Genomic DNA, 288,358 nt, shown 5'->3' on the forward strand with positions numbered 1-288,358 from the left:
AGGTATACATTTGTGAGTGAGTGTATTCGAGGGTAGCAGGCCTTTGTCTGCTGTTATTTTTACCTCACTTGGGTGAGGAAGCAATCCTGCTGACATTAGGATTCGGCTTGATAAATAGGAATTGCAATTATACAGAAAAATACTGCATCTAGAATCATTTAACTCTGACTCTTTCACTTGATAAGAGCCAACCCACAGTCATAGAGCAACATCAAAACATGCCTGTGATCAAGGCTCCCAGGAGGTGGTTTCTATCAGTGACTACAGGGAAAACCGAAGAAATATCAGAACGCCTAGGTAACTCTGACGAGCCAGTGAGCTCTGAGGCTAATAGGTTGTTGAGCAAAATGAAGAGACAATTAAGAATCAGAGGCAAAAGACCTGAGGAAGAAGATGTAGGTCTAGCAAATCTGGGAGATCAGGCACACAGGATATCAATGAATTGATGAGAAGTAAAATGAGATATGTGTCTTTTATAAGAAAATGCATTGCATGGTAAAATGCCAATGGGGTTGCCAGTCTCTATATTCAATCCAAGATGGACAAGTTGCTACCATTTTGGCTCTGACTCACCAGCCTATTGGCTACTTTTGCACCTCTGATAACACTCTAGATCCCTGCAGATAGGACCCTGTGGAGTAAAGTCAATAATAAAAACTAGAAGGTTTGTCCGGTGAAGGCAGCTCTTCCCTGGCAGTCAAGGGATTGATTTTTTTTTATTTTTTATTTTATTGTGCATTTGTAAGGCTCTTATACGGCAAGTAAATTGTGTCTGTAAGATACCTAGTAGACAAACAGAGGCCAGATGTTTGGAGAGTCCTAGCTAAGAGCTTGTATTAGTAAAGGAATATATGAGACAGAGTATGAGGTAAAATATGACATAATAGTGGATAAGAGAAAAACTAGTAAATAGGAGTACGGGCAGTAATTACACTGTGAAACAGATGCTACTGCTCTTATGTGAATTCAACTTTATAGAACATCTAAGCAGAGTCACAAGACAGCTTCAATGATCTCAAAAATTAACAGTGATAACCCTGATTAAAAAGGTTGAGGTACTGGAAAATGGTGGCTGACTGGTTAGCCATAATTGAGGGAGTGTTAGATGAAAGATTTCTTGGACGTCAAATCTTCAGATCAGTGGTGTCAAAAAGGGATGGTTGTGTATTATTATAATTATTATTATTATTATTAGTAGTATTGTTATTATTTGTATTAGGTTTTTTATTGTGCGTGGATCTTCTGGAAGCCACAGAGCACTTTAAAGGTTATAGGGTAAGGACACAGTGCTGCCAACAGAGACACAAGGGAGTGGAGAGATGGAGCGGGGCATGCAATTTCGGCAGCAAAGATCTACACGCAACCAGGGAAGGTATTGGGGGGAGCAGATTGCAAAATCTCAGGTTAGGAAGGGAGTGGAGGATTTGAGGGCCTATGCGTTAGGAAGGAGCCATTCATTGAAGAGGACAGTCTTGAGCTCATTCCTGAAATGCATAAGCACAGGGGTGTTAACAGTGAGGAGGTTCCAGAGTCTGGGGGCATAGACAAAGAAGGTCTGTCTTCTGGTCCATTTCTTCCTGCACCAGCAGAGTTCCCGTCTGTACTTGTCTTTGTGGATCGTAGTCCTATGGAGATGCAGAGTTCCTCAGCAAGGTAGCTTGGCGACTTCAGGGCGACAGCCTTGTAGATGATGTAGCAGGAATGATTTGGAAATGACACAGCCTGCAATCCCAACTCTACCTGAGACTCGGTTACCTGCTCCCCACTGTCTCCCCACTGTCTCTCCCCTGGTTACTTGTAGATCCCTTGTTGCCAATTGCCCACCCTGGCTCTCTCCTTTTAGCTGCTTGCTACTTTGCTCTCTGCTTCTCTCACTGTGTTCTTTCACTCTGATTGTAAAGCACAACGTTACTTCCAGAAGCTAGGTCCATGCTGAATAAATACCCTAATAATAATAATAATAATAATAATAGTAATAATAATAATAATAATACAAGACTGCAGTGGGAGTCAGTGCAATTTGATGATGGTCCAGGCGATGTGTTCGAAATTTGAATCATGCTGTAGCATGTAGGACATATCTCAGGGTTGCTAGGGCCATTGCCAGAAGGGTAGTGCTGCAATCCAGGTGACAGAGGACCAAGAGTTGGACAGCAGATCTGATGCTGTTTTCTGGGATGAAGGCAATGGACTTGGTGCAGGTTGTCAGTTGGGTTGTGAAGCCCTCAAGGTTCATAGCAGAGAGCCAGGTATGGATGTTAGGGTGTTCACTGTTGTTGGTCTGTATTAGGAATGCGGTCTTAGAGGTGCTGTCGGCCAGCAGAAGGAATTTGGGGTGGGGAGGTGGTTGAACTCCAGTTAAGCACTGGACATCTAGGACTGGATCTGTGTGGGGCATGCCTTGAGCCTTTGGATGTCATCAATGGAGGATAGCTTGAGGTAGCGCTCTGTGTCATCATATTGCTGGATGTAGATGTTATGTGCAGTTCCATGAAAAAGTTGAAGACCGCAGCAGATAGGATGAATCCTTGCAGGACTTTACAGGTGATCAGTAGAGTTGGTGATCTCAAGGAATCCATTTGGACAAATTGGTGGCAGTTAGGAAGGTAGAATTTGAACCAGCTGAGGACAATCTCGCTGATCCCCATACAGCGATGTAGAATGTTGTTGAGTGTCTGGTGGTCTACTGTGTCTAATGCTGCTGAGAGGGTGAGGAGAACCAGGAGACAATGATGGCCATCATCAAGGATGTTAAGGGATTTGTTGATGCCCTTCATGGTAGCCGGTTCGATTCTGCATATGGGTTTGAACTTGAACTGGACAACCCAGCCCTTTAAGATGAGTAGCAATAACCCTGGAGATGCATGGGGATGCAGATTGTATTCAAACATCAATAATAGAGACGACTCATGTAATTGGCAAAAGGAAGACTGTTTTAATATCAATTATATGCAACAGGGAGCATAACAAACTTCAACGAGATCGCTCGATCCTCTTACTCAAACATTCTTAATAAAAACTGAGATCGTATACACAAAACTCGTCATCAATGACGTTAACCTACGTATGCACTAACATCATCCTATGTGGCAAACTACCAAAAACTATGAGTGTGGCTCTGAGTGAACATTTAAGTATACAATCCATACTAGTCTAAAAAAATGTGAATATGTGATTGGTTACTTAACATCAGTTGGTGCAACTAAGCCCTCCCCCAAAAATTACCACTATGAACTTCACTAAATACATGACGTCCCATTGGTTACACAACCATAGGACCCCTAAATACGCAGTCCTCTACAATTGGTGTGCACTCTAACCACCGTTAGTACTTTTCCATCTACATCTAGCAGCATGCAGGCTGGCCATCCAGGTTCTGGTGAGCTCGCCTTAACCATTGATTCCCACCAATTAGCATATCAATCCATCATCACCTCAGTGGTTTGCTGTCAATTAGACTTTGAAGCTCGGCCTTTAGTTTGTTCTTAGCTCTGAGAAATTCAGGGAGTGCAGGCACGCTCTGCACTCGTGCGTAGGTTTGAGCATCTAATTTCTCCAACTTCATTCTTCCACGTGACTAGAGACCATGGAATCATGCCTTTTGGTGCATTTAATACTATTTTCTAATGAACCTCTGATGGCTTCCTTGTTTTGTTCATGCCTTCTGAACAGGCGTTCTGTTCCTTCACACGATTTGTATCCAATGTCAGTTCACTCGAGTTTGATAAGACCATGGCTTCTTGGCTCATCCAACTCTGTCTGCTGAGATTCACTTTGTAATTCAATTTGCTTTTTAACTGCAACCCACTAGAAATTAGGCCTTCTTGCTAATGTCCATCACTGCTATAATGCGTAGTGGAAACATCCACCCTTTTCTTGTCCATATGCATATATATATATATATTGGCGCTTGCCGCAATCTATACACTATAAAGCTTGAGGATAGCTTTCAAGATTACTTTGCCTGCTTGCGTTTCTTTTGCATCTGTACATGTATAAACTAACTTTATATCTTTGTCTGTTTCTGTGGCTTAAGCTTCTTCAGCTTGATCCCAAAATGTCACTTATCCTTGGTACTTTCTTGATGCCTTATAGAAACTGAATTCTCTGGTCTCTGAAACTCTTCTATGTATGTCAGTTCAGCTCTGTGTGACGTCACCATTCATCCTGACCCTTCATTTGCCCTGTTTCTTCAGGGATTTCATTGAAATGGTCATCATATTTTCTCATTTGCAGGTATGGTTTTCTCAATGGGTACTTTGCCTTCAAGGTTCTCTTAGGTATTGTACTTGCACTGGTACTGCACATAGTCCATATTCTGCCCTTTGTTGGTTCAACTGTTCCGTGTATGTCACATACTCTGGTTTCCAACATACAGGCAATATGGGTGAGGTGGTTGAGGTGGGGGTACTTGACTCCTTCACTACACTCCGCCCTCTGGGTGATTCATCAACCGCTCTCCCTTCATCCTTCACATCTGGGCATCCTCTTCTGAAAAAATGCTTCTTATGGATCCATATTTTTATGAATCCCTTCAGGAATCCAGCTGACTTGAAATGCTCATCTTTGTTCCATGTCATAAGACTGCATTGTCCACTTGGACTACAATAGATACATCTTCCTACATACTTCTTATGGTCCTTTGAATACAGGAACTTCGTTCCCTCAGGTGGTCACAAAGTCTCTGATCTCTTCATCTGTTAAGTCTCTGGCTTTCCATCCTGATTCGACACCGATCATGATCTTCATCCCTATAGCTTTCTTTGCTGTCTTCTTGCATTGTGAGATTATTATCTTGATCACACAGAATCCAAGCAACACCAACACGATCAGGGCTCCAAGGAACTTGAACATATCTGCCATCCATTGTGGAACCCAAGAAAAGAGCGATGCAAAACAGCTGTCATCAGAAATGTCTTCTACTTCGTTTATTATTTGACCATGAAGCTTCGTCAGCATGTCTATGGCCTTTGTCAAGGTTCCATTCTCATCATCATAAGAAGGTACAAATGTGCAACATGATTCTCCAATTTTTGTACAAACACCTCCATCCATTGCTGTGATCATGTGCAAGACATATCTGTTCTGAAGAGTCATCAGTCGTATAGCTCTCATTTCTTCTCTGATCGCATTGAATCCCTTTATAGATGTGTTAATTGTCTGCAGCAATTCCCATATGGTAATTTGAAGCCGTTTTAGATTTGCTCCAACCTGGATTCTTGGCATGAAGATCAACGTAAACACAGACGATGTCTGGCTGAAGAGCCTCTGTTCATAAGGAATGGAGTCAAAAGCTTCTATTGATTTGGCTGAGAAACAGTTCTCTCTCCTCATCCTCTTTATCAGCTCCACAGATCTCTTCTTCCTCAGGTGAGTATCTGCTTTTGGAAAACTGTCGATGCTCAGATCACTCTTTGGAATCACCCATGCTGGAACATGGACATTTCCAATGTGCATATCCCTCCCCAATCCTTGGGTAACTACATGTATGCCTTGGATTCACAAGCCCAACAATGATCTATGATCACTGCTGTCCCAATGTTCATTCCTGGCACTTCAAACATTCTCCCACAATTCTGGTTCTCTCCAACTATTCTTGTGACATTGTTTCTTAAACACAGCTTTCCAAATGCACTATCTGCAAGGGTCCTCCTCTGTCTTTGAAAGGGTCGGACTGGGACAAGAAATAGGCCCGGACACCCAAAAAAAAGTGGCCCACCCCACGCCTCACAACCCGTGACCTCTGATGCCATCACCAGAAGTGATGTCATTTGACCACACCCCAAGTGAAATCCGGTGAAGCGATGAAACACAACCTCTCACCCCTTGACAAAACAGGAAGTGGCATCAAATAGCATTGTTCCTAAGTACAGTATGAAAAATATGGTTATGATCTCACTAATGTGACATACATTTCATACAAGAATGGATCACCATATGTATGATTAATATCTGTGTGTATAGATCCATACTGCAGCAGGTGTTTCTTTTTTTTTCTTCACATTTTAATTGTTTATTCAAAACCAGCCCAGGAGTGGCCAGAAACCGGACCCCACTCCACAGGGATGATTTTGGCCCGGCCACGGGCCGAAAGGCCGAGGGGCCAATCCGACCCGGGTCTTCAACCCATGTTAGTAGCTTAGCAAGTTTTTACCATGGAGGCTTACACAACATCTGTGCATTCTCAATAGTTGGTTGGTAGTGATCCATTATCACCCAGTCTCTGCAGATCACTACACCTTCTTCCCAGCCATCTGGTGATAGCACAGTTCCCCAAATCTGCATCTGGCCTCTGTTCTTCCATCTCTGAATATCTTCTGCAGTTTTTCCTGGAATTTCCAGTTTTTTTTTTTACTTCTCATCGGATTCCATCTCCTTTTACCCCAGGCTTTTCTTATCTGATCACATGATTCTTAGTATGGGCTCTGTTCCTTGTCTTTGTGTCTTGGATATAGTCATCTTCATCTGGATCTGTCCATTCAGTTGCCCATTTAAGGTAGGCTGTTCGACCCATAAACTGGCCTCTTGTACTACCAAATGCTAGATGTAATATGCAGTGTGCAGTCAGAACATCTATTTCAATGGCTATAAAGATCTTAGATTTCCCCATACTGTATGGCAGGAGTGCACATACGAAGCATTCCAACTTCGAAGTCCTTTTTCCTACTTTTTTCCTATGCTGATACCATATGTTATTTCCCAGATGAGCTGTGGTGTCCAGGTAATCATTTAATTCAAAATCACCCTCTTTGGTACTTCTTTTAGGTCTCATCCTCTTCACATGACCTTCTATGATCATATCATGAAGTGTGTTAGCATAGCTCCTTCTGACTGGATCAATTACAGGAACATCTATCAGTGCTCCATGAGTATGAGAAAGTTCAGCAAGTTTCATCCACTCAACATATCATTTAGGCATGAAAATGTCTTGCAAAATCTCCATATGTGACTGCCTTTGAGAAACTACCCTTGGGTCATTTATCACAGGAACAGGTGTGTCTGCAAGCATTACTTGTATGGGCTCATGCTCTAACAACCTTTTGTCCTGTCTATCTTGCCAAGCCTGTCTTTTATGTCCTAACAGAGTCTCTAAGACACTTTTTGCATGCGAACGATTATTAGCGACACTTCTCTCAAGCGCAGGCAATTTGTCATCTTTTTTTGGAACAGGAATGTCTACATAGGGTCTTTGGCTGCCTAGTAGTTGCTACGATTACACCTTTCCTCTGCTCAGGAAGATTCACAGGAGTCCTAGCTCCATGTACATCAAGGTAGTACGATGTCCGTACTGTAAGTGAAAGAAATACGATTATGAACACAATGCAAGCGTAAATAACACAGAGGTATGCCATTTTACAGCATCTACTTCATGGACAACGTGGACATCTCTCTGCTGATACTACCCATTTTTATTGCCTAAGGAAGGAACAAGTTATCTTTAATATATCAGCATTATGTACTGTTCTGGAAGCTGCTGTTTTGACTCAGCAATTCGTGCTTGATCAACTGTCTGCTTACTGGATGATAAGAACAAACTTTTAATGTATGCTTGGATCAAGTTTCTAACCAGACAAAATGTGAATGCCTCTCCAGCATGAAGAAAAATGCTCTCAATATGTCTAGACAAGTTCAACGACATACACCAATTCCTAGTCTATTCCTCGAATTTGCCAGATGACATGATGAATTTCTTTCAGAATTAAACAAAAGTTCTGTCTGACCAGCAACCTCTGTGTCCTTCGAAGGAAAGTTTCACTCTGATCCCAGAATTCTGGCACAATAAGTATTTTTTATGATGCCTCTCAGGATTTCATTTAACTCTGTAGTGTTTCTCGGATCCCTTAGTAATGTGTGCACATCAGTGTGTCTTCCAACGAGATGCAGGTATTCTTCAATAAGATGCTAGAAAACCAAACTGACCAGCCTGTGAGCATCATCAGCGGATAGGGGCATTTGTCCTTTCACCACTATACTCTGGCAACTGCAGAATTTGCTCAATAATTGCTGTGAGAAAACTTCTTATGATTGGACCATTCTTAGGACCTTGCAGAAAAACATTAAGACTAGTAGTTCTCCCCACAATAGCTGGGTACGTATGCAGAATGAAGAGAAAAACTTCAAATATGATCCTTGAAACATTGTCATTGGGGCTCACCATGTCCAGTTTTTGAAAATGAACTAAGAATCTGGCATATTTCTTTTCTTATCAAGGCTTAAAGCATGCCTCAGTCCAAAGTTTTACCAAGCTCATGTGGCTTTGAAAACAAAATATCTTCCTTTCACCCTGAAATGACTGCACAGAGTGTTCGCATCAGCTTCTCTTAACTCTTCCAGAAGTGGCCTGGCCCAGGCCACAGTCCAATTAAATCTTTTCTTTCACTCAACAGCATCTGCATCCAAGCACGTCTGCCTTCCACTCTGACTGCAGAGGGTGTGACGTCTTCCACTATGAAAGGGATGTTAAATCTGGGCTCGTGCCACTTCCTTGTAAAGTTGTGGATTAGGACCGCATCTCCGGGGAATAATTTGGGAACACAAAGTTCTTGAACACTACTATTTGAAGCATCTCCTTCTGTGTTCTGTGCTGCACCAGACCCTTTTCGCCATAGCTGACCTGAAATGACAGAGGTACTTGAAGTCATACACAGAAGATACTCACGTAGCTCCATCCCTAATAGTTCTGCTGTAGGCTGAGAATCACTTCTAACTCTGGATGGAGGCGTGAGGGTTGTCCTCCTCTGTCTCCCTGTCACTATCTCATTGGGAGTGAGATGGTGGTCTGATCCTTGTTGGTTTCTAAATGCATATAATGCCAGTCGTAGGCAATGCAACCAAGCTTTCTTCAAAGTAATCTTCAACTTGGCTATCCTTTCTTTAAGCAAGCTGCTGAGCCGGTCACAGATCCCATTTCCTTGTGGACGATAGGCCGAAGAAAACTTGTGCTTTATACCAAGCAACAAGCTGATCTGCTCAAATGTTTGATTCACAAAATGTGAGCCATTGTCTGACCTCATTACTTCACATCCTCCCCATCTGGGAAACACTTCCCGCACTAAGAATATGGCTGCAAAGGTAGAGTCTGGGTGTGTACACGGACCAGCCTCAATCCATCTTAAAAAAGGACATACTACAACAATAATATATCTATATCCATTACATACTTGCAGCATGTCGACATAGTCGATATGCAAATGCTGAAAGGGGCCAGTGGGTCTCGGATTAACTCCCCTAACTGTGCGCAGTGTATGCCCAGTCATGAATTTTTGGTACACGATGCAGTTCACTACATAGAACGCAACATGCTCTAACAAATTTGGTATGAACCAATCCTCTGCAATAGTTGCAGCGATGTTCTCCCTAGTTGTGTGCGCAGGGTAGTGTACCTGTTCCAGCGCCACCCTTAATAAGGCTACAGGCATCACCGGTTTACCAGTGCTGTTTTATCACCACAATGCTTCACAGGGGTTTAAAGTACACCATCTTTGCGTCCACAAATCCTTCTCATCTAGAGGTGCTTCCCCCTGGTTCTCCATTAACTGTGTATTTTTCAGACACAATCATCATTACAACAATGTTTTCATTTACATCAGGTGTATCAAATGTCGTTACATTTTCTAAACATGCAGCGGGTTTCGCTTCATCGTCTGCTGCTTGGTTTCCATGTGAGATAAAGGGCCTCATTACGAGTAGGGCGGTAAGGGATACCAAGCACCGATAAGGAGACCGGTGCCGGTAATCCCTTACCGCCCTACTACAAGGTCCCTTAGCGGGTCCCTTCCTTAATGCCTGGTCTGACCAGGTGTTAAGGGCGGGACCCGTTAAGGGACCTGGGCGCAAATAACAAGCTTGGGATACGCCGGCCCGTTATTTGCGCCCTCCCCATTCCCATTGAGCCCTATGGGGGCTCAAATGGGAATGGGGAATGGTTTGGTGAATGGGGACTTACTGTTCCCGCCAAGGTCGGACTGGACCGATAAGTCCCATTTCAAAAATCCAGACACGGTACCGTTATTGGTGGTAGTCATGGCGCAAATGGCGCCATGACTATCACCAACCTCGTAATGAGGGCCAAAGTCTGCCCTTTTAGTGTGTGCTGCGCATTTAACTACTGCGATGGCTACTGGAAGTTGCAGTGCCTTAATAAGCCTGTCCAATAAGGCGGCATGCTGCACTGGCGTGCCATCCGCTCGGAGGTAGCCCCTCCTTTTCCAACGTCCTAACCCTGCATCCACCGTTGACATCACATAGGCAGAGTTGCTGTACATTGTTACTTCCTGGTCTGCATGATTCTCGAGTGCAACAATCAGCGTCACTAATTCTGCAGCCTGTGCTGAATAATGAAACGGGAGTTGTGCCAGTGTCTGAAACTCCCCATAGTCCGTGTGCTTTACCACAGCGGCACCTGTATATCTCTGCCCTTCCTTTTGATTGATTCTTGAAAAACCGTCAATAAAAACAATTTCTCTTCCTGCTAAAGCAGTTTCTTTTATCCTAGTGTGTTCATCATAGAACTCTTCATAGTTCGAACAGTCATGCGCATGCTCGTCCTCTGCCAGTGGTTCAGCTACAAACATGGGAGGATTCACTATCCTGCATCAAACTATTTTGATAGCTGGATTTCATATGACTACCTCATAGGCAGAAGCCCTTTGAGAAGTCAACGTGCCTTTTGGTTTCTCTAAAATGGCAAATAGTGCCTGCTCAACAAATAACATCATAGAGCATCCCATCACTATGCTTGCAGCTTTCTCTACAGCGAACACGGTGGCTGTCAGCGATTGTTTGCACAGAAAATGACCTCTCATCACTGGGTCTAAAATCACACTGTAATATGCAAGGGGCTTGTACCCCAATGTGGTTCTCTGCATAAGAACTGCTGTCATAATAGTGCCATTGTGTGCGAGAATAAAAAGAATTCCCCAGCATAATTAGGAATCCCTAAAACTGGAGCTGTGCAAATTGCTTTTTTCAACTTTTCAAACCCTTCTTCTATTTCCTCAGTCCACATGATGTTTTCCTTTATTGCCTGTGCTTTCGTTAGGGCCTGCAAGAAAGGCCTTATATACGAACTGTAGTCAAAAACACATGCTCTCACATAGTTCCATAATCCCAGCAATCTCTGCATATGCTTTATCGTGTGTGGCTTTGTGGTCTTCAAAATAGCCTCAGCTCTCTCAGGAGTAACCTTCATGTGAAATCAATTGACCTATGCACAGCACTTCCTGTTGGCAATACTGTAACTTCTCTTTGTCAACCTTATATCCTTCTTTTTTTTATTTTAATTTGTTTTGGTACAATGCACCTTTACAAATATTGGATGAGAAAACATTAAAACATGTATGAAAAAAAGAACAAAAAAATACATACAACATAAAATCTATCATTAAATGTGCATAGAAGTAAATTGCCTAATAAAAATCACATTTAAACTTAAAACATCACTTAATCACGAGTATTACTTTACACAAGTCACAAATCGTCTCAACATATTTATCCAAGGTCTATTGTTCTTTGCTCTATTACTACAATAAAGCGTGTTAAGGCTATTATTAATCTTTGAGATTTTCCCCACATGCATTAGCTCCACAACAATTCTCTAGAGGATGCCGAATTACCATTGTAGAATTGGCCCATATAGAAATTACGATTAGTTTCAAATTCAGTACAATATATCACAAGATGCTTTAGCGACTCTGGGGTATCTTTACTATTACAGAATCTACAACGTACCCCTTCTTTAATGTCATAGGTTTTGGACCAATACTTAGTTCTTTCTCCTGTGCTGATGACATTTAACTTAAATCTCAGGTACAAATTTCTGGCTTTTGGACATGGAAAAATAAATAAATATTGCATTTTTGTTAATTGTTTATGAAAGAAACAGTATTGATCTTGGTAGGATTTGTATTTTGCATTGAGATCAATAATCTTGGACCAGTCCATTTGAAAGAATTTCCTTTTTACTAGTGTAGATCGTTCATATAGATCCTTATGGTCCATGGCAATGGAGGATAGAAGATCTTCCATTTTTCTCACATAGCGTTCTATAGATGTAGGATATTGATTTTTGACCATTGCGCAAAAGTCTTGATATAATGAATTCGGAGGCGGATACAACATTTTACCATAGGTTGTTATCTTGCACATCCAAAATTTCGAGGCTAAAGAGTTCAACCCGAATTCATGTATTATAACAGAGTTAGGAGATGATTTTGGAATATTCAAGACAATCTTCCATATGTTACCTTGGATCTTGTTGAGAATAGTAGATAAATCCAAAATACACAAATCGAGACCATATAATAACACAGGTTCCACTTTCAGGATGTAAAATTCCAACAATGGTTTAAGAGAAAACTTAGTGTATTTGGAATATAGCACCTTCATTTGTGAAATAAGTGGAATTACCTTTAGAGTTAACAAATCCTTCCACATAGATAAAGAGTTTGAGTCACACAAATTGTAGCCCAAATACCTTGTTTTTATCACAGGCTGAATCACCATGTTGTTCATTTTCCAAGTATATCTGCAAACCTTTTTCCTATTTGCGAATACCATTATGTTGGATTTGGTGGGATTTATTGCAAGATTGCTACATTTTTCATATTTATGAAACACATTTAATTTGGTTTGCATACCAAATGGCATGCGATCGCATAAAATGATATCATAGGCAAAGGCCAATCAATTTATGCGAGTATCTCCCAATTTTACTGGGAAGACAACCAATTCATCCCATAAATTATCTACATCACATAAGTATAGATTAAACAGAATGGCTGCCAATTGACAGCCCTGTTTAACGCCTATCTCTGTGTGTATGGCTTCAGTAGTGGTACCATCCTGCTTAATCCTCACCATATATGATGTGTTACAATGCAAGAGCGCTACAAGTGCCACCAAGTGAACAGGGACTCCAAAGTCCAATAGCTTTTTCCACAACCTGTCCCTGTTAACGCTATCAAAAGCAGAGGAGAGGTCTAGTGATGCCATATAGACCGCTCCTGATTTAGAGGTGAGTGTCGATTCTAGCAGATGTGCAAGAATTGTTGCATTAAGAGAGGTTCCTATAGACTTACGGAAACCTACTTGAAATTTTGATAGGATATTATTGCTAGCAACACACACCTCCAAATCCCTTAACAGCAATCTTGCGAAAACCTTTGCTGACACGTCAATCAAAGAAATGGGACGGAAGTTGGCAGGATTATCGTTAGGCTTTTTTTTGTGAATCGGTATAATGATGGCACATAACCATGATTTAGGTATACATTTAGACTAAAAAATCAGTTCAAAAGATGGTTTAATGATTTTGGCCCAAAAAAAGGGGTTTTCCTTGAATACACATGCGGGTATTCCATCAGGGCCCGCAGCTTTAGAGTAAGATAACTTTTGAATAGCCCATACAACATCACTGATAGACCAGGGACATTCACCAACCATCTTGTCAAAAGGATCATACATATTTGTTACCATGAATTCTGAGGGTAATTGATATCTATGAGTCATATACTCAGACCAGGTAGATGCAGAGATGGCAGAGTGAAAGATTGGTTGCATCTTTTTCCCATTGGAGCGTAAAATGCCCCAAATGTCCTTTGTTTTATGCTTACACAGAAGTGCTATGAGATGTTGATTTTCTTCCAGGTGTTGAGAACTCTTAATCATTTTCATCTTTTGTTTGCAACATAGCGGTATTTTTTTCTTTGCTATTGCAAATTCACCATAATCTGCAAAGTGAGATTTGGCTCTTCTAATATCAGTATTTCTGTTGCGTTTGATTACCACAATCTGATCACTAAATTTACAAGAACGTGGAGTCGCATGATTTTTTTGTGCGATAACCATAGCTGACAGGTGAGAATTCTTCATGTTTCTATTTAAGGTCGTGATCATGGATCTATATACGAGAAAATCTGGAGTATTATGCTTAAACAAAAAGTCACGATTCACAATATAAGCAAATTACCGACATAGTTTCGGGTTCCATCTCACCGACATTACAGGTCGTTCTGTTTCAATTAGTGCAAGATGACTGATTTGTTTGTGGTATTCCAAGACATATTTCATCTTTAAATTCAACATCGGATGATCACTACAATGCGTAATTTTCACTTCTAACTCTGTGATAGTGTGAAGCAAGCTTTCCGACACAACAAAGTGATCTATCCTCGAACGTGATAAACCTCTTCTCCAGGTGTGTTGTTCCTGATTACTGGCATGGGAAATAATGTGCATATTCCAGCTACTCAGAAACTTTGACCATATGTACCCTTGATCAGCCACACAAACAGAATGATCATTATTTCTTGATTGATAGCCAGGACAGGTGTGGCTAGTAAGGGCCGCATTAAAATCACCTCCCAAAATGACATCATACTCATTTGACTTCAGGATTAAACCCTGAAGCATAGAGTCTAGTTCATTAATGGTGCTCATACAAGACCCTACTCCAGGTTTACAATATACATTGATCATGATAGTAGAAGTGGTACCAACTAAACATTCGATAATTAATAAAGCATCAGAGAAATAGAGCATGTTTGTCTCAATATTATAAGAATTGTTAACCAAAGTCAGTAGACCACCAGAGGGTCGACCCAAAACCCCCCGCTTCGCTGGGTGGTTAAAAGCTGTATAACCATCTATTTGAATAGGATTAACAGCCATTGTTTCTTGTTTCATTATTACACTAGAGCTGGATACTAGCATATTATTCAAAACACATTTCTGTAAATGTTTGAAACCGCAACAATTCCAACTCACAAATGCGGACAAAGATTGTTGCGAATGTGCTTTTGAAGAATACGATGGACCAACTTCATTGAGGAGAGATTCAAGGCCTACCAATCCCTTAATAGCATCAACAACAGAAGTAAGCTGAGCTATTACATTTTGTGTATTGCTTGAGTCACCGCCTCAAATTTGCCCCTAGCCCAGGGGCAACTGTTTTTTGCTTTTTCTGGTATTCTATAAAATTAGTAATTTCGTCCTTATTTCCAAACCCATGCATTTCATAACCCAACATTGCAAAATTTTCATTTTGTTCCCATAGAATTTTTTGAATTAGGGTAGATTGAACCTTACATACCATTCAATGGTTATTAGGTATGGAAAGTTTAATCCATTCAATATCATGAGTATTCATGTTTCTTAGAGTGGGTATTTCTTTAAACATATGTAGGAGATGTGAGCGATTGATTCTGTCATTACCCAAAGTCTGTGAATCACTACTCCATCCAATAATTAACTGCATTTCATTCACATTCCCTGCACATACCTGTGAATTCATCACTTCACTTTGCTTCTGATTTGTTTCAGCAGCAGGGCTCAATTTGTCACCATCTTTAAATCCTGCATACTGTTGTTCCCATCTCAAACTCACTGAAGATAAGTTTTTCAGCACATCACTATTGGGTACAACTGACTCCCCTTTATCTAGGTTAACAGGTGAGTTATCATCATTGGTCTCTTGAATTACATCACTTTCAGATCCAGATGTCTGTGGGCAAGGAGGCTTCACAACAGTGCTTGCACTATTTACTTCCACAATTAATTGGGGACCTTTAAGATTGATTATCTCATCACTCTCACCATCCCTTCCATCTCTCTTTAGAGGTGGTTTTGTTTTTGGTGATCTGGTAAAAAACAGCCAAATTCATCTGTTTCAGATTAACGACCTGCGCCTTGTTCTGTTGTATTTGAGAGACCGTTTTATTTTAGAGGCTGTTGACCTCCTACGGCCTCTTGTTCATTCTCTAGTCCCCTGGCCTGTTGTGGTGTAATCTTACCCTTCTGTGAGTGTTCCTGCTGTGGATCCACTTCAAGAAGGACACGAGATTCAGCATCCAACTGATTGAGATCTAAATCAGTTGCATGCGGCAACTGTTGTGCTACTATTTTGGATGTTTTTCCTTTTTCTGTGACAATTTAACATTAGGATTCACTACACTATTGTTCAGTGATTTATTAATAGTTCTTTTTTTATCCTTTGTCAGCAAGTATAATCATTAGCTGAACAGAATCACGTCTGCACTCTTCTTCTGAAGTGCTGCAAACTAAAATGTCATCTACGTATTGCAATACAACACTTTCTAAATCAATATTGCTTAAGTCCATCTGGAGAACTCTATTAAAAATCAATGGAGACTCTCAATACCCTAGTGGTAAATGGGTGCTTTGCAGGCGCATTTGTCTGAACATAAATGACGTCAGATACTGCAAGTCTTTGTGCAATGGGATTGAGAAAAAGCCATTTTTCAATTCAATCACAGTTAAATATCGTTCTTCAACAGGTATATTATATAAGATTGTATCCAGATTAGAAACTAGAGGGAACTCGGCCTCTACAATCTGCTTCATCGGCCTTAAATCTTTAATTAATCTCCAAGACCCCCTTTGCCCTTTTTGACAAGATAATTTGCTGTATTACAGGGTGACTCTGACGTCACTAAGATACCCTCATCCATCATGGCACAAATCGTCTTAAGAATACCTTCAGCTGCCTCTCGAGACATGGGATACTGACGTGCGTGAGGTAAAATTGCTCCTGGTTTCAATTTATTCTTCACCTCTCCAACTCCCTTTAAGAGGCCTACGTCATAGGAGCCTGCAGTCCATAATGAAACTGACACTTTCACCATATCTTCATCAAAATACTCAGGACATTTTTGTGCTAGCATCATTTTCTGAAGTACCTCTCATTTGATTGCACTCACCCAATAAGTAACACTCATATCAAATATCACATCGTCTTCAGATGGATGATCTCCAAATAGAGCGCCATCAGTGACGTCAGTTAATATGTAACCTTCCTTGATGGCAATTACTGCACACCATCGTCTGCCTTCATCATCATTTCCATCAAGCAAAGCCATTTCACCTCACACTATGGCTTCTTGCAGCTCTAAGGGAAAAAATTGTCCCTCTTCTTAACGCATAGGTATTTTTGTTCTAAACAGAAATGCATTTGGTTGTCACATAGTTAGTTCTGTCTGCTAGGCCTGGTAGCCATGTCAATAAAATGCATACTCTGTAAAGAAAAACCTTGCATTCTAAAGGTATTGCTCTCATGGTTATTTGTCCTGAAAATGCCATAATAAATTCACTCACGTTTAAATAATGCATTCCTAGTGTTGAACACACTTTGCCTTCATCAGCAAACAAAATTGTCATATCAACTTTGTCATTAGATCTCGACCCAATATATTGACAGGTGTCTGCCTCAAATATAGCAAAGGCACCTTCATGTCACATTCTCCTATAGAGATTGGTAATTCTTCAGTAAAAGTAACTCTACTTGTAGCTCCTGAAAAACCTTGAGTATTCATGGCATTGCCAGACATCGAAAACTTTCCCTCTCTTATACATGAGTGTGTTGCACCCGTGTCTACTAAAAATGAAAAACTGTTGACTCCTATATTGACGACTACCCTCGGTTCTTCGTGAGGATTCGGCATCACAGATAGTACTGAACACATCAGGTCTCCCGGTGAGCTGTCCTATTGGGGGTACAGCCTTATTACATTACCTGTGAAAGGATTTCCTTCATTTACAGTGACACCCCCTATTCTAGGAGTTATAAACTGTCCTGTACTCGTGCTCTGCTGAATCTGCATAGGAGACTGCTGCGACTGCCCTTTTGGCAGATTGACTGCTACCTGCTGCGTCTGCAATCCTTGCTGCACTCTCGGCGCTTGCTGCTGCTGTATCATTTGACGTTGAGCAAATCCATCTCCACTCTGTTGTGAATACGCAGGTGGGTTTGACATCCCTCCTCTTAAAAATTGCTCGTTTTGCATGAACCCTTGACTTCTACACATACGAGCAAAATGCCCTGCCATCTCGCATATCCAACATATAGGTGGCCTCCTAATCTGCCCATCCTGCATATTTTGACCATCATTCTGCATATTTTTAAACCCACCTTGATTATTCTGCCAATTCCCTTGATTATTCTGGAACCCTCTTCCTCAAAATCCTCCTTTTCCTTGTTGAGCAAACCAATTATTGCCCTGATCAAACTGCCTTTGGTTATTCGCCTGCGGTATATTTGCAATTTGCTTTCAATACGATTTGTCTAAACTAGACAACATTGCCCCTTCAATGGCATATATGGATAATTTCTTCTGCACTAACTTCGCCTCTTCGCTTTTTCTCGCATCGTCTTTCTTGCAATTCTTTTCCTGCAACAGTCTACAATAAGGCGCACTGGTCAGCTGAATCTCCGACCACAGTTTGGATTCTATACCCACTAACTTCTTGAGCTGCCTATGTACGGGGTCTGGCAGCCCTTGGAACAATATATGATAGAACACAGGTATAGAGTTTCCCCAAGATTCGCGTGTCTCCAAGCCCCACTGCTCTTGAAAATTCTGAATGTAAACAAGCGGGTCATCCCGTCATGCATTTTTTTGTCATTATAGCTCCCATAACGGATGTGTCTGGATACAATACTCTAAGCGCCTTCCAGACTGCCGCCCTACAGTTTTTGAATGGTGCTCCATCATGAGCAGTGTTAACTGTAGTAACACCAACATATCCTGCTCTCGACCAAACGTCATCAGCTCTCTCACCAAGTATGGTGATCAAGTGACTCTTAATGTCCCCTATAACCAGCTTGTTTCCTCCCGTCATTTTTTCTAACTCATGTATCCATTTCCCAGTGCCAGATGTTAAACTCTGGAGTTTACACCTTAAATTGTCCTTGTCTATCCTATCTGGGGCCAGAGTATATACTGTGGTCTGGCCCCCCATTTTTCTAACAAGGGAAAATGTGAAGCCGCAAACTCATTCTCATCTCTCATCATTTGTCTGTCCACCATAGGGACGATATTCCCACATTGCCTTTATCCTGGTAGTGATCTTAATCTGCTCACATACGGTGGTGACTCCCCCCTCTCACCAAGTAGTTGCCCTTTAGGTCAGTCTGACTGTGTCAATAGTTTGGACACCCTAAGTATATGTGAGTTTAAGTCTGACCATCTTACTTCCTTATCGATTGAAAAACATCCCTCAGGACCACATGCATCCCCTCTATCTTCCCCACGGAAGGTGTCTCTGTCTTCGTCTGACATTTCTTGTGCCCAACTTATGCAACTTCTCTCATCCTCATCTCTGTTCAGAGTCAGTATATCTAGAGACAGCTCCTTATGCCTCGTACTACATGAGGCTCCCTCTGTGTCATACAACTGAGTGCTCTCGAGTTGATCTTTTTTTCCCTTCCCTTTTGATTCTTTCCGGGCTTTCATTTCATGATATACTTTATCAATCGCTTCCCCAATGCTCCTAGAGTCAAACTCGTCTTCTAGATTTGCTCAGACGTGCCTGGTAATGACTTGTATTCTGGGAAGAACTCCTCTATGGCCTCCCATGCTACTTCTGGTTCGCGATCCCTTATCTCCTGTTCCAGGTGATCAAGATTGCATGCTCTCTGCCTTCTTTTACGTTCTAGCTCATCGTCAAATTATTTTAATTTCCTTGCTTCCTCTCTGACCCTGTCTTCCCCTTTTTTCTTCATATCTCTTCTCTCGTTTGCTCTGCGTATCTCCTCATCCTTGCATCTTAGTATTCTTTTATCCCTTAACTTCTGTTCCTCCTCTTCTATTATTATTTGTTCTAGCCTCTGCTGCTCATTCACTGCTCTCTGTCTGTTATCTCGTTTTCTTCGCTCCTCTGCTCTCTCTTGTTTTCTTGATGACTCCTCTCGATGTAACTGCTCTCGTCTTTGCCTATCCTTCCTTTTAGCTCCTTCATCTTTCAATCGTTCCTCTTTTTCTTTATCTTGCTCGTCTTGATCTTCCCTTTGTCTTACATCCTCAATGCCCTTACCATCGGGTTTGAGCTAAATCTGTCCATCCATCCATTCGTTCTGTAAGAGCACTATCTCATCAGCCTTGTCTCTTTCTCCCTTCCATCTCTTTATTTCAATTCCTATATCTAGAGATGTGCTTGCTCGATCACTTCTCTCTTTATCACGTCTCTCCCTGCCCCTCGGGACTTTAGAGATTACATCTCTCTCAGTATTTTTGTCTGAATCCTCATCACTACTTTGCGTAGGCGACTCATACGCCGGGTTGCTATACCCTGTCGCTGCTTTAAGCTCTCTCAATGGGTATAGCCCATTGTCTTTCTTGTTTTCACTATCTATTTCAGCTTGGGCAGAGGGAGCAGAGGACTCCTCAACCCCCTATTTGCATACATTAAGTATCCAATCTACAGGAGGTGGCCCATCTTGCTCCTCCTGGTACATCTTCCAAAGTTCTAGGCTAGCTAATCGCTTGTCTAGCTTTTTTCCTGTGTACGCAGCATGCAAATGTCATCATATGCTGCAGGACTGCCTTCAATAGTGATCCTCCTTGCGTCCAAGGCATTAAACATTTTGTCTGCGTTTCCTTTAACCTATTCCGCACTATCAAACCTTGGGTGCATGTTTCGGCAACTGCATGCAGAGAGGCATAAGTGGAGTAATAGCCTCCATTCTCAACTCGTCTACTCTTGATCTGTTTGACACTTACTTGTTTTAATCCCAGGTTTAAAAAGGCGTTTCTGAAAAATAATACAATATGAGCAAGCACCAATTGTCGCAAGCTCCAATCCCATGAATCACAATTTTTACTTTAATCTTGCTAAAAAACAACCACCAAGTTCAATTTAAAACAATCAATTCATTTTTCCGTTTATGACGTCATCATTCTTAAAAATAACATAAAACAAACAGACAAACTGAACCGCTCACATATATCTTCTATAATCTTCTCTTTAAGACTTGTCTTGCCTTCTAAAATACTCCATATGGAGTGTAAATTAACCTCTTTAGATGCGCCATAAATCAAATCAGTTTTCTACGTCATCTGCTATGGGACTCTAGGTTAAAATTTCTTCTGATACATTTGTTTAAAACGCAGGCCAGCGCGTATTCTCTACTTTATTGCTTGGCCACACTCAAGTCAATGGGCCTCATTAAACCGGCAGATTTCTGCCGGACATGGAATGAATTACCGCCTCCGTGATTGCCGGAATCACCGGGGCATTACAACCCCTGTGACCCAGTAATTCCAGAGGCGGAATTCCATAAATCCCCATTTCCATGGAGTCCCATAGGACTACATGGGGATGGGGACAATGGAAACACTGGTTCTGTCTATGACGGAGCCGGTGTTTCCATTTCCGTCTGCAAGCGGGTGGCGTTATTCCCGTCAGGTCAGACCTGGCGGGTGTAACACCTCCCGCCTGCAGAACTCGGAATCTGCCAGTCCGGAAACAACGGTGGCGGCGGGTTTACCGCCACCTTTGTTTCCGGACCGGTAGACTCTAAGTGAGGCCCAATATCTTATTCCCCATACATATAACACTCTTATTCTCACGTTACATTTCATCCCGCTACCCTCCGTTACTCACTTTTATCTTCACTCATCACCCATACTTTTGCCAACTCTCATTTTCGTCTTCTGACTCTCGGAATCGTACGCTCTTCAACCTTCCATTCGATCAGCTTCTCGTAGACGTGGGAGGGAATTCTGCCTGAAATCAGCTTTTTTCCAATTACACTAACCGCTATCTATGGGGAGCTTCACGTCCTTTCAGCCGAAGGGCAAAGGTCATTCGATATTTCCGGGACTCTAAAGTTTATTCATGTTGATGGCTATGAACCATCCTCTCCGCTACCAAGTGAACTGGATAACCCAGCCCTTTATGATGAGTAGCAATTGCCCTGGAGATGGATGGGGATGCAGATTTCATTCATACATCAATAATAGAGACGACTCAGGTAATTGGCAAAAGGAAGACTGTTTTAACATCAATTATCTAAAACAGAGAGCATAACGAACATCAACGAGATTGCTTGATCCTCTTACTCCAACATTCTTAATAAAACTGAGATCTTATACACAAAACTCATCATCAATGAGGTTAACCTACGTATGCACTAACGTCATCCTATGTGGCAAACTACAAAAACCTATGAGTGTGGGTGATTGGCTCTGAGTGAACATCTAAGTATACGATCCATACTAGTCTAAAAAAGTGTGAATATGTGATTGGTTACTTGACATCAGGTGAGGCAACTAAGCCCTCCCCCAAAAATGACCACTATGAATGGTACTAAATGCATGACATCCCATTGGTTACACAACTATAGGACCCCTAAATATGCAGTCCTCTATAATTGGTTGGCACTCTAACCTCCGTCAGTACTTTTCCATCTATGCCTAGCAGCATGCAGGCTGACCATCCAGGTGCTAGTGAGCTTGCCTTAACCATTGCTTCCCACCAATTAGCATATCAATTCATCATCACCTCAGTGGTCTGCTGTCAATTAGGCTTTGAAGCTCGGTCTTGAGTTTGTTTTTAGCTCTGAGAAAATTCACTGAGTGAGGGCATGCCCTGTACTTGTGCGTAGGTGTGACCATCTGATTCGTCCAACTTCTTTCTTCCACATGACTAAAGAACATGGAATCGAGCCTTTTGGTAGATTTAATTCTATTTGCTAATGAACCTCTGACGTCTTCCTTGTTTTGTTCATGCCTTCTGACCAGGAGTTCTATTAATTCACACGATTTGTATCCAATGTCAGTGCACTCCAATTTGATAAGACCTTGGTTGCTTGGCTCATCCAACTCTGTCTGCTGAGATTAACTTTGTAATTCAATTTGCTTTTTAACTGCGACACACTAGAAATTAGGCCTTCTTGCTAATGTCCAGCACTGCTATAATGCGTAGTGGAAACATCCAACGTTTTCTTGTCCATATATATATATATATATATATATATATATATATATATATATATATATATATATATATATATATATATATGTATTATATATATATATGTATTATATATATATATATATATATATATATATATAGTAACTTGCTGCAATCTATACACTATAAAGCTTGAGGCTAGCTTTCAAGATTACTTTGCCTGCTTGCGTTTCTTTTCTATCTGTACACGTATACACTAGCTTGATATCTTCGTCTGTGGTAGAAGCTTCTTCACCTTGATCCCAATGTGTCACTTATCCTTGGTACTATCTTGATGCCTTATAGAATATCTGCATTCTCTGGTCTCTGCATCTCTTCTATGTATGTCAGTTCAGCTCTGTGTGACGTCACCATTCGTCCTGACCCTTCATTTGCCATGTTTCCTCAGGGATTTCATTCAAATGGCCATCATATTTTCTCGTATGCAGGTATGGTTTTCTCAATGGGTACCATGCCTCCCAGATTATCTTAGGTATTGGTACTTTCACTAGTACTGGACACAGTCCATATTCTGCCTTTTGTTGGTTCAACGGTTCCATGTATGTCACATACTCAGGTTTCCAACATACAGGCAATTTGGGCGAGGTGGTTGAGGTGGGGATACTTGGTCCTTCACTACAAACTGAAGCCAGATTGGTAAGAATGAAGATGGTTGCTGGCTTCATTGTGTTGGAGGCATTGTATGGCTAATGGTGCAGGCAATATTTAATATATCATATGGAACCCAGAGGTAATTATAACATCTATTCACACAATACTTCCTGTATACATCATAAGCAATCCTTTGAACTTTTGTCCATCGAGGGTAAGGAATCGCATAGAAGAAAACTATTTATGAAACAATATTGTTCATTAGGTAACCAAATGAATTTGTAGCCCAATGGCAAAAACGTTTAAATGTATGCCATTTTTAGAGTGCAAAGAAATAAGAGAACCTAATCCATGAACTTCAATCTGCATGCCATCTGACTTTGCACATATCACTCATCTAAGCAACACAGACTGTGAATATACTGTAAAATCTGTGCTTTTTAAATATTGAAATTGTGTGCTTGGTATATGTATTGTTGTGTACTGTGATGTGATGTTCAATAAGAGAAATACATATATTTGTATACAATAAATGAAATGTATTCATGCATTATTTTCTGTTGGAAGGCTATGGAGTCAATCTGCTATATGAACAAATCTGCTTTAGATGTAGGTAGGAATTAATGTGTATGAATGGGTGAATAGATGTTATCAGGACTTCTGTGGTCTCTATAATTTATGGGCTGCTAATGCAGTTTCTGTGTCACCCTCTGTTGAGGATGCTACAACCACTCACCCTAGGGACATCGAACACACCTGACAAGAAAGGGAAGCTAAACCTCTGTTAAGGTAGATAACTTGGGCAGAGTAACAATACTTAACTTTCAGGTAGTGGAGAAGGTTGACACAGAGGTACAATTAAGCAACACACATAACTTTAGAAAATATATCACTCTGATATACTGAAAAATATATATGTTTATAAACACATATGACTGTATGTGTTTAAATAGGTACTTTGGGTATTAATACACAATATTAATAAGATACTAGCACATTACAACAAGTGATGCCTGTACAAGAACTCTCCTAGCACTGATGTCTATATGTTGGCCCTTTACTAGAGGTGAGCATCCAACGTAAAATAACAGGTGGTCTTGGAGCACCAGGGAACCAGAAAACCTAACAAGCAGGCAAGTACCCTATTGACCTGCACAATTAAGTACAGTTCACTAAAGACACACAAATCATAGTGTATGTGGAAGATTCTAGAGCTGATGGTCAGCACCGAACACATATGATAGGATATGGGATTAAAAAGGGAAATACATAATTTATCCAACTGCAAAAATATGACAATAATACGTAAGGCCCATAACTCCACAATGATTTAGCCTCCCAGGGCAGTATATAAGCATCAATGCATATTCATATATATTTATGTGTTATAGCCATAGGGGAAATGAAACAGTTGTAAACCATAACCAAAGGCTTCCAAGAATCAATATAATGTTTCGGGACAGTTACCTTCCCTAAACATTTCATAGAAAAATGTACACATTACTACCAGAAATAGTCACAGTGTTGCAAGCACATTTACCATGACTGAAATGCAGAGTATGCCTTTACAAATGCATATAAAATCAGAGGTAATTACAAACATTTTGAAACTTGATTTAGAACTCATTGCACCCCTAGGGGATCTATCAAAACTGTCCAGGGGCAGGAAAGTACACCAGAGTCAATTTCAGTAGAGTTCCATGTAAATGTACAACTCATCGGGAATGAAAGGGTAAGGGTTAAAGGACCATTTAATGGAGGTAAGCCTGATCTACCCCTCTGGTGTGGGTTCTGCGATGATAAAACTCTGGGAAGGCCAGAGGAGTCGCCAAGGAAGTGTTGCATAGATTGTAAGATGGACTCAGCACCCTAGAAATAACAGAACAGGAGGGGCCCCAATATAGGTCTATGGGAAATGCAGTAAAGATGTGCCTCCAAAGATTCTCTACCATGGACCACGGGGAAAAGTGGGTGAGTACCGTAAGTAATAGTCCAGTCCAGGACCCCCAGGAAAGTACTCACATCAGTGACTTTGACAAAAATGGCTCCAGCAATGAGAAACAACCTTTTCTACATGTGTGATTTTTATAGGTTTGGGTTCCCAGGTATTTTAACTCTGGGCCAACAACGTCCCCAGTGATCCTGGAAAGGCACAAAGGCTCTTCCCCCAGCACCAAGCTTCATGGCAGGAGTGGAAAATCCAGCGAGGAAGAATTCGAGAAGACAAGGGAACCCACGAAAATGGCTCCCAGAAGCTCAATGCACACAAGAAGGCAGCAGAGCACATAACATTCCCAGAATGGATATAACAGCTGGTGACACCCTCAAACATCATAAGCTGAAGATCAGGTTGACAATTGAAGCATCAACCACCTTCTGGACATCAGCAACTTCTCATAGCCAATTGGATGATTCTGGAAATGAACGGCAGACAGCAGGGGTGTTGCTTGGTCTAGAAAAGATCAAGGGCTAAGCTAATGTCGGGACTGGCGGGACTCGGGACAAGTTTTTAAAAATCTATTTGTGCACCCACGGCTAACACAAAGGAACATTGGTCTATGAATGCGGTAAAATGGCTTGCACCCTTGGTGAAGCCACATTTAAAGTATGGCTGCCACCATCCTACTCCCTAACACCTGTGCAGGATGAAACAAATCACTGTAGGGCAAAGATTGAGAGCCTGAGAGACCTTGTACTGGAGGACTTAGGCGAACCCAATACCATATACCCTTTATATGGTCAAAAGGGAAATAATGACAAGGGGACTTCTGGAGAAGTCCGTCTGTCCACCAAAATGAAACACAAATTAAAAAATGACAGGGTGGCAAAGCAAAAAAAGATGAGGGGCCCCAGAAATTGGCCAAAGATAGAAAATAATAATTCGGACTTACTAGAACCACATAACATGACTGCAACAGGCTCAAACACACACATGCACATACGTGTCGTAAAATAATTGATTGGAGACGATTTAGCAGTTTGCCACGTTGACAATTCATAGCACCCCATTTACCGTTCCAGAAGAGTATGCAAATCACTCCGGGTAATACTTGCACACTGCAGAACAAGTCCCCAGTTGGGTCTTGAGAGAAAAGGGGAATGCAGTCATCTGATGGTTTCACAAATCAGATTTGTATAGTATCAATCTGCTCGGAGACAAACTGAAACATAAGCTTTGGCAATGCCATTGGTTTTGGCTTTTGCATGGGAACCCCTTAAATTGCACAGCAAGTCTGATGTACTCCTGGGACCAATGAAAATGTGAAAATAATATTAAGAATGGAAACAATGCAGAGTCAGATCACTAAGAGTGGGTAGAGACATTAACAGGTTGGTTGCACCTAACCAGTTTCAAATGAGTCATCACATGTGTGTGTGATGACTATTTGGAGTACGTCCCCTGATGACTTAAAATGTCATCTTTTAACCAGTAATGAGTGTTGGAAAAACAAGTATAGTTGTAAATGCAGTTGCCCTATACATTTCCAAAAATAAAAAATAAACTCAAATGTCTTCATTTATAATGCTTGGCGGTCTGGCATGTGGATTTGGGACACTTAGTCTCAGCCTTGGGACATGGCTTTCACCTCCATATTTTTTTAACATTTTTTGTTTAAAACTCTTTTTATTGTTTTCATTAAGTAACAACAATACAAGAACAAAAATACAGTGGTTCAACGAATCAGCACCCCCGTCTATCCCCATAGTACATCTTAATCTTGTTCCCCGTTGTCATCATACATTGAGCTTGTTTATCATCACATCGTTATTTTGGGGTATTTCAATATGTACAATTATATTGTTCGCCTTAATAGGCATGCACTCTGTATGTACTATATAATAAACCTGCAGCAAGTCCCTCCTCAACCACTGTCTTTATGCAGATCAGGCACATCCTCTGCAGAGTAGGGCTCGTCGACAGAAGCCTGTTGAATGATATATTGTTTATAAGGGCCCAAGATATCTGTGGGCCTGGCACAGGGGTGCACTATCCTCCCATATTCTATTTCCATTTAATTACAGTAAAGAATATCTTCTTTCCACTGCACCAATGTAGGACTTCTCGTTCTGCCCCACACCATTGCCACCCTTCTTTTAGCCAACAGCAGTAATAGCCCAGCCGGTTTCCGCACCCTTTCAGCCATCTGCTTAGTGTATCCCGTTAGCGCCACTCTCAGGTCAAGTTCCACCCTTTTCCCTGTAATACTACTCAGAGTTTCAAACACCCCTTCCCAAAACTGAAATATTGGAGGACACATTCCCAATCATGCTGCATGTACAAAATCTGCCGGTGACATGGCACATCCGGTGCATCCATCTGGGGTATCAGGAAACAGTTTATGTAATTTCACTGGGGGTATAATAGAATGGATGGAGGTAACATGGTTTTCCCCCTCCCCCTATCAAGGGAAATATTTGTGCTTTGGAGGGAGTTGTTTCCCAGTCACCTGCAATTGAAAGACGTTTGGAGGAGAAGACAATTTGTTGCTACAGAAGGAAAACTTGACTGGGAACCAGAGTGCGCGCCTTGCCATCATTCTTAACACTATGTTCCAGGACTCCCGGGCTCAAGAGGCTTCAGCACCAGGGACATCATGCCTTACTATGGAGAGCCATAAACATGGTCCCCCCCCTATCAAGGGAAATATTTGTGCTTTGGAGGGAGTTGTTTCCCAGTCACCTGCATTTGAAAAAAAGTGCGAGAATACAAGTACCAGAATCCTTAGATACATCAATGTGAATTAACCTGAAACACCTGAAAGGAAATGTAACTAGACACGCCTGAAAAGGAAAAGAAACCCAGCCTCCCTGATGATTGATCGAGTCAAGAAAACGTTTGGAGGAGAAGACAATTTGTTGCTACAGCAGGAAAACTTGACTGGGAACCAGAGTGCACTCCTTGCCATCATTCTTAACACTATGTTCCAGGAGTCCCAGGCTCAAGAGGCTGCAGCACCTGGGCCATCATGCCTTACTATGGAGAGCCATAAACATGGTTTTCCCCCTCCCCCTATCAAGGGAGATATTTGTGCTTTGGAGGGATTTGTTTCCCAGTCACCTGCAATTGGAAAAAAAAGTGTGAGAATACAAGTACCAGAATCCTTAGAGACATCAATGTGAATTAACCTGAAACACCTGAAAGGAAATGTAACTAGACACGCCTGAAAAGGAAAAGAAAAACAGCCTCCCTGATGATTGATCGAGTCAAGAAAACATTTGGACGAGAAGACAATTTGTTGCTACAGCAGGGAAACTTGACTGGGAACCAGAGTGCGCGCCTTGCCATCATGCTTAACACTATGTTCCAGGAGTCCCCAGGCTCAAGAGGCTGCAGCACCAGGGCCATCATGCCTTACTATGGAGAGCCATAAACATGGTTTTCCCCCTCCCCCTATCAAGGGAGATATTTGTGCTTTGGAGGGAGTTGTTTCCCAGTCACCTGCAATTGGAAAAAAAAAGTGCGAGAATACAAGTACCAGAATCCTTAGAGACATCAATGTGAATTAACCTGAAACACCCGAAAGGAAATGTAACTAGACACGCCTGAAAAAGAAAAGAAAAACAGCCTCCCTGATGATTGATCGAGTCAAGAAAACGTTTGGAGGAGAAGACAATTTGTTGCTACAGCAGGAAAACTTGACTGGGAACCAGAGTGTGTGCCTTGCCATCATTCTTAACGCTGCAACACAAGTAGATCAAGTAATCTTAGGAGCTGGCTATAAGTAGTGACTAGACTGCAGGCAAAGCCACCATTATATAGAAGCTGGACATCGGTGTCACAAATTTTAGTAAGCTCAGATCCATGGAGAGAAGAGCCGAAAGCTGTGTTGCAGCAAAGAATTAGCTGAGATCGTGGAAGAGTCTGGAAGGGCTGCATGGCCTGGTGTCAAGGCTGAAGCAGCCAAGATTGGTTATCTATTTTTGAAGGCGGTGAGCGTGAGATGTTGAATCATCCCTTGTTAAGGTGCTAAGAAAGAACACCATAACCGCCAAGTTTTATTAATTTAAGGCAATTAAATGCTACAAAATGGACCAGATCGTGGTTTCCTGTCACATGAACCAAGGATGGAAATAGAGTTGAGATTGGAGTTCCAGAATAACGATAGTGCGTGCTCGCACTCCCTTATATTCCCAGAGACAAGGATGCTTTGCAAGGCCAAGTTCAAAGACAATCTTCATGGCAGAAGGCATGGGTGATGAGAGATGATGAGCTAATTTGGTGGGGAGGTAAAGCAAAGTCCACCTCATGGCACCTGGGGTAGAGTTTACCTGCTGCTAAGTGAGCCGAATGTTCCAGAAGGGCACAAGCGTGCCAACCAATTGTAGAGTGCTATATAACGAAGGGCCTTATAGTTTGAGAGCCAATGATATACAGTGTAACTACTGGTGATGAAGATGACTTGCACTAGGGGTGGGCATTTGTTGTCCACCTGACAGTAGAGATCCTATCACAATCCAACCCCTTACAGAAAGTAGACTTAGATGTTCGCCTTGTTCCTATCACAATCCCTCGTAGGTTTTTCTTATTTACCATGTAGTATGACATACAAAATCTATGTTTTTATGAAACACATTGAGTGAGTTGGAGAGACTCTAGCGAATGTCCGTTGATATCTGCTGTAACTCCCTGTTTTAGTTAATTGTTAATAAAACAGAAACCTTTGCCATCTTCCTGAGTTGGTTCCGTTATTTGGTATAAGAGTTACTCTGCTTCCCATCCACTGCATACCAGCTACCCAAAGGGCCTTACGCTCACGTGGTAGCAGTGTCAGATGGTTTCAAAAGATCCAAACTAGTTCTGCTCAAGAGTTTCGGATGATGAGGCATTCTCCACCATAAGATGGAAGATCACAGGGTTTCCTGTGAAGAGCTGCCAATAGAAAATCTTGCAAGAAGAGCCAAGACAGTGGGCAGGTTCCCCTTTGATGAAATCCCTGCCTGGTTTCCATGGGCGCTCTGTGGACGGAAGGCAAAGTGGGTGAAAGGCACGGCAGATAATATGTTCATGCCATGGCCACAAGGGGGATCACTCTCAAAAGCAGTATTGTAACACAAGACCACTTACTTGCATGCTGTCTACACAGGGAAGAAATTGGAGAAAAGATTAGCGATCCTACAGCTCTGGAAAATGTACCAGGAAGACCTCCCACCTGAGGAGTGGATGCTTAGCCAGTGTAAGGAGAAAGGTGTTGAACCCTCAGCTCCAGTTACCTCACCTGAGGAGAAAGACACTTGTGCAGAAGAAGTAGGGTTGTATCCTTTGAAGGAAATGAAAGCGGTGACGGGGTATAGTATCCCGACAAACATACCTCCTGTGTTAGCAGTGATGAGGGAATAAGAGAAAAGAGGAGATCACTAAGATCATACAGGACAAGGAAGAAAAGAGTGAGCGGTTGAATGTATCGACAGAACTAGAAAGGGGGATTAAGAGATAGAAAGGAGAGAAGGATAGAGCTGATGAGGTAGCGCTTGTGCAGAACGAATGGAAGGGAGTACAGATATTACTCAAGTTAGATGGGAAAAGCATCGAGGAAGTTAGGCAAAGAGAAGATAAAGACGAACAAGATAGAAAAGACAGGAAATGAGAGAAGAGATTGAAGGAAGACAATCATAAAAGAAATAGCAGGGAGGGATGAGAACAGATGTATCAGGAGGAGCAAGAGAAAAAAACAGGAACGGGCAGAAGAGCAAAGAAAATAAAATATGACAATAGACAGCGAGTGTTAGAAGACAGGGATAAAAGAGAAAGGAAGAGAGAAGAGGAGGAAGAGCAAAAATTAAGGAATGAACGGATATACAGATGAAGGGAAGAAGAAGAAAGAAGGGAAGGAGTGAGGAAAGAAGAATGAAGGCAAGAGAAAGACAGAATTAGAAGAGAGGCGAGAAAGCAAAGAGAACTAAATGAAGAAATAGAACGAAGGAGGAGGCAGCGGGGTCTGCATGTCAGTCTCATTCGTATGGAACCAGTAGGGCCAAGCCCAGCAATATGATGGGGCAGAACAGAAGAGTTCATTCCGTTGAAGGAAGCAATGTTAGCGGCACCTAGAATAGTATTGGAAGGAGAAAACCTTGATGCAGTGAGCATCAGGGACATGATCGATAAGGTCTATCAAGAATTAAAGGAAGGTAGCAAGTATGGGAATCGAGGGAAGGGGGAGCCATCTCTAGCATTTCAATCACGAAGCAAAGAAGAAAATCTGTTTAGTCTCGAACATAGAGCATTGTCCTTAAGCAGACTGAACTTAGACAAGGGTGAAGGGGATGATGGTCAAACTAGTTGGGGACAAGACATATCAGACGAGGGAAGACAATCCTTCCTTGGGGAAGTGGGAGGGAGCATTTGCACCCCCGAAGGAAACCTGCAGATAGACAAATAAGTAAGACGGTCTGATCTAGAACAACCTAAGGATAGGACGCCAGATCCCATGCCATATCCAGAGTGTACCCGAGGACAATCGTGTAATGAGAAGGGAGAATGACTGCCATATGTGAACAGATTAAGGTTGCTACCGACAAGAAGACGGACAGGGTTGATTGTCCCTATCATGTATAGGCTAACGATGGGAGACAATTGCGGGTTAGGGTTTGCGCAGTTTTTTTTATTATAAAAAGGGGGAGCAAGACGACAGTATATTCCATGGCCGAAGATGGACAAGGACAATTTAAGGTGTAAGCTCCTGAGTTTGATTTCAGGCACTGGGAAATGAATATACGAGTTAGGAAAAATGACAGGAGGAAATATGCTTGCCACACGGGACATAAAAGGTATCTTGGCAGCTATCCTTGGAGAAAGGGCTGATGACATATAGAGGAGGGCAGGATATTCAAGTGTGACAGCACAAAACACAGCTCATGACAGAGCACCGTTTAATAATTGCAGAGCAGATGTTTGGAGGACACTTAGGGTACAGTATCCCGATACCTCAGATATGGCTTCAATTATGACACATAAGATGAAGGAAGATGAAGACCCTATTGCTTACATTCTGGATATTCAAGAGAGATGGCAACTTGAAACTCAAGAGCTGTGGGAAAAACTATGGCATTATTTTACCACATTTTATGTCAGGGGTTCCCTGAGCCAGTACAGAGACAGATGAAGAAACTGGTGATAATGGAAGCAAAACCGTGGGCTGAGATACAGCTGACAATAGTGCATCACTGTCAGTTGTTGCAAGAGAAAAATAAAAAGAAAGATGAGAAAAGGAAAATCGGGGAAGCCAAGTTAGTTCAGAAAAAATTGTCAAAGTTTGCCATAGAAGGGGCAGTATTGACAAGCAGAGAAGGACCGGGAATGCAGGAAGCAGTGGGTACGTCGCAGGCAAATAATCAGCGCCAGATGGACCAAGGTGGTTATGGGTTTGTGCCACGAGGCAGAGGTATGGGCTATAGAGGAAGAGGGGATTCCAAAATAATGAAGGTGAGTTTCAGAATGCACATAATGCGAATCAGAATACCCACAGAGGATTTAACCAAGGGGGACTTGTCGGGCGGGCTCCCCCAATATGTTGGACTTGTGGGATGACAGGGCACATCGCATGCATATGTTGGAGCCAAGGGAAGGTACAGAAGGGCCATTTCTCGAGGGAGGGGACAGCTTATCCACCACCATTTAGCAAACAGACAAGAGATGGATTTGCACAAGATCAGACAGTGTATCAGACACATGCTCCGCAAGTGCAGCATGTACAGCAACCAGAGCACGTGCAAATGAATCCACGGCAACGGCAGTTGCAACAAGCCCCCATGCAGAAACAGCAGTATGCAAACACGGGACAAGCGCTGACACACAGAATAGGAGGTGTCACTGTGATAGGAGGGAATCCTTTCACAGGGGCGGGAATGAATCTGTACCCACAATAGGACAGTTCACAGGGTGACTTGGTGTATTCAGTACTATCTGTGACACCAGACCCCCAAGATGATCCATGGGTTGATGTGACGATATGTGGAAAATCTTTTTCTTTTCTAGTATACACTGGGGCTACTGGTTCACGGATACGAGAGGGAAAATATCCAATGTCGGGAATTGCTATGAATGCTCAAGGGTTCGCTGGAGCTACAAGATGAGTTCCTTTTACTGATGAATTACCAGTCTCTATAGGAGAGTGTGATATGTCTGTTCCATTATTGTATTCACGAAAGACACAGGTTAACATTTTTGGAAGCGATTTGATGACAAAACTTAACATGATGATTTGTTTTACTGACAAAGGGATAACGTGTTCCACTCCTGAAATACACTACATGCATGTGGGTGAATATATACTTGCATTCACAGGGCAAGTGGCTCTGCGAGGCGTTCCAGTAGAGCCAGAGGTTTTCCTTTATGGGGTGAGGATTCTACTGACATGGCTACCTGGCTAGTGGGAAAAATTGTAAGGACACCTGATGAGTTTTTGTTTAGACCGCAAATACCTATGGACAAAGAGGGGGGACAGACTATCCCTATAGAACTAGAATCAGCCATATTATGAAGGGAAATGGCAATGCTCGAAGGAATTGATGATGAGGGTAGACCAAGGGTACAGATATACTGACATAAATGATGACAACATGTTTAGGGAAGACTGAGAAGATGATGAAGTGTGGATAAGAATAGAGGGAGGCCCCACAGCGAATGAAAATAATGCAGCAGCGTCCAGCATTTTTGCAGGAAGACTTGGAGAAGGTGCCAAGTGTCCTTTGGATTACAGGCCCTTATGACGTAGGTTTATTAAAAGGAATAGGGGAAGTCAAAACAAAGCTGAAGCCAGGGACGATTTTACTTCGAGCAAAGCAGTACCCTATTTCTCGAGAGGCTGATGAAGGTATATTTCAGACTATTTCGGCACTGATAAAACAAGGTATTCTGGTGCCATCAGAATCCTTGTGTAACACTGCGATGTATCCTATCAAAAAATTGAAGGAAGGGTTGTGGAGATTTATACAAGAGTTTTTGAGACAGATTAACCAGATTGTAGAGGCAGCATTTCCTTAAATTCCTAATCCTGTGATGATACTATGCAGTATCCCAGTGGAAGCTCGATATTTTATGGTGATTGATTTGAAAAATGAGTTTTTCTTGATCCCGTTGCACAAGGACTCACAAGACTTGACTTCCTTTATGTTTCGCCAAACTACACTGAAACATACTTGTTTGTCCCCGGGGTACTGTGAGTTTCCATCAATCTTTAACAGAGTCCTACAGATTGACTAGTGATCTGAAGAGTGCAGTGATAGAGTCATTTTAGTTTGTAGCATCACAGAAGATGAGTGCAGACAAGATTTGATTCATTTGATGACTATCCTAGCAGACAAGAGATACAAGGCAGACAAGGAGAAACTGTAGTATTGTCAAGCAGAGGTGTTATACATAGGGCAGTTGATTTCACATGAAGGAAAGAAGGTGACACCTGAAAGAGCTGAGGTGATTATGAAAACCACAAAGCCATATACAGTGAAACAGATGCAACAGTTTTTGGGCTATACAACTATTTTGGAGCCTGGCTGTTTGATTACAGATCATACACAAGACCTCTTTTGCAAGCTTTAAAGAAAGCACGAGTGGACAAAATAAAGATGGGATGGACTGAGGAAATGGAGGAAGGGTTTGAGGAGCTGAAAGAAGGAATTTGTACAGCCCCTGTTTTAGGAATTCCCAATTATGTCGAGGAATTGTACTTATTTGCGCACACAAATGGGACAGTCATGACAGCAGTGCTTACACAGAGGAATACATTGGGGTATAATCCTCTAGCGGATTACATTGGGAATTTAGACCCAGTTATCAAAGAACACTTTCCGTGCAGTCATTGGCAGCTGCTGCGTTAGCTATTGAGTAGTCTATAAGTATTGTCATGGGCTGCTCTATGACTCTTTTCGTGGAGCATGCTCTGTTTGCCATTTTAGAGAACCCAAAAGGCACATTGACATCCCAAAGAGCTTCAGCATATGAGGTGATGATTTAGAACCCAACGATTACAATTGTCTGATGTAAAATAGTGAATCCTGCCACGTTTATAGCTGAGCCAATAGCAGAAGGCGATCAAGTGTATGAATGTGCTACTTATGTTGAGTTTTATGACGATATACCCTGTGTGAAAGAGAATGCTTTGTTGGTAGGGGAAATTCTCTTTATTGATAGTTCTTCAAAAATTGATCAGACTATTGGGGAAATGCATTCTGGTGCAGCGGTAGTAAGACATAGATTAAATGGAGAGTTTGAGGTTGTAGCAAGTGGAAAGCTACTGTCTCATTTTTTAGCACAAGCAGCAGTATTGGAAGCGCTTATTGTCGGGCTTCAGATCCATGAAGGGCAGGTGTCTATGTCTATGACTCTGCCTATGTGATGTCAACTGTACACTTAGGGATAGCACATTGGAAAAGCAGGGGCTACCTCTGAGTGGATGGCACACCAGTGCAGCACGCATCCTTATTGGATAGGCTCATTAAGGCACTACAACTCCCAGTAGCCATAGCAGTCATTAAATGCGCAACTCACACTAAGCGAACAGATTTCATTTCTTGTGGGAAAGGAAGCGACAGACGTAGAAGACAAAAGGGTTGCATATTCTCCAGATATTTTGAGTTTTGATACTCTGAGTGTTAAAGAAAAAGTTGTCACAACTATGTTGATGCAAAAATGGTTTAATACATTGTCGATAATCCAGCTAATGGAGATTCTAGGGATTGCATTGGAAGGATAGGGGGTGTTCTATCCCCCACAGAAGCATTATGGAGACATGATAGCACTGGAAAGCTGGTGATGCCAGCAGCATTGTTAAAGGTAGCGCTTGAACAGCTGCATTACCCCACGCATGTAACTAGGGAAAGTCTTGCTGCAACTATTGCGGAAGACTGGTATATTCTGAATTTATTGAAGCATGTTGCACTAGTTATAGTGCACTGCATTGTGTGTCAAAAGTGTACTGCTGGGTATACACTGAGAACAATTAGAGGAGTATTACCTTGACTGAATGGTCCTTTTCAGCATTTACATATTGACTATGTCGATTTGCTGCAGGTGTGTAATGGATATAGGTATCTATTAGTGGAGGTTTGTCCCTTTTCCAGGTGTATCGAGGCAGGTCCGTGTACACACCCTGATGCCACTTTCACAGTGAAGTTTTTAGTAAGAGAAGTATTCCTGAGATGGGGTGTGTGTGAAGTGCTGAGATCCGATAATAGGCCACATTTTGTGAATGAGGTGTTTGAAAATATAGGGCTTCTGTTGAACATTAAACACAGGTTTTCTTCTGCTTATCACCCGCAAGTAAACAGAATATATGTGAGCGACTCACTGGCATCCTGAAAGAAAGGATTGTCAAGATTAAATTGACATTGAAGAAGGGATAGCTATATTGCCTACCCTTAACTTGGTTTATAGTGACATTGTTGAATTACATAATCTCGAATGCAAAAATGTTGAACTGGATATCGCTTAACTTTATATGCCCTTTGGAATCAGCCTGGTTCAGACCATCACCTTACCCCCACATGCTAGTGACAGGGAGACGAATGAGAATGCCTCTCACACCTCTGTCTAGAGGTAGAAGTTATGCCCAGAACGTAGCTAAAACTTTAGGTGATGAATTAAATGACTATTTGACATGTGTGACTTCTAGCATCTCTCTCATTTCAGATCAAGTCAAGCACCAGTGGAGTCAGTCTCAGAACAAAGATGCAGAAAATTCAACAACCGGATCACCTGAACTTTTATCGACACTCAAGTTGTTTGTTGGCAATCTAATATTAATAGAAAATCATCACCAGAAAGTGGCATGAGAGACGCTTTAATGGCCCCTTTTGCATTGAAAATATAACCCCTTCATCAGTGAAGGTCCAAGGCAGGCGAGCTTGGCTTCACTTAGGTGACGTGAAAGTATATAAAGGGTGAGACCTACCCTGCTACCATTGCCAGTCCAGAAACAAAACAAAAAGAATTTCAGCGTGTTCAGACTCGATCGATGACGAAGAAGGACGATAAGGCCACGACACGCGAATGACGAAGCTTTAGTTTGGACTAAAACAAATGTGATACTCCTTATAGATATTTTAGCAGTACAAAGACTTACAGCGAGTTTGAGTAGGCCAAAATTGGACTTTAGAAAAAACATTGACGTATCACAATTATGCGTGAATGTGATTTCAAGATCGAAGATTGGAAACAAGTGCAATATCCAGATTCATTTCTTACTGACTACAGGTTCTGGTAACCACATTGTTCTCACTGCTAGTGATGTGCATTGGCTTGTGCTTTCTCTTTTTGTGTTTATCCTTTAAGCTTATCCTGCTCTTGTCAGAAGAGACGGTGCTATTCACACTTTTTTACAGGATCCTAATAATGGCCCTGTGATTAGAAGGCTTCTTATCGCAATAATAGAACAATTATTACAAATGAAAGCGTAAAATAATTTTCTTATGATTATAGTAGAAATGAGACATGCAGAGGCTGGCACGATTTTAGGGAATGAACAAGCACAGCCAGTACCAGGATGGCGCGAAAGGTGTATAGTATATGCCTGTACGATTACTCTTTTTATCTTTCTGTTTCTCCTGTTTCACACTCTCTATAATTTTTGTCTTGATAAGATAGATGTCCCTATAGTTCTGCCCACTATGAGAACTGCCTTTGATTCACTCCAGGGTCATTGCACAAACTTTGCATATAAGAGATATAGGAGAAAGATGCAGAGGAAGATAGTGAGGGGATAAATACCTATTTAGATAATGCAGCACAGTTGGGTAATAACATGTGGTATCAACACATGAGAAAAGTGGGTAGGTATCACTACATAATAACCCCAACAAAAATATTGCCATAGATATGGCCGTTTGGTTCGCCATAGGCGATAGTTTTGTTAGGGATATTATGCGGGAGTGGGGGTTGCAGAGGTGTCTCCCGCACATTAAAAAATGATGCGGGGGTTGCGGGGGTGTCCCCCGCAGGGTCCATGTGTGAATTTCACTGCTAAAATATGGCGATATTTTTGCATCGCATTATTTTGCAGTGGAATTAACACATGGAACCAGGTGGGAGAGAGAACATCTAAGGAGAGTTATTACATCTGTGCTCTCATACCCTATGCCATGAATACAGTGCAAACTTTCATTTCAAGAGAAGTCCCAGAACACAATGACAAATGTCTCGTTCATCTTGCAGCATGCATGACCAGAGGACAATTCCAGGGAAGTTGGGTGGCCACTCTGTGATGGAGATCAAAATGGTTGTTTCTGTTCCAGGATGATTATATCAAGACCACACAGATGGAAAAGCAACCTGGATGGGAAAGTAAGATGCTTGTGTATCCTGAAGATGGACAGGAAGAGGTAGTGATGAAAGACATGAAGATAATGGGATGTCCTGATATAACTGAGATAGCAGGATTGCCTGGATGTTGGGAACAGACTGAAGTCTTAATCTATGGACAAGTGAAGTCCAAGAAGGGATGGGAAGACAGACTGATGTCCTGCACAGCTCATCTTCTGAAGTCAGAATACGTGAAAAAGGCGCACAGAGTAAACAATGGATGTTTGAAGTCATGGGCCAAGTATGACAAGCTGCTGACATGGGTCGAAGATGAATCAGGTCCAATGGTTGTGGTTACATTGGCGAATGTGACATTGAGCTTTTGCAGAGAAGGAAGAAAGCATGTAGGAGATAACATGGGCTGCAAAACTACAGTTGCATTTCCACAATGGGAGCAGTTACAGCCGTTCTGATGGATCAATATTGGGCTTGTGGGCCTAGGGCCTACCTGAAGCTGCCCAAGGATTCAGGAGGGTTGTGTTCCTTGGTGCTTATCCATGTTCCAGAGTTGGTGATCCCACATAGTGACTTGAACATTGGAGAATTTCCAAAAGTAGATGCCTGTTTGAGGAGAAGATCACTTGAATTTCTAAATCGAACAAGAAGGGAGAACTACTTCTCACTAAGTCAATAGAGGCACATGAGGCCATTCCATATGAGCACAGGTTGTTCAGCAGATTGTTTCAATCTTCACTACTATTTTCATGCCTGGGATCCAGACGATGGCCAATGCCAAATGATTGCAGATTACCAGATGGGAGCTTTTGCAGACAATCAACACCACCATAAAGGCATTCAGTGCTATCAAGAAAGAATTAAGGGCCATACGATTAATGACCATGCAGAACAGATATGTCCTTGACATGATCACTGCGACGGAAGAAGGAGTTTGTGCCAAAATTGGGGCATCATATTGCACGTTCATACCTTCTAACGATGACGAGAATGGGACCTTGACAGAGGCCATAACTCTGCTGATGAACCTGCATAACAAGATGGAAGACGAAACAGAAGAGATTACAGATGACAGTTGGTTTGCGTCCATATTCTCATGGGTTCCACAGTAGATGGCAAACATCTTCAAAAGTTTTGGAGAAGTATTAGTGATGATGATGTTTGGATTCTGTGTGATCCGGGTAATAATTACACAGTGTAAGAAGACAGTAAAGAAGGCAGTAAGGATGAAGATCATGATCGGTGTTGAATCAGGGTTAGGACCCAAGAAATTGAGTGATGAAGATATAAAAAAAACATAGAGGCCAGTATCGTAGCACCCAAGGGAATGAAGTTCCTGTACCCAAAGAATCACAAGAAGTACGTAGGACAATGGGTCTATTGTAATCCGAAAGGACAATGCAGTTATATGACCTGGAGTGTGGCTAAACATGTAAAATCAGACAGCACCTTGAGGAGAGGGATGAAGATCTGAACTCAAAAGGAGCACTTCTTCAAGAGAAATTTTCAAAATATGGGGACCTGTGTTGGTGTGGTAGATGACTCGACCACAGGGGAGAATGTAGAGGAGCAGCTAATTGCTTCTGCATGAAGTCCCGCTCCTCCATCAGTTATATGTTGCAAGCCTAATATTGTGTCATGCTTAAAATCAACAGCTCTGCCAATTCCACGGTGTATATTTGAAAGAAGGTATTCACTGAGAAAACCCTTTCAAATGAATCCCTGAAGAGATGACAATCTGACAGAGGAGCTTCCCATAGAGATATGAAAATAAGAGAAAGAGGAGCTGGTGAAGTCACGAAAGACGAGCGTGACACACTGAGAAAACTGGCTGAAGAAAACGTATGGACCTTTTAGAAACCGACTGACGAAGTTAAGAATTGAGTAAAATTTCATATGTGAAGTGAAGATTGCAAAGCACTGGCAAAAATAAATGCAAGCTGTTCAATAAATGTACAGATGCTGCAGCGCAAGTAGATCAAGAAATTTTAGGAGCCGGCTACAAGTAGTGAATAGAATGAAGGCAAAGCCGCTATTATATAGAAGCTGGACATCAGTGTCACGAATGTTAGTAAGCACTTTTGAGTGTGTGACACATAGACACAGACAGCACCCACTTAAACAATTGCATTTACTAAAATATGTCATTTTCTAAAATCAATGCCATCACCGATAAACATGCCACAACTTTTGACTTTAATGAAGAAGAAGCTACCCGTATTTTACGTCTAATTAAAGACATAGAAACTACAACTCCGGCAGCAACTAATCAAGAACAAATAATGTTTCGCCTAGAAAAGTTGATACGAAGGGAAATTTCTCAAAAACTGCATGCCACGACATTGGCACAATATTATCGCTCACAGAGGATTCCGAGGGGACTCTGTGTCTACCTTAAACCAACTCTATGTAAGGAAGTACCAGAGTTTGTGAAAAAATGGGAACACATTTTAAATAAACGCTCTTTAGATCTCATATTACTTACCATTGAGGAGTTGTCCAAATCAGTTACACAATTAGATTCTGAGATAAGTGAGTTGAGTGAACAACTTAGTACATTTAAAACTAGTGAAGAGTTGCATACCATCTTGGAGGACATTAATACATCACTAACGCAATATAAAAAAGAAATTGAACAACGAAGTCCGGAAATTCAGACGGGATACGTTAGACTATTCCCAGGACATCGTATATACGTGGCAAGAGTTTTACCAAAATAATAGACCACAGCGCCCTAATAGACCACAACCAGATACCTCAAGACAGGACACAAGTGAGGCGAGCAGTGAGATTCCTTCCAGTGGAGAAGAAAGACCAAAAAGAACAGATCAAACAAGAACCAAGCCACCGACTGCTAACCCAAGGGGAGGGACTCTACACAACTCCCAAGAAGCTACTACCTCATCCACAGTCCCTCAGTGTTTTTTAGACAGAAGACCAACAGAAGAGGTATTAAGAAACCTAAGGCCAAGGAACAAACAAGCCAACACCTAGTGGTGAACATTTCCACCAAACAACTATCGCAAAGCCAATTGGAAGTATTGAACCTGGGCCTCTCTTTTACACCGACCCAAAATACTACTCACTTAGAAAAACGTGTAAACCTCTATAGACTATTGAGAAAAATGAGGCTAAAAGTCTTCTTTTCCACACAGACTCCAGTTGAACATCCAAGTACGTCAGAATTCTTGGAGATTAAACCTAAGAGCACATTTGATCCTCCTATACATAATACTACTTTGAAGCTATTCGAATCACAGATGCTGAATCAACTGAAAAGAATTGATTACAATAGTGTAAAGAGATACAACATCAGGAAACACCAGAGTAAGATCATCAAGGATCTAGCAGATGACCACACATTGACCCTTAAACCTGCGGACAAGGGAGGAGAAATTGTAGTTATGGATACCTCCTTCTACAATGCCCAATGTCTCACACTTTTGAACGATAGGGACACATATATACCAATTGACGAAGATCCCAGCCCAGGAATTCAAGCAATGATTGAGTGGACTTTGGAGAAAACCCTTGAAAATGACAGGATTACCCTCAAAACTAAGACATATCTATCCAAAGCACACCCTATTACTCCGTTATTTTATGGACTCCCAAAGATCCACAAACACCTGACCAAACCACCTTTAAGACCAATAGTGGCTGGTACAGATAGCATGTTTGACCCCTTGGCTATCTATGTTGACCAAATTCTACAACCAATAGTACAAAAAACTAATACTTACCTTCGAGACACCACCCATTTTCTGAACATCATTCGGGACATCAAGAATCTCCAAGGTAATGATATCCTAGTAACGGTACATGTACAAAGCCTGTATACCTCTATCCCACATGACAAGGGAATTGAGGCATTGGAATGGGCCCTACTACGTGAAAATGACTGCTTAGCAGAAAAAACCTTTGTACTCGAATTAGCCAAAATTATCCTGCATAACAACTTTTTCAGATACAACAACCAATTTTACTTACAGGCCTCCGCCACCTCGATGGGCTCTGCCATGGCTCCGGCCTATGCCAATTTGTTTATGCATCATTTAGAACTACTACACATTATCAACCATGAAGAATGCGGTCCCACACTGATATGCTGGATGAGATATATAGATGATGTTTTTGTTATCTGGAGAGGAGACAGGGTACTGCTAGAAAGATTCCTGCATTACATCAACTCAGTCAATGAGAGGATAAAATTCACAATGGAGATTGGTACACCGAAAATCCACTATCTGGATGTTAAACTTGAACTTAAAGATGGTGTAATTGTCACCAACTTATTTTCCAAACCCACCAATGTCAACAATAGTTTACACTACAGGAGTTCCCATCCGAAACACCTAAAGAATAATCTACCTTATAGCCAATTCCTTCGGGCTAAAAGAATAACATTGGTAGAAGCTACATTAATGGTTGAAATGGAGAAAATGAAGTCTAAATACTCTAAGAGAGGATACTTTGAAAATGTGATAGCAGCAGCTAAAACAAGAAGCACCCTTATATATAGGGAAGAATTATTAAGGAAAACACCTGAGAAAAAAGAAATTCCTTTCTTATATTCCCTAAAATACTCTGGTCAAAGCCATCAAATCACTCGACTAATCAGAAAGAATTGGAGGACGATACAACTTGACCCACATTTGAATGAACTTTTCCCAGAGCCTCCCTTAATTGCCTATAAAAGAGGGAAGAACTTTAGAGACAGATTGGTGAAGGCAGAGCAGATACAAAGGCTGTTTCAGACAAAAAAAAGTGGGTACTTTTGTGTCATGATGCCTACCTCCAAGGTGCCAGACAAGACCCAGCTACCCCAGAGGCAGACATCATGTCTTCAAGGGAAGTCACAACAGCCTCAAGTAGGGGCTCTTTGGACTCAGTCCTGGCGCCTTTGGCGCCAGGCTCATATCGGGCCACAGTCCTGGCGCCATAGGCGCCAGGCTCATAAAAGGGGACTTTGTGTTAAAGGTGCTTAGTGTTAACTTACCTGATGCAGACCATGCTGCAACATCCAGGCCTTCTGAGGCCTGATTGGGACTACTTTATCTTTGGAACTACTTAACCACACGGGTGTGGTCAGGGGAGGAATACATACCTGAGAGGAAGGATATATACCTGGAACTACTTTGAAGGCTATTTAAGCCACGCCCAAGCAGCAACTCACGCTTTGCGTTGTTCTGCATCTAGCAGCTGGACGCTCACCGTGTTTGCTCCTGCAAACTGTCTTCTGCCACTCCTGCCAGCATCCTGGAACACCTGCAAAGAGAGAAGAGAAAAGGATAAAGAAGAGTTCTTACCTGCTAAATCCGCATTCCGGAGACATCTCGCCGATGGTCCTGAAAAGGAAGACATCCATTTAAAAGCACATCGCATCGATTGCTGCAGCGCCGCATCTCACTCACCTGTACAAGGTACCACCACGTTCTACGGCAACATCTGGACTCGCAGCCACATCACCGCACCTAGGGAGAAAAAGTCAAGAATAAAGGTGAGAGGGGAAAGAAAACAAGGAAACCTTAATTTCCATTACAAAGCTTATCTGTTGGGTTATTCCAACTTCATTTCGGGTCGGTGCCGTATCCTGGCATTTCTGGACCCCGGCCCCTAAGGGGAAAAAGAGACTTCAGCGTTAGTGGGTGCATGAAAAGACGTTACCCAACGCCCATTAAAGACTTACCTGATTTCTTCTGGATTGATCTTTGTTTCGGGTCGGTGCCGCATCCAGGCATTTCCGGACCCCGGCCCCTGTGGGGAAAAAAGACATCAGCGTTGGTAGGCGCATGAAAAGACATTACCCAAACGCCCATTAAAGACTTACCTGATTTCTTCTGGATTGAGCTTCGTTTCGGGTCGGTGCCGCATCCAGGCATTTCCGGACCCCGGCCCCTATGGGGAAAAAAGACATCAGCGTTAGTGAGCGCATTGATACAAGGACACTGAGAAAACTCTCATCAAGCTCACCAGAGTCTCATTCTTCGGTTCCACAGCTCTTCTCGGAATAGTTTCCGCACCTGATAAAGAGACAACGAACAATAATTATTGCAGAATCATACTCATTAACAGAATCCATACGGTACTATACCGGGAAAACAAAACTTGAACCCTCTACCATTAAAATCCCAGTGAAGTAACTGGATACAACGCGCCCCTGCATGAGAAGCAGGATGGAGAGCTCAACCTTTCAAACCCTAAGGTGAGACTTCACGTGGGGGTCGCAGGAGGGTTTCGTAGAGGGGTGAGAAGGGAGCGGGAGGCTTATACTTTCTCCCGCAGATTGTTAATACTCCCTTTTCACATACAGAAAGATATTCCTGCGAGCCAGACAAGCCAGATTCGAAGGTCCGGTCCAGTCCATCTTCCGGGTCCTGCGCTTCACCATAGAAGAAGCAACAACACTCCAAACCAGACCTGCGCCTCCGTGGGAGTCAGGTGAGCGTAACATTTTGCGTGTCTACACTGTAACAATTGCAATAACATCACAAAAGGCGACTACGTGAGACATCCCCGAACAGGGGCAAAAATCAAACTTCGACACTATGCTACCTGCGACACCAAATCCATAATCTATGCCTTGAGTTGCCCATGTGGCATCTATTATGTTGGACAAACCAAGCGGAAGATGAAGGAACGCTGCAATGAACATAAGAGTAACATCCGCACAAAGAACGAACGGTCTCCAGTAGCGAGACACTTTAATGAGAAAAAACACACAGTGGCACAACTGAGATACCAAATCTTAGAGGTGGTACAACGAGCCCCAAGAGGTGGCAACCACGCAAAAATAATGGACCAACGCGAATTGCACTGGATAGACAAGTTGGACAGTATGTACCCATATGGAATGAACGAGGATTTTCACCTAGGAGTATTCCTATGAGTTGAAATAGTGTCTAATATTTACATATATCATCACAGGTAGAACTGACATTAAGGAGTCACACTATTCACAATTGTAGGGAATGTCTCCTCCAAGGTTGGTAACACCTGCTGGTATTGACTTCCTGTAACTAGTCTACCTTACATGTACAAACTAGAATCATACTGTGCTCCTACCTTTTTCTCCCCCGCTTTCAGTGGAAGAAGCTGAGTATGTAATATCTGAACTACCATATTATCAGAACATATGCTTATTGTTAACCTGCACCCACGAATGTGATCTTTAACATACTGTCGGCTTTTGCCTAAAATGTGAGAACCTTTTTCGATGGGTCAATCTGTGGCGAATTATTCCACCTGTATTAATGTTAACCAGAATATACTCCTCTGAAAAGTCTGATTGTACGAGATTGTCCAATTTATTCGACACACTCACTAATGTGACTTTACTGTGAAATTTAATGTACGGACTAAAGTTCGGGAGAAGTGGTCCTGTAAATATGTATGAAAACATATCTAATTAGTCACATTATGCTCAGATTCAAGCTGGTTCAGTTTGCTTTACTTACGTAATAATTGCAACTATGCTGACGCGCGTCGGCGCCGCTTCCGCATATGTAACGCGGGCCACCCGCATCCCGCATCACCAGCGGATGCCGGCCAGCAGAATCTGCTAGTCACAGAGAGGTAAGAAGTCCTGCAGGACCGTTTTTCACTCATGATACTTCTTTTTTGTCCAGCTGGACTTCAGTACCTTGTAGGTCTGACACAACCACCCTCTGTCTTTACAGGGGATGACCCAAGCCTTGTATGCTCTGCACTTACCTGTTAAGAATGGACTTCTCCCCCACCACGGGAGTTACTTACTGCATATTGGACTCTCATACCATCGTATTGGTAAGTGGAGAGTAGATTAACACTCCTACATTATGTTATTTACAGCTCCTGTAGTTGTGAGCCTACATTATTGTGAGATATTCATTTGGCTTCACGTGTTGCTATAAGGATTTACATGTTGTCATGCAGTTTTACTATGCAATTTGGGATTTTTGTAAGTGAACTCTGTAAGACATTATTGCTTATTCCAGTGAATAGATGTCAATCCCCAGTGCATTCTAGTACTTATAATATAGCTTCTTTTTTCCACTTCCTCCACTGGTCTTCTCTGATTACACATGCATTATTCCAGTGAATACATGTCACTCCCCCGGTGCATTCTAGTACTTATAATATAGCTCCTTTTTTCCACCTCCTCCACTGGTCTCCTCTGATTACATGCATTATTCCAGTGAATAGATGTCAATCCCCAGTGCATTCTAGTACTTATAATATAGCTCCGTTTTCCACTTCCTGCACTGGTCTCCTCTGATTACACATGCATTATTCCAGTGAATAGATGTCACTCGCCTGGTGCATTCTAGTACTTATAATATAGCTCCGTTTTCCACTTCCTGCACTGGTCTCCTCTGATTACACATGCATTATTCCAGTGAATAGATGTCACTCGCCTGGTGCATTCTAGTACTTATAACATAGCTCCTTTTTTCCACTTCCTCCACTGGTCTCCTCTGATTACACATGCATTAATCCAGTGAATAGATGTCACTCCCGCGGTGCATTCTAGTACTTATAATATAGCTCCTTTTTTCCATTTCCTCCACTGGTCTCTGATTACACATGCATTAATCCAGTGAATAGATGTCATTTCCCCGGTGCATTCTAGTACTTATAATATAGCTCCTTTTTTCCACTTCCTCCACTGGTCTCCTCTGATTACACATGCATTATTCCAGTGAATAGATGTAATTCCCCCTGTGCATTCTAGTACTTATAATATAGCTCCTTTTTTCCACTTCCTCCACTGGTCTCCTCTGATTACACATGCATTATTCCAGTGAATAGATGTCACTCCTCCGGTGCATTCTAGTACTTATAATATAGCTCCTTTTTTCCACTTCCTCCACTGGTCTCCTCTGATTACACATGCATTAATCCAGTGAATAGATGTCATTTCCCCGGTGCATTCTAGTACTTATAATATAGCTCCTTTTTTCCACTTCCTCCACTGGTCTCCTCTGATTACACATGCATTATTCCAGTGAATAGATGTAATTCCCCCTGTGCATTCTAGTACTTATAATATAGCTCCTTTTTCCACTTCCTCCACTGGTCTCCTCTGATTACACATGCATTAATCCAGTGAATAGATGTAATTCCCCCTGTGCATTCTAGTACTTATAATATAGCTCCTTTTTTCCACTTCCTCCGCTGGTCTCTGATTACACATGCATTATTCCAGTGAATAGATGTCATTCCCCCGGTGCATTCTAGTACTTATAATTCCGATCCTCGACGCATGAAAACCTATGTCTCATTGTATTGTTCATTGAATTCATTAAAAACCCATGGGTATTTACAGTTTAGGTCCGGAAAAAACAACACATCCAATTATAGTTGCAACTGAAATCCTGCTTTGTTCGGAAAGGTTGAACTTTGCATCCATTGAATTTTAAATTGATTTCTGAATGCGAACAGAAAATGTGGGAAATCCAGCATTGTATTAGATCACGTGCCAGCCCCGGGGTCAAACCTGTCTCCGTTGTTTGTATCTGGCGTGCAATTAAATGCAAATATGAGGCAGCACAATAAAGGCAGGAAACATACATTGGGACCCGCACCGTAAATGTCAGCATGGAACTGACACATCCGCTGACTGGCAGCAGCAGCAGCTCTGTGTTTGCAGAGGCTGCATGTTTATGTATGGCTGCTCCGGGCGATTATTAACTTTTATACGCGCAAATTTAGAAAACACAACTAAACGTAACTTAAACATCGTGACTTGATATGTTCAGGGAGCTGGCCACAAAGGTGTGACAAAGATACCCTTCTGATCCGATCAGTATGAGCACGTAACCCCTTCACAAAACTGATTTCATACACTTCTCTTATTCATTCATGCTCGGCAGACACGCGAAGGGTTAATTCAACAGTCCCAAAAATCTCAGTATCCAGCAGGGTGTTGGCTACCAACAACAAAATCTCTGGACACTGTCTCCCATACACCTGTGGTCTCCATAGCAAGCATGGGGATGGGTATTCGTCTATAGCAGTGCTGGGTCCAGTCCAGTGCCAGGACAGAGCAGGGATGTTGCTGCAATCATGATTTGGTATTATTTGGCCATTTGCTGTTTCTGGTAGCCCTTTTGATTTCTTGTGTTACAGAACAGTAGTTTTATAAAACGTCAAATTCATCGAACAGAGTGTTCAAAATTCATAGCAAAAATAGAGAAATTGAAAAAAGACTTGAAATCTGTTTTCATTTAAAATTCAATTTTTAAAAACAATATGTAAACCCTTTTTCATGTGAGGTTTCTGTGTGGATAAGGGGATCGATTGTGTACAATGCTGTGTCAGGTATTTGTTCTCTTCTCTGTGCTTTCTTGTTTTTCGCGCTCCCTGCCCGAAAGAGCTGAACTTGGGAGACATGGTATGCTCTCCCGACAGCGGGAGCAAGTGTATGTGTGAGGTGATTTCACCTCAAGGCGACCAGGAGCCCCCCTGTCGCCTTGTTCAGGTGGAAGGTCCCCGGGCAGGATAAAGCCAGAGGAAGCTTGCGACGAGAGGGAGAGCCAGAGAGATAGGAGAGGGAGAGCGCCGGGAGACAGGAGAGGGCGGTGTGTCTTCTCTGTGAGGTGCCTTGCAGCTCGCTCTCTCTCCCCTATACACGGTTGAGAAGGAGGGACTGTCGTAACGGCGGTGAGGGACAGGGCCGTCCTTCATCTCTAGAGCCTGACCGAGCATGAAGGTAGGAGAGGGAAAACACAGAGGGAGCAGGAGACGGACAGTGTGAATATATTTCAGTCAGCAAAATGGAGTGCTCTACACGGTGTGCTCATCGGAGTAAGCACATGTGTTTGTGGGACCGCCTCCGGCCTGACTAAGTTTGCCTAGGGCTGGTTAGAAGAACCACGGAGTAAAGCCTTTATAACGCTGCCAACCAAAAGAGTTGTTGAGGGATTTTCCCCCTACTCCCAACCAATTTCGGGCGCTCCGCCAGGGGACCCAAGATGAAACAGTGTTGTTGTGGGGCTCCCTCTTGTTTTTTCCCGGTGCGTGGGGTGTTTCTTTTTCTTTGATGCATCCCCCGCCCCCCAGTCAGGCTTAGGATTTACTGGGAGGGACCGTTAAGGAACCAGGAAGACACAGACATAAGGCGGTCGGTAGGGCCCGTGGCTGGTAGTGCTGTGCCACTGCTACGTTCCCCGGTTCCTGGATATACCGCTCTATGGAACGGGCCCAATCACTCACGGAGTGGTGAAGGAGGAGTAAGGTAGTCAGTCCGGTAGGGAAATAGAGGCTGTGTCTAACGGGCATCAGGGTGCTGGCGGAATCAAATCTGAGGCAGGATTCTGGGATACGGCAGGCTGTGCACACGTTGCTCTGATCAGCCCCTCAACGAAAATAGAGGGTTTATCCAGAACAGTGCCGCCCCCAAGTTGGGACCGTCAATTCAATTACCCGGCTATAAGGGGGTAGAAGTTGGGAAGTTTTCTTGTCTTGTGTGTTTTGGTATATGTTAGTCGGCGTCCTCAGTGTTATGTGTGAGCTACCATAGAGCTCGGGAGTACTAGTGTGGTCTGAGTCTAAACTAACTGCCAAGGTAGGCCAGACATCCTACAGATCCCATGAATGCTATTTAATTATTTATTTACCAAATATGAAATGACTTGCCCCCAGGTGACCCAATTGATGGCATTTAATTATTTATTTACCACAAGTGAATGAACTTCATCCAAGGTGACCCCATTGATGCTATTTAATTATTTATTTACCAAATGTGAATTAACTTGATCCCAGGTGACCCATGTGATGCTATTCAATCATTTACCAAAGTGAATGAACTTGCTCACAGGTGACCGACGGATGTTATGTAATTATTTAATACTGGAGGTAATGAAATTAGGACAATTAAGTATTTATTTAGTTCATGCAATAAACAAAAGAGCCTCTAACAGGGGTCTTGTGATGTGATACTACTCGGGTATACCGAGGATCTGGTTTTGCATATTCTGTTTTTATAAAGAAGGCTGTCAAGCTTGTCAAATGAAATAAGGCTGCCTGTTTATTTAACCAGGTGCACACTAATTAATGTTAGCCACCAGGGCTGGCCTGCCAATAGGAGAGGGACAACCCTCCCGCTGGGCTGCCTGCCCATACTGAGGTTTGCCATAGGCCCTCATATGAGGGTCTATCCATCACCCCCCTAGCTTTATTATTCGCACATATGTGCAGTAAGGTGTAAGTATCCCATGCTCAGGACTCCTACAGGTTGCTGCTCACCCTTTCTTTCAGAAACATAGGGAGAAACACGTTACAAATAACATATTAGCTATAAGTCGTTGTTCAATATTCTTTTCATATTGTCTCATAACGTTCGTATTGTTCCACTGGCCACAGGGGTTTATCAAACAAATGTTAGCGAGCAAACTTCAACAAATGAAGCTCATTTTAGTTATACCTATTGTGGAAGCATCATGAGTCAGACACAGCCAAAAGGTTAAAGTTCATTTCACAAAGTTGTATTAACTCAAAGGGTATGATGGATTAATGAATGCCTAACTTGCCCTATTCTAAGGTGGGATTTCCCTACCTAAACAAAACTTAGGATAGTCTGTGTCAGGAAGTCCAAAGCCTAATATCTGTTTGTGTTAAAATAATATACTTGCCCTCACAACTAAGTGCATATAATGTGCAGGGATGTTTAACTCTTCCAGCTCTTCAACAAAACAACCCAGGGGGTTTCCTTCCCCAAGAGTTCAAATTTTCCAGCTTTCAAAACAACATTTGACTTCAAAATCACCAATAAGGTTATTGCACAACAAGAACTTCTTTATAGGTGTTTTCAGTGGCTATTTAATTCAGGGGCAGCCGGTCTAAGTGCAGTTGTCAGACCACAAAGAACACTGATCACAGATCGCACAACTGGCACCCATTCGTGACTGCTTTTACATTAACATCACTCCACTGCTTCTTCTTAGCAGTGATGCTTGCTTCATTCATTTGTGTCACACTCTTCTGACACTGTATTGTGGCTTACCTGACCGCCATGCACTCATTACACTTTCCTATGTGCCCTTGACTTTTGCCAATGCTTATTTCCTTATAACATACGTTCCAATGCTGGATTTCTCATATCATACAACTCTTTGTGCTCTCTTGGCTTTGCTAGCACTTGTTTCTCAGTTAATACAGTTCCTAGTTTTTGGCTATTGCCAATGCTTGGTTTCTCATATATTGCAGTGCATCATTTTAGTACAGTTCATCAACTTTCTTTCATTAAGGTTCACACTCTTTCTTTCACTCCTTTCAAGATTCAAGAGTGTTCACAACATGCTTTCATTTTGTTCTGTATTTAAAATGCCTTATATCTGCTTTAACTTGCTTTCATTTCATTCGGTATTCAAAATGCCTTATATCTGCTTTCATTCAAATATCCATGCGTGTTTCTGTTTAAATCAATGACCATCACTTTCTTTCTTTGTCCGCCTGCCAGCCCGGTGTTCCACCGTCTGGGTGCACTCACTGGTCTGACTTACGGCTTCTTGCAAGGTCCTCCGCCACCCCAGCTTCTTTTCTTCCTGTGCGGTACCGCGTCTACTCCCAGCAGTTTTCTGTGTCTCGCGCTCACCCATCAGTGCTTCCTTTATGATGCAGGACTCACATGACCGATTCCCTCAGTCTCACCAACCTCCTTCTTATTAATTGCCACTGACCTCCAGTGTCCTGTACTTTTGCTTCCCGCTGCTTACACTCTGCATTTTTCCATGGGTCTCGAGTGCTTCTCCTGCTAAACCGCTACACCGGAGAGGTCTGCCTGCACCCAGCAATTCATGGGCGTTCTCCCACAGCTTACTCCATTTCCATCTGGGTTCCAGCTTTTAAAGTTGCTACCCCGATAATTTTTCAAAAAAGGACTAGACGTCTCACGACTAAAGCAGTAATCCTGCTTTTTTCTTGTTGTCCTCCTCCTCGTCCCTGTATCTGGCTGGGGTCGATGTGTGTCAACTTTAACAAAGTGAGGATTTGTTCTAGTTGTCTTCTTCATCCCAGTAGTATACTGGTGTGTTTTCGGGAATGTTTTCGGGGAAGCACAGGGAAAGGGCTTACAAACACCTATAAAGACTTGAGGGGTCGAGGGTTGGTTGTGAAAGGGAAATGAGGGATACTATATCTCACCTAAGGAAGTCCTCTCCCCACTCCCCAAAACGCTCCACCCAGGTGATCCGCCCTCTCATATCCACACCCAGGGTCAGGATCCAAAAGCTATGACCTTTCCCAGGCCACCTAAGAAGAGGAAACCAGGAGAAAAGAAGTGAGGACGCCCTCAGGTTTGTCACACTATTCAAAGGACTAATGAAATAAATCTAAAATGGAACTCTGATCGTATCATGTAAACACAAAGTTTGGGTTATATAGGGTCCTACTTTAATGGTTCCCAGTTTAAAGAAATAGGAAGCATCATGTCTAGTGCCCAGTAAATGTATAGCTTCCTTAAAAGATGGGAATCCTTTACCCTTCAAAAAAGGCTTCAAGAGCGATTCCCGGTACGGAACAGAGCATAAGCTTAATAATTGGATACAGTAATTTGCCTCTTTTGTCTTTATATCACAATGATAAGCCATCTGTGCGCGTGTCCATCTATACCATCCCCCAATTTTCTTTTAGGGGACGGAGACCTATCCTGACCCTAATAATTCCTGCTCTTTCATTTTTGTTGGTTACAGTGTTCTGAAACAGACACAGTCCAACATGGGCCAATAGAAGACTATGCTTTCAGAAGAGGTGTGAATGTGATCCGGCAACAACACAAACAGCAATAGTTAACAGTTAAAAAATGAAAGAATTTTCAACCAAGGTTCTATTGAAAAATGTATTTAATTACACAAATCAAATGTACACTCAACTATTAAAAACATAACCATACATGTAACGGATGACAGAGAAATTCAGAATATAATGCTGGAAGAACTCTGGATACTTAGCAGGGAGGAAAACAGGCAAGAAATGCAACAGGGATTTGTTCTTAATGAAAAAGGTACAAAGGAACGTAACCAGTCTCTAGGACAAGGAGGGCAGGAACACTTTAATGTACATGATTCCCAGTTTAGGCATTTCATGGGTGTTGTACCAGACTTTGGACAGTGGTGCTTGTGAATTAAACCGTTTAAAGGTGACAAGTTGTGTTTGCCCGAAGCAGCCAGTTGGCATCGAGTCAGCTTCAAGCAGGTGCTCTGTACAGTGTGAGGTATCGTCAAGTGATGTAAATCAAAGGGATCACCATGGGCCAGATCACAGCAATGTTGCACTGGTGCAAGTGTAGAGTTGCACAATATTAGCACTATGGCAACGTGTGTCCTATTTGTAAAAACACTGGGACATTTTAGAAAATCATTGCACCATGACAAGCGCAATTTGGCATGCTATAATCAGATTTTGTTTAGGGTGTGCCCTTGAAATCCTGTTTCTCAGGACAGCTCCTGAATTACCAGCCACTATAAACCAAATCAAGTATAGCTTAAATGTAAAGATTAAACTGTCATCCGAATGTTTTTCCAGTTTTCAATTGAATCTGATAAACCCTGGTAAAACACCACTGGGAGAAGAAGTGCATCTTCGGTTTAAATTGTGCCTTAGCGTGAGCAAGGATGAGACGACGTTTGTGGGGTCAGGGAGGTGGCTGAGAGGGGGCTTGCCATACAATAGTAAAAGGGCCTTACTCCACCCAAGTACGCCTGCATACTTTCTCCCTTTGCTTCCTCTCCTGTCTCCTGACCTTATTAAAAACAATGCACATTCTATGTTATATCATTATTTTAGTAAAACATTATATATATTATATATAATAATCTATAATATTATATATAATATATATATATATATAAAAGTATCAAAGCCTCATGCCACTTTCTAAAACATAATGTTCGGTGATTTCACACTGATGTCAATGTATGTGCAAATTGGAGCCCCCCCCCTACATGTCCTTTGACACGCAGGCCCTCAGACATCATAGGCCCTGTATTAGATATTCATAAATGGCATCATTCTGCACACAAAATTGCCTACATCCTTTCCAGGGGTAGCATCTCACTGACATCTATTGCCAGATATATTTACAGAAGCGTATTGACTATCCCTTATGAGAGACTTTTCCCTCAAAAGCCTATCCATTGAGAACATTGTATATCGTATGACTTCCTATTTGACTGCTCTTCCTATATCAGCACTTTTCAATTTCTCCCCTTCCTCCTGCACTTTCCCCCTTCCCTCTCCCCTGCACTTCCACTTTCTCAAAATCACTGGACCTAGTAAGATTGCTGTTTTTGTCCTCCCTTGTACCCCTCCCTTGCCTCGTTGCACCCTGAAACACTTGTGTATGGGTGCGATATAAATAAACTATCATATCATATCCACTTCGTTCTCCACCTGTGGTGTCCCCGAGGGGTCCATCCTTTCCCCCTGGCTCTTTAACATTTACCTTGCACAGCTGGCATGCCTCATCTCCTCCTTCTCCCTCACCTTCCAGTGTTATGCAGATGACACAACTTTTCTTCAGCCTTCCTGCTGACTCACTCACACCTTCCTTCATCCCAGACTGAGTGTCTTCCATCCAGGCTTGGTGCTCTTCCCTTCTCTCTGGCTTCCCACCTTGGGCTCTCCCCCTGCTCCTTCTTCTGAAGCCAGAAACCTTGGAGTAATTTTTGACTCCTCTTTATCCTTCCTCCCTCACACGCAGGACATTGTCAAGAAGTCCCACTTTCAACTCTTCCTTCTCAAAGGAATTCTCCATTTTCTCACTTTCCCCCAGAAGCTCAATGTTTCCCGAGCCCTGGTTCTCTCTAGGCTTGACTACTGCAACAGCCTCCTCCTCAATCTACCTTATTGCACTCTGCGGCTCCTTCAGCTAATCCAGAATAGTGCAGCGAGATTTATCCTTGGCCTTAAGCTCAGAGATCGCACCTCTTCTGCCCTAAAAAGTATCCACTGGCTCCTGGTTGCTGCACGGATCAAATTCAAATCCCTCTGCATCATCCACAAGGCTGTCTGGGGCCGGGAACCAAATTATCTGCAACTCTGCATTGCCAAATACCCACTTTCTAGACCTCTACGTTCCTCTTGCACCAATCCCTGTGAGTAAAGCATTTTGCCAAACAGAGATCCTCAGCTGGATGGATTCCTCCTATGGAACAGCCCCCGTCCCTCTGCGTCTTGAGCAGGTCCATCTTAAGTTCAGAAAGCCCTGGAAGACTTTCCTCTTTTCCTCCTCCTTCCCTTCTTTCCTTCTCTGCTAATCTCACAGTTGCTTGGCACACCCTTCGCACTTGAGTCTCGCTCTTTTCCACCCGTTGCAGCTCCTGGTCGTATAGCACTTAGGATCCCGTGCACTTATCTGTGGCTCACTCTCAAGCATGGACACCTCATTACATACCCCACTGCCCGCTACCTTGCTGCACTTGCACATCTGAATACTCACAAGGCATAGTAGGTTCAGCTGCCCCTTCCCTCACTGTATTTCTTTGTATATTTTAATTGTTTTTCAATACCATGTTCCCTCCATGTTGCCCTGTGGGTGCTTTGAAACAGAATGATTTGCTATATAAGCACCTAACAAGCAAACAATAAATAAATAAAAAATAAATTATATTTCCACTCTAAAATGTATGTATGTTAATAAACACATGTTTTTCATATTCACAGAATAAACACTGTTATGCTCCATTATTCTCCGCAAACAATGTATAAACACTGATATACACAGATTTTTAAATTGCCTGAAAACACTGGAAAAACACTGCTAACATTGACAAAACATAAACACCGAAAATCAGAAACACTATATTTCTTTATTATAGTTTTTGGAACAGAGGTGCAGATTTAAATACTGCCTCTGTGCTGAAGTGACTTTGCTGTCACCCCAACTGTCAGACAAAGTACCTGGGATATCTGAACCTGCTCTGTGCTACTGGAGAGCTTGTTATTGTGATAGAGACAATTAAAAGTAGTGACCGCTCTTTTGGTTGAGAAATATATCTCACAGGTCATTGAATCCCGACTGATGTTATTATTTCTGAACATCACCATATGTAGGGACAATTAATAACCAGTGTCTTTTTTTCTCTTCTTTTCCTTTGCTTTGGACATAACATTTGTAAACCCCATGAAGTTTTTCATTTGTTCAATGGCCTTAACTACTAATTGGGCCATATTTACAAAAGATATATGCTTTGGTAGTATATACGAAATGAAATGTGTGAGCGGTTATGCAACTATCACAGTTTTCAACCGTTTTGGGGTGACTTGGGATGCACGGTAATAAAAAATATGGTGATTTATATTTGTGAAACTGTTCAGCCTTGAGAAAGATCCAGGAGGGCCGAAACACATGTTGGCTGAAATCTTGGAATTCATAGTTCTTGCATAAAACAGAATATCAAATACAAATGGACAAACGTGAAACTATACATTCATATTTTGAAGTTGCCAAAGCGAGACTATTGGAAGTTTGAAGGGTATCAGGTAATAAAATTGCAGCAAAAATGTCGGCAGTAAAAATAATCGCAGTAAGGTTTGACCCGTTAAGGGTGTACCCCATTATACCATTTAAGGGGAGCAGGTGTTGCGGGGGTGTCACCCGCATCCTTTATATGATTGTGGCGGCAAAACCACTGCATTTTTGCTACGATATTTTGTATACACAGCCATTTTTGCCGCGATTTTAAGCCATGGAACTGTTTTAAGACACCTTTACAGACTGACCTAGCGCGACAGTGTTACAGGAATGACTTTGCTTTCCATCACATTCAGTGTAATTGGTTGTTTCTATGTAATACCAGAGTCCTGGAAATTGCCCATTTCAGTACCCATCTTCAAAAAGGGTAATATTTACGATCCTGCATGCTACCTACCAGTTTCGCTATTGAATGCTGTAAGCAAGCCTTTTGGGAGAGTAGTCCATGGTAGGCTTTTTTTTGGGGTCCTATCCCCTATGTGAGATTCAGTATGACTTCAGAGAGTGGTTGGGAAAAGAGGAGCAGATATTTAATTTGCTGCTGATAATTACAAAATTGTTGGATATGGGCTGCCAATCTACTAGCTTCCATGGACCTTAATAGTGCGTTTGATTGCATTGACAGGAATATCCTATAGGCATTATTACAGCATCATGCATTTCTGAGCACTTGGTTAAAAATACTAAAAGCTCTTTATTCAGATCTAAAAATTCATATGTGAAATAGAAAATCTGATGAATTGTCCTCCTTTTCTGCTCCCAAAGAAATGTGAGACAGGTGTGCCTACTGGCACCTGTGATGAATTGTGGGGTTCTGTCACATGTCCCCAGGGGGAACCTTTTCCTGTGAGGCAAGGGAGTGTTACCCCGCTACTCAATACCCTCGCTAGAGGTGGAGGCAAGCGGGACCTCACCGGGAGAGACTCTCCCCTTGGGGACAAGGACTCCGTTCTAGGGAAGAACTCTTGACGCAACATTCCCCTCCTCCCCATTGTAAGACATACTATGGAAAACAGGCGGAAAAACCATTTAGGCTTTGTTATTGTCCATGGACTGAGACAAAGAAAAACAGAAGAAACATAAAGTTAATGAATTGGACAGAAAAGAAAGACATTCCATGCTCCGCTGGGGAAGACCCATGTCTGCGTAATAAAGAAAAGAGGCTGAGACCTGCAGAGAGAGGAGAATGCCCATGAGTTTCAAACAGACCTGCAAATATGCACTGAAGGAAGCTTGAGCGCACAACGTCTGAGACGGAGAGAATGGCCAGACACAACCGTGCATGCCTGGAGTCAGAGAGAGAACGAGAAACTGAGCACTGAGAGGGACATAGGGCATCCAGGCCTGGAAAGAGGAATATATGGTGGCATGACCATGAACAAGCTGTGGTGGACTAACCAGTCCACAAACTACACGAATACCATTTTGAGGAAGGAAAAGCGAGCCAAGATAACAGAGGAAATGGGAGAAAGCCTGTGTGAGAAACCACCGAGAGACCAGAGAACGACCTGACAATTGATCCAGATGCTCCCCTGTGTGCATGCGACCCAGTGATGTTATCCCTGAGGAACAGAGGTAAGAGGGAAATTGGGAGAACCAGGCGGGGGACCATGAATAACAATCATTTGAACATTCCTATTCATTCCAGTACCAATCATATATGGAGAGTGTGGGAGAAAGAAGAAAGCCATAACCGGGATGATCATACTCAACCCTGTAGACCTCGAGTATCAAGAATAAGGGAGACGAGTGAAAATCATTATTGGAGTACCCAGACCCATTGTCCCAGTAAACATCAAGTATCAAGAAAAAGTAAGAAGATAGCAAATCATTATTTAAATGCTCACACTCATTCCTATACAAATCAAATATCAAGACTAAGTTAGACGAGCAGAAATCATAACCGGGTGCTCATACTCATCAACAATAAAGATCAAGTATTAAGAATAAGTGAGGCTATTGGAAATCATTATTGGATGGTTCATACTCATCTCAGTGAAGACCAAGTACCAAGATTAAGCAAATAGAGTGGAGCCCATTATTGGAGTGCTCATATTTGCCTCAGTAGAGAACAAGTATCATGAATAAGCGAACCAAAGTGGAGATCATTATTGGAATGCTCATACTTGTATCGGTGAAGGCCAAATATCAAGAATAAGTGAAGAGAATGGAAGTCATTATTTCAGTCATCATAAATATCTCAGTGGAGACCAAGTATCAAGAATAAGTAAAGCAAGTGTAGAGGACTATATGAATGGTCATACTCGTCTTAGTGGAAGCCAAGTATCAAGAATAAGTGAAGAGAGTGGAAATCTTTATTTGAGTGCTCATCCTCATCTCAGTGGAGACCAAGTATCAAGAATAAGTGAAGCAAGTGTAGAGGACTATATGAATGGTCATACTCGTCTTAGTGGAAGCCAAGTATCAAGAATAAGTGAAGAGAGTGGAAATCTTTATTTGAGTGCTCATACTCATCTCAGTGGAGACCAAGTATTAAGAATAAGTGCAGAGACTGGAAACCATTATTTGAGCATTCATACTCTTCCCGATAAAGACAGAGCCAAAGGATTGTGATTTGTTGTTGGAATATAAAGAACCAAAAAAAGGAAATGACTTTGAATAAAATGTAACCTTAAGTAGTAAAGAAAAGTACATAGAACAAAATGACAGAAAGACAATAAAGGAGAAAAGGAATCCGCCAAGAGAAAGGTCATGTGAAACATATACCTATCCAGTATCAGAATTACGGAACTAGATAAGAGTAGTTACTAAGAACTACCTAAAGATGCTATACTAAACTGAAGGGAGTCTTTCTCCTGTGCTTTACGTTGTGCTTTATGTTGTTATAAATAGTGGTAGGGTAGGCGAGGGATTGTTTTTGGACAGTGCACATATCTTACTTTTGGACTATCACAGACCACTGATGAGCACATTAGTTACTTTGGTTAGGTAGGGAATACTCTTAGTAGAGGGAAAGTTAGGAGATTTTGCATATTTTCATTTAATAAAGCCATTGACTATGACAGACCAGACTCCATGTCCATCTTCTGACCCACCGAACAACCCTACTTTTTAACTTGTATATTAATGAATTAGTGAATGAGTTAATAAATATCCCAGATGTTACAACTATGGGTGTCTGCTGCTCATACCTTATTCCTACATTTGTGGATGATGCAGTCCTTTTCTCATGAACCTCAAATGCGCTACAAAACATGATAGACTCATTAAAAACGTTCCTGGAAAGCAGGGGTATATCTATCAATAAAGTAAAAAGTCAAACAAATAGGGCTTCCAGACCAATATTCTGTAAAGGTTAGATGTTCAACTGCCTCCAGAGCCAAGACTTTCTGGGCATCTCTATTTATAATAACCTCATGTGCCCACAATATATGATTAAAACTACCTCACGTATGAAACATGCAAATGAGGCACTCTTCTATTTTGATAAAGTAAGGAAGTATCCCAGTATTATCAATAATAAAAGCAGATCAAGCAAAAACATGTGGCTTGGCACCCTATGCAGTTGTTGTCTGGGGACATTCAGGTGTACAGAAAGTGCCTCTTGTCGAAAATACATGTCTAAGGAATGTCCTAAAACTCCTCCAGTCAATTCCATAATGTGTTCTCGGTGCAGCTCTTGGGATACCTTATATTCAGGATTGTATTAAAAGTCAATGGGCCTCATCACGACCCTGGCGGAACGGGTTAAACGGCACCATAAAAGGTGACTGTGCCGTTCAACCCATTCCGCCACATTACGAGGTCCCCTCGCGGGACACGTTAAGCACGCCTGGGAAAACCAGGCGTTCTTACCGGGGCCCGCGAGGGGAAGAGGGAGCAAACAACGGGCCATCTCGTTATGGCCCGTTGTTTGCTCCCTCTCCCATTCCCATTCCCATTCAGCCCTATGGGGGCTGAAATGGGAAGGGGGAAGGACCGTGTCTGGGTCCTTGAGGGAGGAATTACCGGGCCATCTGAACTTGGAATGGCCCGGTAAGTCCTCATTCCGAGGACCCGGACACGGATGCGATTTCGGCGGCAGCCATGCCGCCAATAGCGGCATGGCTGCCGGCCGAACTCGTAATGAGGGCCAATCTCTTTTCAGACCGTCCTCAATCAGATGAAGCCTAGAAGTGATGACTAACAGGAACCTCCTTTTAGATTCTATGAAAAGCGAAGTAGCAGGTAAGAGTCTTTGGAACTCCTATGTCAAAAAGGGACTAATATAAATTTGCCTTGGCCTCTGGTTCACAAACCCGATTTTAATCCAAGGCAAAATTACAAGCAGACAATTAAAAGCTTATAGGAGGGCAAACCGGCTGCCAGAGAAGAGGTATATTTATCAATGTGTTCAGTTAGACACTATAATCCAATAGAAACCCCTTTGGAAGCAGAACTGTATTTAATATGGTTAAATAATATCTTTTCTTGTGCAATTCTGACTAAATGCATGCACCAGTGAATGAGATGAGAGTGGTTCAGCAGATGGTGCAACAGGGAGGAAACTATGCACTTGCACGTTAATCTTGAACCGGATATGTTCCAATCTATGCTCTTTTGCACGAATTATGGTGCACTTCACTGTCTTACCATTCTACCTGTTTTAATAAAGTATGGTTTTACACAATGTCATCCCATATTGTTTCATCTTTTATCATGAAATGATTCTCTGGTGTGTTTTGCAGTTGAAAGGTTTAATATGCAGCTTGCAAATTTGCCAGATTTTGAGATTGTAGGTTTTTATGTCAATATTTGTTGTGTGTGTGTATTGATGAAGGTTTATATGATTTCACTCTTTTGGAGATCTTGAATTTTCTAAAATAAGATATGATTGATTGAACAATGAATAACTGCAGCTTCAAAATCACAGGCCATGCATAACTACTGCACAATTCTTAATCATATTTAAATGCGAACGCTACCGTTAAATCCGACTGCCCCTAACAACTACGTGTTATGGTCCCTTCCTAGATAGCAATAGCCAATCAATAAGATGGTGTGCGATCTGCTCACTCTGGGTAGCAGATCCTGCACTTTATTGCAGGATGGACTTGGGTTTCCCCAGGCCCGTCCTCCAGTGCCCCGCCTCCCCTCTATTTGATGGCTATTAGCTTTGTACTTGAATCCCAAACCTCCAGTCAGACCCAAGAGATAGGAATTCATGACACTGTATCGAACTGTACTTAGTAAAAGACAGCCACTCTATCGGAAGCTTTGCCACCAGGGGCTGTCATAAACCCTACAAATAAATCTACTCCAACTAACACCCTTCTGATCCCCTTCTGATCCTTTCTCAAAATACAATCCTACCACTAGCATGCAACTTCACATTGCAACGCTTACCATAGGGTAGGACAATGGCAAAACAAAAAGCATGATTGACAATGTGATGGATGGCAAGGGTTTCGGTGCAGTGAGGAGCTGGCAGAGGCTGGCACCCCTCACTTTCAAGGTGACCGCGCCTGGCACCTGTTGCTCCCGTAATGTACCATGTCAGGCCTGCTTTTGGCATGACTAAAATGTGGGTGTCCCCTCTCTGCCTGGTCCTCCGCTGCCCAAACGTGCTGCCACCTAGGGACTGAGTGATACATGCAGAACCACCGCGGGGACTTGGTGCCTAACCTAAATGAGTGGACAGAAAAGTCCTACCGATTCTGCCACCTCTATTTTGCTTCTCATTACATACCACTGAATATCTCTTTATATGCCAATTCCCAACGTCAAACATGGCTCTTTCGTGTGTATTGCAAGAACCTTAACTATTTCACAGTGGCAGCCTTCATAAACGCATAAGTTTGCTTTTGTGCTAGCTATGAAGCATCCGTCTATGCGCATTTCTGGGTATTGCAGCTCAACCGTGTCTCCAGGAATAAATGTAATGACATCATCTTCAAGACATATTGTTAGGCGTGTGCGCATGACTGCTTTGACAGCTGTTTTTAGAAGTTATGTATGGGTTTGCTGTGTTTGTTGTTTCGTTGTGCAGCGCCCTACTGCAATTAGGACAGAGTTATGCTTTAAAAACATGTTAAATAAAAACACAATAATTTAATTACATCAATGACGAAAAGACCACTGTGACATAGGTTGCTCCTTTCATACACTCCCAGGCACTGGTAAGGTACTCGAAATACATATGTGCAACCCCATGTCATCTGCACCCACAACTCCCCTTTTGTGTAGTGCACACACCCTATTCTTCGCTACATGCTTGACAGGGGCTAGTTGTTTTCTCCATGCCTAGTTTGAGACTTGTTTGTGCTCCATACTTAATGCAGTGTTTTTAACCGTGTCTCGGCTCCCCATTCGACTGTATTCAAGAAGAATCAGTGTGTATGAGGCAGGCTACCATTGCACCCCACTCCACGTGCAGTCGTTTTTCTGTAGATTGTGGTCATTCTGCAGTGGTGCTTGGTATCTGCGTGGGCACTCAGCATCATCACTCTGGACCTTTGCTTTGGCAGTGTCTTGGGTACTTAGGTGCGTTTGAGGCCTTCATAGGCCAACTATAGCTAGGCTGGATGGTCTGTTGTCTCTACTTTGAGGTACTCACAAGGCAATAGGGTGCACTGCCTGTGGTGCATGTGGAGGTCTAGTAGGTCCTCAGAGCGTACAAACAGGGTGGTAAATTATCAGTGGTGGTAAGGCTAGTCTCGGGAGGATAGCTCAGCGGCAACGTACTCGCCTTGGAAGCAAGACGAAATGGAGCAACACAGGTTCGATCCCCACGTCCACGCTTAGAAACCTCTGGGTATTAAACGCGCTATAAATAATCTAACATATCATATAACTGGGTAGTGGTGGAACAGTCCCAGAAGAAGGGTCCATTATGTTCTAGGATACTCTGTGAGGGAAAGTTATGGGCACTGGGAAAACAATAAAGAGTTGAGGGAGGAGGTAGGGAAAAAGATGGAGTGCAAAGGTTTGAGGAACATGTTGAAGTAGGATCTTATGGAAGAGTTATTGCAGAATCATCAGAATTCCAAGGGAGAGCAATCATATCCTCGGGAAATGCTGTTGATTGATTGCATATTTTGATGGGATTTTACTGTGGTGCATTTAGGGGTTCGTTACTTCCTCAGAGACAAAAGGGGCTGAGGGTGCATATAAGGAGGGCAGGGTTGGGTGTTGGATTGTGTGGTGAAGTGGTTAATGTCATGATGGTTTAGCGATGGCAGGAATGCGGATATGGGAAACAAGGTAAAGGCATGGGATGAGTGGGAGACATAGATGGGGTTGGCAGGAAAGGAGTTAGAAGTGGAGACAATTGAGAGGGCTCAAGAGAGACAGGAATTAAGAGAGATAAGGGGTTTAGATAACTGAGACATTAAAGTGGAGTGGGAAAAAGTGATTTAGCAAGGAGCAGTGGTGGGGGATACAAATATGTTTTTATGAGATCCTCGGGGGCAGAAGAACATTGAAAGGTGGAGACAGATAATATAGGGTAGGGATCACTGGGTAAATCTGCTATTGGTCAAGAAGAGATGTAAAAGGGGTTGAATATGGAAGGGAGAGTGAAGGAGGTGAAAGCAGTTGGTAGAAACAAGTTGGTGCTTGCCATTTGCGGGTGAGAACTTGGGGTTGAGGTACGGAAGAAAAGATACAGAGAGGTTGCAGAGTAGTGTAAAATGGAGTGCCGCAAATAGGTCTAGGAATATGGCCTACATTGATAACATGGGGGTAACCTTTGGTGCTTGAGGGGTATGCAAGCGTTATGGATTTGGGACTTCAGCTAGGTTACATAGGTCACAGAGAGATTTGAAATGACCAGGGGATTGGAGGATGCATAATAACATATACATACTGTTGAGGATGGAGTTGCTGTGCTAGTCATAACTGCCAAGGCCATCACCACTTCCTGTCTTGTGGTGTGCAGTTTATCATTTATTGTTCAGACTTTATGTAGCTATGGACCGAAAAAGGGCCCGGGTAGATAGGGCTACAAACTGGTCCCCTAAGGGAAATCTAGGACTAAAGAAAAAGACACCAGGTTTGTAATTAAAATACTTTATTAAATGTATTGTGTTTGTATGTGTGTTTTCAGGACTGTTCCAACCAGACTACCATGGGGCTGGATGGAATGTTGAAAGAAGAGAAAGAATACAAAAGGGCATAACTCCCCTGCCCACAAATTTGCTGGGCAGAGTAGAGAATATTCAAGTGTTTTAAAAAAGTAAGAACATGTTAGAAGGGGACAGGTTGAGAAAGAAGAAAGGAAGAAATCAGAGAAGGAGAAAGACAGAAAAGGAAGCTGCATAGGTCCTTAAGAAAAGGTTGCGTCTGGCAGCCTGTGATTGGTGGGCCGGTATGTGAACCATGGTCAGCTGTTGGCCCTCCCAGGGCCAAGACCTGATGGGCCTATGAACAGGAAAGGCACTATCAGAGTATGCAGTGCGGCCCGCGTTGACGATCAAGGAGCTACACAGTCTGGGCCACGTGCCGTGGGCGACACGAACCAGACAACCCAGCCATTCCCCTAGACGGCCCCTACCATGGCCAGTAAAGGTGGTCCCTGCAAAGAAATCAGCCTGGGGCACGCAATGTGAGGCAGCCCAGGAGGTGAAGAGTGGAAGGTGAAAAGAAGTCCCGGACTGTCCTGTTGGGCAGTCCAGGTGAGGAGAAAGGCCAGCATTGACCCGGGCTGCCTCTTCGTGGCAACACAGGTGAATAACATTCCTGGGCTGCCACAGTGGAGCAGCCCAGTTGAAGAGCAGATGCCGTCTCTTGTGTCCCTAGGACACAAAGCAGAGGAATTGGGGCCTAAAGGATGCCGTCAACGGAGCAGGTACGGTGGTGAGCATGACAGTATCTCCATTACAACTGGGATGCTGCCAGAAGAATGCCGTGGAATGCAACATTGACATGAGCGGCCGCCAAGTCAAGGGGCCGCCCAAAGATGAATAAGTGGCCACATGGTCGAGGTGGTGATGCGAGTGTCCCCTCCCAGGCTATAGGGCCACCCAGAGATGGATATGTGTCTGTGGGGTTGCAGTGCAGATGTTAGGTGGCCCTCCAGTGTTACTGAGCTGCCCAAAGATGGAGCTTTGCTGTGGGGTCGAGGCAGTTTCATAGGGAGGCCCCCACCGTGCCAGGGGGCTGCCCTGAATCAAGTATAAGTGAAAAGACTACACACAGCGAGATGGGTTGCCCCATATGGCTGAAAAGAACTGGTGGAAGAGGCCCCATCATCATCACAGGAAAGACCACATGACCAACCATCAGGACAGCCCTATAAGGTACTGTGAAAGGGGTGGCTCTCTTCAGCAGTCACTCCAATAAAACGTGTTATATGTTGTATGTCATTGTTTGTGGGTGTATATATATATATATATATATATATATATATATATATATACTAAAAAAACTTTGTTAAGGGGACGTTATGGTTAAGTTGCGCTACTAAAAACCTGTGAAATTCACTAAAAAAAACTTTACAAACGTGACATTATGGTTCGAAGTAAAACCGAAAAAACCATGAAATTTGGCAGTTATGGTAGGCTAGGCAACTATAACTGCCCGCACCACTGTGCACTAGTAACACTAACACCCAGGACATCAAAGATGACATCACAAATGTCATTGATGACATAACTGATGACATCACATGTGCATTTACTTTTCAGACAAGGGGTTGTGAATGTAATTTTGGCAAAAAAGTATCAGGAATTATCGGGGCATGTGTAATAAACTACATACTTCATCACGCAATGTAGTGTTTTAAAGAAAATTCCATTGGAGTGTTTTTTCTAGTACAGGAACCTACTAGGTGATGGAACTCCGCACTACAAGCACTCGCCGGGAGTCGTGGGTGTGGCGGTTGTTTACCATTTTTGGAAAAGTACAAAAAGCACGTGCGAACCAGCTCATGTGTAACTGGTGCAACTTGATGCTGAGTCGCGGGAGACATGGTGCGTACAGCTTTGGTGCGACAACCATGAAGCGACACCTAACTTCGTTACACAGTGCGGACATTCGCAAGGTGGTACCATGTGAAGAACGTAGTAGGTTGAGTTCCTCCGCAGCATCCTCTGTGTCCGATCCTCTGACCACAAGAGACACTCCTGTGGTAGAGCGCATCCCTCCAGCTGCCTCACAGGCCATTTGTGATGCTGTTGACCCTTACCTTTCGAGGGTCACAATATTGTGTATGTACTGCGACGCAGTACTCTGCAGGGGAGAAAGTCTTCAAAGTGCTTTTGAGACTACGGTCACGGAGCACCAGAAGAACTGCTCCCTACCTAAGTAACGCCAACCCTACATCTTTCTCTCTCCACCTGCCCTTTCTTATCCCTGTGGTTGGTGTCCCTTCCTTACCCTCCTTTACCCTCCTCTCCTAGTGTGTTGTGTGTAAAAAATAAAGAAATGGAAAACATTAAAAATTACAAAAAAGTCTCTTTTCAGAGCCGCCTTTCTCAGTTTAACAATGGAACTATCAAATGACCGGTGTAGGCCCCCGTGCAATTTTTCAAAAAGTCCGCAGACAGTCGTAGGACGCACAAAAATGGAGGATGCAAGCAGAGCAAAACCAATGCACTTTTCGCTGGGAATAAGTGGCGGCTCTGAAAAGAGCCTTTTGGTGGTGTTTTGTGTGTTTAAAAAACTGTGGATTCGAAAAAACGTAATGCAAAATAGGTGACTATGAATCCAAAAAAGGTTGCAATGCATTTTGTACATTTCGAAGAAAAATCTGATTGTCAGCATATGTGAAATGGACTCCATCTCTGCGAAAAATGAAAATGCTGCGAAACAAAATGTTTTCATTGTGGAAAGAGGACATGCCAACATCTATTAGAAAGGCACAAACAGCCTTATTTACATTGTGCCTCGCTTTCTCCATTTGTGAAGCAAATGCAGAAGAACGCAGCCACATTTGTCTTTGTGCAATACGGGAAAAAACTACTTGGCAATTTGGAAACATGTCCATGGCCTTCGCAAGTCCTTCCTTCATTGCAAATTGCAAAGAAATTCCAGAGACATGCCCTAAACTGTTTCATCCACAATGAATGATAATTATATCAGGATGACGCTCTGTTTGTAAAGTAGCACAGACAGGTACCAATTCCAGCCACTTAATTCCACGCACTCCATGCCACTGCACTTCCCCATGAGAAAATCCAAGATCTGCAGACATACCGCAACTTTCTGCATGCACCTTCAACCAATGTATCCATGAGTCTCCCAAAATCCAGATAATCTGTTTTCGAGCACACAGAGCCATAGCTGTCTGGTCTCCTGTCAGGAAAAAGACGTTCTCACTAAATCTCTCTGTTCAGAACACACCCACTGAACTTTACTGGCCAATCCGTAGCTTCGCTCATTCTCATTTGCATGCGTCTCCACCCCAGAAACCCCATTGGTAATACGTGCTGCCTGTAGACTGCCGCCATGTCCGCGGACACGTAGAGGATCTGAGTGTGATGACTGTACATTTAAATAGTATTCCCCTTTTCCCCTTTAAGGTGGGCTCTGAAAAGATCTGTTTGTTTTTGTTTTTTTGGCAGATGTCTGACAGACACCTGTTATTTTGTATTTTTCTGATTTTTTTTCTTCTTACTTTACTCCTACAAACATTACAGAACCTTCTCCAAAGCAAGCCTTACATTCCAAAAGAACATGGCAATTCTCAAAAAAGATAACCAAACACTATCTGCTTCAAAATAAGCCGCATTACTGGGAACAATGTTCTTGTGGCTGCAGAAAAACATACCAGCTCGTAACATGAAAGCACGCATGCCGCGATTGATGGTACATCTCCCAATACTTTGATCAGAACAAAAAACAGAACTGTTGTCCCATTTTCCTCTAGGGAGTAAGCCAGAAAAAATTACTTTCGCAGTTGGAAAGATGTTAATGACTGCTTGCACCAACTGTTCCAAATCTTCCAACAAAGTAGGTGAACTCACGTAGCCCAAATGGCAAGCACTGTACTGCAAAACTACCACATGGGGACTGGTCATCCTACGCATATCTCTGAAAACTTGGAGAATTGCCGCAACATTGCAATCAGTCGCAGCGCTCCACACCACCTCCACTCCTCTGACATCGAAATTGTGTGCCACATGCCTATTTTTGGAATAGTGCTGTAAAAATGGACAAAAATATCTCTGAGCACCAACACCCTGACTATCTCCACCTCTGCCATCATCACTACACACACTGTAGTAGTGGGGAATTGTTCTGCATCGCTTCATTCACCTTCCTGAACTTCCTGATATCCTTGAAGAGGCCCTCTTTTGTCCATTGGCACCAGCGCGTGCAGGTACTTTTGAGCATAAGGCTCCTCTCTTCGTAGGGCTCGGACTTCCTCCTAGTTAGGTGTATTTCAGATGTCAAACTGGGTCTAATGATTACTTGCACTGCCTGTTTTCCTCCCCATCTAGGTGGTCTGCATATTACGTGCTCCTAACTCCTTAGACCCCTCGGTCTTGTATATATATTGTATTGATTGTGATGTGTTGGTTTACTTTAGTATTATTGTGATTCTTTGCTATGGTCGATGTTACAAAGGCCTTGTAATAAATGTGTCTATATTTTTCATGTAACACCTGTCTGGAGTAATTTGTAAGTGTCCTTGCTTTGTGTGCTCATTGAGGTCTTTCAGTCACCCTCACCCCTCTTGAGACTTAGGGGGTCATTACGGCCCAGGCGTTAACCATGGCGCTATTAACGCCATGGTTGACGCCGGTATTTTAACAATTCCGCCATGGTGGATGGCGGAATTACCGCCCCATTCCAAGGTTGGTGGGGCGGTAATTCCTCATTCACCATTGGCCCTTCCCCATTCCTATTTTTGCCCCCAGAGGGCTCAATGGGAATGGGGAAGGCAGTAATTACGGTACCGCAAATTGCGGTACTGTAATTACCTCCAAGGTCCCTTTGCGGGTCCAATCCTTAATGGCTGGTCAAGACCAGCCGTTAAGGTAGGGACCCGCAAAGGGACCTCATAATTAGGCGGTAAGGGGCTAATGGCGCTGCAACCTTTTACAGCGCTGTTAACCGCTTACCGCCTGGGTCGTAATGAGGCCTTTAGTCTATACGGCCGCCATCGCTACCCAAGAAACTAGGCTGGCCTTCTGAACCTCTGCCCCCCCAGGTCTGAGTTCAGAAATCCATCTTAACAAATGTACCAACAAGAGACAAAAAAATTTGGCAACAACTGGTGGACTTACATAAAGTTAGACAAGCCTTGCAATATCTGAAAGACAATAACGAATACTACAAAGAAATAAATATTGAAGAAAGCTTAAGGGAAACAACTGAAATAATTCAAGAGTCATCAGAAACTGGTCAATTTGAACTTCTGAATCCTGCTGCAGTATCCACTCTTTTGGACCATTAGACAATTCATCTATTGCACTCTAATGAGAGCATAGATGATGCACTAGAAACTTACCAAATGCGACAAACCAAAGGGTCACCAATGAGCATATGGGAAAAAAGTATAGAAGCACATGTTTTTCCACTGCTATTTCCTACTGGCAAAGGCGGAAGATACAATGATAGACCCACTCAGATTACGGCATCAGAATACCGCTCATTACGAATGTATTCGCAAGATCGCATATTTGGACAAAATGTGGAATACATATTCCACCTACTGTTTGAAAGTGAACTAGCAACCCTACGTTACGGAGTTGCACACATATTGAAATCTGGAACCCACTTTCAAAATATGTCAGCTATGCAATTAATACAAAAAGTGCAAGAAAAAGATGAGGTTTTACAAACAAGTATAACAAATCTGTTTGCAAACATGTGTGGTACGAAAGAATACTGGTTCCGACGGCACGGAGATGTACGTTGTATGATCAGAAACCTTGGACCACCCACTTGGTTTGTTACATTAAATTGTGCAGAGTATGCATGGAAAGATTTACATGATTTCCTACGCATATCAAACAACATCAAAACCAACATAGATATACTAACACCTGGAGAACTTTGCTCTCTAGATCCTGTTAAGATGTCAAAATATTTCCACCATCGTTACATTGCTATGCTGCACTTTATGTGTAATAAAACTGTTCCTGAGGGAAACACCCGCGTGCATCACGTCACAGACGCGCTCATGCGCTAAGGGCCTTTGGTCCAATGAAATCGCATATGCGTGCTGCCGTGCATACGCGCTAAGGGCCTTTCCTCGAATTACACGAAGACATGCAGGATTTTCACGTGCCAATTCACTCCGTATCAAGCTGGCCACGCGTAAGCACACGGAAGACCACGCTCCTGCCCAGAAGGCCGAACTACTGCCCCCCAGAGCCCCGAGCACGCTCCCACCTGCCATCTGCTGCTGCCTGACTGCCTGCTGCCCACGTGCCCTGCCATTTGCTGCCTGCACATCAGCCAGGGGTGCTGTTGCTGTGACCACCCCTGCTGGAACCAAAGACTCCCGACTGGGATTCCATCGCTCCACAGCTCAGCCCCAGGACCCAGTTGCCCACCCACTCCTGCCTCTGGGGTTGTCATGTCGGGGCAAACACCATCTGAGACCACTGACAACCCCCAGCCAGAGAGGCAGAGGGGCACCAGCTTCAGTGCCACCGAAGTTGGTGTCCTGGTGGAGCAAGTCCTGGGGCAGTATGATGCCCTCTTCGGAAGTTCCCGCGCCGACAAGGAAGGACGGACTCGGATCTGGACTGACATCGTGACTGCCATCAACGCGGAGGGGGTGGCAGTCCGCGACTTCCAACATGTCAAGAAGCGCTGGGAGGACTTCAGGTCCAGGACCCTGAACAAGGCCCGGCGCCTCTTGAAGGCAGCGGATGCCAAGGGGCGCCGGGGCCACTTGTCGGAAGAACAGATGAGGGTCCTGGAACGCATATCCCCAGCTCTCCACGTCCAGGTCCTTGAGAGGCAGACCCGTCTGGAGTCGAGCGGTAAGTGTACATGCATCCTGATTGTGAGCTGTGTGTGTGGTGATTTTTCAGTAGTGTGCAGGTTGCACATCTGTTTGTATGGGGTCGAGTATGGGTGGGGGTGTACAGGGCCGTGGGGCTAACACATGCAAGGGCTGGAATGTGTGAGACATGGATGGTGCTTGTGTGTGTAGGCTTGCATGCCAAATGCAGTTGTGTGGGCACACATGTTTGGATGAATGTGTATGTAAGTAGACATGTCCGTGATGTCACGTATGTATGTTGTTTTCAGCTGCATGTATCAGCACTGTGTACATGTGCATCTGTGTGTATTTGACAAGGGTGCAACAGTGATGCAACATGGATGCATGTGACAGCGGTATGTGGAAGCCTGATCGGCAGATGTGACATGGATGCCCATCTGAACACTGCGACACTTGGCAGAGGTGTACACATGCATGCAAGTGTGGTGGTGTGTGTACATGTGTGGTGCACTTCCTGTGTTGCATGTGATGTCTGGCTCACCTTTGCCTGCTCATGCTGTTGTATGTGTATGGATGGTGCTGGCAGTTGCGATATGGCTGTGGTATGGCTCATGTGTGCGAGTTGAAATGACATGTGTGTTGGGGATTGTGATGACATGTCTGAGGTTTGCCAATGCCACTCATGTACAACTGTCATGTGTGTATGTGTCCATTGTACAGTGCCCTGATGCCTGTGTTTTATTTCTCCCTGTCTGCAGCGTCAACTGATGAAGAGGGCGGAGAAGGTGCTGTGGAGCACAGCGGCGGGGATCCCACCGCCAGCCGGAGACGCAAGGCCCGGCTCCCCTCCCATGTTGTCATCTCGTCGGGGAGTGACGAGTCCGGTGCCGCGTCCCAGGCCGCAGCTGCCGGGGGGAGGTCCAAGAGGCGGACGTTGGAGTTGGACTCCTCGGCAGCAGAAGGGGCAGCTGGGACCCCACAGGGCCCAACGGAGGGAAGATGGCACGGAGTCATCCAAGTTGGTGGGGGGTTTGGTGGAGGAGGAGGCCGTGCAAGCAACAGAGACGGGGTCTGGAGGTGGGGATCCCACTGGTGCTAGTGGTGCAGTGCAGGACCAGGGACAGGAGGCAGCACAGGCCGCCGCGGAGGTGCCTGTGTGCAATCCTGTCCCTGATCCTGTTCCTGCATCATCTTGCACCAGCGGGGATGCCTACGTCCAGACCCGTTTTCAGGCAGGGGATGAGCTCACGACAACTGGCCTTCCTCTGCCTGCGGACGTGGCTATCTGGGTCCGGGTTGAGCCTGTCCTGACTGGTGTGGCGTTGCGTCAACGGGCCATGCAAGGTGACGCAGTCTTTTCATGAGGAGACTGCACGTCATCTCGAATGGCTCGTTGACCACGTCAGCCTGCTGGGACAGGTCACCCAGGCCGGATTCCTCCGTTTGATGGGGCTTGCTACGACCCCCTCCTCAACTGAACCCCCTACGCGCCAGTCGTCCTCCGTGCCATCTTCCCACCCATCAGTCACCTGGGTGCCCTGTGGAGCTGCCTCTGACGGTGCGGCCAGGCTGGTGGAGGAGGCATCCCTGCCACAGTCGGGAGTCGGACATCCAGCAGGGGTGGCCACATCAACGACTGCACCCCAGCCAGCGGAGGAGGTGCAGGCAGCAGGAGGCAGTGCACGGGCAGAGGCACAGCAGCAGCAGCAACGTGGTGGGAGCCATGAAGGCTCGGGGCCTTCAACATCGGAGGGGCAGGCATCGGCCGGAGGGCAGGAGGACCCAGGACAGGGAGTGTCTTCCGTGTGGCAGCGGTTGGGCCACGCCATAGATGCGGAGCGGCAGCGGGCGGAAGAGGCACAGCTCACAATGGTCAGGGCGGAGAACTCCATGCGGAGGGCCCTGAGGCGGGCCGAGTGCCTCGAGGCAATCCGCAGGGGTTTGGAGGTGGACACGTCGACGGCCCTGCGGACCCTCGGGGCTTGGAGGAGGACCGCCTCCGGGACATTGAGCAGGAGTTCGATGATGCCCTGGCACGGGACATCCAAAAGTGAGCCGTCAAACTAGCCCGCTGCCCTTGTACATAGTTATGTAGGTAGTGTTAGGTTTCCTTTTTTTTGGGATTTATTTTGGACCTTTCGGACATTGGCCACATTTTTGTATATAGTTTATTTTATTAGTTAGTGTAGTTAGATAGGTTTCATTTCTTTTGTTGGGATAATGTACCCTGGCATGTTTGAATGTACATAGTTCACTGTTGGATTGTATTTTTCTTTCACATTTTAAAGCTATGGCTTTCAATTTTATTTCCCATTGGATTTTGTTTTCTGGACAGTGACTTTGGACACCATTAGTTTGGATTATGATTTTTTCTTTTGCTTTTTTTCACGGACATGCTTCTTTTCATTTTTGTACATTCCCATTTCTGTTTCTTTATTTTTGATTCTATTTATGTTTCCTTTAATACATATTTTTTTAGTGAACTTCAATGTGTAGTATCTCATTGGTTTCATGCATATCATGATATGGGTTTTGACATTCACTGAAACCCATTGGGTGTATGTGAGGGAAATGTGTTTGTTTCGGAACTTGCAATTGGTGTTCTGTCATGTAATTGCCAATTATGAGTGGGTGGATGCAATACTGGGGTGGGTGTTTTGCATTTGGAGGCTGACCATAGGGACCAGGGATCTAGATTGTGATGACATGTTGGCTGGGGAACATGAGTTGGACATGGGTGGGGGCCTGCTGGCAGGTGCCCCACAGTGCTGGGGGTTGGGGGGGTTGGGGGGGTGGGAGACATGGGTGGTAGCCTGCTGTCAGGTACCCCACAGTGCTGGGGGGTGGGGGATGGGAGACATGGGTGGGGGCCTGGTGGAGGGTGCCCCTGGTGGCTGGGGGTGCAGGGGGACATGCGTTGGTGGGCAGTAGTGCAAGTTGACATGTGGGTTGGCTGGGGGGCATGGCCATGGTGGATGGGGTGCCTGCAGGACATGTGCAGGGTAGACCCCTATGGTGTGAGCCATCTGCAGGGGCCGTGGAGGGTGTAGAGGGAACACCTGGGAGGACCCACACGTGCAATTCACGTGTGGTGCTCCCCGCGCACCCTTGTAATACACGTACCCTGATGGAATCGCGTGTGGAACTTCCCACGCACCCCTGGAATACACGTACCCTGCTGATGTCGCGTGTGACACTTCCCCCGCACCCCGAAATACACGTACCCTGATGGAATCGCCTGTGGTACTTCCCGCGCACCCCTGTAATACACGTACCCAGATGGAATCGCGTGTGGAACTTCCCGCGCACCCCTGGAATACACGTACCCTGCTGATGTCGCGTGTGAGCTGTGCGTGTGGTGATTTTTCAGTAGTGTGCAGGTTGCACATCTGTTTGTATGGGGTCGAGTTTGGGTGGGGGTGTACAGGGCCGTGGGGCTAACACATGCAAGGGCTGGAATGTGTGAGACATGGATGGTGCTTGTGTGTGTAGGCTTGCATGCCAAATGCAGTTGTGTGGGCACACATGTTTGGATGAATGTGTATGTAAGTAGACATTTCCGTGATGTCACGCATGTATGTTGTTTTCAGCTGCATGTATCAGCACTGTGTACATGTGCATCTGTGTGTATTTGACAAGGGTGCAACAATGATGCAACATGGATGCATGTGACAGCGGTATGTGGAAGCCTGATCGGCAGATGTGACATGGATGCCCATCTGAACACTGCGACACTTGGCAGAGGTGTACACATGCATGCAAGTGTGGTGGTGTGTGTACATGTGTGGTGCACTTCCTGTGTTGCATGTGATGTCTGGCTCACCTTTGCCTGCTCATGCTGTTGTATGTGTATGGATGGTGCTGGCAGTTGCGATATGGCTGTGGTATGGCTCATGTGTGCGAGTTGAAATGACATGTGTGTTGGGGATTGTGATGACATGTCTGAGGTTTGCCAATGCCACTCATGTACAACTGTCATGTGTGTAAGTGTCCATTGTACAGTGCCCTGATGCCTGTGTTTTATTTCTCCCTGTCTGCAGCGTCAACTGATGAAGAGGGCGGAGAAGGTGCTGTGGAGCACAGCGGCGGGGATCCCACCGCCAGCCGGAGACGCAAGGCCCGGCTCCCCTCCCATGTTGTCATCTCGTTGGGGAGTGAGGAGTCCGGTGCCGCGTCCCAGGCCGCAGCTGCCGGGGGGAGGTCCAAGAGGCGGACATTGGAGTTGGACTCCTCGGCAGCAGAAGGGGCAGCTGGGACCCCACAGGGCCCAACGGAGGGAAGATGGCACGGAGTCATCCAAGTTGGTGGGGGGTTTGGTGGAGGAGGAGGCCGTGCAAGCAACAGAGACGGGGTCTGGAGGTGGGGATCCCACTGGTGCTAGTGGTGCAGTGCAGGACCAGGGACAGGAGGTAGCACAGGCCGCCGCGGAGGTGCCTGTGTGCAATCCTGTCCCTGATCCTGTCCCTGCATCATCTTGCACAAGCAGGGATGCCTACGTCCAGACCCGTTTTCAGGCAGGGGATGAGCTCACGACAACTGGCCTTCCTCTGCCTGCGGACGTGGCTATCTGGGTCCGGGTTGAGCCTGTCCTGACTGGTGTGGCGTTGCGTCAACGGGCCATGCAAGGTGACGCAGTCTTTTCATGAGGAGACTGCACGTCATCTCGAATGGCTCGTTGACCACGTCAGCCTGCTGGGACAGGTCTCCCAGGCCGGATTCCTCCGTTTGATGGGGCTTGCTACAACCCCCTCCTCAACTGAACCCCCTACGCGCCAGTCGTCCTCCGTGCCATCTTCCCACCCATCAGTCACCTGGGTGCCCTGTGGAGCTGCCTCTGACGGTGCGGCCAGGCTGGTGGAGGAGGCATCCCTGCCACAGTCGGGAGTCGGACGTCCAGCAGGGGTGGCCACATCAACGACTGCACCCCAGCCGGCGGAGGAGGTGCAGGCAGCAGGAGGCAGTGCACGGGCAGAGGCACAGCAGCAGCAGCAACGTGGTGGGAGCCATGAAGGCTCGGGGCCTTCAACATCGGAGGGGCAGGCATCGGCCGGAGGGCAGGAGGACCCAGGACAGGGAGTGTCTTCCGTGTGGCAGCGGTTGGGCCACGCCATAGATGCGGAGCGGCAGCGGGCGGAAGAGGCACGGCTCACAATGGTCAGGGCGGAGAACTCCATGCGGAGGGCCCTGAGGCGGGCCGAGTGCCTCGAGGCAATCCGCAGGGGTTTGGAGGTGGACACGTCGACGGCCCTGCGGACCCTCGGGCCATGGAGGAGGACCGCCTCCGGGACATTGAGCAGGAGTTCAATGATTCCCTGGCCCGGGACATCCAAAAGTGAGCCGTCAAACTAGCCCGCTGCCCTTGTGCATAGTTATGTAGGTAGTGTTGGGTTTCCTTTTTTTTGGGATTTATTTTGGACCTTTCGGACATTGGCCACATTTTTGTATATAGTTTATTTTATTAGTTAGTGTAGTTAGATAGGTTTCATTTCTTTTGTTGGGATAATGGACCCTGGCTTGTTTGAATGTACATAGTTCACTGTTGGATTGTATTTTTCTTTCACATTTTAACCATGGAGCTATGGCTTTCAATTTTATTTCCCATTGGATTTTGTTTTCTGGACAGTGACTTTGGACACCATTAGTTTGGATTATGATTTTTTCTTTTGCTTTCTTTCACGGACATGCTTCTTTTCATTTTTGTACATTCCCATTTCTGTTTCTTTATTTTTGATTCTATTTATGTTTCCTTTAATACATATTTTTTTAGTGAACTTCAATGTGTAGTATCTCATTGGTTTCATGCATATCATGATATGGGTTTTGACATTCACTGAAACCCATTGGGTGTATGTGAGGGAAATGTGTTTGTTTCGGAACTTGCAATTGGTGTTCTGTCATGTAATTGCCAATTATGAGTGGGTGGATGCAATACTCGGGTGGGTGTTTTGCATTTGGAGGCTGACCATAGGGACCAGGGATCTAGATTGTGATGACATGTTGGCTGGGGAACATGAGTTGGACATGGGTGGGGGCCTGCTGGCAGGTGCCCCACAGTGCTGGGGGTTGGGGGGGTTGAGGGGGTGGGAGACATGGGTGGGGGCCTGCTGGCAGGTGCCCCACAGGGCTGGGGGGTGGGGGGAGTGGAAGACATGGGTGGGGGCCTGGTGGAGGGTGCCCCTGGTGGCTGGGGGTGCAGGGGGACATGCGTTGGTGGGCAGTAGTGCAAGTTGACATGTGGGTTGGCTGGGGGGCATGGCCATGGTGGATGGGGTGCCTGCAGGACATGTTCAGGGTAGACCCCTGTGGTGTGAGCCACCTGCAGGGGCCGTGGAGGGTGTAGAGGGAACACCTGGGAGGACCCACACGTTCAATTCACGTGTGGTGCTCCCTGCGCACCCCTGTAATACACGTACCCTGATGGAATCGCGTGTGGAACTTCCCACGCACCCCTGGAATACATGTACCCTGGTGATGTTGCATGTGATACTTCCCCCGCACCCTGAAATACACGTACCCTGAGGAGATCGCGTGTGGAACTTCCCGCGCACCCCTGTAATACACGTACCCTGATGGAATTGCATGTGGAACTTCCCACGCACCCCTGGAATACACGTACCCTGCTGATGTCGCGTGTGACACTTCCCCCGCACCCCAAAATACACGTACCCTGATGGAATCACGTGTGGTACTTCCCGCGCACCCCTGTAATATACGTACCCTGATGGAATTGCGTGTGGAACTTCCTGCGCACCCCTGGAATACACGTATCCTGCTGATGTCGCGTGTGACACTTCCCCCGCACCCCGAAATACACGTACCCTGATGAAATCGCGTGTGGAACTTCCCGCGCACCCCAGGAATACACGTACCCTGCTGAAATCGCGTGTGGAACTTCCCGTGCACCCCTGAAATACACGTACCCTGCGGAAATCGCGTGTGGAACTTCCTGCGCACCCCTGAAATACACGTACCCTGCGGAAATCGCATGTGGAACTTCCCGCGCACCCCTGAAATACGCATACCCTGCTCGCACGGGGCCAATCGCGTGTGGAACTTCCCGCGCACCCCTGAAATACACGTACCCTGCTGAAATGGCGTGTGGAACTTCCTGCGCACCCCTGAAATACACGTACCCTGCGGAAATCGCGTGTGGAACTTCCCGCGCACCCCTGAAATACACGTACCCTGCGGAAATCGTGTGTGGAACTTCCCGCGCACCCCTGAAATACGCGTACCCTGCTCGCACGGGGCCAATCGCGTGTGGAACTTCCCACGCACCCCTGAAATATTCGTACCCTGATGGAATCGCGTGTGGAACTTCCCCCGCACCCTGAAATACACGTACCCTGATGGAATCGCGTGTGGTACTTCCCGCGCACCCCTGTAATACACGTACACTGATGGAAACGCGTGTGGAACTTCCCGCGCACCCCTGGAATACACATACCCTGCTGATGTCGCGTGTGACACTTCCCCCGCACCACGAAATACACGTACCCTGATGAAATTGCATGTGGTACTTCCCGCGCACCCCTGAAATACACGTACCCTGGTGGAATCGCGTGTGGAACTTCCCGCGCACCCCTGGAATACACGTACCCTGCTGAAATCGCGTGTGGAACTTCCCGCGCACCCCTGAAATACACGTACCCTGCGGAAATCGCGTTTGGAACTTCCCGCGCACCCCTGAAATACGCGTACCCTGCTCGCACGGTGCCAATCGCATGTGGAACTTCCCACGCACCCCTGAAATACACGTACCTTTCTGAAATCGGGTTTGGAACTTCCAGCGCACCCCTGAAATACACATACCCTGCGGAAATCGCGTGTGGAACTTCCCGCGCACCCCTGAAATAGACGTACCCTGCGGAAATCGCGTGTGGAACTTCCGGCGCACCCCTGAAATACGCGTAACCTGCTCGCACGGGGCCAATCGCGTGTGGAACTTCCCGCGCACCCCTGAAAAACACATACCCTGCTGAAATCGTGTGTGGAACTTCCCGCACATCCCTGAGATACACGTACCCTGCGGAAATCGCGTGTGGGACTTCCTGCGCACCCCTAAAATACGTGTACCCTGCTCGCATGGGGCCAATCACGTGAGGTACTTCCCGCGCACCCCAGTGATACACGTAGCCCGCTTGCCGTGCTGGTACAGGGTTGGCGCAGCCCTTTGCGCTGGATTGGAGATTTTGATGGCTTTTCCCTGCGCGAGAGGCGTTCTTGGGGGCGTAACTGGCGCTGCTGCAGGGTCGCTGCGCCACTGTGCGCCACGGCTGGTTTTGGTGGCTGGAATCCATGAATACGCTGTGCGTAGAAATGGATTTTAGCGCACGCGGCTGGCGCAGGGATTTGCACGCGCACACTGTGCGCCAGCCGCGTTCGCCACTTGTGCGCTGAATTCTATGAATTACCCCCCATGTGTCACTATGAAGAAGATATAGAAGACTTAACTGTACTACAATCAAAACTTAACAAAGATCAGCGCACCATTTTTATAGAAGAAACAAAAGAAATTGTACATGGAGTACAACACGAAAATAAAGAATGTACCTGCCAAAATTACAAACCTATACTGCTGTACGTCAGTGGTGAAGCTGGGTCAGGAAAATCATTCTTAATCAAAATCATCAGCAAGTTCCTTCAACAATTGACAAACAACAAACTGTCAGCTGTTGTGACTGCCACAACAGGTTTAGCTGCCTACAACATAGGCGGTATCACTTTACACCGATTACTACTCCTTCCAGTTGAACACCAAAACAAATTAGACTATTACAAACTTTCTGCAGAAGGTGCTATGGAACTACGCAGAGTATTAAAACAAATGAAAATGCTACTGATAGATGAAGTGAGCATGGTCTCCAACCTAATGTTGGCTTTAATTCACCTCAGATTGCAAGAAGTACTTAAAACAAACTACGAAGAACTCTTTGCAGGGAAACACATTATCGTTTTCGGAGATCTTCTACAATTGACACCAGTGAAAGGTGAACCTATTTTTAAAACCTTAGGACACAAACTCTGCCGTAAAACTGTTGGCAGCATAGGAAATGTCAACCTATGGCAACATTTCCAATAGAGAGAATTAACAGAAAACATGCGTCAATCTGCAGATCTCACTTACGCCAACATTTTAAAAAGTATTAGAGTTGGTGTACTATCTCAAGAAGCACAAGCAATATTGAAAAACCGGCACATTCATGCACTTTATGGTGATAACGCACGTGCTACTGATGTTATGGAACAATTAGTGCACAAAAATGTCAATTGTATGGCCTGAATGCCAACTCTTGCAAGCTGTTTTAAATTCAATGAAACAATGTTAAAAAAAGAAATGCAACCAATAATGGAATTTTGCTCCACAGACAAACTATACATACATGGTATGACACTACCCATGTGTCAGCAAGCCACAACAAGACTAAATACCTTAGAAAATTCAATCTCCAACCAGCTGGGTTGGAAAAAATATTAAAATTATCCTTAAATTGTAGAGTAATGCTTAAATGTAACCTTGATGTGAAGGAAGGGCTAGTTAATGGGGCACTGGGTACAGTTGTTGGCTTTCAAACATACCCACGTGACAACAACCTTCAGTTTGTCAATATTCGCTTTGACAAACTTTCAGAAGTGAAAAGGATAGGGCTTTCAACAGTTCGATTCCTTCTCTTCAAAGACATGTATGTACGTAGAGGACAATTTTCTCTAACTCTTGCATATGCAGTCACCATTCACAAATCCCAGTGTCTTACCCTAGACAAAGCGTTGATAGATATAGGAAACACAGTCTTTGAAGAAGGCATGAGCTACGTAGCACTATCACGCTTACGTACACTTGATGGTCTATTTCTAATCAACTTTGATGCAAGTAAAGTGAACGCTGATATTCCTTGTATTTTATAATACAATAGACTGCGTTCACTGTACACTCCCCATCTGAAATCATATCCTGTTCCAGAAAAAGGAAAATGTGGTAAAAGAAAACTAATTCAAACAGAAATGCAACAGAATCTGACGGCAAATCCTTCAAAGAAAACAAAAGCAGCTAAAACTTCATCAATTACCACAAGCAAAGAAGAACCTTTTAGGGAAAGTAAATCCGGTACTTTTTCAAAAAGAAACTCAGAAGAAATCACTCAGAAACAGAACTAGCTGGTCCATTCAAATTTTCAAATGAAAATTCTGTAAATTGCTATGCAAATGTAGCAATGAATATTCTATTTCAATTGCCACCAATTGTTAACAACATTTCCTTACACAGTACAGACCAATTGTGTTTGCAAATGTTAGTCCTTCATAGAAACGCAACAAACAATCCTGACAACACGTATAGTGTTCACGGAATGAGACAAGAATTGGACTACTGTGCTGGAATGGTAAGATTCACTGTAAACTCACAATAAGATCCACAAGAATTTCTAATGTACTTACTACAAGTACTGGAAAACAAAAACATACCTATGAATGAAATCTTCCAGATTTCATACATGTGGAAACATACATGCACTCTCTGTAACAATGTGACACAGGAACATATCCCAAATGAGCGATTTGTGTATGTATCCATACCTAATTGTGAATCCATTCCATTTCAGCAACTTCTACAGAATGCAAACCATGGCAGATTATGTACTATCTGCAATTCAGATAATTGCTCCACCTTACTGATACAAACACATAGTAACTACATAATACTAATGCTTCTACGTTACAAAGCAGATGTACCAAAAACAACTGCAAACTGACTGGATTGACACACGGTCAAGTGTCACTTGGTAAGAAAACCTTTACAACAATAGGTATAATGTACCACGCAGGAGCCACAACCAATGCAGGTCACTACACTGCATATATTAAAAAGATATGTGGATGGTTCGAATGTAATGATAGTACCATTAATCTAAAGCAGAGATTGCCAGCAAATCTTACAAACGCGTATTTAATCTTCTTAAAGCCAAAATTCAATAAATAGTGTTTACTTTAACATTAACAAATATTCAAGTAAAACACTATAAACAGTTAGAATACGCCAACAGGTATCTAACTGCCCAAGAGTGTATAACAACCACACAGATAAATAAATACCACAGATCCGTATAAAAAAATACACAGTTAGAATACGCCAACAGGTATCTAACTGTTTAAAAAATCAGCAACAAGCCAACATACATAACATTAATCAGAAACAACAAGTGAACACTCAAAGGAAACAAAGAAATAGTTTGTAGCATAGCAAAGAAAGGTTTTTTTTAATCCAACAAGGATTTTTTTTCCCCAGACTCACGGATTTGAAAAACAAACACAGAAACTGAGAAAAATGCACAGTACACTGGTTTGTAAACTAAATATGAGGGTCTAAAAAAAAATGTCTATTGTACAATGTAATAAGTCTTTATAAAATACAAACACCAACATGCTCTTTTCTTTTATCACAGAAATTAAAAAAGGATATTTCCGAAAAGTACTAAAGTCATGTAAGAAATATATTGAATCTCAACAAAGTAAACAGTAAGTATAATTTCACACATGTCATACATATTCAAATCTATACGACTGATCTATGGCAGTAATATGGTGCAGTGGCTGTAGGCAGGGCCTAGAGTCTTGGATGTATAACCTACGACCTACACCCTGTGGCCAAGCAACCAAGACTGTAGGTCCTACCCACAACCACCGCAGCATATCAAAACCATGGTGGCTTATAACTTCACTGCTTATAACTTTGGTCTTGGGTGCTTGGCCTGCGGCCATGCACCTACAACTCTAGGACGTGCACACAACCAAGACTCTAGGTTCTGGCCAAAACCACCACAGCAAATCACACCTATTGTGGCTTATAACTTCACTACGCATAAATTGGGGCTTGGGTGCATGGCCTTGGGCCATGCACCCAACACTTTAGGCCCTCCCCACAACCACCTGATTGATGTTTGATACTACAGGTGTATCTATAGCTGTGATATGCTGCAGTGGGTGTGGCCAGAGGCTAGAGTCTTGGGTGTAGGCTATAGATATGTTAATGTATGGGTGTGCAGTATATAAAAACCATAGTGGCTTATATCTCCAGTGCTTATAACTTTGTTCTCTTAGGTGTTAGTCTTAGCAGTGCACGGTGGTTGCTTAGCTTACCATAACTGGCGAATTTCAAGGGTTTTTCGGTTTTACTTGGAACCATAACGTCCCTTTAACAAAGTTTTTTCACTGAATTTCATAGGTTTTTAGTAGCGCAACTTAACCAAAAGGTCCCTTTAACAAAGTTTTTTCACTGAATTTCATAGTTTTTTAGTAGCGCAACTTAACCATAACGTCCCTTTAACAAAGTTTTTTCATTGAATTTCATAGGTTTTTATTAGTGCAACATCACCATAACATCCTTTTCAATAGATGAAGACCACTAGCATCGTAGGTCCTCAAAGTGGGAACCCCGGGTGGTAAAAAAAAAAAGATGTTCCTTCCTACGCCTGCGGCGTCCTGGTGTAGGAAGGAAAATCTTTTACCAAGATGGCCACCATGGAAAGGGAAGGCGGGGTGTATAAAGAGAACATAACAGGGCATGAGCGGGGGGTGGGGGGGAACGGAGGTAGACACGGGGCATGAGCGGGGGTAGGGGGGAAAGGAAGGAAACACAGGGCATGAGCGGGGGTGGGGGGAACACAAGAGCGACATGGGGCATGAGCAGGGGGTGGGGGAACAGGGGAGACACGGGGCATGAGCAGGGGTTGGGGGGGAACATGAGGGAGACACAGGGCATGAGCAGGGGGTGGGGGAACAGGGGAGACACAGGGCATGAGCGGCAGGTGGGGGGGAAAAGGAGGGGGACATGGGGCATGAGCGGGGGGTGGAACAGGGGAGACACGGGGCATGAGCGGGGGGTGGGGGGAACAGCGAAAACACGGGGCATGAGCGGGGGTGAGGGATAACACGAGGGAAACACAGGGCATGAGCGGGGGGTGAGGGGAACACGAGGGAGACACGGGACATGAGCGGGGGGTGGGAGGCAACAGGGGAGACATGGGGCATGAGCGGCAGGTGGGGGGAAAGGAGGGGGACACAGGGCATGAGTGGGGGGTGGAACAGGGGAGACACAGGGCATGAGCGGGGGGTGGGGGAAAACAGGGAAAACACGGGGCATGAGTGGGGGGTGGGGGATAACACGAGGGAAACACAGGGCATGAGCAGGGGGTAGGGGGAACACGAGGGAGATACAGGGCATGAGCGGGGGGGTGGGGGCAACAGCCGAGACACGGGGCATGAGCGAGGGGTGGGGAGAACAGGGAAAACATGGGGCATGAGCAGGGGGTGGGGGAACTTGAGAGAGACACGGGGCATGAGTTGGGGGGTGGGGGCAACAGGGGAGACATGGGGAATGAGCGAGGGGTGGGGAGAACAGGGAAAACACGGGGCATGAGCAGGGGGTGGGGGAACAGGGGAGACATGGAGCATGAGCGGAGGGTGGGGGGAAAAGGAGAGAGACACGGGCATGAGCGGGGGTGGGGTGGAACAGGGGAGACACGGGGCATGAGCGGCGGGTGGGAGGGAAAAGGAGGGGGACACGGGGCATGAGTGGGGGGTGGAACAGGGGAGACAAGGGGCATGAGCGGGGCGTGGGGGGAACAGGGAAAACATGGGGCATGAGCGGGGATGGGGGATAACACGAGGGAAACACAGGGCATGAGCAGGGGGTGGGGGGAATACGAGGGAGACACGGGGCATGAGCGGGGGTGGGGTCAACAGGGGAGACACGGGGCATGAGCGAGGGGTGAGGAGAACAGGGAAAACATGGGGCATGAGCAGGGGTGGGGGAACAGGAGAGACATGGAGCATGAGCGGAGGGTGGGGGGTAAAAGGAGAGCGACACGGGGAATGAGCAGGGGGTGGGGTGGAACAGGGGAGACACAGGGCATGAGCAGGGGGTGGGGGGAACAGGCAAAACACAGGGCATGAGCAGGGGGTGGGGGGAAAGGGAGGGAGACACGGGGCATGAGCGGGGGTGGGGGAACACGAGGGAGACATGGGGCATGAGCGGGGTGTGTGGGGGCAACAGGGGAGACATGGGGCATGAGCGAGGGGTGGGGAGAACAGGGAAAACACGGGTCATGAGCAGGGGGTGGGGGAACAGGGGATACATGGAGCATGAGCGGAGGGTGGGCGAAAAGGAGAGAGATACGGGGCATGAGCAGGGGGTGAGGTGGAACAGGGGAGACACAGGGCATGAGCAGGGGGTGGGGAACAGGCAAAACACGGGGCATGAGCAGGGGGTGGGGGGAACAGGAGGGAGACACGGGGCATGAGTGGGGGGTGGGGGGAACAGCGCAGACACGGGCATGAGAGGGGAGTGGGGAGGAAAAGGATGGAGACATGGGGCATGAGCAGGGGGTGGGGGGGAAAGGAGGGAGACACGGGGCATGAGCGGGAGGGTAGGGCAACAGGGGAGACACAGGGCAAGAGCGGGGGGGTGGGGGCAACAGGGGAGACACCGGGCATGAGCGGGGGTGGGGGGAAAGGAGGGAGACACGGGGGATGAGCGGGGGGTGGGGTGGAATAGGCGAGACACAGGCCATGAGCAGGGGGTGGGGGGAACGGGCAAAACACGGGGCATGAGTAGGGCGTGGGGGGAATGGGAGGGAGACACGGGGCATGAGTGGGGGGTGGGGGGGAACAGGGCAGACACAGGGCATGAGTGGGGGGTGGGGGGAACAGGGCAGACACGGGGCATGAGTGGGGGGTGAGGGGAACAGGATGGAGACATGGGGCATGAGCGGGGGTTGGGGGAAAAAGAGGGAGACTCGGGGCATGAGCGGGGGGTGGGTGGGAAAGGAGGAAGACATGGGGCATGAGTGGGGGTGGGGGGAAAGGAGGGAGACATGGGGCATGAGCGGGAGGTAACACAAGGGAGAAACGGGGCATGAGCGGGGAGTGGGGGGTAACAGGGGAGACAGGGCATGAGCGGGGGGTGGGGGGGAAACAGGGCACACGGGGCATGAGCGGGGGGTGGAAGGGAACAGGGCACACACGGGGCGTGAGCGGGGGTGGGGGAACAGGGCACACGGGGCATGAACGGGGTTGGGGGAACAAGGCATACGGGGCATGAGCGAGGGTGGGGGGAACAGGGCCCATGGGGGCATGAGCGGGGGTGGGGGGAATAGGAGAAGGACACAGGGCATGAGTGGGGGTTGGGGGGGTAACATGTGGGAGATACGGGGCATGAGCAGGGGTGGGGGTAACACGAGGGAAACACGGGACATGAGCGGGGGGTGGCGGTACGGGAGGGAGACACGGGGCATGAGCGGAGGGTGGGGGAACACGAGGGAGACACGGGACATGAGCGTAGGGTGGAGGGCAACAGGAGACACACGGGGTATGAGCAGGGGGTGAGGGGTACACGAAGGAGACATGGGGCATGAGCGGGAGGTGGGGGGGTACATGAGGGAGACACAGGACATGAGCGGGGGGTGGGGGGAACAGGGGAGACACGGGGCATGAGCAGGGGGTGGGAGGTAATACGAGGGAGACACGGGGCATGAGCGGGGTGTGGGGTGGAACAGGGGAGACACGGGGCATGAGCGGGGGGTGGTGTGGGACAGGGGAGACACGGGACATGAGCGGGGGGGTGGGGGAACAGGGCAGACACGGGCCATGAGCGAGGGGTGGGGGGAACACAAGGGAGACACGGGCCATGAGCAGGGGGGTGGGGGCAACAGGGGAGCCACGGAGCATGAGCAAGGGGTGGGAGGTACCACTAGGGAGACACGGGGCATGAGCGGGGGGGTGGGGGTGGGGTGGAACATGGGAGAAACGGGGCATGAGTGGGGAGTGGGGTGGGAAAGGGGAAACACAGGGCATGAGCGGGGGTGGGGGGAACAGGGCAGACACGGGCCATGAGCGGGGGGTGGGGGCAACACGAGGGAGACACGGGCCATGAGCGGGGGCTGGGGGGATCACGAGGAAGACACGGGCCATGGGCGGGGGGTGGGCGGAACACGAGGGAAACACAGGGCATGAGCGGGGTGGTGGGGGTACAGGAGGGAGACATGGGGCATGAGCGGGGGGTGGGGGTACAGAAGGGAGACAAGGGGCATTAGCGGGGCGCTGGGGGGGGAAAGGAGGGAGACACGGGGCATGAGCGTGGGTGGGGTGGAACAGGGGAGACACGGGACATGAGCGGGGGGTGGGGGAGAACAGGGGAGACACAGGGCATGAGCGGGGGGTGGGGGGAAACAGGGCACACAGGGCATGAACGGGAGGTGGGAGGAACAGGAGAGAGACACAGGGCATGAGCGGGGGGTAGGGGGAAAGGAGGGAGACACGGGGCATGAGCAGGGAGTGGGGGAAGGAGGGAGACAAAGGGCATGAGCGGGGGGTGGGGGAACAGGGGAGACACGGGGCAAGAGCAGGGGTGGGGGGTAACAGGAGACACGGGGCATGAGCGGGGGTGGGGGTAACACAAGGGAGACACGTTGCATGAGCGCGGGGTGGGGGGTAACACAAGGGAGACACGGGCATGAGTGGGGGTGGGGGGGTAACACAAAGGAGGCACGGGGCATGAGCGGGGGTAACAGGGAAGACACAGGGCATGAGAAGGGTTGGGGGTAACACAAGAGAGACACGGGGCATGAGCAGGGGGTAACACAAGGGAGACACGGGGTATGAGCTGGGTATGGAGACACGGGGCATGAGCGGGAGTAACAGGGGAGACAGGGCATGAGCGGGGGGTGGGGGGAACAGGACACACACGGGGTATGAGCGGTGGGTGGGGGGAACGGGGCACACACGGGGCATGAGCGGGGCGTGGGGGGAACAGGAGAATGACACGGTGCATGAGCCGGGGGTGGGGCAACAGGGGAGACACGGGGCATGAGCAGGGGGTTGGGTGGATCAGGGGAGACAAGGGGCATGAGCGAGGGGTGGGGAGAACAGGGAAAACATGGGGCATGAGCAGGGGGTGGTGGGAACAGGGGAGGCACAGAGCATGAGCGGAGGGTGGGGGGAAAGGAGAGAGACACAGGGCATGAGCAGGTGGTGGGGTGGAATAGGCAAAACACGGGGAATAAGCAAGGGGTGGGGGAAAGGGATGGAGACACGGGGCATGAGTGGGGTGAACAGGGCAGACATGGGGCATGAGTGGGGGGTGGGGGGGAAAGGATGGAGACATGGGGCATGAGCGGGGGTGGGGGGGAAAAACAAGGGAGACACGGGGGCATGAGCGGGGGGTGGGGGGTCACACAAGGGAGACACGGGGCATGAGGGGGGGTTGGGGGTAACACAAAGACATGGGGCATGAGCAGGCGGTGAGGGGGAAAGGAGGGAGACATGGGGCATGAGTGGGGGGTGGGGGGTAACACAAGGGAGACATGGGGCATGAGCAGGGGTGGGGGGAAGGAGAGGGACACGGGGCATGAGCGGGGGTGGGGGAACAGGGGAGACACAGGGCATGAGCGGGGGTGGGGGAACAGGGGAGACACGGGGCATGAGCGGGGGTGGGGGGTTACAGGAGACACGGGGCATGAGCAGGGGGTGGGGGTAACACAAGGGAGACACGGGGCATGAACAGGGGGTGGGGGGTAACACAAGGGAGACACTGGCATGAGCGGGGGTAACGGGGGAGACACAGGGCATGAGTGGGGGGTGGGGGGTAACACAAGGGAGACATGGGGCATGAGCGGGGGGTAGGGGGTAACACAAGGGAGACACGGGGCATGAGCGGGGGTAACACAAGGGAGACATGGGGCATGAGCAGGGGCTGGGGGGGTAACACAAGGGAGACACAGGGCATGAGCGGGGGGTAGCAAGGGAGACAGGGCATGAGCGGGGGGTGGGAGGGTGTTAGGGAGAATTCTCTGTTTAGGCTGAATTTCCTAACCTAGTGAGTCCCCCAGCAGCTTTGCTGGATTTCTGGAGTTTGTTTTTTTCCATCCTGCCAAGAGTGAGACTCTTTTCTCCCACTCTTGGACATGAATGTGGTTAATTCCTTTGAATGTCAATGTGTTCTATGGGCTATGGGGTCTTTTACTCCATAGGGTCTGATATGTTTTGCTATGCGTGTTACACGGCACCCTCCGTGACGTAACACCGGGGCGTCCTAGAGGACCCCCACCATAGGCTCCATACCTTGGGACTGACTACTGTCTCCCAGGGCATGTAAAGTCACCATTGGCTTTACTAGACCTAAATTTACTAACAGAACTAGTACAAACCATCCTATTTTGGACGTACTAGTAGGGGTAATTCGATTACCCCTGGGTCTGTTATTCGAGGGGGCACTGTCCCGTCCCCCCTCGTCGAGTTTTGGCTGGTGGCAGTGGAAACTACTTGTTATGTTCGACCCCGAATATAACTCTATGGGATTCTTCCCATTGTTGGAGGTTAATACTTTTTCTTGTTAGTCTCTAACATACCACTGGTTTATTTGTCTTAAACTAATCTATCGGTTGGTATTTTCTGCCGGAACTCGGTTTTTAAAAGGGAGTCTGTGTTCGTCTCTGTGACTCCTAAACCAAAGGTTGAGCCCTTTGTTCCACTTTTGGCGGGCTTCTGCACAGAGGCCCTCCAAAGTAGTGCCATTCTGTCTGGGTACCACAGGGGGGTTTAGGCACCCTGGACTGAGTTGCCTTGCCAACTCAAGTCGCACTCTGGTGTGATTGGCCCAAGTGGTGAGCCACCCCGCTCACCACTTAGCGTGTTTTGATTGACAGCTAGGCTGAATGAATGGGGGGTTTCTGCATAAAAGCAGGGCTTTTGGGACTGGATCTTCAGAAGTCGCCACAGGACCTAAGAATCCGACGAGGGTAAAGCTGAGCCGACCTGCAACGACGACACCTCCGGGGGAGTCCGGCTGAACCGTCTCCCACTTCCCGACGACAGAGGAGATCTCCCCGTCGGAGAGTCTTCTTCCCCTGACTGGTGGGCACAACCAGTCCCCTTTGCTTTTTCTTCGCTTCCAGGGCGTAGTGGTCGAATTGCCCATGCAGAGCACCCCGGCAACCGGATAGCCACCAGCCCATACCGAGACCAAAAGGTGGTGCCTTGTGACGGAGCACTCCACGGCTGGTCTCTTCCCTGGTGGTGCAACGATCTTCAACTTTCCTTGGACGACGAGATCATCGCTTCTCTTGGCAAAGCCCCGACTTGCATCCACCACCAGGAACAACTGCCCCCGCTGGAGCTGTCTCTCCACATGCAAGGTACCGTGTCCGACTGGCTTCCCTTTTTGCCGGATAGAGTGAGGTGTCTTAATCCTCGCCTCTCCATTGGGTCGCCTCCAAGCTTTCTTAACTTTCTGTTCTGAACTGGTCCAATCTTTCGATAACAATTTGCAACAAAGACTCGAAGTGCATTTCCACTGTGATACTTTTTGGGACATATCGCCTTGCCTCTCTCCGAGTGGGCCTGGCCTCTGAACTTTGCGATCTACAGTAGACCCTGCCTTACTTGCCTTGCATTTGTTCGTGAAAGGGTTGGTACCGAGTTGATTTCATACCCTGCCTTTTCTCTCCCATCCTAACGAATACTAGAGTGCCATCTAGGTTAAAGCATTCACCTCTGTCTGCAAATAAGTGGTGCCGTAGAACCTAGACTTGTTGAACTATTGTTAGAGGGATTGATTTACTTAATTGTAATTGAAGTTGTTTGCCGTATTAGTGCCAGAGTGTTTTCATAGATGTGTTGTTATAAATAAATACCTATATATCTTTACACCCAAGCTCTGTTCCGTGTTTGCTTGTTCTACTGTGTAAATTGCCCTATTTTGTATACTCCACATACTGCCTAACTTTTCTTGAGAGAAGTCTGACTGCTCAGCCACAGCTACCAGGTGAATCTGTGTGGTACAGACAGCTACCAAGTGGGTTTACCGCCAACAACTGCGGGCCTTAATCTTTTGCAGTGGTCCCAGAGGGAACTGCACAGGTTTTCCGCCTAACAGAGGGGAACAGGGCACACACGGGGCATGAGCAGGGTGTGGGGGGAACAGGAGAAGGACACAGGGCATGAGCGGGAGGTGGGGGCAACAGGGGAGACACGGGACATGAGCGGGGTGGGGGGAAAGGAGGGAGACACGGGGCATGAGCAGGGGTGGGGTTGAACAACAGAGACAAGGGGCATGAGCGAGGGGTGGGGAGAACAGGGAAAACAGGGGCCATGAGCAGGGGTTGGGGGAACAGGGGAGACACAGAGCATGAGCGGAGGGTGGGGGGGAAAAGGAGAGAGACACAGGGCATGAGCGGGGGGTGGGGTGGAACAGGCAAAACACGGGGCATGAGCAGGGGGTGGGGGAACGGGAGGGAGACAGGGGGCATGAGTGGGGGGTGGGGGGAAACAGGGCAGACATGGGGCATGAGTGGGGGGTGGGGGGAAAAGGATGGAGACATGGGGCATGAGCAGGGGGAGTGGGGGGAAAGGAGGGAGACATGGGGCATGAGCGGGGGGTGGGGGGGAAAGGAGGGAGACATGGGGCATGAGCGGGGGGTGGGGGGTATCACAAGGGAGGCACGGGGCATGAGCAGGGGGTGGGGGGTAACACAAGGGAGACACGGGGCATGAGCGGGGGGTAACACAAGGGAGACACGGGGCATGATCGGGGAGTGGTAGGTAACACAAGGGAGACACGGGGCATGAGCAGGGGGTAACAGGGGAGACAGGGCATGAGCGTGGGGTGGGGGGAACAAGGCATGAGTGGGGGGTAGGGGGAACAGGGCACACACGGGCCATGAGCGGGGGTGGGGCAACAGGGGAGACACGGGGCATGAGCGGGGGTGGGGGGGAAAGGAGGGAGACACGGGGCATGAGCAGGGGGTTGGGTGGAACAGGGGAGACAAGGAGCATGAGCGAGGGGTGGGGAGAACAGGGAAAAACGGGGCATGAGCAGGGGGTGGGGGAACAGGTGAGACACGGAGCATGAGCGACGGGTGGGGGGAAAAGGAGAGAGACATGGGGCATGAGCGGGGGGTGGGGTGGAACAGGCAAAACACGGAGCATGAGCAAGGGGTGGGGAATGGGAGGTAGACACGGGGCATGAGTGGGGGGAACAGGGCAGACATGGGGCATGAGTGGGGGGTGGGGAGGAAAAGGATGGAGACATGGGGCGTGAGCGGGGAGTGGGGGGGAAAGGAGGGAGACATGGGGCTTGAGCGGGGGTGGGGGGTAACACAAGGGAGACATGGGGCATGAGCGGGGGGTGGGGGCTAACACAAGGGAGACACAGGGCATGAGCGGGGGGTGGGTGGTAACACAAGGGAGACACGGGCATGAGCGGGAGGTAACTCAAGGGAGAAACAGGGCATGAGTGGGGGGTAACACAAAGGAGACACGGGGCATGAGCGGGGAGTGGGGGTAACGGGGCATGAGTGGGGGTGGGGGAAACAGGGCACACTCGGGGCATGAGCAGGGGGTGGGGGGGAACAGGGCACACACAGGGCATTAGCGGGGGGTGGGGTGGGACACCACGGTACACATGGGGCATGAGCGGGGGGTGGGGGGAACAGGGCACACACGGGGCATGAGCAGGGGGTGGGGGGAACAGGGCACACACGGGGGCATGAGCGGGGGGTGGAGGGGAAGGGAGCAGGGGGTGGGGGGAAGGAGGGAGACACGGGGCATGAGCAGACGGTGGGGGTGAACAGAGCACACATGGGGCATGAGCGGGGGTTGGGGGGACAGGAGAGAGGCACAGGGCATGAGCAGGGGTTGGGAGGGAGAGGAGGGAGACACGGGGCATGAGCGGGGGGTGGGGGAAGAGGGGAGTCACGGGGCATGAGCAGGGGGTGGGGGAACAGGGGATACACGGGGCAAGAACGGGGGTGGGGGTAACACAGGAGACACGGGGCATGAGCGGGGGCTGGGGGTAACACAAGGGAGACACGGGGCATGAGCGGGGGGTGGGGGGTAACACAAGGGAGACACGGGGCATGAGCGGGGGGTGGGGGGTAACACAAGGGAGACACGGGCATGAGCGGGAGGTAACACAAGGGAGAAACAGGGCATGAGTGGGGGGTAACACAAGGGAGACACGGGGCATGAGCGGGGAGTGGGGGTAACGGGGCATGAGCGGGGGTGGGGGGAAACAGGGCACACTCGGGGCATGAGCAGGGGGTGGGGGGAACAGGGCACACACAGGGCATGAGCGGGGGTGGGGTGGGACACGGTACACACTGGGCATGAGCGGGGGTGGGGGTAACAGGGCACACACGAGGCATGAGCAGGGGGTGGGGGGAACAGGGCACACACGGGGCATGAGCGGCGGGTGGAGGGGAAGGGAGCAGGGGGTGGGGGGGAAGGAGGGAGACGGGGCATGAGCAGGGGGTGGGGGGAACAGGGCACACATGGGGCATGAGCGGGGGATGGGGGGACAGGAGAGAGACACAGGGCATGAGCAGGGGGTGAAGGGGAAAGGAGGGAGACACGGGGCATGAGCAGGGGGTGGGGGGAAGGAGGGAGACACGGGGCATGAGCGGGGGTGGGGGACAGGGGAGTCACGGGGCATGAGCAGGTGGTGGGGGAACAGGGGATACACGGGGCATGAGCGGGGGTGGGGTGTAACACAGGAGACACGGGGCATGAGCGGGGGGTGGGGGGTAACACAAGGGAGACACGGGCATGAGCGGGGGTGAGGGTAACAGAAGGGAGACACGGTGCATGAGCGGGGGGTGGGGGTAACACAAGGGAGACACGGGGCATGAGCACGGGGGCTTGGGAGTAACAGGGCACACACGGGGCATGAGGGGGGTGGGGGGGAACAGGGCACACACAGGGCATTAGCGGGGGGTGGGGTGGGACACCACGGTACACATGGGGCATGAGCGGGGGGTGGGGGGAACAGGGCACACACGGGGCATGAGCAGGGGGTGGGGGGAACAGGGCACACACGGGGGCATGAGCGGGGGGTGGAGGGGAAGGGAGCAGGGGGTGGGGGGGAAGGAGGGAGACACGGGGCATGAGCAGACGGTGGGGGTGAACAGGGCACACATGGGGCATGAGCGGGGGTTGGGGGGACAGGAGAGAGGCACAGGGCATGAGCAGGGGTTGGGGGGGAGAGGAGGGAGACACGGGGCATGAGCGGGGGGTGGGGGAACAGGGGAGTCACGGGGCATGAGCAGGGGGTGGGGGAACAGGGGATACACGGGGCAAGAACGGGGGTGGGGGTAACACAGGAGACACGGGGCATGAGCGGGGGCTGGGGGTAACACAAGGGAGACACGGGGCATGAGCGGGGGGTGGGGGGTAACACAAGGGAGACACGGGGCATGAGCGGGGGGTGGGGGGTAACACAAGGGAGACACGGGCATGAGCGGGAGGTAACACAAGGGAGAAACAGGGCATGAGTGGGGGGTAACACAAGGGAGACACGGGGCATGAGCGTGGAGTGGGGGTAACGGGGCATGAGCGGGGGTGGGGGGAAACAGGGCACACTCGGGGCATGAGCAGGGGGTGGGGGGAACAGGGCACACACAGGGCATGAGCGGGGGGTGGGGTGGGACACGGTACACACTGGGCATGAGCGGGGGTGGGGGTAACAGGGCACACACGAGGCATGAGCAGGGGGTGGGGGGAACAGGGCCCACACGGGGCATGAGCGGCGGGTGGAGGGGAAGGGAGCAGGGGGTGGGGGGGAAGGAGGGAGACACGGGGCATGAGCAGGGGGTGGGGGGACCAGGGCACACATGGGGCATGAGCGGGGGATGGGGGGACAGGAGAGAGACACAGGGCATGAGCAGGGGGTGAAGGGGAAAGGAGGGAGACACGGGGCATGAGCAGGGGGTGGGGGGAAGGAGGGAGACACGGGGCATGAGCGGGGGTGGGGGACAGGGGAGTCACGGGGCATGAGCAGGTGGTGGGGGAACAGGGGATACACGGGGCATGAGCGGGGGTGGGGTGTAACACAGGAGACACGGGGCATGAGCGGGGGGTGGGGGGTAACACAAGGGAGACACGGGCATGAGCGGGGGTGAGGGTAACAGAAGGGAGACACGGTGCATGAGCGGGGGGTGGGGGTAACACAAGGGAGACACGGGGCATGAGCACGGGGGCTTGGGAGTAACAGGGCACACACGGGGCATGAGGGGGGTGGGGGGGAAAGGAGGGAGATACGGGGCATGAGCGGGGGGTGGGGGGAACAGGGGAGACACAGGGCATGAGCGGAGGGTGGGGGGAAAGGAGGGGGACACGGGGTATGAGGGGGGGTGGGGGGAGGGAGACACGGGGCATGGGCGGGGGGTGGGGGGAACAGGGGTGACATGTGGCATGAGGGGGGACAGAGGAGACATGTGGCATGAGCAGGGGGGAAGGGACACGGGGCATGAGCGGGGGCGGTGGGGGGAACACGAGGGAGACACAGGCCATGAGCGGGGGGTGACAGGGGAGACAAGGGGCATGAGCAGAGGGTGGGGGAGAACAGGGGAGACACGGGGCATGAGCGGGGGGTGGGGGGAAGGGGAGAGAGACATGGGGCATAAGCAGGGCTGGGGCAAGGGGAGGGACACACGGGGCATGAGCGGGGGTGGGGGGAAGGGGAGAGAGACACAGGGCATGAGCGGGGGGTGGGAGCAAGGGGAGAGACACGGGGCATGAGCAGGGGGTGGGGGGAAAGGGAGAGAGACACGGGGCATGAGCAGGGGGTGGGGGGAAAGGGAGAGAGACACGGGGCATGAGCGGGGGTGGGGGGTAAGGAGGGAGACACGGGGCATGAGCAGGGGTTGGGGAACAGAGGAGACACGGGGCATGAGCAGGGGGTGGGGGCTAACACAAGGGAGACACGGGGCATGAGCGGGGGGTTGGGGGAACGAGGGAGACACGGGGCATGAGCGGGGGGTGGGGGATAACACGGGTCATAATCGGGGGGTGGGGGGTAACACGGGGCATGAGCAGGGGGTGGGGGTAACACGAGGGAGACACGGGACATGAGCGGAGGGTGGGGGCAACAGGAGACACGGGGCATGGGTGGGGGGTGGGGGGTACACGAGGGAGACACGGGGCATGAGCGGGGGTGAGGGGTAACACAAGGGAGACACAGGGCATGAGCGGGGGTTGGGGGGTAACACAAGGGAGACACAGGGCATGAGCGGGGGTTGGGGGGTAACACAAGGGAGACACAGGGAATGAGCGGGGGGTGGGGGGTAACAGGGCACACACGGGGCATGAGTGGGGGTGGGGGGAACAGGAGAAGGACACGGAGCATGAGCGGGGGATGGCGGGAAAGGAGGGAGACACGGGGCATGAGTGGGGGGTGGGAGGGAAAGGAGGGGGTCACGGGGCATGAGCGGGGGTAGGGGGGAAGGAGGGGGACACGGGGCATGAGCGGGGGTGGGGCGGGAAGGAGGGAGACACGGGGCATGAGCAGGGGGTGGGGGGAAGGAGGGGGACACGGGGCATGAGCGGGGGTGGGGCGGGAAGGAGGGAGACACGGGGCATGAGCGGGGGGTGGGCGGTAACACGGGGCATGAGCGTGGGGTGGGGGGTAACATGGGGCATGAGCGGGGGGTGGGGGGTAACACGGGGCATGAGCAGGGGGTTGGGGGAACATGAGGGAGACACGGGACATGAGCGGAGGGTGGGGGCAACAGGAGACACGGGGCGGGGGTGGGGGGTACACGAGGGAGACACAGGGCATGAGCGGGGGGATGGGGTGGAACAGGCCAACACTGGGCATGAGCGAGGGAGTGGGGTAACACAAGGGAGACACGGGGCATGAGCCGGGGTGGGGGGTAAAACAAGGGAGACACGGGGTATGAGAGGGGGTTGGGGGGTAACACAAGCGAGACACGGGGCATGAGCGGGGGGTGGGGGGAACAGGGGAGACACAGGGCATGAGCGGGGGTGGAGGAGTAACAGGAGGGAGACACGGGGCATGAGCGGGTGGTGGGGGGTAACAGGGCACACACAGGGCATGAGTGGGGGGTGGGGGGAACAGAAGAAGGACACGGGGCATGAGCGGGGGGTGGGGGGAAAGGAGAGAGACACGGGGCATGAGTGGGGGGTGGGAGGGAAAGGAGGGGGTCACGGGGCATGAGCGGGGGTAGGGGGGAGAAGGGGGGCACTGGGCATGAGCGGGGGGTGGGGGGGAAGGAGGGGTACACGGGGCATGAGCGGGGCGGGAAGGAGGGAGACACGGGGCATGAGCGGGGGTGGGCGGTAACACAGGGCATGAGCGGGGGGTGGGGGGTAACGTGGGGCATGAGCGGGGGGTAGGGGGTAACACGGGGCATGAGCAGGGGGTTGGGGGAACACGAGGGAGACACGGGACATGAGCAGAGGGTGGGGGAAACAGGAGACACGGGGCATGAGCGGGGGTGGGGGGTACACGAGGGAGACACGGGGCATGAGCGGGGGTGGAGTGGAACAGGCCGACACTGGGCATAAGCGAGGGGGTGGGGTAACACAAGGGAGACACGGGGCATGAGCGGGGGTGCAGGGTAACACAAGGGAGACACGGGGCATGAGAGGGGGGTGGGGGGTAACACAAGCGAGACACGGGGCATGAGCGGGGGGTGGGGGGAACAGGGGAGACACAGGGCATGAGCGCGGGGTGGAGGAGTAACAGGAGGGCGACACGGGGCATGAGTGGGGGGTGGGGGTAACACAAGGGAGACACGGGGCATGAGTGGGGGTGGGGGTAACACAAGGGAGACACGGGGCATGAGCGGGGCGTGGGGGGTAACACAAGGGAGACACGGGGCATGAGCGGGGGGTGGGTGGTAACACAAGGGAGACATGGGGCATGAGCGGGGGTTTGGGGGAACACGAGGGAGACATGGGACATGAGCAGAGGGTGGGGGCAACAGGAGACACGGGGCATAAGCGGGGATGGGGGGTACACGAGGGAGACACAGGGCATGAGCGGGGGGGTGGGGTGGAACAGGCCGACACTGGGCATGAGCGAGGGGGTGGGGTAACACAAGGGAGACACAGGGCATGAGCGGGGGCGGGGGGATAACACAAGGGAGACACGGGGCATGAGAGGGGGGTGGGGGGTAACACAAGCGAGACACGGGGCATGAACGGGGGGTGGGGGGAACAGGGGAGACACAGGGCATGAGCGGGGGGTGGAGGAGTAACAGGAGAGAGACACGGGGCATGAGCGGGGGGTGGGGGGTAACAGGGCACACACGGGGCATGAGTGGGGGGTGGGGGGAACAGAAGAAGGACACGGGGCATGAGCGGGGGGTGGGGGAAAGGAGGGAGACACGGGGCATGAGTGGGGGGTTGGAGGGAAAGGAGGGGGTCACGGGGCGCGGGGGGTGGGGGGGAGAAGGGGGGCACTGGGCATGAGCGGGGGGTGGGGTGGAAGGAGGGGGACACGGGGCATAAGCTGGGGTGGGGCGGGAAGGAGGGAGACACGGGGCATGAGCGGGGGGTGGGCGGTAACACAGGGCATGAGCGGGGGGCGGTGGTAACATGGGGCATGAGCGGGGGTGGGGGGTAACACGGGGCATGAGCAGGGGGTTGGGGGAACATGAGGGAGACATGGGACATGAGCAGAGGGTGGGGGCAACAGGAGACACGGGGCATGAGCGGGGGTGGGGGGTACACGAGTGAGACACGGGGAATGAGCGGGGGGGTGGGGTGGAACAGGCTGACACTGGGCATGAGCGAGGGGGTGGGGTAACACAAGGGAGACACGGGGCATGAGCGGGGGTGGGGGGTAACACAAGGGAGACAAGGGGCATGAGAGGGGGGTGGGGGGTAACACAAGCGAGACACGGGGCATGAGCGGGGGGAGGGGGGAACAGGGGAGACACAGGGCATGAGCGGGGGGTGGAGGAGTAACAGGAGGGAGACACGGGGCATGAGTGGGGGGTGGGGGTAACACAAGGGAGACACGGGGCATGAGTGGGGGTGGGGGTAACACAAGGGAGACACGGGGCATGAGCGGGGCGTGGGTGGTAACACAAGGGAGACATGGGGCATGTGCGGGGGTGGGGGGTAACAAGGGAGACAAGGGGCATGAGCGGGGGTGGGGGGTAACACAAGGGAGACACGGGGCATGAGCAGGGGGTGGGGGGTAACAGGGGAGACACAAGGCATGAGCGGGGGGTGGGGGGGAACAGGGCACACACTGGGCATGAGCGGGGGGTGGGGGGGAAAGGAGGGAGACACGGGGCATGAGCGGGGGTGGGGGGAACAGGGGATACACGGGGCATGAGCGGGGGGTGGGGGGGAAAGGAGGGGGACACGGGGCATGAGCGGGGTGGGGGGACACGAGGGAGACACGGGGCATGAGTGGGGGGGTGGGGGGAACCAGAAGTAGACACGGGCCATGAGCGGGGGGGGAGACACAGAGCATGAGCGGGGGGTGGGGGGAAGGGGAGAGAGACACGGGGCATGAGCGGGGGGTGGGGGGAAAGGAGGGAGACATGGGGCATGAGCGGGGGGGTGGGGGGAAAGGAGGGAGACACTGTGCATGAGCGGGGGGGTGGGGGGAACACGAGGGAGACACGGGCCATGAGCGGGGGGTGGGGGAAGGGGAGAGACACACGGGGCATGAGCGGGGGGTGGGGGGGAAGGGGGAAGAGACACAGGGCATGAGCAGGGGTGGGGGGAAAGGAGGGAGACACAGGGCTTGAACGTGGGGTGGGGGGTAACAGGGGAGACCCGGGCATGAGCGGGTGGTGGGGGGAGGAGGGGGACACTGGGCATGAGCGGGGTGTGGGGGGGAAGGAGGGGGACACGGGGCATGAACGGGGGGTGGGAGGAAGGAGGGAGACGCGGGGCATGAGCGGGGGGTGGGGTGGGAAGGAGATAGACATGGGGCATGAGTGGGGGGTGGGGGGGTAACACGGGCATGAGCGGAGGTTAGGGGGTAACACGAACATGTGCAGGGGGAAGGGGGGTAACATGGGGCATAGCGGGGGGTGGGGGGAATACGAGGGAAACACGGGGCATGAGCGGGGGTGGGGGAACACGAGGGAGACACGGGACATGAGCGGAGGGTGGGGGCAACAGGAGACATGGGGCATGAGCGGGGGGTGGGGTGCAACAGGGGAGACATGGGGCATGAGCAAGGGGGTGAGTTAACACAAGGGAGACATGGGGCATGAGCGGGGGGGTGGGGGTTAACACAAGGGAGACACGGGGCATGAGCGGGGGTGGGGTAACACAAGGGAGACACGGGGCATGAGCAGGGGGTGAGGGGAACAAGGGAGACACAGGGCATGAGTGGAGGGTGGGGGAGTAACACAAGGGAGACACAGGGCATGAGCGGGGGGTGGGGGGTAACACAAGGGAGACACAGGGCATGAGCGGGGGGTGGGGGGTAACACAAGGGAGACACGGGGCATGAGCAGGGGGTAACACAAGGGAGACATGGGGCATGAGCGGGGGGTGGGGGGTAACAAGGGAGACACGGGGCATGAGCAGGGGGTGGGAGGTAACACAAGGGAGACATGGGGCATGAGCGGGGGGTGGGGGTAAAACAAGGGAGACACAGGGCATGAGCAGGGCATGGGGGTAACAAAAGGGAGACACAGGGCATGAGCGGGGGTGGGGGTAACAGGGGAGACACAGGGCATGAGCGGGGTTTGGGGGGAACAGGGAACAGGGCACACACAGGGCATGAGCGGGGGGTGGGGGATAAAGGAGGGAGACATGGGGTATGAGCGGGGGGTGGGGGAACAGGGGAGACACGGGGCATGAGCGGGGTGTTAGGGGAAAGGAGGGGGACACGGGGCATGAGCGGGGGTGGGGGGAACACGAGGGAGACACTGGGCATGAGCAGGGGGGTGGGGGGAGGACAGGGAAGACATGTGGCATGAGCGGGGGAGTGGGGGAACAGGGCAGACACGGGGCAGGAGCGGGGGGGTTGGGGGAACACGAGCTAGACATGGTCCATGAGCGGGCGGTGGGGGGGACAGGGGAGACACAGAGCATGAGCGGGGGGTGGGGGGAAGGGGAGAGAGACACAGGGCATCAGTGGGGGTGGGGGGAAAGGAGGGAGACACGGGGCATGAGCGGGGGGGGGTGGGGGGAACACGAAGGAGACACGGGCCATGAGCGCAGAGTGGGGGGAAGGGGAGAGACACACGGGGCATGAGCGGGGGGTGGGGGGAAGGGGAGGGAGACATGGGGCATGAGCGGGGGGTGGGGGGAAAGGAGTGAGACATGGGGCATGAGCGAGGGCTGGTGGGGAACAGGGGAGACCCGGGGGCATGAACGGGGGGTGGGGGGGATGGAGGGCGCCACGGGGCATGAGCAGGGGGTGGGGGGAACCGGAGGAACACACGGAGCATCAGCGGGGGGTGGGGGGAACAGGTGAGACACGGGCCATGAGCGGGGGGTGGGGGGAAGGGGAGAGAGACACAAGGGCCTGTGCCTCACCAGAAACATTACTGCCTACAGGTACACTCGTGGACGATGCAGAGCCAGGCAGCCCACGTCTACACTGTGCAGGCAGCAGATCCCGCTCCTATTGACAAAGCCAAACAAAGATGGCGGGCATCTCTTAAAATAGACGCACTGCACGCTTCACGGCAGCCAATGGAAAAGCACATCAGATGTCCGCGGACATCATGCAAGTCGCTTGCCCAATCCCCGTCCTGTCCGCGGAGCGAACAGGGAAGTGTGTCCGCGAAGCGGACACAGATATCAATAATTTTTTCTGACCTACTTTTTGGTCATTTAAAAAAAAACTACTGGATGGATTTTCACCAAATTTGCAAAAGCACGCTATGCGCACCAAGCCGCTGCTCCTGGTCCAAATTTGGTGAAAATCCGTCCAGCGGTTTGAGCTGTAGGCGTGAGCAAAGTTTTTTTCCCTTTCAATCTATGGGAAAAAAAACAATTTTGGGACCCCCCTATAACTTTGCCCTCCCTGGACCACAGCTCACCAAACATTGCAAAAAAATTCAGAGTGGGCCATATACTTTTTTTGCAAAGTTTGGTGAGGATTCGTCCAGGGGGAGCGAAGTTATAAGCCGCCAAAAAAGTGCTCTTCCTAAGGAAACACTAAAGGGACATTATGGTTAAGTTGCGCTACTAAAAACCTATGAAATTCAGTGAAAAAACTTTGTTAAACGGACATTATGGTTCCAAGTAAAACCGAAAAACCCTTGAAATTTGCCAGTTATGGAAAGCTAAGCAACCTTAACTTGCGCCACTACCGTGCACTGCTAAGACTAACACCCAGGACATCAAAGATGACATCACAAATGTTATTGATGACATCACTGATTACATCACATGTGCATTTACCTTTCATGAAAAGTCTGTACAAGGGTTTCTTATTGTAATGTTAATAAAAAAAGTGTGAAGGATCATTGGAATAAATATCAAGGGCTAATTAGTCCATCCAGTAAACTAACGTGCTCATGTAGAAACGTAGGTATTGTGTGCAGCAAACAAAGATTTTTCACTGAATTTCCTAGGTTTTTAGTAGCAAAGCTTAACAATAGTAACTTTGACTTTATGTACATGTAATATGGAACATACTCAACCACTTCTACTGAATGTGATGTCCGCAAACTTTTTTGATGTCCGCGGACATGTTGGGACAACAGTACCACTACCTAAAAAGTCTGGGGGGGTGCGGTATGTTTAATTGTTACATTACAACATGATAACATTTAAAACATTCACCAAGTAGTACACATACATATTATATGTAGTAATACATAAGAAATGTAACCCATATATGTACCACACTAACCATTCATTTAAATACAATATGTTCTAAAATGGAATATACCAAGAGAAGATAAATTGGCTTCCAACATAATTACCTCACAGACACTCCACAACTAAGACCAAGACCAGACCTACAGAGTACTCAGAACATATCTTACCTGAAACAGTAAGTGTACATCATTGTACTCATATCTCTATAAACTTTCTGTATTAGATAAAAAAAATTATTATATATATATATTTTTTTATCACAGAAATGTCTAGTACTCTGTAATGGCTAGAGGAACACTTCCCACATGACGAAATGTCAGAAAATAGTGAAGCTAATGGTACACACTTTACAATATAAACCATTTAATTGTTATTATTTTATATATATTTAACATATATATTTCTTTTTGTACAGAGCATACCAAAATAGAAAATATCTCTGACGAAACTGTTATGGAAAACACACTTGACAGCTTAAAAGAAAACATTGATTTATTATTGAGCAATTTTAATAATTTAAAACCTTTTGTTGAGGATCATTTTAAAACAAAAACCTCATACCATTGTCCCACATGTACTTGTCCCCCCTCACCATATCCCAGTCAATTATCCCCAAACCCTCTCCATAATCCAAAACATTTTGATGAGACTTCCATCCCTTCTTCACCTGATACCAATCATGTTGAAACCCCTAATTCTCCTGTTTTTGTTTCTGTTTCTGCCTCACCTTCTCTGTCATAAATTATTAATATATGTGAAATAAAGTTACATTTTTATATTGTGTTGTAATTAGGTCCCATTTTTCATTTTTTTAAAAACAATGTAGATGTCTGGGGACAGCACGGGTGTTCTGAAATGTTCGTAAATAAACGAAAATGGAGGTGTCCTGAAGAACACTATACCTGTCCGTACTGTTCGCTAGCAAGTTGAAACTGTTCTAAGAACCCAATTGGTGTCCTGAAATGTTCGTAATTAAACGAAAATGGAGGTGTCCTAAAGAACACTATACCTGTCCATACTGTTTGCTAGCAAGTTGAAACTGTTCTAAGAACCCAATTGGTGTCCTGAAATGTTCGTAATTAAACGAAAATGGAGGTGTCCTAAAGAACACCGTAATGTTCGCTAGCAAGTTAAACTGTTCTAAGAACACAATTGATGTCCTGAAAAGTTCGTAATCAAACGAAAATGGAAGTGTCCTAAAGAACACTATATCTGTCCGTAGTGTTCGCTAGCAAGTTTAAACTGTTCTAGAACACACGCGATGTCCAGAAATGTTCGTTTGATGTGTGACGCACTTTTAATTGATTCAGGACCCGAACACTGTCCGCAGAACATCAACGCGCATGCGCAAACCACTGTCCGTGCATTTGGTGTCCTGCGGACAGGAGCTTCCTTCGCAGACATGTTCACGAAGGGATCATGTGACCGCACCAACGTTAATCATGTGTTCTGAATGCGGAAACTGTTTGTGTCCCCGAACAAATTAAAAGTACATTTTCGAGTAATCCACAATATTTTTCCATAAAAACTCATCATGGCACAAGTCCCACATAGTAATCCTGAGTTTCTACATATCTTTTGAAACTTTTTGAACCCTTTTTTGTATTCGATCTGTCCGCGGACAGCGCGCATGTCCGCGAACCGTGTACAAGCACCCCTATAAAAGACCACACCTTAGAGCTTATTCTCATTGTGTTTCTGGCTATTCTTCAGAGCACAGCTATTTCTCGTGCAACTTGCTGATTACAGCATCGAGATGGCATCCCTGGCTGCAGAACTGCCACCTGGTGCTGCACCTGCTTCAGCACCACCCCCACCCCCTCCACCACCACCACCTTCCCAAGGGCCTGAAGAGGGGAACAAGAGTAAGGATGCAGAGGAGGAAGAAGAGGATGACGAGAATGAGGTAGAGGAAATCCCTACTACCCACACTAGACGTGAGTCTTGGGTGTGGCGGTTATTTTCCATTTAAGGGAATGGTCCTAAGGCTTGTGCAAACCGTGTTATCTGCAATGAGTGCAAAATGATACTCAGTCGCGGGAAGCACGGTTCGTACAGCTTTGGGACCACGACCATGAAGTGACACCTGAGGTCATTTCACTATGGGGCTATTCGCAAGGTTGTACCTTGCGAAGAATGTAGTAGGTTGATTTCCTCTACTTCATCCTCCATTTCTGATCCTGTCACCACAAAGACCACCTCTGTGGGACAGCGTCTTCCTCAAGCTGCCTCACAGGCCATACAGAATTCTGATGACCCTTACCTTTCGAGGGTCGCAGTTGTGTGTATGTACTGTGACACAGTACTCTGCAGGGGGGAGCGACTTTGGAGTGCTTATGATACGATCGTCTCAGAGCACGAGAAGACCTGCTCACTACCCAAATAAAACCCACTCTACATCTTCCTCTCTCAGCTCTCCCTTTCTTATCCCTATGGTTGGTGTCCCCCCTTTACCCTCCTTTCCCCTCCTCTCCTAGTGTGTCGTGTCTAAAAAACCCCAAAAAAATACAAAATTACAAAAATCAAAAAAAATAAGGCTCTTTTCAGAGCCGCCTTTCACAGTTAAAAAATAGAAGTGAAAATAAATGAAGCAGGGCCCTTTGCATTTTTGAGAAGTCCGCGGACAGTTCGCGGACATCAAAAAAATTGGGTTGGTACCCTATCATAACCATTGCAATTTTCTCTGGTAGGAAGTGGTGGCTCTTAAAAGAGCATTTGGGAGGTGTTTGTATGTCAAAAATTATAAATACGTTTATGTGCGAACATTTCAGGACAACGCGAGAGTTCTTAGAACACTTTCAACTTGACAACGAAAAATACGGACAGCGTCCTCAGAACACCCCCATTTTGTTTATTTGCGAACATTTCGGGACACTCAAAGTGTTCTTAGAACACTTTCAACTTGCCATCAAACAATACGGACAGTGTCTTCAGGACACCCCCTAGGAACATTTCAGGACACCGCGAGAGTTCTTAGAACACTTTCAACTCGACAACGAACAATACGCACAGTGACCTCAGGACACCCCCTACTAACATTTCAGGACAACGCGTGTGTTCTTAGAACACACCCCCATTTTGTTTATGTGTGAACATTTCAGGACAACGCGAGAGTTCTTAGAACACTTTCAACTTGACAACGACCAATACGGACAGCGTCCTCAGAACACCCCCATTTTGTTTATTTGCGAACATTTCAGGAAACCCTGAGTGTTCTTAGAACACTTTCAACTTGCCATCGAACAATACGGACAGCGTTCTCAGGACACCCCCTACGAACATTTCAGGACAAAGCGTGTGTTCTTAGAACACACCCCCATTTTGTTTATTTGCGAAAATTTCAGGACACCGAGACAGTTCTTAGAACACTTTCAACTTGCCATCGAACAATACGGACAGCGTCTTCAGGACACCCCCTACGAACATTTCAGGACAACGCGTGAGTTCTTAGAACACACCCCCATTTTGTTTATTTACGAACATTTCAGGACACCGAGACACTTCTTAGAACACTTTCAACTTGCCATCGAACAATACGGACAGTGTCTTCAGGACACCCCCTATGAACATTTCAGGACAACGCGAGAGTTCTTAGAACACTTTCAACTTGACAACGAACAATACGGACAGCGTCCTCAGAACACCCCCATTTTGTTTATTTGCGAACATTTCAGGACACCCCGAGTGTTCTTAGAACACATTCAACTTGCCACAGAACAATACAGACGGCGTCCCCAGAACACCCCATTTTGTTTATTTGCGAACATTTCAGGACACCCCGAGTGTTCTTAGAACACATTCAACTTGCCACAGAACAATACGGACAGCGTCCCCAGAATACCCCCATTTTGTTTATTTGCAAACATTTCAGGACACCGTGAGTGTTCTTAGAACAGTTTCAGCTTGCTTGCGAACAAAATGGACACATATTGAGTCCTCAGAACACCCCCCATTCAGTTTATTTAGAACATTTCAGAACACCTGTGATGTCCACAGACAAATTGAACACAACAACAACGTCTACCACATAAAAAAGCACAACATTTAACCTATCTCATATCCTCCCATCCTCCCCAAACACTTCTACACACCAACACACTCTACTAAATACACATTTTGAACAAACTTTCACCGCGCTGTCCGCGGACTTCCACGAATCCAAGATGGCGGGCGCTACTGAAAAACTGACGCGCTTCACGCTTAACACCGTCCAATCAGCGAACACGCCATATGTCCACGGACATGCCATAAACCACTCGGCCAATCAGGACACGGTCCGCGGAGCGAACAGGGAAGTGTGTCCACGGACCGAACACAGATATCACTAATTTTCTTTTACCTACTTTTTGGTCATTTTAAAAAAAACTACTGGATGGATTTTCACCAAATTTGCAAAAGCACGCTTTCAGGACCAAGCCGCTGCTCCTGGTCCAAATTTGGTGAAAATCCGTCCAGCGGTTTGGGCTGTAGGCGTGAGCAACATTTTTTTCTCATTCAATCTATGGGAAAAAAAGAAATTTTGGGACCCCCCTATAACTTTTCCCCCCCTGGACGAATCCTCACCAAACTTTGCACAACAATTCAGAGTGGGCCATATACTTTTTTTTGCAAAGTTTGGTGTGGATTCGTCCAGGGGGAGCGAAGTTATAAACCACCCAAAAAGTGCTATATATATACCTGACTAATATATTTTGTGTAGGTTACATTTTATGTAGGAGGCATGTTGGGAGGGGGAAATGTTATGTAGGAGTTGTTATGTAGGTGTAGGATTTTAGGAGTAGTGAATATGTAGGTTTTTGATTTTATGAGTAAGTGAAAGGGATGCAAGGGAGTGTACCCTGGCATTGGGTAAGTGATGAAAGTGGTGGCCTGCCTGAGGCAGGGATGAGACCACACACAGGGGCCATCCTATGGCCTTATGCATCAGTGGGAGGTACCAGGTATTAGGCATGGGGTCTGCTCCATCAGTCTCACACTATGGGTCTCCCTGTGAACCTTTCAAGGAAGGGTGGGCTGACGGAGCAGATCCCTTTTTAGAACTAACTCACGCCAGAGGAAATTTAGAAGGGAATCATTGAGTTAGGGGGATAGGAATGTTTATTGCAAACAGGTTTAAGTATTTTCATAAATAAAGAGGTGTCCCCGTTAGGATTCCTAAAAAAGTCCACCTTTGTGTCTGTGTCCAATTGAAGTTAGGTAAGAACTCGGGGTGTAGCTCATCTCCTGTTTAACATTGATTTTATGTTGGATGTGCAGTGCACCTCCATATCCGGTTGATATAGGGGTTGAGGGGGGGGTTCCCTTGTGACTGACCCTGGCCTGTGCTAGGGAAGATGTGATCCCTGGCCTAGGTGGGGCCAGAAATCAGAGGATTTAAGATCAATTTAAATAGCAAGAAAGGGAGGGATGCAAGTAAGGTAAACTAGAAAGAGAAAGGGGAGAGGGACAGAGGTATATAGGTTTGAAAGAAAGGCACACATTATGGGAGAGGGACAGATAGAGAGAATGGGCTATAATGGGGTGAATTAAATCAATATGAGGGTGTGGGCAACTATACAAAACTTTATAGACATGAGAAGGGAGGGGCATAGGAACATTGCTTCAACTAGATTAGAGCCACAGAGACTGAAGAAATATTGAAATTAGAATCTCATTTTTAGGATGGGGAACAACTGGGAAATAGCGATACGTGAAAAACAGGTTTTGGTTTTAAGACAAGGGAAGACCGATGTGTTGGTATGATTGAGAGAGCATACTCAGAGTACTAGATGGGGAAGAATCTGCTTGGATATTTAGGGAGGGAAAAATAAGTTTGGTCAGGTATGGAGGGACACAAAAGTGTGAGAGAGGCAACAAGAGGAGAGCAGAGCATATTAAAATAGAATGAGAGAGACTTTAGATTAATGTCCTTCCTGCCTTTCCCTTCTTTGAATACAATTTCTCTACTTGACCGTCCCCTCCCTGCTACCCCCTGTGCACTTGCTCGATCCGTACGCACCACAACTGAAGATCGTCTGTTTGTTTCTCCCATCTCCACCCCTAATAGTATTGCTAAAATTGCAGAATCGCCGTCAGGCCTGTTTGCTATATCCCATACTGTTAAATGTATTGTATGTACTTACTCTGCCTGTACAGACTATTATCGTCTCAGATTGTCAAGGGCCCTGAGCGACTGTTGTATTTTTCCCTGTGTTTCCTCCCTCCTTGAGCGCTTTGAAACTTGTCTGTGTATAGGTGCTATATAAATAAACAATACCATATCATTCTACACCATACTTTCTCTCGACCTTTTTTTATTTCTTTCCTCATTCTGTAAAGATCTAGAAACCCTTTTTCAATTACCTTGATTTTCTTCTGTCATTTCTAACCTCTTCACTCTGCATTCTTGCTTCTTGTTGATTGTAGCATTCACCACATTAATACTCATTCCTCCTCCCCCTTTTAATCTCTTATTTATTCCTTTCACTTGAATCAAGATCCTTGCCATTCTTGTCATGTTCCCACTTTCTCGTGATTTAATCCTCTCTTCCTTCTTACTTATTGCTCCTATTTCTGCTCCTCCTATCACAATGCAAAGGAAAACTCCCTACTGGTGCAAACATAAAAAAGGCTACTCTAAAGAAATAAGTAAATAACGATGCAGATATATGTACAAGCCAAAGCACCGAATTGCACACAAAAGCAAAATAAACGTGTGGTACATTTCTCAAAAGTAAAAAGAACGGTACAACCTTCCACTAGTGCACACAAAAACCAGACCAGACCACCAGAGAAGCGAAACAATGAGAGAAAGAATCACAGAGGCCACCTCCAAGTGATGTAAGAGGGGTCTGTGTTGATAATGGAAAAGTCACATTCTTCAATAAACAATTGGACAATAGAGAACAATCATTTATCCCAATGCAAATCTAACTGTATGTGTAGCAATGTAGTAACAAATGTATGTAAACTATGCCGACTTCAAGAGAATTTACATTTTGACTGATGACCCATGCATTTAAAGTCAAGCCTTCTTCAGGACACAAATGTTCAATGTGTTCACCTCCACAGTCAAGATGTAAATGTTGTGCCTGTCAATTCAAAAACAAAAATTATTGGTGTCAGGAGGCCATAATATGAGCACACAAGTAAACATGATTAAAAGAAAAAAAACGAAATGCTCATAGTGCTCCATGAGGATGCACTAGTCACGTTGTGAGACAATGGTATATTCATAATCTTCCTTCATGCCCACCTAGAAGTAAAAGAAAAAAAAATTCTGTTAAAGTGGGATGGAATTGAGACCTGATACCAGTTGCCCAATGTGGCAAACTTTAGGAACTTAAACGAGGTACTGGGTGAACACGTTTCTCTAAACTGAAGAGAGTTGAGAATGACAATGCAGACTTTCTTAAATGTAGTATGCGCATCTACTGGATGTAGGCTAATGTTCCTGCTCATGCAGCTTTGGTGTCGGGTCAAGTGATCTCGGTCGAATGCACACTGTAACTGAATGTGAAAACACATGACGCAGTGTTGGATAAGTCCTACGCTGTCTGCACAGCATCAGTTGCAGTAAGTGCTGAAGACAGTGCAGAAACACTGGTGTGGTACTAAGACAAGGCTCAGAGCCACCACCATCTTCAGATGGTACAGGTAAATGAAAAGTACCTATTGACAGAAGCATGCTAGTAGGTATAGTACATTGGGCAATTAAAAATTTAAGCAAGACAGAGGTGAGAGCAGTCTTGCAGAAGCCCTTTTCTGCTGCTCGTTTACAGATTCCAGTCTGTTTGTTGTTTTTTGCTTTTTGGAAGAAGGAGTCTCTGCTTGAAAACTCAGCCCGCAATGCGGATCGTTCGACGAGCTGAGAGCCGAGGTGAGAGCAGCCTTGGCAGTCTGGCCCAAGTCTGTGCTGAGTTTGTGCGGCGCATCATCACATTTTGAGATGAATATGGAGGACGAACCGTCTGGCGGTTGGTTGAACTTTCAAGAATCACCGCCAACAGAAGCAAGGATAATCATGGCAGAAAGAAGTATGAAGGCTGCCCTGAGAGCAACGTCAACACCGGCACAATCACCTACACCATTGTCAGCATCTAGGACAGTGAGTGCAGCGTTGGTGGGAAGTAAACATCCCTCCTTACAGAGTTCAGGGGTTGGCGGAGATATTCCCTGCCTTGCATACCCGTTTAATATTAAAGTTGAAATCACTGCTAGCACAGCGCTTTATATGGATAAACTCTCTGTAATTTAGCCCTTTCCAACGCCTGGCGATGGATGCTCTACTTCACTGACCTTGTGCAGCGGCAGCAACGTGATTGCAGGCTCTCCTGTGGGTCCGATGAGGGAGCGGCTGTGGCTGTGGATGTGTTGGCGGAGAGTGAGGAAGGGTGAAGGAAAGATAGGCTGGGCAGGGTGATTGTGTACACTGCCTCAGTTTTCATTAAACAACTATTAATGGAGGAAGCTCACCACCTGATGCCAATGGGCTTCGAGCTAATGGAACAAGAACCACCTGTATTGGGGTTTGTCAATTTAGGAAGACACCAATCAGAAAGACTTAGGAATTTGAAACTGTATGGAGAAGACTACGATGAAATTAACAGAAACACAAAAAGCTTGGTAAAAACAAAAACAACCAGAGAGATTACGAGGATTATCACACCGGATTATAAGATCTCAACTGTAAAAAAAGATGGCAATGAGGAATATTGGAAGTGGTTGACAAGCATACTGACGAAAAAAATGAATAAACCATAATGCCAAGAAACATGTGTGGATAAGGACTTTACACTCACAAGTTGGAACACCAGGTGATTTATCCATTTGTTTGGAAAAGGAGAGCTGCAGTTAAACGCCTTTGATGTGTTATGTTTACAGGGAACATGGCTCAGGGAGACTCTGACTTTAGATGGATTTAATAGTGTCTTCCTGAACCCGGCAATAAAGGGCACAAGAGGAAGACCGATGTCGGGACTCCTGGTTGCCATAAAAAATGAACTACACTTCACATTCTTACAATTGCTGTATCCAACCCCTTATATACAGATGGTGACTCTAGAACTACCTAAAGAGGGAAAAAACACCTGACGGGTGCTAGTCCTTGTAAATATATACTGGAGCCCCGAAATTCGGGACAATGAGGATTTGCCAGAACAGATTGTTGAGTTGATTGATCAGCAAAGTGTAACATGGAAAGACCCCTAGTTTATTATATATAGAGACCTGAACTGTATCTGTTTTGATAAAAACAGACGATTGATGATCTACCAACATTTTCAAAAGCGGAGAGAAGAGGCCAATCTTGGAGGAATATTATTCTTTCAAGAAATATAGATATTCTGAGTGGTAACATCCAGTGGAGGTAATCCAGGAAACATAACACGAAAGGGGAAATAGGGTGGTCAAATTCTGGTCTATATATGCGTGTCTAGCAATATGTCTATGGTTGTGCAAGCTATGGAGGTTGAAAAAATGGTAGCAAGTGACCATAACTTGCTAAAACTCACATGTGCTCCCTTAAGCAAGCAAAAAGGGGAGAGATATCGGACGACTGCAGGATTAAGGTAGAAATAGGCTGAGGATTAGATCAGATAAAGTCTCCGGCTTTACCGAGAAATTAAAGAGGATTTTGAGACCACAAATGCCAGAGGAACAAAAAAAACAACCATGTCGTATCATTTGTATTTGTATTTATTGTGTTTATATAGTGCTTTAATCCAATAGGGAAATAGGGCAGCCCTGGGCTAAACTGACATTTGGTGGTAGCCTGGGAAAAAAATGGTCCCAATTGGAGGACAAAGGCCAGACCATTTTGGCTCAAAGACTATTTAATGAATACACTTTAAAGACTGTTGAATCTATAACTGGACACTGCAGTAATGTAAAGGTTTTACAGTTTGAAGGTCATTTTCGTGGCTTTCAAACAAGATATCGTGAATGTCCATAGCATGTATGGGACGTAAATGCCAGTAGAATATAAATCATGGGAAAAAGTACATATGATGGAAAGTTAAAAATTAATGGAAATGTGCCCTATGATATATATACACGTGCTTAAAATTGTGGGATTTTGGGTGAAGCGGTTCCCACTTAAAACCACGAAAAACTATTAGAAGCGCGAAATAATGTCGTACAGATGAGTGGGAACACCATGTTCAGTATGAAATATACAATCTGCCTATATAATTTGCAAAAGTGCCACAACTGTATAAATGAGTGATTTATGTCATCATTGATTTTGTGCAAAACGGACTCTGTGACGGCTTTGCACCTCATAAAAACACAACCCCATAAACTCAGTCCCCTCCTGGAGGAGGCGACCAACATAAAAACCTATCCGGTTCTTCGGGGTAGGTCTAGCTTAGTCCTGCCCAACAATAAATCCTGTGAGTCACCCACCTTATAAAAAGGGGAAGATGAGAGAGGCAGATTCTCTTCTGAATTTTCCAGCGCCTGCATATCCAGCCATTGAAGATCCAACCTGCAGACTCCACTGCCAAAAAAAGGATAGTTGGTTCAGGCCCTTCTATCCAGACAGAACCACCCTTCATAACTAAACCCCATAATAAAATCCCACTAAGTCAGGGAGAAGGGGGAAAATCTGTGGCATCCTTTTGGGAGTATCCTGTGAGCAGACCAGCTTTTTACCCACTACCTGCATGCCAGCTGTACCCTTGTGATCCAGTGAGCAGACGGGCCCAGCTGTTGTTCTGCTAGGAGAGTCTGCTGCCTTGCTGTGACCAGAGTCTTTGAGTCCAGAACCTGGTTGACTGTCCCAAATCCCAAACTCAAGTGCGGATTGTCAGTATTTCCCCAACCCATAGCAACAAATAGCCTACCACATCTTGATACTTTGTCTTTGTTCCACTCTCTGAGTAATCATATCCATACCCTGATAACTTGTTTAAAACTGTCAGAATTGTTTGTGCATCCTGTCCTTGATTTCTAAGCATTAGCACCATTCTTCCATTCACTCCTGTCTTGTAGGTCCTTAGCAATATTTTGATTAAATGTATGAATTCTCCCTAAAGAAAAGGGGCACACTGCGTGAAGGGTTACAACTGCATCCCGGTATTCAGCTATAGTCACTCTTTCACTTTCCTACTGTCCCTGTGATGTGAATCTATCACCCAGCCTAAAAACTGCATTCCGATTCTGTGTATTTCACCCATTTAAAAAAAAAGTTTTGATATTTAAACGTGTGAATTGGCTGCACTGTGGTTTTACTTTCAAGTTGCTTTCTGAACTGTATGCCCTTTGTTGATACCTTGCCTTGTACTTGCTAGCGATATTACAACCCTGATACTGTGATAAATCATATTTATCTCCTTGATTTAACTGCACATTAGTGTAATTATTTGTCAATTCTGAGGGTTATTTTATGCAATTGCAAAGGGTTTTAAATGTTTGCCTCTTTTTTGTGAGGGAAAGTCGGATTTTGGTTCTGTTTGCTGCCTATTACCCCTGACTCCTTGCTGCCCCTTTCTAGCCACTCAAAATTTAATTAATTGAGGTTTGAGGGAGCATAGCAGGGGGAAATCTTAACTTGGATGCTATCTACCCAAATAGAAAAAGTGGTCCTATTCATTTGTGCTTTGGATCAACCAAGTGTATTTCATTAGTTTACATTGTAATTATCACCCCATTGGTGATTGCTGCCCAATATTCAAACTGAGTGATTTTCTTTGACCTTAAAATAAATAAATATTGTATTTCCACCAACTGGCCTGGTTCATGGTCCATTGTGACCTGGGATATTTGAAAAAGGGGGTGTGATACGGGTTGGGTGCCGGCTCAATTCAAATTGATTGAAAATAAAGGAAAAGTATTCTAATTGAGTGCTACATCTTAGGCTCAGGTCAAGAGTCCTGGTCCGGTGTAACGCCCAATTGGAATCCTTTACAATATCTGATTACAGGTCAGAAGTGTGAGAAACCAGAAGGTGTCTCACCCGCTATTCCCTGGGATCTGTCATCCAGGTGGTCAGGAGGACACAGCCATCGCTTTTGGATACAGTTCCTGGGGGTGGACCAGTGTGGGAGAATCACCTGGGTGAGGGGTCTTCGGAGAGTGAATTTGGGACACCGGATTGTGACACAGGGAATCCCTCCCCCTATAACACCTTTACCCAATCCTACCAGGTAGACTATGTGGGAACTTTTCTCCCACCCGTTTACCTTCACAAACCCTTCCACATGAACAGCCCACTCTGGGAGAAAACAAACTCACACCCAAGCAGTGTACCTGACATGTCCAGCTACTATGGTCAGGTGAAGCCAGGGAATTACTGACAATCACTCACACCTGACTTCCATGAAACTTCCCCACACGGATAAAAGGCAGAGCACGAGAGCACACAAATGAGCTGCAGTTTCAAGAAGGCAGCTAAATGAGGGGAGAAAGTCACAAACAAAGAAGGGCTTGCAAGGAGGGAAATACCCTTGACCTTTCTGACAGGAATCCATTACTTTCAAAGCCCTTGTAGATCAGAAAAAGTAAGGCCAGCAAACCATGCTAACGAATCCTGCATTGTGTTGGAGATACCAGAGGCGGTCCTGCATAGCTGACCAAGTCGGGGAGGAGCAGCAACCACTGTGGTATCATCCTTGGCTCTAAGAACAAAGTAGCATCAGAGAGATCACCACAGTCAGTGAGTTTTAGAGGCCAATGCAAGACCCGTATGTGTTGAAATCAAGGTTGTAAGCAGCAACATTGTATAATGAGCACAGGAACGAACATTGTTGAACGCATATGATGAAGGTCGCGAATAAAGCTAAATTGCTGATGAATGTTTGAACTTTGAGAAGGAAAGATACAATACCAGTGACAGAGTGGTCCAGTACCGCATGGGTGCTCAATCAAAGGTCTCTGTAAAGGTATTCAGCCAAGAGGTGGCAGAAACAAAAGTAAGAACATTATGTGAAGTGAATTGAAGGGGTCCTGTGATGGTTAAGCAACACCCATTCCACATTCAAAAGTCTTTCATTCTTGATATCAAGAGAAAATATAGAAAAAGGGATTGCTTGGTCCGAGCACGAACAAGGGAGACCAAATGTGAATATTGTGCAAAAAAGGATCCAAGACCGAACAAGGGAGATCCATGGTTCAAGCCCAAACGAGGGAGACCAGTTGTGAGCATTGTGGTAAAAAGGGGTCCAAGCCTGAAGGGCAGAGACCCATGAAGAATAATGAAAACAAGTACTTGAACATGTGAAATCCCTGATAAGAAAAGAACTTTTGTGCTTATGTGTTGTGACAGGTCCTTTGCAGTAAGAGACTGTTATTGGAAAAGAGGCTTTTTCAAAAGGACCTGATACCTTTGCTTTGAACTGTATACTCATGGCAGAGAAGCCAGAGTGTGTGCGTAGCTTGAATGTGCCGCCTTGCCCCGTGCTGAAAATGTGTGGAAGGGAAGCCAAATGCTCAACTTTCCTGACATATCGTTCCATGAACACTTTTCTTTCTGCATACACTGTTATATCACACCATTTTGTATTTATAAGTAAGGATTGGCAAAAGGTTTTTTAGTATAGGCCCTTTTATTTTGACAGACTTGACTACAACTGCGTTTATTTTTATTTGATGGTCGTAGCTTGCTCTCATCTTGAGATTTAGATTGAAGTTCAATAAACACCATTGAACTGTGATCATGTGTGTGTGTCTTCACTGTTTGATACCATGCCTTCCTTGCATTTGTGGTATCAGGCGTGGGATACAATTTAATTGACAAAAATTGAAAACCCATGCTGGTAATTGTCATACCACCAGAAGGAGAAAATATGATTATTGAACTCCCGGAGTCGGATAGAATATGCACTATAAAGAAGGCTCTATTCTCCCAACTTCAAGTCACAATTGGTCAGCAAGATTTGTTTTTCAAAACCCAGGTATTGTTAGATACCCTTCTGATCCCCCACTATAATATCCAACAATGGGATAGAATAGTCTTAAAAATAAGACATGCACACATATTCATTAGACCTAGCGCCCTTAACACATTGTTCCCTGAACCTTTCCTTTTTGGTAAAAGACTAGTTTTGGTTCCTGGCCCATCAGGTGTAGAGATCAACCTACCCAGGTCTTCCCCTCCATCAGGATCAAGTTCACAGGAGTCATATGACTTCGAAACCCTCTGGGAGGAAGCTGAGACCCATTTTTTTTCGACTCAGAAAGTGTCACAGAGGGAAACGTTACTCCCCCAGAAAACATGGCCAACCTTGAAGATATAATGGCCCAACTGGCTAGAGATCAGATTCAGGCCAAAGTTTATCTACAAGAACATTTTACAAAATAAGTTGTGTTACAGGCAAGACCTCTATTACCTCAAGGGATACTACAAACTTACCAGGAGGGCAAAGACCTAGAGAATTCCTTTTTGAATTTCAAGCAATTAGCTAAGCAATTGGGATGGGAAGAAAAATTAACAAAACGTTATTTCGGACCTGTATTGAAAGGTGAGATACAGACTGCCTACCAGCTACTTAACCTTGCCCAGAGGGCTACCTTTACTCCCATGAAAGAGGGACTCCTTACAAGGGTAGGCCAAACCTGTAACTTCTATCAACAGAAATTAGGGGCTATTATATTAAACCCATGTGAAACCCCCCTCAAATTGGGCATCAAATTAAGAACACGGTATCCGTCTGGATTAACAAGACCATGGAAGAGTTGCTTGAAATGTTAATTCTGGAACAATTTACCAATTAATTACCTCCTTTTTTACAGAAAGCAGTATTACAGCTAAACCGACGCACCCTAATCATAAATACTGACAGAATCATTCAGACGCAGTAAAATATTTTCACTCTGTACAAAGCAGTGAAGAGCGGAAGGATCCAAACCCATATACCGCTCCCAATCCCAGGTACTAGATAGAGGAGGAGTGTTCTCTAAACCTCTCTAAACCCAGAGAGTGGATACCGAAAGAAAGAATAGAAGTCAGAAGACCAGACCCAAAGGGTAGAGAGGAAAGCAAGAAAGAGGTACTCAAAGGAATCAAAACGTCACCTCCTATTTGGTTTTCATGTAATGAAACTGGCCATCTAGTTCGACATTGCCCTAAAAATCGAAAAGAAGAACCTATGAGATAAGGTGCATAAGAGGGGACGAGTGGGAAGAAACAGAGGCTAATCTAGAAGCCTTCATTATGTGTCTATGCCAGTCTTCAACTGACTTTACATATGAAAAAGCCCAAGTCAATGGAAAGCCTGTAAAGGCACTCATTTATTGAGGCAGCAAACAAACCACCATAAGGGCCGATTTGGTGACAACAGCAGACTTAGAAAATGCAACCCTAGTTAGAGTCACATATGTACGCAGAGATAAAAAAAAATCTATCCTAAGATACCTGTGTACATTAACATCAGGGGGAATCATGACTGGTATCATCTGCCAATATTCCTGGGCTCCCCGAAGGAAGCCATGGTGGGAAGAGACTTCCTGGTGTGTTTTGCTCTCTTACAAGATCTTCAAAATCCCCATAGGGAATTTACATCCCAGGATTGTTGGCAACTTGGCTGTAACTCCCAAACCTCTCTGGTATAGGAGTGGACAGAAGCAGAATCTCATGAGCCTACCATTTACCAAGAGAATACCACAAAATATAAAGAACACCTAATAACAGGTTCACCACCTCGATCCCAGTTTATAGGATACACTAGGGAGACACATAGGAACATCATGCCTCTATCAGAAAGGAGGAAAAGAAAATTGTGGAATATTAGAGAACCACTTTATATATCTTGTCCTTGTTCTCTTAGGGTCCTAAGATTAGAGGACCTCGGGAAAGACGAAGTATATCCAACTTGTATGGGATAAGGGTATGTTAGAAACCAGAAGGTGTCTCACCCGCTAGTCCCCGGGGACCTGTCATCCAGGTGGCCAGGACATGGCCATCGCTTTTGGATCCATTTCCTAGGGGTGAATCAGTGTGGGAGGATCACCTGGTTGAGGGGTCTTTGGGGAGTAGGAGTGGGACACTGGATGGCAAGACGCGGTATTCCCCTGTAACACCTTTACCCCATGCTACCAGGTAGGATACATGGGAACTGTACCCCCCTTTTCCCTTCACAAACACTTGCACACAGACAGCCTGCTCTGGGAGAAAACAAACCCACACCCGAGAAGTATAGCTGACAAGTCCTGCTACTATGGTCAGGCGAAGTCAGAGAATTACTGACAATCACTCACACCTGACTTCCATTAAACTTTAGCAAATGGATAAAAGATCAGGGAACACGAGCACACTCTGAGTGTGGCAAAGCACACAAAGGAGTAGCAGTTTCGATAAGGCAGGTGAACAAAGGGGGAAATACGTCAAACCAAGAAGAGTTCGCAAGGAGGGAAATACCCTTCACTTTCTGACAGGAAACTGCTACTTTCACAACCCTTGTAGATCACAAAATGTAAGGCCAGGAAAGCATGCTAAAGAATCCTGCATTGAGTGTCAGAGATACCAGAGGCTTTCCTGCATAGCAGACCAAGTCTGGGAGGATCAGCAGCCGCTGTGGCTCCAAGAACTAAGTAGCGTAAGAAAGATCAACACAGCTGGTGAGTTGGGAAGGCCGATGCAAGACCGGTCTATGTTGTAATCAAGGTTTCAAGCGCCAACATTGTATAGTGAGCGCAGGAACGAACATTGGTAAACGTGTGTGATGAAAGACGTGAGTAGAACTAGATTGCTGATGAATGTTTGAGCTTTGAGAAGGAAAGATACGATAGCAGTGACAGAGTGGTCCAGCGCGAGTGGGTGCTCAATCGAAGGTCTCTGTAAAGGTATCCAGCCAAGCGGTGGCAGAAACGAAAGTAAGAACATTGTGTAAAGTGAATTGAATTGGTCCTGCCATGGTTAAGCAAAGCCCATCGCACATTCGAAAGTCTTTGATTTTTGATATTTTTGTTATCAAGAGGAACACGTAGAAAGTGAGATTGCATGATCCGCGCCTGAACGAGGGAAACCAAATGTGAAAATTGTGCAAAAATGATACGAGCCCGAATAAGGGAGATCCATGGTCCTAGCCCGAACAATGGAGATCAGTTGTGAGCATTGTGGTAAAAACAGTTCCAAGTCTGAAGGAGAGAGACCCATGATGAATATTGAAAACAAGTACTTGTACATGTGAAAGCCCTGATAAGAAAGAAACTTTGCTGCTTATTTGTTGCGACAGGCCCTATGCATTAAGAGACTGTTATTGGAAAAGAAGCTTTGGCAAAAGGCCCTGATTCCTTTGCTTTGAACTGTATTCTCGTGGCAGAGAAGCCATAGTGTGTGCAAAGCTTAAACTAGCCGCCTTACCCTTTTGCTGGAAACGCGGGGAAGGGAAGCCAGCTGCTCAAGTATCCTAAAATATGGTTTCTTTAACACTTTTCTTTTTGCATGCACTATTATCTCACACAATTTTGTATTTAGAAGTAATGATTGGCAATAGGTTTATTAGTATAGGCCCTTTTATTTTGACAGACGACTATTTGATGGTCGTAGCTTTCTCCCATCTTTAGATTTAGGTTGGCATTCAATCAACCCATTGAAGTTCAATAAACACCCTTGAACTGTCATCACCTGTGTCTGTCTTCACTGTTTGATACCATACCTTCCTTCATGCCACAACAAGTCTGTGATAAGAAATCAATTTACTGATTTGTATATATACAAGACAAGCTTTCATGCATCATAAGAAAATAACTTCCTAGGCTCTTATAAGGAGGTTCCAGTCCCCTTTGTATTATGCAGTCATTATGTTGTGTGAATATTACAAGAAATCAATCAAGTCTGGTTTACCTGCCATAGCGCTCCTTTCGGGCACTGCTGTATTTAACTTGTCTGAAATGTGATTAAGGCAGAAAAGTGGCACAAGTCCTAGTTAAATTCGACAGAATGGCTCCTGTACTTTCAACCCCTCATCATTTAGCATATTTGCAATTTTATACTTGGCTGGTTTCAGCACGTGGCGCTGTCACTAAATCTTTCTGGGTGGTGTTATTGATTTCCCAGCAGCCTCCTGCAGATCTCCGAGAGCAGCCTCGTTCTTCATTTGTCACTGCTTGCAGGTAATTGAAGAGAGGGGGCTGGGAGCCGAGCCTACTTCCTGTCGCTCGCTGCTAGGTGACCTGTACGTGTTTACAGCGAGGCTTCAGGGATCAGGCTTGCTCGATTTTCCGATGCTCCTCGATTATTCTCAAGCTCATCTGTGGCCATCTCACCACTCCTGGAACATTTTATTAATATTGCTAAAAAAAACTGCACAGCATTCTCCTACCAAACTATACGTAAAATGAATGCGAACGTTTTCTGAATGCATAAAAAGCTTTACAGTATTTAATTCCGCAAGGTCAAAAACAGCTGCCCCAACTAAATGCCCAACAAGCCCATTTGATTAAGACCTAGGCTGCCTGCTCACTTTGGTTATTATCTTTATTTTTTAATACGAATGCCCGCTCTCCATTGCTTGAATGTTCTCATTTAATATGTGTTTTCGGGTGGTTGTGGGGTGGGGCGACTAGGCTCGTGAATCTACTGAATATGTCAATCCAGACAGGTTTTGAGGATAGACGCAATACCGACGTGCGAGAAAAACACATCTAATGAATATCAATTATGATGATTATGTGGATTATTCTTAAGACCTTTTTGCATTTTGTTTGAATTGGTAAGCTAGGCCATAACTAAAACTAAAAGAGAATGGAGCTGTGTGAGGAACGCCCAAAACACGCCCTGCGCAAACTAAAACCAAAGCCATACCCCAACTCAAACTCAAACCTCTGCATCCACCCCTGAGCCACCATCCAGCACCATTGCAAAAACGTGCGAGCCCCCTCATAAGCATGCAGCACCCCTGCAAAAAAGCAAGAGCTACCTCGTAAATCGAGGTTGCACCTCCAATGAAAAACAAGCAGGCTCACTCACAAGCAACGGCGCATCTCTCGAAAAAAGGCAAGAGCCACCTTGCAAGTCTAGGCCACACCCCCAACGAAAATGCGTGGGCTCCCTCATAAACTAAGGTGGCTGCCCATGGCACCCCTGAGAAAACACATGGGCTCCCTTGTAAACTAAGGCGGCACCCCTGCAAAAACACAAGAGCCACCTCGGAAATCGTGGCTGCACCCCCCAGAAAACACGTGGGCTTCCTCATAAGCTGAGGCTGCACCCCTGCGAAAACACGTGGGCTCCCTCCTAAGCTAAGGTGGCATCCCTGTGAAAACACGAGAGCCTCCTCGTAAGTCATGGCCATACTCCCCAACTAAAACACGTGGGCTCCCTCCTAATGTAACACAGCACCCCCAACAAAACCACCCAGGCTCCCTTGTATGTTAAGGCACTTCTGCGAAACTGTAAGTCCACTCCCCCTACACCCTAGGCACCCAATCTGAAGGCATATACCCCTACTGCAGATCATCCCCTCAAGTCCAGACAGCACCCACCAGCCCCCTTCACTTCTGACACTACCCCAGTGAGCACCCTTCACCTCCGACACTACCCCAGTCAGCCCCCTCAAGTCCAGACACCACCCACCACCCCCCTTCACCTCCCACTCGACCCCAGGCAGCCCCCTTCAGTATCCCAGGCAGGACCCTCAAGTCCAGACACCACCCACCAGCACCCTTCACCTTTGACACTACCCCGGCAGCCCCCTCAAGTCCAGACACCACCCACCAGTTCCCTTCATCACTGAAACTACCACAGGCAGCCCCATCAAGTCCAGATACCACCCACAAGCCCCCTTCAGTTCCAACACTACCCCAGGCAGCACCCTCAAGTCCAGACACCACCCAACAGCCCCCTTCACCTCTGACACTACCACAGGCAGCCCCCTCAAGTCCAGACACCACACACCAGCCCCCTTCACCTACAACACTACCCAGGCAGCCCCCTCAAGTACAGACACCTTCCCCATCCCCCTTCACCTCAACACTACCCCAGGCAACCACCTTCACCTCTGACACCACCCCTGGCAGGCCCCTTCACCTCCGACACTACCCCAGGCAGCCCCCTCAAGTCCAGACACCACCCCCAGATCCCTTTACCTCTGACACTACCCCAGGCAGCCCCCTTAAAGTCCAGATACCACCTACCAGCCCCTGTGTGATTTTGGGCAAACCCTTCCCTCGTTTCTGTGCAGAATGGTGGAGGATAAGCTGTCCCCCTCTTGAGAATTGGCCATTCTGCACGTTCCCATGGCTCCAACATATGTATGCAATATGCCCTGTGATCCCGCAAGTCCAACATACTAGGGGTGCTCGTCTGACAATTCCCCCTTGGTTAAATCCTCCCTGCACATTTTGATTCTCATTCTGGGCATTTTGAAACCCACCTTGGTTATTTTGGAATCCACCCTTTCCTCCTCTGTAGCCCATACCTCTGCCTCATGGCATGAACCCATATCCTCCTTGGTCCATCGGGTGCTGATTATTCACCTGCAATGCACCCAATGCTTGCTGCGTTCCCAATCCTTCTCCATTTGTCAATGCTGCCCCTTCTATGGCAAATTTTGACAATTTCTTCTGAACTAATTTGGCTTTCTCAATTTTCCTAGCCTCATCTTTCTTCTTATTTTTCTCCTGCAATAGCAACAGTCATGCACTATTGTCAGCTGTATCTCAACCCACTGTTATGCTTCCATTCCCACTTGCTTCTTCATTTGCCTTTGTACTGGCTCAGGCAACCCGTGACATAAAATGTGGTAAAATAATATCACTGTTTTTTTCCCACGGCTCACGCGTTATAAGCTGCCATCACTCTTGAATATCCTGAATGTAAGCAATAGGGTCTTCATCTTCCTTCATCTTACGTATCATAATTCACACATATCTGATGTGTCTGGATACTACACCCTGAGAGCCCTCCAAACATCTGCTCTGCATTTATTAAACAGTGCTCCGTCATGCACTGTGTTTTGTGCTGTCACACTTGAATACCCTTCTCTCCTCCATATGTCATCAGCTCCCTCCCCAAGAATAGCTGCCAGGAGTCCCTTAATGTTTCCTATGACCATTGTTTTTCCTCCTGTCATTTTTTCTAATTTATAGATCCATTTCCCAGCCCCGACGTCAAACTCGGGTGCTTACAGCTTAAATTTTCCTTGTCCATCTGTGGCCATGGAATATACTGTTGTCTGGTTCGCCCTTTTTCCAATACGGGAAATTGCGTGAACCCCAACCTGTAGTCGGCTCCCATTGTTAGCCTATCCATTGTGGAACAATCATCCATGAACACCTCCTTGCTGGTAGCAATATTAACCTGCTCACATATGGCGGCAATTCTCTGTTCTCACTATACAAGCGTGCTCGAGGATGCTCTGTATATAGTATAGGATCTGACATCCTATCCGTAGGTTGTTCCAGATCTGACCTGCTAAGGATTCTAATGGGGCATCACACACCAGACCAGGAATCTTGATACGCAAAACACTTTTACTTTATTCTGAGAATTCAGATTGAGATGGCACCCAACCCGTCCCACACCCGCTTTTACAAATTCCCTGGGCCACAATGGACCATGAACCAGGCCGGTGGGTGGTAATACAATATTTATTTATTTTGAAAATACAAAGAACATCACACAAATTTAATATTGGGGAGCAGTCACCAGTGGGGTGATAATTACACTGGAAAATAATAGAATACACTTAGTTTGACCTCCTAATATAACATACACAAAGCACAATTGAATGGGAGCAATTTTACTTTTGGGGTAGATAGCACCCAGTTACGATTTCCCCCTGCAATGCTCCCTCGACCCGATTAACTGAATTTTGGGTGAATAGAAAGGAGTATCAAAGAGTCAGCTTTACTAGGCAGCAAGCGGAATTAAAATCTGACCATCCTCACAAAATGGGAGGCAAAATTTAAAAACCTTTGCAATTGCACAAAATAGCACTTTGGAATGAGTAAATATTTGTTTTACATGTGTGGTTGAATGAATAAGGTAGCAATGAGTATGGCTGTATCAAAAAAGTCAGAACACTTGTAAACTACAAGGCAATCTTCTAGCAATGGGCATATGATTCAGAAAATCAAGGAACACACAGTGCAATAAATCACACGTGGCGAAATTACATTTGCTAATTTTCACGGGTTTAAATGTCAAAACAACTTTAAATATGGGTGAAAAAGACAAAATCGGAAAGCGATGTTTATGCTGAGGGATAGATGCACATCACAGGGATAATATGAAAGTGCAAGGGGAACTCTAAAGAAATGACAGTATGAGATTCTCAATGTGAAAGGAAATTCTGTTTTTGAAATAAAAGCAGTTGACAGGGAAAATCAGTTTTGGAAGGAAAATGACAAGTTTTCCTAACACTATATTTTCGTGACTAAATTATCAATAAGAGTAACGCTACCCATGGGAAAGGTCAAGCTGCAGTCTTGGCCTCTCTCATGCCGCACATCTCCTTATGGGTTAATTAATTAATTTATTCCAAATATTACTAAGGATTTATGCAAGGGACTATAAACAAGTAGAAGAATAGCGCTAACACTCTGAGATCACTAAAGACTTTCCTAAAACAAGGTACACAAAGGATTCAGACAGTTTCTAAGGATTTTTGCTAGGGCAGTTATGAAATCTCAATGGAATTGGACCTAAGACAAAGTAAAACAGCAAGGGATGCAGTTTGTGGTTGCTGGGGGAAGGGAATACTCACAACAAGCAATTGAATGGGGTAGCATGGGCAGCAGACTGCATTTCTGGACAGCTAGGTAAGGTCTGGTCACTGCACATTGCAGCGGGCTCTCCTAGAAGGGCACAGCTGGGCTTGGTCTGGTCACTGAACAGTGAGGTGGATCAGCTGGGCAAGTAGGCAGCAGGGCAAGCAGGTAGCACCCCTTTGTCTGTGAATAAGTGAGATTGTAGTGGGATTTTAATTCTGAAGGGTGGTTCTGCCTGGATAGAAGGGTCTGGATCAGCTATCCCTTTCTTGGCAGTGGAATCTGGAATCTTGCAGGGTGAGTAGGAAGTGTCTGGATCTCTGGATGTTGAAGCTGAAAATCCGGAGTCAGTCAGTCAGTCAGTTAGCCCTTTGTTTCTCGAAGAAGCCACCTTATATAAGGCTGATGACATCACAGGATTATACTATGGGGGCAGGCTTTGGCTGGACATGCCTCTAACAACTGGATTGGTCAGGGGTGGCAGTCACTGTCTTCCTGTCAGCTGGTTGGACTTCAGGGACATGACATCATTCTTATGGTGTGTGATTACCGTGCTTATGACCTCACAGAGTCAATTTTACCAAAAATTGCACAAAGGCAAATTACATATTTCACACAGAGTATGGCATTACATCTCCCAAGTTTGTACGGTATTATTTAGTCCTCCTAATAATCTTTCACATTTTTAGTGGGAACCATCTCCCCTAAAAATCTATAAATCGGTGCACTGAAGCCGATTAATATGGGTCATATTTACATCCAACTTTCATAACCGGGTCCTTTGTACTTTTCCTAGAAATGTCATTTTTCCGGCATTTGCGTCCACAACCTGTCAGAAAGGTCTACATCATCTTGTTTTAAAAGCATAAAATTTACATTGGTGCTGTCAAAATGTCACATTATTAAGTTTTCAAGTTACAGAAATTACAATATTAAGAAGAAATGTCTTTAGAACCAAGTGGGCTGGCTTTACCCCCAAAGAGGGGCAGTCTTCCAACCCTCCAAGCCAAATGTCTTTCTCTGGCCCACAGGCACAGAGGTTGTCATGATGATTTCTTTGAAGCTCTTCAGTTTGAGCTGAGGTAGGTGCCACCTGAAAGTCGCACCTATGTGTCCTGGAAATCCTTTGTCCTAGGCTGGAGCACCACCGCAATGTCTGATGAGGGTGTGAGATGCTTCACCCATGCCTATTCATGTGCCCAGATGCGGGTCCACTTGGGGGGAGGTAGATTCTGTAGTCAGTCCTTTGAAGCCAGTGCTTAAAAAAACCTGCCCTGCTGGTTTCACAGTAAATGTATCTATTTATTTATTTTCTTTCCCGAACCAGAAAGCAAGACTGTTGGAATTAAATATCCTATATATGTTTTAAAACAAACCCCATCAAATTTCTATGCACGGACAAGGCCTTAATTCAACAATTCACCTTTATGCAGATATTTTCTTGTTTGTAAAAAGCACCATTTTACACGTGGTTAATTTTCCCTGGCTGTCATTTTACAATGCAGCCTTCCTCTCATCCAATTTCTGAACCTTTCCAAAGCCCAAGTCATGTTTCTAATGCACAGATATCTGTCCAAATAAAAGGTCCTTTGAAACTGACATGAGCGAGGAGAGAGAGAGAGGGCTTCTTGTGAAGGGCTTGTCAGTGATATTATGTTGCAAAAGTAAAGCATTTTGCATACGGCTTCTAGTGCAGTTCTTTGCTATTTCACAGAGCTTGCCTGACACAGCCTGTCATTCAATGAGGAATGCTCAATTTTTGCTGGAGCACAACCTGAATGTGGATAAACATAGCTGGATCTTACTGGAACCAAATTGTGTACAGTGGAAAGGATGGGCAGGGCATCAGTGCGCAGTCATATTTAAATGCAGAACGCTTTCTTTTTCCACTTCTGAGCTGGAAGCATTAAAGCGCTGCCTTTGACTTCTTTTCTCTACTGCCCATGAAGCAATTACTGGCAACAATTCTCAAGGTGTTCTGTGTTTCCTCCTGCCCCATATGTGTCAGGTGAAACAGCACAGCCATCATTTGTGGCTGCAAAATGCAGTTTTGATACCAGGGAAGTGCTCAACAGAGCCAGCACAGCCATTCTGCTGCTGACTGCTGGGATATAGTTTGGGGAGGTAGGGGATTCTGCTGGGCTGGTAGATGTATCCCACAGACCATCTTACTACTGTATCCAGTTTCATGGATTATTCAGGAGCACATGCACTCCCTCCTTCTCCCCCAAGGAAGGATTCTCTTTCCACATCTGACATTTCTTGTCCCCAAGAAGTGTGACTGTCGTCCCCTTCACCCTTGTCAAGGTTTAGTTTGCTTAAGGACAATGCTTGTGACTGAGCAGGCTTCCCTCCTCCCTCTGTGCTCGAGGCATTAGGGATCGATCATCGCTCCCTCGGGTTTCACACTCATTATTTCACTACAACTGTTGATAAACCTTATCAATCCTTTCGCTGATGCTCTCCGCATCAAATTTTTCTTCTTCCAGTACTACTGTAGATGCCTCTAATGTTGCTTCCTTTATCGGAAGAAACTCTTGTATTCTGTCCCATTGTACTGCATGGCTTGGCCCTACTTGTTCTTTACAAATGAAACTGGCATCAGGACCCTGCTGCCTCCTTTTTTGTTCTATTTCTTCATCTAATTCGCTTCATTTTCTCACTTCCCATCTAATTCTATCTTCCTCTTGTCTTTGTTCTTCACTTCTTACTCCTGCCCTACTTTCTTCCTCCTCTCTTTGTCTATGTATTCTTTTATCCCTTAATTTCTGTGCTTCTTCCTCTTCTTTCTTCCTTTCTCTTCTATCCCTGTCTTCCATCGCTCTGTCTATGGTCATATTTTCTTTGTGCCTCTGCTCTTTCTTCTTTCTTTTGTTGCTCCTCCTTATACATCTGCTCTCGCTGCTCCCTGCTCTTTCTTTTTGTGCCCTTCTATCTTGGTCATCCTTATCTACCTTTTGCCTGACTTTCTCAATACTTTTCCCGTCCAATTTGAGTAATATCTGTCCACCCATCCATTCGATCTGCACAAGCACGTTCAACCGCTCCCTCTCTATTCTTTGTCATGTATGATCTTAAAGATCTCTTATTTTCTCGTATTTTCCTCTGGACTATCATCACTGCTATAAGCGGGTGGTTCATATATTGGATTACTATACCCTGTCACCACTTTCAGTTCCATTAAAGGATACAACCCTACTTCCATGCTATCACCCTTTACTTCAAGCGAGGTAAGGAGAAGCAAGGGCTCAATGCCTTCCTTCTTTCACTGACTAAGAATCCACTCCTCAGGTGGCAGATCTTCACTCTCTTCCTGGTACATCTTCCAGAGCTCTAAAATAACTCAGCTTTTCTCCAAATTCTTCCCTGTGTACGCAGTGTGCAATTATGTGGCCATGTGTTGCAATGCTGCTTTTGACAGTGATCCCCCCTTTGGCCACGGCATGAACATCTTATCTGTTGTGCCTTTCACTCATTCCACACTATACTATTTGAGCTTGGGCATATTCGTTGGCAGTGTCTTGCATAAGTGCATAAATCAAGTGTCTCCCATGATGACAAGTCTCAATTAACTGTCAATACTTACCAGATTTTATAGAATTCTTTCACCACTTCTTCAATACTTTTAAAACAACAAATATGAGCCCGCTCCAACAATCGCTTCTCAAGCCTCTACTTTCTCAATCACCTCTGTCTACCTTTGGATTGGTACGAACCACTTCACAGACTTCTCAATCTTCTTCCAATGACTTCACAGATTCTACCACTTCTTCAATAGTTCTTATCAACAAACAAACAGACAAAATAGTCGACCTTTCACATTTAACAAAAACACTCCTTGGTCACCTTTTTTCTCCTCACCTCTATTTAAATACCCTGTCACAGGTTTTAACACATCTCCTTATGCAAACATGTTAGCACATGGCCTATTATACACCCATTGGAGTGTGAGACATTTTCTTCTGCACTGCCTTGTGTCAGGCCTCCAGGTGCTACTATCTCTTCACACAATAGTTCCTGTTACTTAAAATTATCACAACCCATCCCCTTAATTTGCCATTCCCCTTAGTCTACTCACCATTTGTTTGTTAATTGACACAAGGCCTTCGGTATCATCTCCTCCTCCAACCGACCAATTTGCCTTCTGTCCCCAGAGCACCCGTGGAAACCGGCCAGGGATTTCTTCAAAGGGGGCCTGTCTACCATCTCGATTCTACTTGCAAGATTTCTATTTGGCTGCTCTCCCCAGGAAACCCTGCGATCTTCCAGCTAGAAAGATCTTTTAAAACCATCCGCAGTGCTACCACTTGAGTGTTAGAGCCCTTTTGGTAGCATGCATGCAATGGATGGGATGCAGAATAACTCTGACACCAAATCATCAAACCAACTCATGAAGATGGCAAAGTGTTTTTATGTTTTATAATCAATTGTCTAAAACAGGGAGTTACAACGGATATCAACGGATGTCGCACAAGCATTCTCGAAGCAATGTTTGTCATATGTGATGCCATACTTCGTGGCAAACTAAGAAAAACCTAAGCAAGGTTGTGATACATTCAAGGGGAACAACTAAGTATACTTTCAATAAGGGATTGGGTTGTGATTGGATGTTTACTGTCAGGTGAATAATTTATGCCCACTTCCAGTGCAAGTCATTCTTCATCATTATTAAGTACACAGTATATTATTGGCCCTAAAACTATAATTCCCTTTGATATGGGGCCCTCTACAATTGGTTGGCACACTTGTATCAGTCTGGCACACTTGGCTCACTAGCAGCACGTAAACTCATAACCAGGTGCCAGGAGGTGGACATGGCTTTACCTCCCCACCCAATCAGCCCAACGTCTATCTTCACCCATGCCTTCTTCCATGAAGATTCCCTTTGAACTTGGCCTTGCAGTGTATTCTCGTCTCTGGGAATATAAGGGAGTGTGAGCACATGCTACCATAGTTCAGGAACTGCATGCCCAACTCTTTTTGTCATCCTTGACTCACGTGACAGGAGACACAATTCAGCCAATTTTGCAGTGTTTAATTGTCTTGAATGAATACAACTTTGCACTCATGGTGTTCTTTCTTTCCACCTTAACAAGGGATGATTCAGCATCTCACGGTTACTGCCTTCAAGAATAGATAAGCAGTCTTTCTTCAGCCTTGACACTAGACAAGACAGTTCTTCTCGATACTTCTACAATCACAGCTAATTCTTTGCTGCGACAAAGCTTTTGGTTCTTCTCTTCCATGGGTTTGAACTTACTATATTTGTGACACTGATGTCCAGTTTCTATACAATGGCAGCTCTGCCTGCAGTCTATTCACTACCTATAGATAGCTTCTATGATCACTTAATATATTTGCGTTACTGCATCTGTACAGTTATTGAATAGCTTGCATTTCTGAAGTGCTCTTCACACATGCAATCTTTTTTTAGCATATGAATGTTCACTCAATTCTTGATTTCGTTATCAGGTTCTATAAGGTCCATACATCTTCTCCAGCCTACCTTCTCAGTGAGCCATGCTCATCTCTTGTGATGTCACCAGCTCTTCTTTCTCTCATTTTCATATCCCTTCGGGAGCTCCACCATTAGATTGTCTTCTCTTTGGCAATACATTTGATATGGATTTCTCAATGGGTACCTTTTCTCAACTATTCGTCACAGACTGGTCACAACTGCCGGTGTCAAACATGGCATGATTTCAGGCTCCCAGCATATAGGTAGCAGGGGGGTGGGATTTCCTGCAGAGGCATGTGGCTGCTGCTCTAAAGAGTTGTTCAATGGTTTTGCACCCAACATTCTCGCCAACTTCAACTTGGCCATTGTTCTTATAGCACAGTGCTGGTGTCTTCAGAGGTATTATCGGCATCAGACTTGCTTCATTTTCCACCCATTTCAGTAACTTTGCACTTGCTTCCCCTTCTTTCAGAGATTTGTAATTGTCTTCCTGCACTTTGTTCACTGATGACTGTGCTAGGGTCAGTGCTTTCCTCCCCACCACTCCATCCTGCCATCCATAGTTTGTGTACGCTTGGCCATACACTAGTATCTGTGGTCTTTCCCAGCAACCAGGCTCTCCCCCTGTTTCCCTCACTTTTGTCCAGGGGCATGGCAGTTGCTTCAAGGTGACAGTTTTTGTTTCTCCCTTCTCAGGTACATCAGTTATTTACTGTGTAGCTTCAACTATCTGCCAATAATTGCTTATCATATCCAATGTCTTTATGTAATTATCTTCATTCAAAATACGAATATAATAACACTGCTCGGAATAAGTAAGACTAATGGAATCATCACATATTTTCATAGCATTCATTTTTCACTTACGCTGCTTGATCCTTGCAGCTTGAAGACATAGTTGCCCTCCTGAAATGTGTGAAAAAATGTGTTGCTGTGTTAGTGGTGTAAGTACTTTTTATGCACTGCGGACCAGATCACTGCTGATGGCAAAGGCAAACACTTCTTCACATAATTTCTTCACAGATGGGTCTCACAGTGTGGCAAGTACTGGGGTATCACTGTGCTCAAGCTGAGGGTATTTTTGGGCCAAATACTCTATAAAGGCAAGATAGTATACTCCGGGGGCAACATGGATGCGAATAAACAGCAAGTTACATTGGCTTACACATAGATTGTGTGCGTAAGAAGGAAAAATAACAAACAGACAGTGTACCTTAATTTATGTACACAAGGAGTCCGATCTCCACTTCAGCTGCTCATGAGCGCCTGACCATTGGATGCCCTTCTCTTGGCCATGTCAGTTCAGAAAGCATTTGTAGCTCTCCTAGGAGCTGAATGTTCGGCCTGTTGGTCACAGTGACCTGGTTGTCAGGCAAAGTCTCTGCTTTGTAGGGCTTAACGTCTGTCAATTGGTTCCAGACCGGCTTCCCTTCTAATTTGACAGCATGGTCGGCCACTCTCTCCATGACATGTGGACCCGTGAACCATGGCACATTCCAGCAGAGAACAACATTTCTCAGGAGGACAATTTCCCCCACATTCACATGGTTTCCAAATCCAGAGTCTTGTGGTGCGCTGTCACAGTTGATCTCTTCGCTGTCTTCTGGGCCTCCCCAGTGTCATATCTGGCGAGAGATAAAAGAAGCGCTAGCTACCAAAGAAGTAATATAGTCATTAATTTCCTGTCCTAACACATCTGTACTATTTTCACAATACTTCAGTGCTCTTGTGGGAGGAGCCAGGGGGAGATGCATTTGCCATCCCGTCACCACCTCATTGGGCATTAAATGGTGGTCGGACCCAGGCTTATTGAGCAATGCAAACAGCACGAGTGGTGAGCAGCATAGCCAATTTCTCTTTGTACTCTGTTGTGTCTTTGCTATACACTCCGTCAGGAGGCCATTCAGGCATTCACACATCCCATTGGCTTGTGGGTGGTACGCACAGGCAAACTTGTGTTGGATGCCCAACAATGTTGTAATGCGCTGGAGCAGCTCATTGGCGAAGTGAGGCATATTGTCAGACCACAAAATCTCAAACACACCCTATCTTGGGAACACTTCTCTGACCAGGAAGTTAGCTGCTCTAAAAGCGTCAGCATGTGAACAGGGATCTGCCTCATTTCACCTGGAGAATGGGCATACAACCACTCTCATGTAGCGGTATCATGTAGCTTGGCAGACCTGGATCAAATTGACATAATCCACATGTAAATGCTAGAATGGGACTACAGGCTTCTGTATGGCTCCTCTCACAACTCTCAGAGTATGCCCTGCTGTAAACTGCTGGCAAATCAAACAATTGCTCACAAATTCAGCCAAGTGTTCCACCAAATTAGGACAGAACCATGTTTCTCCAATGCGTATAGCAATAACCTCCTTCCTGTGTGTGTTGGATAGTGAAGTTGTGTCAATGCTGTGTTTAATAATGCTAGTGGCATCACCACTTTCCCAGTGTTATCCTGCTTGTACAGAGCAAATGTTGGGGACATTGTGCAGCCCTTCCTTGTCCATAGTTCCTTCTCTTCCCTGGGTGCAGCTTCCTGCAATTCCATAATCTGCGCTTCTGGCAATACATTGTACCCCTCCTTAAATACCATATTTCTTGTGCACTCTCGCGTTTGGAGGTCATCCTAGTTCCCATGGTTCCCCAAAATACACTGCGCATTTTGCTGCAAAGTCTGCTGCTTCGTTTCCTCTTCAGATGGGGTTTACCCCTTCCGTGTGTGCTTGGCACTTCACTATTGCTATGCGTTGGATAAGCAATTACTTCAATCAGTCTGCCCAGTAAAAGTGCATGTTGTACTGGAGTTCCGTCCGCCCTTCTGAAACCTCTCCTAAGCCATTGTGACACTCCAGAGTGTACTGTGGACCTCACATAGGCATAGTAGGAATATACTGCCACCTCCTTCTCTATGCTGTGTTCCAGTGCTTGTATTAGGGCTCCCAGTTCTGCTGCTTGTGCTGAGTAATGGGATGGTAGTCGTGCACTGGCTACTACTTCACATGTCCCGTCTTCCTTCAGTCTTACTGCTGCCATCCCAGTATGCTTGACCCCCATCTCTCTGGTCGATTGTTGACGACCAGTCAATGTAGAGCACGTCTCCTGCCTCAAGTGCATCCTCATCTACCTTGCGAGTGTCTCTGAACATCTCTATGTCTGCTGTACAGTTTTGTGCATGGTCTCCTACCTATAGGACATCTGCTGAAAATGTGGCTGGGTGGATAATCCTGCATCTCACTATCTTCAGGCACACATTTGATAGTATCACCATGTACCCTGATTCTCTTTATGTGGTCAGAGTGCTCTTTGGTTTCTGCAGTATTGCAAAGAGGGCATGCTCCAAGTAAAGAGTGGTGTTGCATCCTGTGGTTATTGCTGCTGACTTCTCCACTGCAAATGCAGTAGCTGACAGAGCTTTTTCACACTGATAGTGCCCTCTCATTACTGGGTCGAGTTGCCCACTGTAGTAAGCTATTGGCTTGTGTCCCATGCTTGTCTTTTGTGTCAGTACTGCCTTTGTCACTACACCGTCTGTGTGAGGAATTAGGAACAAATCCTTTATGTAGTCTGAGATCCCTAACACTGTAGCTGTGCTTATTGCTTCTTTCAGTTCCTTGAAAGGCTTCTGTCATCTCTGTGGTCCATGTCAGTGTGTTGCTGCCTTTCTGAGATTCTTTCAGTGCGCCTATTAGAGGCCTTGTGTATGTGCTGTTGTCAAAGAGCCATGCTCTGCAGTAGTTGCACAACCCTAAGAACGGTTGCATTTCTCTTACTATCATGCGCTTAGGTGTCGTGTGTATTGTCTGTGCTCTTTCTGGGGTGATCTGTTGGCCATTTTGGGATATTGTCTGTCCAATGTATAGCACCTCTTTCTGACAGTACTATAATGTGGCCTTGTCCACCTTGTACCCCTTGTCAGCCTGCACAGTCAACATGTGTACTGAGTCCTTCCTACACTGGTCTTCTGTTGTGCTACAAATCAAAATGTCAACTACGTACTGTAAAACTGAGCCCTCCATCTGTATGTTGCTCAAGTCCATCTGTATCACTCTGTTAAAGATAGATACTGATTCGCAGTACCCTTGTGGTAAATGAGCGTGTTTCCATTTCTGGTTTCTAAATAACATAAAGCTACTCAAGTCTTGCGTGTCTGTGTGTAGAGGTGCTGAGAAGAATGCATTCTTCAAGTTAATGACCGTGAAATAGGCAGCTTCCGCCAAAATGCTGCTCAAAATCATTGCTGGATTTGCAACTGATGGATATTGTGCTTCCACAATGTGGCTAAGGAGTCTTAAATCCTGTATGAAATGCCAAGACCCCCCACTTCACCTTCCTCACTGGGTACACTGCGGTATAGCATGGGGGCTCTGATGGTACAAGCATGCCTCTCTCAATCAGGGATGTTATTGTCTCATAAATGCCCTTATCTGCTTGTTTAGTTAGGGGGTACTGCTTTACTCCTGGTAAAATTGCTCCTGGGTTCAACTTGATCTTCACTCCCCCTATGCTATTTATGTGATCCACGTCATGGGGACTTATGGTCCATAGGGTGCTGGGTACTTTGGCCATGTCCTCCTCCCAGAATGAGGGTGGCGTCTCCAGTGCCATTGCCATCCTCTGTGGTACCTCCCTGTAGTGTATTTGTAACCAATAGGTCACACTCATTTGGAACACCATCTCTATTTATAGTCTCTCTTCCCTGAATAGCTTGTCATCTGTCACTGTGGTCAACCTGCACCCCACTGCCACTGCGATCACTGCTCTCCATGCCCATCCTGTGTCACCCATTGCATGCACTGCTATCCAATCCTCTCTTGCAATTGCTGCCTTTATCTCTATTCACACTATGGTTCCCTCTTCCTCTGCCATTAGTAATTCAGGCCTGAATCGGTACTCATTTGGAACCCGCCACATCTTTTCCGCAATTCCTGGAAGTTATACAATGGCAATGTCGGTTCCATACTGGAACATTTCTGCGTCCACTGGCACCCCCCAATGTACCTTGCGTCCACAATGTACTTGAACGATTTGTCTTACATTGAGCATGTGTATTCCTAGTGTGGAGCACACGATTCCCTTGTCTGTGAATGAGATGGTCATGTTCAGTCGGCTCATGATGTCTCGTCCAAGTATGTTTACAGGTGTCTGTCAAGAGTAAAGTAAGGGCAGAGATAGATCCTGGTCTCCTATAGAAAGTGATATATTGTCTGTAAAAGGAACCATGTCCCGAGCCCCAGAGAATCCTTGAGTGTTCATGGCATCACCTGACAATGTGAACGCTAATGCAGGACCAAGTCACCCCTGTGTCAACAAGAAAGGAAAAGGTTGCTTCACCTATCGCCCTATCGCCACCCCTATGCGAGGTTCCTCCGCAGGGTTGGGTGCGATCGACAGGATGGGACACATCAAGTTTGTCTGTGGGCTTTCATATTGAGGGTACAGGGACATCCCATTTCCTGTGAAGGGGTTGCTCCCCACCATGGTAGCTCCTCCCAGTTGTCTGTTTGTGCGGCTGCGCCATAGTTCTGTGTCTGTGCTAATTTCTGTGCGTTCCCTCGAATATGTGGTGCTTGCACGTACTGCTGTACTGGTGATGGCATCTGTGGACTGGCATTTGTGCTAGTGGTGCTTGTACTTGTGGGATCTGTTGATATGTTCCCTGCATCTGTCCCTGTTGTTGTTAATCTTGTGCATAGTAATCATCCTGGTCCCCTGGGTAGGGCTGTTGGCCCTATGCCCCCCAGTTCTGCTGCATCCCCCTGAACCTACACACTCTTGAGATGTGTCCTAGCTGCCCACAGATCCAACACTGTGCTGGCTCCCTCCCTATCCCTTGGAAACCCCAGAGAAATCCCCTAGGTTCTGTGGCACCTGTTGTCCATATCTTCAAAACCTCCCTGGAAAGCCCCATTGGTTGTGATGCATCTGTGGCCCGAAGCCAGGCCCTCTCTGTTGGCCCCCCTTCCTTGGAACCCTTGCTGTGGGCCACCCTGTCCCTTGAACCCTCCCCCCATGGGTGGTGCAAACTGCTGTGGCTGCTGCTGCTGCTGCGGTGGCTACGACTGTGGGGTTGGTCTGGTTATGACCAGCCCTTCCATTGCATACTTCGATAGCTTTCTATGTACTAGTTTTGCTTCATCTATCTTCCTGTCCTCTGCCTTCTTCTTAATTTTCTCCTTCCCTAGCCTACAATGATGAACTATCATGAGCTGTATTTCTGCCCACCCTTTTGACCCCATCCCTACCAATTTCCTTAAACTCTTCTGAACAGGTTCTGGTAGCCCCTGTACTAGTATGTGATAGAATATTGTCACTGTTTTGTCCCAAAGCTCTCGAGTTTCAAGGCACCAAAGCTCTTGAATCTCCTGAATGTGCTGCACAGGGACTTCATCTTCCCTCATCTTTCCAGACATAATCGCCCCAATGTCTGATGTGTCTGGATATTGTGTCCCTAGTGATTTCCATACTGCTGCCATGCAGTTTACAAATGGCTACCTGTCGTGTGCTGTGTTTTGTGTCGTCACCCCCGGGAACCCTGCCTTTTTCCATACGTCATCAGCTGCATCTCCTAAGATTGATACTAACAGTCCCTTTACATCTCTCACAGCTAACCTGTGTCGCACTGTAATTTTCTCCATCTCAAGATCCACTTTCCAGCACCTGCACTCAACAATGGTAACCTACACTTCACATTCTCCTTGTCTGTATGCTTCCATGGTACATACTGAGGTCTTACCCCTCCTCTCTCAAATGAGGGCATCTGTTTGAACCTTACCTCCTCCTCATGCGCCCTTCTAGTCAGCCTGACTTTCCGGTCCCCTCGCTCGCTCACAATGCCTGCGCATACATCTATTTGCTCTAGTATGGGTACTCTGGCGCTGTCGTCATATCTCCTTGTTAACTGTCCCTTTCAACAAGCCATGGCTGTCTCCCCTTTCCTTCATCCTCGGAGATCTCTAACCCTATCGACATGTGTAGTGGTGTCCTGTTAGGTGTGAAAGTCGGTAGCCAGTCCTGTCTGCTCAATCGAGCATCCCCCTCCTTCTCCTTGTGTGTTCGTCCTAAACTCCCATGACACCCGCTTATCTGTTCCCATCCCCGTTGACTGGGATTGGAACTGCTTCAACCTCTCGTCCATACTGTCTCAGTCCTCATTGTCAGACCCTATGTCCATGTCACTGCAAACATTTGCGAAACTCAGTTTCCTCATTATCAAGTCTGTGTTAGGCTTTGTGCTGAGGTTGATGTCCCTCAAGTCGTACCTGTTTCTTCCCCCCTGAGGCCGCTAGGCCTGCTCCTTCCCTGTCCACTGTGCTACTGCCTTGTGAGCTTTTGCTGTCTGGTTCTGTCCATCTTTCAGCCTCGAGCCTGTCTCCACCGCTGTCTAGATCCCTGTATGCTTTTACCACCCTTATTACTCGCTCCTCATTCTACCTATGTGCCCATTCCCTTGCTAATCTATCCAACTGTAACTTCCACTGTTCCCACTCTGCTACTCCTCTTTGCCTTTTGATCCATTCCTCTTCCCTTGTCTTCCTGTACTGCTGCTCTTGCTCTGCTCTCTTTCTTTTTCTTGTGGTCTCTTTCAATCCTCTCCTCCCTCTCATTTTCTATGTGCTCCTTCTCCTCCTCCTTACTTCGTTCCCTATCCTCTCCCTCCTGTTTCTCTTCTCTCTTCCTCTCTCTGTCCTCACATTCTAATCTCGCCTCCCGGTCCTTCTTCTTCCTATCCTCTTCATCCATTATCTCCGCCCAGTCTGCTGCTTCACTGCTTCTCTTCAGCCCCTCCATTGCCTTAGTCACCCCTTATGCCGCGCAATCTGTTTTCCATTCCAACTTCAGAAGTATCTGTCCTCATATACACTTGTTCATGGCTATGCTTCCAAACCCCTCCTTTGTGCCCTTCTGCACCTCGCTGCCTGCCTCTTGATCAGTAGCTGGCTGCCCTACACCTTTTGGCCTCTACTCCTTAGTATATGGTGGTGGCTTATATGTCGGATTTGAGTACTCCTCTGCTGCCCTTAATTCTCACATTGGATACATCTCTTCCCCGTTGTCTATGTTATCTGATGCTACACTTGGTGGAATATGGGGAGGTGCAGAGGGATGAACCCCTGGCTCCTTAACCTTCTGCTGGCTCAGCATCCACTGGCGCCTCTCGGCATCCTCCTCACCCTTCTGGCACATGCTCCACCACTTGAATATGACCATGCATTTCGTCCACTTCTTCCCATTATAGGTATTCTGTATGAGTGTCAGTAGTGACAGAGAAACTTCCACAAGGTGGCCTTGGTTTAGTTAACTTCCACTCGGTACCTTTGGGCCATTCTATGCTATACTTGCAAACTTATCCCTGAAAGGCGGGAATGTCTTACACAGATGCTGAAGCGGCATGTCTCCCCGCATTTCCACTGATACATATTCAGTACCTTTACCTGACCTCAAGTCGAGGCTTTCTACAGTCTGCCGTTTGGGGAAAAAGGTATAGTATAATGGTAATACGTTTCAGTTTCTACAAGCTTCTCTGGCTCCACAACTTATCGGGCATGCTTCATGCACCACCCCTCCTTCACAGTCACTGCCTCCTAAGGCACACCCACAATCTTGCGCATGCGCCTTCCGCACACTGCCAATGGTTCACCTCATCTGTAAATCCCAAGTTTCCAATACTAGCTCCTCACCATCTCATGCTCTCCGTATTCTATGTGCACACCCACGGGTAACTTCACTAAACTAAACAAAGTAGTGCAGAAAAATCAAACACTGCAGGCAGACTGTAATAGCCTATCACTCCCAACCCACACAAAAACCCCACAGCTGTCTTCCCGCCTCCAGGCAGAGTATACCAATATTCTCTTGTGGTCGAACTGCACCCGCTGTGTCGACTAGCGTGTACAACGTCTCACTCCAGTCAACTCACCTTCCACAATCTAGGCCAGCTCCCTTGCTAACCCTTACAGGGATACTGTCATATATGACCCTATCTAAAACTCCCGACCCACAGGAATACCACTATTTACATATCTTCTCCACAGTTTTCAATACCCTCCCTCACACCCACAGTTGCAGTTAGACTGGGTCAATACTTACACTGCGTGGTCTGCTGGCGCTGCTCGACTGTCGACTCCTCTTGGCACTCACCTCCCCATCCTGCTTTGCCTGGACAACTCGCTGACTTTGGGTAAGATCATTTCCAAGTGGCTCCTGGTGGCCTTTACATGGGCATGCCTTTTCCTGTCTTTTCGAAATATGAGACGGTCCTGCAGCCTCTCAGGTTCGGCGGCAAAGGAGACAACCTGGTGCCGGGCTGGGGCAGCAAACCATCACATCTGCTACCAACTTGTTGGTGATGGACCCCCAGTTATGCCAGAGGGACACTGGTAGTCTGCGGACTTAGAGAGCCCAACTCCCTCCTTCCCAAGATACACAGAGGAATCAGTCAACGGCAAGTTATAGCTGTGGTTTATTACAGGCAAAACCAACAGGGATCAGCACAGGGACAGATAAAATCCATGCACAACACGCTCTTCCTCAGCTCGCAGGCCGGTTTTACAACCCCATTACGTCAGAGTGATGTCACAACCTGGGCCCTTCTCCAGGAAACCTACTGAACCACGGGATTGGGTTTTGAGTATTATACCACCTGTAGTGGACTATATAGATGTTACTCTACTGGCTCTCACGTCAGGTGGCTGACCTGGTCCCATCCCCAAGTCACTATCTATAACAATTTTGCAGTGTCGTGGACATACCATTGGTTCTTACCCGTTGCTACCCACCCATAGGGCACTAAGCTGGGATTGGCTAGAGCTGACTTCTCCCAGGCCTGGAACCCGCAAGAGTTCTCAGCTCTCTGTGTACCTCTTCAAGGTAACAAGAATGACTATGTGTCTGCATTGTAACTTGTGTACACCACCTTATGTGAGTGCTCTCCTGATCAGCGCAATACTTGTATCATATTGTTGCATGCTTGTCGCTGTCTGTGTCTAGCGGCCTGGGACCAGTGCTCCTTTCCCACCGCTGCTCGCTGTCCATTGTCTGCTTCGGCCATGTCACGTGTTCAGAGACCACGAATTTGAGCTGTGTAGCGCTGAATTATGAGGATTTATTGGGCTTTTGTGTAGATGGTCCCTTTGTCATCTGGGTATTGGAATGTCATCCGTATCTTTTGGCCTTGGCTGCAGGTCCTGTTTCACACATCTTGCTCTGTGTGGAGCCTGAATAAGCTCAGCTCGTCTCTTGCTCTGAGGCTTGAGGCCTGCTGTAACTTTCCTAAACCTTATAATGCGGTTTCTACAGTGTCCATGCTATACTACATTTCTATAGCTTAGTCATACTTGGCTCTATCGGTCCCATAGGTGCTCCTGCATTTCCATAGGGATAATTGTGTGTAAGCATCAGCAAGCTTGTTCAGGATCTCTTGTCTCTTGCTATTTCTGCTTTGCTGCATTTGGCTAATGGAAAAATAATAAAGCAATAACAGCATGTATATGTATCTGTCCACTAACCATAGAACTGTATGCTCCTGTTCTTCATGTATTCGAGTGTGTGTTTGTATCCTGAGGTGCGGATGGCAAGTGTGCTTCATGTCTAATGCTGCTATGTTGTGGTGGCTCTACCGACGTCAGCAACATGGCTTCTTATTGCTTACTCCAGGCTGTCAATAGAGGTGTCTTTGATCATGGCCTGTGGTTCTTCATCCAAGCTTGGGTAAATCCATACCGCACCTGGTCTTTATGGCTGGTTGTGGGGGTATGGTTGGCTGAATGGGTTTCTCTCCACATACCTGTCAATCATATGACCACTGGGAATCGGTTCCAAATAGAATGGATGCTTGCAGTGCTTCCTGGCCTTCTTCTGTGTCATGAATTTTGTCGGAGGGGAAGGGGGTTGCAAGCTTCCGCATCCCTCATTATTATAAAAGGTCCTTTTGATATGCATAATCCTGGTGTGTGACTAGTCCGTTTGGGATGGGAGTGATTATTGATTCTTGTTTCTCAGGCCAGCTCCTGGTGTGGGGCTAGCTTGCTGGAGATAGGTGTTACCATAAAATCCACAAATATTCCTAATAGAGCTCACATCTCCACCTCTAGGAAAAAAATCCACTGGCTAAAAATCAAAGACAGGATCAACCTCAAAATACTCTCCCTCACATCCAAATGTCTTAACAACATAGCCCCCCCCCTACCTGGCTAACAGAATCCACAAGAGAACTTCAAACCGCCCCACTAGATCGACCAATGCCTTTACCTTAGTGATGCCTAGATACAACAAGAGTACAGCTGGCGGCTCTAGTTTCCCAGTCATAGCTGCGCAAACTTGGAACAAACTCCCTTTGGATCTCAGAAAGGACCAATCCTACTCTAGCTTCAGGCATAAAGTCCTTACTTGGATTCGTGCCAATGACTCTTAGCTCGACTTCCCCCTCCTACATAGACACTAGACGTCTGTAACTAGGTGAACGACATTCAATCAACTAGACTGAACTATAGCTCTGCACTTTTCCTTTCTTTTTTTTGCTTTCCCTGTACACTTACCTCTGACCTAGGTGAACTGTATAAACTGTATCCAATGTGAACTGTATAAACTGTATGTCTTCTGTAACTAAGTTCTCAAGTAATCTTGTACTGCTTGCGCCCAGCTACCCCTTCGGGTTTGGTTCTGCGCTATACCAAATAAATAAACAACAAACAAACCAAAACTCAAAAAGGATCAATGGATAGGCATAGCCATCTACTTTCTTACCCTGTCACTTAGTAGGACCATGCTGTCTGACCACAATGCACATAACCCTTCAACAGCTTGTAGAGGAGCAGCCAAAGTCCCACCCTATTCTGCCTATGGGCTTCATTACGAGGTGGGCGCAAATGGATACCGGGCGCCGTTAAGGACATTGGTGCCGGTAATCCCTTTGCGCCCTATTCCGAGGTCCCTTAGCGGGTCTCGGTATGGGCACCTGGTTTAACCAGGCACCCTTAGCGGGAGCCGCAAAGGGACCAGGGAGAAAATAACAGTACCGCAAATTGTGGTACCATTATTAGCTCCCTTCCCAAACCCATTGAGCCCTATGGGGGCTCAAATGGGAATGGGGATTGCCTTTTTCAATGGGGATTTACCGGTCCCTCCAAGGTCGGAATGGACCAGTAAGTCCCCATTCAACCCCGGCAGACTTGGTACCGGTATGGGAGGTAGTGATGGCGCAAATAGAGCCATGATTACCTCCATACTCGGAATGAGGCCCTATATGTTGGAAACCATAAATTGCGACATGCGCAATGCCAGTAATGGTACCAATACTGCAAAGAGCCTTTGAGATAAAGTATCCACTGAGAAAACCCAACATGATGTATCCCAGAAGAGATGACGGTCTCCTGAAGGAGATCAACGAAGAAGTGTAAAGATGTGAAAAGGAAAGACTGGTGACGTCACAAGAGATGAGTGTGATGCACTGAGAATTATGACCAGAAAAGAGAATGCAAAGACCTTATAGAATCTGATGCCGGAGTAAAGAATCGAGAAGACTTTCATGTGCGAAATAAAGATTGCACGTGTGAAGAAGTATTGCAGAGAATGCAACTCTTTTTATAACTGTACAGATGCTGTAACACAAGTAGACTAAGTAATCGTAAGGCTGGCTATACGTAGTGAATAGACTGCAGGCGGTGCCGCCAATATATATATATATATATAGAGAATATGGACATTCAATGCCCCAATTTTAGTAAGCTCAACCCGTGGAGAAAGGAGGATTGATAGCTGTGTATGTGTTGCAGCAAAGAATAAGATGGACCAAAGGAAGACTGCTTGGCCTGGTGTTAAAGGCTAAAAGCAGCCAAAACTGGTTATCAGTCCTTGAAGAACATTGAATGTGAGATGCTGAGGCATCCCTTGTTAAATTGCAAAAAGAGAACACTATGAGTGGCAAGTTCTTCATATAAGACAATTAAATGCTTTAAAATGGGCCGATTCAAAGTCTCTGATCACGTGAGTCCAAGATAAAAATAGATGTGGGCATGCAAGCCTGAACCTTGATGAGAATGTGCTCTTACTCTCTTACTCTCTTATATTCCCAGAGAAGAGAAGCAACTACAAGGCCAAGTTCAAAGACAATCTGATTGGCAGACGGCATGAGTGATGAGGCATAGTGGACTAATTGGGCGGGAGGTGCAGTGAGGTGCAGTGAAGTCCACCCACCAGCACCTGGGGTACCAGCTTACGTGCTGCTAGAGAATCAAATGTAAAGGGTACAAGTGTGCCAACCTATTGTAGAGGACCATATAATAAAGGGCATTATAGTTTGAGAGCCAATGGTGTGCCGTGTAGCTAATAACTGATGAAGATGATTTGCACTAGGGGTGGGCATGAGTTGTCCATCTGACTGCAGAGACCCAATCACAATCCTATCTCATATAGAACGTATACTTAGATACTCCCCTTAGTCCTATCTTAATCCCACATAGTATGAAATCACGTATGACAAATTCTTGCTATAAACGTTTTTTTATGAAAGGCTTTGAGATTGTGCCGTGCGAAGTCTGTTGATGTACATTGTACTCCCTGTTTTAGATAATTGAGAACAAAACAGACATTTTGTCAACTTCCTGAGTCGGTCATCTTGCTTGGTGTGAGAGTTATTCTCCATCCCATCCATCGTACGGTGTGCTGACTTAATTAAAAGGACCAAAAGGGTTCACTTGGTTGTATGTCAGATGACCCATCAACCAGTTGGTCTCCAGAGTTTCAGACGATCTAGTACCCTCTGCCATCGAGCCGGAAGATCGCAAGGTTTCCTGTAGAGAGCAGCCAATATAGAATTATTGCAATAAAATTGAGAAAGGTGGGATGGGTCTCTCTTTGACGAAATCCCTCCTGGTTTCCACAGGCACTTTGCAGACAGAAGGTGAAAGTGGTCGATTGGAGGGGGAGTCAATACCGAAGGTCTCGAGCTGAAAGAGCGAATGGTGAGTAGACTAAGTAGAATGACATACTGAGAGGATGGGATTGTGATAGTTGAAAGTAACGGGTAGTTTAAGAAAAGTAATGGGGTAAGTATTGGGTAATTCGAAAGTAACAGGAGAAAGTAACGAGTAATGAGAAAAGTAAAGTGTGATATTTTATGTGTAAATAAGAGAGAAGAAGGCCCGATAGTCCTAACCCAAGGCGTTCAGAAGGAGTTGTCAAACACTTCCATCAAATTAAAACTGGGCTACGTATTGGACAGGTCCATATAAGATGACAACTCAAATCCCCTGATAAGGGTTTAATTGGGGGTAGAGATAAGAGGAGTGATCACTGAGGATTAATGTGAAGAGTCGACTAGTCTGTCTGTTTGTTTATTTGTGGTATATTAAGATGTCAAAGAGCGACAATTGTGTAAGGAGAGTTGAAAGAAGTCAAGGAGACATGGCGTCTATGTAGAGAAACTGAAAAATAGAGGTTTGTGGGGCGATTGTTGGGGCACGCTCATATTTGTTGTTTTCATAAAAACAGTTTTTGTGAACACTGGTAAGTATTGACAGTCATTTAAGACTCGTCACAATGGGAGACATTACTCCTCTGATGCATTTATATAAGACTTTGCCAAAACATATGCCCAAACTCAAACAGTATAGTGCACAATGGGTAAAAGGCCCGGCAGATAAGATGTTCATGCCATGACCACAAGGGGGATCATTGTTGCAATACATGACCACATACTTGCACGCTGTGTACACGGGAAAGAAATTGGAGAAAAGGCTATCTATTCTAGAGCTCTGTAAAATGTACCAGGAAGAGAGAGAGGATCCGCCACATGAGGAGTGGTTGGTTAACCAGTGTACGGAGGAAGGTGTTGAGCCTTCTGCTTCTCTTGTCTCGCCTGAGGTAAAAAGCCACAACATGGAAGACGCAAGATTGTATTCTTTGAAGAAACTGAAGGCAGTGACGTGGTATAGTAATCCGATATACGAACCGCCTTCTTATAGTACTGACGATAGTCTAAAGGAGACTAAGAGAAAAGAGGAGATCTTAAAGGTCTTACAAAACAGGGAAGAGAAAAGCGAGCGATTGAATGTATCGACAGATATATGTGGGATGTATTGACCCACTTCTGCTCTGCTATGCTGCATCACTCTGTTATGATGGTGCCAGAAACAGCCAAATGGCCTCAAAACCCTTGTGGGTGCCAAAACCCCTGAAAATCATGCTTTTCCACGCACAAAAAGATGGCTGCCCAATCTGCCACGCATGTTATCGATCGTGGAACAGAGCTCTCACTACTGAAATGTGTCACTGGGCTCCACAACAATTGAAAGTGGAGTGCAGAAGGAAAAAGCAGTGCTTTGCAAAATGAAACTCCAAGATTGCTTTAAATCTCTTTTTCTTTGTTGATGAAACTTTAGAATGCTGGTACAAAACACCTTTCAAAAAAATTCAAAATTCTTTCTGGGTGCTACAATTCACTTATTTATGAAATCATTGTGAGCATAAAGAGATTTTCACAGCACAAATGGCCTGTCTGTGGATCTGTCAAAAAACCAACCTGTGCAGCAGAGGGCTGCTGTGATGACAGCTGTCAGCGGCCTGCCTGATTAAACTTTAACATGTACAAACTGAAAATGAGGCCTGTTCCTGATAGTTACTCATTTTGTAATTGTTTTGATCCCATGGGTTTAAAATCTTGAATGAGAATTCTAGCTTTTATTTGATGCAACCAGTTTGTTTTGTGCTAAGGAAAAAGACCACAGAATTTAACAATTAATTTAAACCTGGCTGAAGCTGCAGAACTTGAATAACAGGTTTTTCTCCCAGAAGGATGGTCTTTCCCCCTAGCAGGAAATCACTGAGAAGTGTTAATTACATGGTAGAAAAGAACCTGGTCTACAGAGGCAACAGGAACAATGACAAGCTGCAGAGCAGGAAATTTGAAGTGACAAGACAGTCGTAAATGGCCTCTGCATGGAACAAACATGGGTGATGGCTCCTGGGATTCCAGGGAGAGACCAAAGGGTGGAGCCAAACAACCATTTGTTGCTTAACATGGACAAAGAACATATTTTAAATAGACTGATAAGTTTCCATTTAAAATTGTGAAAAATATAAAAATAACAGAGTTGTTCATGTGAATTCCTGCTGCACGGGTGAAGAGGTGCCAGAACTATGTGACATGTTCTGGACAGCAATGGCAACAAATGTGACTTTACGCAAAATGTATTTCCGTTAGAATTGTGAAACTTTATACACTTATTCCCATGTTAAACACACACACTTGTAGAAAATTGCTTAAAAATTGGACATTGTGTTCCTAGTGAAAAGGGCAAATTCTGTGAAGATCGGAGACAAGATCCCACAGCTATGGGGTTTTGAGGAATAGCTGCTATGTAAAATATGTAATCTGTATATGTGATTTTTATTGTGGTTGCAAATGTGGAAATATGTATTTTGACAAAAGTAGATTTTGTCTTCCAGGGGCTAGGGGTGGATTCTCAGCCTCATAAAGTCACACCATACAGATGACACTGTGTTTCTCTCCTCCTATCAAGGTAGAGAGTAGACTTTGACCCAATCACCTTTCAAAGGGGCAAGCTTAGGCTAGACCGGCCCACACACCCCCTTTACGATGTCATTTCATAGCATAAATAGAGACAGCTCACCACTCATAAGGACAGACAATTCACTCACTATCCTGATGCTGGCGGAGCACCCTGCTGCTGAACTCTACATCTTCCTTGCTCCAGACTCCAGAAACTTGGCAAAGCAAAAGGCATATTGCATAGCTGAACCATTCTCAGCTAGGCCTCAAATTATAGAACAGAACACCACAAGCCTAAGGGGAAGCAGCATAATACAGCTGGGCTGTGCTGTTACTGCTTGCCTGCTGAAAATAAATATCTCAGAACCAAGAAGGGCAGATCCAATCCAGTCCTGGGCCTTGCTGTGACCAGAACGCCTTGCAGATCCTGCCAATCCGAGGTGCCAAGCTGTCTTTCCGAAACCAGATCCAATTCCCTGACCAGAATTGACGGTCCCATTTAAAAACATATTCAGTGAGTATAAATAGGAAGAATTGTGTCACTAGCATATGTACTTTGCATAGTCTTATCCCTATCTTAGACCCATCCTATCTTGTTTTCAGAACCTGCATTGTTAGGAGTATTTGTGCATTTGTTTGAAATCTCTCCCCAACCCATCCTATCTTTTCTCCATAACCGATATTGTTAAAACTATCTTTGCGCTGATCCTTTTTTCATCTGAAGAAGGCGAGTTTCCTTAGCAGGCAGTCACCCTGATAAAGTGACTGGGTTCCTGTGTGGTATTTGTTTTGATCATAGTCATCCTCTAGTGTCATAAACCCATTTGTCATTTTAAAAGCACATTCCTGTTTTCCATTCTTGCGCCTATCTCGAAAAATGACCTCTACTAAAACGTCTGTAACTCCCTCCTTTTTTGTGCTAGAAACACATTTCAAACTCCTGCTTGTAGCTAACATCCACAGTTATGCAATGCAATTCACCCGCTATTGCGAATATCGCGCAGTGAAAAGTTTGCCGCAGATTTTCATTTTGGGAAATTTCTACACGTGTAAAACAGCTTTTAATTGCTTCCGACTGGAATTTTAGGATTTTAAATGTTTTCTTGGAAATAAATCATTACTTATGTTTGCGTGCAACTATCCAAAGCGGTGCCCATAATAATTTATAATCATTTAATCAATTTTGACCATATTTGGTGTTTTTGCCCAGTCCATTCTAAAGATAATTTGAAAGCCATTCTGACAGCCTGACAGTCAATTCTGTTTTTCTCTATGTGTTTGCTGGCGGAAAGTGGGATTGATATTCTGTTTGAATTCTGCAATTCCTGAATACCTGCTCTCTCCTCCTATCTCGTTACATTACCTAGCGGGGGTTGGGGGTGTGCAGGGGGAACCTCTAACCACAGTGCTATCAGATCTGAACCAACACAAAAGTATTATTTCGGTGCTGAATTGTTTTGCTCACTATTTACTCCTTGTGTGTTAAAGATATTATTAAGTGTTACCTTACCCCATTGGTGATTGTTGTGTACCTATTAAAATATATTGTGATACATTTTTAAATACATAAATAAATATTTACCTTTGCAAACCAGCCTGATTCCTGGTTCAGTGTGACCGGGGGGGAGGGGTTCCAGGAGAAGGGCGTGATATGAGTGGAATATCATTCAGAATAAAGAACATTTAGACAAAAATAAATAAGGATTTAAGTTGTCAATACATGCTAGGCGTTGACTTCGGTGTGTGCCGGATTTAAATCACTTACAGCTTGGGGGGTCATCGCAAGATCCTGAATTAGACATACCACTGTGTCAGTCTAACAATGCGTGCTACCTGACAGGGTACATACACCTTGTTGGGCTACCACACTGTGTTACACTGTAAAAACACCCTTTAACAGAAATACTCAAAGGAGTTAGGCCTGTTTTGCAAATGTAAAGTAACCCTGAGATAAGTCAGAAGGAAATTAATATTTCTGGAATGGCGACCCTAGTCGAAATCAATATTGCAAGGGAACACCCACTGCACAAATTGTTTGTCAGGGGTGAATGGGTAGAGCAGGATGAAAAAGTCTAGCTGCAGGAAATCAAACAACAAGTCACTGCCACAGAATTAGATGCATGGCAGGACCAGTGTCCATTACACCAGGCACTTAGTGAATTGTATATGGCCCCAAAAGTAAAAGAAGAGCAATGTAAAATTGCCAAAACAGCGGCTTACCTGTACCTCCACATTGGAGTAATACAGGGAAAATATGCCGAAAGCCTAGATCTGGCAAAAGGCAAGTACAATCCCTAGAGAAAACCCAAACTGATCTGGACTATGCAGAGCAAAGGCTACAAAAGAGCCAAGAATCAGAGAGAGAAACCAGACAGTACCTGACAAAATTAAAGGAAGATCTGGATCTCCTGCAGCAAGAGAAGGCAGAGAAAGATACCAAAATACTGACACTGCAAAAAGAGTGTCAAGAAAGTTTGGATTCTTCACAACAGAGCCAACAAAAGCTGGAGCAGCAATTAAATTATAATAGAGTCTGCGCAGGGCAGATTGTTGCCCTAGAAAGTCAGATTGATGGACTGAAGGCGGAAAATAATAAATTAATAGTGAAGGATCTCCACACTCAAACAGATTTTGATGAGGAGCGCCAGAAATGATATGCCATTAGGAAACAAAGGGACGACCTGGCTGAGCAGAGGAGAACTCTATGTCAAGAGAGGGACCCCTTAGGCCAGGAAGTCAGCCCTTTAAAAACCAAGTTAGAAGAAACCCAGACAGCCCAATCCGGGAGAGGGGAGGCCAAGGGTGGAGGGGTACCCAAACTATCCTAACTAAGGGTATTATGCCAGAACTGATAGTTACCCTTCCCAGGATCAACCCAGGGTAGACCAGAGGACCCCGTACCAGCCAGAGCGGGTGTCCCAACTGGAGCGCCAGGTCCAGAACATGGCACAGGATCTGGGTAGCATGCTGAGGGCTCAACAGAACCCTCAGATGAGCATGGCGGCCCAGAACCCCTCAAATCCAGGGTCTGGTGCTCCAGAACAATGACGGGGAAGAACCCCGACAACCCACCGGTTCGCAGGGAGGAGGTACAAGGGGAAGGAGGGTGTAAAGCCTTAGAGGAAGCTTCCTTCCCCACTTGTGTAAAACCCCTGGAAACCCAGGAACCAGAACCTAAATCTCCCGCCCCCGAAAGTCTGTAACCCAAGGAACAGAGGGGGGGTAGGAGAAATAAAGAGCCTCAAAAGGCCCATTTTGTGGAGGAGGTGCAAATCTTTCAGTTCGAAGGAGAGGTGTCCTCAGAGGATCCTGGGAAAATGATCTTCTCCTTCAGGGATGGGGGAACTCCTCCCAAAGAAAAATGGGTCCCAAAGGATCCCAATCCAGACTGGGTATATGTGGGGACCGAGTTAAAACCGCCCATCATCAAACCCCAGAATGACCAGCACGAAAATCCCCTTGTTCAAACCCATTCTGGTGACTGCCTCCAAAAAGGAGAGGGCAGCCCAGAATCAGAATCAGGGGAGCCCGAAACTTTCCCCTTATCTAGGTGTCACCTTTTTCTTGCAGGTTCCCAAGATCCCAAACAAAATCCTGCCCAAATCACCTCTCTGTCAGTATCCAAAGTAAAGAAATTAACCCACAAATTGGCTAAAAATGTGCATTATCTTTGCCCCCTTGAGGAAAAGGAGGGGAGATTTTATGCCCCGGTCCAAATACAGGGGCAATGTACAATTTTGGCACTGGTGGACACTGGATCCCAAGCTACTTTTCTGTCAAAAAGGGCCTTTGATCAGTTGAATTCGAGAAGGGGGGAGAAATACCAAATTCCTCTCACCCCTCTTCCTTGACAACTTCAGAACTTCAATGGGAAGGAAATTCCTGTCGAGGGGACTGTGGATTTAGATATTAAAATTGGGCGACACAAGGTGAACCACCCGGTCATAGTTGTGCCTCCAGAGGGCACACCATGTTTACTAAGGAATTACATCCTGCATAGATTGTCTCCCCTCATAGATTGTGTAAACAAAGTACTCTGGACTCAGTGTAACGGACCAATAAAATTAAAACAGAGTATCAACCATGTTAGTTTAAATGGCACATGCCACATGGTTGAACAAAAACCTGACCAAATTGAATTTAATTTCCAGTATAACCAAATCCCAGATGTGACAGTAATTGCAGTAGGACAACAAACTGGTGATGGGGAGTCCTGTCTATTTCTGAAAATCAACCTTCCTTTCAGTCTAAGGTGGCATTCCACATTGGAAGGAAACACTCTGAAATTCTGTACAAATTCACAATCAGAAAATCCCACTCCTATAGTCCAAAATTATGAGAAAGCAGCTCAGAGCTTGGCTGATATTCAGAAACTTGGAGAACAGTTGTTCATCCCTATTCAGTTAAATGAAGGACTCTGTTCTCGCCCGAGAGTGTGTGAACAACGCTAAGAGCTTCATCAGCGAGGCCATGTTCCGCAAACTCCCAAAAGATCCAGCCATTCCCACATTTAAACTGTTAAACAATAGGGAAATGGACCTGGAAACACCCAATCCCAAACATCTCCTGCATAGCAGGTGTATGCTAAAAATTTCCATAGGCAACAAGAGCATAGTCAATAATTGTTGGGTCATACGAGATGTTCCTGCTGCATTTTATTTAGGCAGTGATAGTCTCAATCGCTTTGCCATTAGTTTGGACCTAATAAACTTCAAAGCTTGGTCCCGATTAGCGGGTAATTCCATGGACTTTGAGGACCCAGAGAAAGCATTTCGGTCAGCTCAACTGCTGCCATATGCAGTTGAAATTCAGATTGGAGAGGAAGTCCCGATCCCAAAACGGACCCGACAATTCTAAATGGAAGTAAAAATTAAAAGAGGACAGAAACTGAAGAATCCTGACGCCTATGTTCATCTCAATGCTCATTTCCAACAGCAAGGGTTGGGGGTTGAACCCAACACCACTAGTCAACATAGAACACAACACCATTCCAATAGAGGTGGATAACAGCGACCTAAAGAGTATCACTCTGGGCGCGGCACCATTATTGGAATGGCGGTTGATGACCAACATTTTTCCATAGATTTAGGTAACAAACTGTTAGGACCAATCCCCAAGGACTGTTTTGACAGTGATAGCGACAATGACACAACACCAGAGAGGATCTCCACCCGGCATGGGGGGAATTTCCTGGTGTACTTATCGTAAGGAAGATGTGAACTGTGACTTCAGGAGGGATGAGGTTATCTTTCAAGTCCACGAGGACTGCCTTCCCCACCTGAAGCCATTAGTCCAAGTCAGTACTTTGACAAGGGACTTCTCCACCCAGCTGGAGGAGGCCACTGAGATAGCCAAACCGGAAGTCTTTTCAGGCTTCAGGGAGATGGTTGAAGAGAGAGTCAACCTAGCGAATGCCTGTGAGACTCTGGAGCAAAAGCAAAAATTGAAACAAGTTTTCTTAGATTTTCAAGATCTCTTTGCGGTGGACTCATATGACTGTAGTCGCACCGGCATCCACACAACAACAGTTCCCACGGACCCTGGCTGACTCCAGTGTTTGTGAAGCAATATCGCTTTCCTCCTGCATCAATGGAGTCCCTTACTGAAATAATTAAGAACCTTGAGTCCAGTGGGATAATTCGTCCAGTCCACAGCACCTTTAATAATCCAGTGCTGGGGATTTTGAAACCTAACGCCCAGTGGAGACTCTGTGGTGACCTAAGGGAGCTCAACAAACGGGTCCATACTTCCCGATGGCCTCTTCCCTACATTGATCAAGGGCTGGCCCAGATCCAGGGGTCTAAAGTATTCACTGCCATTGACCTGACCAATGGGTTCTGGACTGTACCTGTCAGTAGGGAGGACCAATACAAGCTGGCCTTTACCTTCGGGGGCAGCAGTGCACTTGGACCCGGACTCCCTTTGGATACATCAACTCAGACAATGAATTTAACATCATTTCTGCATGAGGCCATGCCCGACTTGGGAGAGAGGGGTAACCTGGCCTATGTAGACGATGTTCTAGTCAAAAGCACAACTGTGGAGGAACACATAGCAGAGATCCGTTATGTTCTGACACAGTTGAGGGCAGGCGGAGCAAAACTCTCTTTCTGTCATGATGCCTACCCCCGGGGACCCAGACCAAGTCCAGCAACCCCGGAAGCAGGCATCAAGTTATACCAAGCAAGCCCAACAACCCCTGCTAGGGGCTATTTGGGTGCAGTCCTGGCGTCTATGGCGCAGGTTAGATGGAGAGTCAGTCCTGGTGCTTTAGGCGCCAGGCTCATAGATTAAAACTTACCTGATGCAGACCATGCTGCAAACTTACCTGATGCAGACCATGCTGCAAGAGCTCCAAGCCAAAAGAGACTTGGAAGGGACTACTTTACCTAGGGACTATTTCTTTACTCGGGTGGGGCTGTGGAGGAATACTTACCTGGGACTACTTTGGAGGCTATTTAAACCACGCCCGAAGAGCAGTACATGCTTTGCGTTATTCTGCATCCAGCAGCGTAACGCTCACCGTGCCTGCAAGTCTGCATCCAGTCTTCTGCCACGCCCGCCTCGAGTTTGGAGTTCCTAAAAAAAGGGAGAAAGAAGGAGAAAAGGTAGAACAAGAGCAATACCTTTGATCCTTACCTGAATAAGGGAGAAAGCAACAGGTTACATATTGACATTATTTTACAGAACTGTGTTGGAAAATACAAATCCTTACCAGAATATTACCGGTTGCCACGAGGAACTCTTCACTAGGATCAAGCTGCAACCTGCAAGGAATTGGACAAGAGTGAAAGTCAGGCATTTGAACTCTTACGAACTACATACTTACGGCGTCTTTCCGGGAATCTCGGAGTCAATATTGTTCTGGAACTCACCAATTCCTTCGAGCCAGTGAAGCAACTGGTTATCAACGTGCCCTTGCGCTCAATGCAGGATGGCGAGCTCATCTTTTCAAATCATCAGAAGAATATTCATACGGGCCAAGCAAACAAAGCTAGGTGGGCCAGTCCAGTCCGTCATCCCGGCCCTACGCGTCACATTGGGGGCGACCGCAGCTGTCCAGTTTAGATCGACGCCTCTGTGGGAGCCAGGTGAGCGTAACACTTTCCAAAAGGCACAGTGGTGCAGGACCTGTGTCAATTTCTTGGGGCATGATATAACTCCTCAGGGTTTCTGTCCCCAGGAAAAGAAAGTAGAAGCCCTCCAGAAAATAAAAGAGCCCACAACTCTGCGGGAACTAAGGAGCCTCCTTGGACTAACTAACTACAGCAGAAAGTTCATTGAGAATGACGCAGAGATCACAAGACCCCTGATCCATCTTTTGAAGGGGGGGTCAAGTGGTAGTGGGGTCCAGAACAAGCTGAGGCAGTAAGGCAACTCAAAAGAAGCCTCTCACAAGCACCTTGCCTAGCTTACCCTGTCAAAAACAAGGAGTTCTTCTTGGAGACAGGGTTCTCAAATACATGCTTGACTGCAGTACTATATCAAAAGCATGAAAAGTTCAATAAAGTAATCTCCTATGCGAGTAAGACTTTATCCTCTGTGGAGGAAAAATTCAACGATTGTGAGAAGGCACTCTTGCCAACGGTGTGGGCATTGAAGAACTACCGCCCGTTTATCTAAGGGGAACACATCATAGTGGAGACTCCACACCATCCTTTGCAATAACTTCAAAGTGACAGAATCCAGGCCGGAAATGTGAGTAATTCCCGAATTACTTCCTGGATTCTGTCAATGCAAGGCTTTCCTGTGGAGGACAGATATGGCCAAAACAAGAAGAGTCCCCTTGTGCAAGGTCTGGTTGACTTGCATGATTGTGCCGGAGAAAACTGTCTCGAGGATGAAAGTCTTAAAATCAAGGACAACATGGAGGCCTACCTTAATTCCCCACACAAAGTCTACGAAGAAGACCAGTGTGAGGGAATGCCCACTGTTTATGTGGATGGGTGCTCCTACCATGTTGACAATAACAGGGAAAAGGAACTTGTGGCTGGTGTAGGGAATGCATGGGTGAATGATGCCCCAGAAACCTCAGCTGGGTACAAAATCGGTCCCCGAAGTAGTCAAGTGGCCGAGCTGATGGCTGTGCATCAAGCCATCCTCACTGCTGTCCAACACCAACTCCACAAACTGGAGATTATGTACGGTACGGGTTTGTGGAGCACCTGGTTAACTGGAAAACCAGAGGCATGCTATGTGATAATAATAAACCATTGAAACATGGAAAATTGATACAAAGCATTGATGATCTGGTCACCTCGAATGGGATGACCATCTACTGGAAAAAGATCAAGGGTCATTCTAAAGTAGAGGGACCAGACAAAACTGGAAATGACCTAGCTGATCAGCTGGCCAAAACTGGAGCCATCCAAGGGGATCTACTTGAGATAGAATCCCTGTTTGGGGAAATCCAGGTCCCTGTTATCATTAGGTCCCAGACAAATGCTCACAATGAACTCTCAACTGCACAATGGAGTAAGGAGACCCAAGATTCTTATTTGATTACGGCTCAAAAAGGGGATCCAATAATTGATAAGTTTTATCAACACATTGAGGACCCGTAGAACTTTTCCCTGATGGACACCGATTACATTGGAAAAGAGGACCTCAGAGTGTTGATAAAATGTCCAAAAATTTTCCGAATCCAAGACGGTTTGTTGGTGACGAGATCCATAGTCCCCACCTCCTTCCGAAGCCTGATGCTAAGTCATGCCCATGATGCGGCCACAGCCGGTCATCGGGGGTTTCATACCACATTAGAAATCTTGCGAGAGGTTGCATACTGGCCACACATGGGGCAGGACCTCAACCAATACTTGAAGGGGTGTCTTGTGTGTGCACAATTTCAGCCAACATCACTCACACACCGTGCTCCCCTCCAAAAGAAGGCTATCACACTGCCTTGGTCATATTTACAAATCGCTTTTATCGGGCTGGTGATTCACTCCTCTAGGGGGAACAAGTACATGTTGACCGTAACATGCTTGTTCACTAAATGGGTGGAATGTCTCCCGGCCCCAAACTGCAAGGCAGAAACAGCAGCTTCCCTGATGATCAACCACATCTTCTCGCGTTTTGGAATACTCCAAAGCATTGAGTCAGACCGAGGTAGCGATGTGATGACAAAGATGTGGGAGATACTAGGGATAAAAATGAAACTACACATTGCCTACCAGCGATCCTCTAGTGGTGGAGTTGAGAGATACAACAAGACTGTTGTGAGCATATTAAAAAAGTTTGTGGCAGATTCTGGGCCAAGTTGGGACATTTGATTATCCCTTGTCCTGATGGCCATCAGATCTACCCCTTTTTCGGCAACAAAAATGTCTCTGTTTGAGTTGATAACTGGACGAAGGATGGTGCTACACCATCTACAGAACCCAAGAGCAGACCTTGATAAATGCCTCCACAACTCATGAGTATGTTGAGAATCTGAGAAAACACCTTCACCAAGCTTTTGCCTATGCCCAGCTGAATCTAGAAAGATCTGCAGATGGTATGAAGACCCACTATGATCTTAAGACAACTAAAAAAAGAATACCAAGTAGGAGACCCGGTCTACTTGTGCAATTTCCAAAGGAACCAAGTCAAAGAGAGCAAATTCCTCCCAAGTTTGCGGGGTCCTTTTGAAATTGTGTACAGAATCTCACCAGTCACCTACGGAATCCGCATCCCCAAGAGCAGTTTGGCAGAAGGGGAAGATAAGTGGGTCCACATAAACCAGCTGAAGAGTTACCATCCCACGCATACTTTGCAGCAAATAGAGGAGCCAACTGGAAACCCAGAGGGGGAAATTCCGGCAACCTAGAAGAATCCACCTGTTAAAGCCATTAGTTAATACAGGTGGGGAATATTATAAATTGCATTCAATGTATGCATCTGCCCCACTACACCCTCGGGGAGTAGTAGTGGGGAAATTTCCATAACCATGCTCTGTTCTGTCCTCCAGCACTGACGGGAGAAGCAGATGACTTTCACCACATGGACAGAAAAAAAAGAACATCCCAATCTCCCGACTTCCCATTGACGGGCGATCAACCTCAAGTCAGGAGGGGATGCTCTGTGGGATGTATTGACTTACTTCTGCTCTGCTATGCTGTATCACTCTGTTATGATGCTGCCAGAAACAGCAAAATGGCTGCAAAACCCTTGTGCGCGCCAAAACCGCTGAAAATCGTGCTTTTCCACACAAAAAGATGGCTGCCCAATCTGCCACATATGTTGTCAGTGGTGGAACAGAGCTCTCACTACTGAAATGTGTCATTGGGCTCCACAACAATTGAAAGTGGAGTGCAGAAGGAAAAAGCAGTACTTTGCAAAATGAAACTCCAAGATTGCCTTAAATTTCTTTTTCTTTGTTGCTGAAACTTCAGAATGCCGGTACAAAACACCTTTCAAAAAAATTCAAAATTCTTACTGGGTACCACAATTCACTTAGTTATGAAATCAATTTGAATTTACAAGGTCCTGAAAGGCTGAGGGCATAAAGAGATTTTCACAGCAAAAATGGCCTGTCTGTGGATCTGTCAAAAATCCCTGTGCAGCAGAGGGCTGCTGTGATGACTGCCTGTTATTTGATGCAACCAGTTTGTTTTTTGCTAAGGAAAAAGGCCACAGAATTTAAAAATTAATTTATACCTGGCTAAAGCTGCAGAACTTGAATAACAGGTTTTTCTCACAGAAGGAAGGTCTTTCCCCCCAGCAAGAAATCAGCAGGAAATCACAGAGAAGTGTTATTTACAGGGTAGGAAAGAACCTGGTCTACAGAGGCAAAAGGAACAATGACAAGCCACAGAGCAGGAAATTTGAAGTTACAAGACAGTCGTAAATGGCCTCTGCAAGGACATGTGGGATGGCTCCTGGGCATCCAAGGAGAGACCAAGGGGTGGAGCCAAACAACCATTTGTTGCTTAACATGTTCAAAGAACATATTTTGAAAAGACAGATAACTTTCCATTTAAAATTGGGAAAAATATAAAAATAACAGAGTTGTTAATGTAAATTCCGGCTGAACGGGTGAAGAGGCACCAGAACTATGTGACGTGTTCTGGACAGCAATGGCAAGAAATGTGACTTTACCCAAAATGTACTTCGTTAGTATTGCGAAACTTTATACACTTATTCCCATGTTAAACACGCACACTTGTAGAAAATTGCTTACAAAATTAGACATTTGCCCTCATTACAACACCGGCGCTAAACCATGGCGCTATTAGCACCATGGTTGGTGCTGGTGTTGTAACGGGTCCGCTATGGTTCAATGGGGAATTACCACCCCATTCCAAGGTTGGCGGGGCGGTAATTCCCCATTGAACCATGGCCCTTCCCAATTCCCATTTTCGCCCCATAGGGCTCTATGGGAATGGGGAAGGCGCTAAGTACGGTACCGCAAATTGCGGTACCGTGCTTATAACCAAGGTCCCTTTGCAGGTCCCTACTTTAACGGCTGGTCTACATCAGCCGTTAAGGTCGGGTCCCGCAAAGGTACCTTGAAGTAAGGCGCTACGTGTTTAACGGCGCTGCAGCCTTTTACGGCGCTGTTAAACACTTAGCGCCAGGGTTGTAATGAGGCCCATTGTGTTCCTAGTGAAAAGGGCAAAATTCTGTGAAAACCGGAGACAAGATCCCTCAGCTAAGGGGTTTTGAGGAATCTCTGCTATGCAAAATGTGTAATCTGTATATGTGATTTTTATAGAGGTTGCACATGTGGAAATATGTATTTTGCCAAATTTATATTTTGTGTTCCAGGGGCTAGGGACGGATTCTCAGCCTCATAAAGCCACACCATAAAGATGACACTCTGTTTTTCTCCTCCTATCAAGGTAGAGAGTAGACTTTGACCCAATCACGTTTCAAAGGGGCAAGCTTAGGCTAGACTGGCCCACACACCCCCTTTACAATGTCATTTCATAGCATAAATAGAGACAACTCACCATTCATAAGGACAGACAGATTCACTCACTATCCTGATCCTGGTGGAGCACCCTGCTGCTGAACTCTACATCTTCCTTGCTCCAGACTCCAGAAACTTGGCAAAGCAAAAGGCCTATTGCATAGCTGAACCATTCTCAGCTAGGCCTCAAATTATATAACAGATCCCCACAAGCCTAAGTGGAAGCATCATAATACAGCTGGGCTGTGCTGTTACTGCTTGCCTGCTGAAAATAAATATCCTCAGAACCAAGAAGGGTAGATCCGATCCAGTCCTGTGCCATGCCGTGACCAGAGTGCCTTGCAGATCCTGCCAATCCAAGGTGCCAAGCTGTCTTTCCTAAACCAGATCCAATTCCCTGACTGTCACTAGCATATGCACTTTGCATAGTCTTATCCCTATCTTAGACCCATCCTATCGTGTATTCAGAACCTGTATTGTTAGGAGTATGTTTGCATTTGTTTGAAATCTCTAGCCAACAAATCCTATCTTTCCTCCATAACTGGTATTGTTAAAACTATCTTTACGCTTATCCTTTTTTCATCTGAAGAAGCGAGTTTCCTTAGCAGGCAGTCACCCTGATCAAGTGACTGTGTTCCTGTGTGGTATTCGTTTTTGTTCATAGTCATCCTCTAGTGTCAGAAACCCATTTGTCATTTTAAAAGCGCATTCCTGTTTACCATTCTTCCTCCTATCTCGAAAAACGATCTCTAATAAAACGTCTGAAGCTCCGTCAGTTTTTGTGCTAGAAACAAAATTTCAACTCCTGCTTGTAGCTAACATCCACATCGCACCCAAGACCACATTCCAAATCAATGCAATTCTCCCGTTATCGCGAATATCGCGCAGTGAAAAGTTTGCCACAAATTTTCATTTTGGTTAATTTCTACACGTGTAAAACAGCTTTTAATTTCTTCCGACTGGAATTTTAAGATTTGAAATGTTTTCTTGGGAATAAATCATTACTTGTGTTTGCGTGCAACTATCCAAAGCGGCTCCCATTAGAATTTATAATCATTTCATCAATTGTGACCATATTTGGTGTTTTTGCCCAGTCCATTCTAAAGATAACTTTAAAAAGCCATTCGGACAGCCTGACAGTCAATTCCGTTTTTCTCTCTGTGTTTGCTGGGGGAAAGTGGGATTGATATTCTGTTTGAATTCTTCCATTCCTGAATACCTGCTCTCTCCTCCTATCTCTTTACATTACATAGTGGGGGGTGAGGAGTGTGCAGGGGGAACCTCTAACCACAGTGCTATAAGATCTGAACCAACACAAAAGTATTATTTCTGTGCTGAATTGTTTTGCTCACTACTTACCCCTTGTGTATTAAAGATATTATTAAGTGTTACCATACCCCATTGGTGATTGTTGTGTACCTATTAAAATATATTGTGATACATTTTTAAGTACATAAATATTTACCTTTGAAAACCCGCCTGATTCCTGGTTCAGTGTGACCGGGCGGGTTCCAGGAGAAGGGCGTGATATGAGTGGTATATCGTTCAGAATAAAGAACTTATAGACACAAATAAATAAGGATTTCAGTTGTGCACTACATGCTAGGCATTGACTTGGGTGTGTGCCAGATTGAAATCACTTACATATAGAAAGAGAGATCAAGAGATGGAAAGAAGAGAAGTAACACTTGTCCAGAATGAATAGATGGGAGGGCGAATATTACTCATGCTAGATGGAAAATCATTGAGGAAATTAGGCGAAGAGAAGCTCAAATGAACAGGATAGAAAAGATGAGTGAGAGGAGAGATTGACAAAAGATGTGCATAAAAGGAAGAGTAGACAGCGGCAAGAACAGATGTATCAGGAAGAGCAACAAAAGAAAGACAAAAGGGCAAAGGAAGTATGACAGGATAAGCAAGAAAGGAAGAGAGAGCAGGAGGAAGTGCAGAAATTAATTAAGGGATAAAAGAATACAAATACAAAGAGAAGAGGAAGAAAGAAGAGACGCGATAAGAAGGAAAAAAGAAAGAGTTAGATGGGAAGCAAATAAGCGAAGAGAAGTAGATGAAGAATTAGAACAAAAGAGGAGACAGCGGGAACGCGTTATTGATCGCATTCAAAATGGAATTAATGGAGCCAAGTCCAGTGATACAATGGAGTAGTATAGAAGAGTTTCTCTCGATACAGGGAGCAATGTCAGGGTCATCCAGAGTAAAACTAGAAGAAAATTTCAATAAAGGTAGCATCAGAGATAGGATCGATAAGCCTATCAGGACTTAAGAGAAGGTGGCAAATCGGGTAGCTGAGGGAAGGGGAGAGCAAGTCCTAGTCTTCCAGTCATGAAGAGAATAATCCATTCAGTCTTGAGCATAGAGCCTTGTCTTTAAGTAGACTGACCTTAGACAAGGATGAAGGGGATGAGAGCCATACTAGTTGGGGACTAGATATGTCAGATGAGGTGAGAGAATCCTTCTGTAGGGAAGGGGGAGGAGGTGCCCCTGAGGGAGGCTTGCAGGCAGACACAGAAGTAAGATGGTCTGATCTAGAGTGACCTAAAGAAAGAATGCCAGATCCTATAGCATACCCAGATTGCCCTAAATGATGTTGGTATAGCGAGAAGGGGGTGTCACCGCCATATGTAAATAGGTTAAGGGCATTGCCAGGAAGAAGGCGATCAGGAACCATTGTCCCTTCTATGGATAGGCAGACAATTGGAACCGATTGCGAATCAAGATTTACGCAGTTTCCCTTATTGGAAAAAGGGGGGAGCGAGGCCACAGTATATTCCATGGATACAGATGGATAAGGATAATTTAAGGTGCAAACTCCCCAGTTTAATGGCAGGATCTGGAAAATGGATTTATGAGTTAGAAAAAATGACGGAAGGAAATACTTTGGCAACAAGTGATATTACGGGTCTCCTAGCAGCCATTCTTGGGGAAACAGCTGGTGACATTTGGGTGAGAGCAGGATATTCAAGTGTCACGGCACAGAACAGGGCACATGACGGAGTGCCATTTAATAATTATAGGGTGGATGTCTGGAGAGCTCTCAGAGTACAATATCCTGATGTTTCAGACATGGGTGCGATTATGACATGAAAGATGAAAGAAGATGATCTGCTTGCTTACATTCAGGAAATTCAGGAACACTGGACTCTTGAAACGGCCGGGTCGTGGGGAAAGACAGTGGCAGTATTTTACCACATTTTATGTCAAAGATTGCCTATTAAGGAAATTTAAGAAGCAAGTGGGAATGGAAGCGAAAATAAGGCCTGAAATACAATTGACTGTAGTGCATCACTGTCGCTGTTACAGGAGAAAAATAGGAAGAAAGACAATGTTAGAAAACTTGAGAAAGCCAAGTTAGTCCAGAAGAATTTGTCAAAGTATGCCATAGAAGGGGCGGTATTGACAAACGGAGAAGGCCTAGGAGTACAGCAAATAGTGGGTACATCACATGCGAATAATCATCACCCGATGGACCAAGCAGGAAACGGATTTGTACCAAGGGGTAGAGGCATGGGCTACAGAGGAACGGGTGGATTTCAGAATACTCAAAGTGAATTTCAGAAGACTCAAAATGGGTTTCATAATGCACAGAATGAGAATCAGAATGCGCAAGGAGGATTCAACCAGGGGGGACTAGTCAGACGGGTTCTTCCTATGTGTTGGACATGTGAGATGAGAGTAAACATTGCGCGCTCATGCGGAAGCCAAGGGTATGGAGAAAATGGTCAATTCTCAGGAGAGGGGACAGCTTATCCTCCAGCATACAGCTCACAAGCTAGGGAAGGATTCACCCAAGATCAGACAGTGTATCAGGCACAAGCACTGCAAGTGCAACAGCCACAGAAGGCACATCAACCACAGCCATCACTTCAAGCACCATTGAATCCACTGCAAGGGCAGTCGCTGCACGCCCCCATGCAGATTCAGCAGAATGCAAACAATTATTATTGACACCTAGAAAAGGGGCTGTCACTAAGGTGGGAGGGAATCCTTTCAAAGGTACAGGGTTATGCATGTATCCACAATAGGACAGCTCACAGGGTGACTTGATGTGTTCAGTACTATCCGTGACACCAGACCCTCAAGAGGAACCAAGGGTTGATGTGACGATAGGAGGCAAATCTTTTTCTTTTTTTTTTGTAGACACTCATGCAGCTGTTTTGTATATACGAGAGGGTAAATATACAATGTTGGGAAATACCATGAATGCTTGAGGATTCCCTGGAGCTAAAAGTCGAGTTCCTTTTACTGACAAATTACCAGTCTCCATAGTAGAGTGTGATATTTCTTTTTATTGTTGTATTCAGGGCAGACACCAGTTAATATTTTGGGAAGAGACTTAATGACAAAACAAAACTTAACATAACGATTTCTTTTACTGACAAAGGTATAGTGTGCCCCACTCCTGGGATCCACTATATGAATGTGGGGGAGTTTATACTGGCATTTACAGGGCAACTGGCTTTGCGAGGTGTGCCGATAGAACCCGAAGTCTTCCTTTATGGGGTGAGCATTCTGTTAACATGGCTACCTGGTTTAGTGGGAAGGACTATGAGGATAGCTGATGAATTTATAATTAGACCACAGGTGCCTGTGGACGAAGAGGGGGACAGACCATCCCTCTAGAATTAGATGCATCCACAGTACGAGGGGAAATGGCAATGTTCGATGTAACAGATGATGAGGGAAGGCCATAGAGAACAGTAATCGTCATTAGGGAAGGGTGCAGACTGACTGACGTCACTGACGACGATATGTTTAGAGATGATCCATCAGATAATGAAGTTGTGATTTTTATGAACATTACATATTGAATGAGAATAGAGAAACGGGAGATCCCACTGCGCATGGCGATAATGCGGCAGCGTCCAGCATTTTTTGACGAAGACTTGGAGAAAGTGACAAGCGTTTGTTAGACTAAAGGCCCTTATGATGTAGGCCTACTAAAGGGAGTGTTAGGGAGAATTTTCAGAAATTTGCGAATTCCCTCCACCTTAGAGACCCCCAGCAACTTTGCTGGATTTTGAGGACTTTATTTTTTTTTAACCCGGAGAGAGTGAGACCCTTTGTACCACTCTTTCATGTATTTTAATGTGATTTGGTACACTGTGTTTCTTTTGGTTGTGGAGTCTGACAAACTCCATAGGCATCATCTTATACATTGTGTCACACAGCACCTTCAGTGCAGTGGCACAGGGAAGTCTTTCATATTTCCCAAAGGTTTGAATGCCTTCTCGTGGTTAAACTACTGTCTCCAAGAGCAGTACAGTGAAATTGACTTTACTTACCTTTGTAACTTTCTAGACCCAGCACACACTATCTTACAATAGGGTGCTGGAGAGGTTACCTAGTATTTTTGTCAAAATGGCCCGGTCTTCTTTTTTTGCCATTTCTTTGTGGAGAGGTCCTTCTTGAGATTTACTCTGCATGCCAAACCAGGTTTGGTGCCATTGTTTGTTTTGCCTTTGGTGGGATTCACAAGGGAAACCTGCCGCTGGCCCCAGGGTGTCTGGGAAAGGCAGAAAGTGAGGGAGGTAGCCCGAAACTCCCTGTGCTTAGTCTCCTAGGAGACCCAAATGCACTCTGTGATGATTGGCTGACTGACTGTCCGGCAAGGACAGCCACCCTGCTGGGTGATTGACAGCTAGGCTGGAATGAATGGGAGAGAACTGAATAAAAGGTGAGTCTTTTGGCTTGGAAGGCAGAGCTGACCACTGGACGAAAGGACCAAAGAAGAATTTGAAGAGGATGCCTGCTGCAACTCCTGGACCGTTGGTTTACCCGGTAAAGCCCTGCTGCAGTGCCGAAATGCCAAGTTTGCATCGACAGCGAAGCCCCTGCAAGGATGACTTCTCCCCTTGAGTTGGTGGGAATAATCAACTCTAAAGTAAGCCACCTGGACATCCATCTCGGAGCTGGTTGAATTTCCACACAGTTACTGCTGGAAACCGTATAGCCAGGGAGAGGAACACCAGATTGTGTGCATTGCTTTTAAGCTGGCCTAGAGCTCCAGGAAGATCCTCTGTACTCCCAGGAAGCAGGACTGACCGAGCCTGAGCCCCTACAACAGAGTGCGGGACCCCAGAAGCAAGAAAAGTAAATCTCAACAGCCAGGAACCGCAAGTGTTGCTATATGCGGTAGACGCGAGGAGCTGAACCTCTGAACAGCCACTGAAAGTGAAGTTTGCCGGTTGCGAGTTTTGTCCATCCCAGTGCATTTCAGGAGTCCCCTGACGTCCTCCCTCTTGTCCCCATGACTGAGGCTCAGGAACAGTGAGATCTGCAGAGCTGCACAGGAACAGGAGTCATCTATTGCAGCTTTTCTTCATTTCAAAGGTACTTTACAAAGTCTGAGAGAACTTACCTCTTACTGTAGAATTGCTTGCATCTTCTACTACTCACAAGTCTAATCAGCTTGTGGCCCTACATTTGATTCTTCTCTTCTTCAAAGACTTCTAAAACATTGGTCAACATTGGTCAAAGACTTTCCACTTACCTACAAAGAAGTGCTTCAGCTTACATAGAATTTTGCCTATTGACTTTGGCTTAGCCTCTTCCACTGAAAGACTCTTATTGGGGGATATGAAAGTATTTGCCTGCTTAACAATATTATATTGGCAGTCTCCTTTTAAATAATCTTTTCCTTTGACTTATTACTATATGATCCTAAATGCAACAGTGATATATTGATGTCCCCAGCACACTAGCAATTGAAGTCACCTGAAGGTGTGGATAGTGTCTGTGGGCCATCCCAAAAGGGTTTCTACTGATTTAGAGATATTTTTTTTTTTATTATTGATTTAGCTGTTAAAAACAACTTTTCAATATACAAAATTCAGACATTTTAGTATTCTTAAAAACCTTACAATCATTTTCATTTAACATTTTTTAGAATTTAAAGTTTCAAGTTTAGAATTCATTTAGGTTATACAAACTCAGGCAAACTCATACAAATTCAGACAAATTCAAACAATCTCAACAGCGACAGTACAGTTAATGTTTTACATCACAAAAATAGATTGATACATATCATTCAGTTTACACTCCTCCGGTAGCTATGACATCATATACACAGCTTATCTAATAGATAATTTATCAGACAGTTTTTTTTTTTTTTTTTTTTTTTTAAATCAATCAGAGTTAGAGATTGAATTCTCCTCTCAGGTAGTAATGTCCCAGTTTATGGCCATCAAAAAATTACTTAAGGCCACCTTAACAGAGTGATTGTTAGAACACAATAAGAAAGACCAGCGCATATCATAAGCAATGGTTGTTAACGTACTCAACACCTTTGAAAAATGTCTTGATCTTAAGATAGATAGTTGGGCACAATTGCAGACCAAGTGTTCGAGAGATTCAATTGTTGTGGAATCATTACAGAATCTGCATGACATAAGAGCTCGAGGCCTCAAATTGCGTCTCACTAGGACTTGATGAGTGGGCCATAAATCGAATCGCGCCCTTATTATTCCTGATCTCAATGCTACTGATGGAAATTTTAGTAGATAAGATTCTGGGCTTTTAACCGGTTTAGGCCAGAATCTATACTTGCATGGTTGATGATATTTTTGGCATTTGTCTATGGTCTTAATCCAATCTAGTTGGTATAAAAGGTTTTTTGCCTTTGTTGGATTAGAGATTAGCAAGGCTATTGGTATGCTTGCAGCCGCGAGAGCTTCTAAACAGAAGTCAATCCATAGTTTTACAAACAATTTATCTGTTTTTAGGATCGACAGAATAGTAACTTTTTGAGAAGCCATTATGCATTTGTGCAAAAACATAAAGCAGCGCCATGTATAGATAGCATGCATTGAGACTAGACCCAATTCATAACACAGCCAGGGGCCGGGAACACAATTCGGCAATGATAGCACCGCTCGCCAAAATTTACCCTCGAATCTATCAAAAATAGACTTTCTAAGGTTTTGACAATTCAGGATGGATTCCGTTCCATATATAATCGATGGGATGGCTTTAACAGTCCAGTAGACTATTGCCGATTTAATGGAACATTTTCCAAATTTATGCAATATTATTTTAGTTTGCGAAATGGCCGCGGTCAATTTTGCCTCCATGCGCTCTACCTGATTGCGAGAATTGGGTAGGCCATCGAAGACAATGACTAAGTAGGTGTAGGTTGGTACTATGTCTAATGGTGTATTATTTATTGACCACACTGGCCTAGACCTACTAAGTTTATTAGCTTGGTAGACTACAATCTGTGTTTTTTTAGTATTGACCACCAGTTGGTTCTTACGTAGGTACAGGTTAAATGCATCTAAAAGATTCTGTAGGCCTGTCGGTGTTTTAGAAATTAGGACAATGTCATCAGCATAGTTCAGGTTAGTGATTTTAAACCCTTTCAAAACAGGGGCATCAGAACATATCTGTAAGAAAGATGTACTCAGGTCGTGTATGAAATAATTAAAGATTGCTGCCGCTAGTAGGCAACCTTGTTTTAAGCCTCGCGCAGTCTTAATAGGAGCAGATAACAACCCCTCCAAAGTGAGTCTTACGCGAATAGAGGTTGCACCATGAAATGCATGGATGATATCAAAGAGGTCTGATGGGCAATTATCTCTTATTAGTTTCCTCAATAATAGTGGACGCGAGACCGAGTCAAATGCAGCATGCAAATCAATAAACGCGAAGTAAACTGACTGTTTATGAGACTGACAGAGGGCTTTAATTGTGTTCAGCATAAAGAGATTGACACAAGTGCCCATGCCCCTAACAAAACCCGTTTGATAAAGATCGCGTTTACCACAAGTTTCGGTCCATTGATTGAACTCTGACAATACTAGTTTTGCAAACAGTTTGCCTGGGGTATCTAGTAGGGCGATTGACCGGTAGTTGCGAGGATCAGAGCGGTCACCCTTCTTATAGATAGGGACTATCACAGAATTTAGCCAGGAGGCTGGAAGTCTGCGATTAGTCAGCACTTGTACAAAGATTGCATGGAGATTTGAAGCCCAAAGTCTTGGGTTATCTTTCAGAATGACATTATGAAGGCCATCCGGACCGGCAGCTCGTGATGTGCTTAATTTTTTAATCATTGCTTCAAGAAGATGAGGGGAGCAATGAATATCCCAGGGTTTAGAGGACTGGATCTGGTGATCGTTCGGATCAAATTCTGGATCGCTATAGAGATCAGAAAAATGTGATACCCAAGCCGCCTCTGTTACAGTATTTGATTGTACATGGGCTTGAGCTGCATTTGGTTTTTGGTTTAGATATCGCCATATTTCTGCTGAGTTTTTAGAACAAATTGCAGATAGCATCGCTTCACTGTCTTGTTGAAAGAGCTTTGCTCGGTGTCTTCGAATCCAATTCATGTATTTGCATTTAGCTGTTTTTAAATTGACATTAATGTTAGCGTTATTTGTCATAAGTATTACTCTTTTTTCTTTGCGATATTCGGCCTTGCGAGCTTTAATTGCAGAGTCAAATGTATGCTTATGAGTTTTAGTATTTGGATTTGGGACAATTGTGTGTCGAAATGGATCAAGAAAAGCAGTATACTCAATCAGTTTAGATGATTTATCGTGTTGATGAATTGCATTCGTGAACTTCATAAGATTTCCATGTGTCCATCTAAGCCGATTTTTGGTATTATTGACCATGAAGTGCTGGTGAAGCCATTGTCTAGAAGAATCTATAGGCGTCCAAACTAACTGAAGGGAGAGAAGGTTGTGATCACTTACAGACCCCTGTATTATCTCAAACAGACGAATGCGGTTAAACATGGTTCGCTCGACATATATATAATCAATGATGCTTTGACTAATGCCTCGCTGCCAAGTTGGATTCGGTGGAATGTCACTATCTACAGAACCATTTACCATACACATATTGCAGTCAGACATGATGTGGGTCCACGTGGTAACGGCCCTCGTCTTATTTCTATTAGCCAGAGATAAACAATCCGTGTTTAAATCGCCCATGATAAGGGAATCAGTGATGCCGGGCGTGACTGCTATCAAATCAATGAGTCCTATTAGACCCTCAAAGAAAGCCACATCCGATATTCCAACCGAATTGCGGTAGATGTTAACAAGGGCTATTATATGATTTCTACAGGTAATTTTCACCAATTGCATATAGTCGCTGACATGCTTCCAGGCTTCAACTTTAAAACCCAATTTCTTATTAGCGGCCACCAATAGTCCTGACGAGGGTCGACCACGTGCTCCCATCTTTGCAGATAATAAAATGACATCAAAATTGTCCCAGGTTGGAGGTTCTAAATACCAAGTCTCTTGCAAAGCAATTATGGCATAGTCTGCTAAGATTTTTAATGAGGTATGTAAATGCGAATGGCCACGAGTATTCCAAGAAGCTATTTTAATGACATGAGGCTGTAATGTGGGTGATGGTTAATATCTAGATGTCTTCATGTCCTCTTGGGAACTCATGTAAATTTGAGGTTGATGAACTAAAGGGGCATCTACGTGTTTTGTGATACGCTCCGGGTCTTGCGTCAGCAAGAAACCCATTTCAAATAGAGACATTTTGGCAAGCCATATAGTATTTAAGACTAAACCTGAGGGAATCCATAGTCTTACAATTGCTGTAGTAGTGTCAGAAATATATTCGACTTGAGCTATATCGTGTGATGTTAGGTCTTCTAGTTCAAGTACATCGCCAAATATATTCAAGACACTTTGCCTATTTAGATTGTATTTAGGGTAAGGACCATCGCGACATTTCAAAATTAGCGTGTGGCAAGTGGGCGCAGCAATAGGAAGGTGGCGAGATTGCCTATTGCTGACATTTTTCGTCTCAGGATTATTGAATGGGACGTTATTTCTTTCCACGGTGTATTTTTGATGTTCTAGAGAGTGGCATGAATCGTGTTTAGATAAAGACAGACCTCTATTATTCGGTCGGTGTAGAGGAGTTTTAGATTGTACCACCGGGGACGTCCAAGAGACTGATTTTGTTTGGGAATCCACTGCCGGCTTTGAAGCATGGTCATTCACTGACAGACATCGCTCATCCATATAGGCGTCCAAAGCGCGACGCATTTCACTCAATATAACAGATCGTTGTAATTTAGAGTCCTGATTGCTAAAAGTTGTTAGTTGTTGAGCCGAAGATGTAGTGCGAGTGTCAGTACAGATCGGAACATCAGTCTTATCAGTATGATCAGCTTCAAGAGCCTCAACAAGAGAGTCTAATGGGTCATAAGTCACAGGTACTTTAGGTGAAGCATGTTCATCAAGATTAATAGATACAGGACAGGTTGAACGGGGTTTTACTATTTCTGCAGCTGCAGGACGGTCCATAGTAATTTTTTTAAAAAAAGCATGTATTGAGGCTTTGGACATTCGTGCAGCAGGCATGTTCTTGGTCTTTTTTTTGGCATTGGTTTTGACAATCTTCTTAACTTTCGAGGAAACTACAGAGGGGCATGCATCCGGGGCTGTAGGATTCATTACAGACAGGGCGTTTTCCAACATAGAGTTAGGAGTTGGTGAGTCTTGCACACTCACCCACGATTGATTAGAGGGAACTAAGGAAACAGCCGGTTTTGGAGGACTTACTGTGATAATCTGCGCAATAGAGGGCAACGCCGAATAAGGCGTGGGCAATGATGTTGAAGGGACTAGCTCAGCAACCATCCGAGTACCAGAGGAATCACCACACTGTGTTCCTTCTGTTGGGCATGAGTGAAGCGGAGGTGCCAGTTTTGCTTGCTGTGTCCATAACAGCAAATCATTTAACTTAGATTCTTGGTTTGTTATTTTGGAGTTCAGTACTTCAAATAATTTAAACAGAGACATTAGAGTGGTATTGATGGCAGTCAATGTAGTTTGTAACAACAGAGATTGAGGCACTGCAGAATCATCTTGAGGAAATGCACTGGGACGGCGCGGTGTAGGGTGTACATATGAAATCGCAGACACGGAATGAGCTGGTAGTGACACATTCGATATTTGGTGAGAAATCTGCGAGTTGAGGATCGGTATTGGGGAATCACATTGACTCGCATAGAGAGAGACCTCTTGATTCTCATTTGGGTCAATAGAGTCTGCACTGTAATTAATAGACACAGATGAATGAATGGTTCGGTCTACTATAACTGATTGAGCATGACAGGGTGAATTTAACATAGTATTATCTGAGAGTTCACATGCTGTCTTTAAATCAGCCACTGTTCTAATGAGTGGTCGCTGTGGTAGGTCAGAATTATTATTAGACTTAAGAGACTTAAGTGGCCGTGGAAATTTGGTAAGCGACTGACCACTTTGGTTAGGAGTTGACAGACACACAGGATCAAACATGGTAGTACTTGGTCCTTTTGGGGTCATGGGGCAAGGATTCAGAACAGTAGATTTGTTGGCGGACGTTTTATTTTTGTGTAAATTATTTTGATTACCATTAAAGCTATTGTCAACATGTACTATTGATGGCATGTCGGTTTTTAGTGAATATAGCCGACCCCGCTTCAACATTTCAAGAAGACTGAAAATAAAAAGTAGCACGACAAGGTCACACCGATGCTAAATCTTCAGAGCTGTTTATAAATTGAGGTCTGAGGGGGGGCTAAAAAAGAGCACTTACTCGTAAGTCAAGATATAAAAGAGGCTCCCTCACCCCTCAACCGACAACGGGGCAAAGCGGGTAAGCGGTACTCAATCCGGTACTCGCCCGTGTGCGCGCGTGCGCAGTAGATTTGAAGGCTAGGCAGGGTCGCAGTACAGCCAATCGCTGCGAGCTGGGGTGGAGCCGAAAAAGTGATCACGTAATTCTGGCGCCAAATGCCCAATTCAACTCCAAATAGAATCACTAGCAGTCCAATAGTCCGGCACTTGGAACAGTGCGAATAAACACGAGCAGGAATCAGTGCGGGTAAGCGGTACTCAATCCGGTACTCGCCCGTGTGCTATTATATTGCTCCCTTCTGAATAAGGCTTATTCTAACTGACTGATACATACATTAATAATTGTTTATTCAAGACACCTTGAGTGTAAGAGTTATTTGAATACTTGTAACTGTAAATCTCTGTGTAACTCCACTGTAGCTCACATTGACCCCTCTTGAGATAAGCCTGGCTGCTCAGCACGCTATCAAAACTGTGTAGTACAAGCTTATACCAAAGGTTGGGTTTCCTATACATGTAGTCAGAGTTGTTTGTAGTGTTCCCTGAGGGTACTGCATACAAACTTTGCCTAACAGGGAGTAGGGGAGGTTAAAATAAAGCTGAAACCAGGAGTGTTTTTACCTCGAGTAAGACAATACCCAATGCCTCGCGAGGCAGATGAGGGCATTTTTGAGAGTATCTCAGCATTAATGGAGCCAGGTGCTGGAGGTGAGATTCATACAAGACATGAGACCGAGTAACCATATTGTAGAGACAGAGTTTCCTTTAGTTCCTAATCCAGCGATGATACTATGCAGTATCCCAGTAGAAGCGCGATATTTCATGGTGATTGATCTGAAAAATGCATTTTCTCAATCCCGTTGCACAAAGATTCACAATATTTGACTTTGTTTATGTTTCGTCAAATCCATCTGAAGCACACAAAGCTGCCTCAAGGGTACTGTGAGTCTCCATCGATCTTTAATAGAGTCCTACAGATGGACCTAGGCAATATTGATGTAAAAAGCACTGTGATCCAGTACGTAGATGACATTTTGATTTGTAGCACAACAGAAGATGAGTGTAGACAAGACTCGATTCAATTAATGACTATTCTAGCAGACAAGGGATACAAGGTGGACAAAGAGAAGTTACAGTATTGTCAAGAAGTGCTGTACATAGGCCAGTTTATCTCACATGAGGGAAAGAAGGTAACACCTGAAAGGCCTGAAGCGATTATGAAAACTACAAAACCGCACATGGTGAACCAGATGTAACAGTTTCTGGGATTATGTAATTATGTGAGAGCATGGGCTTTTGACTATAGTTCATACCAAGACCCCTATTGCAAGTTTTAAAGAAAGCACAGGTGAATAAGGAGAAAATAGAATGGACTGAAGAAATGGGGGGAGGGTTTGAAGAATTTAAAAAAGCAATTTGTACAGTTCGTGTTTTAGCAATTCCCAATTATGCTGAGGAGTTTTTCTTGTTTTCACACACCAATGGGACAGTTATGACAGCAGTGTTAAGACAGAGGACTATATTAGGATACAAACCTGTGGCATATTACAGTGGAATTTTAGACCCAGTTATGAAAGGGCATTTTCCTTGCGAACAGTCATTGGCAACCGCCGCTTTCGCATTTGAGAAATCTACAAGTATTGTGATGGGTTGTTCTATGATGCTTTTTTTGAAGCATGCTTTGTTTGCCATTTTGGAGAAACCTAAGGGTACATTGACTTCTCAGAGAGCTTCTGTATATAAGGTGATTATATCAAATCCAGCCATTAAAATTGTCAGGTGTAAACTAGTGAATCCTGCCACCTTTGTAGCTGAGCCAGTGGCAGAGGGCGAGCATGTTCTCTGGGGAGGATAGCTCAGGAGCAAAGTGCTCGCCTTGGAAGCAAGTCGACACAGAGCAACACAGGTTCCATCCCCGGGTCCACGGTTAGAAACCTCTGGGTATTAAGTGCGTTATAAATACCCTATCATATTACATCATATCATATCATGACTGTGCAAACTCTGAGGAATTTTATGACGATATACCAGGCGTAAAGGAAAATGTGTCACCAGGACGGGAGATTCTCTTCATTGATGGTTCTTCGAAAAAAATTGATCAGACAAGTGCAGAAAGGCATTCTGGCTCACCTGTAGTGAGGCATAAAGCAAACAGTGAATTTGAGGTGTGGCAAGTGCAAGACTACCGTCTCACTTTTCAGCACATGTGGCAGAATTGGTAGCACTTATTGTCATGCTCGAGAAACATGAAGCACAGGAAGTGATGCTGTACAGTGACTCTGCCTATGTGATGTCATCTGTACATGCAGGTCTAGCACGGTGGAAAAGGAGAGGCTACCTCTGAGCGGATGGCACTCCAGTGCAGCACACATCATTATTGGATAGGTTTATTAAGGCACTGCAACTCCCAGTACCTATAGCGATAGTTAAATGCACAGCGCACACTAAGAAAACTGATTTTATATCTTGCGGAAACAAAGCCGCAGATGCAGAGCCCAAAAGGGTTGCGTATTCACCAGATATTTCAGGTTTATATACTCCAGATGTGAAGGAGAATATAGTTACGATTATGGTAGTGAATGAAGTATTCGATCATTTACCAAGAGCCCAGTTAATGGTGATTCAAGGCAGTGCACCACAGGAAGAGCAGGAATTGAGGAAACAAAGGTGGTGTTCTTTATCCCCCACAGAAGCATTATGGCAATGAAATAGTACTGGAAAGCCAATGATGCCGGTAGCATTGTTAAAGGTAGCGCTTGAACAGCTGCACTACTCCACACATGTAACTAGGGAGAGTCTTGTTGCAGAAAGTACAGAAGACTGGTTCGTAGAGAATCTGTTAGAACACGTTGCTTTTTATGTAGTAAATTGCATCGTATGTTAAAAGTTTACTGCTAGGCAAACACTGTGAACGATTAGAGAAGCAATTTGTCGACTGAATTGTCCTTTTCAGCATTTCATTTTTGATTATGTTGACATGCTGCAAGTATGTAATGGATACAGGTATCTGATAGTGGGTTGTGTCCCTTCTCCAGGTGGATCAAAGCAGGTCCTTGTACACACCCTGATACCACTTGTGCAACAAAGTATTTGGTACAAGAAGTCTCTCCAAGATGGGGAGTGTGTGAGGTGCTGAGATCCGATAATGGGTTCACTTTTATTAATGAAGTATTTGAATAAATAGGATTATTGATGAATATTAAACACACGTTTTCTTCTGCTTATCAGCCGCAAGCAGATAGAATATGTGAGAAACTTAACAGCCTCCTAAAGGAAAGAGTCACCAAGCTTAAATTGACACTGAAAAAGGGATGGCTATATTGCCTGCCTCTAGCATTATATACCCTAAGGAAAAGGCCGGGTCTGACCACCACCTCACACCCCATGAGTTAGTGACAGGAAGCTGAATGAGAATGCCTTTAACTCCTCTATCGAAGTGTAGAAGCAGTGGAGTAACTTCGCTGAAAATGTTGGGGGGACATGACATCTGATGAAAAAGTGCCCCAGCCAAATGAATGGGGACAAAATGGTGTGCCATGAAAGTTGGGGGGATAAACACAACCCGGTCCCCCCCTAAAATTACACCCATGAGTAGAAGTGATGCCCAGAGCACTGTGAAATTGCTAGGAAATTAATTAAATGAATTTTTACCTGTATGACCACTAATATATCTGTCATTTCAGATCAACTGAAGCGTCAAGGGGGGTTGGTCTCAGAACACAGATAAAAACCATTCAGGGACCGGATTTCCAAAATTATTATCAGCACCTGAACTATTTTTTGGAGATACAGTGCTGATCCGTAACTTTTGCTAGAAAGTGACATGAGCCACGATTTGTTGGACCTTATGTTGTGGAGGACATTACTTTCTCAGCAGTAAATGTTCAAGGCAGCCGAGCTTGGATTAATCTCAGCGACGTTAAACTCTACACCGGTGAGACTGTCGAACCCCCAACGATCGGTCCAGCAGCAAGACAGAAGAATTTCATCGTGTGTAGACTTGATCGATGACGAGGAAGAAGGACGATAAACTAACTGATTGACTAATAAATGAAGATTTGCATTTGGACTGTGGTTCTCATTGGACACTCTTATAGATATTATAGCAGGCATGCACATTTGTTTCTTGAGCCACAGAATTCTTTGTAAAGGAACTTTAGAAAGTTGTTGATGCATCCTAATTATGCCTGAGTTGGATTTTGAAATTGGCTTTGACAACTGGAAGAGGGAATAGTACCACCATTCGTTCCTTACTGAATACTTGTTCGATTGAGTTTATGGTTAAACCTGAGAGTATTGTGCATCGAATCGTGCTTGCAATTTTTGTGTTTATTCTCCGAGCTTATCCCGCACTTGTAAGAAGAGATGTGGCTATCCACACATTTTTACAGGATCCTAAAAATTGCCCTATAGTAAGGAGGCTGCTTATAGAAATCATAGAGGAGTTACTGCAAATTCTGAACATACTGCAATTGCCAGAGTAATTTTCTTTCTTCCTTAAGAGTATAAGTAAACATGAGGAATCTTGAAAATTTTACGATTTCAGAGAATGAGCAAGCTCGAGAGATTCCAGAATTCCATAAATGGTGTGGGCTAATATTCTGGTGTATAATATATGCATGTGCAGTGTCCATATTTATCTTCCTGTTCCTACCGGTTCACACTGTTTATCTTTTTGGCCCAAAAGTGTCAGAAGTTCCTTTAAGTCTCCCCACTACAGGAACTATAGTTGATTTGCCCATTGACAAGGAATCAAGGTCACAAGTATTTTTTGCCCAGAACAGAGCTGCTTCAGAGTTGATTCCATGGGCTGGTAACATTTTAAGGAGAAAACACAGGAGAAGTACAGAGGAAGATGATAATGGGATTAACGCATATTTAGACAGCACAGCACATGTGGGTAATAACATGTGGTATCAGCACATGAAAAAGGTGGGAAAGACAACTTCCATGGAGAGTTGCTATGTTTGTGCTCTCTTTACCGTATGCTATGGGGACCTCCAAGATATTCATAGCTACAGAAGTACCAGTCCAAAAAGCTCACTGCCTAACACATCTCACACTTTGCCAGACACGAGGACAGTTCCAGGGTCGAACAGCATCCTTGATATAGATAGCTAAAAAGAAATCCCAAATAGAAGATAACTATGTGCAAGATTTGAAAAGAAGAGACAGACCGGAAACACAGAATTTGGTGATAAGCTATGAACAGCCTGGAATAAACGGAGCAGGAATCAGAAGAGAAGAAAAATCAGATTTTATATTGCCAAGGCAAGAGCAAAGAAGAAGTACGGAGATGCAAGGAAAGAGGTCAACTACAAATCAAAAGGAACCTTGTTGAGTCCGGAAGGTTGAGCAGAAGACCTGATTGTTTGCAAGGCAACAGCACTAACGGGATATTATGACCCAGTTATAGATACTGCAGAAAATGAATGCAAACACTACTGGCAGAAAATTGTGAAGTTGTTGACAGGGGTTGGTGATAAAGGAGGACCATTGCAAATAGTACCTCTGTTTTCAGAAACAATGGTACAAGGAAAGCTGCAGTAAATAATCAATGTCGCCGAATATTTGATGTACCAGATATGAAGGATGGGACAGTAGTTCTAATGGATCACTACTGGGCCTGTGGGTTGAGAGTTTAAATGAAGCTGCCCAACGATTGGTGAGGGATGTGTTCCATAGTGCTTATTCATGTTCCAGCATTAGTGATTCCTCAAAATAACCTGAACATTGGAGAGTTTCCAAAAGCAGATTCCCATTTGAAGAGGAGAAGATCACTTGAATTCCTCAATCGAACCAGGAGGGAGAATTATTTCTCTGCTAAATCGATAGAAGCCTTTGATGCTATTCCATATGAGCATCGGCTATTCAGCAAGACTGCCTCGATCTTTATGACTATCTTCATGCCAGGGATCCAGACGATGGCCAATGCAAAATGGCTACAGATCACCAGATGGGATCTCTTGCAGACAATCAACACTACCATAAAGGAATTCAATGCGGTCAAAGTCCCACCCCTATTCTGAATATATGTTGGAAAATGGAAATTGTGACATGCGCAACGCCAGTAATGGTACCTATACCGCGAAGAGCCTTTGAGATAAAATATCCACTGAGAAAATCCTACATGATGTATCCCCGAAGAGATGACAGTCTCCTGAGGGAGATCCCTGAAGAGATGACGGTCTCCTGAGGGAGATCCCCAAAGACGTGTGAAGATCTCAACTGGAAAGATTGGTGACGTCACAAGAGCTGAGTGTGACACACTGTGAAGTATGACCAGCAAAGAGAATGCATAGACCTTATAGAATCTGATGGCGCAGTGAAGAATCAAGAAGACTTTCATGTGCGAAATTAAGATTGCATGTGTGAAGAAGCACTGCAGAAAATACAAGTCGTTTTATAACTGTACAGATGCCGTAACGCAAGTAGACTAAGCAATCGTAAGGCTGGCTATACGTTGTGAATAGACGGCAAGGGGTGCGGCCAATATATATATATACATATATATTTGCAGGATCTGGACATTCGATGCCACAATTTTAGTAAGCTCAACCCGTGGAGAAAGGAGGATTGATAGCTGTGTATGTGTCGCAGCAAAGAATAAGCCAAAGCTCGAAGGACCAAAGGAAGACTGCTTGGCCTGGTGTCAAAGGCTAAAAGCAGCCAAAACTGATTATCAGTCATTGAAGAACAGTGAATGTGGGATGCCGAGGCATCCCTTGTTAAGTTGCAAAGAGAGAACATTGTGAGTGCCAAGTTCTTAATTTAAGACAATTAAATGCTATAAAATGGGGCGATTTGCGGTCTCTGATCACGTGAGTCCAAGATGAAAATAGATGGGGCATGCAAGCCTGAACCTTGATAAGAACGTGCTCATACTCCCTTACATTCCCAGAGATGAGAAGCAACTACAAGGCCAGGTTCAAAGACAATCTGAATGGCAGATGGCATGAGTGATGAGAGATGATGGGCTAATTGGGTGGGGAGGTACGGTGAAGTCCACCCACCAGCACCTTGGGTACCAGTTTACGAGCTGCTAGAGAATCAAATGTTCCAGAAGTGTCCAACATGCCTACCAATTGTAGAGGGCCATATAATGAAAGGCCTTATAGTTTGAGAGCCAATGGTGTGCTATGTAGCTAATAACTGATGAAGATGACTTGCACTAGGGGTGGGCATTAGTTGTCCACCTGACTGTAGAGACCCCATGACAATCCTATATCATATAGAAAGTATACTTCGATACTCCCCTTAGTCCTATCGCAATCCTCATAGGTTTTTGTAGTTTGCCACATAGTATGACATCACGTATGACACGTTTTTGCTATAAAAGTATGTTTTTTAATTAAATGCTTTGAGATCGTGCTGTGCGACGTCCGTTGATGTCCGTTAAAATCCCTGTTTTAGACAATTGAGAATAAAACAGACCTTTGTCAACTTCCTGAGTCGGTCTTCTTGCTTGGTGTGAGAGTTATTCTCCATCCCATCTACCGTACGATGTGTTACCTTAATTAAAAGGACCATAAGTGTTCAAGCTCAGTTGGGTTCACAATACTGAAAGATATATGATGTCCAATTGATGGGGATGTAATACGTATGATAGATGCTAACCACAATACCCGAAACTCAGATATGGCTTACATTTCAATTTTACAATGGCCAACAGGATAGTAACTCTCATATTTATGTAGTTTGGAAACACAGGTGCATATCTTAAATGCAGCCCTGTGCTGCAGTGACTAGGCTGTCACTACAGCTGTGAAGCAGACATTGCAGATAAAGATACTGTGCCTCCTTATGAGTTGGCCGGTGCAGTATTAACGTGCCAGTATTATTGTATACCATCACGTTTCTGCACCAACCAACTACACGTTTGCCAGTTACTGGCAAAATACAGGTATTATAGATGGCAGTAATATCGGAACCTGTTATACCAGCAGACTCCCCCATGGAGTCCTACTCCATGAAATGGGGAGTAACCACAGTCACCTGCACTCATAATCTGGTGGACATTCCACTGGCCCAAGTGCTGGAAACGGTAATACAGTTTGCTGGTATCCTGGCAGATTTACCACCAGGATACTGGCTAACTTGTAAGGAGGGCCAGGGCACAGGTGTACACTGTATTTTTGGTTTAGAGTTTGCTGAAAGGGGGCGGCCTGGATAGCAGGCCACCTTTTCTGAGACAGAGTTACCGGCATCATTTAATTATTAATAAAAATCAAATAAAAAAAGCTAGGGCTTCCACACCCTTGACAGATGGCAATCCTTCTCGCGCCCCCAGCCAAAAAGCTTCAGTCTGACCCTTCAAAAGGTCTGTCTCATCCTTCTGGAGTAAACACCTACTGAGGCCATCTGCATTGGAATGCTGCGAAACAAGCTTATGCTGGATGTGCATGTACAATCCCTTTAGGGGTATGGTGCAGTGCAATAACTTGGAATTCTCTCCCTGCATAGCCATAAGCCATCTAAGAGGACTGTCATCTGTTTGGACAGTGAAGTGAGGCGTACAACTGCAGGGTTTCAGCTTGCATTGAGGCAAAGCTACACCAAGTGCCTCCTTTTCAATTGGGGCCCATTGCTGCTCTTGCAGTGTCAAGAGTCTACTTAGGTATTTACAAGGCTGCTCCACCCCCTCAGAGTTCAATTGTGCTAGCACTGCACCAATTATTAATTCTTGCCATAGTCTGAGATCTTTAAGATTGGGGCTTTGCACAGGCCATCTTTCAAGATCTGGACTGGAAGGATGTTTGAGAGGCAGGGGTCCAGGGCACCATCTTTTGTAACGTTTTAGATGTGATCTCATCAATGGGAAGGGCACTTTCCCTTGTTCACCCTTCCCAGACCGGCCTACTGTTTCTGGTCCACCCCCGTCCTTGCACTAGTTGACACCTACCCCTAGTTTCCCTTGTAACTTTCCGTCCTGGGCTCCCCCTAGCACTTGCCCAGCCCCTGGGGCCCAATCCTCTGGAATTTCCTCCTCTTGTCCCTATCCCATCCCCCTCACCCTATACCACCCGCCACGGCACTTCTTGTTACTGCACTTGCACAATCCGAATTTCACAAGACCCAGTAGTACCGTTACTATTGTTTTTCTCCCCTGCAGACCGCCTCCCATTTTTCTGACTTGTGGTGCCTGGAAACACTTTCTGCTGTATAGACGCCATACCAATGTTCAATAAATAAATAAATACTAATAAAGTATCCCACCACATTGATAAAATGCCAGTAATAACTTGTGAGGCCCAGGAAGGCTCTCAATTGAGTCTATGTAGTGGGGATATCCCCATCCATTTTATCGCCACCCACTTGGCATCCTAGGTAAGTCACAGTGCACTGTGCTATCTGGCGCTTGGATGCCTTGATAGTCAAGTAGTCTTCTCTATGGCTTCAAGCACCTGTTTCAAATGTGATAGATGGTCCCTGCAGGTATGACTGAACACTGCAATGTCATCTAAGTAGGCAATGATGAAGTCCTCCAGTCCTGACAATACCGGGTTTACCATCCTCTGAAAGGTTTCATGGGCACTCTTTAGCCTAAAGGGCATAACAGCGAACTGATAGGGCCCTTCTGAAGTCAGAAATACTGATCAGTTATGCTAACCTGCCAGCACCCTGCTCTGAGGTCAGAATTACTCAGGAATATGACAGCATCTATTCTGTCAATGAGTGAATCTGCCCTAGTTATGACCTGGGCACCTGTCTTGGTGATGGAAGTGAGTCCTCTGTAGACCACAGAAAAGTGCACTTCGGTTTTCCCACTACTGAACACTTTAGGGACCAGTACAAATGGGCAGCCCATGGGCTGCGGAATTGTTCAAAAATCAAACATCTTGGAGACCTCCTCCTTAATGGTGTTCTTGACCTTGCCAGATATCTGATGAACCCTACTCTTCATCGGCTTACAACCCCCAGTATCAATATCATGGATACAACAATCAATCATTTTTGGGGTCAGTGAGAACAGATCTGCAAACAGGTATAGCAGCTGCTTACAGTGTTGCAATTGCTGCTCAGTAAACACTGGGGAAGTCTGGACTCCCCCTAGAGATCTGCCTGTGGACTCAGTGTGCAGCAAGTCTGGAGCGAAGATCTGTCTCCTGCTCAATCTCATTGTCATCCTGGATGTAATGAGACTCAAGCCGCTTCACATGAAAGACTTGTTGTGACTTCCTCGGGGCCTTGAAATCAATGAGTTAACATCATAGATTTTCTCCAGTACTACATAGGGCCCAGTTCACTCATTATGAAAGGCGCTGGGCTTGATTTTTTTTCCATGCTCCAGATGATTTGGCCTGGTGTATACTCAGTCATAGTGACCTTCTGGTCATCCCAGTGCTTCATGAGCGCCCGGCTGGCTTCTCTGGTTCTGGGTATTCTGGTCCCTGTACTGGGTCATTCTGCATATGAGGCCAAGTACATAGTCCCCTATTTCGTGTGAAGGAGATTGCCTGCCCATCCTTCCTGTACCAAACATAGTGTACCCCTAAGAGGATGGCCAAACAGAAGCTTGAAGGGACGAAACCCAACACTATTCTGTGGCATCTCCTAGTAGGAGAACAGGAGGTATGGCAGGAGAATATCCTGTTTTCTCCTTAGGTGCTCTTTCAATAAACATATCATGCCCTTTTTAGGGTCTTGTTGAACTGCTCACAGTCTTTGTGACTGTGGGTGAAAGGATGTGTAGAATTTCTAAGTTACTCCACACTCATCCCACAACGCCATCATATACTCAGATATAATTTTGCATCCCCTGTCAAAAATGGCCAATTAATACATGCTTAATATGTGCTGTGTGTTGTTGTGCTGGGTGTTATACCTTCCAAGTCTGTCAGGAAATGGCAAGTGTGAGCTGTAAATAGAATGGGCTGTATCTCCTTCTTGTTCACCTTGGCTCCTATATTCATTTTTTAAAACAAGTGCCATGTATCTATTACTTGCATTTTCTCTAGGGGACTACATTTTATGTAGAGCTAGCCTTGTGAATGCACTGAATAGGAAAATCCAGCCAATTTTTGGAGATAGCCGCAATAGTTATGCGAGCAATGATTTAAATATTCTTTGAGTTATTCTGAAAAACTGTCTGCATTTTGTTTGGTGGCTCGATAAATCAGGCCATAAATTAAAAGAACCCCACATAAGAGAATATTCCTATGAGGGCCTTCACCACTATAGGGGGCTTTGATGCTCCTAAAAGGTACAGCCTCTTTGTACCAGGCGGCAAGGTCTACCACTACCTGAGGAGGTATGGGGATCCAAAGGACTGACAATGCCATACATATTCTGTCAACAGGCTTCCCAACCACTGGTAGTGGGATTAAAGATGCTTACCAAGTGTGGCAGGACTGGACAAACTGATTTTTAATTCCATATGGAGCCAGTAAAAATGGCAAAGTAGCGTGACAGCTGTCTTGGCCATTCCGAAATGACCCGCCAAAGCAATGCCGTGAGCCAAGTCCAGTAGGAAACTTCTATGGCATTAGGGTACCACCAACCACTGGCTGGCCCTTGTCTCAGAATTCTTCAGCTCATTGTATTTCAGACCATTCCCCCACTACACTCTGAACATCCCAGATGCTTACCCTGAGCCTATTTCTCTAGCTGCTCATTCAGACCTGCAGAGTGGGACAGTTGTATTTGCACCTGACAAAAGTCAGATTGGCTGGGACCTCCAGCTGAGGACAAGTCACTCTGTTCTGGTAGACACTTGTGGTCTGAAACTACTGTGTCCTCCATCCCAGGTTTAGGTTCTACACCTGTAGGAAACCCTGAGATCAAAGAGCCTGGTGTCCTCTCTGGTAGGTGCAGGTGCCTCTGTGGACTCTGGATCTGTATTGGGTAGTACCGGCAGTGCCAGTCTAGCAATATCTCCAGTTGGAAGTGCCCCAGGACCCATGGCCACCCAAGCAGCTTCCTGTGCTTCTTCCTTGGCCCTAAATCACATGATCCTGGCAAGGGTTCAATCATCAGGCGTGTCATTCCCTAGCAAACATCCCACCGGAATTGTGTCCATTACTGCAAAGCAGAGCAGAGAGGCTTAACCCCTCCAGCTGAACTCCATGATAGCCAGTGGGCATCGGGTAAAGCCATCAAACACCATAACTAGTTTGAAAGGGCCAGGCATGATCTGTTCCTCTCGCACCCAAAGTTTGTCCGACATGGGTGATACTTGTAACAGTATAACAAAGGGCTGAGGCTTTCTTCCCATTTGTGAACACATGGTCCAAAAAGATCTCTGTATTAGCAGGAACTAGAGCCTCATTGGGAGATCCAGTACCTTTCCTACTCAGAGAAACTAGAGTACTTTCAGCAAGCTCCTAGCCTAGTGAGAATTAATCATCTAAGACGCCCACATTGACTACCATGTGGGTGGCACAAACTACAGCCGGCTTAGGTCTCCTGTCCGATGTGTTGTTCAAAGACACAGTGGTTCAAAATTTTCCAATATTATGCATGCTCAATGTCAAATTTAAGATCATATTAAAAGCTGTTTTTAATGATTGGAATCATTTTCTTGAGACTCCTTATGGAATTGGTTCAGTCGGAAGACATCTAACTAAATTTAGCTTGGCACTCAATTAAACCAAGGCACAACCTGTCATGACTACCAAATATTGCCTTGATCTAAATGACTGAATGTTACCCCAGGCTTACACAGCTGGTTGTATACTTTTCTTACATTGTTAATTGCATTTCCTGAAATCCTTCTGGCCTTATGCCCATTTGGCACTACCCTATTTTTGGGCATCATCTTTCATGAGAATCCTTCACCTTAGCCCATTTGATCCCTGGACACCCAAGGGTACAAGGTTGCAAAACCCATTATCCATATCATCTAATGATTTTCTAAAATGAAGTAAATGATTTTGACAGTGTTAAGTGGGATAGGGGATAGAGCACATAAGACTTGCTCAGGAGTTAGCTAGGTCTGTGCGGGTCCCAAGCTATGTTAAAGTCCCCTGTGACTATGAATTCCCCTTTGCCAAATGCCTCTAGTTCCGTTAGGACCTTTCTGAGGAAGGACTCTTGACCTGAGTTGGGGCGTAGATGGATGCGACCATAAGGGTTGCTCCTTGTGTTCTGATTATAAGGAAAAATAATCTCCCTTCCATGTGAACTCGCGAGTCGGCCACCTGAATCGGGAGCCCCTGTCGGATCACTACCTGCCCCGAGCATTTGACTGGATTATCGTCGAGTACTGTTGCATTTTCAGTTTGTGCCTATGAGCCTGTTTGATGGGAGTTTCTTGTAAGGCCACTGTTTCCAGTGGTAGTGTGCCAGGAATCTATCCAGTTTCTTCCTCTTGAGTGGGGTATTCAACCCCTTAATGTTCAATGAAAGTAATGTGACCATGGGTTCTACTGGAAGTATGCCAGTGTCCCTGTCGCCCTATGTTCGTACCGTAGTTGTCTGTCTCCGCTCCCCTCCCGGACCCTCCTATTGAACTTCTGCCAACTAACGTAACAAGCCGATCCCCCAAATACCCAACCCCTCCCCAAGCCTCCACCCCTGCCCTGGTGCAAGCAAAAGTACCTACATGGTCCCCGGGCCTACGGCCCACAGCTTCCACTCGCAGAAATCGCCATGGCCAACTTGTAGGGCATCCTAAAGCCCTTATAGTGGAAGCGAAACAGCGCCCAGCAGGACTCCATCCTCCAGAGGCTCTCACTTGTGCTTGCAGTGTCCTGAAATAGAAGTGTATAGCGGTCGTCTTAACGGTGTATCTCGTCAGAGCCCAGACTGTTAGCCAGTTTCCTAATTTCCTGCAGCCCTAGCTCGCATGGTCATGGACATGTTTATGAAAGGTTGGTTCCCAGTGTGTTGGTCCTCCAAGTCCAGCATTTTGGAGGTAAGAACATTATGACAATTGTGAAATTCCACTTGGATTGTGTAGGGGAGGAATGGCCACGAGGCCCTCCTCACCTACAGCTCCCTCCCCAGGTGAGGACCATGGCTCGGTGGGAGCACCCTCATGCCACCCGGGCCCAGGTGGAGGGGGGTTCACCCGCCGACGACATTGCCCACACGCACCCTGTCTTTGCATTTACCGAAACTTAAGTTAGGCCTAGACGCCATCGTGCACAGCAAACATGGTGTGAGTTCAGCACACTGTAACGAGGCCCCCACCTTTGGAGGGCCTTTCATGCATCTCTGCCGCCTCAGCAGCCCTGGCAGATCCGCTGCGAGCGCGTTCCCATGAGAAAGTCGGAGATGAGCTAAACCCGAGATGCCAACACGGCAACATTATATTAGTAACAATGTGATATTGCACCCCGTATGACCCGGACCGCAAGGCCGGGGCAACGGGGAAAAAAGCTGAAGCATCACTATCTGAAGAAGGTAGAAAATAGTTCAAGTATTGGTATTAATGAACTACCTCTGTTTAAAATGTGAACGAACCATAAAAATGTAACGTTATATGATATCCCTCCAGGTCTGGACTAATGCTGCTATAACCACGGAGAAAGATGTTGACCAAACGTGTAACCTCTATTTGTAAAAGTGTTTTTCAATAGTATGTAGAAACTTGAACTCATATATGTTTTGAATCACCCAAAGCGGCGAGCATCAATCTCTGTAGGCCATAACCTAGATATCCCTCGTATAACGTCTAATGTACATACAATACGCACACAATGTAGTGAACATAATGTTAGGTAATGAAAAGGTACTGGAACCGACTGTATTAAAGAAATGTGTAACGAAAATGAAATATATATATATATATATGTGTGTCTGAATAACGTTAAAATAAGGCAGAACAGTATAAAACTTCTGCATTCACTGATCAGCAACGCACGAGGAAAATACCTTTGTGAGTATATGCAAGGTCATTCCCTCTCCCACCCCACCAAGCCTGCCAGATAAAAAAGCTAAGACTTGTGCTGCGCTCCCTCACCTCCCCCAACCAAGCTGGCGTTACTTCAGAGAGTCAGAGGCCCCGGCGCCGCAACCAAGGCCACAGCCCGCCACCTGTGTTATTTACAGCACGGTAATAAACCCACGGATGAACCCACTGATCTACCAGCACCCTCTCATAAATCCCCACGAACCCCCCCAAGAATCCTGACCCCGTGTAAGGACGACCCCCATCATTGGGACAAGACACAGAGACCCATCTATATAATAACTTCTAACGCAGCAGACAGACATGTATCACTCGGCCCAGGTCCCAGAGCCCCGTCCCGTGACCTAAAATACCGGTCAATAAGACACAGGTAAATCTCACCCCAACCAACAACCACCAGACCTCTCACGAGGTGCATTCCTCATGTGTTGTGTTTATTTTATAAGATAAGCTGGTGAAGCGATTTATTAATGAACGTAAATGTCATTTTCTGAATAACTGTAGTGTGCATGGCCTAGGGCAAATGAGACAGGAAAGGTATTCGTTATTGTCACAGGCTGCCCCAGCACATCAACACCGCATGGATGACCTCAAGCCGGCCTGCCAGGCCCAACCCAACCCACGAGGCTGACCAGTGACGTCGTCCCGCCAAGACCAACCCCGCGCCAGCAACACCTATAGTTAGTCGACACCACCCAATCCCAATTGACTTGTGCCCCCTATAGTGTTTAGGTGTTGATGACGTTTTTTGTATTAGAAATACGCCTGTCTTTGCTATTGTCAGGCAGAGCGCTCTCGTAGGTTGCAGAGTTCTTTGCATGCCTTATCCTTGGATAAACTCCCACTTACGCTCACCCGCACTCTGTCTTGGTCTTATTCCCACTACGGGAGAGTCCCTTATTGTCTCTCATTGCGGGGAGGATCGTGCTGAATTGGGGGCGCTTCCTTTCAGTGGTGACCCCGATAGCGTGATATCTCCAAACTATTTTTCCTAACTCCTTCTTAAACGACCCCCTTGTGGCACGAGAATCTCCGGTCGAGAAGGGATACGCACGGTGAGCCGTCTCCGGGAGGCCGCCCGCCAACGGCGACCGGCACAATAAGAAGTGCGCACTCAATGAGAAAGGGTACGGGATCCCGATTGGAAAAAAATCCCCTTTGAGTGCCGCTCGCCGGAGCCAGGGGCTGACCGTTGAGTTACCGGTGACGCCGCCTGGACGGACCCAGTTTCGGAGAGTATCGGTTCAAGACGGGCACGTGAGTACCGAGTGCGAGTGATCGTCAAGGGGAAAAGAAAGGGAATTGGGAATAACAGAACGGGGACAGGTAGAGGAGAAGAATATCGGGGGTCTACTACAGACGGGTCTTGAAATTTTCTTTATTCTTTCTTTTGCATATGGCCATTAGGAGTAAGAAATAAGTGACGTGGTAGAAGTGACGGAAACCTAGCTCCGAGAGGGGGTGGAAGGCGGCGCCGCATAGTGCTATCTAGACTAGTACTGGGAATATATGAAGAAGTGAGAAATAAGTTATTGGTGTCTAGCAAAAGGAGACACCGGGAATATTTTTTAGTGATTGTGCTCTCTCTCTCTATTTCTTCTTTTTCCATTTCCACGGGGTAGGGGGCGAAAATGAGAAGGGTATAAAGAAGTTAGAACATCTTAAAAAGCGGGGACTCAGTAGTGGCACGTACAGACGTGAACACAGTAACCTTAGCAGGAAAACAGGGACAGCTGGTTAGGGAGGAAAGGGAGGAGAAAGACAAAGAGTGTGAGTGGAAAGCATTGTGAAGGGTGCGCGCACCGTACGAGTGTGAGAGACGAACGGGTGGCCGCGAGGTGGTGTCAGAGAGTGTGGCCATAACCAGTACTTGATCAATTACAAGTGAGATCACATAAGAGTGCCTGGGAATGGGAAGGAGATGAGATATGGTGAGTGAGAAGAGATTTGTGCAGTGAATAACGGTGGGTGATAATTTTAAGAGGTCCGCTCTTGTCTGTGCCATAAAGGAATACATACGCATATTTACAGCTAATAAAAGGTAACGAAAGCGAACGTGGTAGCGCTAGCGATTTAAAGGATGGGGGCTGAAACTCCCTTGTCACACATTTGCAAGAGCTTGCCGGGATATGCTGAACGCATAAATAAATATCATGATCAATGGTTAACAGAATTGAAAGGGGAGGGGTTGCCCCAGATTTGGCCAGAAGGAGGGTCTTTTGACAAAAGCGTTCTTGATATGGTATGTACATGTATTCGCCTTAAGTATAAGGGAAAACAATGGCAGAACAGGAAGGAGATATTAGATCTTTGGAGATTGTTTGAGGAAGTACCCCCACCCAAAGCTCCAGCTCCAAATATTGATTTACCCTCCACCACAGACAATCCACTAATGATCCCGCGAGAGGAAAAGGAACAGTTAAGTACAGAACAGCCTGCGGAAGTGGTTATGTTGTACCCAATATTACCTAAACCAGCCCCTGCAGCAGGATATAGCGACCCGATTTATGTGCCTCCCCCTTCAACCAGCACGCCACAAAGACCAACTGCACCCCCACCATACGAAAACACCAGAGAGCGCACCCAGGGAGGCACACAGAGAGTGGACATAGAGAAGTTAACGAGTGACTTAGAGTCGAGGCTTACAGTGGCACGAGATGAGCTCTCAAGAATAAAAGACATATGTGAACGCACAGCGTGCGCCCCCACACAATCTGGACGCACGTCTAGAGCATCGAGCGAAAGTAGAGAAATTGAGGAAGGATGGAAAAAGGGGGAAATACTGTTCAGAATTGAGGAAGAACCGACCAGGATAATAGAAGTAGGGACAGCAGAAGGAAGAATTGGTGATGTCTCGCGAGAGAGAGGGATCAGAGAGGATTTGTTATGTGATGTCAGAGGAGGGGGGGATGAGAGTGATAGATTGAGCATGGCAGTAGGAGGAGAAGGCGAGGAGCTAGATGGGGCATGTTCACTGGGGACTATAGAGGATGAATGGATAGGACGACTAAGAAATAGGGTGGGGAAGATGGCGTCATTAGAGTCAGCAGTGACTAAGGAAAAGGAAGCTGCAACGGCAAAAGGGAAATTACAACTACCATTACTCCACAGGGGAGGTGGGAGGCCGAACTATATACCGTGGGCTCAGATGGACAAGGCTAACTTAATGAAATTACTACCACAGCTGTCAGGAGGGGCAAGCAAGTGGATATATGCATTTGAGAAACATACCGCGGGTATACCGCTGGCAGTAGGCGATGTGAAAAGCCTACTAGTGTCCGCAGTAGGGGATCAGGCAGACAGAGTGTGGGCTAAAGCGGGTTTTCCAGCTGTAACTTTGGAGTGTGATCGCCATGATGGGGCTTCTTTTAACACCGTGCGAGCAAGGGTGTGGGACGCACTGCGGGAAACCTTCCCAGATACCCCTGATCTGCAGTCAGTAATGCAATGTACCATGAATGATGGGGAGGACGCTATGGATTACATTCTCCGGGTGCAGGAGATGTGGAGAGCGGAAACGGGTACGCCCTGGCACCAATCCACGTCTCTATTTTACTTCATCATTAAAAGAGGGCTCCCAAAGGAAGTGCAAAAGGCACTAGATAAAATAGCAGGTGTTGAGGCAAAAGGCTGGCCGGAGATCCAAAGCATAATAGTACACCATTGTAAACGGATCAAAGAAAGAGAGAGGGAAGTAGCACAGAAAAGGTTGGCGGACGAGGCGAAGTTGGTGCAATCAAAATTGGTGAAGGTCGCAGCAGCGGTAGCGGGACTCCCACTCATACGGGAGGGAGAGGAAGGAGAGGAGGGGCAAATAGCAATACAAGGAAGAATAGCAGCGAATTGGGCAGGACAAGGGCAACGACAGTGGACAGAGCAGGAGCAGAACGGAGGTCCAACGTGGCAAGAGTGGGCCCCAAGAGGAGGAAGAGGTGGGTACAGGGGGCGAAGAGGAGGACAAGGGTATGGAGGAATGGGAGGAAATGGGTGGCAGGGTCCCAGAGGTCCACAGGGGAGCTGTTGGAATTGTGGGAGATGGGGGCATTACTCAAGGGAATGTAGGAGCAGACAAAACAACGGTTTCCAAGAGATAGAACAGTACGGACACCCCCATCCAGGAAGCCCCTACGGCCTCCCCATGGGACAATACCAGCAACCAGACAATGTAGTACAAAGGAGTAACGCACAACTACACGGACATCAATACCGAACACAAACCAGCCCACAGAATAATGACAATGTGCACTACACGCCTGGTAATACTTTCGCCACAGGAGCTAATGGGGCACCAGCCCCCGCACCTTACAGTGGAGTGTCAGTAGTTTCGGGGAATATTTTCGATCAAGGGGGGGCAATGAGACACCCCGCATAGGACAGCCCACAGAGAGCACTTGCGTGTCCAGTACTGTCTACGACCCACAATGCATCAGAGGAACCATTGATAGGAGCGCAGATAGGAGACAAGCAATTCATATTCATGGTGGATTCGGGAGCGGAGAAATCATGCATTAGAGAGGGCCGGTTCCCGTTATCTAATAGAACGTTAGAGACGCAGGGGTTCTCTGGGGCTGTAATTGAAGTTCCTTACACAGAGGTATTGGATGTGACAGTGGGGGGTAAAACAGTGAAAGCACCCTTACTGTACTATGAAAACTCTCCCATCAACTTACTGGGGAGAGATCTCTTGAGCAAACTAAACATGACCATATCATTCACAGGGAGCGGCATCGTATGTTCAACGCCAGGCATATGCCCCCTCCGTATATTAGCAGTAATACACGGCCACACAATAATAAAAGAGATCAGAGGGGTACCAAGAAATGAGGAGATGTTTGTTGAAGGCATGAGAACATTGGCTCTCATAGTACCAGAACTAAAAAGGGTGGAGTGGAGAATACCAGCAGAATTCCTTTTTCGTCCCATAGCAAGCCCTGACACTGCTCTTGGGGAAGTACTATCATTGGATTTGCATGCAATACATGTATCAGCAAACAGAATATGCGTGATTGGTATTGACATGGAAGGGTGTGAGTGGCGGACAGTATTGTGTACAAATGCAAATATCCCCCTGAGAGAGCTCTCGGACGAGGAGCTATTTTCTGACACTGAGGGAGATGGTGAAGTAGTGATGGAACTGGCAATGCCCTGCGACATCGTAGTTACAGCCAGACAAACTAAAGTTGAACTAATGGCGGTAGTAGGAGCACCGCATACATTTTTTGATGAAGACATGAGTTCAGTACCCGCTAACTTATGGACTAATGGCCCCCACGATGTAGGGTTGCTACATGAAGTTCAGCCTGTGGTGATAAAAGTAAAACAAGGAGCAATACTACCCCGGGTGAAACAATATCCACTGTCGCGAGAAGCAGAAGAAGGGATCAGAGAGACAATAGAAGCACTGCTAGCACAGGGTATAATAGTGCCCTCAAACTCCCCATGCAACACATGCATTTACCCAATCAAAAAAGCGAAGGGGGGTTCATGGAGGATGATACAAGATTTACGCCCATTGAACGATGTGGTAATGAAGGAGTTCCCTTTAGTCCCGAACCCGGCGACAATACTGTGCAACATTCCAAAAATAGCATCACACTTCACAGTAATTGACTTAAAAAATGCATTCTTTTCGATTCCCTTGGCAGAAGAGAGCAGGTACTTGACAGCATTTACATTGGGAGGAAGGAGGTTCGAACACTGCAGACTACCACAAGGATATTGCGAGAGCCCAAGCATATTTAACAGGGTACTACATGAAGATCTGGGGAATTTGTCTGTAGAAAGCACAGTGATTCAGTACGTTGATGATTTATTGGTTTGTGCACAGGCTGAGGAAGAATGCAGACAGGACTCGATAACACTCTTGACATTATTGGCAAATAAGGGGTACAAGGTGGACAAGGGGAAGTTACAATACTGTCTGACGGAGGTCCTATACTTGGGTCAGTTGATATCAAAGGATGGCAAGCGAATTATACCAGACAGGGCACAGGCGATTAGAACAATTGGGGAGCCCAAAACAGTAAAAGAGATGCAGAAATTTCTGGGTATGTGTAACTATTGCCGAGCATGGATATTGGACTATGCGGCGTACACAAGGCCCCTGCTACAGGCACTGAAAGAAGCACAACAAGAACACAAACACATAGAATGGACAGAGGTGATGAACACAGCATTTAACTCACTAAAAGAGCTGATATCAAGCGCTCCAGTACTAGCAAACCCAGATTATGGGCGCGAATTCTTCTTATTTTCACACTGCAAAGGAACATTGATGACAGCAGTACTGACACAGAAAACATCCTTAGGGCACAAACCACTAGCTTACTACAGCGGCACCCTAGACGCAGTAATGCAAGGTCATTTCGCCTGCGAGCAATCCCTAGCTGCAGCCGCGTTCGCAATTGAAAAAAGTGCCACGATAGTAATGGGCTGCCCGGTGACACTGTTTGTGGAACACTCACTTTTTGCAATATTAGAGCGAACAAAGAGCACATTGACAACACAACGCGCCACAGCATATGAGATAATACTGTCCAGCGCTAACATCCATATAGTAAGATGTAAAACAGTGAACCCAGCCACATTCATCACAGAGGCATGCACCATAGAGGACATGCAAAACCACAACTGCGCCACGTACACAGGTGACGAAAGTAAGGATACAGTGATTTTTGAAAATGCCCTGACCGAGGGTGAGGTGTATTTTGTGGACGGGTCAGCATCAATCGACATGGAGACAGGAGAAAAGCATGTGGGTATGGCAGTGGTACGATTAGAGGAAGATGAATATGAGATACTAGTACAACACCGCCTCCCATCACACTATTCAGCGCAAGCAGCAGAACTAATAGCGCTAATAGAAGCATTGCATGCCGCCAAGGGGTGCGCAGTGACCATATATACAGACTCAGCATACATGACAACAACAGTTCACGGCGGGTTGGCCCGGTGGGGGCGGAGAGGGTTTCGGCGAGCAGACGGAACGCCAGTCCAGCATGCAGAATTATTGAAAGAACTGATTGAGGCCCTGCAAGACCCCACGGCAGTGGCCATCGTAAAATGTCAAGCTCATACCGCAAATACAGATTTTATATCTTTGGGGAACGCGGCAGCAGACGCCGCTGCCAAAGCAGCTTCATATCTACAAAAAGGTGAAATAGGAGAGTACATGTTGCACCACACAGCAAGCCAAGAAGTCCCCACAGGATACAACATGATGTCCACACAGGAGATAATAGAGCTGCAAGAGGGAGCTAGTGCAGAGGAAAAATTGCTGTGGACTAAGAGAGGATGCAGCAAATCACCGACTGATTTATTGTGGCGACAAGAGAGTTCAGGAAAAGTGGTAATGCCAATCACGCTGTTAGAAATAGCATTTCAACAACTACACTTTCCTGCACACAACACAAAGAAACACATAATGGCAGAGATACAAGAAGATTGGTTTACACCTTGCCTCCAGGAACACGTCACAAGGTTAGCTCTAGAATGCACGACATGTCAAATTTACAACTCAGGTATGACATTGCGTACACTAAGGGGTACGATACCAAAACCAAGTGGCCCATTCAGAGAGCTCCACATTGATTATGTAGACATGGGAGAAAGGTGTAACGGGGCTCGATACATGATTGTGGTTGTATGTCCATTTTCGAGGTGGGTGGAGGCAGGCCCTTGTGCCCGCCCTGACGCGAAGGGCGCCGCGAAGTTCCTAGTGCGGGAAGTGTTTCCGCGCTGGGGAATTTGCGACGTTATTCGCTCAGATAACGGGACGCATTTTGTTAATGAACTCTTTAAAGAAGTGACTACATTATTGGGAATAAAGCACAAATTATGTTCGATTTATCATCCTCAAAGTAATGGCGTCGTAGAAAAGATAAACGGCCTGTTAAAAAGCAGATTATCAAAACTTTGTTTTTCCCTTAAAAAGACTTGGATGTACTGCCTGCCTTTGGCCTTGTTTGAACTACGAAACCAGCCAAGTAAGGATCACCATTTGTCCCCGCACGAGATCGTCATGGGAAGAAGAATGCACACAGCGCATTCGCCTCTCCGTGAGCGTTCTGATGCACACAGAAGCGCAGCTATATTGGGGGAGGAGTTCACAGAATACCTGCGAAAATTGACACGGGCAGCGCGCGTAATTTCAAAGCAACTAGCCCCCCCCTCGACAAGAGAGGAGGGGAACGCGACTGAACCAAACGGTTTGCCTGAAAAACCACTACAGCTAATGCCTGGTGACCTTATATATGTTAGAAGTTTTGTGCGGAGGTGGAACGCACCACGCTTCCATGGCCCCTATGAGGTAGTGTTTTGCACGCCTACAGCAGTAAAGGTTAAGGGCCTGCGATATTGGGTGCATTTGACAGATGTACGTAAAGCTTACAGCGCTGCGGAGAGTGAGGTGCAGGATGAGGCACAGGCAACAGCGGACGATGAAGTTGTGCGGAATGAATGATTGGAATTTTGTGTGCTTCATGAGATGAACAGTGAACACAATTAGCGCGCAACAAATGTCCTGGACTAAAACATGTACACATGTATATGTAAATTTTCTTTTTACAATTTTTGAAAGTTTTGCGTGGGGTTCTTTTTTCCCTTCCTGTACTCTTTAAGATGTTTTTTATTATTGTTGTTTTTAAAAATGTCATGTTTTTTATTATTTATATATATATATAGTAAGGTACGAATAATATTGACTGAAAGCTACCTTGTCTGTCAACAAACCCCCTTCCTCACCCAACCCTATATTTTATCACCGAAACGTTACAATGTGGAAATGCTTACATGTTTGTATTTAATGAACTTTTGTGTCTCAAACAGGATTTATCATGGCATCGAATGGGCAGCCTGCAACTAATAGATATGTTAGATTTAGAGAAATGTTAGTGGCTAGATTAACATATTCATTTGAATGTGGTTTATCAATGTGTGCTATCGTGTTCTTCATCTCAATGTTTTGTCTGGTGTTACACTGGATTATAGCGTTCATCTCTACCGAGATGAACGAGGGGGGAGGGGGGAACAACACCACCCTTGCTCCTGGAACGAAAACAATTCCGACTGTAGGTATCAAAGAAGGTGATTTCTTGATCTGGGATGGATCACACTTTGTGTGGGGATACTATACTACACCACCCACTGCTGTCCTCTCACAATGGAGAACCAAAAATGTAGATAATGACACAATGTCCCAACCTAGAACATACAACAACCACACGATCCCTCCCGCCCCAATTTCAAACAACGATCTCTTGTTTATTAATGAGGATGGAAAAGTGATTATGATGACAGAACACAAGTCCCTATATGAAGAATTAGAAAAGGGGGGTGGGAGGGAGGAAGGGGGGCCTGGTTCTTCACCTCCTATAACGAGAAGGTACAGAAGAAGGGAGAAAAGTAGGCGGAGAAGAGAGACTGGTGGAAAAGGGTATGATGAGTATTATGGGCTAGGGTTAGACAAAATGGAAGACCCACGACACCCTCACCAAGCAAATAAATGGTATGCAGATATGAGCACAACAGCTAAACAAACAACCAATGAGAGCTGTTATGTCTGCTCACTTATCCCCCATGCATCAGGCACACCTAAAGTATTGTTGCCACGAGAATTGCCTATTGTGGATGCCCAATGTCTCCTTCATCTCACGCTGTGTAGAATAAAGAACACTTTCCAAGCACACGATGTCTCTTTCAGAATGGTACAGAACAACAAAACGTGCTATTCGCAAGCGTCTGGAGTGATCTGCCTTAAAGAACCTTTCTTTGCAATACAAGGGACACTGTTTTCCGAAAGCAAATGGAAAGACGAAGAAGTGCTGTGCAAGGCAGAAGCACTGAAGGGTGTTCAACCGGAAAAGTTGCGGTGGATGGAAAGAACGTGCTTGCCAATATGGAAAGAACACATCCCTAAATTAACATGGGTAACAGCGATGGAAAAACCCTTTAAGCTACAAAGTGAAATACAAAACAAACTATGTTTCAAGGGAGAAGGAAAAATGGCAATAGGAACGAACAAGAACTGTAACAAAACTCTCACCATCCCAGATATGAAAAAAGGAACAGCAGCACTAATGGACACCTACTGGGTATGCGGGAACAAGGCGTACCTGCACCTTCCCCAATCATGGAGTGGTAGCTGCTCAATGGCCACTTTGCATTCAACACTAATGGTGATTCCCGAAAGCCATATTGACAGAAGTAACACGATGAACGAAGGCTTGAACCAGAATGCAGCGTCTCCAACTACACAAGCGCACCTTTATGTCCTGTCCTCCGGAGGGAAAGGAGAAGAGCTCTCAAGGAACAAGCGAGCCTCGAACTACATATCACAAGCATCATCTGATTTATTGGCACAGATCCCAGACAAGTATCGCCTGTTCAGCTCCGTGGAAACATTCTTTGCTTCACTAGTATCAAGTGTCCAAGCAAGAGCAAATGCAAAATGGCTCCAGATCACACGGTGGGAACTGATCCAGTTGGCCAATGACACTGAAGAAGGGTTTAACATAATAAAGGTGGAACTACGAGCTCTGCGATTAATGACCATGCAAAACAGGTATGTTCTAGACCTGTTAACAGCAATCGATGGAGGTGTTTGCCGAAAAATAGGAAGTGCATGCTGCACGTTCGTACCTTCCGAAGACGCAGAAAATGGGTCCCTGTCCCACGTTATTGAAGCAGTACATAACCTGGGCGAGAAGATGAAAATGGAAGGTGGAGCTGAGGATAGCTCGTGGTTCGACAATATCTTCTCTTGGGTTCCCTCATGGCTTGGAGTGACAATGAAGTTCCTGATACCAATAGTGGTGATCATCCTTGTGATGTTCTGCCTGTGCCAGGTGGGCCTCCGATGTTGTGCTAATGCAGTCCCTAACGGTGCAATGATGATGGTGACAATGGGCAACTCCGGTGGTACAATTAAAGCAACACAAGAAGTACATGTGCAGACAGGAACAGACAACACCCCCAGGTACCAGTTAGTGCCTATGTGCCGTGACAAGTACATAGTAGATAAGCTATGGCACACCACGATTAAAGAACCACGAGACGTAGAACTGGAATGGTATGAGGAGGTCTGGGTAGATCTGGAAGAGACCGGCGACTGTATATATTTGACATGTACACCAGACGAGTATGCTAGGAGAGGTGAGAGCTTAAGGGGGGTGTGCAGAGCATGGATGCCTATAAAAGGAACCCCTGCATGGGATGGTGCAGTGTTAGAAGAACAAGAATGTAGAAGATTAGAAGAGCTAAAGAAATTCGTTACTTTAAGTAACGAAAGGGGGGAAATGTAGGGGAGGAATGGCCACGAGGCCCTCCTCACCTACAGCTCCCTCCCCAGGTGAGGACCATGGCTCGGTGGGAGCACCCTCATGCCACCCGGGCCCAGGTGGAGGGGGGTTCACCCGCCGACGACATTGCCCACACGCACCCTGTCTTTGCATTTACCGAAACTTAAGTTAGGCCTAGACGCCATCGTGCACAGCAAACATGGTGTGAGTTCAGCACACTGTAACGAGGCCCCCACCTTTGGAGGGCCTTTCATGCATCTCTGCCGCCTCAGCAGCCCTGGCAGATCCGCTGCGAGCGCGTTCCCATGAGAAAGTCGGAGATGAGCTAAACCCGAGATGCCAACACGGCAACATTATATTAGTAACAATGTGATATTGCACCCCGTATGACCCGGACCGCAAGGCCGGGGCAACGGGGAAAAAAGCTGAAGCATCACTATCTGAAGAAGGTAGAAAATAGTTCAAGTATTGGTATTAATGAACTACCTCTGTTTAAAATGTGAACGAACCATAAAAATGTAACGTTATATGATATCCCTCCAGGTCTGGACTAATGCTGCTATAACCACGGAGAAAGATGTTGACCAAACGTGTAACCTCTATTTGTAAAAGTGTTTTTCAATAGTATGTAGAAACTTGAACTCATATATGTTTTGAATCACCCAAAGCGGCGAGCATCAATCTCTGTAGGCCATAACCTAGATATCCCTCGTATAACGTCTAATGTACATACAATACGCACACAATGTAGTGAACATAATGTTAGGTAATGAAAAGGTACTGGAACCGACTGTATTAAAGAAATGTGTAACGAAAATGAAATATATATATATATATATGTGTGTCTGAATAACGTTAAAATAAGGCAGAACAGTATAAAACTTCTGCATTCACTGATCAGCAACGCACGAGGAAAATACCTTTGTGAGTATATGCAAGGTCATTCCCTCTCCCACCCCACCAAGCCTGCCAGATAAAAAAGCTAAGACTTGTGCTGCGCTCCCTCACCTCCCCCAACCAAGCTGGCGTTACTTCAGAGAGTCAGAGGCCCCGGCGCCGCAACCAAGGCCACAGCCCGCCACCTGTGTTATTTACAGCACGGTAATAAACCCACGGATGAACCCACTGATCTACCAGCACCCTCTCATAAATCCCCACGAACCCCCCCAAGAATCCTGACCCCGTGTAAGGACGACCCCCATCATTGGGACAAGACACAGAGACCCATCTATATAATAACTTCTAACGCAGCAGACAGACATGTATCACTCGGCCCAGGTCCCAGAGCCCCGTCCCGTGACCTAAAATACCGGTCAATAAGACACAGGTAAATCTCACCCCAACCAACAACCACCAGACCTCTCACGAGGTGCATTCCTCATGTGTTGTGTTTATTTTATAAGATAAGCTGGTGAAGCGATTTATTAATGAACGTAAATGTCATTTTCTGAATAACTGTAGTGTGCATGGCCTAGGGCAAATGAGACAGGAAAGGTATTCGTTATTGTCACAGGCTGCCCCAGCACATCAACACCGCATGGATGACCTCAAGCCGGCCTGCCAGGCCCAACCCAACCCACGAGGCTGACCAGTGACGTCGTCCCGCCAAGACCAACCCCGCGCCAGCAACACCTATAGTTAGTCGACACCACCCAATCCCAATTGACTTGTGCCCCCTATAGTGTTTAGGTGTTGATGACGTTTTTTGTATTAGAAATACGCCTGTCTTTGCTATTGTCAGGCAGAGCGCTCTCGTAGGTTGCAGAGTTCTTTGCATGCCTTATCCTTGGATAAACTCCCACTTACGCTCACCCGCACTCTGTCTTGGTCTTATTCCCACTACGGGAGAGTCCCTTATTGTCTCTCATTGCGGGGAGGATCGTGCTGAATTGGGGGCGCTTCCTTTCAATTGCATCAACAACCACCATATGGTGATCAAGGGACAATATGTTCTTATGTTCTTTTTGTGTCTTATCTAAGTCCCATAGTTGGTTGGCCACATTCCCCCTTAAAGAGGCTACCTTTTTCTTAATGTCAAGCAGAAAAGCTTGTAGTTCCACTTTTGTGGCAAGAACAGTGTCCTGGGAAACCCCTTGCACATTCTGCTATGAATAAAAAAAGATAAGGATGATCACCTTGGGTACTACCCATTTTATAACATCACTCCCCCACATGCCTTATCCCCCCTTCCATTTCAAACCACTATATTGAAAGTAAACCAATGTATTTCTGTAGTGCCAGGAGTACTTTTAAGATAGAATGTACCAGGGTGAATAAGAGCACAGAAAACATGAGGAATATTGACTGTCCTGGTACTGAGACGAGGTTGCTCACAGGAGGCATGAGGAATACCAAAGAGCCATTGACAACAGGTGGTGATGTTACGCTGGGTCAGAGCAAGCCCCATAACATGGAAAGTGAAGAAGGACTTAAGGTCTTCAATGGGCAAATCTGAGAGAGTGCAGACTGGCACCATGACACACAAGTGGAAACATTCATCACCACTCACGCCTTGAAACACTTGTGTATAGGCTCGTTATAAATGCCATATCATATCATATCATATCATATCAAGACAATGAGTGCTGACCGCTATAATTTGTCAGTTTGATGTTTCTCTTGGAGGGGAAGGAATCCAATTGATGGCACTATTCTCTGAGAAAGAGTGGACAGTGCTAATTCTGAGGCTCCTATCTCAGCATAGGATGGTTGGGACCAATCAACCTGGTTTTAATTGAGTTATTGTTTTAGTCCTGTTCCCAGCTTTATCACCAGGTTGTGAGGCAAGCATGTTGAAAGGGGACAGTGTTTCACAATCCCTATGAGAAGAGGGAGATTGCGGAAGTTCAGCGATTCATCTGAACTACCGGAGAGCTTATACGACTGAAGCCAGAACCCCATAATTGGGGTTAACCAAGAAAAAGTGACCTATCATTGGCCAGGAAGTAGTGTAACAGTGCAAGTAGTAGGTGTGGGAGATCCAGAGCCCCACCTGGACCACATGGCTGGGCCAATGGGAGAGTCAGAACACATGCAATTGTCCATTATTAGGATGCAGTATGGCCATCATGTTTGCACCTGGAAGAAGATATGCCAGCACAGAGGGCTCTCGAAAGTCATGCCGTAGGTGTGAGGAGACTGACCCTGTAGTAGGTTAAGTTCCTGTTTTTCATTTTAGGGACTCTAGTAAATGGATTTTGCATGATAATCTGATCTGCTAAAAAGTCCCAGTTTCAGGCAGCACTTTGGCGTTTAATAAGTGGTGTTGCAGAGTTTTTACAGGGATGGAGGTCGCGAACATTGGGTGAATAATTGAACTTACCAATATCCATACATTCATGTATCCCTTCTGTTGGGCATCAGTAGTTGTCATGCCAGTAGCTGTTAGGACACACAGTGGGTAACATAAGAGTAGTAAAACTCTCCCTTTTTGCTGAAAGTATTGGCTAAGCCAACTTCTATTTAACTTCAACCCTATTTAGAGGATAATAAGCTACCAAGGTAGAAAATCAGATTTGCGGAAATGGCCCTTTTCATTACCAAGGGTCCTGGAGCTTTGGTGCTTTTAGATCGACCAACTGCATTTGACACTTTGGATCACACAATTCTTATTTACATTTTTTATTTCATTGTGTTCTAGGTAAATCATTGACTTTTTACAGTACAACTAATAAACAAACTATGGATCATGTTAACATATTAACACATTAAAACTCACAATTGACACTTAATTCATCACAATTAGATCATTAGGACTTCTACTACATTACTCATTTCAGACTTGCCATTTGATTTATCGCGTATCTGTGATTCCCATATAAATACTAATACGCGATGAAATCCCTGTGCTTTAAACAAAACCATGTTCCTGCAACACTTTGAGAACCTGTGCGGTGAGAAAGACTTCTTGACCTGCTATCAATCTCTCCCAAAATATTTTGGAACTCAAGCTCCCCTTCCTGTCCTCAAACCATCCCAGAAGGGATACCCTCATCTTCCAGGTACCTCTGAACTCAAACATTTAGTGTTCTATGGTTTGTTGACCCCCTTCTTCACATAAGGAGCATAGTTCTACTCTTTTTGGCTCCTATTACGTATGGAAATGATTTTTCTCCAGTATTGATCAAGTTTAAGCAAAATATTAATTGTAGTCTCTGCTTCGAATCTGGGAAGTGTCTCAGATACCTTTGAAGAAAGCCACACTGTTTATCATAAATTGATAGAGATTTGGTTAGAACCATCACTTCGATGGTACAGATCCAATCCAATCTGCTCATTGCCTTCTTAACACCCATGGGATTAGAGATTAAAACCTCCACCGTGCATTCACACGCGATTAGTGTTTTATTCACATATTCTTTTAAGTCTCTCAACAAAGGCTGGTTTCCCTGTCCAACACAGTCCCAATATCTTTGAACAGTGAATTTTCTGGAGAGACTATGATCCTTCTTAACATAGAGCCCATCCTCCACTCCACCTGCATCTGCAGTGAATGGAGACCTAGTAGGTATCACAAACTGATCACTGGGAAGCTCTGAAACAGGGCCAAGACCTTTTTACCGAGCACCCACTCTATATGTTTTCAATCTATCTTCCTAGATAGCGGTCCTATGTCAATGGCATAGAACAGGGTGGGCAGTATTATCCCAGTGTAAACTCTGATGAAGAAATAAGTGATCATTTGCAGTGGGTGGTAAGCAGTTTCCTCATTTGGCATGACGACTGTATCACCCTGTTCTTTAAATCTGCCGATATCTGGGCAAGTGTTGGGAATGAATGCTGTTTAAAGCCCAAATTAACCACATCTTGGCATACAGGCACAAGCTGCTCTTTCAAGGACCACTTGTAGTTCGAGCTGGACTTCCCAGTTTTTTGGAAGCATGCTATTTTGGTAATGGTGGGGTTTATCTGTAATTCATTTTCTGATGCGTATTCTCCCATAGCTGTCAATAGTTTCTGTAAACCCACCGAAGTATAGTCCAGAAGGACTATATAGTCGGCGTATGCCAGCCAAGTCATGGGACTTGACCCAATTTTGGGACTACCTAGTGTGGGGCATCAAAGACTTCTCCAGGTCAGCCAGATATAAATCAAAGAGAAAGGGGGCAATTATACAACCTTGTTTCACCCCTCTCTCCACTGGAATTGAGGCTGACAAATGACCTTGCATGTTCAACCTGATGTATACTTACTATGACCGCTAGCAGTGCCATCTGGATCCCCCACGCCTCTAGCTTAGACCACAGGCGTTGCTTGTTGATCATGTCAAAAGATTTCAATAGATCGATGCATTCACCATGTAGGACGGGGCCCCCTTTGCCCAGGACCGTTCACAGATCACACTCATGATCAGACCATTTAAGCCAGTCGATAAACCTCTTCTAAAAACTATTTGGTTTTTTGGCTAGTGGGCCAAGCCTCCAATTCCCACAAGACTGCCCCTGTAGAGTTCTTCCTTTAAACGTCGAGAAGGACGATTGTTCGATAATTGGCTGGATTTGCCCAATCGTCCTTCCAGTAGATAGGAATTACTATAGCTGACTTCCACGATGGGGGAATAAACCTGGTCCACAGGACTTCCTCAAAACATTTTAACAAGATCCTAGACCACAGAACTATGTTCTCCTTCAAGCTTTGACTTGTCAAGGCATTTGGGCTGGCTACCCTTTAAGAGGAAGAAACCACTATGAGGTCAGAGAAGATTTCCTGGGTAAGGGTTCCCCTCCTCCAAGCTGTTATGAGCAGTGGGATATGGTAATGCTTTGCAGGTTTGCCAAATAGAGTCATGAAGTCATGGTACCATGTTGATTCAGCCACTGCATTACTCTGTATGCTCGCTTGGGATTCCTGCTGTTGATTTGTTAGTGACCATGAAGACTTATCTTGCAAGGCTTCCAACATCATCTCGCTATCTTTCTAGAAGCGTAAATTGCCGGTGTGAACAGGACCAATTCCTATATTCTCTCTTCAAGGAATTCACTTTTTTTTTAGAGTCCTCAATTTTAAATGACTCTTCTTCAACATACCTAATGTCTTTCCTTAGTTCTCTTTTCCTTTCACATACTTCCTCATCGAAATGATGTTTAGGATTTTTCCACCTAAAGGAGGCCAGAGGTTGTGGAGTGTCCAAATCCCACAGAAATTCCACAAAGTTATTTGGGCCACCTGAGTCTGACATATTGTCCACTGATATTTGCAGAGCTCTGCTTAGGAGATCTCCCCCCTTCTGAATTTGACAATTCTGTTCTTGTTATTGTTCACTCTGAGATTACAACACAGTCCCATGGTTACACTATGTGGCTTCTAGGATAGAAGCCCCACCAACGGGTTATGATTGTTATTTCCCCACTCCCGAACTGAAAGATGGGGACAACCAGCTAATAGATCTTGGCGAGAGGATGAGGTGATCTATTGTAGAGCCCACAGAACCTCTCCTCCAGGTGAAAGCGGGAGGCACATCTCCCTGCACGTTGCCATTCGTCATCACTAAATTCCATTATGTCATGAAAGAGAGCCACTTTCTCCCATTATTGGATGGCCCTCTTTCCAGTGAATTAATTCCTGGGGCACTTGTGGCAATGCATTGAGAGTTAAAATCTCCCAATACCACTAGAGCCATCAAGTCTGCTGACATGTGACTCATAAATAGAATGTCAGACAAGGTCTCCAAAAAAGGACATGATAGTAGAACAGGTGGGGTTCACATATACATTTATGACCACTAGCGATCTTTGTGGAAAACAACTTCCAGGTTTATTTATTTATTTATTTATTACATTCTTCTAACGCGCCAAATGCACATGGGTCTCAAGGCCAGGAGGCCCTCTGATAACTTCATGGCCAGGAGGCCCTCTGAGTCCGCAGATATTAATTCAACTTTGGACACTAAGAAACCATCTATATGACAATGGGCCATCAACTATGTTTCCTACAAGAGTATTAAATCATGTTTGCCAAAGATCATCTCTTCCATGTAAGAATATCTAAAAGTATTTAAACCCTGCATATTCCACCTCAGTAGCCGTAGGTCCCCTGGTACTAGAGGCACTCATCGCTCACCCCGGGTTTCTGAAGGATTTGGCACAAGATGCCCGGTAACAGGAACCGGCCTTGGGTTTTTGTATCGTTCGATGATTTGAGTTCCCCTGTGCCTATGAAAGATTTTTTTGTGCGCTGGGAACGATCCTGGCTTGGGGCCCCTGGCGAATTGTATGATTTGTTTCCATCCCATTGCCAGTTTTGATCGAACTTGCCTGCCTGTCCTTTCCAGAGCTGGTAGATGAAATCTCATATCCTCTGTGAACCAACTCAGCACTGACTGCCAGTACAGCTTTCACCCCTAACTTGGTTTTTAAGCCTAGTTCAACTATTCTGACACAATCTTCATGGAGGAATCAAACATACTCAATGTCATGAGTAGAGAATAAGTGCAGATCTTGGATTTTATTACAGCTGGCCAAAACTGCACTACTATTGAGGGCAACGCGCCCACCCCCCTTCGATTGCATTTCAACCATACCGTTGGGATGGCAAATGGATGTAACTCTGAGTCATCCACAACTGATCCCCAGTCTGATGCACATTTCATCCCTTCAGTCCCACAGTCCTCCAATTGATTAGTAGTGGGTTGGAATGGTCCAACTTAGCCCGATTCTGTTTGTTCTGCCTCTCCCGCTCCACAAGATACTTGCCCCGTGTCCTGTCATTCTCTCATTGATACTTGGTCCACCACATTGTAATGAAAGGGCGCGGCTGCACCCATACCCTCCTTTTTTCCTCTGTAGAAGATTGGTTCTCATTTTGGTGTTTCTTGAGCTTTATCAGTTTGAATACCCACAGTCGACTTTGGGAGAGGCCCAACGGTCAAAACCCTGACCTGCCCATGCTTTTTCCCCTGTTGGAAAATGGGCTCTCATTTCCTTTGCTCCTGATTCTGATCCGTTTGGATTACTATGAGTAACTTGTGAGAAGAGGCTAATGAAGAGCTTTCTATTGAGTCTCTATCTTTTCTGGTCAAAGGAGGACAGATAAAGACCCCAGTATCATTGTTGATGGAAGTTTGTGGCTGTGCGACCTTCGGGGTTTGCACAGACTTTTTCCCGAGAGAGTCTCACAGGACCCCCCTTGTTATTTGGATATTTCAAGTAACTTTGGGTCTCACCCTAAGTTACTAGGGGAATCCAGACGCGGACCCCTTGCTCACTATTCTTAGAGAGGCACAGCTACACCCTACTGATGAGGTTCAACCAGACCGAAACACTTGTCTGGGGTTGCTGTTGGTACTCTTGTTCAGAGGAGAATTGCCTAACATTTCAGTGCTGGACTGCCCCAAGGCAGGACAAAGACTGATATGTTTGGGATATTTCTTCTCTGTGAAAGATAGTGAGCTAAAGACTCTGGGTAAGGCTCTTGTAACCAGGACTCATGTCTGGCAGAGAGTCTCCCAGGACCCCCCTTGTTATTTGCATATTTCAAGCAGCTTTGGGTCTCACCCTAAGTTACTAGGGGAATCCAGACGTGGACCCCTTGCTCACTATTCTTAGAGAGGCACAGCTACACCCTACTGATGAGGTTCAACCAGACCGAAACACGCTGTTGGTACTCTTGTTCAGAGGAGAATTGCCTAACATTTCGGTGCTGGACTGCCCCAGGGCAGGACAAAGACTGATATGTTTGGGATATTTCTTCTCTGTGAACCATAGTGAGCTAAAGACTCTGGGTAAGGCTCTTGTAACCAGGACACATGTCTGGCAGAGAGTCTCCCAGGACCCCCCTTGTTATTTGCATATTTCAAGTAACTTTGGGTCTCACCCTAAGTTACTAGGGGAATCCAGATGTGAACACCTTGCTCACTATTCTTAGAGAGGCACAGCTACACCCTACTGAAGAGGTTCAACCAGACCGAAACACGTGTCTGGGGTTGCTGTTGGTACTCTTGTTCAGAGGAGAATTGCCTAACATTTCGGTGCTGGACTGCCCCAGGGCAGGACAAAGACTGATATGTTTGGGATATTTCTTCTCTGTGAAAGATAGTGAGCTAAAGACTCTGGGTAAGGCTCTTGTAACCAGGACTCATGTCTGGCACAGAGTCTCCCAGGACCCCCCTTGTTATTTGCATATTTCAAGTAACTTTGGGTCTCACCCTAAGTTACTAGGGGAATCCAGACGCGGACCCCTTGCTCACTATTCTTAGAGAGGCACAGCTACACCCTACTGATGAGGTTCAACCAGACCGAAACACTTGTCTGGGGTTGCTGTTAGTACTCTTGTTCAGAGGAGAATTGCCTAACATTTCAGTGCTGGACTGCCCCAGGGCAGGGCAAAGACTGATATGTTTGGGATATTTCTTCTCTGTGAAAGATAGTGAGCTAAAGACTCTGGGTAAGGCTCTTGTAACCAGGACTCATGTCTGGCAGAGAGTCTCCCAGGACCCCCCTTGTTATTTGCATATTTCAAGCAGCTTTGGGTCTCACCCTAAGTTACTAGGGGAATCCAGACGTGGACCCCTTGCTCACTATTCTTAGAGAGGCACAGCTACACCCTACTGATGAGGTTCAACCAGACCGAAACACGTGTCTGGGGTTGCTGTTGGTACTCTTGTTCAGAGGAGAATTGCCTAACATTTCGGTGCTGGACTGCCCCAGGGCAGGACAAAGATTGATTTGTTTGGGATATTTCTTCTCTGTGAACCATAGTGAGCTAAAGACTCTGGGTAAGGCTCTTGTAACCAGGACTCATGTCTGGCAGAGAGTCTCCCAGGACCCCCCTTGTTATTTGCATATTTCAAGTAACTTTGGGTCTCACCCTAAGTTACTAGGGGAATCCAGATGTGGACCCCTTGCTCACTATTCTTAGATAGGCACAGCTACACCCTACTGAAGAGGTTCAACCAGACCGAAACACGTGTCTGGGGTTGCTGTTGGTACTCTTGTTCAGAGGAGAATTGCCTAACATTTCGGTGCTGGACTGCCCCAGGGCAGGACAAAGACTGATATGTTTGGGATATTTCTTCTCTGTGAAAGATAGTGAGCTAAAGACTCTGGGTAAGGCTCTTGTAACCAGGACTCATGTCTGGCACATAGTCTCCCAGGACCCCCCTTGTTATTTGCATATTTCAAGTAACTTTGGGTCTCACCCTAAGTTACTAGGGGAATCCAGACGTGGACCCCTTGCTCACTATTCTTAGAGAGGCACAGCTACACCCTACTGATGAGGTTCAACCAGACCAAAACACGTGTCTGGGGTTGCTGTTGGTACTCTTGTTCAGAGGAGAATTGCCTAACATTTCGGTGCTGGACTGCCCCAGGGCAGGACAAAGACTGATATGTTTGGGATATTTCTTCTCTGTGAAAGATAGAGAGCTAAAGACTCTGGGTAAGGCTCTTGTAACCAGGACTCATTTCTGGCAGGGAGTCTCCCAGGGCCCCCCTTGTTATTTGCATATTTCAAGTAACTTTGGGTCTCACCCTAAGTTACTAGGGGAATCCAGATGTGGACCCCTTGCTCACTATTCTTAGAGAGGCACAGCTACACCCTACTGATGAGGTTGAACCAGACCGAAACACGTGTCTGGGGTTGCTGTTAGTACTCTGTTCAGAGGAGAATTGCCTAACATTTTGGTGCTGGACTGCCCCAGGGCAGGACAAAGACTGATATGTTTGGGATATTTCTTCTCTGTGAAAGATAGTGAGCTAAAGACTCTGGGTAAGGCTCTTGTAACCAGGACTCATGTCTGGCAGAAAGTCTCCCAGGAACCCCCATGTTATTTGCATATTTCAAGTAACTTTGGGTCTCACCCTAAATTACTAGGGCAATCCAGATGTGGACCCCTTGCTCACTATTCTTAGAGAGGCACAGCTACACCCTACTGATGAGGTTGAACCAGACCGAAAGACGTGTCTGGGGTTGCTGTTAGTACTCTGTTCAGAGGAGAATTGCCTAACATTTCGGTGCTGGACTGCCCCAGGGCAGGACAAAGACTGATATGTTTGGGATATTTCTTCTCTGTGAAAGATAGTGAGCTTAAGACTCTGGGTAAGGCTCTTGTAACCAGGACTCATGTCTGGCAGAGAGTCTCCCAGGACCCCCCTTGTTATTTGCATATTTCAAGTAACTTTGGGTCTCACCCTAAGTTCCTAGGTGAATCCAGACGTGAACCCCTTGCTCACTATTCTTAGAGAGGCACAGCTACACCCTACTGATGAGGTTCAACCAGACCGAAACACGTGTCTGGGGTTGCTGTTGGTACTCTTGTTCAGAGGAGAATTGCCTAACATTTCGGTGCTGGACTGCCCCAGGGCAGGACAAAGACTGATATGTTTGGGATATTTCTTCTCTGTGAAAGATAATGAGCTAAAGACTCTGGGTAAGGCTCTTGTAACCAGGACTCATGTGCGGCAGAGAGTCTCCCAGGACCCCCCTTGTTGTTTGCATATTTCAAGTAACTTTGGGTCTCACCCTAAGTTACTAGGGGAATCCAGACGTGGACCCCTTTGTTCACTATTCTTAGAGAGGCACAGCTACACCCTACTGATGAGGTTCAACCAGACCGAAACACGTGTCTGGGGTTGCTGTTGGTACTCTTGTTCAGAGGAGAATTGCCTAACATTTCAGTGCTGGACTGCCCCAGGGCAGGACAAAGACTGATATGTTTGGGATATTTCTTCTCTGTGAAAGATAGTGAGCTAAAGACTCTGGGTAAGGCTCTTGTAACCAGGACTCATGTCTGGCAGAGAGTCTCCCAGGACCCCCCATCTTATTTGCATATTTCAAGTAACTTTGGGTCTCAACCTAAGTTACTAGGGGAATCCAGACGTGGACCCCTTTGTTCACTATTCTTAGAGAGGCACAGCTACACCCTACTGATGAGGTTCAACCAGACCGAAACACGTGTCTGGGGTTGCTGTTGGTACTCTTGTTCAGAGGAGAATTGCCTAACCTTTCGGTGCTGGACTGCCCCAGGGCAGGAAAAAGACTGATATGTTTGGGATATTTCTTCTCTGTGAAAGATAGTGAGCTAAAGACTCTGGGTAAGGCTCTTGTAACCAGGACTCATGTCTGGCAGAGAGTCTCCAAGGACCCCCCTTGTTATTAGCATATTTCAAGAAACTTTGGGTCTCACCCTAAGTTACTAGGGGAATCCAGACGTGGACCCCTTGCTCACTATTCTTAGAGAGGCACAGCTACACCCTACTGATGAGGTTGAACCAGACCGAAACACGTGTCTGGGGTTGCTGTTGGTACTCTGTTCAGAGGAGAATTGCCTAACATTTCGGTGCTGGACTGCCCCAGGGCAGGACAAAGACTGATATGTTTGGGATATTTCTTCTCTGTGAAAGATGATGAGCTAAAGACTCTAGGTAAGGCTCTTGTAACCAGGACTCATGTCTGGCAGAGAGTCTCCCAGGACCCCCCTTGTTGTTTGCATATTTCAAGTAACTTTGGGTTTCACCCTAAATTACTAGGGGAATCCAGACGATGACCCCTTTGTCCACCATTCTTAGAGAGGCACAGCTACACCCTACTGATGAGTTTCAACCAGACCGAAACATGTGTCTGGAGTTGCTGTTGGTACTCTTGTTCAGAGGAAAATTGCCTAACATTTCGGGGCTGGACTGCCCCAGGGCAGGACAAAGACTGATATGTTTGGGATATTTCTTCTCTGTGAAAGATAGTGAGCTAAAGACTCTGGGTAAGGCTCTTGTAACCAGGACTCATGTCTGGCAGAGAGTCTCCCAGGACCCCCCATCTTATTTGCATATTTCAAGTAACTTTGGGTCTCACCCTAAGTTACTAGGGGAATCCAGACGTGGCCCCTTTGTTCACTATTCTTAGAGAGGCACAGCTACAGCCTACTGATGAGGTTCAACCAGACCGAAACACGTGTCTGGGGTTGCTGTTGGTACTCTTGTTCAGAGGAGAATTGCCTAACATTTCGGTGCTGGACTGCCCCAGGGCAGGACAAAGATTGATATGTTTGGGATATTTCTTCTCTGTGAAAGATAGTGAGCTAAAGACTCTTGGTAAGGCTCTTGTAACCAGGAATCATGTCTGGCAGAGAGTCTCCCAGGACCCCCCTTGTTATTTGCATATTTCAAGTAACTTTGGGTCTCACCCTTAGTTACTAGGGGAATCCAGACGTGGACCCCTTGATCACTATTCTTAGAGAGGCACAGCTACACCCTACTGATGAGGTTCAACCAGACCGAAACATGTGTCTGGGGTTGCTGTGGGTACTCTTGTTCAGAGGAGAATTGGCTAACATTTCGGTGCTGGACTGCCCCAGGGCAGGACAAAGACTGATATGTTTGGGATATTTCTTCTCTGTGAAAGATAGTGAGCTAAAGACTCTGGGTAAGGCTCTTGTAACCAGGACTCATGTCTGGCAGAGAGTCTCCCAGGAACCCCCTTGTTAATTGCATATTTCAAGTAACTTTGGCTCTCACCCTAAGTTACATGGGGAATCCAGACGTGGACCCCTTGCTCACTATTCTTAGAGAGGCACAGCTACACCCTACTGATGAGGTTCAACCAGACTGAAACACGCCTGGGGTTGCTGTTGGTACTCTTGTTCAGAGGAGAATTGCCTAACATTTCGGTGCTGGACTGCCCCAGGGCAACACAAAGACTGATATGTTTGGGATATTTCTTCTCTGTGAAAGATAGTGAGCTAAAAACTCTGGGTAAGGCTCTTGTAACCAGGACTCATGTCTGGCAGAGAGTCTCCCAGGACCCCCCTTGTTATTTGCATATTTCAAGTAACTTTGGGTCTCACCCTAAGTTACTAGGTGAATCCAGAGGTGAAACCCTTACTCACTATTCTTAGAGAGGCACAGTTACACCCTACTGATGAGGTTCAACCAGACCGAAACACGTGTCTGGGGTTGCTGTTGGTACTCTTGTTCAGAGAAGAATTGCCTAACATTTCGGTGCTGGACTGCCCCAGGGCAGGACAAAGACTCATATGTTTGGGATATTTCTTCTCTGTGAAAGATAGTGAGCTAAAGACTCTGGGTAAGGCTCTTGTAACCAGGACTCATGTCTGGCAGAGAGTCTCCCAGGACCCCCCATCTTATTTGCATATTTCAAGTAACTTTGGGTCTCACCCTAAGTTACTAGGGGAATCCAGACGTGGACCCCTTTGTTCACTATTCTTAGAGAGGCACAGCTACACCCTACTGATGAGGTTCAACCAGAACGAAACACGTGTCTCGGGTTGCTGTTGGTACTCTTGTTCAGAGGAGAATTGCCTAACATTTCGGTGCTGGACTGCCCCAGGCAGGACAAAGACTGATATGTTTGGGATATTTCTTCTCTGTGAAAGATAGTGAGCTAAAGACTCTGGGTAAGGCTCTTGTAACCAGGACTCATGTCTGGCAGAGAGTCTCCCAGGACCACCCTTGTTATTTGCATATTTCAAGTAACTTTGGGTCTCACCCTAAATTACTAGGGGAATCCAGACGTGGACCCCTTGCTCACTATTCTTAGAGAGGCACAGCTACACCCTACTGATGAGGTTCAACCAGACCGAAACACGTGTCTGGGGTTGCTGTGGGTACTCTTGTTCAGAGGAGAATTGGCTAACATTTCGGTGCTGGACTGCCCCAGGGCAGGACAAAGACTGATATGTTTGGGATATTTCGTCTCTGTGAAAGATAGTGAGCTAAAGACTCTGGGTAAGGCTCTTGTAACCAGGACTCATGTCTGGCAGAGAGTCTCAAAGGAACCCCCTTGTTATTTGCATATTTCAAGTAACTTTGGGTCTCACCCTAAGTTACTAGGGGAATCCAGACGTGGACCCCTTGCTCACTATTCTTAGAGAGGCACAGCTACACGTAACTGATGAGGTTCAACCATACCGAAACACGTGTCTGGGGTTGCTGTGGGTACTCTTGTTCAGAGGAGAATTGGCTAACATTTCAGTGCTGGACTGCCCCAGGGCAGGACAAAGACTGATATGTTTGGGATATTTCTTCTCTGTGAAAGATAGTGAGCTAAAGAATCTGGGTAAGGCTCTTGTAACCAGGACTCATGTCTGGTAGAGAGTCTCCCAGGAACCCCCTTGTTATTTGCATATTTCAAGTAACTTTGGGTCTCACCCTAAGTTACTAGGGGAATCCAGACGTGGACCCCTTGCTCACTATTCTTAGAGAGGCACATCTACACCCTACTGATGAGGTTCAACCAGACCGAAACACGTGTCTGGGGTTGCTGTGGGTACTCTTGTTCAGAGGAGAATTGCCTAACATTTCGGTGCTGGACTGCCCCAGGGCAGGACAAAGACTGATATGTTTGGGATATTTCTTCTCTGTGAAAGATAGTGATCTAAAGACTCTGGGTAAGGCTCTTGTAACCAGGACTCATGTCTGGCAGAGAGTCTCCCAGGACCCCCCTTGTTATTCGCATATTTCAAGTAACTTTGGGTCTCACCCTAAGTTACTAGGGGAATCCAGACGTGGACCCCTTGCTCACTATTCTTAGAGAGGCACAGCTACTCCCTACTGATGAGGTTCAACCAGACCGAAACACGTGTCTGGGGTTGCTGTTGGTAATCTTGTTCAGAGGAGAATTGCCTAACATTTCAGTGCTGGACTGCCCCAGGGCAGGACAAAGACTGATATGTTTGGGATATTTCTTCTCTGTGAAAGATAGTGAGCTAAAGACTCTGGGTAAGGCTCTTGTAACCAGGACTCATGTCTGGCAGAGAGTCTCCCAGGACCCCCTATGTTATTTGCATATTTCAAGTAACTTTGGGTCTCACCCTAAGTTACTAGGGGAATCCAGACGTGGACCCCTTGCTCACTACTCTTAGAGAGGCACAGCTACACCCTACTGATGAGGTTGAACCAGACCGAACACATGTCTGGGGTTGCTGTTGGTACTCTGTTCAGAGGAGAATTGCCTAACATTTCGGTGCTGGACTGCCCCAGGGCAGGACAAAGACTGATATGTTTGGGATATTTCTTCTCTGTGAAAGATAGTGAGCTAAAGACTCTGGGTAAGGCTCTTGTAACCAGGACTCATGTCTGGCAGAGAGTCTCCCAGGACCCCCCTTGTTATTTGCATATTTCAAGTAACTTTGGGTCTCACCCTAAGTTACTAGGGGAATCCAGACGTGGACCCCTTGCTCACTATTCTTAGAGAGGCACAGCTACACCCTACTGATGAGGTTCAACCAGACCGAAACACGTGTCTGGGGTTGCTGTTGGTACTCTTGTTCAGAGGAGAATTGCCTAACATTTCGGTGCTGGACTGCCTCAGGGCAGGACAAAGACTGATATGTTTGGGATATTTCTTCTCTGTGAAAGATAATGAGCTAAAGACTCTGGGTAAGGCTCTTGTAACCAGGACTCATGTCTGGCAGAGAGTCTCCCAGGACTCCCCTTGTTGTTTGCATATTTCAAGTAACTTTGGGTCTCACCCTAAGTTACTAGGGGAATCCAGACGTGGACCCCTTTGTTCACTATTCTTAGAGAGGCACAGCTACACCCTACTGATGAGGTTCAACCAGACCGAAACACGTGTCTGGAGTTGCTGTTGGTACTCTTGTTCAGAGAAGAATTGCCTAACATTTCGGTGCTGGACTGCCCCAGGGTGTCAAGTATCGGCAGAAATCATCAGTGTTAGGACGCCGTAATTATCCGGCTTCCACGGCTTCCACGAGACCTAATACTTGTGGTTCTCGTATTTGCCGACGAACGGTGGTTATGGTCCCTTTAAGACCTCGTCTGCCGGGAGCTTGGAAGTTGGCATGGAGACGATGGCATCCTCTCACGTCTTTCTCTTTTCCCCGTACACGTTGAAAGACGTATAGTGATCATGTGACTATTATTTAAGCCACGCCTGTGCGTTTTGCCGGCGCTTCTGAATCTTGTATTCTAGCGGCTTGCTTTCTCTCGTATCCAGGTTCTTGTCCCTTTTGCCTTGTTTTCCTGTTTCTCGACCTCGGACTGCCTCCGGACCCGACTTGCTTACTCCTTTGTACTTTTGCTGCCAGTCCTGCTCATCGACCTCGGATCGTCCACGGACCTGCATTGCTTACTTCTTTGTACTTTTGCTGCCATCCCTGCTCATCGACCTCGGATCGTCCACGGACCTGCATTGCTTACTCCTTTGTACTTTTGCTGCCAGCCCTGCTCTTCGACCTCGGACCGTCCACGGACCTGCCCTGCTACTCATTTGTACTGTCTCCGCTTACCGTTTTTTCTCCTGCATTGGAACTCTGCACCATTGGTACACGGACTAGAGAATGCCTTTAATGTACCTTTAGGCGTCCTCTTGCCGTCGGGTTAGATTTTGCTCTTTGGACATTCAGCTTGGATCTTCACCCTGCTTCTTGCTTTGCCTTCATTTCTGGATTGATTTCCTGGTCCTTTCGTTTTGGGTTTGCCACTACCTTACTTCTTATTCCTTCCTGGGGATATTCGGAGATTCGGAGATTCTGAAGAACCGCACAGCTGTCTGGGGGTCTTGCCTGTACACCTTGAGAAGACATCCCGTTCCAGTATCCTGTTCCATGCGGTTCTGGATTCTTCATTGGCATTCCATCTTTCCGCCAATCAATTGTTCTGGTTGTTAATTGTACTGACTAGTGCGGTAGATTGGCGAGAAGAATTCCTCGGCTACACTACGAGGGCAAGAGCGCAACTGACACAGGGCAGGACAAAGACTGATATGTTTGGGATATTTCTTCTCTGTAAAAGATAGTGAGCTAAAGACTCTGGGTAAGGCTCTTGTAACCAGGACTCATGTCTGGCAGAGAGTCTCCCAGGACCCCCCATCTTATTTGCATATTTCAAGTAACTTTGGGTCTCACCCTAAGTTACTAGGGGAATCCAGACGTGGACCCCTTTGTTCACTATTCTTAGAGAGGCACAGCTACACCCTACTGATGAGGTTGTAGAACGTGTCTGGGGTTGCTGTTGGTACTCCTGTTCAGAGGAGAATTGCCTAACATTTCGGTGCTGGACTGCCCCAGGGCAGGACAAAGACTGATATGTTTGGGATATTTCTTCTCTGTGAAAGATAGTGAGCTAAAGACTCTGGGTAAGGCTCTTGTAACCAGGACTCATGTCTGGCAGAGAGTCTCTCAGGACCCCCCTTGTTATTTGCATATTTCAAGTAACTTTGGGTCTCACCCTAAGTTACCAGGGGAATCCAGACGTGGACCCCTTGCTCACTATTCTTAATGAGGCACAGCTACACCCTACTGATGAGGTTCAAGCAGACCGAAACACGTGTCTGGGGTTGCTGTGGGTACTCTTGTTCAGAGGAGAATTGGCTAACATTTCGGTGCTGGACTGCCCCAGGGCAGGACAAAGACTGATATGTTTGGGATATTTCTTCTCTGTGAAAGATAGTGAGCTAAAGACTCTGGGTAAGGCTCTTGTAACCAGGACTCATGTCTGGCAGAGAGTCTCCCAGGACCCCCCTTGTTATTTGCATATTTCAAGTAACTTTGAGTCTCACCCTAAGTTACTAGGGCAATCCAGACGTGGACCCCTTGCTCACTATTCTTTGAGAGGCACAGCTACACCCTACTGATGAGGTTCAACCAGACCGAAACACCTGTCTGGGGATGCTGTTGGTACTCTTGTTCAGAGAATTGCCTAACATTTCGGTGCTGGACTGCCCCAGGGCAGGACAAAGACTGATATGTTTGGGATATTTCTTCTCTGTGAAAGATAGTGAGCTAAAGACTCTGGGTAAGGCTCTTGTAACCATGACTCATGTCTGGCAGAGAGTCTCCCAGGACCCCCCTTGTTATTTGCATATTTCAAGTAACTTTGGGTCTCACCCTAAGTTACTAGGGGAATCCAGACGTGGACCCCTTGCTCACTATTCTTAGAGAGGCACAGCTACACCCTACTGATGAGGTTCAACCAGACCGAAACACGTGTCTGGGGTTGCTGTGGGTACTCTTGTTCAGAGGAGAATTGGCTAATATTTTGGTGCTGGACTGCCCCAGGGCAGGACAAAGACTGATATGTTTGGAATATTTCTTCTCTGTGAAAGATAGTGAGCCAAAGACTCTGGGTAAGGCTCTTGTAACCAGGACTCATGTCTGGCAGAGAGTCTCCCAGGAACCCCCTTGTTATATGCATATTTCAAGTAACTTTGGGTCTCACCCTAAGTTACTAGGGGAATCCAGATGTGGACCCCTTGCTCACTATTCTTAGATAGGCACAGCTACACCCTACTGAAGAGGTTCAACCAGACCGAAACACGTGTCTGGGGTTGCTGTTGGTACTCTTGTTCAGAGGAGAATTGCCTAACATTTCGGTGCTGGACTGCCCCAGGGCAGGACAAAGACTGATATGTTTGGGATATTTCTTCTCTGTGAAAGATAGTGAGCTAAAGACTCTGGGTAAGGCTCTTGTAACCAGGACTCATGTCTGGCACAGAGTCTCCCAGGACCCCCCTTGTTATTTGCATATTTCAAGTAACTTTGGGTCTCACCCTAAGTTACTAGGGGAATCCAGACGTGGACCCCTTGCTCACTATTCTTAGAGAGGCACAGCTACACCCTACTGATGAGGTTCAACCAGACCAAAACACGTGTCTGGGGTTGCTGTTGGTACTCTTGTTCAGAGGAGAATTGCCTAATATTTCGGTGCTGGACTGCCCCAGGGCAAGACAAAGACTGATATGTTTGGGATATTTCTTCTCTGTGAAAGATAGAGAGCTAAAGACTCTGGGTAAGGCTCTTGTAACCAGGACTCATTTCTGGCAGGGAGTCTCCCAGGGCCCCCCTTGTTATTTGCATATTTCAAGTAACTTTGGGTCTCACCCTAAGTTACTAGGGGAATCCAGATGTGGACCCCTTGCTCACTATTCTTAGAGAGGCACAGCTACACCCTACTGATGAGGTTGAACCAGACCGAAACACGTGTCTGGGGTTGCTGTTAGTACTCTGTTCAGAGGAGAATTGCCTAACATTTTGGTGCTGGACTGCCCCAGGGCAGGACAAAGACTGATATGTTTGGGATATTTCTTCTCTGTGAAAGATAGTGAGCTAAAGACTCTGGGTAAGGCTCTTGTAACCAGGACTCATGTCTGGCAGAAAGTCTCCCAGGAACCCCCATGTTATTTGCATATTTCAAGTAACTATGGGTCTCACCCTAAATTACTAGGGCAATCCAGATGTGGACCCCTTGCTCACTATTCTTAGAGAGGCACAGCTACACCCTACTGATGAGGTTGAACCAGACCGAAAGACGTGTCTGGGGTTGCTGTTAGTACTCTGTTCAGAGGAGAATTGCCTAACATTTCGGTGCTGGACTGCCCCAGGGCAGGACAAAGACTGATATGTTTGGGATATTTCTTCTCTGTGAAAGATAGTGAGCTTAAGACTCTGGGTAAGGCTCTTGTAACCAGGACTCATGTCTGGCAGAGAGTCTCCCAGGACCCCCCTTGTTATTTGCATATTTCAAGTAACTTTGGGTCTCACCCTAAGTTCCTAGGTGAATCCAGACGTGAACCCCTTGCTCACTATTCTTAGAGAGGCACAGCTACACCCTACTGATGAGGTTCAACCAGACCGAAACACGTGTCTGGGGTTGCTGTTGGTACTCTTGTTCAGAGGAGAATTGCCTAACATTTCGGTGCTGGACTGCCCCAGGGCAGGACAAAGACTGATATGTTTGGGATATTTCTTCTCTGTGAAAGATAATGAGCTAAAGACTCTGGGTAAGGCTCTTGTAACCAGGACTCATGTGCGGCAGAGAGTCTCCCAGGACCCCCCTTGTTGTTTGCATATTTCAAGTAACTTTGGGTCTCACCCTAAGTTACTAGGGGAATCCAGACGTGGACCCCTTTGTTCACTATTCTTAGAGAGGCACAGCTACACCCTACTGATGAGGTTCAACCAGACCGAAACACGTGTCTGGGGTTGCTGTTGGTACTCTTGTTCAGAGGAGAATTGCCTAACATTTCAGTGCTGGACTGCCCCAGGGCAGGACAAAGACTGATATGTTTGGGATATTTCTTCTCTGTGAAAGATAGTGAGCTAAAGACTCTGGGTAAGGCTCTTGTAACCAGGACTCATGTCTGGCAGAGAGTCTCCCAGGACCCCCCATCTTATTTGCATATTTCAAGTAACTTTGGGTCTCACCCTAAGTTACTAGGGGAATCCAGACGTGGACCCCTTTGTTCACTATTCTTAGAGAGGCACAGCTACACCCTACTGATGAGGTTCAACCAGACCGAAACACGTGTCTGGGGTTGCTGTTGGTACTCTTGTTCAGAGGAGAATTGCCTAACATTTCGGTGCTGGACTGCCCCAGGGCAGGAAAAAGACTGATATGTTTGGGATATTTCTTCTCTGTGAAAGATAGTGAGCTAAAGACTCTGGGTAAGGCTCTTGTAACCAGGACTCATGTCTGGCAGAGAGTCTCCAAGGACCCCCCTTGTTATTAGCATATTTCAAGAAACTTTGGGTCTCACCCTAAGTTACTAGGGGAATCCAGACGTGGACCCCTTGCTCACTATTCTTAGAGAGGCACAGCTACACCCTACTGATGAGGTTGAACCAGACCGAAACACGTGTCTGGGGTTGCTGTTGGTACTCTGTTCAGAGGAGAATTGCCTAACATTTCGGTGCTGGACTGCCCCAGGGCAGGACAAAGACTGATATGTTTGGGATATTTCTTCTCTGTGAAAGATGATGAGCTAAAGACTCTAGGTAAGGCTCTTGTAACCAGGACTCATGTCTGGCAGAGAGTCTCCCAGGACCCCCCTTGTTGTTTGCATATTTCAAGTAACTTTGGGTTTCACCCTAAATTACTAGGGGAATCCAGACGATGACCCCTTTGTCCACCATTCTTAGAGAGGCACAGCTACACCCTACTGATGAGTTTCAACCAGACCGAAACACGTGTCTGGAGTTGCTGTTGGTACTCTTGTTCAGAGGAGAATTGCCTAACATTTCGGGGCTGGACTGCCCCAGGGCAGGACAAAGACTGATATGTTTGGGATATTTCTTCTCTGTGAAAGATAGTGAGCTAAAGACTCTGGGTAAGGCTCTTGTAACCAGGACTCATGTCTGGCAGAGAGTCTCCCAGGACCCCCCATCTTATTTGCATATTTCAAGTAACTTTGGGTCTCACCCTAAGTTACTAGGGGAATCCAGACGTGGCCCCTTTGTTCACTATTCTTAGAGAGGCACAGCTACAGCCTACTGATGAGGTTCAACCAGACCGAAACACGTGTCTGGGGTTGCTGTTGGTACTCTTGTTCAGAGGAGAATTGCCTAACATTTCGGTGCTGGACTGCCCCAGGGCAGGACAAAGATTGATATGTTTGGGATATTTCTTCTCTGTGAAAGATAGTGAGCTAAAGACTCTGGGTAAGGCTCTTGTAACCAGGAATCATGTCTGGCAGAGAGTCTCCCAGGACCCCCCTTGTTATTTGCATATTTCAAGTAACTTTGGGTCTCACCCTTAGTTACTAGGGGAATCCAGACGTGGACCCCTTGATCACTATTCTTAGAGAGGCACAGCTACACCCTACTGATGAGGTTCAACCAGACCGAAACATGTGTCTGGGGTTGCTGTGGGTACTCTTGTTCAGAGGAGAATTGGCTAACATTTCGGTGCTGGACTGCCCCAGGGCAGGACAAAGACTGATATGTTTGGGATATTTCTTCTCTGTGAAAGATAGTGAGCTAAAGACTCTGGGTAAGGCTCTTGTAACCAGGACTCATGTCTGGCAGAGAGTCTCCCAGGAACCCCCTTGTTAATTGCATATTTCAAGTAACTTTGGCTCTCACCCTAAGTTACATGGGGAATCCAGACGTGGACCCCTTGCTCACTATTCTTAGAGAGGCACAGCTACACCCTACTGATGAGGTTCAACCAGACTGAAACACATCTGGGGTTGCTGTTGGTACTCTTGTTCAGAGGAGAATTGCCTAACATTTCGGTGCTGGACTGCCCCAGGGCAACACAAAGACTGATATGTTTGGGATATTTCTTCTCTGTGAAAGATAGTGAGCTAAAAACTCTGGGTAAGGCTCTTGTAACCAGGACTCATGTCTGGCAGAGAGTCTCCCAGGACCCCCCTTGTTATTTGCATATTTCAAGTAACTTTGGGTCTCACCCTAAGTTACTAGGTGAATCCAGAGGTGAAACCCTTACTCACTATTCTTAGAGAGGCACAGTTACACCCTACTGATGAGGTTCAACCAGACCGAAACACATGTCTGGGGTTGCTGTTGGTACTCTTGTTCAGAGAAGAATTGCCTAACATTTCGGTGCTGGACTGCCCCAGGGCAGGACAAAGACTCATATGTTTGGGATATTTCTTCTCTGTGAAAGATAGTGAGCTAAAGACTCTGGGTAAGGCTCTTGTAACCAGGACTCATGTCTGGCAGAGAGTCTCCCAGGACCCCCCATCTTATTTGCATATTTCAAGTAACTTTGGGTCTCACCCTAAGTTACTAGGGGAATCCAGACGTGGACCCCTTTGTTCACTATTCTTAGAGAGGCACAGCTACACCCTACTGATGAGGTTCAACCAGACCGAAACACGTGTCTCGGGTTGCTGTTGGTACTCTTGTTCAGAGGAGAATTGCCTAACATTTCGGTGCTGGACTGCCCCAGGCAGGACAAAGACTGATATGTTTGGGATATTTCTTCTCTGTGAAAGATAGTGAGCTAAAGACTCTGGGTAAGGCTCTTGTAACCAGGACTCATGTCTGGCAGAGAGTCTCCCAGGACCACCCTTGTTATTTGCATATTTCAAGTAACTTTGGGTCTCACCCTAAATTACTAGGGGAATCCAGACGTGGACCCCTTGCTCACTATTCTTAGAGAGGCACAGCTACACCCTACTGATGAGGTTCAACCAGACCGAAACACGTGTCTGGGGTTGCAGTGGGTACTCTTGTTCAGAGGAGAATTGGCTAACATTTCGGTGCTGGACTGCCCCAGGGCAGGACAAAGACTGATATGTTTGGGATATTTCGTCTCTGTGAAAGATAGTGAGCTAAAGACTCTGGGTAAGGCTCTTGTAACCAGGACTCATGTCTGGCAGAGAGTCTCCCAGGAACCCCCTTGTTATTTGCATATTTCAAGTAACTTTGGGTCTCACCCTAAGTTACTAGGGGAATCCAGACGTGGACCCCTTGCTCACTATTCTTAGAGAGGCACAGCTACACGTAACTGATGAGGTTCAACCATACCGAAACACGTGTCTGGGGTTGCTGTGGGTACTCTTGTTCAGAGGAGAATTGGCTAACATTTCAGTGCTGGACTGCCCCAGGGCAGGACAAAGACTGATATGTTTGGGATATTTCTTCTCTGTGAAAGATAGTGAGCTAAAGAATCTGGGTAAGGCTCTTGTAACCAGGACTCATGTCTGGTAGAGAGTCTCCCAGGAACCCCCTTGTTATTTGCATATTTCAAGTAACTTTGGGTCTCACCCTAAGTTACTAGGGGAATCCAGACGTGGACCCCTTGCTCACTATTCTTAGAGAGGCACATCTACACCCTACTGATGAGGTTCAACCAGACCGAAACACGTGTCTGGGGTTGCTGTGGGTACTCTTGTTCAGAGGAGAATTGCCTAACATTTCGGTGCTGGACTGCCCCAGGGCAGGACAAAGACTGATATGTTTGGGATATTTCTTCTCTGTGAAAGATAGTGATCTAAAGACTCTGGGTAAGGCTCTTGTAACCAGGACTCATGTCTGGCAGAGAGTCTCCCAGGACCCCCCTTGTTATTCGCATATTTCAAGTAACTTTGGGTCTCACCCTAAGTTACTAGGGGAATCCAGACGTGGACCCCTTGCTCACTATTCTTAGAGAGGCACAGCTACTCCCTACTGATGAGGTTCAACCAGACCGAAACACGTATCTGGGGTTGCTGTTGGTAATCTTGTTCAGAGGAGAATTACCTAACATTTCAGTGCTGGACTGCCCCAGGGCAGGACAAAGACTGATATGTTTGGGATATTTCTTCTCTGTGAAAGATAGTGAGCTAAAGACTCTGGGTAAGGCTCTTGTAACCAGGACTCATGTCTGGCAGAGAGTCTCCCAGGACCCCCTATGTTATTTGCATATTTCAAGTAACTTTGGGTCTCACCCTAAGTTACTAGGGGTATCCAGACGTGGACCCCTTGCTCACTACTCTTAGAGAGGCACAGCTACACCCTACTGATGAGGTTGAACCAGACCGAAACACATGTCTGGGGTTGCTGTTGGTACTCTGTTCAGAGGAGAATTGCCTAACATTTCGGTGCTGGACTGCCCCAGGGCAGGACAAAGACTGATATGTTTGGGATATTTCTTCTCTGTGAAAGATAGTGAGCTAAAGACTCTGGGTAAGGCTCTTGTAACCAGGACTCATGTCTGGCAGAGAGTCTCCCAGGACCCCCCTTGTTATTTGCATATTTCAAGTAACTTTGGGTCTCACCCTAAGTTACTAGGGGAATCCAGACGTGAACCCCTTGCTCACTATTCTTAGAGAGGCACAGCTACACCCTACTGATGAGGTTCAACCAGACCGAAACACGTGTCTGGGGTTGCTGTTGGTACTCTTGTTCAGAGGAGAATTGCCTAACATTTCGGTGCTGGACTGCCTCAGGGCAGGACAAAGACTGATATGTTTGGGATATTTCTTCTCTGTGAAAGATAATGAGCTAAAGACTCTGGGTAAGGCTCTTGTAACCAGGACTCATGTCTGGCAGAGAGTCTCCCAGGACTCCCCTTGTTGTTTGCATATTTCAAGTAACTTTGGGTCTCACCCTAAGTTACTAGGGGAATCCAGACGTGGACCCCTTTGTTCACTATTCTTAGAGAGGCACAGCTACACCCTACTGATGAGGTTCAACCAGACCGAAACACGTGTCTGGAGTTGCTGTTGGTACTCTTGTTCAGAGAAGAATTGCCTAACATTTCGGTGCTGGACTGCCCCAGGGTGTCAAGTATCGGCAGAAATCATCAGTGTTAGGACGCCGTAATTATCCGGCTTCCACGGCTTCCACGAGACCTAATACTTGTGGTTCTCGTATTTGCCGACGAACGGTGGTTACGGTCCCTTTAAGACCTCGTCTGCCGGGAGCTTGGAAGTTGGCATGGAGACGATGGCATCCTCTCACGTCTTTCTCTTTTCCCCGTACACGTTGAAAGACGTATAGTGATCATGTGACTATTATTTAAGCCACGCCTGTGCGTTTTGCCGGCGCTTCTGAATCTTGTATTCTAGCGGCTTGCTTTCTCTCGTATCCAGGTTCTTGTCCCTTTTGCCTTGTTTTCCTGTTTCTCGACCTCGGACTGCCTCCGGACCCGACTTGCTTACTCCTTTGTACTTTTGCTGCCAGTCCTGCTCATCGACCTCGGATCGTCCACGGACCTGCATTGCTTACTTCTTTGTACTTTTGCTGCCATCCCTGCTCATCGACCTCGGATCGTCCACGGACCTGCATTGCTTACTCCTTTGTACTTTTGCTGCCAGCCCTGCTCTTCGACCTCGGACCGTCCACGGACCTGCCCTGCTACTCATTTGTACTGTCTCCGCTTACCGTTTTTTCTCCTGCATTGGAACTCTGCACCATTGGTACACGGACTAGAGACTGCCTTTAATGTACCTTTAGGCGTCCTCTTGCCGTCGGGTTAGATTTTGCTCTTTGGACATTCAGCTTGGATCTTCACCCTGCTTCTTGCTTTGCCTTCATTTCTGGATTGATTTCCTGGTCCTTTCGTTTTGGGTTTGCCACTACCTTACTTCTTATTCCTTCCTGGGGATATTCGGAGATTCGGAGATTCTGAAGAACCGCACAGCTGTCTGGGGGTCTTGCCTGTACACCTTGAGAAGACATCCCGTTCCAGTATCCTGTTCCATGCGGTTCTGGATTCTTCATTGGCATTCCATCTTTCCGCCAATCAATTGTTCTGGTTGTTAATTGTACTGACTAGTGCGGTAGATTGGCGAGAAGAATTCCTCGGCTACACTACGAGGGCAAGAGCGCAACTGACACAGGGCAGGACAAAGACTGATATGTTTGGGATATTTCTTCTCTGTAAAAGATAGTGAGCTAAAGACTCTGGGTAAGGCTCTTGTAACCAGGACTCATGTCTGGCAGAGAGTCTCCCAGGACCCCCCATCTTATTTGCATATTTCAAGTAACTTTGGGTCTCACCCTAAGTTACTAGGGGAATCCAGACATGGACCCCTTTGTTCACTATTCTTAGAGAGGCACAGCTACACCCTACTGATGAGGTTGTAGAACGTGTCTGGGGTTACTGTTGGTACTCCTGTTCAGAGGAGAATTGCCTAACATTTCGGTGCTGGACTGCCCCAGGGCAGGACAAAGACTGATATGTTTGGGATATTTCTTCTCTGTGAAAGATAGTGAGCTAAAGACTCTGGGTAAGGCTCTTGTAACCAGGACTCATGTCTGGCAGAGAGTCTCTCAGGACCCCCCTTGTTATTTGCATATTTCAAGTAACTTTGGGTCTCACCCTAAGTTACTAGGGGAATCCAGACGTGGACCCCTTGCTCACTATTCTTAGAGAGGCACAGCTACACCCTACTGATGAGGTTCAAGCAGACCGAAACACGTGTCTGGGGTTGCTGTGGGTACTCTTGTTCAGAGGAGAATTGGCTAACATTTCGGTGCTGGACTGCCCCAGGGCAGGACAAAGACTGATATGTTTGGGATATTTCTTCTCTGTGAAAGATAGTGAGCTAAAGACTCTGGGTAAGGCTCTTGTAACCAGGACTCATGTCTGGCAGAGAGTCTCCCAGGACCCCCCTTGTTATTTGCATATTTCAAGTAACTTTGAGTCTCACCCTAAGTTACTAGGGCAATCCAGACGTGGACCCCTTGCTCACTATTCTTTGAGAGGCACAGCTACACCCTACTGATGAGGTTCAACCAGACCGAAACACCTATCTGGGGATGCTGTTGGTACTCTTGTTCAGAGAATTGCCTAACATTTCGGTGCTGGACTGCCCCAGGGCAGGACAAAGACTGATATGTTTGGGATATTTCTTCTCTGTGAAAGATAGTGAGCTAAAGACTCTGGGTAAGGCTCTTGTAACCAGGACTCATGTCTGGCAGAGAGTCTCCCAGGACCCCCCTTGTTATTTGCATATTTCAAGTAACTTTGGGTCTCACCCTAAGTTACTAGGGGAATCCAGGCGTGGACCCCTTGCTCACTATTCTTAGAGAGGCACAGCTACACCCTACTGATGAGGTTCAACCAGACCGAAACACCTGTCTGGGGTTGCTGTTGGTACTCTTGTTCAGAGGAGAATTGGCTAACATTTCGGTGCTGGACTGCCCCAGGGCAGGACAAAGACTGATATGTTTGGGATATTTCTTCTCTGTGAAAGATAGTGAGCTAAAGACTCTGGGTAAGGCTCTTGTAACCAGGACTCATGTCTGGCAGAGAGTCTCCCAGGACCCCCCTTGTTATTTGCATATTTCAAGTAACTTTGGGTCTCACCCTAAGTTACTAGGGGAATCCAGACGTGGACCCCTTGCTCACTATTCTTAGAGAGGCACAGCTACACCCTACTGATGAGATTCAACCAGACCGAAACACGTGTCTGGGGTTTCTGTTGGTACTCTTGTTCAGAGGAGAATTGCCTAACATTTCGGTGCTGGACTGCCGAGGGCAGGACAAAGACTGATATGTTTGAGATATTTCTTCTCTGTGAAAGATAGTGAGCTAAAGACTCTGGGTAAGGCTCTTGTAACCAGGACTCATGTCTGGCAGAGAGTCTCCCAGGACCCCCCTTGTTATTTGCATATTTCAAGTAACTTTGGGTCTCACCCTAAGTTACTAGGGGAATCCAGACGTGGACCCCTTGCTCACTATTCTTAGTGAGGCACAGCTACACCCTACTGATGAGGTTCAACCAGACCGAAACACGTGTCTGGGGTTGCTGTTGGTACTCTTGTTCAGAGGAGAATTGCCTAACATTTCGGTGCTGGACTGCCCCAGGGCAGGACAAAGACTGATATGTTTGGGATATTTCTTCTCTGTGAAAGATAGTGAGCTAAAGACTCTGGGTAAGGCTCTTGTAACCAGGACTCATGTCTGGCAGAGAGTCTCCCAGGACCCCCCTTGTTGTTTGCATGTTTCAAGTAACTTTGGGTCTCACCCTAAGTTACTAGGGGAATCCAGACGTGGACCCCTTTGTTCACTATTCTTAGAGAGGCACAGCTAAACCCTACTGATGAGGTTGTAGAACGTGTCTGGGGTTGCTGTTGGTACTCTTGTTCAGAGGAGAAGTGCCTAACATTTCGGTGCTGGACTGCCCCAGGGCAGGACAAAGACTGATATGTTTGGGATATTTCTCCTCTGTGAAAGATAGTGAGCTAAAGACTCTGGGTAAGGCTCTTGTAACCAGGACTCATGTCTGGCAGAGAGTCTCTCAGGACCCCCCTTGTTATTTGCATATTTCAAGTAACTTTGGGTCTCACCCTAAGTTACTAGGGGAATCCAGACGTGGACCCCTTGCTCACTATTCTTAGAGAGGCACAGCTACACCCTACTGATGAGGTTCAACCAGAACGAAACACGTGTCTGGGGATGCTGTGGGTACTCTTGTTCAGAGGAGAATTGGCTAACATTTCGGTGCTGGAGTGCCCCAGGGCAGGACAAAGACTGATATGTTTGGGATATTTCTTCTCTGTGAAAGATAGTGAGCTAAAGACTCTGGGTAAGGCTCTTGTAACCAGGACTCATGTCTGGCAGAGAGTCTCCCAGGAACCCCCTTGTTATTTGCATATTTCAAGTAACTTTGGGTCTCACCCTAAGTTACTAGGGGAATCCAGACGTGGACCCCTTGCTCACTATTCTTAGAGAGGCACATCTACACCCTACTGATGAGGTTCAACCAGACCGAAACACGTGTCTGGGGTTGCTGTGGGTACTCTTGTTCAGAGGAGAATTGCCTAACATTTCGGTGCTGGACTGCCCCAGGGCAGGACAAAGACTGATATGTTTGGGATATTTCTTCTCTGTGAAAGATAGTGATCTAAAGACTCTGGGTAAGGCTCTTGTAACCAGGACTCATGTCTGGCAGAGAGTCTCCCAGGACCCCCCTTGTTATTCGCATATTTCAAGTAACTTTGGGTCTCACCCTAAGTTACTAGGGGAATCCAGACGTGGACCCCTTGCTCACTATTCTTAGAGAGGCACAGCTACTCCCTACTGATGAGGTTCAACCAGACCGAAACACGTGTCTGGGGTTGCTGTTGGTAATCTTGTTCAGAGGAGAATTGCCTAACATTTCAGTGCTGGACTGCCCCAGGGCAGGACAAAGACTGATATGTTTGCGATATTTCTTCTCTGTGAAAGATAGTGAGCTAAAGACTCTGGGTAAGGCTCTTGTAACCAGGACTCATGTCTCGCAGAGAGTCTCCCAGGACCCCCCATGTTATTTGCATATTTCAAGTAACTTTGGGTCTCACCCTAAATTACTAGGGGAATCCAGAAGTGGACCCCTTGCTCACTACTCTTAGAGAGGCACAGCTACACCCTACTGATGAGGTTGAACCAGACCGAAACACATGTCTGGGGTTGCTGTTGGTACTCTGTTCAGAGGAGAATTGCCTAACATTTCGGTGCTGGACTGCCCCAGGGCAGGACAAAGATTGAGATGTTTGGGATATTTCTTCTCTGTGAAAGATAGTGAGCTAAAGACTCTGGGTAAGGCTCTTGTAACCAGGACTCATGTCTGGCAGAGAGTCTCCCAGGACCCCCCATGTTATTTGCATATTTCAAGTAACTTTGGGTCTCACCCTAAATTACTAGGGGAATCCAGAGGTGGACCCCTTGCTCACTATTCTTAGAGAGGCACAGCTACACCATACTGATGAGGTTCAACCAGACCGAAACACGTGTCTGGGGTTGCTGTTGGTACTCTTGTTCAGAGGAGAATTGCCTAACATTTCGGTGCTGGACTGCCTCAGGGCAGGACAAAGACTGATATGTTTGGGATATTTCTTCTCTGTGAAAGATAATGAGCTAAAGACTCTGGGTAAGGCTCTTGTAACCAGGACTCATGTCTGGCAGAGAGTCTCCCAGGACTCCCCTTGTTGTTTGCATATTTCAAGTAACTTTGGGTCTCACCCTAAGTTACTAGGGGAATCCAGACGTGGACCCCTTTGTTCACTATTCTTAGAGAGGCACAGCTACACCCTACTGATGAGGTTCAACCAGACCGAAACACGTGTCTGGAGTTGCTGTTGGTACTCTTGTTCAGAGAAGAATTGCCTAACATTTCGGTGCTGGACTGCCCCAGCGTGTCAAGTATCGGCAGAAATCATCAGTGTTAGGACGCCGTAATTATCCGGCTTCCACGGCTTCCACGAGACCTAATACTTGTGGTTCTCGTATTTGCCGACGAACGGTGGTTACGGTCCCTTTAAGACCTCGTCTGCCGGGAGCTTGGAAGTTGGCATGGAGACGATGGCATCCTCTCACGTCTTTCTCTTTTCCCCGTACACGTTGAAAGACGTATAGTGATCATGTGACTATTATTTAAGCCACGCCTGTGCGTTTTGCCGGCGCTTCTGAATCTTGTATTCTAGCGGCTTGCTTTCTCTCGTATCCAGGTTCTTGTCCCTTTTGCCTTGTTTTCCTGTTTCTCGACCTCGGACTGCCTCCGGACCCGACTTGCTTACTCCTTTGTACTTTTGCTGCCAGTCCTGCTCATCGACCTCAGATCGTCCACGGACCTGCATTGCTTACTTCTTTGTACTTTTGCTGCCATCCCTGCTCATCGACCTCGGATCGTCCACGGACCTGCATTGCTTACTCCTTTGTACTTTTGCTGCCAGCCCTGCTCTTCGACCTCGGACCGTCCACGGACCTGCCCTGCTACTCATTTGTACTGTCTCCGCTTACCGTTTTTTCTCCTGCATTGGAACTCTGCACCATTGGTACACGAACTAGAGACTGCCTTTAATGTACCTTTAGGCGTCCTCTTGCCGTCGGGTTAGATTTTGCTCTTTGGACATTCAGCTTGGATCTTCACCCTGCTTCTTGCTTTGCCTTCATTTCTGGATTGATTTCCTGGTCCTTTCGTTTTGGGTTTGCCACTACCTTACTTCTTATTCTTTCCTGGGGATATTCAGAGATTCGGAGATTCTGAAGAACCGCACAGCTGTCTGGGGGTCTTGCCTGTACACCTTGAGAAGACATCCCGTTCCAGTATCCTGTTCCATGCGGTTCTGGATTCTTCATTGGCATTCCATATTTCCGCCAATCAATTGTTCTGGTTGTTAATTGTACTGACTAGTGCGGTAGATTGGCGAGAAGAATTCCTCGGCTACACTACGAGGGCAAGAGCGCAACTGACACAGGGCAGGACAAAGACTGATATGTTTGGGATATTTCTTCTCTGTAAAAGATAGTGAGCTAAAGACTCTGGGTAAGGCTCTTGTAACCAGGACTCATGTCTGGCAGAGAGTCTCCCAGGACCCCCCATCTTATTTGCATATTTCGAGTAACTTTGGGTCTCACAATAAGTTACTAGGGGAATCCAGACGTGGACCACTTTGTTCACTATTCTTAGAGAGGCACAGCTACACCCTACTGATGAGGTTGTAGAACGTGTCTGGGGTTGCTGTTGGTACTCCTGTTCAGAGGAGAATTGCCTAACATTTCGGTGCTGGACTGCCCCAGGGCAGGACAAAGACTGATATGTTTGGGATATTTCTTCTCTGTGAAAGATAGTGAGCTAAAGACTCTGGGTAAGGCTCTTGTAACCAGGACTCATGTCTGGCAGAGAGTCTCTCAGGACCCCCCTTGTTATTTGCATATTTCAAGTAACTTTGGGTCTCACCCTAAGTTACTAGGGGAATCCAGACGTGGACCCCTTGCTCACTATTCTTAGAGAGGCACAGCTACACCCTACTGATGAGGTTCAAGCAGACCGAAACACGTGTCTGGGGTTGCTGTGGGTACTCTTGTTCAGAGAATTGCCTAACATTTCGGTGCTGGACTGCCCCAGGGCAGGACAAAGACTGATATGTTTGGGATATTTCTTCTCTGTGAAAGATAGTGAGCTAAAGACTCTGGGTAAGGCTCTTGTAACCAGGACTCATGTCTGGCAGAGAGTCTCCCAGGACCCCCCTTGTTATTTGCATATTTCAAGTAACTTTGGGTTTCACCCTAAGTTACTAGGGGAATCTAGACGTGGACCCCTTTGTTCACTATTCTTAGAGAGGCACAGCTACACCCTACTGATGAGGTTGTAGAACGTGTCTGGGGTTACTGTTGGTACTCCTGTTCAGAGGAGAATTGCCTAACATTTCGGTGCTGGACTGCCCCAGGGCAGGACAAAGACTGATATGTTTGGGATATTTCTTCTCTGTGAAAGATAGTGAGCTAAAGACTCTGGGTAAGGCTCTTGTAACCAGGACTCATGTCTGGCAGAGAGTCTCTCAGGACCCCCCTTGTTATTTGCATATTTCAAGTAACTTTGGGTCTCACCCTAAGTTACTAGGGGAATCCAGACGTGGACCCCTTGCTCACTATTCTTAGAGAGGCACAGCTACACCCTACTGATGAGGTTCAAGCAGACCGAAACACGTGTCTGGGGTTGCTGTGGGTACTCTTGTTCAGAGGAGAATTGGCTAACATTTCGGTGCTGGACTGCCCCAGGGCAGGACAAAGACTGATATGTTTGGGATATTTCTTCTCTGTGAAAGATAGTGAGCTAAAGGCTCTGGGTAAGGCTCTTGTAACCAGGACTCATGTCTGGCAGAGAGTCTCCCAGGACCCCCCTTGTTATTTGCATATTTCAAGTAACTTTGAGTCTCACCCTAAGTTACTAGGGCAATCCAGACGTGGACCCCTTGCTCACTATTCTTTGAGAGGCACAGCTACACCCTACTGATGAGGTTCAACCAGACCGAAACACCTATCTGGGGATGCTGTTGGTACTCTTGTTCAGAGAATTGCCTAACATTTCGGTGCTGGACTGCCCCAGGGCAGGACAAAGACTGATATGTTTGGGATATTTCTTCTCTGTGAAAGATAGTGAGCTAAAGACTCTGGGTAAGGCTCTTGTAACCAGGACTCATGTCTGGCAGAGAGTCTCCCAGGACCCCCCTTGTTATTTGCATATTTCAAGTAACTTTGGGTCTCACCCTAAGTTACTAGGGGAATCCAGGCGTGGACCCCTTGCTCACTATTCTTAGAGAGGCACAGCTACACCCTACTGATGAGGTTCAACCAGACCGAAACACCTGTCTGGGGTTGCTGTTGGTACTCTTGTTCAGAGGAGAATTGGCTAACATTTCGGTGCTGGACTGCCCCAGGGCAGGACAAAGACTGATATGTTTGGGATATTTCTTCTCTGTGAAAGATAGTGAGCTAAAGACTCTGGGTAAGGCTCTTGTAACCAGGACTCATGTCTGGCAGAGAGTCTCCCAGGACCCCCCTTGTTATTTGCATATTTCAAGTAACTTTGGGTCTCACCCTAAGTTACTAGGGGAATCCAGACGTGGACCCCTTGCTCACTATTCTTAGAGAGGCACAGCTACACCCTACTGATGAGATTCAACCAGACCGAAACACGTGTCTGGGGTTTCTGTTGGTACTCTTGTTCAGAGGAGAATTGCCTAACATTTCGGTGCTGGACTGCCGAGGGCAGGACAAAGACTGATATGTTTGAGATATTTCTTCTCTGTGAAAGATAGTGAGCTAAAGACTCTGGGTAAGGCTCTTGTAACCAGGACTCATGTCTGGCAGAGAGTCTCCCAGGACCCCCCTTGTTATTTGCATATTTCAAGTAACTTTGGGTCTCACCCTAAGTTACTAGGGGAATCCAGACGTGGACCCCTTGCTCACTATTCTTAGTGAGGCACAGCTACACCCTACTGATGAGGTTCAACCAGACCGAAACACGTGTCTGGGGTTGCTGTTGGTACTCTTGTTCAGAGGAGAATTGCCTAACATTTCGGTGCTGGACTGCCCCAGGGCAGGACAAAGACTGATATGTTTGGGATATTTCTTCTCTGTGAAAGATAGTGAGCTAAAGACTCTGGGTAAGGCTCTTGTAACCAGGACTCATGTCTGGCAGAGAGTCTCCCAGGACCCCCCTTGTTGTTTGCATGTTTCAAGTAACTTTGGGTCTCACCCTAAGTTACTAGGGGAATCCAGACGTGGACCCCTTTGTTCACTATTCTTAGAGAGGCACAGCTAAACCCTACTGATGAGGTTGTAGAACGTGTCTGGGGTTGCTGTTGGTACTCTTGTTCAGAGGAGAAGTGCCTAACATTTCGGTGCTGGACTGCCCCAGGGCAGGACAAAGACTGATATGTTTGGGATATTTCTCCTCTGTGAAAGATAGTGAGCTAAAGACTCTGGGTAAGGCTCTTGTAACCAGGACTCATGTCTGGCAGAGAGTCTCTCAGGACCCCCCTTGTTATTTGCATATTTCAAGTAACTTTGGGTCTCACCCTAAGTTACTAGGGGAATCCAGACGTGGACCCCTTGCTCACTATTCTTAGAGAGGCACAGCTACACCCTACTGATGAGGTTCAACCAGAACGAAACACGTGTCTGGGGATGCTGTGGGTACTCTTGTTCAGAGGAGAATTGGCTAACATTTCGGTGCTGGAGTGCCCCAGGGCAGGACAAAGACTGATATGTTTGGGATATTTCTTCTCTGTGAAAGATAGTGAGCTAAAGACTCTGGGTAAGGCTCTTGTAACCAGGACTCATGTCTGGCAGAGAGTCTCCCAGGAACCCCCTTGTTATTTGCATATTTCAAGTAACTTTGGGTCTCACCCTAAGTTACTAGGGGAATCCAGACGTGGACCCCTTGCTCACTATTCTTAGAGAGGCACATCTACACCCTACTGATGAGGTTCAACCAGACCGAAACACGTGTCTGGGGTTGCTGTGGGTACTCTTGTTCAGAGGAGAATTGCCTAACATTTCGGTGCTGGACTGCCCCAGGGCAGGACAAAGACTGATATGTTTGGGATATTTCTTCTCTGTGAAAGATAGTGATCTAAAGACTCTGGGTAAGGCTCTTGTAACCAGGACTCATGTCTGGCAGAGAGTCTCCCAGGACCCCCCTTGTTATTCGCATATTTCAAGTAACTTTGGGTCTCACCCTAAGTTACTAGGGGAATCCAGACGTGGACCCCTTGCTCACTATTCTTAGAGAGGCACAGCTACTCCCTACTGATGAGGTTCAACCAGACCGAAACACGTGTCTGGGGTTGCTGTTGGTAATCTTGTTCAGAGGAGAATTGCCTAACATTTCAGTGCTGGACTGCCCCAGGGCAGGACAAAGACTGATATGTTTGCGATATTTCTTCTCTGTGAAAGATAGTGAGCTAAAGACTCTGGGTAAGGCTCTTGTAACCAGGACTCATGTCTCGCAGAGAGTCTCCCAGGACCCCCCATGTTATTTGCATATTTCAAGTAACTTTGGGTCTCACCCTAAATTACTAGGGGAATCCAGAAGTGGACCCCTTGCTCACTACTCTTAGAGAGGCACAGCTACACCCTACTGATGAGGTTGAACCAGACCGAAACACATGTCTGGGGTTGCTGTTGGTACTCTGTTCAGAGGAGAATTGCCTAACATTTCGGTGCTGGACTGCCCCAGGGCAGGACAAAGATTGAGATGTTTGGGATATTTCTTCTCTGTGAAAGATAGTGAGCTAAAGACTCTGGGTAAGGCTCTTGTAACCAGGACTCATGTCTGGCAGAGAGTCTCCCAGGACCCCCCATGTTATTTGCATATTTCAAGTAACTTTGGGTCTCACCCTAAATTACTAGGGGAATCCAGACGTGGACCCCTTGCTCACTATTCTTAGAGAGGCACAGCTACACCATACTGATGAGGTTCAACCAGACCGAAACACGTGTCTGGGGTTGCTGTTGGTACTCTTGTTCAGAGGAGAATTGCCTAACATTTCGTTGCTGGACTGCCTCAGGGCAGGACAAAGACTGATATGTTTGGGATATTTCTTCTCTGTGAAAGATAATGAGCTAAAGACTCTGGGTAAGGCTCTTGTAACCAGGACTCATGTCTGGCAGAGAGTCTCCCAGGACTCCCCTTGTTGTTTGCATATTTCAAGTAACTTTGGGTCTCACCCTAAGTTACTAGGGGAATCCAGACGTGGACCCCTTTGTTCACTATTCTTAGAGAGGCACAGCTACACCCTACTGATGAGGTTCAACCAGACCGAAACACGTGTCTGGAGTTGCTGTTGGTACTCTTGTTCAGAGAAGAATTGCCTAACATTTCGGTGCTGGACTGCCCCAGCGTGTCAAGTATCGGCAGAAATCATCAGTGTTAGGACGCCGTAATTATCCGGCTTCCACGGCTTCCACGAGACCTAATACTTGTGGTTCTCGTATTTGCCGACGAACGGTGGTTACGGTCCCTTTAAGACCTCGTCTGCCGGGAGCTTGGAAGTTGGCATGGAGACGATGGCATCCTCTCACGTCTTTCTCTTTTCCCCGTACACGTTGAAAGACGTATAGTGATCATGTGACTATTATTTAAGCCACGCCTGTGCGTTTTGCCGGCGCTTCTGAATCTTGTATTCTAGCGGCTTGCTTTCTCTCGTATCCAGGTTCTTGTCCCTTTTGCCTTGTTTTCCTGTTTCTCGACCTCGGACTGCCTCCGGACCCGACTTGCTTACTCCTTTGTACTTTTGCTGCCAGTCCTGCTCATCGACCTCAGATCGTCCACGGACCTGCATTGCTTACTTCTTTGTACTTTTGCTGCCATCCCTGCTCATCGACCTCGGATCGTCCACGGACCTGCATTGCTTACTCCTTTGTACTTTTGCTGCCAGCCCTGCTCTTCGACCTCGGACCGTCCACGGACCTGCCCTGCTACTCATTTGTACTGTCTCCGCTTACCGTTTTTTCTCCTGCATTGGAACTCTGCACCATTGGTACACGAACTAGAGACTGCCTTTAATGTACCTTTAGGCGTCCTCTTGCCGTCGGGTTAGATTTTGCTCTTTGGACATTCAGCTTGGATCTTCACCCTGCTTCTTGCTTTGCCTTCATTTCTGGATTGATTTCCTGGTCCTTTCGTTTTGGGTTTGCCACTACCTTACTTCTTATTCTTTCCTGGGGATATTCAGAGATTCGGAGATTCTGAAGAACCGCACAGCTGTCTGGGGGTCTTGCCTGTACACCTTGAGAAGACATCCCGTTCCAGTATCCTGTTCCATGCGGTTCTGGATTCTTCATTGGCATTCCATATTTCCGCCAATCAATTGTTCTGGTTGTTAATTGTACTGACTAGTGCGGTAGATTGGCGAGAAGAATTCCTCGGCTACACTACGAGGGCAAGAGCGCAACTGACACAGGGCAGGACAAAGACTGATATGTTTGGGATATTTCTTCTCTGTAAAAGATAGTGAGCTAAAGACTCTGGGTAAGGCTCTTGTAACCAGGACTCATGTCTGGCAGAGAGTCTCCCAGGACCCCCCATCTTATTTGCATATTTCGAGTAACTTTGGGTCTCACAATAAGTTACTAGGGGAATCCAGACGTGGACCACTTTGTTCACTATTCTTAGAGAGGCACAGCTACACCCTACTGATGAGGTTGTAGAACGTGTCTGGGGTTGCTGTTGGTACTCCTGTTCAGAGGAGAATTGCCTAACATTTCGGTGCTGGACTGCCCCAGGGCAGGACAAAGACTGATATGTTTGGGATATTTCTTCTCTGTGAAAGATAGTGAGCTAAAGACTCTGGGTAAGGCTCTTGTAACCAGGACTCATGTCTGGCAGAGAGTCTCTCAGGACCCCCCTTGTTATTTGCATATTTCAAGTAACTTTGGGTCTCACCCTAAGTTACTAGGGGAATCCAGACGTGGACCCCTTGCTCACTATTCTTAGAGAGGCACAGCTACACCCTACTGATGAGGTTCAAGCAGACCGAAACACGTGTCTGGGGTTGCTGTGGGTACTCTTGTTCAGAGAATTGCCTAACATTTCGGTGCTGGACTGCCCCAGGGCAGGACAAAGACTGATATGTTTGGGATATTTCTTCTCTGTGAAAGATAGTGAGCTAAAGACTCTGGGTAAGGCTCTTGTAACCAGGACTCATGTCTGGCAGAGAGTCTCCCAGGACCCCCCTTGTTATTTGCATATTTCAAGTAACTTTGGGTCTCACCCTAAGTTACTAGGGGAATCCAGACGTGGACCCCTTGCTCACTATTCTTAGAGAGGCACAGCTACACCCTACTGATGAGGTTCAACCAGACCGAAACACATGTCTGGGGTTGCTGTGGGTACTCTTGTTCAGAGGAGAATTGGCTAATATTTTGGTGCTGGACTGCCCCAGGGCAGGACAAAGACTGATATGTTTGGAATATTTCTTCTCTGTGAAAGATAGTGAGCCAAAGACTCTGGGTAAGGCTCTTGTAACCAGGACTCATGTCTGGCAGAGAGTCTCCCAGGAACCCCCTTGTTATATGCATATTTCAAGTAACTTTGGGTCTCACCCTAAGTTACTAGGGGAATCCAGGCGTGGACCCCTTGCTCACTATTCTTAGAGAGGCACAGCTACACCCTACTGATGAGGTTCAACCAGACCGAAACACCTGTCTGGGGTTGCTGTTGGTACTCTTGTTCAGAGGAGAATTGGCTAACATTTCGGTGCTGGACTGCCCCAGGGCAGGACAAAGACTGATATGTTTGGGATATTTCTTCTCTGTGAAAGATAGTGAGCTAAAGACTCTGGGTAAGGCTCTTGTAACCAGGACTCATGTCTGGCAGAGAGTCTCCCAGGACCCCCCTTGTTATTTGCATATTTCAAGTAACTTTGGGTCTCACCCTAAGTTACTAGGGGAATCAAGACGTGGACCCCTTGCTCACTATTCTTAGAGAGGCACAGCTACACCCTACTGATGAGGTTCAACCAGACCGAAACACGTGTCTGGGGTTTCTGTTGGTACTCTTGTTCAGAGGAGAATTGCCTAACATTTCGGTGCTGGACTGCCGAGGGCAGGACAAAGACTGATATGTTTGAGATATTTCTTCTCTGTGAAAGATAGTGAGCTAAAGACTCTGGGTAAGGCTCTTGTAACCAGGACTCATGTCTGGCAGAGAGTCTCCCAGGACCCCCCTTGTTATTTGCATATTTCAAGTAACTTTGGGTCTCACCCTAAGTTTCTAGGGGAATCCAGACGTGGACCCCTTGCTCACTATTCTTAGTGAGGCACAGCTACACCCTACTGATGAGGTTCAACCAGACCGAAACACGTGTCTGGGGTTGCTGTTGGTACTCTTGTTCAGAGGAGAATTGCCTAACATTTCGGTGCTGGACTGCCCCAGGGCAGGACAAAGACTGATATGTTTGGGATATTTCTTCTCTGTGAAAGATAGTGAGCTAAAGACTCTGGGTAAGGCTCTTGTAACCAGGACTCATGTCTGGCAGAGAGTCTCCCAGGACCCCCCTTGTTGTTTGCATGTTTCAAGTAACTTTGGGTCTCACCCTAAGTTACTAGGGGAATCCAGACGTGGACCCCTTTGTTCACTATTCTTAGAGAGGCACAGCTAAACCCTACTGATGAGGTTGTAGAACGTGTCTGGGGTTGCTGTTGGTACTCTTGTTCAGAGGAGAATTGCCTAACATTTCGGTGCTGGACTGCCCCAGGGCAGGACAAAGACTGATATGTTTGGGATATTTCTCCTCTGTGAAAGATAGTGAGCTAAAGACTCTGGGTAAGGCTCTTGTAACCAGGACTCATGTCTGGCAGAGAGTCTCTCAGGACCCCCCTTGTTATTTGCATATTTCAAGTAACTTTGGGTCTCACCCTAAGTTACTAGGGGAATCCAGACGTGGACCCTTTGCTCACTATTCTTAGAGAGGCACAGCTACACCCTACTGATGAGGTTCAACCAGAACGAAACACGTGTCTGGGGATGCTGTGGGTACTTTTGTTCAGAGGAGAATTGGCTAACATTTCGGTGCTGGAGTGCCCCAGGGCAGGACAAAGACTGATATGTTTGGGATATTTCTTCTCTGTGAAAGATAGTGAGCTAAAGACTCTGGGTAAGGCTCTTGTAACCAGGACTCATGTCTGGCAGAGAGTCTCACAGGAACCCCCTTGTTATTTGCATATTTGAAGTAACTTTGGGTCTCACCCTAAGTTACTAGGGGAATCCAGACGTGAACCCCTTGCTCACTATTCTTAGAGAGGCACAGCTACACCCTACTGATGAGGTTCAACCAGACCAAAACACGTGTCTGGGGATGCTGTGGGTACTCTTGTTCAGAGGAGAATTGGCTAATATTTCGGTGCTGGACTGCCCCAGGTCAGGACAAAGACTGATATGTTTGGGATATTTCTTCTCTGTGAAAGATAGTGAGCTAAAGACTCTGGGTAAGGCTCTTGTAACCAGGACTCATGTCTGGCAGAGAGTCTCCCAGGACCCCCCTTGTTATTTGCATATTTCAAGTAACTTTGGGTCTCACCCTAAGTTACTAGGGGAATCCAGACGTGGACCCCTTGCTCACTATTCTTAGAGAGGCACAGCTACACCCTACTGATGAGGTGGTTCAACCAGACCGAAACACGTGTCTGGTGTTTCTGTTGGTACTCTTGTTCAGAGGAGAATTGCCTAACTTTTCGGTGCTGGACTGCCCGAGGGCAGGACAAAGACTGATATGTTTGGGATATTTCTTCTCTGTGAAAGATAGTGAGCTAAAGACTCTGGGTAAGGCTCTTGTAACCAGGACTCATGTCTGGCAGAGAGTCTCCCAGGACCCCCCTTGTTATTTGCATATTTCAAGTAACTTTGGGTCTCACCCTAAGTTACTAGGGGAATCCAGACGTGGACCCCTTTGTTCACTATTCTTAGAGAGGCACAGCTACACCCTACTGATGAGGTTGTAGAACGTGTCTGGGGTTGCTGTTGGTACTCTTGTTCAGAGGAGAATTGCCTAACATTTCGGTGCTGGACTGCCCCAGGGCAGGACAAAGACTGATATGTGTGGGATATTTCTTCTCTGTGAAAGATAGTGAGCTAAAGACTCTGGGTAAGGCTCTTGTAACCAGGACTCATGTCTGGCAGAGAGTCTCTCAGGACCCCCCTTGTTATTTGCATATTTCAAGTAACTTTGGGTCTCACCCTAAGTTACTAGGGGAATCCAGACGTGGACCCCTTGCTCACTATTCTTAGAGAGGCACAGCTACACCCTACTGATGAGGTTCAACCAGACCGAAACACGTGTCTGGGGATGCTGTGGGTACTCTTGTTCAGAGGAGAATTGGCTAACATTTCGGTGCTGGAGTGCCCCAGGGCAGGACAAAGACTGATATGTTTGGGATATTTCTTCTCTGTGAAAGATAGTGAGCTAAAGACTCTGGGTAAGGCTCTTGTAACCAGGACTCATGTCTGGCAGAGAGTCTCCCAGGAACCCCCTTGTTATTTGCATATTTGAAGTAACTTTGGGTCTCACCCTAAGTTACTAGGGGAATCCAGACGTGAACCCCTTGCTCACTATTCTTAGAGAGGCACAGCTACACCCTACTGATGAGGTTCAAACAGACCGAAACACGTGTCTGGGGTTGCTGTGGGTACTCTTGTTCAGAGGAGAATTGCCTAACATTTCAGTGCTGGACTGCCCCAGGGCAGGACAAAGACTGATATGTTTGGGATATTTCTTCTCTGTGAAAGATAGTAAGCTAAAGACTCTGGGTAAGGCTCTTGTAACCAGGACTCATGTCTGGCAGAGAGTCTCCCAGGACCCCCCTTGTTATTTGCATATTTCAAGTAACTTTGGGTCTCACCCTAAGTTACTAGGGGAATCCAGACGTGGACCCCTTGCTCACTATTCTTAGAGAGGCACAGCTACACCCTACTGATGAGGTTCAACCAGACCGAAACACGTGTCTGGGGTTGCTGTTGGTACTCTTGTTCAGAGAATTGCCTAATATTTCGGTGCTGGACTGCCCCAGGGCAGGACAAAGACTGATATGTTTGGGATATTTCTTCTCTGTGAAAGATAGTGAGCTAAAGACTCTGGGTAAGGCTCTTGTAACCAGGACACATGTCTGGCAGAGAGTCTCCCAGGACCCCCCTTGTTATTTGCATATTTCAAGTAACTTTGGGTCTCCCCCTAAGTTACTAGGGGAATCCAGACGTGGACCCCTTGCTCACTATTCTTAGAGAGGCACAGCTACACCCTACTGATGAGGTTCAACCAGACCGAAACACGTGTCTGGGGATGCTCTGGGTACTCTTGTTCAGAGGAGAATTGGCTAATATTTCGGTGCTGGACTGCCCCAGGTCAGGACAAAGACTGATATGTTTGGGATATTTCTTCTCTGTGAAAGATAGTGAGCTAAAGACTCTGGGTAAGGCTCTTGTAACCAGGACTCATGTCTGGCAGAGAGTCTCCCAGGAACCCCCTTGTTATTTGCATATTTCAAGTAACTTTGGGTCTCACCCTAAGTTACTAGGGGAATCCAGAAGTGGACCCCTTGCTCACTATTCTTAGAGAGGCACAGCTACACCCTACTGATGAGGTTGTAGAACGTGTCTGGGGTTACTGTTGGTACTCTGGTTCAGAGAATTGCCTAACATTTCGGTGCTGGACTGCCCCAGGGCAGGACAAAGACTGATATGTTTGGGATATTTCTTCTCTGTGAAAGATAGTGAGCTAAAGACTCTGGGTAAGGCTCTTGTAACCAGGACTCATGTCTGGCAGAGAGTCTCCCAGGACCCCCCTTGTTATTTGCATATTTCAAGTAACTTTGGGTCTCACCCTAAGTTACTAGGGGAATCCAGACGTGGACCCCTTGCTCACTATTCTTAGAGAGGCACAGCTACACCCTACTGATGAGGTTGTAGAACGTGTCTGGGGTTGCTGTTGGTACTCTTGTTCAGAGGAGAATTGCCTAACATTTCGGTGCTGGACTGCCCCAGGGCAGGACAAAGACTGATATGTGTGGGATATTTCTTCTCTGTGAAAGATAGTGAGCTAAAGACTCTGGGTAAGGCTCTTGTAACCAGGACTCATGACTGGCAGAGAGTCTCTCAGGACCCCCCTTGTTATTTGCATATTTCAAGTAACTTTGGGTCTCACCCTAAGTTACTAGGGGAATCCAGACGTGGACCCCTTGCTCACTATTCTTAGAGAGGCACAGCTACACCCTACTGATGAGGTTCAACCAGACCGAAACACGTGTCTGGGGATGCTGTGGGTACTCTTGTTCAGAGGAGAATTGGCTAACATTTCGGTGCTGGAGTGCCCCAGGGCAGGACAAAGACTGATATGTTTGGGATATTTCTTCTCTGTGAAAGATAGTGAGCTAAAGACTCTGGGTAAGGCTCTTGTAACCAGGACTCATGTCTGGCAGAGAGTCTCCCAGGAACCCCCTTGTTATTTGCATATTTGAAGTAACTTTGGGTCTCACCCTAAGTTACTAGGGGAATCCAGACGTGAACCCCTTGCTCACTATTCTTAGAGAGGCACAGCTACACCCTACTGATGAGGTTCAAACAGACCGAAACACGTGTCTGGGGTTGCTGTGGGTACTCTTGTTCAGAGGAGAATTGCCTAACATTTCAGTGCTGGACTGCCCCAGGGCAGGACAAAGACTGATATGTTTGGGATATTTCTTCTCTGTGAAAGATAGTGAGCTAAAGACTCTGGGTAAGGCTCTTGTAACCAGGACTCATGTCTGGCAGAGAGTCTCCCAGGACCCCCCTTGTTATTTGCATATTTCAAGTAACTTTGGTTCTCACCCTAAGTTACTAGGGGAATCCAGACGTGGACCCCTTGCTCACTATTCTTAGAGAGGCACAGCTACACCCTACTGATGAGGTTCAACCAGACCGAAACACGTGTCTGGGGTTGCTGTTGGTACTCTTGTTCAGAGAATTGCCTAATATTTCGGTGCTGGACTGCCCCAGGGCAGGACAAAGACTGATATGTTTGGGATATTTCTTCTCTGTGAAAGATAGTGAGCTAAAGACTCTGGGTAAGGCTCTTGTAACCAGGACACATGTCTGGCAGAGAGTCTCCCAGGACCCCCCTTGTTATTTGCATATTTCAAGTAACTTTGGGTCTCACCCTAAGTTAATAGGGGAATCCAGACGTGGACCCCTTGCTCACTATTCTTAGAGAGGCACAGCTACACCCTACTGATGAGGTTCAACCAGACCGAAACACGTGTCTGGGGATGCTCTGGGTACTCTTGTTCAGAGGAGAATTGGCTAATATTTCGGTGCTGGACTGCCCCAGGTCAGGACAAAGACTGATATGTTTGGGATATTTCTTCTCTGTGAAAGATAGTGAGCTAAAGACTCTGGGTAAGGCTCTTGTAACCAGGACTCATGTCTGGAAGAGAGTCTCCCAGGAACCCCCTTGTTATTTGCATATTTCAAGTAACTTTGGGTCTCACCCTAAGTTACTAGGGGAATCCAGAAGTGGACCCCTTGCTCACTATTCTTAGAGAGGCACAGCTACACCCTACTGATGAGGTTGTAGAACGTGTCTGGGGTTACTGTTGGTACTCTGGTTCAGAGAATTGCCTAACATTTCGGTGCTGGACTGCCCCAGGGCAGGACAAAGACTGATATGTTAGGGATATTTCTTCTCTGTGAAAGATAGTGAGCTAAAGACTCTGGGTAAGGCTCTTGTAACCAGGACTCATGTCTGGCAGAGAGTCTCCCAGGACCCCCCTTGTTATTTGCATATTTCAAGTAACTTTGGGTCTCACCCTAAGTTACTAGGGGAATCCAGACGTGGACCCCTTGCTCACTATTCTTAGAGAGGCACAGCTACACCCTACTGATGAGGTTCAACCAGACCAAAACACGTGTCTGGGGATGCTGTGGGTACTCTTGTTCAGAGGAGAATTGGCTAATATTTCGGTGCTGGACTGCCCCAGGGCAGGACAAAGACTGATATGTTTGGAATATTTCTTCTCTGTGAAAGATAGTGAGCTAAAGACTCTGGGTAAGGCTCTTGTAACCAGGACTCATGTCTGGCAGAGAGTCTCCCAGGACCCCCCTTGTTATTTGCATATTTCAAGTAACTTTGGGTCTCACCCTAAGTTACTAGGGGAATCCAGACGTGGACCCCTTGCTCACTATTCTTAGAGAGGCACAGCTACACCCTACTGATGAGGTTCAACCAGACCGAAACACGTGTCTGGGGATGCTGTGGGTACTCTTGTTCAGAGGAGAATTGCCTAACATTTCGGTGCTGGACTGCCGAGGGCAGGACAAAGACTGATATGTTTGAGATATTTCTTCTCTGTGAAAGATAGTGAGCTAAAGACTCTGGGTAAGGCTCTTGTAACCAGGACTCATGTCTGGCAGAGAGTCTCCCAGGACCCCCCTTGTTATTTGCATATTTCAAGTAACTTTGGGTCTCACCCTAAGTTTCTAGGGGAATCCAGACGTGGACCCCTTGCTCACTATTCTTAGTGAGGCACAGCTACACCCTACTGATGAGGTTCAACCAGACCGAAACACGTGTCTGGGGTTGCTGTTGGTACTCTTGTTCAGAGGAGAATTGCCTAACATTTCGGTGCTGGACTGCCCCAGGGCAGGACAAAGACTGATATGTTTGGGATATTTCTTCTCTGTGAAAGATAGTGAGCTAAAGACTCTGGGTAAGGCTCTTGTAACCAGGACTCATGTCTGGCAGAGAGTCTCCCAGGACCCCCCTTGTTGTTTGCATGTTTCAAGTAACTTTGGGTCTCACCCTAAGTTACTAGGGGAATCCAGACGTGGACCCCTTTGTTCACTATTCTTAGAGAGGCACAGCTAAACCCTACTGATGAGGTTGTAGAACGTGTCTGGGGTTGCTGTTGGTACTCTTGTTCAGAGGAGAATTGCCTAACATTTCGGTGCTGGACTGCCCCAGGGCAGGACAAAGACTGATATGTTTGGGATATTTCTCCTCTGTGAAAGATAGTGAGCTAAAGACTCTGGGTAAGGCTCTTGTAACCAGGACTCATGTCTGGCAGAGAGTCTCTCAGGACCCCCCTTGTTATTTGCATATTTCAAGTAACTTTGGGTCTCACCCTAAGTTACTAGGGGAATCCAGACGTGGACCCTTTGCTCACTATTCTTAGAGAGGCACAGCTACACCCTACTGATGAGGTTCAACCAGAACGAAACACGTGTCTGGGGATGCTGTGGGTACTTTTGTTCAGAGGAGAATTGGCTAACATTTCGGTGCTGGAGTGCCCCAGGGCAGGACAAAGACTGATATGTTTGGGATATTTCTTCTCTGTGAAAGATAGTGAGCTAAAGACTCTGGGTAAGGCTCTTGTAACCAGGACTCATGTCTGGCAGAGAGTCTCACAGGAACCCCCTTGTTATTTGCATATTTGAAGTAACTTTGGGTCTCACCCTAAGTTACTAGGGGAATCCAGACGTGAACCCCTTGCTCACTATTCTTAGAGAGGCACAGCTACACCCTACTGATGAGGTTCAACCAGACCAAAACACGTGTCTGGGGATGCTGTGGGTACTCTTGTTCAGAGGAGAATTGGCTAATATTTCGGTGCTGGACTGCCCCAGGTCAGGACAAAGACTGATATGTTTGGGATATTTCTTCTCTGTGAAAGATAGTGAGCTAAAGACTCTGGGTAAGGCTCTTGTAACCAGGACTCATGTCTGGCAGAGAGTCTCCCAGGACCCCCCTTGTTATTTGCATATTTCAAGTAACTTTGGGTCTCACCCTAAGTTACTAGGGGAATCCAGACGTGGACCCCTTGCTCACTATTCTTAGAGAGGCACAGCTACACCCTACTGATGAGGTGGTTCAACCAGACCGAAACACGTGTCTGGTGTTTCTGTTGGTACTCTTGTTCAGAGGAGAATTGCCTAACTTTTCGGTGCTGGACTGCCCGAGGGCAGGACAAAGACTGATATGTTTGGGATATTTCTTCTCTGTGAAAGATAGTGAGCTAAAGACTCTGGGTAAGGCTCTTGTAACCAGGACTCATGTCTGGCAGAGAGTCTCCCAGGACCCCCCTTGTTATTTGCATATTTCAAGTAACTTTGGGTCTCACCCTAAGTTACTAGGGGAATCCAGACGTGGACCCCTTTGTTCACTATTCTTAGAGAGGCACAGCTACACCCTACTGATGAGGTTGTAGAACGTGTCTGGGGTTGCTGTTGGTACTCTTGTTCAGAGGAGAATTGCCTAACATTTCGGTGCTGGACTGCCCCAGGGCAGGACAAAGACTGATATGTGTGGGATATTTCTTCTCTGTGAAAGATAGTGAGCTAAAGACTCTGGGTAAGGCTCTTGTAACCAGGACTCATGTCTGGCAGAGAGTCTCTCAGGACCCCCCTTGTTATTTGCATATTTCAAGTAACTTTGGGTCTCACCCTAAGTTACTAGGGGAATCCAGACGTGGACCCCTTGCTCACTATTCTTAGAGAGGCACAGCTACACCCTACTGATGAGGTTCAACCAGACCGAAACACGTGTCTGGGGATGCTGTGGGTACTCTTGTTCAGAGGAGAATTGGCTAACATTTCGGTGCTGGAGTGCCCCAGGGCAGGACAAAGACTGATATGTTTGGGATATTTCTTCTCTGTGAAAGATAGTGAGCTAAAGACTCTGGGTAAGGCTCTTGTAACCAGGACTCATGTCTGGCAGAGAGTCTCCCAGGAACCCCCTTGTTATTTGCATATTTGAAGTAACTTTGGGTCTCACCCTAAGTTACTAGGGGAATCCAGACGTGAACCCCTTGCTCACTATTCTTAGAGAGGCACAGCTACACCCTACTGATGAGGTTCAAACAGACCGAAACACGTGTCTGGGGTTGCTGTGGGTACTCTTGTTCAGAGGAGAATTGCCTAACATTTCAGTGCTGGACTGCCCCAGGGCAGGACAAAGACTGATATGTTTGGGATATTTCTTCTCTGTGAAAGATAGTAAGCTAAAGACTCTGGGTAAGGCTCTTGTAACCAGGACTCATGTCTGGCAGAGAGTCTCCCAGGACCCCCCTTGTTATTTGCATATTTCAAGTAACTTTGGGTCTCACCCTAAGTTACTAGGGGAATCCAGACGTGGACCCCTTGCTCACTATTCTTAGAGAGGCACAGCTACACCCTACTGATGAGGTTCAACCAGACCGAAACACGTGTCTGGGGTTGCTGTTGGTACTCTTGTTCAGAGAATTGCCTAATATTTCGGTGCTGGACTGCCCCAGGGCAGGACAAAGACTGATATGTTTGGGATATTTCTTCTCTGTGAAAGATAGTGAGCTAAAGACTCTGGGTAAGGCTCTTGTAACCAGGACACATGTCTGGCAGAGAGTCTCCCAGGACCCCCCTTGTTATTTGCATATTTCAAGTAACTTTGGGTCTCCCCCTAAGTTACTAGGGGAATCCAGACGTGGACCCCTTGCTCACTATTCTTAGAGAGGCACAGCTACACCCTACTGATGAGGTTCAACCAGACCGAAACACGTGTCTGGGGATGCTCTGGGTACTCTTGTTCAGAGGAGAATTGGCTAATATTTCGGTGCTGGACTGCCCCAGGTCAGGACAAAGACTGATATGTTTGGGATATTTCTTCTCTGTGAAAGATAGTGAGCTAAAGACTCTGGGTAAGGCTCTTGTAACCAGGACTCATGTCTGGCAGAGAGTCTCCCAGGAACCCCCTTGTTATTTGCATATTTCAAGTAACTTTGGGTCTCACCCTAAGTTACTAGGGGAATCCAGAAGTGGACCCCTTGCTCACTATTCTTAGAGAGGCACAGCTACACCCTACTGATGAGGTTGTAGAACGTGTCTGGGGTTACTGTTGGTACTCTGGTTCAGAGAATTGCCTAACATTTCGGTGCTGGACTGCCCCAGGGCAGGACAAAGACTGATATGTTTGGGATATTTCTTCTCTGTGAAAGATAGTGAGCTAAAGACTCTGGGTAAGGCTCTTGTAACCAGGACTCATGTCTGGCAGAGAGTCTCCCAGGACCCCCCTTGTTATTTGCATATTTCAAGTAACTTTGGGTCTCACCCTAAGTTACTAGGGGAATCCAGACGTGGACCCCTTGCTCACTATTCTTAGAGAGGCACAGCTACACCCTACTGATGAGGTTGTAGAACGTGTCTGGGGTTGCTGTTGGTACTCTTGTTCAGAGGAGAATTGCCTAACATTTCGGTGCTGGACTGCCCCAGGGCAGGACAAAGACTGATATGTGTGGGATATTTCTTCTCTGTGAAAGATAGTGAGCTAAAGACTCTGGGTAAGGCTCTTGTAACCAGGACTCATGACTGGCAGAGAGTCTCTCAGGACCCCCCTTGTTATTTGCATATTTCAAGTAACTTTGGGTCTCACCCTAAGTTACTAGGGGAATCCAGACGTGGACCCCTTGCTCACTATTCTTAGAGAGGCACAGCTACACCCTACTGATGAGGTTCAACCAGACCGAAACACGTGTCTGGGGATGCTGTGGGTACTCTTGTTCAGAGGAGAATTGGCTAACATTTCGGTGCTGGAGTGCCCCAGGGCAGGACAAAGACTGATATGTTTGGGATATTTCTTCTCTGTGAAAGATAGTGAGCTAAAGACTCTGGGTAAGGCTCTTGTAACCAGGACTCATGTCTGGCAGAGAGTCTCCCAGGAACCCCCTTGTTATTTGCATATTTGAAGTAACTTTGGGTCTCACCCTAAGTTACTAGGGGAATCCAGACGTGAACCCCTTGCTCACTATTCTTAGAGAGGCACAGCTACACCCTACTGATGAGGTTCAAACAGACCGAAACACGTGTCTGGGGTTGCTGTGGGTACTCTTGTTCAGAGGAGAATTGCCTAACATTTCAGTGCTGGACTGCCCCAGGGCAGGACAAAGACTGATATGTTTGGGATATTTCTTCTCTGTGAAAGATAGTGAGCTAAAGACTCTGGGTAAGGCTCTTGTAACCAGGACTCATGTCTGGCAGAGAGTCTCCCAGGACCCCCCTTGTTATTTGCATATTTCAAGTAACTTTGGTTCTCACCCTAAGTTACTAGGGGAATCCAGACGTGGACCCCTTGCTCACTATTCTTAGAGAGGCACAGCTACACCCTACTGATGAGGTTCAACCAGACCGAAACACGTGTCTGGGGTTGCTGTTGGTACTCTTGTTCAGAGAATTGCCTAATATTTCGGTGCTGGACTGCCCCAGGGCAGGACAAAGACTGATATGTTTGGGATATTTCTTCTCTGTGAAAGATAGTGAGCTAAAGACTCTGGGTAAGGCTCTTATAACCAGGACACATGTCTGGCAGAGAGTCTCCCAGGACCCCCCTTGTTATTTGCATATTTCAAGTAACTTTGGGTCTCACCCTAAGTTAATAGGGGAATCCAGACGTGGACCCCTTGCTCACTATTCTTAGAGAGGCACAGCTACACCCTACTGATGAGGTTCAACCAGACCGAAACACGTGTCTGGGGATGCTCTGGGTACTCTTGTTCAGAGGAGAATTGGCTAATATTTCGGTGCTGGACTGCCCCAGGTCAGGACAAAGACTGATATGTTTGGGATATTTCTTCTCTGTGAAAGATAGTGAGCTAAAGACTCTGGGTAAGGCTCTTGTAACCAGGACTCATGTCTGGAAGAGAGTCTCCCAGGAACCCCCTTGTTATTTGCATATTTCAAGTAACTTTGGGTCTCACCCTAAGTTACTAGGGGAATCCAGAAGTGGACCCCTTGCTCACTATTCTTAGAGAGGCACAGCTACACCCTACTGATGAGGTTGTAGAACGTGTCTGGGGTTACTGTTGGTACTCTGGTTCAGAGAATTGCCTAACATTTCGGTGCTGGACTGCCCCAGGGCAGGACAAAGACTGATATGTTAGGGATATTTCTTCTCTGTGAAAGATAGTGAGCTAAAGACTCTGGGTAAGGCTCTTGTAACCAGGACTCATGTCTGGCAGAGAGTCTCCCAGGACCCCCCTTGTTATTTGCATATTTCAAGTAACTTTGGGTCTCACCCTAAGTTACTAGGGGAATCCAGACGTGGACCCCTTGCTCACTATTCTTAGAGAGGCACAGCTACACCCTACTGATGAGGTTCAACCAGACCAAAACACGTGTCTGGGGATGCTGTGGGTACTCTTGTTCAGAGGAGAATTGGCTAATATTTCGGTGCTGGACTGCCCCAGGGCAGGACAAAGACTGATATGTTTGGAATATTTCTTCTCTGTGAAAGATAGTGAGCTAAAGACTCTGGGTAAGGCTCTTGTAACCAGGACTCATGTCTGGCAGAGAGTCTCCCAGGACCCCCCTTGTTATTTGCATATTTCAAGTAACTTTGGGTCTCACCCTAAGTTACTAGGGGAATCCAGACGTGGACCCCTTGCTCACTATTCTTAGAGAGGCACAGCTACACCCTACTGATGAGGTTCAACCAGACCGAAACACGTGTCTGGGGATGCTGTGGGTACTCTTGTTCAGAGGAGAATTGGCTAATATTTCGGTGCTGGACTGCCCCAGGGCAGGACAAAGACTGATATGTTTGGAATATTTCTTCTCTGTGAAAGATAGTGAGCTAAAGACTCTGGGTAAGGCTCTTGTAACCAGGACTCATGTCTGGCAGAGAGTCTCCCAGGACCCCCCTTGTTATTTGCATGTTTCAAGTAACTTTGGGTCTCACCCTAAATTACTAGGGGAATCCAGACGTGGACCCCTTTGTTCACTATTCTTAGAGAGGCATAGCTACACCCTACTGATGAGGTTGTAGAACGTGTCTGGGGTTGCTGTTGGTACTCTTGTTCAGAGGAGAATTGCCTAACATTTCGGTGCTGGACTGCCCCAGGGCAGGACAAAGACTGATATGTTTGGGATATTTCTCCTCTGTGAAAGATAGTTAGCTAAAGACTCTGGGTAAGGCTCTTGTAACCAGGACTCCTGTCTGGCAGAGAGTCTCTCAGGACCCCCCTTGTTATTTGCATATTTCAAGTAACTTTTGGTCTCACCCTAAGTTACTAGGGGAATCCAGACGTGGACCCCTTGCTCACTATTCTTAGAGAGGCACAGCTACACCCTACTGATGAGGTTCAACCAGAACGAAAAACGTGTCTGGGGATGCTGTGGGTACTCTTGTTCAGAGGAGAATTGGCTAACATTTCGGTGCTGGAGTGCCCCAGGGCAGGACAAAGACTGATATGTTTGGGATATTTCTTCTCTGTGAAAGATAGTGAGCTAAAGACTCTGGGTAAGGCTCTTGTAACCAGGACTCATGTCTGGCAGAGAGTCTCACAGGAACCCCCTTGTTATTTGCATATTTGAAGTAACTTTGGGTCTCACCCTAAGTTACTAGGGGAATCCAGACGTGAACCCCTTGCTCACTATTCTTAGAGAGGCACAGCTACACCCTACTGATGAGGTTCAACCAGACCGAAACACGTGTCTGGGGATGCTGTGGGTACTCTTGTTCAGAGGAGAATTGGCTAATATTTTGGTGCTGGACTGCCCCAGGTCAGGACAAAGACTGATATGTTTGGGATATTTCTTCTCTGTGAAAGATAGTGAGCTAAAGACTCTGGGTAAGGCTCTTGTAACCAGGACTCATGTCTGGCAGAGAGTCTCCCAGGACCCCCCTTGTTATTTGCATATTTCAAGTAACTTTGGGTCTCACCCTAAGTTACTAGGGGAATCCAGACGTGGACCCCTTGCTCACTATTCTTAGAGAGGCACAGCTACACCCTACTGATGAGGTTCAACCAGACCGAAACACGTGTCTGGTGTTTCTGTTGGTACTCTTGTTCAGAGGAGAATTGCCTAACATTTCGGTGCTGGACTGCCCGAGGGCAGGACAAAGACTGATATGTTTGGGATATTTCTTCTCTGTGAAAGATAGTGAGCTAAAGACTCTGGGTAAGGCTCTTGTAACCAGGACTCATGTCTGGCAGAGAGTCTCCCAGGACCCCCCTTGTTATTTGCATATTTCAAGTAATTTTTTGTATCACCCTAAGTTACTAGGGGAATCCAGACGTGGACCCCTTTGTTCACTATTCTTAGAGAGGCACAGCTACACCCTACTGATGAGGTTGTAGAACGTGTCTGGGGTTGCTGTTGGTACTCTTGTTCAGAGGAGAATTGCCTAACATTTCGGTGCTGGACTGCCCCAGGGCAGGACAAAGACTGATATGTGTGGGATATTTCTTCTCTGTGAAAGATAGTGAGCTAAAGACTCTGGGTAAGGCTCTTGTAACCAGGACTCATGTCTGGCAGAGAGTCTCTCAGGACCCCCCTTGTTATTTGCATATTTCAAGTAACTTTGGGTCTCACCCTAACTTACTAGGGGAATCCAGACGTGGACCCCTTGCTCACTATTCTTAGAGAGGCACAGCTACACCCTACTGATGAGGTTCAACCAGACCGAAACACGTGTCTGGGGATGCTGTGGGTACTCTTGTTCAGAGGAGAATTGGCTAACATTTCGGTGCTGGAGTGCCCCAGGGCAGGACAAAGACTGATATGTTTGGGATATTTCTTCTCTGTGAAAGATAGTGAGCTAAAGACTCTGGGTAAGGCTCTTGTAACCAGGACTCATGTCTGGCAGAGAGTCTCCCAGGAACCCCCTTGTTATTTGCATATTTGAAGTAACTTTGGGTCTCACCCTAAGTTACTAGGGGAATCCAGACGTGAACCCCTTGCTCACTATTCTTAGAGAGGCACAGCTACACCCTACTGATGAGGTTCAAACAGACAGAAACACGTGTCTGGGGTTGCTGTGGGTACTCTTGTTCAGAGGAGAATTGCCTAACATTTCATTGCTGGACTGCCCCAGGGCAGGACAAAGACTGATATGTTTGGGATATTTCTTCTCTGTGAAAGATAGTGAGCTAAAGACTCTGGGTAAGGCTCTTGTAACCAGGACTCATGTCTGGCAGAGAGTCTCCCAGGACCCCCCTTGTTATTTGCATATTTCAAGTAACTTTGGGTCTCACCCTAAGTTACTAGGGGAATCCAGACGTGGACCCCTTGCTCACTATTCTTAGAGAGGCACAGCTACACCCTACTGATGAGGTTCAACCAGACCGAAACACGTGTCTGGGGTTGCTGTTGGTACTCTTGTTCAGAGAATTGCCTAACATTTCGGTGCTGGACTGCCCCAGGGCAGGACAAAGACTGATATGTTTGGGATATTTCTTCTCTGTGAAAGATAGTGAGCTAAAGACTCTGGGTAAGGCTCTTGTAACCAGGACTCATGTCTGGCAGAGAGTCTCCCAGGAACCCCCTTGTTATTTGCATATTTCAAATAACTTTGGGTCTCACCCTAAGTTACTAGGGGAATCCAGAAGTGGACCCCTTGCTCACTATTCTTAGAGAGGCACAGCTACACCCTACTGATGAGGTTCAACCAGACTGAAACACGTGTCTGGGGTTGCTGTTGGTACTCTTGTTCAGAGGAGAATTGCCTAACATTTCGGTGCTGGACTGCCCCAGGGCAGGACAAAGACTGATATGTTTGGGATATTTCTTCTCTGTGAAAGATAGTGAGCTAAAGACTCTGGGTAAGGCTCTTGTAACCAGGACTCATGTCTGGCAGAGAGTCTCCCAGGACCCCCCTTGTTGTTTGCATGTTTCAAGTAACTTTGGGTCTCACCCTAAATTACTAGGGGAATCCAGACGTGGACCCCTTTGTTCACTATTCTTAGAGAGGCACAGCTACACCCTACTGATGAGGTTGTAGAACGTGTCTGGGGTTGCTGTTGGTACTCTTGTTCAGAGGAGAATTGCCTAACATTTCGGTGCTGGACTGCCCCAGGGCAGGACAAAGACTGATATGTTTGGGATATTTCTTCTCTGTGAAAGATAGTGAGCTAAAGACTCTGGGTAAGGCTCTTGTAACCAGGACTCATGTCTGGCAGAGAGTCTCCCAGGACCCCCCTTGTTGTTTGCATGTTTCAAGTAACTTTGGGTCTCACCCTAAATTACTAGGGGAATCCAGACGTGGACCCCTTTGTTCACTATTCTTAGAGAGGCACAGCTACACCCTACTGATGAGGTTGTAGAACGTGTCTGGGGTTGCTGTTGGTACTCTTGTTCAGAGGAGAATTGCCTAACATTTCGGTGCTGGACTGCCCCAGGGCAGGACAAAGACTGATATGTTTGGGATATTTCTCCTCTGTGAAAGATAGTGAGCTAAAGACTCTGGGTAAGGCTCTTGTAACCAGGACTCATGTCTGGCAGAGAGTCTCTCAGGACCCCCCTTGTTATTTGCATATTTCAAGTAACTTTGGGTCTCACCCTAAGTTACTAGGGGAATCCAGACGTGGACCCCTTGCTCACTATTCTTAGAGAGGCACAGCTACACCCTACTGATGAGGTTCAACCAGAACGAAACACGTGTCTGGGGATGCTGTGGGTACTCTTGTTCAGAGGAGAATTGGCTAACATTTCGGTGCTGGAGTGCCCCAGGGCAGGACAAAGACTGATATGTTTGGGATATTTCTTCTCTGTGAAAGATAGTGAGCTAAAGACTCTGGGTAAGGCTCTTGTAACCAGGACTCATGTCTGGCAGAGAGTCTCCCAGGAACCCCCTTGTTATTTGCATATTTCAAGTAACTTTGGGTCTCACCCTAAGTTACTAGGGGAATCCAGACGTGTACCCCTTGCTCACTATTCTTAGAGAGGCACATCTACACCCTACTGATGAGGTTCAACCAGACCGAAACACGTGTCTGGGGTTGCTGTGGGTACTCTTGTTCAGAGGAGAATTGCCTAACATTTCGGTGCTGGACTGCCCCAGGGCAGGACAAAGACTGATATGTTTGGGATATTTCTTCTCTGTGAAAGATAGTGATCTAAAGACTCTGGGTAAGGCTCTTGTAACCAGGACTCATGTCTGGCAGAGAGTCTCCCAGGACCCCCCTTGTTATTCGCATATTTCAAGTAACTTTGGGTCTCACCCTAAGTTACTAGGGGAATCCAGACGTGGACCCCTTGCTCACTATTCTTAGAGAGGCACAGCTACTCCCTACTGATGAGGTTCAACCAGACCGAAACACGTGTCTGGGGTTGCTGTTGGTAATCTTGTTCAGAGGAGAATTGCCTAACATTTCAGTGCTGGACTGCCCCAGGGCAGGACAAAGACTGATATGTTTGCGATATTTCTTCTCTGTGAAAGATAGTGAGCTAAAGACTCTGGGTAAGGCTCTTGTAACCAGGACTCATGTCTGGCAGAGAGTCTCCCAGGACCCCCCATGTTATTTGCATATTTCAAGTAACTTTGGGTCTCACCCTAAATTACTAGGGGAATCCAGAAGTGGACCCCTTGCTCACTACTCTTAGAGAGGCACAGCTACACCCTACTGATGAGGTTGAACCAGACCGAAACACATGTCTGGGGTTGCTGTTGGTACTCTGTTCAGAGGAGAATTGCCTAACATTTCGGTGCTGGACTGCCCCAGGGCAGGACAAAGACTGAGATGTTTGGGATATTTCTTCTCTGTGAAAGATAGTGAGCTAAAGACTCTGGGTAAGGCTCTTGTAACCAGGACTCATGTCTGGCAGAGAGTCTCCCAGGACCCCCCATGTTATTTGCATATTTCAAGTAACTTTGGGTCTCACCCTAAATTACTAGGGGAATCCAGACGTGGACCCCTTGCTCACTATTCTTAGAGAGGCACAGCTACACCATACTGATGAGGTTCAACCAGACCGAAACACGTGTCTGGGGTTGCTGTTGGTACTCTTGTTCAGAGGAGAATTGCCTAACATTTCAGTGCTGGACTGCCTCAGGGCAGGACAAAGACTGATATGTTTGGGATATTTCTTCTCTGTGAAAGATAATGAGCTAAAGACTCTGGGTAAGGCTCTTGTAACCAGGACTCATGTCTGGCAGAGAGTCTCCCAGGACTCCCCTTGTTGTTTGCATATTTCAAGTAACTTTGGGTCTCACCCTAAGTTACTAGGGGAATCCAGACGTGGACCCCTTTGTTCACTATTCTTAGAGAGGCACAGCTACACCCTACTGATGAGGTTCAACCAGACCGAAACACGTGTCTGGAGTTGCTGTTGGTACTCTTGTTCAGAGAAGAATTGCCTAACATTTCGGTGCTGGACTGCCCCAGCGTGTCAAGTATCGGCAGAAATCATCAGTGTTAGGACGCCGTAATTATCCGGCTTCCACGGCTTCCACGAGACCTAATACTTGTGGTTCTCGTATTTGCCGACGAACGGTGGTTACGGTCCCTTTAAGACCTCGTCTGCCGGGAGCTTGGAAGTTGGCATGGAGACGATGGCATCCTCTCACGTCTTTCTCTTTTCCCCGTACACGTTGAAAGACGTATAGTGATCATGTGACTATTATTTAAGCCACGCCTGTGCGTTTTGCCGGCGCTTCTGAATCTTGTATTCTAGCGGCTTGCTTTCTCTCGTATCCAGGTTCTTGTCCCTTTTGCCTTGTTTTCCTGTTTCTCGACCTCGGACTGCCTCCGGACCCGACTTGCTTACTCCTTTGTACTTTTGCTGCCAGTCCTGCTCATCGACCTCAGATCGTCCACGGACCTGCATTGCTTACTTCTTTGTACTTTTGCTGCCATCCCTGCTCATCGACCTCGGATCGTCCACGGACCTGCATTGCTTACTCCTTTGTACTTTTGCTGCCAGCCCTGCTCTTCGACCTCGGACCGTCCACGGACCTGCCCTGCTACTCATTTGTACTGTCTCCGCTTACCGTTTTTTCTCCTGCATTGGAACTCTGCACCATTGGTACACGAACTAGAGACTGCCTTTAATGTACCTTTAGGCGTCCTCTTGCCGTCGGGTTAGATTTTGCTCTTTGGACATTCAGCTTGGATCTTCACCCTGCTTCTTGCTTTGCCTTCATTTCTGGATTGATTTCCTGGTCCTTTCGTTTTGGGTTTGCCACTACCTTACTTCTTATTCTTTCCTGGGGATATTCAGAGATTCGGAGATTCTGAAGAACCGCACAGCTGTCTGGGGGTCTTGCCTGTACACCTTGAGAAGACATCCCGTTCCAGTATCCTGTTCCATGCGGTTCTGGATTCTTCATTGGCATTCCATATTTCCGCCAATCAATTGTTCTGGTTGTTAATTGTACTGACTAGTGCGGTAGATTGGCGAGAAGAATTCCTCGGCTACACTACGAGGGCAAGAGCGCAACTGACACAGGGCAGGACAAAGACTGATATGTTTGGGATATTTCTTCTCTGTAAAAGATAGTGAGCTAAAGACTCTGGGTAAGGCTCTTGTAACCAGGACTCATGTCTGGCAGAGAGTCTCCCAGGACCCCCCATCTTATTTGCATATTTCGAGTAACTTTGGGTCTCACAATAAGTTACTAGGGGAATCCAGACGTGGACCACTTTGTTCACTATTCTTAGAGAGGCACAGCTACACCCTACTGATGAGGTTGTAGAACATGTCTGGGGTTGCTGTTGGTACTCCTGTTCAGAGGAGAATTGCCTAACATTTCGGTGCTGGACTGCCCCAGGGCAGGACAAAGACTGATATGTTTGGGATATTTCTTCTCTGTGAAAGATAGTGAGCTAAAGACTCTGGGTAAGGCTCTTGTAACCAGGACTCATGTCTGGCAGAGAGTCTCTCAGGACCCCCCTTGTTATTTGCATATTTCAAGTAACTTTGGGTCTCACCCTAAGTTACTAGGGGAATCCAGACGTGGACCCCTTGCTCACTATTCTTAGAGAGGCACAGCTACACCCTACTGATGAGGTTCAAGCAGACCGAAACACGTGTCTGGGGTTGCTGTGGGTACTCTTGTTCAGAGAATTGCCTAACATTTCGGTGCTGGACTGCCCCAGGGCAGGACAAAGACTGATATGTTTGGGATATTTCTTCTCTGTAAAAGATAGTGAGCTAAAGACTCTGGGTAAGGCTCTTGTAACCAGGACTCATGTCTGGCAGAGAGTCTCCCAGGACCCCCCATCTTATTTGCATATTTCGAGTAACTTTGGGTCTCACAATAAGTTACTAGGGGAATCCAGACGTGGACCACTTTGTTCACTATTCTTAGAGAGGCACAGCTACACCCTACTGATGAGGTTGTAGAACGTGTCTGGGGTTGCTGTTGGTACTCCTGTTCAGAGGAGAATTGCCTAACATTTCGGTGCTGGACTGCCCCAGGGCAGGACAAAGACTGATATGTTTGGGATATTTCTTCTCTGTGAAAGATAGTGAGCTAAAGACTCTGGGTAAGGCTCTTGTAACCAGGACTCATGTCTGGCCGAGAGTCTCTCAGGACCCCCCTTGTTATTTGCATATTTCAAGTAACTTTGGGTCTCACCCTAAGTTACTAGGGGAATCCAGACGTGGACCCCTTGCTCACTATTCTTAGAGAGGCACAGCTACACCCTACTGATGAGGTTCAAGCAGACCGAAACACGTGTCTGGGGTTGCTGTGGGTACTCTTGTTCAGAGAATTGCCTAACATTTCGGTGCTGGACTGCCCCAGGGCAGGACAAAGACTGATATGTTTGGGATATTTCTTCTCTGTGAAAGATAGTGAGCTAAAGACTCTGGGTAAGGCTCTTGTAACCAGGACTCATGTCTGGCAGAGAGTCTCCCAGGACCCCCCTTGTTATTTGCATATTTCAAGTAACTTTGGGTCTCACCCTAAATTACATGGGGAATCCAGACGTGGACCCCTTGCTCACTATTCTTAGAGAGGCACAGCTACACCCTACTGATGAGGTTCAACCAGACCGAAACACATGTCTGGGGTTGCTGTGGGTACTCTTGTTCAGAGGAGAATTGGCTAATATTTTGGTGCTGGACTGCCCCAGGGCAGGACAAAGACTGATATGTTTGGAATATTTCTTCTCTGTGAAAGATAGTGAGCCAAAGACTCTGGGTAAGGCTCTTGTAACCAGGACTCATGTCTGGCAGAGAGTCTCCCAGGAACCCCCTTGTTATATGCATATTTCAAGTAACTTTGGGTCTCACCCTAAGTTACTAGGGGAATCCAGGCGTGGACCCCTTGCTCACTATTCTTAGAGAGGCACAGCTACACCCTACTGATGAGGTTCAACCAGACCGAAACACCTGTCTGGGGTTGCTGTTGGTACTCTTGTTCAGAGGAGAATTGGCTAACATTTCGGTGCTGGACTGCCCCAGGGCAGGACAAAGACTGATATGTTTGGGATATTTCTTCTCTGTGAAAGATAGTGAGCTAAAGACTCTGGGTAAGGCTCTTGTAACCAGGACTCATGTCTGGCAGAGAGTCTCTCAGGACCCCCCTTGTTATTTGCATATTTCAAGTAACTTTGGGTCTCACCCTAAGTTACTAGGGGAATCCAGACGTGGACCCCTTGCTCACTATTCTTAGAGAGGCACAGCTACACCCTACTGATGAGGTTCAACCAGACCGAAACACGTGTCTGGGGTTTCTGTTGGTACTCTTGTTCAGAGGAGAATTGCCTAACATTTCGGTGCTGGACTGCCGAGGGCAGGACAAAGACTGATATGTTTGAGATATTTCTTCTCTGTGAAAGATAGTGAGCTAAAGACTCTGGGTAAGGCTCTTGTAACCAGGACTCATGTCTGGCAGAGAGTCTCCCAGGACCCCCCTTGTTATTTGCATATTTCAAGTAACTTTGGGTCTCACCCTAAGTTTCTAGGGGAATCCAGACGTGGACCCCTTGCTCACTATTCTTAGTGAGGCACAGCTACACCCTACTGATGAGGTTCAACCAGACCGAAACACGTGTCTGGGGTTGCTGTTGGTACTCTTGTTCAGAGGAGAATTGCCTAACATTTCGGTGCTGGACTGCCCCAGGGCAGGACAAAGACTGATATGTTTGGGATATTTCTTCTCTGTGAAAGATAGTGAGCTAAAGACTCTGGGTAAGGCTCTTGTAACCAGGACTCATGTCTGGCAGAGAGTCTCCCAGGACCCCCCTTGTTGTTTGCATGTTTCAAGTAACTTTGGGTCTCACCCTAAGTTACTAGGGGAATCCAGACGTGGACCCCTTTGTTCACTATTCTTAGAGAGGCACAGCTAAACCCTACTGATGAGGTTGTAGAACGTGTCTGGGGTTGCTGTTGGTACTCTTGTTCAGAGGAGAATTGCCTAACATTTCGGTGCTGGACTGCCCCAGGGCAGGACAAAGACTGATATGTTTGGGATATTTCTCCTCTGTGAAAGATAGTGAGCTAAAGACTCTGGGTAAGGCTCTTGTAACCAGGACTCATGTCTGGCAGAGAGTCTCTCAGGACCCCCCTTGTTATTTGCATATTTCAAGTAACTTTGGGTCTCACCCTAAGTTACTAGGGGAATCCAGACGTGGACCCTTTGCTCACTATTCTTAGAGAGGCACAGCTACACCCTACTGATGAGGTTCAACCAGAACGAAACACGTGTCTGGGGATGCTGTGGGTACTCTTGTTCAGAGGAGAATTGGCTAACATTTCGGTGCTGGAGTGCCCCAGGGCAGGACAAAGACTGATATGTTTGGGATATTTCTTCTCTGTGAAAGATAGTGAGCTAAAGACTCTGGGTAAGGCTCTTGTAACCAGGACTCATGTCTGGCAGAGAGTCTCACAGGAACCCCCTTGTTATTTGCATATTTGAAGTAACTTTGGGTCTCACCCTAAGTTACTAGGGGAATCCAGACGTGAACCCCTTGCTCACTATTCTTAGAGAGGCACAGCTACACCCTACTGATGAGGTTCAACCAGACCAAAACACGTGTCTGGGGATGCTGTGGGTACTCTTGTTCAGAGGAGAATTGGCTAATATTTCGGTGCTGGACTGCCCCAGGTCAGGACAAAGACTGATATGTTTGGGATATTTCTTCTCTGTGAAAGATAGTGAGCTAAAGACTCTGGGTAAGGCTCTTGTAACCAGGACTCATGTCTGGCAGAGAGTCTCCCAGGACCCCCCTTGTTATTTGCATATTTCAAGTAACTTTGGGTCTCACCCTAAGTTACTAGGGGAATCCAGACGTGGACCCCTTGCTCACTATTCTTAGAGAGGCACAGCTACACCCTACTGATGAGGTTCAACCAGACCGAAACACGTGTCTGGTGTTTCTGTTGGTACTCTTGTTCAGAGGAGAATTGCCTAACTTTTCGGTGCTGGACTGCCCGAGGGCAGGACAAAGACTGATATGTTTGGGATATTTCTTCTCTGTGAAAGATAGTGAGCTAAAGACTCTGGGTAAGGCTCTTGTAACCAGGACTCATGTCTGGCAGAGAGTCTCCCAGGACCCCCCTTGTTATTTGCATATTTCAAGTAACTTTGGGTCTCACCCTAAGTTACTAGGGGAATCCAGACGTGGACCCCTTTGTTCACTATTCTTAGAGAGGCACAGCTACACCCTACTGATGAGGTTGTAGAACGTGTCTGGGGTTGCTGTTGGTACTCTTGTTCAGAGGAGAATTGCCTAACATTTCGGTGCTGGACTGCCCCAGGGCAGGACAAAGACTGATATGTGTGGGATATTTCTTCTCTGTGAAAGATAGTGAGCTAAAGACTCTGGGTAAGGCTCTTGTAACCAGGACTCATGTCTGGCAGAGAGTCTCTCAGGACCCCCCTTGTTATTTGCATATTTCAAGTAACTTTGGGTCTCACCCTAAGTTACTAGGGGAATCCAGACGTGGACCCCTTGCTCACTATTCTTAGAGAGGCACAGCTACACCCTACTGATGAGGTTCAACCAGACCGAAACACGTGTCTGGGGATGCTGTGGGTACTCTTGTTCAGAGGAGAATTGGCTAACATTTCGGTGCTGGAGTGCCCCAGGGCAGGACAAAGACTGATATGTTTGGGATATTTCTTCTCTGTGAAAGATAGTGAGCTAAAGACTCTGGGTAAGGCTCTTGTAACCAGGACTCATGTCTGGCAGAGAGTCTCCCAGGAACCCCCTTGTTATTTGCATATTTGAAGTAACTTTGGGTCTCACCCTAAGTTACTAGGGGAATCCAGACGTGAACCCCTTGCTCACTATTCTTAGAGAGGCACAGCTACACCCTACTGATGAGGTTCAAACAGACCGAAACACGTGTCTGGGGTTGCTGTGGGTACTCTTGTTCAGAGGAGAATTGCCTAACATTTCAGTGCTGGACTGCCCCAGGGCAGGACAAAGACTGATATGTTTGGGATATTTCTTCTCTGTGAAAGATAGTGAGCTAAAGACTCTGGGTAAGGCTCTTGTAACCAGGACTCATGTCTGGCAGAGAGTCTCCCAGGACCCCCCTTGTTATTTGCATATTTCAAGTAACTTTGGGTCTCACCCTAAGTTACTAGGGGAATCCAGACGTGGACCCCTTGCTCACTATTCTTAGAGAGGCACAGCTACACCCTACTGATGAGGTTCAACCAGACCGAAACACGTGTCTGGGGTTGCTGTTGGTACTCTTGTTCAGAGAATTGCCTAATATTTCGGTGCTGGACTGCCCCAGGGCAGGACAAAGACTGATATGTTTGGGATATTTCTTCTCTGTGAAAGATAGTGAGCTAAAGACTCTGGGTAAGGCTCTTGTAACCAGGACACATGTCTGGCAGAGAGTCTCCCAGGACCCCCCTTGTTATTTGCATATTTCAAGTAACTTTGGGTCTCCCCCTAAGTTACTAGGGGAATCCAGACGTGGACCCCTTGCTCACTATTCTTAGAGAGGCACAGCTACACCCTACTGATGAGGTTCAACCAGACCGAAACACGTGTCTGGGGATGCTCTGGGTACTCTTGTTCAGAGGAGAATTGGCTAATATTTCGGTGCTGGACTGCCCCAGGTCAGGACAAAGACTGATATGTTTGGGATATTTCTTCTCTGTGAAAGATAGTGAGCTAAAGACTCTGGGTAAGGCTCTTGTAACCAGGACTCATGTCTGGCAGAGAGTCTCCCAGGAACCCCCTTGTTATTTGCATATTTCAAGTAACTTTGGGTCTCACCCTAAGTTACTAGGGGAATCCAGAAGTGGACCCCTTGCTCACTATTCTTAGAGAGGCACAGCTACACCCTACTGATGAGGTTGTAGAACGTGTCTGGGGTTACTGTTGGTACTCTGGTTCAGAGAATTGCCTAACATTTCGGTGCTGGACTGCCCCAGGGCAGGACAAAGACTGATATGTTTGGGATATTTCTTCTCTGTGAAAGATAGTGAGCTAAAGACTCTGGGTAAGGCTCTTGTAACCAGGACTCATGTCTGGCAGAGAGTCTCCCAGGACCCCCCTTGTTATTTGCATATTTCAAGTAACTTTGGGTCTCACCCTAAGTTACTAGGGGAATCCAGACGTGGACCCCTTGCTCACTATTCTTAGAGAGGCACAGCTACACCCTACTGATGAGGTTGTAGAACGTGTCTGGGGTTGCTGTTGGTACTCTTGTTCAGAGGAGAATTGCCTAACATTTCGGTGCTGGACTGCCCCAGGGCAGGACAAAGACTGATATGTGTGGGATATTTCTTCTCTGTGAAAGATAGTGAGCTAAAGACTCTGGGTAAGGCTCTTGTAACCAGGACTCATGACTGGCAGAGAGTCTCTCAGGACCCCCCTTGTTATTTGCATATTTCAAGTAACTTTGGGTCTCACCCTAAGTTACTAGGGGAATCCAGACGTGGACCCCTTGCTCACTATTCTTAGAGAGGCACAGCTACACCCTACTGATGAGGTTCAACCAGACCGAAACACGTGTCTGGGGATGCTGTGGGTACTCTTGTTCAGAGGAGAATTGGCTAACATTTCGGTGCTGGAGTGCCCCAGGGCAGGACAAAGACTGATATGTTTGGGATATTTCTTCTCTGTGAAAGATAGTGAGCTAAAGACTCTGGGTAAGGCTCTTGTAACCAGGACTCATGTCTGGCAGAGAGTCTCCCAGGAACCCCCTTGTTATTTGCATATTTGAAGTAACTTTGGGTCTCACCCTAAGTTACTAGGGGAATCCAGACGTGAACCCCTTGCTCACTATTCTTAGAGAGGCACAGCTACACCCTACTGATGAGGTTCAAACAGACCGAAACACGTGTCTGGGGTTGCTGTGGGTACTCTTGTTCAGAGGAGAATTGCCTAACATTTCAGTGCTGGACTGCCCCAGGGCAGGACAAAGACTGATATGTTTGGGATATTTCTTCTCTGTGAAAGATAGTGAGCTAAAGACTCTGGGTAAGGCTCTTGTAACCAGGACTCATGTCTGGCAGAGAGTCTCCCAGGACCCCCCTTGTTATTTGCATATTTCAAGTAACTTTGGGTCTCACCCTAAGTTACTAGGGGAATCCAGACGTGGACCCCTTGCTCACTATTCTTAGAGAGGCACAGCTACACCCTACTGATGAGGTTCAACCAGACCGAAACACGTGTCTGGGGTTGCTGTTGGTACTCTTGTTCAGAGAATTGCCTAATATTTCGGTGCTGGACTGCCCCAGGGCAGGACAAAGACTGATATGTTTGGGATATTTCTTCTCTGTGAAAGATAGTGAGGTAAAGACTCTGGGTAAGGCTCTTGTAACCAGGACACATGTCTGGCAGAGAGTCTCCCAGGACCCCCCTTGTTATTTGCATATTTCAAGTAACTTTGGGTCTCACCCTAAGTTAATAGGGGAATCCAGACGTGGACCCCTTGCTCACTATTCTTAGAGAGGCACAGCTACACCCTACTGATGAGGTTCAACCAGACCGAAACACGTGTCTGGGGATGCTCTGGGTACTCTTGTTCAGAGGAGAATTGGCTAATATTTCGGTGCTGGACTGCCCCAGGTCAGGACAAAGACTGATATGTTTGGGATATTTCTTCTCTGTGAAAGATAGTGAGCTAAAGACTCTGGGTAAGGCTCTTGTAACCAGGACTCATGTCTGGCAGAGAGTCTCCCAGGACCCCCCTTGTTATTTGCATATTTCAAGTAACTTTGGGTCTCACCCTAAGTTACTAGGGGAATCCAGACGTGGACCCCTTGCTCACTATTCTTAGAGAGGCACAGCTACACCCTACTGATGAGGTTCAACCAGACCGAAACACGTGTCTGGTGTTTCTGTTGGTACTCTTGTTCAGAGGAGAATTGCCTAACATTTCGGTGCTGGACTGCCCGAGGGCAGGACAAAGACTGATATGTTTGGGATATTTCTTCTCTGTGAAAGATAGTGAGCTAAAGACTCTGGGTAAGGCTCTTGTAACCAGGACTCATGTCTGGCAGAGAGTCTCCCAGGACCCCCCTTGTTATTTGCATATTTCAAGTAACTTTGGGTATCACCCTAAGTTACTAGGGGAATCCAGACGTGGACCCCTTTGTTCACTATTCTTAGAGAGGCACAGCTACACCCTACTGATGAGGTTGTAGAACGTGTCTGGGGTTGCTGTTGGTATTCTTGTTCAGAGGAGAATTGCCTAACATTTCGGTGCTGGACTGCCCCAGGGCAGGACAAAGACTGATATGTGTGGGATATTTCTTCTCTGTGAAAGATAGTGAGCTAAAGACTCTGGGTAAGGCTCTTGTAACCAGGACTCATGTCTGGCAGAGAGTCTCTCAGGACCCCCCTTGTTATTTGCATATTTCAAGTAACTTTGGGTCTCACCCTAACTTACTAGGGGAATCCAGACGTGGACCCCTTGCTCACTATTCTTAGAGAGGCACAGCTACACCCTACTGATGAGGTTCAACCAGACCGAAACACGTGTCTGGGGATGCTGTGGGTACTCTTGTTCAGAGGAGAATTGGCTAACATTTCGGTGCTGGAGTGCCCCAGGGCAGGACAAAGACTGATATGTTTGGGATATTTCTTCTCTGTGAAAGATAGTGAGCTAAAGACTCTGGGTAAGGCTCTTGTAACCAGGACTCATGTCTGGCAGAGAGTCTCCCAGGAACCCCCTTGTTATTTGCATATTTGAAGTAACTTTGGGTCTCACCCTAAGTTACTAGGGGAATCCAGACGTGAACCCCTTGCTCACTATTCTTAGAGAGGCACAGCTACACCCTACTGATGAGGTTCAAACAGACAGAAACACGTGTCTGGGGTTGCTGTGGGTACTCTTGTTCAGAGGAGAATTGCCTAACATTTCAGTGCTGGACTGCCCCAGGGCAGGACAAAGACTGATATGTTTGGGATATTTCTTCTCTGTGAAAGATAGTGAGCTAAAGACTCTGGGTAAGGCTCTTGTAACCAGGACTCATGTCTGGCAGAGAGTCTCCCAGGACCCCCCTTGTTATTTGCATATTTCAAGTAACTTTGGGTCTCACCCTAAGTTACTAGGGGAATCCAGACGTGGACCCCTTGCTCACTATTCTTGGCACAGCTACACCCTACTGATGAGGTTCAACCAGACCGAAACACGTGTCTGGGGTTGCTGTTGGTACTCTTGTTCAGAGAATTGCCTAACATTTCGGTGCTGGACTGCCCCAGGGCAGGACAAAGACTGATATGTTTGGGATATTTCTTCTCTGTGAAAGATAGTGAGCTAAAGACTCTGGGTAAGGCTCTTGTAACCAGGACTCATGTCTGGCAGAGAGTCTCCCAGGAACCCCCTTGTTATTTGCATATTTCAAATAACTTTGGGTCTCACCCTAAGTTACTAGGGGAATCCAGAAGTGGACCCCTTGCTCACTATTCTTAGAGAGGCACAGCTACACCCTACTGATGAGGTTCAACCAGACTGAAACACGTGTCTGGGGTTGCTGTTGGTACTCTTGTTCAGAGGAGAATTGCCTAACATTTCGGTGCTGGACTGCCCCAGGGCAGGACAAAGACTGATATGTTTGGGATATTTCTTCTCTGTGAAAGATAGTGAGCTAAAGACTCTGGGTAAGGCTCTTGTAACCAGGACTCATGTCTGGCAGAGAGTCTCCCAGGACCCCCCTTGTTGTTTGCATGTTTCAAGTAACTTTGGGTCTCACCCTAAATTACTAGGGGAATCCAGACGTGGACCCCTTTGTTCACTATTCTTAGAGAGGCACAGCTACACCCTACTGATGAGGTTGTAGAACGTGTCTGGGGTTGCTGTTGGTACTCTTGTTCAGAGGAGAATTGCCTAACATTTTGGTGCTGGACTGCCCCAGGGCAGGACAAAGACTGATATGTTTGGGATATTTCTCCTCTGTGAAAGATAGTGAGCTAAAGACTCTGGGTAAGGCTCTTGTAACCAGGACTCATGTCTGGCAGAGAGTCTCTCAGGACCCCCCTTGTTATTTGCATATTTCAAGTAACTTTGGGTCTCACCCTAAGTTACTAGGGGAATCCAGACGTGGACCCCTTGCACACTATTCTTAGAGAGGCACAGCTACACCCTACTGATGAGGTTCAACCAGACCGAAACACGTGTCTGGGGATGCTGTGGGTACTCTTGTTCAGAGGAGAATTGGCTAACATTTCGGTGCTGGAGTGCCCCAGGGCAGGACAAAGACTGATATGTTTGGGATATTTCTTCTCTGTGAAAGATAGTGAGCTAAAGACTCTGGGTAAGGCTCTTGTAACCAGGACTCATGTCTGGCAGAGAGTCTCCCAGGAACCCCCTTGTTATTTGCATATTTGAAGTAACTTTGGGTCTCACCCTAAGTTACTAGGGGAATCCAGACGTGAACCCCTTGCTCACTATTCTTAGAGAGGCACAGCTACACCCTACTGATGAGGTTCAAACAGAAAGAAACACGTGTCTGGGGATGCTGTGGGTACTCTTGTTCAGAGGAGAATTGGCTAACATTTCGGTGCTGGAGTGCCCCAGGGCAGGACAAAGACTGATATGTTTGGGATATTTCTTCTCTGTGAAAGATAGTGAGCTAAAGACTCTGGGTAAGGCTCTTGTAACCAGGACTCATGTCTGGCAGAGAGTCTCCCAGGAACCCCCTTGTTATTTGCATATTTCAAGTAACTTTGGGTCTCACCCTAAGTTACTAGGGGAATCCAGACGTGTACCCCTTGCTCACTATTCTTAGAGAGGCACATCTACACCCTACTGATGAGGTTCAACCAGACCGAAACACGTGTCTGGGGTTGCTGTGGGTACTCTTGTTCAGAGGAGAATTGCCTAACATTTCGGTGCTGGACTGCCCCAGGGCAGGACAAAGACTGATATGTTTGGGATATTTCTTCTCTGTGAAAGATAGTGATCTAAAGACTCTGGGTAAGGCTCTTGTAACCAGGACTCATGTCTGGCAGAGAGTCTCCCAGGACCCCCCTTGTTATTTGCATGTTTCAAGTAACTTTGGGTCTCACCCTAAATTACTAGGGGAATCCAGACGTGGACCCCTTTGTTCACTATTCTTAGAGAGGCATAGCTACACCCTACTGATGAGGTTGTAGAACGTGTCTGGGGTTGCTGTTGGTACTCTTGTTCAGAGGAGAATTGCCTAACATTTCGGTGCTGGACTGCCCCAGGGCAGGACAAAGACTGATATGTTTGGGATATTTCTCCTCTGTGAAAGATAGTTAGCTAAAGACTCTGGGTAAGGCTCTTGTAACCAGGACTCCTGTCTGGCAGAGAGTCTCTCAGGACCCCCCTTGTTATTTGCATATTTCAAGTAACTTTTGGTCTCACCCTAAGTTACTAGGGGAATCCAGACGTGGACCCCTTGCTCACTATTCTTAGAGAGGCACAGCTACACCCTACTGATGAGGTTCAACCAGAACGAAAAACGTGTCTGGGGATGCTGTGGGTACTCTTGTTCAGAGGAGAATTGGCTAACATTTCGGTGCTGGAGTGCCCCAGGGCAGGACAAAGACTGATATGTTTGGGATATTTCTTCTCTGTGAAAGATAGTGAGCTAAAGACTCTGGGTAAGGCTCTTGTAACCAGGACTCATGTCTGGCAGAGAGTCTCACAGGAACCCCCTTGTTATTTGCATATTTGAAGTAACTTTGGGTCTCACCCTAAGTTACTAGGGGAATCCAGACGTGAACCCCTTGCTCACTATTCTTAGAGAGGCACAGCTACACCCTACTGATGAGGTTCAACCAGACCGAAACACGTGTCTGGGGATGCTGTGGGTACTCTTGTTCAGAGGAGAATTGGCTAATATTTTGGTGCTGGACTGCCCCAGGTCAGGACAAAGACTGATATGTTTGGGATATTTCTTCTCTGTGAAAGATAGTGAGCTAAAGACTCTGGGTAAGGCTCTTGTAACCAGGACTCATGTCTGGCAGAGAGTCTCCCAGGACCCCCCTTGTTATTTGCATATTTCAAGTAACTTTGGGTCTCACCCTAAGTTACTAGGGGAATCCAGACGTGGACCCCTTGCTCACTATTCTTAGAGAGGCACAGCTACACCCTACTGATGAGGTTCAACCAGACCGAAACACGTGTCTGGTGTTTCTGTTGGTACTCTTGTTCAGAGGAGAATTGCCTAACATTTCGGTGCTGGACTGCCCGAGGGCAGGACAAAGACTGATATGTTTGGGATATTTCTTCTCTGTGAAAGATAGTGAGCTAAAGACTCTGGGTAAGGCTCTTGTAACCAGGACTCATGTCTGGCAGAGAGTCTCCCAGGACCCCCCTTGTTATTTGCATATTTCAAGTAATTTTTTGTATCACCCTAAGTTACTAGGGGAATCCAGACGTGGACCCCTTTGTTCACTATTCTTAGAGAGGCACAGCTACACCCTACTGATGAGGTTGTAGAACGTGTCTGGGGTTGCTGTTGGTACTCTTGTTCAGAGGAGAATTGCCTAACATTTCGGTGCTGGACTGCCCCAGGGCAGGACAAAGACTGATATGTGTGGGATATTTCTTCTCTGTGAAAGATAGTGAGCTAAAGACTCTGGGTAAGGCTCTTGTAACCAGGACTCATGTCTGGCAGAGAGTCTCTCAGGACCCCCCTTGTTATTTGCATATTTCAAGTAACTTTGGGTCTCACCCTAACTTACTAGGGGAATCCAGACGTGGACCCCTTGCTCACTATTCTTAGAGAGGCACAGCTACACCCTACTGATGAGGTTCAACCAGACCGAAACACGTGTCTGGGGATGCTGTGGGTACTCTTGTTCAGAGGAGAATTGGCTAACATTTCGGTGCTGGAGTGCCCCAGGGCAGGACAAAGACTGATATGTTTGGGATATTTCTTCTCTGTGAAAGATAGTGAGCTAAAGACTCTGGGTAAGGCTCTTGTAACCAGGACTCATGTCTGGCAGAGAGTCTCCCAGGAACCCCCTTGTTATTTGCATATTTGAAGTAACTTTGGGTCTCACCCTAAGTTACTAGGGGAATCCAGACGTGAACCCCTTGCTCACTATTCTTAGAGAGGCACAGCTACACCCTACTGATGAGGTTCAAACAGACAGAAACACGTGTCTGGGGTTGCTGTGGGTACTCTTGTTCAGAGGAGAATTGCCTAACATTTCATTGCTGGACTGCCCCAGGGCAGGACAAAGACTGATATGTTTGGGATATTTCTTCTCTGTGAAAGATAGTGAGCTAAAGACTCTGGGTAAGGCTCTTGTAACCAGGACTCATGTCTGGCAGAGAGTCTCCCAGGACCCCCCTTGTTATTTGCATATTTCAAGTAACTTTGGGTCTCACCCTAAGTTACTAGGGGAATCCAGACGTGGACCCCTTGCTCACTATTCTTAGAGAGGCACAGCTACACCCTACTGATGAGGTTCAACCAGACCGAAACACGTGTCTGGGGTTGCTGTTGGTACTCTTGTTCAGAGAATTGCCTAACATTTCGGTGCTGGACTGCCCCAGGGCAGGACAAAGACTGATATGTTTGGGATATTTCTTCTCTGTGAAAGATAGTGAGCTAAAGACTCTGGGTAAGGCTCTTGTAACCAGGACTCATGTCTGGCAGAGAGTCTCCCAGGAACCCCCTTGTTATTTGCATATTTCAAATAACTTTGGGTCTCACCCTAAGTTACTAGGGGAATCCAGAAGTGGACCCCTTGCTCACTATTCTTAGAGAGGCACAGCTACACCCTACTGATGAGGTTCAACCAGACTGAAACACGTGTCTGGGGTTGCTGTTGGTACTCTTGTTCAGAGGAGAATTGCCTAACATTTCGGTGCTGGACTGCCCCAGGGCAGGACAAAGACTGATATGTTTGGGATATTTCTTCTCTGTGAAAGATAGTGAGCTAAAGACTCTGGGTAAGGCTCTTGTAACCAGGACTCATGTCTGGCAGAGAGTCTCCCAGGACCCCCCTTGTTGTTTGCATGTTTCAAGTAACTTTGGGTCTCACCCTAAATTACTAGGGGAATCCAGACGTGGACCCCTTTGTTCACTATTCTTAGAGAGGCACAGCTACACCCTACTGATGAGGTTGTAGAACGTGTCTGGGGTTGCTGTTGGTACTCTTGTTCAGAGGAGAATTGCCTAACATTTCGGTGCTGGACTGCCCCAGGGCAGGACAAAGACTGATATGTTTGGGATATTTCTTCTCTGTGAAAGATAGTGAGCTAAAGACTCTGGGTAAGGCTCTTGTAACCAGGACTCATGTCTGGCAGAGAGTCTCCCAGGACCCCCCTTGTTGTTTGCATGTTTCAAGTAACTTTGGGTCTCACCCTAAATTACTAGGGGAATCCAGACGTGGACCCCTTTGTTCACTATTCTTAGAGAGGCACAGCTACACCCTACTGATGAGGTTGTAGAACGTGTCTGGGGTTGCTGTTGGTACTCTTGTTCAGAGGAGAATTGCCTAACATTTCGGTGCTGGACTGCCCCAGGGCAGGACAAAGACTGATATGTTTGGGATATTTCTCCTCTGTGAAAGATAGTGAGCTAAAGACTCTGGGTAAGGCTCTTGTAACCAGGACTCATGTCTGGCAGAGAGTCTCTCAGGACCCCCCTTGTTATTTGCATATTTCAAGTAACTTTGGGTCTCACCCTAAGTTACTAGGGGAATCCAGACGTGGACCCCTTGCTCACTATTCTTAGAGAGGCACAGCTACACCCTACTGATGAGGTTCAACCAGAACGAAACACGTGTCTGGGGATGCTGTGGGTACTCTTGTTCAGAGGAGAATTGGCTAACATTTCGGTGCTGGAGTGCCCCAGGGCAGGACAAAGACTGATATGTTTGGGATATTTCTTCTCTGTGAAAGATAGTGAGCTAAAGACTCTGGGTAAGGCTCTTGTAACCAGGACTCATGTCTGGCAGAGAGTCTCCCAGGAACCCCCTTGTTATTTGCATATTTCAAGTAACTTTGGGTCTCACCCTAAGTTACTAGGGGAATCCAGACGTGTACCCCTTGCTCACTATTCTTAGAGAGGCACATCTACACCCTACTGATGAGGTTCAACCAGACCGAAACACGTGTCTGGGGTTGCTGTGGGTACTCTTGTTCAGAGGAGAATTGCCTAACATTTCGGTGCTGGACTGCCCCAGGGCAGGACAAAGACTGATATGTTTGGGATATTTCTTCTCTGTGAAAGATAGTGATCTAAAGACTCTGGGTAAGGCTCTTGTAACCAGGACTCATGTCTGGCAGAGAGTCTCCCAGGACCCCCCTTGTTATTCGCATATTTCAAGTAACTTTGGGTCTCACCCTAAGTTACTAGGGGAATCCAGACGTGGACCCCTTGCTCACTATTCTTAGAGAGGCACAGCTACTCCCTACTGATGAGGTTCAACCAGACCGAAACACGTGTCTGGGGTTGCTGTTGGTAATCTTGTTCAGAGGAGAATTGCCTAACATTTCAGTGCTGGACTGCCCCAGGGCAGGACAAAGACTGATATGTTTGCGATATTTCTTCTCTGTGAAAGATAGTGAGCTAAAGACTCTGGGTAAGGCTCTTGTAACCAGGACTCATGTCTGGCAGAGAGTCTCCCAGGACCCCCCATGTTATTTGCATATTTCAAGTAACTTTGGGTCTCACCCTAAATTACTAGGGGAATCCAGAAGTGGACCCCTTGCTCACTACTCTTAGAGAGGCACAGCTACACCCTACTGATGAGGTTGAACCAGACCGAAACACATGTCTGGGGTTGCTGTTGGTACTCTGTTCAGAGGAGAATTGCCTAACATTTCGGTGCTGGACTGCCCCAGGGCAGGACAAAGACTGAGATGTTTGGGATATTTCTTCTCTGTGAAAGATAGTGAGCTAAAGACTCTGGGTAAGGCTCTTGTAACCAGGACTCATGTCTGGCAGAGAGTCTCCCAGGACCCCCCATGTTATTTGCATATTTCAAGTAACTTTGGGTCTCACCCTAAATTACTAGGGGAATCCAGACGTGGACCCCTTGCTCACTATTCTTAGAGAGGCACAGCTACACCATACTGATGAGGTTCAACCAGACCGAAACACGTGTCTGGGGTTGCTGTTGGTACTCTTGTTCAGAGGAGAATTGCCTAACATTTCAGTGCTGGACTGCCTCAGGGCAGGACAAAGACTGATATGTTTGGGATATTTCTTCTCTGTGAAAGATAATGAGCTAAAGACTCTGGGTAAGGCTCTTGTAACCAGGACTCATGTCTGGCAGAGAGTCTCCCAGGACTCCCCTTGTTGTTTGCATATTTCAAGTAACTTTGGGTCTCACCCTAAGTTACTAGGGGAATCCAGACGTGGACCCCTTTGTTCACTATTCTTAGAGAGGCACAGCTACACCCTACTGATGAGGTTCAACCAGACCGAAACACGTGTCTGGAGTTGCTGTTGGTACTCTTGTTCAGAGAAGAATTGCCTAACATTTCGGTGCTGGACTGCCCCAGCGTGTCAAGTATCGGCAGAAATCATCAGTGTTAGGACGCCGTAATTATCCGGCTTCCACGGCTTCCACGAGACCTAATACTTGTGGTTCTCGTATTTGCCGACGAACGGTGGTTACGGTCCCTTTAAGACCTCGTCTGCCGGGAGCTTGGAAGTTGGCATGGAGACGATGGCATCCTCTCACGTCTTTCTCTTTTCCCCGTACACGTTGAAAGACGTATAGTGATCATGTGACTATTATTTAAGCCACGCCTGTGCGTTTTGCCGGCGCTTCTGAATCTTGTATTCTAGCGGCTTGCTTTCTCTCGTATCCAGGTTCTTGTCCCTTTTGCCTTGTTTTCCTGTTTCTCGACCTCGGACTGCCTCCGGACCCGACTTGCTTACTCCTTTGTACTTTTGCTGCCAGTCCTGCTCATCGACCTCAGATCGTCCACGGACCTGCATTGCTTACTTCTTTGTACTTTTGCTGCCATCCCTGCTCATCGACCTCGGATCGTCCACGGACCTGCATTGCTTACTCCTTTGTACTTTTGCTGCCAGCCCTGCTCTTCGACCTCGGACCGTCCACGGACCTGCCCTGCTACTCATTTGTACTGTCTCCGCTTACCGTTTTTTCTCCTGCATTGGAACTCTGCACCATTGGTACACGAACTAGAGACTGCCTTTAATGTACCTTTAGGCGTCCTCTTGCCGTCGGGTTAGATTTTGCTCTTTGGACATTCAGCTTGGATCTTCACCCTGCTTCTTGCTTTGCCTTCATTTCTGGATTGATTTCCTGGTCCTTTCGTTTTGGGTTTGCCACTACCTTACTTCTTATTCTTTCCTGGGGATATTCAGAGATTCGGAGATTCTGAAGAACCGCACAGCTGTCTGGGGGTCTTGCCTGTACACCTTGAGAAGACATCCCGTTCCAGTATCCTGTTCCATGCGGTTCTGGATTCTTCATTGGCATTCCATATTTCCGCCAATCAATTGTTCTGGTTGTTAATTGTACTGACTAGTGCGGTAGATTGGCGAGAAGAATTCCTCGGCTACACTACGAGGGCAAGAGCGCAACTGACACAGGGCAGGACAAAGACTGATATGTTTGGGATATTTCTTCTCTGTAAAAGATAGTGAGCTAAAGACTCTGGGTAAGGCTCTTGTAACCAGGACTCATGTCTGGCAGAGAGTCTCCCAGGACCCCCCATCTTATTTGCATATTTCGAGTAACTTTGGGTCTCACAATAAGTTACTAGGGGAATCCAGACGTGGACCACTTTGTTCACTATTCTTAGAGAGGCACAGCTACACCCTACTGATGAGGTTGTAGAACATGTCTGGGGTTGCTGTTGGTACTCCTGTTCAGAGGAGAATTGCCTAACATTTCGGTGCTGGACTGCCCCAGGGCAGGACAAAGACTGATATGTTTGGGATATTTCTTCTCTGTGAAAGATAGTGAGCTAAAGACTCTGGGTAAGGCTCTTGTAACCAGGACTCATGTCTGGCAGAGAGTCTCTCAGGACCCCCCTTGTTATTTGCATATTTCAAGTAACTTTGGGTCTCACCCTAAGTTACTAGGGGAATCCAGACGTGGACCCCTTGCTCACTATTCTTAGAGAGGCACAGCTACACCCTACTGATGAGGTTCAAGCAGACCGAAACACGTGTCTGGGGTTGCTGTGGGTACTCTTGTTCAGAGAATTGCCTAACATTTCGGTGCTGGACTGCCCCAGGGCAGGACAAAGACTGATATGTTTGGGATATTTCTTCTCTGTAAAAGATAGTGAGCTAAAGACTCTGGGTAAGGCTCTTGTAACCAGGACTCATGTCTGGCAGAGAGTCTCCCAGGACCCCCCATCTTATTTGCATATTTCGAGTAACTTTGGGTCTCACAATAAGTTACTAGGGGAATCCAGACGTGGACCACTTTGTTCACTATTCTTAGAGAGGCACAGCTACACCCTACTGATGAGGTTGTAGAACGTGTCTGGGGTTGCTGTTGGTACTCCTGTTCAGAGGAGAATTGCCTAACATTTCGGTGCTGGACTGCCCCAGGGCAGGACAAAGACTGATATGTTTGGGATATTTCTTCTCTGTGAAAGATAGTGAGCTAAAGACTCTGGGTAAGGCTCTTGTAACCAGGACTCATGTCTGGCCGAGAGTCTCTCAGGACCCCCCTTGTTATTTGCATATTTCAAGTAACTTTGGGTCTCACCCTAAGTTACTAGGGGAATCCAGACGTGGACCCCTTGCTCACTATTCTTAGAGAGGCACAGCTACACCCTACTGATGAGGTTCAAGCAGACCGAAACACGTGTCTGGGGTTGCTGTGGGTACTCTTGTTCAGAGAATTGCCTAACATTTCGGTGCTGGACTGCCCCAGGGCAGGACAAAGACTGATATGTTTGGGATATTTCTTCTCTGTGAAAGATAGTGAGCTAAAGACTCTGGGTAAGGCTCTTGTAACCAGGACTCATGTCTGGCAGAGAGTCTCCCAGGACCCCCCTTGTTATTTGCATATTTCAAGTAACTTTGGGTCTCACCCTAAATTACATGGGGAATCCAGACGTGGACCCCTTGCTCACTATTCTTAGAGAGGCACAGCTACACCCTACTGATGAGGTTCAACCAGACCGAAACACATGTCTGGGGTTGCTGTGGGTACTCTTGTTCAGAGGAGAATTGGCTAATATTTTGGTGCTGGACTGCCCCAGGGCAGGACAAAGACTGATATGTTTGGAATATTTCTTCTCTGTGAAAGATAGTGAGCCAAAGACTCTGGGTAAGGCTCTTGTAACCAGGACTCATGTCTGGCAGAGAGTCTCCCAGGAACCCCCTTGTTATATGCATATTTCAAGTAACTTTGGGTCTCACCCTAAGTTACTAGGGGAATCCAGGCGTGGACCCCTTGCTCACTATTCTTAGAGAGGCACAGCTACACCCTACTGATGAGGTTCAACCAGACCGAAACACCTGTCTGGGGTTGCTGTTGGTACTCTTGTTCAGAGGAGAATTGGCTAACATTTCGGTGCTGGACTGCCCCAGGGCAGGACAAAGACTGATATGTTTGGGATATTTCTTCTCTGTGAAAGATAGTGAGCTAAAGACTCTGGGTAAGGCTCTTGTAACCAGGACTCATGTCTGGCAGAGAGTCTCTCAGGACCCCCCTTGTTATTTGCATATTTCAAGTAACTTTGGGTCTCACCCTAAGTTACTAGGGGAATCCAGACGTGGACCCCTTGCTCACTATTCTTAGAGAGGCACAGCTACACCCTACTGATGAGGTTCAACCAGACCGAAACACGTGTCTGGGGTTTCTGTTGGTACTCTTGTTCAGAGGAGAATTGCCTAACATTTCGGTGCTGGACTGCCGAGGGCAGGACAAAGACTGATATGTTTGAGATATTTCTTCTCTGTGAAAGATAGTGAGCTAAAGACTCTGGGTAAGGCTCTTGTAACCAGGACTCATGTCTGGCAGAGAGTCTCCCAGGACCCCCCTTGTTATTTGCATATTTCAAGTAACTTTGGGTCTCACCCTAAGTTTCTAGGGGAATCCAGACGTGGACCCCTTGCTCACTATTCTTAGTGAGGCACAGCTACACCCTACTGATGAGGTTCAACCAGACCGAAACACGTGTCTGGGGTTGCTGTTGGTACTCTTGTTCAGAGGAGAATTGCCTAACATTTCGGTGCTGGACTGCCCCAGGGCAGGACAAAGACTGATATGTTTGGGATATTTCTTCTCTGTGAAAGATAGTGAGCTAAAGACTCTGGGTAAGGCTCTTGTAACCAGGACTCATGTCTGGCAGAGAGTCTCCCAGGACCCCCCTTGTTGTTTGCATGTTTCAAGTAACTTTGGGTCTCACCCTAAGTTACTAGGGGAATCCAGACGTGGACCCCTTTGTTCACTATTCTTAGAGAGGCACAGCTAAACCCTACTGATGAGGTTGTAGAACGTGTCTGGGGTTGCTGTTGGTACTCTTGTTCAGAGGAGAATTGCCTAACATTTCGGTGCTGGACTGCCCCAGGGCAGGACAAAGACTGATATGTTTGGGATATTTCTCCTCTGTGAAAGATAGTGAGCTAAAGACTCTGGGTAAGGCTCTTGTAACCAGGACTCATGTCTGGCAGAGAGTCTCTCAGGACCCCCCTTGTTATTTGCATATTTCAAGTAACTTTGGGTCTCACCCTAAGTTACTAGGGGAATCCAGACGTGGACCCTTTGCTCACTATTCTTAGAGAGGCACAGCTACACCCTACTGATGAGGTTCAACCAGAACGAAACACGTGTCTGGGGATGCTGTGGGTACTCTTGTTCAGAGGAGAATTGGCTAACATTTCGGTGCTGGAGTGCCCCAGGGCAGGACAAAGACTGATATGTTTGGGATATTTCTTCTCTGTGAAAGATAGTGAGCTAAAGACTCTGGGTAAGGCTCTTGTAACCAGGACTCATGTCTGGCAGAGAGTCTCACAGGAACCCCCTTGTTATTTGCATATTTGAAGTAACTTTGGGTCTCACCCTAAGTTACTAGGGGAATCCAGACGTGAACCCCTTGCTCACTATTCTTAGAGAGGCACAGCTACACCCTACTGATGAGGTTCAACCAGACCAAAACACGTGTCTGGGGATGCTGTGGGTACTCTTGTTCAGAGGAGAATTGGCTAATATTTCGGTGCTGGACTGCCCCAGGTCAGGACAAAGACTGATATGTTTGGGATATTTCTTCTCTGTGAAAGATAGTGAGCTAAAGACTCTGGGTAAGGCTCTTGTAACCAGGACTCATGTCTGGCAGAGAGTCTCCCAGGACCCCCCTTGTTATTTGCATATTTCAAGTAACTTTGGGTCTCACCCTAAGTTACTAGGGGAATCCAGACGTGGACCCCTTGCTCACTATTCTTAGAGAGGCACAGCTACACCCTACTGATGAGGTTCAACCAGACCGAAACACGTGTCTGGTGTTTCTGTTGGTACTCTTGTTCAGAGGAGAATTGCCTAACTTTTCGGTGCTGGACTGCCCGAGGGCAGGACAAAGACTGATATGTTTGGGATATTTCTTCTCTGTGAAAGATAGTGAGCTAAAGACTCTGGGTAAGGCTCTTGTAACCAGGACTCATGTCTGGCAGAGAGTCTCCCAGGACCCCCCTTGTTATTTGCATATTTCAAGTAACTTTGGGTCTCACCCTAAGTTACTAGGGGAATCCAGACGTGGACCCCTTTGTTCACTATTCTTAGAGAGGCACAGCTACACCCTACTGATGAGGTTGTAGAACGTGTCTGGGGTTGCTGTTGGTACTCTTGTTCAGAGGAGAATTGCCTAACATTTCGGTGCTGGACTGCCCCAGGGCAGGACAAAGACTGATATGTGTGGGATATTTCTTCTCTGTGAAAGATAGTGAGCTAAAGACTCTGGGTAAGGCTCTTGTAACCAGGACTCATGTCTGGCAGAGAGTCTCTCAGGACCCCCCTTGTTATTTGCATATTTCAAGTAACTTTGGGTCTCACCCTAAGTTACTAGGGGAATCCAGACGTGGACCCCTTGCTCACTATTCTTAGAGAGGCACAGCTACACCCTACTGATGAGGTTCAACCAGACCGAAACACGTGTCTGGGGATGCTGTGGGTACTCTTGTTCAGAGGAGAATTGGCTAACATTTCGGTGCTGGAGTGCCCCAGGGCAGGACAAAGACTGATATGTTTGGGATATTTCTTCTCTGTGAAAGATAGTGAGCTAAAGACTCTGGGTAAGGCTCTTGTAACCAGGACTCATGTCTGGCAGAGAGTCTCCCAGGAACCCCCTTGTTATTTGCATATTTGAAGTAACTTTGGGTCTCACCCTAAGTTACTAGGGGAATCCAGACGTGAACCCCTTGCTCACTATTCTTAGAGAGGCACAGCTACACCCTACTGATGAGGTTCAAACAGACCGAAACACGTGTCTGGGGTTGCTGTGGGTACTCTTGTTCAGAGGAGAATTGCCTAACATTTCAGTGCTGGACTGCCCCAGGGCAGGACAAAGACTGATATGTTTGGGATATTTCTTCTCTGTGAAAGATAGTGAGCTAAAGACTCTGGGTAAGGCTCTTGTAACCAGGACTCATGTCTGGCAGAGAGTCTCCCAGGACCCCCCTTGTTATTTGCATATTTCAAGTAACTTTGGGTCTCACCCTAAGTTACTAGGGGAATCCAGACGTGGACCCCTTGCTCACTATTCTTAGAGAGGCACAGCTACACCCTACTGATGAGGTTCAACCAGACCGAAACACGTGTCTGGGGTTGCTGTTGGTACTCTTGTTCAGAGAATTGCCTAATATTTCGGTGCTGGACTGCCCCAGGGCAGGACAAAGACTGATATGTTTGGGATATTTCTTCTCTGTGAAAGATAGTGAGCTAAAGACTCTGGGTAAGGCTCTTGTAACCAGGACACATGTCTGGCAGAGAGTCTCCCAGGACCCCCCTTGTTATTTGCATATTTCAAGTAACTTTGGGTCTCCCCCTAAGTTACTAGGGGAATCCAGACGTGGACCCCTTGCTCACTATTCTTAGAGAGGCACAGCTACACCCTACTGATGAGGTTCAACCAGACCGAAACACGTGTCTGGGGATGCTCTGGGTACTCTTGTTCAGAGGAGAATTGGCTAATATTTCGGTGCTGGACTGCCCCAGGTCAGGACAAAGACTGATATGTTTGGGATATTTCTTCTCTGTGAAAGATAGTGAGCTAAAGACTCTGGGTAAGGCTCTTGTAACCAGGACTCATGTCTGGCAGAGAGTCTCCCAGGAACCCCCTTGTTATTTGCATATTTCAAGTAACTTTGGGTCTCACCCTAAGTTACTAGGGGAATCCAGAAGTGGACCCCTTGCTCACTATTCTTAGAGAGGCACAGCTACACCCTACTGATGAGGTTGTAGAACGTGTCTGGGGTTACTGTTGGTACTCTGGTTCAGAGAATTGCCTAACATTTCGGTGCTGGACTGCCCCAGGGCAGGACAAAGACTGATATGTTTGGGATATTTCTTCTCTGTGAAAGATAGTGAGCTAAAGACTCTGGGTAAGGCTCTTGTAACCAGGACTCATGTCTGGCAGAGAGTCTCCCAGGACCCCCCTTGTTATTTGCATATTTCAAGTAACTTTGGGTCTCACCCTAAGTTACTAGGGGAATCCAGACGTGGACCCCTTGCTCACTATTCTTAGAGAGGCACAGCTACACCCTACTGATGAGGTTGTAGAACGTGTCTGGGGTTGCTGTTGGTACTCTTGTTCAGAGGAGAATTGCCTAACATTTCGGTGCTGGACTGCCCCAGGGCAGGACAAAGACTGATATGTGTGGGATATTTCTTCTCTGTGAAAGATAGTGAGCTAAAGACTCTGGGTAAGGCTCTTGTAACCAGGACTCATGACTGGCAGAGAGTCTCTCAGGACCCCCCTTGTTATTTGCATATTTCAAGTAACTTTGGGTCTCACCCTAAGTTACTAGGGGAATCCAGACGTGGACCCCTTGCTCACTATTCTTAGAGAGGCACAGCTACACCCTACTGATGAGGTTCAACCAGACCGAAACACGTGTCTGGGGATGCTGTGGGTACTCTTGTTCAGAGGAGAATTGGCTAACATTTCGGTGCTGGAGTGCCCCAGGGCAGGACAAAGACTGATATGTTTGGGATATTTCTTCTCTGTGAAAGATAGTGAGCTAAAGACTCTGGGTAAGGCTCTTGTAACCAGGACTCATGTCTGGCAGAGAGTCTCCCAGGAACCCCCTTGTTATTTGCATATTTGAAGTAACTTTGGGTCTCACCCTAAGTTACTAGGGGAATCCAGACGTGAACCCCTTGCTCACTATTCTTAGAGAGGCACAGCTACACCCTACTGATGAGGTTCAAACAGACCGAAACACGTGTCTGGGGTTGCTGTGGGTACTCTTGTTCAGAGGAGAATTGCCTAACATTTCAGTGCTGGACTGCCCCAGGGCAGGACAAAGACTGATATGTTTGGGATATTTCTTCTCTGTGAAAGATAGTGAGCTAAAGACTCTGGGTAAGGCTCTTGTAACCAGGACTCATGTCTGGCAGAGAGTCTCCCAGGACCCCCCTTGTTATTTGCATATTTCAAGTAACTTTGGGTCTCACCCTAAGTTACTAGGGGAATCCAGACGTGGACCCCTTGCTCACTATTCTTAGAGAGGCACAGCTACACCCTACTGATGAGGTTCAACCAGACCGAAACACGTGTCTGGGGTTGCTGTTGGTACTCTTGTTCAGAGAATTGCCTAATATTTCGGTGCTGGACTGCCCCAGGGCAGGACAAAGACTGATATGTTTGGGATATTTCTTCTCTGTGAAAGATAGTGAGGTAAAGACTCTGGGTAAGGCTCTTGTAACCAGGACACATGTCTGGCAGAGAGTCTCCCAGGACCCCCCTTGTTATTTGCATATTTCAAGTAACTTTGGGTCTCACCCTAAGTTAATAGGGGAATCCAGACGTGGACCCCTTGCTCACTATTCTTAGAGAGGCACAGCTACACCCTACTGATGAGGTTCAACCAGACCGAAACACGTGTCTGGGGATGCTCTGGGTACTCTTGTTCAGAGGAGAATTGGCTAATATTTCGGTGCTGGACTGCCCCAGGTCAGGACAAAGACTGATATGTTTGGGATATTTCTTCTCTGTGAAAGATAGTGAGCTAAAGACTCTGGGTAAGGCTCTTGTAACCAGGACTCATGTCTGGCAGAGAGTCTCCCAGGACCCCCCTTGTTATTTGCATATTTCAAGTAACTTTGGGTCTCACCCTAAGTTACTAGGGGAATCCAGACGTGGACCCCTTGCTCACTATTCTTAGAGAGGCACAGCTACACCCTACTGATGAGGTTCAACCAGACCGAAACACGTGTCTGGTGTTTCTGTTGGTACTCTTGTTCAGAGGAGAATTGCCTAACATTTCGGTGCTGGACTGCCCGAGGGCAGGACAAAGACTGATATGTTTGGGATATTTCTTCTCTGTGAAAGATAGTGAGCTAAAGACTCTGGGTAAGGCTCTTGTAACCAGGACTCATGTCTGGCAGAGAGTCTCCCAGGACCCCCCTTGTTATTTGCATATTTCAAGTAACTTTGGGTATCACCCTAAGTTACTAGGGGAATCCAGACGTGGACCCCTTTGTTCACTATTCTTAGAGAGGCACAGCTACACCCTACTGATGAGGTTGTAGAACGTGTCTGGGGTTGCTGTTGGTATTCTTGTTCAGAGGAGAATTGCCTAACATTTCGGTGCTGGACTGCCCCAGGGCAGGACAAAGACTGATATGTGTGGGATATTTCTTCTCTGTGAAAGATAGTGAGCTAAAGACTCTGGGTAAGGCTCTTGTAACCAGGACTCATGTCTGGCAGAGAGTCTCTCAGGACCCCCCTTGTTATTTGCATATTTCAAGTAACTTTGGGTCTCACCCTAACTTACTAGGGGAATCCAGACGTGGACCCCTTGCTCACTATTCTTAGAGAGGCACAGCTACACCCTACTGATGAGGTTCAACCAGACCGAAACACGTGTCTGGGGATGCTGTGGGTACTCTTGTTCAGAGGAGAATTGGCTAACATTTCGGTGCTGGAGTGCCCCAGGGCAGGACAAAGACTGATATGTTTGGGATATTTCTTCTCTGTGAAAGATAGTGAGCTAAAGACTCTGGGTAAGGCTCTTGTAACCAGGACTCATGTCTGGCAGAGAGTCTCCCAGGAACCCCCTTGTTATTTGCATATTTGAAGTAACTTTGGGTCTCACCCTAAGTTACTAGGGGAATCCAGACGTGAACCCCTTGCTCACTATTCTTAGAGAGGCACAGCTACACCCTACTGATGAGGTTCAAACAGACAGAAACACGTGTCTGGGGTTGCTGTGGGTACTCTTGTTCAGAGGAGAATTGCCTAACATTTCAGTGCTGGACTGCCCCAGGGCAGGACAAAGACTGATATGTTTGGGATATTTCTTCTCTGTGAAAGATAGTGAGCTAAAGACTCTGGGTAAGGCTCTTGTAACCAGGACTCATGTCTGGCAGAGAGTCTCCCAGGACCCCCCTTGTTATTTGCATATTTCAAGTAACTTTGGGTCTCACCCTAAGTTACTAGGGGAATCCAGACGTGGACCCCTTGCTCACTATTCTTGGCACAGCTACACCCTACTGATGAGGTTCAACCAGACCGAAACACGTGTCTGGGGTTGCTGTTGGTACTCTTGTTCAGAGAATTGCCTAACATTTCGGTGCTGGACTGCCCCAGGGCAGGACAAAGACTGATATGTTTGGGATATTTCTTCTCTGTGAAAGATAGTGAGCTAAAGACTCTGGGTAAGGCTCTTGTAACCAGGACTCATGTCTGGCAGAGAGTCTCCCAGGAACCCCCTTGTTATTTGCATATTTCAAATAACTTTGGGTCTCACCCTAAGTTACTAGGGGAATCCAGAAGTGGACCCCTTGCTCACTATTCTTAGAGAGGCACAGCTACACCCTACTGATGAGGTTCAACCAGACTGAAACACGTGTCTGGGGTTGCTGTTGGTACTCTTGTTCAGAGGAGAATTGCCTAACATTTCGGTGCTGGACTGCCCCAGGGCAGGACAAAGACTGATATGTTTGGGATATTTCTTCTCTGTGAAAGATAGTGAGCTAAAGACTCTGGGTAAGGCTCTTGTAACCAGGACTCATGTCTGGCAGAGAGTCTCCCAGGACCCCCCTTGTTGTTTGCATGTTTCAAGTAACTTTGGGTCTCACCCTAAATTACTAGGGGAATCCAGACGTGGACCCCTTTGTTCACTATTCTTAGAGAGGCACAGCTACACCCTACTGATGAGGTTGTAGAACGTGTCTGGGGTTGCTGTTGGTACTCTTGTTCAGAGGAGAATTGCCTAACATTTTGGTGCTGGACTGCCCCAGGGCAGGACAAAGACTGATATGTTTGGGATATTTCTCCTCTGTGAAAGATAGTGAGCTAAAGACTCTGGGTAAGGCTCTTGTAACCAGGACTCATGTCTGGCAGAGAGTCTCTCAGGACCCCCCTTGTTATTTGCATATTTCAAGTAACTTTGGGTCTCACCCTAAGTTACTAGGGGAATCCAGACGTGGACCCCTTGCACACTATTCTTAGAGAGGCACAGCTACACCCTACTGATGAGGTTCAACCAGACCGAAACACGTGTCTGGGGATGCTGTGGGTACTCTTGTTCAGAGGAGAATTGGCTAACATTTCGGTGCTGGAGTGCCCCAGGGCAGGACAAAGACTGATATGTTTGGGATATTTCTTCTCTGTGAAAGATAGTGAGCTAAAGACTCTGGGTAAGGCTCTTGTAACCAGGACTCATGTCTGGCAGAGAGTCTCCCAGGAACCCCCTTGTTATTTGCATATTTGAAGTAACTTTGGGTCTCACCCTAAGTTACTAGGGGAATCCAGACGTGAACCCCTTGCTCACTATTCTTAGAGAGGCACAGCTACACCCTACTGATGAGGTTCAAACAGAAAGAAACACGTGTCTGGGGTTGCTGTGGGTACTCTTGTTCAGAGGAGAATTGCCTAACATTTCAGTGCTGGACTGCCCCAGGGCAGGACAAAGACTGATATGTTTGGGATATTTCTTCTCTGTGAAAGATAGTGAGCTAAAGACTCTGGGTAAGGCTCTTGTAACCAGGACTCATGTCTGGCAGAGAGTCTCCCAGGACCCCCCTTGTTATTTGCATATTTCAAGTAACTTTGGGTCTCACCCTAAGTTACTAGGGGAATCCAGACGTGGACCCCTTGCTCACTATTCTTAGAGAGGCACAGCTACACCCTACTGATGAGGTTCAACCAGACCGAAACACGTGTCTGGGGTTGCTGTTGGTACTCTTGTTCAGAGAATTGCCTAACATTTCGGTGCTGGACTGCCCCAGGGCAGGACAAAGACTGATATGTTTGGGATATTTCTTCTCTGTGAAAGATAGTGAGCTAAAGACTCTGGGTAAGGCTCTTGTAACCAGGACTCATGTCTGGCAGAGAGTCTCCCAGGAACCCCCTTGTTATTTGCATATTTCAAATAACTTTGGGTCTCACCCTAAATTACTAGGGGAATCCAGAAGTGGACCCCTTGCTCACTATTCTTAGAGAGGCACAGCTACACCCTACTGATGAGGTTCAACCAGACTGAAACACGTGTCTGGGGTTGCTGTTGGTACTCTTGTTCAGAGGAGAATTGCCTAACATTTCGGTGCTGGACTGCCCCAGGGCAGGACAAAGACTGATATGTTTGGGATATTTCTTCTCTGTGAAAGATAGTGAGCTAAAGACTCTGGGTAAGGCTCTTGTAACCAGGACTCATGTCTGGCAGAGAGTCTCCCAGGACCCCCCTTGTTGTTTGCATGTTTCAAGTAACTTTGGGTCTCACTCTAAATTACTAGGGGAATCCAGACGTGGACCCCTTTGTTCACTATTCTTAGAGAGGCACAGCTACACCCTACTGATGAGGTTGTAGAACGTGTCTGGGGTTGCTGTTGGTACTCTTGTTCAGAGGAGAATTGCCTAACATTTCGGTGCTGGACTGCCCCAGGGCAGGACAAAGACTGATATGTTTGGGATATTTCTCCTCTGTGAAAGATAGTGAGCTAAAGACTCTGGGTAAGGCTCTTGTAACCAGGACTCATGTCTGGCAGAGAGTCTCTCAGGACCCCCCTTGTTATTTGCATATTTCAAGTAACTTTGGGTCTCACCCTAAGTTACTAGGGGAATCCAGACGTGGACCCCTTGCACACTATTCTTAGAGAGGCACAGCTACACCCTACTGATGAGGTTCAACCAGAACGAAAAACGTGTCTGGGGATGCTGTGGGTACTCTTGTTCAGAGGAGAATTGGCTAACATTTCGGTGCTGGAGTGCCCCAGGGCAGGACAAAGACTGATATGTTTGGGATATTTCTTCTCTGTGAAAGATAGTGAGCTAAAGACTCTGGGTAAGGCTCTTGTAACCAGGACTCATGTCTGGCAGAGAGTCTCACAGGATCCCCCTTGTTATTTGCATATTTGAAGTAACTTTGGGTCTCACCCTAAGTTACTAGGGGAATCCAGACGTGAACCCCTTGCTCACTATTCTTAGAGAGGCACAGCTACACCCTACTGATGAGGTTCAACCAGACCGAAACACGTGTCTGGGGATGCTGTGGGTACTCTTGTTCAGAGGAGAATTGGCTAATATTTCGGTGCTGGACTGCCCCAGGTCAGGACAAAGACTGATATGTTTGGGATATTTCTTCTCTGTGAAAGATAGTGAGCTAAAGACTCTGGGTAAGGCTCTTGTAACCAGGACTCATGTCTGGCAGAGAGTCTCCCAGGACCCCCCTTGTTATTTGCATATTTCAAGTAACTTTGGGTCTCACCCTAAGTTACTAGGGGAATCCAGACGTGGACCCCTTGCTCACTATTCTTAGAGAGGCACAGCTACACCCTACTGATGAGGTTCAACCAGACTGAAACACGTGTCTGGGGATGCTGTGGGTACTCTTGTTCAGAGGAGAATTGGCTAACATTTCAGTGCTGGAGTGCCCCAGGGCAGGACAAAGACTGATATGTTTGGGATATTTCTTCTCTGTGAAAGATAGTGAGCTAAAGACTCTGGGTAAGGCTCTTGTAACCAGGACTCATTTCTGGCAGAGAGTCTCCCAGGAACCCCCTTGTTATTTGCATATTTGAAGTAACTTTGGGTCTCACCCTAAGTTACTAGGGGAATCCAGACGTGAACCCCTTGCTCACTATTCTTAGAGAGGCACAGCTACACTCTACTGATGAGGTTCAAACAGACCGAAACACGTGTCTGGGGATGCTGTGGGTACTCTTGTTCAGAGGAGAATTGCCTAACATTTCAGTTCTGGACTGCCCCAGGGCAGGACAAAGACTGATATGTTTGGGATATTTCTTCTCTGTGAAAGATAGTGAGCTAAAGACTCTGGGTAAGGCTCTTGTAACCAGGACTCATGTCTGGCAGAGAGTCTCCCAGGACCCCCCTTGTTATTTGCATATTTCAAGTAACTTTGGGTCTCACCCTAAGTTACTAGGGGAATCCAGACGTGGACCCCTTGCTCACTATTCTTAGAGAGGCACAGCTACACCCTACTGATG

The sequence above is a fragment of the Ambystoma mexicanum genome, chromosome 6p (genome assembly GCF_040938575.1).
Source record: "Ambystoma mexicanum isolate Mex_15411 chromosome 6p, UKY_AmexF1_1, whole genome shotgun sequence".
NCBI classification, from domain to species: domain Eukaryota; kingdom Metazoa; phylum Chordata; class Amphibia; order Caudata; family Ambystomatidae; genus Ambystoma; species Ambystoma mexicanum.